This window comes from Pelobates fuscus, chromosome 1 (genome assembly GCF_036172605.1).
Source record: "Pelobates fuscus isolate aPelFus1 chromosome 1, aPelFus1.pri, whole genome shotgun sequence".
Classification (NCBI taxonomy): domain Eukaryota; kingdom Metazoa; phylum Chordata; class Amphibia; order Anura; family Pelobatidae; genus Pelobates; species Pelobates fuscus.
Genome location: NC_086317.1, coordinates 302051516 through 302339873, shown reverse-complemented (window position 1 = coordinate 302339873; position 288358 = coordinate 302051516). Strand labels below are relative to the sequence as shown.

Genomic DNA, 288358 nt, shown 5'->3' with positions numbered 1-288358 from the left:
GTTCACTTTCAGGTAAGTATATAGATTGACTCTGTATATTTTACTAGTGAAATGCCAGCAATATGAATACATTAAAATTATACTTCATCTTCTTCAAGATGTCCAAGGTGCTAACAGATGTCCAATATACACAGATGAGTTATGGGCTGGTTAATGATACCAATGGCGCTACTGGAGGTGGAGTTACAAAGGGGTTAAACTCTACATGTGCAGCATTTTCATAGTCTATTGCTGCATTTAGATTTCAAACACCATGACCACTTCAAATCACCAAAGTGGTCATATTGCTTAAAGTAACCCTTTCAGGTCATGTTTTCATCCGCAATGAATGTATTGCCACAAGCATTTAAGGAAGCAAATTTCCAAACAAGCTAAAGTCCATCATTCTACAGTGAGTGAGTTTATTCAAAAGTGGAAAATATTCAAGAAAGTTGGCAATGTTCCCAGGATTGGACATCCCAGCAAATTCCCCCCAAGGTCAGTCTATGCAATGCTCAGAGAAATTGCAAAAAACACAAGTTACAGCTCAGACTCTATTGGCCTCAGTTTGTTAAATGTTAAAGTTCATGACCGTAAAATAAAAGACTGAACAAGTATGGTTTGTTTGGAAGGGTTCCTGGGAGAGAGCCCCTTCTCTCTAAATAAACATGGCAGCACAGCTTAGGTTAGCAAAGCTGCATCTGGACAAGCCACAACACTTCTGGAACGATGTCCTTTGGCCAGACTAGACCAAAGTGGAAATGTTGGCCATAATGTGCCACGTTTGGAGGAAACCAAACACAGCATATCTGCATAAACACCGCATACCAACAATGCTTGATAGCATTGTGGTGGAGGGGTAATGGTTTGGGCTTGTTTTGCAGTCACACAACATGGTAACCTTGCAGTCATTAAGTCGACCATGAACTCCTCTGTCAACCAAAGTATTCTAGAGTCAAATGTGAGGCCAAGTATCCCAACAGCTAAAGCTTGGTTGAAATTTGGTCATGCAACAGGACAATGATCCCAGCAAATTTACAACAGAATGGCGGAAAAATAATTGAGGTGTTGCAATGGCCCAGTCAAAGTCCAGACCTCAACCAGATTGAAATGCTGTGGCAGGACCTTAAGAGCGCTGTGCATAAACAAATGCCAGCAAACCTCAATGAATTGAAGCAATGTTGTAAAGAAGAGTGGGCCAAAATTCCTCCACAATAATGTGAGAGATTGATCGTCATACAGAAAACTATTACTTCATGTTATTTCTGGTTATGTTAGTTCTACAAGCTATTGAATCATAAGGTGTACATTTTTTTCACACATGACTTTTCTCTATTTTGGCTTTATTTTTGTTAATTCATGATTGTTATTATGTCCTGATATGTAAAACCATAGAAATCAAAGAGCGTGTACTCTTATTCCCATGACTGTATGTGAAAGTGTCATAGACTTGCAAAGTCATTTCACTCTAAAAAACATAAACAAAGCTATTCTTGTAAAATAACAGATCTGTAACTTATTATCATGGTCTAATTGTCCCTGTATTTAACAAATATGTGTTAATTGTAAAAAATAAAATTTAAATGTAGATACCTGCACCCCTCTACCCCACCTGGGTCCCTCAAGCGTAGCTCTGTTAGCAACTATTATAAACTCTGACCTTTGCAGTTGTCAGTCAGCATTGAGAGACCATACAGAGAATTGGAGGAAATAAACAATGCAGGAGAGGTATCAAAATAGTTGTTACTTAAAAAAAAAAAAAAAGTGGTGCAGAAAGGTAATACTGCTCCACTTTTAGGCCACTATTTAGAACATAACTTTGCCCATTGTTTCTATTTCTCCTCTCCATTTGTAATGTTTCCCTGGCTTTGTCATGTGATGATGATGTTATCATGGCAAAATGCATCACTACGCACATTGTCCATAAACCCTGCCTTCCAGAAGACTGAAGTGACATTGGATCCAGAGGTTCTCTTCAGTCAGCCATCAATCAAAGGACCCAAAGGGTAGCTTCACCGGAGAGGTAAAGCTTGTAGAAGGGTTCACAGCTGACAATTTTAATTTGTGGATGTTAAAGGGACACTATATAGTTTTGGAGAAACTCCAATGTTTACATCACAGTACTAAGACAACCTCTACATTGTAAGTGTCTCTTGAAGTGTGATTGGAAGAGGCAGTTGCAAATATTATAACTGCACTATATACCATTTTGCACTATTTTGATACTTTATGTGAAAGTGCACATTGCACTTTGAGAGTGCACGTTACAAGAAGATTGCACTTTTCAAATAATTACTGTGAAAAGCACTTTTTCTGTCTGACACAGCGCAACTTTCTTATTTTGTATTTCTTGGAATTGTTTTTTGGGGGTTTTGGGACTTCCAACGTGCAGCTTTATGGTTAACTAATTTTTTTTAATTGCCTTTTTTCACTTGTTATATTGAAAGCATTTTTTTGGGAAAAGGGTATGTTATAGGTGATTTTCAGTGTTGTAAATTCCATGTAGGTCTCCGTTCCCCTTTTACTTAGATGTACTCATAGAAGAAATAAAAACCAAAATATCACCATCCACCAATGGCTACTTTTCTTATTCCTTTTGATATCCGAGGGATAGATGTTTTCAAAATGTATGCATCATAAAGAAAAATAAAGTCAAAATAGATGAATAAAAGTTCAGAGAAGTATGTGGCCAAAGAAATATCGTTTTTTGCTGTGCTCGGTTATAGCTTCAAATACAAATATCAACTAACTTTCTGTTGTATAGACCACAACAAACCTGATTTTAATTAAGGAAAAATTACAGAATAGTATAAAAACCCATATATGTCCACATTAGAGAAAGAAAATTATTATTCCCTTACAGTGTTTGAGAAGATCCCTCATTCTTATTGAAAGTAATACACTTGGAACAAAATGTCTGTAAAAAAAAAAAAATAATACAAGACTCATCACCATCCTCCATCCTTGGTTATGCCGTACTGCCCCGCTACAGTCTGTAATAAATGCTGCCGCCCGACTGATTTTCCTCTCCTGTTGCTTCTCTCACACCTCACCCCTCTGTCAATGCTTACATTGGCTTCCTGTATCCTATAGGAGTCAATTCAAAGTGCTAACCCATACCTATAAAACATAGACAATTCTAGCTCCTCTTATATCTCTTCACAGATCCATAGGTATGCCCCTTCTCCTATCCGCTGCTCGCACCCGTACGGCCAACTCACAATTGCAGGACTTCTCATGGGTGGCTTCCTTCCTATGGAATAGCCTGCCTACCGCCATCAGACTCTCCCCTAGTCTTCAATCGTTTAAGAAGTGGCTTAAAACCCATCTCTTTAGGAAAGCTTTTGGCCTCCCAGAGTAACCTCTACCTTACACACCTGTCTATTGCTCTCTCCTAAAAGGCAGCACTCTACTCTCTCCTCCAGCTCTGCTTCACTCCCACCTTATTTGATTGCTATTTCCTGTCCTATTGTGTTTTACATCCCACCTCCTATAGTCTGTAAGCTCGTTTGAGCAGGGTCCTCTTCAACCTATTGTTCCTGTAAGTTTTCTTGTAATTATCCTATTCCTACAGAATCTGTTGGCGCTATATAAATGACGCTAATAAAATAATGTTACAAACATCTGTTATGGGTAAATACTCCAGCCCCCTCCACCTTCCTGCCACCTTTCATTGCACCTAGTAGGTTTACATTTGATCTTCTGTGGCGAATGCAAAGCAATGCCTGTTCCTCTACAACACCCATTGGCTCCTTCCTTGTCTCCAATCCTCGCAGTCACTGCATGTCTCAGGCCAGTAAATAACTCCGCACACTCAATGACAATTTTATGGTAGTGCTGTGTACCCCTAAACTCTCTTCTAACATCCTCATTTGTTCTGACAAGCTCCCTATTTATTACTTTAGAGGCAGCAACCAGCTTTATGTTTCCACTTTAAGCTCTATATGGCATCTTTTTTAGCCGTCATTGGGTATAGCAGTCACAAACACAAACTGCAACAATCCTTCACTGAATGCTATCCATTTTAACTTTGTCACAAAAGTTAGCAGGCGGCTTACATGCTCAGTCAATAAATGGTTTTAACATATATATACAGGAAGTGCCTCTAATTGACAGCCAAAAGAGGAAGCCTTAACCATGCAAGGTAACTATTGCAGTTTCTCTGAAACTGTAATAATTACCATTGCATGGTTAAGGAGACAGGGACATTGCACCCAGACCACTTCAATGAGCTGAAGTGGTCTGGATGCCTTTAGTGTCCCTTTAATGCAGAAGTGGAATAGCTGAGCAGGTGACCAGGCAGTGATTGTCACTTGAACACATTTTGACCCATTACTGGGGGAAGGAGCCAGCAGTCTAATGGCACTAAAGTCACTACATTTGCATGTAATGGTTGTGGTGTCGACAATGCTCCTCTAATATATGGTTGATAGCACAAGGGCATATGTGTATAATCGGTTAAGTGGGCACAAGTCAAAAAATATAGTAGGGGCGTGGCCTGGACGAGCATGGTGCAGGACACACATTGAAAGAGCTCCGCACCCCTGGCCGCCTAAACAGCGAAAACTAGCTACGAAAACGGGAGAAAATGGTCCGCAATAAGAAGCAGCAGACAGCTGAGACAGTGGGAACAGACTCACCGAGGAGACACACGGGCCCGATGGATGATTTCATCGCTACACCGGCCGACACGCGGAGACAGCACAGTGAGCACAAAATGGCGCCCGCCTCTCCAAGCAAGGAGGGCGCGGGAGAGCCTCACACAGAAGATGCCCCGGTTAGTGAACTAGCCCAAATCAGAACCGAACTGGCACACATCTCCGCCAGCATGCTTACCAAAGCAGACACTGGCACTCTAGTGCAGGAAATTCGGGCCGCAATGCGTGGTGAGCTCGCTGAAATGCGCTCAGATCTGACTGCGCTCGAACAAAGAGTGGACGAAATGGAGACAGCAGCCCATGGATGCGACGAGCACCACAGAGCTACAGAGGTAGCGGTTACCAGACAAGGTAACATGCTCCTAACGCTGCGCAGACAAGTGGAAGACTTGGAGAATAGGAGTAGGCGCAACAATATCCGGATCAGGGGCCTACCAGAAGCGGACGCAGATCAGCTCCAGACAACGCTGACTGCCCTATTTCACCAACTACTGCGAGACCAGGCCCCGGACACAATCCGCATGGAGAGGGCGCACAGAGCACTAGGCCCTCAGAGACAAGATGGCAGGCCCAGAGATGTGATATGCTGCCTCACCTCTCAGAGCGTGAAAGACCAAATAATGGCCGCAGCAAGGGAACAGACCTCAATCAGATTCCACGAAGCTGACATTTCACTCTTTCAGGACTTGTCCGGCCTCACCCTAGACGCCAGAAGGGCCCTGAGACCGGTGACGAGTACCCTCCGTGACAAACGTATACCATACCGGTGGGGCTTTCCATTCAGCCTCCAAGTGAAACACGGTAACGCTTGGCTCACAGCCCGCTGGCCGGAAGAAATTCCACGCATGCTGCGAACACTGGGCCTGCCGTCTGTTAGAATTAGGAACTGGATCCTGGAGGAAGCTGTCGCAACACGACGAGATCCTCTAGCTCCGCTGCACCCTCCGGCACCTGTACCCGGCAACAACGCCCTACAGCGTCGACGAGGGGGCCCGGAAGGCCCGGAAGAGTAATCTCCAAGGAGCGACCGTTCAGAAGGGGATTTGGTGAGTCCTGAACACACGGGGGGACATACTAATGGGCAAGAGAGACCACAAGGCAACGGGGGGGGTCTGGACACTTGGGGAGGGAGAGGGACTGGGGGACTTAATGCCATCAACTGCTTCCCCATCTCCCTGGGCTTGAAAGGGACACAGGGAACTGTGGGACACAGGGAACTGTGCTATTACCCAGAGCTGCCATCACTGATCGCAGGGGACACAGGCGGGGTGGCCTACACATACAGCCTCCAGTTGGGGGATTTGGGTGGGGGGACGAAGGGATGATGTTGCCTGAGGGATGCATACATGCGGAACCACTACAATTACGGCAGCAATGCAGTAACTCAACACGTTTTTCTTTTTTGTCTTTCTTGGCATAGGCCCGAACTGAGGCCCCCATTTTGACAATGTAATTAAACTGCCGCCAGCCCTCTCCTAAGGTCTAGAGATGGCTCAACCCAGGGAAGGGGGATTACTTCAGTCTAGCTATTGGAAACAGTTGTCCCGCAGGGGCTTAAGCACAAAATATATGCATTGTTGGACATGTTGTATGATATTCTGATGTATCTGAGGGAGAGGGGGAAACGTATCCTGAGCTCAGGAGCTTTAATGCATAATATCTGTTGACATGTTCTGTGGTACTAGACCGAGGGACACCCACAAGAGTTGATTGATTGCTACTTGGGGAGGCGACAAACCAGGATAGGGACCGGAAGGCCCACACTAGACACGCATATATGATTAAGCCCGGGAGACGGAGTAGTGAGAAACAACGACGCATAGACACTAGATGAGCGACAACGCCCCGCTCAGCCAGGCCCCCTAGGACCCCCACAAATACGCAACGTAGAGGATATGAGCCACCCCTCACACCGACGGCTGCGTCCAGAGACCCGATATGCATGTGACTAGAAAGAGACAGAACCCTGACGGACCCGACCCTTCCCGGTGGACATGCCCCCCCCGAGAATGATAGATGCCCCCAGGAGTTTAGGGACCCAACCCTGTGACGACCGCCCACATTCACTCACAACTTACACACAAAACGATGCCCCACTGACCGGAACCATATGCCTCCCGTAAAGTCAAGACCCACTGGCCAGGGGGGTGAGTGATAGTTGGTTTACCTTTCTGATTGTTACTTTTCTAAAGAGAAAAGCACTCGTTTATAGTTTTGATTACGCTCTTTTCATACACTGTCTATTGCCTGCCACTGTGCTCCAAGGGACCAGTACCCCTTGACAGGCACCACTCAAAGGTTGACGGGGGGGGCGTGGGACGCTCTTATCGGGCGTCGCACGCGACATCCCCGCCACAGGTGCCGACTCATACAGGTCTGTATTGGACCTAACAAACCTCCCCCTCCCTACACCCATCCCTAACCCACCCCCCTCCCTTGATAGGCTCGGGGCCATGGGGTCGGGGTTCACGCCCGCCCCTCTGCATGTCTGGACGGGTAACGCCAGGGGTCTGAATGCCCCCGAGCGGAGATCTCACCTGCTGCGAACTCTATGGGCCGAAAAAGTCTCAGTCGCCTTCCTCCAGGAGACCCACTTCAAAGGCACGGAAATCCCTACGCTAAGAGACTCAAGATACCCAGTGGGGTTCTTCGCGAACCACCAGGCAGCCAAGAAGGCAGGAGTAGCAATTTTATTCGCAAGCACGATACCATTTGACTGTACCGACACTCTAGCCGACAACATGGGACGCTATCTGTTCATCAAAGGCACAATAGCTGGTTGCTCGTGCACCTTTGCAAGCATATATGCCCCAAACACCCGCCAAGGCAGGTTTGTCCGACAGACGCTGTCTAAGTTAGAAAGATTCAGAGAGGGATTCCTGGTGGTTGCTGGGGATGTGAATGTGGCCCTGGACCCGAGGAACGACACATCCAGAGGTGCTAGCTCCCTCCCGCGCCAATGCCTACAGACCATCCGAAGAGCCCTCGGGAGCTCCGGACTCGTGGACTGTTGGAGAGTGATGCACCCGACGGACAAGGACTTCACCTACTACTCCACGGTGCACAACTCCTACAGCAGGCTGGACTATATTTTCGTGTCCCAGGAGTTTCTGCCAAAGTTAATATCGGCAGAGATAAGACCAATGACTTGGTCTGACCACTCGCCGGTCTCAGCTACACTCGAGTCCCCACTATTTCGACCACGGGACCGTCAATGGAGGATGAATGAATCGATCCTCAATGACGCACCTGTAATCGCGGAACTCAGGACGATACTAACAACATTCTTTGAAGAAAATGAATCCCCCGAGACTCCGGCGATGGTGGTCTGGGAAACGCACAAATGCGTCATCCGGGGACACCTGATTAAATTATGCACCCACAGACAAAAACAGCAGCGCCAACGCGTGGCCGAGTTAACAGCACAGATAGCGACCCTGGAAGCCACCCATAAGGCCTCCCAGACCGACGAGGACTACAGATCTCTCCTAGACGCGAGACGAGCACTGAGAGACATTCTCCAACGCAAACTCCAGTACACGATCCGCAAATCCCAGCGTTTCTTCTACGAATATTCAAATAAATGTGGCCGATTACTCGCCAGAGCTCTACAGAAGAGGCGAAGGATGTGCCAGATCACAAAAATTAAAAACAGAGACCAGACGACCACCCAAATCCCTGACAATATTCTGAGCGCCTTCCAAGGGTTCTACCACAATCTGTATAACCTACCGGTAGATGACGCCCCCGGTGCCCGACGCCTCCAAGATACCCGCATAATGGAGTACCTACAACAACATGTGGAGAGGACCCTCACACGGGAAGAGGCAGCCGCACTGGAAACCCCCATCACACTAGAGGAACTCCAAGCAGCACTGAAAGGCTCCAAGACGAATAAGGCGCCGGGACCCGATGGCCTACCGGTTCGGTATTTCAAGGAAATAGGAGATATACTCATGCCCAAGCTCCTGACGGGCCTCAACTCACTCTTGGAGGGGGGTACGCTCCCTAGAGATACCCTAACAGCTACGATCACGGTGATCCCGAAGGAGGGCAAGGACCCGACCAACTGCGCCAGCTATCGACCAATATCACTACTGAACACTGACCTGAAGCTCTTCACGAAGGTCATAGCAACGCGCATTGGCTGGGTCCTGCCAGACTTGATACACCCTGATCAGGTCGGGTTTGTCCCGGGTCGAGAGGCCAGGGACAACACCATCCGAGCCCTAAATGTCCTACACGCCTCAAAGCAGTCGCCGCAGAAGATCCTCCTCCTCTCAACCGACGCGGAGAAGGCCTTTGACCGGGTAGATTGGCACTACATGCTCGCGACACTCCAGACAATGGGCTTCGGCCCCCACATCCTTACGTGGGTCTCCTCCGTATACACGATACCATCTGCTAGGATCAGGGTGAATGGCGCGCTGTCGGACCCAGTGCACATACGCAACGGAACAAGACAGGGATGCCCGTTGTCCCCCCTCCTGTTTGCCCTCTCCCTGGAACCCTTCCTGGGGGCGGTCAGACGGGACGGGGGCATACGGGGGTTTGCTATGCACGAGCAAGAACATAAAGTGGCGGCGTATGCCGATGATATGCTATTCTTTATCAGTGAGCCGATGGTTTCCCTACCGAATCTCCTGAGGGCCTTTGAGGAGTACGGACGGATATCGAACCTAAAATTAAACACGGACAAATCGGAGGCGCTCCCCATAACAACAGGGGACGCGATGACTACCCATCTAAAAACACAGTATCCCTTTACGTGGTGCCAGGACAAGCTACTATACCTTGGCATCTGGCTACCTGCCGACCTCTCCCGACTATACACTCACAATTTCGCACCTATACAACAGAAGCTGGGCTCGGACTTAGCCAGGTGGGCTGGACTATGCGTGTCTTGGTTCGGGAGAATGAACGCCATAAAAATGAATCTCTTACCCCGATTGCTGTACTTATTTCAGACCGTACCAATCTCTATACCAGGGACCTTCTTCAGAACCATGGATACGGCCATCACCAAGTTCATCTGGCTCTCCAAGGCTCCCAGACTAAAAAGGTCGCAACTACGACTACCAAAGGCGCAAGGAGGCATGGGTCTCCCTTCTCTCCTGGACTACTATAGAGCCACGCACATCCACAGAATTGTGGACTGGCATGCCACCGGCACACGGAAACAATGGATACATATGGAACGGCTACAGATGGGAGGCTCGCTGCCAGCAGCACTATGGCTAGGAGGCCCGTTAACCTCCATGAGAACCCGCAAGCACCCACTCATCGGTGCAACCTTACGAGTCTGGTACGCGATTAGGACCAAACTGGCGTGGACGACGACCCCGGGGCCGCTGACTCCGATCACACACAACCCAGACCTCGCTGGGGGACTCTCACTACGCGACGTAGAAGCATTTGGAGACACGGACTGGACGTACATGCAACAGTGGTGCGCGAGCGACTCCCTAAAACAGCTCCCAGACCTGATCACCGATAGAGCCCCAACGGGGCTTGAAAGATACAGGTACTTCCAAATCAAGTCATTCTACCAGGCTCTACCGGGGAAACGCCTAATCCATAGACCCCTGACAGAGTTTGAGAGAATATGCACGAAGCGACAACACCTATGCAGAGGAATCTCACACCTCTATGCGATGCTGATATCCTCCACACAGCATGAGCCCCTGAAACACACCATACGCTGGGAGGAAGCCACCGGGGTAACATTGACAGCCCCCCAATGGACGAACATTCACATCTTGACTCACCAAAGCTCCATTAGCTCCAAACTACAGGAACTCAACTATAAAATATTAACCAATTGGTACAGAACCCCAGTGAGAATACACCAGATGGTCCCGGACGCGCCAACGACATGCTGGCGATGTAACAATGACGTAGGCACAGCCCTTCATATCTGGTGGACGTGCCAAAAGATAGCCCCATACTGGCGACAGGTACACGCACAGATCGAACACATCACAGACACTGACATTCCCCTTCAGCCACTACAGATGCTACTTCACCATACACCGCTACCTATCTCAAAATACAAAAAGACACTAACTAAACACCTCCTGAACGCGGCCAAAACGCTAATTCCGATACGATGGCGTTCCACACAGGTACCCACCCTACAACACTGGATGGACAGGGTCGAAGAAATACACGGGATGGAACAGCTAACCGCCGCCCTCAACGGCACCACAGAAAAATACATGCATGTTTGGATGCCTTGGCTCACGTACATCTCAAATAGGCCAAACTAACTCCCAGGACAGTCCCCGGACGCGAGCTCGAACCTGGGAACGCTTCAGAGGATCGAACCTTGGGGGCCCCTCCGGACCCAGGGGATGTGCCCGTCTGGACGGCGGGGGGAGGCGCAGGGGGCTGCGGCCTCGATGGCGAACGAGCCTTCCCCTCCCTCTCCCTCTCCCTCCATGCCTCACCACCACCCACCCACCCTACCTGCACACTCCACCCCCACCCTTCCCTACAATCTCTGAACACACTGCTCCAAGGAGCCACGTATAGGTTAAGACATACGGAGTCGAGGCTCCTGCCTCCCACAGGTCACCACACAAGATTTAGGGAAAGGCCACACCCAGGCTCTGCAGATAAGCCCCGCACAATGGACAAATACCTTGACTAGGGAAGGCCACACGGCAGAGGGCAACAGGGATATGAGGCTAATTGCCAACAGGACGTATGAGCCACTGGCGCTTGCAGAGAGGCATATGGGACCCTAGACCTCCACTTGTGACAGACCGACTACTGACCACCACCAACTACCCAAATTGCCCAACCAGATGCATCCCACAGACAGTTAGCAAGCTTAAACCCCGCAGTCCATCAGCACATAATTTGATAATGACACATCAGCTTTGAACTGGCATCTTCCACTCACTGACACAGGAAATTAACATTGACGGAGGTCCAAAGAGGGAAGAATAGGGATGACTGTTGGGTAACCAAATGATTGGGTAATACATGGAACACCTAATGCTATACTCCACGGTCATAAGTCGATACTAACACTCGACGATGCGGTCTGATCACACAACTATACTGATATGCCCGTGATACATATTTACCCTATGAACTAAGGCCTAACTCCATTAACTGCAAAGACGACTGAGTGGCAAAGGGGGCAACCCCACACAGTTGTACCGTACACTGAAAAAGGACCATATCGTGAGACCAGAGTGTATCCCTGATTATGTTTTCAATGTTTATGTATAACGCACCCCTTGAACCTGTCTTTATGTCTCGTTTGTTTTTGAAAACTTACAATAAAATAAAGATTGACCAAAAAAAAAAAAAAAAAAAAATATAGTAGGGGTTGAGGTTTACCGAGGGTTATGTAATATCCTTATTGTTCATACTGTAAAAACCAAACAAAAAAACTCTCCTTTGCCTTAAACTAAATCTCCTTTTTTCCAGTCTAAACCCGTGAACTCGTGCCCTATGTTTAGTCCTGTTTGTGAATACATTTCTAGACGTGGTTTGTATTGGCCTAGGATGTATTTATATAATGCGAGCATATCCAAGCTGAGGTTCTTTTTTTCTAAACTAAAGAGATTTAAATTTGTTAACCTTTCTTCATAACTAAAAGGTTCCATTCCTTTTGTCAATTTTGTAGCCTGTGTCTGTACTTTTTATAGAACCATAAAATCCTTCTTTAGAACAGGTGCCCAAAATTAAAGATGCGGTCTTACCAGTGGTTTATAAAGAGGCAAAATTATATTTTCCTCCTGATAATTAATGCCCCTTTTTATACATGACAATACCTTATTGGCGTTGGCAACTACTGATTGTTGTTGCCTAGTTTGTTTTCTACAACAATTCCCAAATCCTTCTTGTGTGTTGTTATCCCAAATTCACTACCATTTAGGGTGTAAGTTGCTTGTGCATTCTGTCCCCCGAAGGGTATAATTTTTCCGAAGGGTATAATTTTGCATTTTTCTACATTAAGTTACATTTGCCATTTGAGTGCCCAGTCCCCCAGTTTATCTAAATCCCTCTGCAGCAAAGTAATATCTTGCTCACATTGTTTTACTTTACAGAGTTTTGTGTCATCTGCAAACACTGAAACATGACTTTCAATGCTTTTTTCAAGATCATTTATAAACAGGTTAAATAGAAGGAGTCCCAGAACAGAACCCTGAGGGACACCATAAAAGTTTCCATTAGGGGTATATTTACTAAACAGTGATATATAACAAAAGAAGGGGTGCACTCCAAGGTCTTCAAAAACAAACTGTGTTTTAATCCAGTTTTAAATCAAATCAATTATCTGTGTAACAAAATAAAATTGATGTTTCGACCCAATAGGGTCTTTATCATGATCCACAGTGTAAGTATATATATATTTATATTTTAGTGGAGTGCATCTTTAACCCCTTAAGGACACATGACATGTCTGACACGTCATGATTCCCTTTTATTCCAGAAGTTTGGTCCTTAAGGGGTTAAATTACAGTTCAACTTCCCTTATATCCTGTGGCTACCTTAACCTTTCAGGCCACCTCTGACGGCAGTGCTGGCTCATGTGGCATTAATGTTTCGGGTGTGGGATGCCCAAAGACCCAAATTGAGTAGTAACAACTGAATTTCTCGAGCAACCACTCTAAAGACTCTCACGTACTGTATTCCCACCTTTCACGCAAAGCCATGGCATGAAAATGTCCTCAAACACCTCTTCCATTTCTACACTGGGACACAACTAAAAGACTTTCCCACACTCAGGGCTGAACATAATATTCCCTTGACCTCACAATTTTTATATCATTAATTGCACTCCTTTCTATATGCTAACATAATTCAAACCTCTTTACAACAACCAGATGCATATGTATCAATAGACAATTACCTACATCATATTAGCCAATCTCCAAGTGCTACCGCTTACTCTTCGAATATTTATATTCTCAGAAGCAGTGCCCGCAAAACACTGGGTTAGGGACTTAACGTGCAAAATCACGCAGAGACAATGGAACGTAATATTTGATAACCCTAGAAAATATATATAATCTGCTACATTACTTGCGCAACAGAGGAAAACACTATACAGATGGTATATGGTACCAGAGAGAATCCATTATCTGTTCCCTAATAGTTCCCCAACCTGGAGGTGCAATGCGTCTATAGGATCAGTGCTGCACATATATATGGTGGCAATGCACACAGATTCTGCCTTTTCAGAACTCCGTAGGAGTACTTATACAAGAACTTACGAAACTTAAAGGACCACTATAGGCACCCAGACCACTTCAGCTCAATTAAGTAGTCTGGGTGCCAGGTCCATCTAGGGTTAACCCTGCAGCTGTAAACATAAGAGTTTAAGAGAAACTGCTATGTTTACATTAGGGTTAATCCAGCGTCTAGTGGCTGTCTCATTGACAGCCGCTAGAGGTGATTTTCACAGTGAGAAGACGCTGCCGTCCATAGGAAAGCATTGAGAAATGCTTTCCTATGGACTGATTGAATGTGCATGTGCATTCGGTGGATGACATCGGATGAGGGAGGAGAGTCCCCGGCGCTGGAGAAAGGTAAGAGTTTGCCACCTTCCGCCCGGCAGGAGTGAGACCCTGAGGGTGGGGGGGACCCAAAGACCCTATAGTGCCAGGACAACTAGTTTGTTTTCCTGGCACTATAGTCGTCCTTTAAGCTGCCCCAAAGCTCACTCACGTACCTTTTATTAAATATACCAACTGAGGTGCCATCACAAGCGAACAAAATAATATACCATGTTGCCCTAACAGCCCCAACGCTTAATAGCTCGGGCCTGGAAATCCCTTCTATGTCGGCCTTAACAGCAGAGCTGGACAACCAGAGGATATGTGAACGCTGCTTCAATAGTATCTGCCCCCTCTTGCAGAGTAACGTTTGCAACTTGGGAGTCGTGGGACGCAAGGAGATTGGCGCACCCCAAATTAGAAAATTTTGTAACAGCTAGAGTTAGGTTATGACAGTACAAACCAAACCCACTGCTAAATGCAAAATTGAATGTTGGACAGAAGTGATCACTGATATATTCGTGTTTATCTTACTATTAAATTATTGTCTAGCATTGTCCTTACCCCTTCCCCTTCTGCCCCCCTGTCCCTCCACAGTCTTGTTTTAATGTTGGGGAAAAAATTAAATTACAGTTGAACAAATGCCTGGTTTTATTTTGGTTCGGAACTATGGGTAGGAGGTGATTGCCCATCTTTTGGACTCCAAATGGCCAAGTGCCTATTCTATGATAGTAAACAGCTGCTATGGTAACACTGTCTCCCTAGCCCCGCGGGGTTCCATGTTGGTGGAGCCCATTATCCGTTCCATCGTGCAGCACACACAGAGCGGGTTTAGAACTCTCTCAGAATCTGTCCCTACGCAATCCTGGTGCTGCTGCTGGCGCCTCCCCCCCCTCGCTCGCGGTGAAGGGAGGAAGTCCCAGCATGATGCCGTCACTTCCCGTACGCCGAAAGTCCTGATTGAGCGCGATCCGGGAAGTTTTCGCAGGTCTGTGTGGGAAGCCGGGGCCGCGTGTCCCGCTCTCCGCTCCAACAGCCCCCGTCCAGCCGCCAGCATGAGGAGGACCAAGGCCGAGATACACAAATACATCGAGGCCGCGCAGAGCAGCACGGCTTCCCCCAAAGAGGTAACACAGCGCTGCCCTGAGCGTGGCCGGCACCCACCGCCTGGCTGGCTGGCTGGCTGGGGACACAGGGCTGCGGGCAATCGGCACACACTGTGCTGGGAGCCTTGTGTGTGTGTGTGTGTGTGTGTGTATCCTTATGGTGGTAGAGGAGGAGAGATAAGCAGGTTATTGGTGCCATGTAGCCAGCTGAGCTAGTCCTCCCCTGTGAGACTGTAATAAACCATAATTATACGCTGGCTCACTGTAACCTGCCATTATTACTGAGCAGCTGTGCCCATACTGTCACTTTGTGACTGATACAGATCAATGGTATTTGCATCAGCCAGCCTAGGTTGGGTTATTATTTATAAAATATTTATTTATAATGCCCATTATTTGCATTTATAAAGTGCCAACGTATTCCGCAGCGCTGTGCAATAAGGGTAGGCCATACAGTATACACAGACCAATACAAAAAGAGAGTTAAGAGTTGGCCATTGAAGCTCTTTTATACAAAGTGCTTAGTGAGCCGTGAGCTTACTATCTTACTCGTAGGCCATTCTTTGATTGCTTATATTTGGTGCTTTAGATGATGATGTTGTTGTTGTTGTTTATTATTGTTATTACTTTTCATGTTTGGCTTAATGAATGTCAGTCCAAATGTTTAACCTTTTTTTTTAACCTGGCACTTGTTTGGAGAAAAACAAATAAATCTGCAGCTGTCAGTTATTGTCTTGAGGAGATTAAATCATTCACAAAAATTTACTTCACTGACTACTAGTTCAAATCCAGACTTATCTTACAATTGCCTGAACGTGGCTGATATCTTACAAAGTTTAAATCACGACTCAAATTTGTCAAGCGCTATGACTAAATAAAAGATCAGAAATAGAATCTTAATTAAAAAAGTCATCAAACCTGTCTTTGTCATTACAGTGAGGTCGTTATTTCCTTTAAACCTTCGCGAAAAACAGTGCACCTACAGCCTCTAATTATTTGCTGCAAAAGTTTTATGTATTATTTATAAACGTTGGCAATATTAATTGGGATTTAGATATTGTTATTATTATTATGATATTTATAGAGCTCCGTCAAACTCCGCAGCGCTTTACAATGGGTGGACGAACAGACATGTAGTTGTAACCAGACAAGTTGGACACACAGAAACAGAGGGGTTGAGGGCCCTGCTCAATGAGCTTACATGCTAGAAGGAGTGGGGTAAAATGACACAAAAAGGTAAGGATAGTATTAGACTAGTGACAGTTGCAGAAGAGGAATCAGAGGTGGGAGTACGGACAGAAGATAGACGTATGTCTTCAGCAGAGCGTAAGGGCCTAGACGGGACATACTTGTGTATAAGGTAGGATAGATAGGAGGGAGCAGCATTATGTAGAGATTTGAAAGCAAGAACCAGAATTTTTAAATTGAGCTCTATATTTTATAGGAAGCCAATGTAGGGACTGACAGAAGGGTGAGGCATTGGCAGTGAGGGCGGACAGGAAGATGAGCCTCGCCGCCGCATTTATTATGGACTGTAATGGCGCAAGTTGGGATATACTGAATACTTGGATTAGATCTTAAACTGTTGCTCCATTGCCATTGATAGGAATGATTCATAAATATAGTGGTTTTATAATTTAGCAGAAAATCATTTACAGTGTATTTTTTTTCTCTCTCAGAAATCATTGAAAGGATTCCTTTTTGCAAAGCTTTACTATGAAGCTAAAGAATATGACCAAGCTAAAAGGTAAGCTTTTTTTAATACATTTTGTTCAGCCACTGTTGCAGCTTTTTTGGGCCTTGCTGGAGGCAAAATAGTACAAAAAAGAAGAAAACGGATGTTTGTTGATGATAGTTGCCTGTGAATTGTGCCACTGAGCTTTTTGTCATGGAGGCTGCATTCCTTTCACATGTCATTTTAATTGTTGGACAACTGCTAGTAATTTATAGAATATGAAGCAAAAAGTGTTCAGACTAAAAGGGGGAAAGTCACTTTTCATGTCTTTTAGTGTAAATATACTTATCCCTTATATTTAACAAATATGCGCTTGCTAGCTCTGAAAAGAAGTACAATGAAATGTAGAATTTACATCATTGTAGTTTTATCCGGAAACCGCGTGAAGTCTAATCAAAGAGAGACTTCCTCACTTAGCAGTGGTTTGGACAGCGATATATTACCAGGTTAGCCTGGCTTGACACAGGGAAAATAGAAACCTGCGCAACAGGTTAGAGTGGTCAAAATCTAGCCAGTGTCAACGATTACAGAATGGAGAATGGTCAAGGACAGTCTGTGAGAATAGTCAATGTACAATGTAAACATGCTGTTGTATCACCATAAGGGAACCCACATAAGGTTATAGCATAACAATGCAGGGAGGGAATCTGACTGGTCTGTGTCATTCCTTCCAAATGGTGCAAAAAGATGATGCAGCTAGGTGGGCGCCTGAAATGATGCAAGGCATCTTAGTTAGTTTGGAGCATCCAGAATGATGCCAGAATGATATGGGTAAGGAGAAAAGTGTCTGTTTGCATTAAAATTGCTGTTGGAATGACGCTGGCATAAAGACTGGTTGTGATCTGCATCAAAATTGACACCAATGTGCTGTACTGACCTAATGGGTACCATGACTCTTTATGAGATCATTTAGAAAAATTCTGCATTAGTTTTTTAAATATCATGTTCTACCCATAAACATACTTGCACATCACACTGTATATTCTGTTCGCTGGTTGTCTTTATTAATAGGCCATGTCTTATAAGTAATGTGCCACCTGCTTGTTTTCCAATTTCAGATGTGTCTCATCTTACATTAATGTCCAGGAAAGGGATCCTAAAGCTCATAGGTTCCTTGGACATCTTTTTGAAATTGATGGAGAAATTGAGAAAGCTATTGGCTGTTACAAGGTATTTCTATGTACTTTAGTGTGCAGCACTACTTGCATGTGAGTAGTAGGTGGTGCTGTGTTTTATATTTGTAGGCATTTTAACTAAAAATAAAAATTTGTTGACGCATAAATAAGTGGTTTTGAATACTATTGTTTTTAATTTAATGCTCTATCAGGAATATGAAATGTTCCATAGCACACAACTATTTGTCTTTATTTGATGTAGCAATGTTAATCCTATATTTAATATTATATCATATGTATATGTATATGTGTGTGTGTGTGCGTGTGTGTGTGTGTGTGTATATATATATATATATATATATATCTATATCTGCCTTTTTCAAAGTTTTAAGTTTCAATAGGTCATGCTTTAATTTGTTTCTACTCTTAACTTAAAGGACCACTCTAGTGCCAGGAAAGCATACTCGTTTTCTCAGGGACCCCCTCCCGCCCGGCTCTGGAAAGGAGAAAAGGGTTAAAACTTACCTTTTTCCAGCGCTGGGCGGAGAGCTCTCCTCCTCCTCTCCGCCTCCGTTCCTCCCCGTTGGCTGAATGCGCACGCGCGGCAAGAGCTGCGCGCGCATTCAGCCGGTCACATAGGAAAGCATTCATAATGCTTTCCTATGGACGCTTGCGTGCTCTCACTGTGATTTTCACAGTGAGAATCACGCAAGCGCCTCTAGCGGCTGTCAGTGAGACAGCCACTAGAGGAAAAAGGGGAAGGCTTAACTAATTGATAAACATAGCAGTTTCTCTGAAACTGCTATGTTTATAAAAAAATTAGTTAACCCTAGCTGGACCTCGCACCCATACCACTTCATTAAGCTGAAGTGGTCTGGGTGCCTAGAGTGGTCCTTTAACATGTTCAGTATCTGGGAAAAGTAATGGTTTTGTTTCTTGTATGATAGCGTTCCGTGGAGTTAAACCCCACCCAGAAAGATCTGGTCCTAAAAATTGCAGAGATGATGTGCTCAATCAGCCTCACCAATGGCCGGGCAGAATACTGGGTGGAAAGAGCATCCAAGCTGTTTCCTGGAAGTCCTGATATTTTTAGACTCAAAGTAAGTTGTACATAATTTTCTTGCACAATACTTTGATAATGTGCCATAAATGGCATTATTTTGTACATAATCTGTCTGATCACATATATGGCTATTTCATTTGTGCCGACCTATAAACGAGTTCTTATGTGTTCTTCTTTTTTTTTTTTCTTTTTTTTTTTTTCCCTATTAATTTTGCTGTTGCTTTTCTTGCAGGAGCAACTGCTTAACTCCCAAGGGGAAGTTGGCTGGAATCAGTTGTTTGATTTGATACAGTCAGAACTGTATACTCGACCTGATGATGTCTATGTAAACATCAGGCTTGTTGAACTATTTACATCAAACAATAGATTTGAAGAAGCCGTCTCCCACTGTCTTAAACCAGAAAGGAGAATGTTGCGCACTAATTTGGAATGGTGCTCCTGTGTCCTGACCTTACTAAAGGTAATAAAAAAGCAAGCTCCATTGTCTTCTCTTACTTCGTTTTTTATTTCTTGTTGTGAAATAGGCTTCCTGGATGAGGTCCTGTAAAATCTGCAAGGTGGACACTCAGCAACTCCACACTTAGCATGGATATGCTGAGGGCTCCTTAATAGATATGCATTGATTCAACAGTTCTCTGAGGAGATCCTGATTGTCGCATAGTGACAATTGCCATGCATGCTCACCAGCCTCCCAAAGCATCCATTATTGGTATTAAAGGGACACTCCAGGCACCCAGACCACTTCTGCCCATTGGAGTGGTCTGGGTGCCAACTCCCACTACTCTTAACCCTGCAAGTGTAATTGTTGCAGTCTTTTTATAAACTGCAATAATTACCTTGCAGGGTTAACTCCACCTCTAGTAGCTGTCTACTAGACAGCCACTAGAGGGAACTTCCTGACTCATAGCACAGATTATCTGTGCTAGAGCGTCGCTGGTCGTCCTCACGCGGTGTGAGGACCTCCAGCGTCGCTCGATTCCCCATAGGAAAGCATTGAAAATCTTTTTCAATGCTTTCCTATAGGGAGACCTAATGCGCATGCGTGGCATTGCCGCGTATGCGCATTAGGTCTCCTCGGCTGGTGGGCGGGATCAGTCTCGCCCACCGGCTGACAGTCAGTAGGAGGAGCGGCGCGGAGGAGGAGGCAGCGACGAGGGACATCGTCGCTGCCTCAGGTAAGTGACTGAAGGGATTTTCACCCCTTCAGCAACTGGGGGGTGGGAGGGAGAGGGAACCTGCAGTGCCAGGAAACGGTTTGTTTTCCTGGCACTGGAGTTTTCCTTTAAGGATCTCAGCCAGCAGTGGCAGGACGACTGCAGCGAGACCATAAAACACTTTACATTAAATTGTACTTAATTAGTAAAATGGTTTCATTTGGTTAATTAAGGGGGAGGCGGTGGATATAATCTAACTAGTTCAAATAACACTATCGTTAGGAGTAAGTTTGTTTCTTAACGCTAGATTGTTTCTCTAAATCCGTAATGTTTAATTTCAGACAGTTGTCCCATTTTGTCGATGCAGATCTTTTGAGAGGGGGGATCAGTCATGTTATACTATCTCAAACCATCTGTGTTTTTTGTTTTGTTTTGTTTTTTAATTACATTAAACCATTCATTACGTTTCTTTTTAAGAAATAGCATAACACTCATTTGAAAAATTGGATGCATAGCTTTATTTATGTAGACAATTATAATTTAGTTTAGTTGTCTGAGGATACTAACAAATACTGTAATTTCTATAATTACAAATAATCCATTCATTTTTTACAGAAATAATAAAACTACAATTTATATGGTATTTAATGTTGGTCTGAAATATTTACATACAAACAAGTAGTTTTATCATTGTAGATATGACAAAAAAATATCTGTTTGTGTGCGCTGCGCATGGGTATTCCTGTGAAACTTGAATGCTTTTCAAGGATTGTAGTGTCTCAACATCTCTGACATAATGCCCTCTTTCTGCAAGTACAGCTACACAATCTAATTTTTGAAGCTTCGCCAGTTACTATAGCATGCATAAAATCCCTTAATTCTATACAGTGTGCTTGGGGTCCTTCCCTAGTTTGCAAGAATGCAGCCATGAAGTTTAATCCGGAAAAGTTGCTGTTAAAAGGGCTGGTATTTAAGTTTCCTGTGAGTTTGAGGGACAGAATAAATCCTGTTGTGAAATTAATTTTGCTGCAATTTGATACTTGAAATTGAAAGGAAGTGAACTTTTATTGTAGAATGAAAGTTTTCCTATACACACAAACGTTTTCAAGTGAAGAAATTCATAACCTAACCAAATACTTGCTAAATATTTTATATTTTCATGTATGTTAAATCAATATCTGCAACTTTTTTTTTTTAATTATGTTTAGCATTGCCCTTCCTTGTAGATTACTGAAAGTAGAACTTTTTTATGGTAACTTTTTTATAATTGTCACTTTGCTTTAGGAGTATCTAGCATCTCGCCAAGAGTCTGATAAGAGCAGGACAAGAACAATCAACAAAGAGTTGCTGCTTGTACATGCAGACATAGTTGTGCTAACACTTTCCACCAAAGATGTTCAGGAAAGCAAAGCTGCACTTGAGAGGTATGTGTCCTGAAAACTGTTAAGCATTGTTTTGAACTGGTAGGGACATCTTAAAATCTCCCTTAGAATGTTTTGTCTGTTGTAGTTCACGAAACTGTTAATTGTAATGATTTTGCATACCGGACAGCAGCATGTTGAACCAAATAGCAGGCTTAGATATACTTTACATCTCTGCTATGCTCACAACTAGTATGTTCAGTTCAGAGGTTTTGCTAGGATGTGTTTTCAACTAGGGGGGGTGGGGAGGGAGGGGGCAAAAGGGTGGTAAAACATCAATCCAATTGCCCAACAAAACAAGGACAGAAGGTGCCTGTAGCAAGTTTCTTAAAAATGATAAGCTTAGAGTCATGTCTACAAATGCTTGCAGTTTAGGGAATAAGATCCATGAACTTGTGGCAATAATGGCAACTGATAATGTAGATTTAGTCGCTGTTATTGAGACATGGTATAATGAGAAAAATGACTGGGACATAGCAATACCAGGGTACTCTTTATATAGAAAAGACAGGGAAGTCAAGAATGGGGGAGTGGTGGCCCTGTATGTGAAGAAAAGCATTAAATCTAGCCTAATAAAAGTTAGTGAGGCGAACATTGAGTCCGTTTGGGTTACCATAGAATTTAGTAATCACACAGTAACTCGTGGAGGTGTGGCCCCCAGGACAAATACAGTTAGATAATCTAATAGTTGAGGAAATGGCTACAATGATAATGAAGGGGGAAGTTATTATCATGGGTGACTTTAATCTTCCTGATGTGAATTGGAAAACCAAAAAGGCTGCTTGTGCCAGGAGCACACATTCTAAACTCCCTACTGGGATTGTCTCTAAAACAAGTCTTTGAGGAGCCAACTCGTAAGGAGGCCATGCTAGATTTAGTGTTAACAAATGGAGATTTGGTATCAGATATTACTGTCGGGGAAAGTTTAGGATCCAGTGATCATTAGTCAGTGTGGTTTAATATAAGAACCACAAAAAAAAAAACTAAAGTTTTAGACTTTAGAAGAACAGACTTTTCTAAAATTAGAGTAAAAAAAAGGGGGGGCAAAACTTTTTTTAGATAAATGAGAAAAGAAAAGTAAAACTAGGATTAGTTAGATTTAAAAAAAAAAAAAACTGAAGGTATGTAGAAGAGGATAAAGGTCCAGCTGACTGCCTTACAGTGAGAAGATGCCAGCGTCCATAGGAAAGCATTGAGAAAGCTTTCCTGTGGCCTGAATGACTGCGTGCACGGCTCTTGCCGCGCATGCGCATTCAGCCGATGACTTCCAAAGGAGGAGGAGAGTCCCCAGCGCCGAGGGAGCCCGGCGCTGGAGAAAGGTAAATGTTTTACCACTTCCTCCAACTTCAACCCCTTCCTTCTTTTAATGTGGATAAGTGCAAGATAATGCATTTTGGACGTAAAAACCCAAGGGCAGGTACATAATATATGATAGAGTCCTAACCTCAACATCTGAGGAAAGGGATTTAGGGGTAATTATTTCTGATGACTTAAGGGTAGGCAGACTATGTAATAGAGTAGCAGGAAATGCTAGCAGAATGCTTGGTTGTATAGGGAGAGGTATTGGCAGTAGAAAGAGGGAAGTGTACCATTGTACAGAGCACTGGTAAGACCTCACTTGGAGTATTGTGCGCAGTTCTAGAGACCGTATCTATGTATATTGATAATTTACAGAGCCTTCAGAGGAGGGCTACTAAAATGGTTAATGGATTGCAGGATAAAACTTACAAGGAAATGTTAAAGGATCTTAACATGTATAGCTTGGAGGAAAGACGAGACAGAGGGGATATGATGGAAACGTTTAAATACATAAAGGGAATCAACACAGTAAAGGAGACTATATTTAAAAGAAGAAAAACTACCACAACAAGAGGACATAGTCTTAAAATAGAGGGGCAAAGGTTTAAAAACAATATCCGGAGGTACTCCCTTACTGAGAGGGTAGTGGATGTATGGAATAGCCTTCCAGTTGAAGTGGTAGAGGTTAACACAGTAAAGGAGTTTAAGCATGCGTGGGATAGGCATAAGGCTATCCTAACTATAAGATAAGGCCAGGGGCTAATGAAAGTATTTAATAAATTGGGCAGACTAGATGGGCCAAATGGTTCATATCTGCTGTCACATTCTGTTTTAGTTATTTCTTTATTAAATATATATTTTTTAATTATTATACTACATTAAATTATACCTTGGCACCAATATGTGACTTTCTTTGTGTTACACATCTGATTTGGTATGTATACAAAGTTACATCTCAAAGCTATACATCTTAGATGCCATAAAATTTAGTGTATCAGTCTAGAACAGTGCTTCCCAACCAGGTTCTTAAGACAACCCAAGTCCAGGATTTGGGTATTTTCCATTTCTATGCCATTGGGACAATGTTTTTTTTTTTTTTGTTTCAAAGAGATGTCTATTTTTCTGGTACACAGAGAGCATCAAATAACAGCAGTTTGAGATTAACGCTATAACTTTGAGAAGTGGCAGTCTAGAACAGTAAACATCTAAAAGTTTAGACACTTTTTATCCTTATAAAATAATCAAACTTAATGTGAAATTACTTATCCTAAAATGTGGTGTTTCCACAGTTTTGATCAGGCTTTGCTGGCAGTAAAACCAACTGTGAATGGAACAGATGATTTGTCTTTTACATTTAATGAAATGAGAGGACACTACTACATGTATGCAGGAACCCAGCTTCTGAAGATGGCACAACATGGAGAAATTCATTGGAAGGCTTTGTTAGAACCTGCCATTTTCTGTTACCTCATGGCCTTCCAGGTATGTGAATAATTTTTTTATTAGTTAAATTCCCCCCCCCCCCCCCCTTAAATTAAGATGCTATTAATTCCCATCTATAACCCCTTAAGGACACATGACATGTCATGATTCCCTTTATTTCCAGAGGGGTTAAAACCAATTGTTTTATTGCCTATATAGTTGAAACTGCCTTCCTTGAGACAGTCTTCTTCTTCTATTTTTTTTTTTTTTGCTTCTCTCCAGAGTGCATACTATTTCATTTGCCGGTATTCTTAATCAGGGTTTCCTTCTTACTTATTCAATTTGTCCAACTCGCCTACAAAGGACTTCCCCATCCTTAGATAATATTATGCTATGTGCAAATACTGAGGCATGGCTTTCATTATCCCCATGATATAATTGCACAAATGATTTAAAGATTGTGGCACCAACATGGTCCCCACTTCTTGCTTCTTGAACATTTTCTGTTTTGAAATACAGGCACCTAATTTGCTCTATGCTTTCCTCTTGCCACAATTCTATAAAGTTTTCATAAAAATTAAGGGTTGACATGCACAGTAAAAACGTCAAAGTAATCTTGTTGGAGAGCCAGAAAGTCCCTACCACCAGCTTAAATTTAGGGTTTTAGTTGTGCCCCTGTTCATCCACTTTTCTCTGATTCTTAAAACGAAAAAGCCTTTGACAGTTGCGCTGCTGATTCGCTGAGAGTGTCAACTACTGCTCTCAGCCAATCTTTAGTTCACCATTCACAAAACTACTTCAGACGTGTATTTTTTATTTTTATTCTTTTCTCACAGTTTTTATAAATAGGGAGCTACTGATTGGCTTAAAGCGCCAGTTGACACCCAGTGTTCCTGTCCGAGGCTTACCATTTCAAGCATAGGAGCAGAACAAAACTGTGCTGGATTTGAGTCTTTTGGGTCCAGGTGTTACGACCTATAGTTATGGTGCCAAGAGGGTTCCTTTCACCCCTTAAGAACGGAGGCAATTGTCCTAAATTCTGAACTGTTCATAAATAGAAGGGTTTATCATATATTGTTTTTAAATGTCTTTCATTTAATATTCTACATGTATAGTGAATACATTATGTGTAAATGAAATGAAAAACCATTAGGGGAGAACAATTTTTTCTTTTCACTATTTTACTTATAATTTTTACACATCCAGAGCACCTAAATAAAAAAATGAATTCTATATCAGCCCTGATTGTTAAATGCCTAATATGTCTAGGATGTAAATTTTTGTTGTTTAACTTTCCTTATCCCTAAAACAGCATTAACCCGTACCTTACTCTAACTCTACACCTAACATAACACTACTTTAACACCAGCCTTAAGTCTACTCTACTCTTACCCCTAAACCGAACACTAACACAGCAGTAACACTAACCTGATTCCCTGACACTGAGAAAACCTTCTGCTAGTCTCAAATGTTATTAGAAAATGTGATTACTAGTTAAAGGGATTCTATAGTGCCAGGAAAACCAAAGCAGTTTTCCTGGCACTATCGAATCCTACAGTGCCCCTGTCCCCCCCTCCCTCGGCGCTGGGTTAGGCTCTGCGGCCACGCTCGCATTAGGATTTCCCATAGGAAAGCATTATTTAATGCTTTCCTATGGGGAAACATCTGACGCTGGAGGTACTCGTGCAGACCGTGAGGACGTCCAGCGTCAGATAACAGACCGTCCGTTTCAATTCAGGAAGTCCCTCTAGTGGCTGTCTGATGGACAGCTACTAAAGGTGGAGTTAATTCTGGGTAGTAATTATTGCAGTTTCTCAATAACTGCAATAATTACTATTGCAGGATTAAGGGACACAGGATATTGCACCCAGATCATTTCAATGAGCTGAAGTGGTCTGTGTGCCTACAATGTCCCTTTAAAACAGTGGATAATGGTCTGTGACTGCCATGTACTGGATGTGTTTATAATTGTAATTCTTAATAGAGGCAGATTATACTGTGATTGGTGCTGGGCAGGTGGCAAATCCCAGCATTGGTCTCTATTGACCCTATTCAGACTCACTGGTCTTGTTTAAGTAGCCTGCAGAGCAGAAAAAAACTATTTTATAAATTAATTTAAAGGATTGTTTATAGCTCATTAATCAGTATGGGGTCTCTAAATTAGTCTGGTGACTGAGAGGAGCCCCAGGTATTCATTGGTACATGGGACTACTGGTGTGAGTAGGGATTTAACCCTGCTCACATCACTTTCTTTTCATAGGGATTTAAATACCTATTTAAATATCTTCTTGCAGCGCTGGCTTTAAGCACTACAAGCACCTCATCAAAAAGTCTAGAGCCACTAAATATAGCCCCAACAGACAGCTCTTTGATTCTTTTCTTTTTCAGCCATTCTGTTGTAGATTTGCTGTTGTGCTTGGGATCATTGTCCTATTGCATGACCCAATTAGAATACTTTGGTATACAGAGGAGTTTATGGTCGACTTAATGACTACAAGGTTCCCAGGTCCCGTGGTTGCAAAACAAGCCCAATTCATCACCCTCCCACCACTTTGCTTGACAGCTGGTATGAGGTGTTTGCGCTGATATGCTGTTTGGTTTTCACCAAACATGGCACTATGCATTAGTTAATGCATTCTTTTTAGAGAGGAGAGGCTTTATCTTGGCAACCCTTCCAAACAAACTATACTTGTTCAGTCTTTTTCTTATTGTATTGTTAACATGCTAATGGTCTGTAGAGTCTGAGATGTAACTCTTGTTTTTTTTTTTGTTTTTTTTGCAATTTCTCTGAGCATTGCATAGACTGACCTTGGGGTGAATTTGCAGGGATGTCCACTCCTGGGAAGATTGGCAACTTTCTTGAATGTTTTCCACTTTTGAATAATCTTTCTCACTATAGAATTATAAACTTCAGGTTGCTTGGAAATTACCTTATAGCCCTTCCCAGTTTCATGGGCAGCAACAAATGTTTATTAATTTGAGGTTGTATTTACCCAGTGTTAAGACCTACTAAGGAATAAATGACTGTTTTGATATGTAAAACTATAGAATTCAAAGAGGATGTACTTATTTTTTTTTTATTTTTTTTTTTATCTAAATACCATGTCATCTTATTTTGTCCCAGGTGCCAAGACCAAAAATCAAACCAATTAAAGGCGAGGAGAATGCACAAAGTATTTTGGAAGGCTTGGCGTGTGATCGCCTCAGTCAGTCTGGTAATTATTTGCTATTGTTGCTCTTTAATAACAATTGCCAGTGTCCGTGTTTTAGATTCATTTGACCACATAGATTTCTTCAGTATACTGTTGAGAACTAATTTGCTTCTCAATCTCGCTAGTGTAGTATAGCTTAAAAATGAAGATTTACCACGTTATAACCATGGAAAGTGATAATGGGCAATCGCAAGAGTACAGAAGTATACATGGGGGAAATCCTCTATATCCATATAAATGGGAAGGGATATATTTTATATTGTTGATCTAAATGTAGAAAGGTGGACATGGAGGTTATGCAATGAAAACAGGCACTAACAGAGATCTGCCCTTTGAAGTCAACGTTTGCTTGCAAGTCAGAGACTCTTAAAATAGTGCAACCAGCCTCAACCACATATAGCATAATGAATATCATTCCCCCTCTTTAGCAAGGCCTTCATTGCTTGAGTGATTAATGGGGAGCTTTATGACTTTATGAATGTGCATGATAACTAGTGACAAGGGTGATTGGGACAGGACCACCACAAATTAAGTATTTTATTGTTTTAATAATGTTAATTTGGCTGTACCATGAAATATTGAGGATGTTCCAATTATGAAGGTCTTTTACCAAAGTGTTAAAGGGACACTTGAAGCACCAATGCAATTTTAATGCATTTGATTTTGGCCTCCTTAAAGGAGAACTAAATGGTCAGGAACACAAACATGTGTTTCTGACCCTATCTTATTAAAACCACCATCTAGCCCCCTTGCCTCCCTAAATATAGTATAATCTTACTTGTATTCAAGTCTGAAGATGCTGGCTCTGCCCCTGTCTGCCTCAGACCTGCCCCTGTCTGCTGACATCAGAAGTGGTGATCTGAACCAATCACAATGCTTCCCCATAGGATTGGCTGAGACTGTCTAGGAGGCAAATCAGGGGCAGAGCCAGCACAATTCAAACACAGCCCTGGCCAATAAGCATCTCCTCATAGAGATTAATTGAATCAACTTACTCTGCAGCACTGCCCAAGGAAGCAGCTTCAGCAGCCATCTAAGGAGTGGCCAGTGAAGTTATCACTAGGCTGTAATGTAAACACTTATTTTTTTTCTGAAAAGACAGTGTTTACAGCAAAAAGCCTGAAGGGAATGATTCTACTCACCAGAACAAATTCAATAAGCTGTAGTTGTTCTGGTGTCTATAGTGTCCCTTTAATAATATGAAGCACCATAAACATGCCCCCTTAGCCACACTCCTCACTTCTCAAAGACTTCCATTTATAAGATGTATGCACACAGCTCAGCCACTGACCGTACTAAATGATTTTAACTGCAATGCAACCTGCATCAGAAGGAAATGGACAGCCAGGGAGACATATAGTAAGTATACCACTAATTATTTATTGTTTCTCTGACCGTCTTCAGTGGGGTTGTAAATTAAAAGCAGCTCACACAGAGCTGTGAATGACTGAGCTGTTTATGCACATTTTAATACGGAAGTCTATCTGGCATGAGGGGTGTGGCTAAGTAGGCAGTATTATGCATAACATGTATTTGTTCTGTGTGAAAAAACTGAAGATTTAAGCATGCAAAAAAATGCAGAATATTAATGAGGCCAAGACTGATCAAATATATTGGTCGTATTGGTGCCTAGAGTGTCCCTTTTGTGTTTAAGGATGACATTAAGTTATTGTGGAACAAACCGGAGAGGAATGGAGATTTGGGGACTTTTAAATATTTAAAACATGCACTATCAAATCTAAATCCAAGTGGAGAGAATGCAGACCAAGAAGAAAGAAATCCCAATAATTTGTTTTGTGATTACTAAATAGTTTAAGAAAGGGCCATTGTGGTTGGTTTCATACAAGAGAGTGGAAAGAAAGTTGAGCAAACCTGTTAAAATAGCAATTGTTGTTGAAAGGCAAAACTTAATCCCTTAATGCTCTTGTTGGATCTAATGGATGAGGGCAGAGGCTCCAGGGTAATTTGGGTCCACAGCCAAATGCCTGAAGAACAGCATGCAGATAGGATCAGTCCACCCCATCAGACTCTTCCAGCATCTGATTGAAAAATGGAAAGTGTGTTTGTTATGGATAAGGTTGATCACTTTGATGTTATAGCTCTCTTTCTGATGAGGGACAAACTTTACATAAGGTGGCAAAAACTGTATTATAAAAATAAAATATTATGTCTCTTATGTTCATCTTACTTCACATTGTCCTCTTCTCTCCATCTACAGGACACTTGCTCTTATCGTTGTGCAGTGGTAAAGAAGAATTCATGAAAGACGTTATAGAAACATTTGCCAACCGAAGTGGCCAGTCTATTTTGCTCAAGTTTTTGTATGGGGAAAATCTGACAATGGAGAATTCTTTCATGGGCACCGATGAAATCTCAAGTATCTGCAACCAACCGCCTGACGTAAATGACCTCTCTCGCTATGATCAAGGTAAGATTATTGTGATTTTGTTCATGTTGTCTAGATCAGATAAAGAGAAAGGTAGATTTCTCCCAAGTAGTGTTGTAGGACATCCACAAGATATCATAGGTGGTATCCTTTAGTTAACGCAGTCTCGATGTTCAGCTTTGTAGAGTAATTTTAATCTCCTTTCTTATGATTATTGCTTCCTTAAATTCTGCATTTGTACTTTGCGTTACAGCCCTGAGTAGTAAAACATTTAAATTAAAAAAAAAATGTATTTGTCTTTTTCTAACTAGGTGCTGTTCGAATGCATGGTGGAAGTCTTCAGCATTTGGCATGGCTTGGTTTACAGTGTCATTACATGTCTTCTTTACCAACTTTTCGTAAATGGCTAAAGCATCTTTTCCCTAGACTGCCTCAGGAATCCTCAAGGATTGATTCTAATAATCCCGAATCTATTTGCATTCTTGATCTTGAGGTAACCATTAAACTCAGTTGTTTGACTAAGGTTTTAGTTTTTTTTATAGATTGCACATATTCTAACTTATGGTTTTATAATTTTTTTTCCAATTTAATTGGTAATTACTCGCAGACTACTTTGAAAATATTTGCAGTTTTATTCACTAATTTGAAAATTTGCAAGGTTTTAAAATGAAATTCAAATTTAAGGCGAAATAGCTGAACTTGAAATTTATTTATTTTTTTTAAAATCCCCTATACTTAATCTTATGCTACTGTGGCTTTAAATTTGATACTCACGTTGAATTTCTGACAATTCACACTGTAGTAAATAACTATTTTTTTGGTTTCTGTAAAGACTTAAACTTTTTTGTTTTTGATTTGTCACGCAAAAGGTATTTTTATTGGGAGTGGTCTATACAAGTCATCTTCAGTTGCAAGATAATTTTAATACATCAAATGACCAGCACCAGCCTCGCTGTCTTCCTCTGCCTATTTGCAAACAGCTGTTCTCAGACAGACAACGGCTTTGGTGGGATGCAGTTTACAGTCTTATTCATAAGAAAGCTTTGTAAGTATCTATATCTAGGCCTAATCATCTTGTTTTCTCTCTAGAAACATTTTCTATTAAAAAAAAAAAAAATAATAATAATCACGTCCTTTTTATCTAGACCTGGTACTTCGGCAAAACACCGGCTAGTGATACAACAGGATCTTATTACTCTTAGGGCGATAGAAAAGCATGGCCTGCAACCTGCAACTATTGTACACTGGGCAAGAAGTCTTCTTACAACCGTAAGTGTTGCTCCGGTACTATATGGAACTGGACATTTTTAATTTTGTTTTGCAGGGCATTAATTTGAGGAGAGGCAATATGAGTTCTGTTCACTGTACCTGGTGTTAATGGGAACTCTGCATTTTCCTGTGAAAATACCTTTTTAGCACACAGGAACATGTGCTCAGGGATATACTTCTTTCCAGCATGCATTTTTAGTATATCTCTGCAGAAACAGATTGCATTTGAGATCCCAGTAAAAACGTTTCAGGTTTAGTCTATATTTAGTATTTCTTCCTTGTGTTCCCGACCCCATAAGTCATTTAATATTAAACAAAATCCTAATGAGGACATTACAAATCACAACAGAACCTTTTATCTGAGTGTTAGGTGATGAATCTCTATCTAATCTGTGTCATAAACAGAGAATTGAAAGCACAAAATGTTTTCTCACTTCTAAGCTATGAGCACAATTCACATATTGGTACATAGTTGTTTTATTTATTTTTTATTTTGTATCACTGGACATATCAAGTTGGCATATTATAGGGCAAGAGATTTTATTGAATGGGAACAAATTGAACCATTCGACGCCCTAGTAATACCTTTTGCTTGCATCTCTCTCATTGACCCAACTTTACCTGTCTCTGCAGGGCAATGGTCTGAATTCCTTCTATGACCAAAGGGAGTACATGGGACGTAGTGTACACTACTGGAAGAAGGTGTTGCCACTCTTAAACCTGGTTAAGCAAAAAAAAGGTATTCCTGAACCAGTTGACCCTTTGTTCAAACACTTTCATAGGAGAGATATTAAGGTAAGAGAAACAGCTGTTTAGTAAACTATTGTTTAGTAAAATGGTATCTAAAGGATTGCTTTTTTTGTTGTTGTTGTCTAATTATAAATGTTTGAAACACAAGCCCCCCTCCCCACGAAGGTTAAAAGTTAACTACGAGATTTATCTTATCTAGTTTCCCACTCTGCATTTCTCTGTCCAGAGTTGGTCCTTCCTCCTTGGCTTGACTGATGATGTCAATCAATCCAGTGCTTTCCCATAAATGCCACCCTGAACCAGTCAGTCTTTAAGACCATCTCACATAGTGAAATTTTACTTCACTATTTTGCGTAAGTGCCTCTAGTGCCTGTCTGAATGACAGCCACTAGAGGCAGCCAAAAGTGAGGCGTCCCAGGCTCCACCGTGTAGGGTGAGCAATCAGATTGGTTTATTGTGGAATCAAGTACAAAATAGAGAAACATGTCAGCCATTAGGCCTTAATTGTGAACCACATATAGTGGAACCTATAAATGAGTAAGATTAGACTATTGAACCGTTGAATGTGGTGTACATGAAAAGAGAGCACCGTCTTTCCGAGCAACCCAATACCTAACGGGAAAAAAAATTCACTTATATGCTTTGCCAGGTAACCTATGCTGCATGAATATGTATGGCACTGCTGGAAAAATACTAAGTGCTCGGCATTACTTTTAGATGCCAGCTCAACGCATCATTGGCCATTTTTCTTTATATAAACTTGCTATCACTACATTACTCACCCCAGTAAACACTGCAATAATGTGTAAAGGGATGAAGTTTGCAGACGAGTCAGTGTTCAGTGCCACTAAAACTTTTTTTTTAAATCTTGCTGTTGTTTTCTTCTTATTTTGTTAACTGTAATTTTTCCGACTTGATAACGTTTCTCTGGGTCATCATTCTTTTATACTTCCAAGTGAAATTTTCTATTGTAAATTATATTTCATTTGGTGTTCCTAATGGTTCTGGTGTTAAAGGGACATGCATCACTTGTTGTGTTTTTTTTTTTTTTTCTTTGTTTGTTTTTTTTTTTTTTTTAAACCAGCAAGCAAACACTTTTTAAACAAATATACAAACCAAAAATAAAGCAAGTTAAACTTTTGAAAGGTATGTAATTAATGTTCCTAAACTTACTATGAACTTGGCCAGATTGTGTTATTGGGCATGCCTCTCAGCTAGGGGAGTTTCTCATTGTCATACTAATCCACTAATGACAGAAATAGGGGCAACATTGTTTTGCAGCAGGGGAGAGAAAACGGACACCAGAATCTGTTCTGCGTAATTCACACTGATCAGACTCTGTCTCTTATCCTCCTGTCAAGATGTTACAAGGTGAAGAGATCCTCCAATGCACACATGTAAATCTGCCAGACATGCTCAATGCAGAATTCATAGGCATAAGACACTGGTTTGATCAGTTTCCACTTTAAAGTGGTTATGGAAAGCATAAGAAGAAAAAAAAAAAAGCAGGTAAACATTGTTTTTTTTTGTTTTTTTTTTTTAATGCAGTGTGAGGCAGTTGTCATTCAAAGCTAAAACTTTTAAATGACATTTTGTCTCAGTGATGCATATCCCTTTAAACTAATTGGGAATATTAAGGCTAAATGAGGACTGGGCTGTGAAGTGTGATGTTCTAACTTATTTCTTTATTCCTCAGATTTCAGAAGTGGCTGACTTGGAAAATGAAGCTAATATTGCATTTGCAAAACTGGATTATGTAAATGGAAAGACAGATGATGCCATCCTTGCTTTCGAAGCTATTAAGAGTGTTGCTTCATATTGGAACCTTGCTTTGGTATGTCCCATATCAATGTATGGTACCACTTACTGTTCATGAAATATCTTAACAGAGTTTACATTGTCTTGCAAGAATTATCCAGTCCATATTGCATAGTTTTTATATAAAAATGTTACTTTTAAATTTTATGGCAACACATTAAACACAGAACAATAGGGGTTGGTGGCTCTTTCCCCCTCCCCCCCCTGCTGTTTTCCACTTTGCTTTCTATAAATTCTATAAATACTTTAGTGTGAGAAAGTAAGATATAACACTTAAATAACTCCCGCCCCCCCTTCCCTCCCCCCATCATAACTACTTTATCATAACTGCAATATTCATTCAAAGACTCTAAATCTTAGAGCTGTTTTAAGCATTTGGTGCCTATGTTTTCACTTGCACAGGTATACCAACGGAAAGCAGAAGAGCTAGAGGATGATGCATTGTCTTCTGAAGATCAGGAGGAATATCAAAACTGCATGAAGAAATGCAAGTTCTATTTAATAAAGATCATTGATGAATGCTCAGCAGAACCTTCGGTAGAAGAAAAGGTATTGGAATAATGTCAAATTTGGGTATTTCTTTTATTTATTTATATAATCAACTTGACTATTGTAGCTAGAGTTTCACAATGAGGTTGCAGAGCATTATTATTACCTTGCTTTTCTAAGACCACTCTGGATTTTGCAGATCTAATCTTTTTAAGAACTATAAGAACAGTTTGTCTCCCCTTTGAAATACAAACGGCCCACAAATTGCTTGACTCACATTTTTCTTTTTTTTCTTTTTAACTTTCTATTTTTTGTTTTAGCTCCCCGAACCTTTAGAGGCTGTCAATAAAATGCTTGAGTCAGTAATGCAAAGTCTTCGTGAAGAGAATGAAGAACACAGCCCTGGCTACAAACACGATTCCTTTATCACTGCTTCTGCCATAAAGCATTCTACACCATCGCCATCAAAATTCTCTACGTCCCCTATGAAAACGGTATGTTTGTGAACTAGACTGCATCCCTAAATATATTTGATATGGAGTACACGACATAATGTCTGACCGATTGGGCAGTGCAAGGTTGGAGACTTTTGCATAAACAACCTTTCTGACTGCCTTAGAAGAACAGAGCTTTGCCATATTGTAAAGTGGGAAACGTCCTTTTACTTCTTGTAGAACTGAGAATTGTACTAAGCTTCCACCTGCTGTGGACGTGTGAACATTCCAGATCCTTTCTAAAGTCTTGTGTGCCAGCTCTTACTGTAGTTTAGAAAATCATCCATCCACAAATCTACCTTTTTTTTCCCCCCTTCAGATGCTAGAGGCCAATCCCCGGCTAGAACATACTCTAACCTTAGACTGAGTATATGTGTGTTTGTTTTTATGGTGTATTATTTCCAGTCTGGAACAAGGCGTTCTCAGATCTCCTCAGTCTTTCTTACGTTCAAAGTCTTATTGGGGGAAAAAAGTATGAATTGTCTTGAAATGTTTAAAGTCAAAGTGAATTTCCTTGTTTAAGCCAAACTCATGAAATTGGAGAATATTTATTTCCAGCTTGATTATTCAAGTCTACACTTTAAATTACACGTTGAATTCCTATTTTAATGATTAACCCTGTATCCAAATAATGCATTTTTGTTGGCTTAGACATTTTTTTACTGTAGTCATTCTTAAAATGGAAAGGCAGAAAAACACTTTTTCACAGTTCTAGGGACACACAAGATATTGGTGTTTTTATTATCTATTTTGAGATTGCCCATATGACTGCAGTCAGGTACCTATAGCGTACACTTTTTTTTTTTTCATAGCATTTTATCTATAAATTTTGATTGATTTGTTAACAAATGTATAGATTGGAGGGTACTATGGTAAATCCTTAGCCAGTGCTGCTAGGGTTGGCTAGGGAGTGAATGGCGTTACTCTGTTCAGACGATGGCATGCTGGCAATGAAACCAGAGTGTCAGCATCACAGGTTTAAGACTGCATGACAGTGTCCACAAGCAGCGCATATCAAAAGCTCTAGACTGGAAGTACTGTGAGTGAGCATTTAAAAAAATAATCCTGTATCTCTGATATACATGAGGGATTCAATGCATTTTAGGGAGATTTTATGTTAAAGTGAACAAGTCACGAAAAGTTCCCTTTAGCTGTTATGGCTTAGGTAATTTATGGCTTAGGCAATTGTCAAACCATGACAGCCTTGGCATGCCATCTCTTGTGATTGGGTTAAAGCAGGGGTTCTCAACCTTGTCCTCAGGACCCCCTACCAGTCCAGGATTTGGGGATTACCTGGGTGTGTCTAAGGTGTTTAGAAAAAGGGGAAAAAAAACAGCTTAGACTCTAAGGTGTTTATTTTTCTTTTTCTAAACACCTTAGACACACCCAGGTAATCCCTAAACCCTGGACTGGTAGGGGGTCCTTGAGGACAAGGTTGAGAACCCCTTGGTTAAAGGAACACTCCCAAAAAAATGTTTACTTCCTGATACTTTAACTCAGTGGAGCATAACTTAATAGATGGCCAATAGCCAAGAGCCGCATTGGCAAGTTTGTGGTTGGACAGCCACAGACAGTCCGTACTGGGGAAGACCAGAGGGCTTGGAAAGGCCGCAGATTTTAGATTTACCCACAGTGGGGAAAAAAATGCAATAAATGCATGTTTTCATTGGAGGTATATCTACTAAATTGTCAAAAGAAATATTCATTGGAGTGTTCGTTAAAATGTAAACAAGTAACAGAATTGCTTGTTTAATTATGGAGTAATGTACTAAACCACATAGGGCTGCAATGTTATTACTTTTAACTTTTTTTTTTTTTTTAGTTTTCTTCAAAAACACCACCACGTTGGGCTGAAGATCAAAAATCCTTGCTTGAGGATCTCTGTCATCAAGTTGAGGCATTGAAAGTAGGTGGCTGCAATTTACATTTTGTTTTGTGATCGTTTCTGTGTACTAGAAGATTGTTGAGCAATACATCGTAGAACAGGAGCATTTAAAAAAAAATAAAGTTCTCCTCGCCCTTTGTCTGTCTGGATCTCGAGATGCGGTTATTGATGCAGACCTGTCACCTGAAAGTTACTTTAATCAGGAGAACAGAGCATTTTTTTAAATCTGTTTACTATTGGATCATAGCATGGGAAATATAGATTTCTATAAATGTTATTTTGATATCTAGTCGGGATTTTCATTGCTCCATGGCACTTCTGAGAATAACTTTGTATAGTTACCAGCTATGCACCTTTTTATGATTTGGCCTCCCTAATTAGACTAGCAGGTATGTACTTTATGCTGCATTCTTTGGAAATGTTCCTTAAATGTTTGCTTTTTGCATGTGTGTGTGTATATATAATTAATTTTGAAAAATGTGTAAATTTTGCAGAAAGAAGTCCAGGAACTGAGAATCAATAGTTCCACTATAAATGCAACTCACCGTTGGCCGGCTGATGGCTTTAATTCTGAGACTGTTCCTGATGGATATGCTGGACCCCAGAGTTTTTATACGGTCCCACTAACAGGTATTTGTATGTTTTTTTTGTTTTTTTTTTTAGTAATGAAAAATATGGAATGTATTCTTCCTATTTGCCACTTGAAAAACCTCATTAAATAAATAAAAAAAGTAATTAATTATTTGACTTAATTTGAGACTGAAAGAATATTTTTTTTTTCATGGACTTTCCTTACCGTTCTGCCTTTCAATGCAGTGCTTCCCGGCCAAATATTTGGGATTATCACTATTGTCTGTATGCCCACTTCACCACAACTGGACAATTTGTAAATTCCCTTTGGAGCAAAGGATGTCTTAATTGTGGAACATTTTGGCTTACAAATGTTTACTTTGTAAAAGCCAAAAGAAATGTTCCTGCTCATCTTGCATAGCTATGTAAAGCACAAAAAAAAAAGTTTCACAGCAATTGTAGCATTTACATGTATATATTTATAGAGTAGTAATATTGCTTCTAGGCCTTTTGGCTAGTGTCACATGTAGGGTAAAGCTTGCTCATGCTCGTTTAGTAATTTTTGCTAATGTTAATTTGTATAATATACTAAATCATATGAATTTAACGTTCCTCTGTTTTCTGTTCAGTTTCCACAACAGGACCCACTGCCTATTATGGGCAGTCCCCTGCGTACAATTCTCAACAACATCTCTTAAGACCAGCTTCCAGTGTTACTCCCACCAAGGTAATTAGACACTTGTCATCTTTTAATAAAAATAAGGAGAAATTCACTCTTATAGAAGGGTAAGGCACCACTAATTTAGAAACCTGTACCCCAGTGCCAATTCAGTCCCTTTTTAAATCTGGCTAAAATTTAATTTCCACTGAATAAATGTTGCTCCACTGAGTTAAAGTACCAGGAAGTAAACATTTATAAAGTGTGCATTTTAAAGTGCAAAGTTTCATATTCCAAATCGAGTCATCTTCCTGTATACAGTTGTCTTTATCCGATCCCACATTCTGTAAATCACTGTGCATCACTATAAGGAAATCGCAGAACAAAAGGAGCACCCAATCTCATATGATTCAAATAGCTGCTTGTCCCCAGCCTCCTGTGATTACTTGCATATAAAGTATTGATTGATTCAATATTTTACCTTCAGCTGATCGCAGAACTCTGTGGGCAAGCCTTTTCTTGATTTAAGAAAATTATCAGGATAACCTCTAGTAAGTAAAAAGTTAAGCTGCTTTATATTTATTTTAATAGATTAAATAAGACTTGTGATTGGGGGCTCCTGTAGCAGTGCACCAGGAAGCTCCTCTAGTAGCCATCTAGTATCCCTAGGCTGTAATGTAAACACTGCATTTTCTCTGAAAAAAGTGTTTACGGCAAAATGCCTGAAGGGAATGATTCTACTCACCAGAACAAAGACATTAAGCTGTAGTTATTCTGGTGACTAGTGTCCCTTTCAGCTGCTAGTCAGGATTAAAATTCTGCTGCTGCCAGAAAATATGTACATCATATTGTATTTTATTTATAGCATGTCTGCTTTTAGCAGATGAATTTCCCCAGATGAATTGTAAGGATTAATAACTGCCTAATTAACAAAACTACTTACAAAAAAGGGACACTTGAAGCTCTTGACTTTTTTTAGTTTTAACATCTTGTTTGGTGTACAGGCATTAATGTATTCAGAAATGCATTCAAAGCATTTGAAATTTAATGTTGCACTAGGACTTTTTTTTTTCCTTTGTTTTAATTGTCTGATTCACAAAGTTTCTGTTTTTTTTCACTAGGCTCCTGTGTATGCAATGAATAGACTTACTCCTCAACAGCACATGTATGCATACCCACAACAGATGCATACTCCTCCCACTCAGAATTCTGCACCGTGTGTATTTCCTCAAGAAATGTACGGGCCACCCTTACGTTTTGAACCTACGGCAACTGGTATTTTATCACCACACAGTGAAGAGTATTATAACTACCCAATTCCCCAAACCAATACTAATCCTCCACTGCCTGAGCCAGGTTATTTCACAAAGCCTTCTGTTGGTCCTCAACCATCCAAGTCAGAAGGTCCAAAAGTCGTGGAGTTTGGGAAAACATGCTATGGTCCAGTGCCAAATGAAGGGCCTAAACCACCTAATTTTAGTGGACCACTGCAGTCGACCCCAGCATCATCTACCTTCAAGTTTAACTCCAACTTTAAATCAAATGATGGAGATTTTACATTTTCATCATCTGATAACGCTTGTCTAATAAAGTTATTGACATCTGACAAACCAATGCAGGATCAAGGGAAAAAATCTTCCAGCTTTGAGAACACTAGTGATGTGAAAAACCTATTCCAATTTTATGACAAAGGTTTTTCAAGCAATACTGCTCAGATTTCAAATCAGGATAAAAGTTCTGCCACCTTGGGTCAAGGTGACAACCCATTTAGTTTCCAGACATCTGGAAAATCAACATTTGTACCTCCTACTTTTGGCACCCAAAGTAAAGATGCCCACAATCAAAGTGTAGAGTCTGATGCTGGAAGCGAACTGGTACCGGAAGACGATGGCCCACACTTTGAGCCTGTTGTACCATTACCAGAAAAGATTGAAGTAAAAACTGGTGAAGAGGATGAAGAGGAAATGTTTTGTAACAGAGCAAAACTTTTCCGGTTTGATGCTGACACTAAAGAGTGGAAAGAGAGGGGTGTAGGAAATGTCAAGATTTTAAGACACAGAGTCTCTGGCAAAATACGTCTTCTGATGAGGCGTGAGCAGGTATTAAAGATTTGTGCAAACCACTACATAAATGCAGATATGAAGTTGAAGCCAAATGCTACATCTGATAAGTCATATGTGTGGCATGCTTATGACTATGCTGATGAAATGCCCAAGTCAGAACAGCTTGCTATCCGCTTTAAAACAGTTGACGAAGCAGCACACTTTAAAAACAAATTTGAAGAGGCACAAAAACGTCTGGCAGAGGCAGAAGCAAGTAGCCCTCCAAAGATGGCCCCTAGTGATGCCTCTAAGCCGACCGCAGCCATTCCTTTTGGATCACAATTTATCATCAAAGAAGGAGAATGGCAGTGCAATGTTTGCCTCGCAAAGAATACCAAAATCACTGCAGCATGTGTGTGCTGCCAAACTCCAAATAGCTCAGGAAAACCAATTTCTGCTCAAGACACTAAATCAAAACCTGTAAAAAACCAATCAAGCATACCTACATTGGCTTTCACTTTCAGTAAAGACACGGTAACCAACAAGATTTCATTTGGTGATCCTCCTAAAGACAAGGAGCATTGGCAATGTTCTTTATGTTCAAAGAAGTATGATGCATCTACCAAACAGTGCACTGTTTGTCAAAATCCAGGCCAGAGCTCATCCAAAAAAATGGATGGTTTTGGATCAGCCTTTGCTAAGAAAACTGGTCAGTGGGATTGTTCTGTGTGCTTGGTAAGAAATGAGCCAACTGCAAACAACTGTGTTTCATGCATGAATCCAAACCAGGCTAGTAATGCACAATCTACAATACCATCGCCAGCTACTTTTAAGTTTGCTTTATCTGAAAATAATCAACAAAAAGAATTTGGAATTATCCTTGGAAAGAAGGAAGATAATTCAGAATGCAAGGACATCGCAACCAAAATGCAGTTTGGGGAACCGTTTATTAAGAAGAATGAGCCCTGGCAATGTACTTCATGTTCACAGAAGAATGATTCAACTGCCAAACAATGCAGTTTTTGTCAAAATCTAGATCAATGTTCTTCCAAAAAAGCTGATGGCTTTGGAGCAGCCTTCATTAAGAAAGAAGGTCAGTGGGATTGTTCTGTGTGCTTGGTAAGGAATGAACCATCTGATGCAAATTGTGTTTCATGCCAGAACCCAAATCAGGCTAGTAATGTGCAGCCTACTGTGCCATCAGCCCCTTTCAAGATTAATGCTTCACAAAAAGACTTGGGCACCCTCTTTGCAAAGAAGGAAGGACAGTGGGATTGCAATACATGCTCTGTGAGAAATGAAGCCACAGCTTTTAAGTGTGTGTCATGTTCCAGTCCTAAAACGGCTCCAATTAATGTAACAGTACCTTCTGTTATAGCGTCATCAGGTTTCAAGTTTGGTACAACTGCTGTTGTGAGCAAACCTCCCAGCAGTAATACTTTGGAAGCCATGTTTGCTCGAAAAAATGACCAATGGGATTGTAACATATGCCTTGTTAGAAATGAGGATTCAGCAGCTACTTGTGTTGCTTGCCAGTCTCCAAATCCAAATGTTAAAACTGGCACAACATCTAGTTCGACAAAAACAGACTTTACGTTTGGCATTACAAATAATATGTCTGAGCCCTCTGGACAAACTGCTGCAGATTTCAAATGTAACTTTGCTGGAAAAGATTTTAAGTTTGGCATTACTGAAACAAAAGCTTCATCTTTTTCTTTCAAAGCACCTGTTGAAGAAACAAAGCCTGCAAAAGGTTTTAGCTTTGTAATGCCAGCAAATTCTGCTTCATTTAAGTTTGGCATTACAGAACCAAACAAGAGCGACCAAAAAGCAAAAGAAACTTCCAATGGATTAACAAGTACAGTTATTGGAGAAGTAAAGCTGTCTGTTGCCCCAGCTGAAAGTGGTACAAAATGTGAGGAAAGCAAGCAAGAGCAAACTGATGTAATAATTGGACAGAGTGTGGTTAGCTCTACCTTTTCAGACCTTGCCCAAGTTTCAACTGCCGAAGGTTTTGCATTTAACACTGATCCACGTTTTAAAGGTTTCTCTCGGGCAGGAGAAAAGTTATTTGTCACAAACGATAAAAGTGATCAAGGTAATACATCTGTTGAGCAGGAGACTCCAGAGGAACTTTATAAAACAGATGACCGTGATGACATCCATTTTGAACCTATTGTGCAGCTTCCTGACAAAGTAGATCTTGTCACTGGTGAAGAAGACGAGAAGGTACTCTATTCACAGAGAGTTAAATTATTCAGGTTTGATGCCGAGATAAGCCAGTGGAAAGAACGAGGAGTGGGTTTATTAAAAATTCTTAAAAATGAAGTAAATGGAAAACTAAGAATGCTTATGCGTCGAGAACAGGTGTTGAAAGTTTGTGCAAATCACTGGATAACTACAACTATGAATCTGAAACCTCTATCTGGCTCTGATCGAGCCTGGATGTGGATGGCCAGCGACTTTTCTGATGGAGATGCCAGATTAGAACAGTTGGCAGTAAAATTTAAAAATCCTGAGCAGGCCGAAGAGTTCAAGAACAAGTTTGAAGAATGTCAGCGTTTACTTTTAGATATACCACTGCAGACGCCCCATAAGCTTGTAGACACTGGAAGAACTGCCCACTTGATACAGAAAGCTGAAGAAATGAAAAGTGGCTTGAAAGATCTCAAAACATTTCTAACAGATAAAGTCAAACCTCAGGATGAAGGGGATGCATGTGTGAGCAGCTCTACTGGTCTACTGAAAAACAAACCTGTTGAAGGCTCAGAGGCAACATATGAGTGGGATACATATGACATGAGAGGACACTCACTAGAAGGAAACTTGGATGACTCTGTGTATGCTTCTCCATTGGCAGAGAGCCCAGAGAAGGAAAATCTCTTTCGCTTTGGAGAATCCACAGCTGGTTTCAGCTTCAGTTTCCAACCATCTCCAAGTCCGTCCAAGTCTCCAACTAAGCTTAATCACAGCAGGGTTTCTGTGGGAACCGATGAAGAATCTGATGTAACTCAAGAAGAAGAAAGAGATGGACAATACTTTGAACCTGTTGTGCCGTTGCCTGATTTAATTGAAGTCACTAGTGGTGAAGAAAATGAACAGACACTTTTCTGCAATAGAGCCAAGTTGTACAGATTTGAGAAAGATGCTAATCAGTGGAAAGAAAGAGGAATTGGAGACTTAAAGATATTACAAAACTTTGAGAATAAAGCTGTCAGAGTGGTAATGAGAAGAGATCAAGTACTGAAACTTTGTGCTAATCATCGCATTACTCCAGAAATAAGCTTACAGCCTATGAAAGGGGCTGAAAGAGCATGGGTATGGACTGCATTTGACTTTACAGAAGGAGAGGGGAGAATGGAACTTTTTGCTGTACGTTTTAAACTTCAGGATGTTGCTGATCTCTTCAAAGAAGTCTTTGAAGAAGCAAAAGGAGCACAGGCTAATGACTCTTTACTAATACCATCTTCCTCTCGTGTGACAACACCAAAAGCATTGCCATGTGGAAAAGCTGCAGTGGCCATTTTGGAAGAAACTACAAGAGAGAGAACTGATCAACAGAAGACTGAAAGTGATCAGAATTCTGAAACTGAGCCTGAGCCTGTATTAAGTCCATCAGAGAAGTCCTCAAAAGCTGTAGTTTCTCCTCCAAAGTTTGTATTTGGGTCTGACGTTGTGAAGAATATATTTGGTACAGAGAAGCCAAAGCATTTCACATTTGGCAATACAGCAACAGCAGGGACATTGTTTGGATTCAGTTTTAATGCTTCAAAGACTGAAACTAGTGAAGAGCAAGAACAAGATGCAGAACCTGCACCAAGTAATCTAGAGTTGACACCAACAGTTGCCAGTCAGAAAACACAGATTGGTGCTCGAACGCCATCCCAAAGCAATGTGCAAAATTCTACAGTTTCCTCATCCGGATCATCTGCTTTGAAACAGCCCATGCCAGCAAGAGGTGAGATCTCTGAGCAAAATTGTATTCATGGGGAAATTAACATTTATTTGTCTTATCAATCCTTTAACCATAGGTGTTTGGCATTTACACTGTGACAATGGTACCTTTGGCTCATAAAGCTTCTTTGCAGTTTTTGGGTTTTTTTCTGTGGTGCTTCCAAGGTGATCGTAATAATGTGCACAGTCTACTGGCAAGTGTAAAGCTTGTTTGACACCAAGCTTACAACTTGTTCAACCATGAGTTTTATTCCTTGAAAGACTTTCATCCTTCGTGGTGGATAAAACATGAACGCAAAGGGATACTCTAGTGTTATGAATACAAACCTGTATTCCTAACGCTATAGCTCCCTCTGCCTCCCACAAACAGCCACCTCCCCAGCCAGTAAAATGTTAAAAATACATTTATTTACTTACCCAATCCCAGTGCCGATGTCCCTAGGCACTCAGTGTTTCGCCTCCTCCAACGTCATCAGACGCGGGGACTTAATGCTTTACTATGGGGATTTCTCTGGCACTGAATGTCCTCATGCAGAGCATGAGGACATCCTGTGTCCGTTAAGGGAACTAAAGTCCGGTAAGATTCTGGAAGCTCATCTAATGGCTGTCTGGTACGCAGCCACTAGAGGCTGTCTTAATGCTGCAATGTAAGTATAGCAGTTTCTCTAATACTGCAGTGTTTTACATTACAGCACTAAGGGCAATTGGGACACTGCACCCAGACAACTTCAATGAGCTGAAGTGGTCTGGGTGCCTAAAGTTTCCCTTTAATTATTTAAAGGAACACTACAAGAATCATACAGCTATAGTAATTATGATGTCAGGAGTGCCATTGCATCCTCCCAGGGCAAGTAGTCAAACTGTGTGAATATAGCCAGACAACTTAGTTGGGGTCTGCACCATGTAAGCTCCTACACTGAGCTAATCTGGAAACACTCGGCTGAAGCTGGAGCTAATGGAAGCTTCCTTGCAAGATCTTACACTTTTAGAGGCAGTGGCTGAGATCCAGCAGTCCCTAGGTAAGTTACCTCATGTCTTTAAATGGTTTGACTACTTGCCCTTGGAGGGTGCCGAGGTATTCCTGGCACCATATTTGCCAGGGTGTTGATTTAAATCCAATCTTTTTAGATCCCTAGTCAGTAAGACTCTATTTTAAATTGTGATTTTCTTCGTAAAAACTATCTCTTTACGAACCATTTGAGGGTTTCATTTTTAGAAAAATGTTTCAGATTCGTTTTCAATATTCAGAAAATTACTATCTGTTATATTCCATTAGAAACACATGCTTAGCTAATGAAGTGATTCCAAGTTGAACTACAGTTTAATAATCATTCATATTTGGAAAAATTTTCTTTATAGGAAATGGAATGCATGCCTTTCTTACCTGTGGAAAAATAATCTTCATAAAATGACACAAACTGGGTCCCATTTATGGCCTTCTGCCATTAGCGTGTTTCTCCTCAAAGGAACAAATAATAAATCTCAAGCTATATACACCAAATATCCCAAGATTTGTATTCTGCTCAGAAGGTGTACTTTCATTTTTTTTAACGCGATGTGCTTCCTTCTCACACTTAGTTCCTTGGCAGAGTTATTCCTCTTCCAACATTCAATGAACTTCTTTAATCTTAGCACTGAAGGGGTACTATTTTGATTCTGTGTACATGAATTGTAGAATAACCATTCAATTAAGGTATTGTTCTAAACAGTTTATAACATTTTCTGCACAGAAGGGGCATGCTATATCTCCAGGTAGAGCATCAGTTTTTTGAGAACTGCAAATCCAAGCCTCTGTAATAATATATTCTCGATAGAAAAGTGGGCAAAATAATATTACAGAAAACTCTGGGAGTGCAATTTTTTATTTATTTATTATTTTTTGGTTACTCAAAAGCATTTTATAAAAAACAAAAATCGGATTTAGAAAAAAATCATAGATCTAGAGATGGACACCTCTATCAACCCTGATAACCACGACAGCAGGCTTTGGTAGTTATGGCCCTTGGACTGTTCCTTTTAAATACATGGTCAGTGGACATTATGGGACCTTTGGCACTGAAGCTTTGTCCATATAAACACAAAGATCAATTAGTGTGACAACCAAACCCCAATTTGCAGAGGGTGTAACCATTTCCTACAACTCCTGTAATAGTTGTTGATTTAATACAGAATATGCAATAGATCTGGTAATATTTAATATGGGGTGTCCTCAGTGTGCCCTTATCTAGGCAGAGATATCTCTGGATGCTTATGATCGATAATCTGGAACTATAGCAGAAATATGTGTGCATTGGAGAATGATCAAAGGATCATCATTTGAAAGATTTCTTTGAACTAGTACTTTTTATCTTACAAATAAACATTAATTTTGAACGACGGGTGGCTTTGAGTTACACTGCTGTTTTCTGTTGAGTAAGAGTTCTCTATGATGTTCGCTCTTATTTTACTGTATTGTTTGATGTATATTTTTTACCCAGTGCAAAGCAGTAGCCTTTACTTGTGAGTGTGTGTAAAATGTACTATGCCGTTTTATACATTGTGATTATCGGATTAATTTAAATTACTCTGCCATCATAACTGGCATCTCAAAAGAAAAGTATTTCCTTTTTATTTATTTTTGTGAACTTTTCAGTAGAGTATATGTGGAAAAGATTTAGCTACGCAGCAGCTGGTATCATCCTTTTTTCCCATTCTGGTTTTTTTTTTTTTTAGTGTACATTTGCTCCACTTTTCAGCAAGTTGGGATCACAAGTAACTTTTTCATTGATATTTTATCAATAAAGCAGAATTTGATACCAAAAAAAGAGCACACCGACGCTAGTTCTGGTGTCAGAATTTAGTTGTATTAATTTAAATGTATATATGAGAAATAGGTTCACACATTCTATTGCCAAACCTTCCTTAGACACATCTTGATTAGCAGTGCAGCTACAATCCATTAGACTATTTGTAAATGAACAGTTGTCTGTGTTTGATTTTCTTTTTATAGGGTTTAATTTTAATCTTTTTAAATCTAATCCTGGTGCCTTTTGGACGTGTGCATCTCCTGCTCTGGAAGGTATTTAGATGCTATGTGTTGTGCTAGAACTTGGCTGGACAAATACTGACTATCAGCGTAGCGTGTTCTAGCTGTTTTGGAAAAAATGTTGGAAAACATTTAACACGCATGCACCGCACTGTGAATACTGCATTTTGTAGATCAACATAGTACACAACTTTCAAAGAGGGAGGGGAGGTTGGGATTATAAGTTGCTTGCCATCATAGTGACATCTGCCCCATACACTTTTCCTTGTATATGTGTGTGTGTGTATGTATATATATATATATATGTATATGTGTGTATATATATATATATATGTGTATATATATATATATATATATAGGAAAAAAAAGTAACGCCGATATTATTTACTTACCTTGTTTGCAGCACTGAGACCCCATTTGTGCTGCATTTTTCTTAATAACCTCAACATTGCATAGAGCGTATTTGTCGTTTACCGTTTATCTAGTTTGGTGTGCATCCTTTTTCCTTTAAGTGCAGATCTTTCCTTGATGATTTCTTGGTATCTTTTTGTCCAATAAAAAAGGAAGCATCAGAGGATGTTCGACATCCTAAAGCAGTGCGTGAGGATGCCAAAACCACCGTCTTGATTCTGTTTGTGTGGAAGCACCATCTAGCGACTGTCTGTGTGACAGCCACTAGAGGTATGTTTTAAACCTGAAATATAAAGATTGTCGTATCCCCAAAACTGCATAATTTTACATTGTAGGAGGGAAAACGACAGCGGGGGGGCAAGAAGATATTTGTCTCCTTGAACCTGTCTCCCAGATATCATCTTCCTGGTGGATGAGGCTATTTTAGTTACCATAATCTGGCTAACACTAGACAGTTTTCTTGTATGCATTGCATTGGTATTTCAATTTTTTTTTTTTTTTTTTTTTTAGAAGGATACTTCAAACTGATCATTTCTGTTTTTTTCATAAATTTGTTTTTATTTTAGCTTGATACTATGCTGTCCCATCCAAACTGATAATACTATTAGTCATTGTTGATTTTGGATATATAGATAGATATAGATATAAACTTTGCATCAAATTTAATGCAGTTTAATGCAGTTTTGATGACCATTTTAGTTACCAAAAGTTCCATTGCAGGAGTTTATTCCTACACCCACACAATGCCACTCTTGTGGTGTTTTTTTTTTTTTTTTTTTCTTTTAAAGATTTCTTACTTGTGTAAAATGGTGGCACCCGACCAGAGTTTATAAGGTGTTTTTTTCTGTAAGGGAATAGTGGCAAATCTATCAGCTGTTTGCAAGATTTAGGAAGATGATTTAATGCCTGGCAATGAATGTTTGTGGATGTAACTCCTTAGCTTTCTCTTGTGATGCATTTCCGTAAAGGGTGTGCTCAGTCGGCAAGGTTATTGAAAATTGTTGCAGTTTTAAATGGGGGGTGGATTTGGTTTAAAGGACCACTATAGGCACCCAGACCACTTCAGCTTAATGAAGTGGTCTGGGTGCCAGGTCCCTCTAGGATTAACCCTTTCTGCTGTAAACATAGCAGTTTTAGAGAAACTTCTATGTTTACAAATGGGTTAATCCAGCCTCTAGTGGCTGTCTCATTGACAGCCGCTAGAGGCGCTTCCGCTCTTCTCACTGATTTTTATAGTGAGAAGACGCCAGCGTCCATAGGAAAGCATTGAGAATGTTTGTTTTCCTATGAGACTGGCTGAATGTGCGCGGCTCATGCCGCGCATGCGCATTCAGCCAATGACGGGAAAGGAGGAGGAAAGTGCCCGGTGCTAGAAAAAGGTAAGGGATTAACCCCTTCCTCACCCTAGAGCCCAGCAGGAGGGGGGGCCCTAAGGGTGAGGGGGACCCAAGGACCCTATAGAGCCTGGAAAATGTGTTTTCCTGGCACTATAGTGGTCCTTTAAGTCCGACCTATTTAAATCCGTCAGACTCAATTGTAAAGGCACACACTGTAGGCATTATAACTATTTCATCTCATTAAATTGGTTTTAGTGCCTGAAGTTCTGTTACTGACCCTCCATTCAGTGTTAAACCATTTTCAAAGCAGTTTAACACTAAAGGTGTCTGGCCACCTACAGCCAGACGCCTACTGGAGATATGGCTAAGGCAGCGATTACACATTTACTTCTACTCATTCCATTTCATACCTATAATGGCTGTGATTGGCTGAACGCTGTCAACTGGCAAACCTGACAAATAACAGCCACCAATACTTTATTAGCCCAAGCAGCACAGAGGCAAAGGGCTGTGGGGACTTCCGTTTAGCTTTAGAACGTTTAATAATGTTTTTTTTTTTTTAATGGAAGGATGGTGGAACTCCAGATACTATAACTACTTCAATGAGATGAAGCTGTTAGTTTCTTTTTAAGTCATGGTCCAAGACAACATTCTTTCTGTTTGTAATCTAAATGTTTACACTTCGATGGTTTACATTTTTGGAGTAATAGCTTTTCACCAGGCCTTGCATTTCTTTGTTGCCATGCTTGCATTTTGCACGCATACCTGCTGTACCCATAGGTAGAGTAGATGCATTAAAATTTTCCCAAATTTGGTCTCTTATAGCCTGCTGTCATAGGTTTTCTTCTCTAGAGAGGGCACCAAAAACTGACATATAGAGCACATTACAAAGTACAGGTAGAAATTTTACACTATCCTGTTTTTTTTTTTTTTTTGTTTTTTTTTTTAAACTCTGGCATTTTGACCATTAGAATCAAAGTTCTAATTAATGCCCAAGATTGCTAAAAGTTCCACTTTGGGGTAAATTTACAATGAGAAGGGTTTGAGACTCCATTCTAAATTATTTTTGTTTATTTTAGGTGATATATTTAGTAAGTATTGTGTGCATGCAGAACATCTGTTTTGGGATTTTTGCATTTTGAGAAATAAACAGATGTAATATAAGGGTAAACAGTATTTTATAGTAATTATGTTTATGATCGATATACAATTGCTTATCAGTGAGGTCTAAAATGTTACATTTGATACTGGCAACGGTGAAGCATGATTTTGATTGATACAGGCACAAAAATGACATTAGGGCAAGAAGACTGCAACTGATACATAAATAGATTGTATTAAAATATGGCAAACCAGTATTAAAGGACCACTCTAGGCACCCAGACCACTTCAGCTTAATGAAGTGGTATGGGTGCCAGGTCCAGCTAGGGTTAACCCTGCAGCTGTAAACACAAGAGTTTAAGAGAAACTGCTATGTTTATCAATTAGTTAAGCCTTCCCCTTTTTCCTCTAGTGGCTGTCTCACTGACAGCCGCTAGAGGCGCTTGCGTGATTCTCACTGTGAAAATCACAGTGAGAGCACGCAAGCGTCCATAGGAAAGCATTATGAATGCTTTCCTATGCGACCGGCTGAATGCGCGCAGCTCTTGCCGCGCGTGCGCATTCAGCCGACGGGGAGGAACGGAGGCGGAGAGGAGGAGGAGAGGAGGAGGAGAGCTCCCCGCCCTGCGCTGGAAAAAGGTAAGCTTTAACCCTTTCCCCTTTCCAGAGCCGGGCGGGAGGGGGTCCCTGAGGGTGGGGGCACCCTCAGGGCACTCTAGTGCCAGGAAAACGAGTATGCTTTCCTGGCACTAGAGTGGTCCTTTAAGGTTGGTGTTTTACAATGAGCAGTGTCATATCCTGAGCCATGGACGTGTTTCACTTATGATTAAAAACTATAAGTGACTACAGCTGAGAAAAGAAGTGACCAGGTAGGATGTGATGATACATTATTTTTTAAGAACTGTGAACACATGTATTGAAATATCGTCTGTTTGGTAACTGTTGTAATCCATTATGAAAAGGAATACGAGAAATTTTATTAGAGTACATATTGAAAGAAGGTAACTTTTCTTTAAAACCGTGCTCTACCTGCTACAAAAAAAAGTGATTGCAAAAGAAACAGACTATCAGTTCTGCCGATTTATTTGAGTTGATATTCGGCATTTCTGATAAACTTTATTGGTCTTGTAACAAAAAGAGTACCAATAATGTACTTAACTCTCATAGTCACTACACTCCAGCTGCCACTCTGTAACCTAATTTCTCCCCTCCCTGTGAGTACCCACACGCAGAGCGCAGGTAAAAGAGACAGTGAATAATATACTGTACTGTGTTGTCTGCCTAAGAGTGATAGCAGTGTGATTGCTGTCACTATGTTCAGTTAATGACAGATTTGTGTAGAAATTGTTGCTTTTTGAAAACTTTAAATATACAGATTTTCTACACCTGTAATTGGAATCTACCTGAAAGGCAATTGATAATCCGTATCGACATACGCTCTGAAAAAAATATTGCTCGATCCCTAGAATGGAGTAAAGTAGTACAGGTCCTATGGATTTCCCAAAGATCATCTTCAGAAGTTTGATTGATTTTAAGTTTGTGCTGTATCCCCTGCATCCAAGATTAGGAAGGCAAGTGCAGATAAAAGACATTGCTTTGAGATTAAAGTAGGAATGATTTCTGAAATTAAAGCATCACTATAGGGTCTGGAACACAAACCTGTTTCCCTGATCCTGTAGTGTTAAAAACAGTATCTAGCCTCCCATAGGAAAGTTTTGGATCGGCTAAGCGTGTCAAGGAGGCAGATCAGAGCCAGCACAAGCCAAACACAGCCCTGGTCAATCAGCATCCCCTCGTAGAGATGCATTAAATCAATGCATCTCTATGAGGAAAGTTCAGTGTTTCTATACAGTGGAGACACTGTATGTCCGTGCAACATAGTGTGCAGTACTGCTCCGGGAAGCACCTCTAGTAGCCATATGAGGAGTGGCCACTAGAGGTGACCCTATACTGTAATGTAAACACTGCATTTTCTCTGAGTGCTGGAGTTATTTGCAAAGTACTCACTCTTGCATATCTTCTGTAAACCAGTCCGATAGATATTAGAGCTGCAGGAGTAATTATACAGTATGCATTCGTGCATAAGCAGTTGTTCCGGTGACTATACTGTCCCTTTAAATCTGGAAAAATAGTTAGTTTTGGCATAGTTATTCTCTGCTGGCATCTTAATCACCAGAAGAATGACATATCAATAATGGTTTCTCAGGTTAAGAAACGCAATGTTACACACCATATCATTTCTAAGGCTCAGTCTCCATTCCTTAACGACAGTAAGGCAAACCTTAGTCTGAATATTTTTTTCAAAATGTCACCAAGTTCAATACACTCAGTCATCATTCCAGAGTCATCACTGGGTGAACAAACAGGCCACACTTCAACCCTTAGTTTATTTCAACAAAGTAAATGGAATTAAGAGAGCTAGTGTTTTCATCATAGTCACCTAGAACACAAAACAGCTGGTGTGGTGTGTCAATCATAAACATAATTGCTGTAAAATACTGTCCATTTAAAAAATGTCTTATGCATCAGCTGTTAATTTCTCAAAACACATTAATAAAGTCTATACGAGCCCTATGTCTGTAACCAGTGGAATGTTAAAGGCAACTTTTTTACAGGAAAAGAGGACTTGTCTGAGAAAAATTCAGGTTCCCCACCTGAGAGATTGAACCAGAAAGTGAAGGGAAATGTTAATATATTGCACTTTCTAATCCCTCTCCCCCTTCTCCCTTTTCCACTCAAAAAAGGCTCATGCTACATAATTAAAATATAATCCCTATTACGTGATGAATAGCATTTGGACTAGACTGTATTTTAATTTTATTTATTTTTTCTCAAAGAATTTTAGAAAACAAAAAAAAAACTGACATAAGTCATTGATTTTTTTTTTTTTATCCATTTTTGAAATAAGCAATTGTGTCCCGAGACTTGCACCATCTATGATTCAGACTCATGGTGTGTGCTATTAACCTTACTGTAGTAATTTTCCTGGAATTTTAAAATTATACAAAGCCAAACGGATCCTCAAATGCAAACTCTTAGCCATATTTATCAAATTGGGGAAAAAACTGCAGCTGAATGTTTAGTTATCCAGATTTGGATGTTTTGACTGGCTATTCACGAAAAGCAAACCATTATTTTAGCCGTATTAGCCTTTTCCCTTTAGCTGTCATTCAGTTAGGTGTTCAAATCAATAATTTCTCTATACATGTGATTTGTATATTTGTATTAAGCTATTCAGAAAGAGCCAATTGGCAAATTAATTCCCTTCACAAACCAGTTGAATTGCACCTGTAAGCTCGAAGTACTTTTTAAGGTTTACTCCAAGCATCAAAACCACTCCAGCTTATGATGCCAGAAGAACCCTGGCTCCAACCGTTTCGTTTCACGGTGTTCCCTGCTGGATACTGAGGGTTTTTCCAGCTATGGTGACACACATCTGGCTGCTGCAGAAGCCGTATGCAGATTCCTTCACCATTCGTTCTGCCAGGGAACTCGGTTCTGTGCATAGAAATATGCACAGAATTAACAGCAGCCTGGAACTGTAGTTCAACGCTTGTTAATAACGCCCCAATGAGCCTGCCGGAGATGGCTTCACACCTCTGGCAGCAAAAGTGGTTAACTATTACTTAGAAATTCAGCTGGAACTTGGCTGAGCTATTTCTGAATCAATCTTTTTTTTTTTTTTTATATGTTTTTATTTACTAAAGTGAGCCTCCTTCATGGAATAAAATGCAGTTATGTGAAAGTGCCAGAATTGCCGTTGCAGAATTATCTTTCACCAAATATAACTCTGTTTTGAATAAAAGATGGCTGCTCCAAGCATGTAATGTCAGCTGCCAATCAGAGCCTGGGATTCGAACATGTGAGCTGTTAGACTCCCAGGATTCCTCTGTCCAAGGAGATATTGTTATGGCTGATGAATTTTAATTAAAAAAATAAATAAATTGTGCCATAAATTTTAATATAATTAGATGTTTTGTTGTTTTTCTAATACTATTCATCTAATGATTACATAAACCGTTTTTCGCCAGTTTGATTTCTGCCTCCCAATAAGTATGGAGAGATCTTCTGCACCCTTATCCTCTTCATCACCAGGATCTTTACCTTTATCAGTCTGTACTAGTAACACATGCAAGATGGGTAAATGTATAAGACCAGAAAACAAATTTTTATTAATTTCTTATACAAAGAAGCTTTTCTATGAACCATTTTAAAATGGGATAAACACAGGTTGTGCGATTATTAATAGTATTTAAGCTATGCCCTAAACTACTATAATGTCAGCGAGTGCAGGAATGATCTGTTATTTAAACTAATCTTTTGTTTTATTGCCTTAAGTAGTCATTTTCTTTAACCAATTTTACTGCTTAGTGTTAACTTAGTGTTAACTAACTTCTGCTGCTGTAGGTGGTTTTTGCTAAATGTTGAAAGCATTGTTATTGTGTGTGATGAATTTTTTTTTTTTTTCCCTCTTCTGAACATTGTTTGTGTACCTTCAGATAAGAATGACAGTACTTCGACAGCAGAAAGTACTTCTGATGTGGAAATAGTCTATGAACTGACTCCAACCCCAGAGCAGCGAGAATTGGCAGAAAAACTGCAGCTCCCTCCTACCTTCTTCTGCTACAAAAACAAGCCAGGCTATTCCAGCGATGAAAGTGAAGTTGATGGTGAAGTTGCTTCTCTTTAAAGTCAAACATCTCATTCTTGTGTTTGTGGATTATGGATTTGCATAAACTGTGTCATGGTATATAGTTTTCCCCAAGAATGCAGTGGAACATAAAGATCTATCTAGGGGATATTCACTAAAAATTTAATCTGAATGGAAAATCAAAAGCAAAAATAGCCAGTTGTGCAGGAAAATTATTCCAGATCAGCTACTTTTGCCTCCGTTTTTCTATTTGGATTTATTTTGCAATAATTTGGAGTTTATTGAATAACTATGTAAGTTGGTATCCATTTTGTTGTGGGCAAATAATGCTGCAATGGAAGTGAATGTGTGGCTTACATTATAAAAATGTTTAACGGTTTTAAACCAGCAGATTATACATACAGAAAATGCTTAGTTTTGATGCAGATACTGGGGGCATAGATGCTCTTCGTTAAATAGTATTGACTTTCTAACTTTTAATGCTTATATTGCTTATTGTGTTCTTTATAGATGAAGACTTTGATACTGCTGTGAAGAAATTAAATGGACAACTTTATCCAAAAAGTTTAAAAGAAAAGGCATCCCCAATATCAGGTAAAAATAATATTTAATATACATTGGAATTTTGAGAATGGTGCCCATTTAGTTTTAGAAATAATCATTCAACTGAGGTTAGTGCTTTACTTTGTACACTCTGAAATATCACCAGCCCTGAATGGCATGTCTACTAAACTGGGTATTAGCAGATGAGAATTACTGCAACAGAATATAATCCCAACTTCTCCAGGGATTAAGAAACGGTACAATTTTTTATTTTTAAATTCTTTATTGATGCATCGCAGTGGTAAACATACAGGCTTGAGGGCCACATCAGCAAGATGCAAGAAAACATGAAAAAAATTGACAGATGTATATTATGACACAGAGAATTCTGCATTTTTTTTTTCTTTGTCAAATATGAGTTAAACAGAAGCTTGATATCTAATACTGAATGCTTGTCTAATAAGAATAAAGTAGTTTTGATCATGCTGAGTAAAGTAAACTTATAAGATGAACGAGCTAATCTAACATGTTAGGGAACCACTGAGACTGCGTTCACTATCAGATCTCTGCACCTCCAAAATTATAATTACAGTATCTCACAAAAGTGAGTACACCACTCACATTTTTGTAAATATTTTATTATATCTTTTCACGTGACAACACTGAAGAAATTACACTTTGCTACAATGTAAAGTAGTAAATGTACAGCCTGTATAACAGTGTAAATTTGCTGTCCCCTCAAAATAACTCAACACACATCCATTAATGTCTAAACCGTTGGCAACATAAGTGAGTACACCCCTGAGTGGAAATGTCCAAAAAAAACAAACACAGCATATCGGCACAAACTCCTCATACAAGCTGTCAAGCGCATTGGTGCAAGGGTGATTATTTGGGCTTGTTTTGCAGCCACAGTACCTGGGAACCTTGCAGTCATTGAGTCTACCATGAACTCCTTTGTATACCAAAGTATTATTGAATCAAATGTAAGGCTCTGTCCGACCGCTTAAGGACAATGACTCCCAAACACACAAGCAAATCTACAACAAAAGGGCTGAAAAAGAAAAGAATCAAGGTGTTTTAATGGCCCCACTCAAAGCCCTGATCTCAACCCAATTGAAATGCTGTTGTGGGACCGTAAAGGACCACTCCACACCTCAAAAGCACTTCAGCTTACTGAAGTGCTTTATGGGTGAGGAGTGCCCTCATTTAACCCCAGTTTATAAATGTGCTGATTTGTCATAGAAATCCGCACTTTTCTAAATTAACTTGGGAACGCCCCCCCTGGCTGTCAATCAAACAACCATGGAGGATTCCTTGCTACTTCCGTTAGCTTCCCATGAGCTAACGGAAGTGGCAGGCACGCTCTACTTGTGTGCCTGCCTTTCCCTTACAGACCTTTAGATCAGTTCCTCCGACTCAAATGCCAACGCGGTGGGGTGCACGTGGCGTTGTGTGCATGAGTCAGCACCTGTGTAAGTGTGCGTGCCGATCCGTTGCGCGTGTGCACGGGAAGACTATTTCAGAGACTTCTCAGTGTGAAGCCTCTGGTTATTTTCCGATGAGACTGAAAATCTCTTTCAGGAAAAAAGGGGAGGGGCTTACAAAGACTGCAGTCATAAGAACTGCAGCTTTTGTAGTCTCTTTTAGACTTTACTCTCCATGAATAAATACATGAACTGATAAATTGCTTCTAGTTATTGCTGGTAAAGGTGTAATGCTTTCCTATGGGCTGTTTGAATACGCTTGCGGCTCTTGCCTCGCATGCACATTCGGATCTGACATCGGAAGGGGGAGGAGAGTTTCCCAGTACAGAGGGAGCCTGGCACTGGAGAAAGGTAAGTGGCTGAAGGGGTCTTAACCCCTTCAGCCCAGTGGGGAGGTGGGGGGACCTAATGCCCCTATAGTGCCAGGAAAACAAGTTTGTTATCCTGGCACTATAGTGGTCGTTTAAATAAATCAAGACACTGTGTAATATGTCATGTGTTGTTCATCTGATGTTGTATTTACCTGTATATTATCCTTTTGGGTGTGCATTTAAATGTTCAGAAGTAAACTACATTTTTTTTGTCTTTTTTTCTGTTTTAAGGTTCCTGCCAAACATCCTCTACTGAGTCCTGGAAAGACGATGCGAAAATTGGGAAGTCAGAAGCAGATAACAGAATACCACCTTCAGCATTGTTCTCTGACATGAGCAGTATTACAGACAAGAAAAAAGAGCACTCTGAAGACATTCAATCAGCCGTTAGAAAAGTTGAGGAGGCTGAAGTAAGCACTAACCTTCTTAGCACCTCTCCCATTCCCTTGACTAGGGAGCCTTTCAGCTCGTATACAAGGAGATTGTGTGTGCTGGCTCTGTGCAGTATGCTGAAAGAATTCTCAGGGGACATACTGTACTTGATTATATATCCTATAGATGTAGCCTTCAGTTCACTTTTAAACTCATAATGTTTTGGAAGAGGTCGGAAAATAAGAAAGTATGTAAGTAATTGTAAAGATGGTAAGATGTTAGTTTTAAGGTAGGATTGCACCTCTTTTTAAAGCTTTAATAGAGGGACAGCCCCAAAAATAGTGGTAATTCTGCCTTATAATAGGAATATTTAAAACAAGTTGAAGTGTTTTTTTTTCTTAAGAAAATATTTGTAGGTTGTAGTATACATAATAGCAGTAGTCTTATTTTACAGTTTTTGCGTAGAGGTGACTTTGTTTTAATCGTGTATTTATTTATTTTTTAAAAGTCGCAATGAATAACTGTACATATTTTTAAAACTTAAGTTTGTAGGTTGAATTATTATGGAAAAGGCTTATCTTTAAATACATGCCACCAATGCTTTACGGAAAATGCCACAGGGCTGTCTGAGTGCCAGAGAGAGCCTGGGACCAAATGTGGTCTGTTCTAGGACAAAAAGCCTTTGACAGTTTGCTGGTTCCTATCTTTTATCATCTTTCCTGTTGTGGATACTGCCCATAGTACCCTGGATCATTTTGTCTGCTCTTAGCAGTGGAATTGGAGATCATCCTCTTCTTAAGCAGTACAAGTTTTTCACACTTTTTTTTTTTTTCCCCCGTTTACATATAGTTTACATATGTTCATTTACATATAGTTTTAAAACAAATTGTAAATCATATGAGGTCAAGTTTGTCATAGAATGCACAATTTATATTCTAGGTTGGAAGATTATGTGACAAACAGTTAAAATCATTTCACTTTATCTAATATATATCTGTATATCCACCATCCTCCCTACCCTTCTTTTTTTGTTTGTTTCGTGTAGTTAATTGTTTCTTATACTGCTGGAGTCTTGGTGTTTTTTTCCAAGTTTTAAGTGTTGTGCAAGTGATGTGCCAATGTAAGAGTGAGTGTACATACTTCATTTTTATAACTTGACCTGTTAAATTATTTAAGGAAGCAATTTATATGGATGGCTGTCTTATTTGTGATAAATAAGTGTAGATGTATAGTGTAAAGGTTTGCCAAACAGAATATATTTTCTTGGCCACGCATCACTTACAGGTCAGATATTGATGGGCGACTCAAAAAAAATGCATGTAGAATTCAAACAATGTAGGTTGGAAATACGTATATGGTTTTTGAGGAACCCTGTGGCATATGAATTCTACATACTGCAGGGCAGCCCTTGTAATGTGCTGCTGGTCAACATGAAGTGTAATGTGGATGAATTTTTGAATATGCTGCTAAACTTGAATGTTTTTATTTTCACTGTGAAAGTTCTTGTAAAGAATTATTTAAAAAAAAAAAAAAAATTCTATAGCTTATCTGCAAAGCGGTGTAACTATATGTAGTTATCTTTACACAACAAATGTTTTACTAATAGTGACTATACAGTTATTCAGATGTACACTCTATTCCAGTGAATGCTGTATAGACAATGTATTGTATTTTTACTTTGAGAGTAATCAAGAATGTCTAATTTGTTTAAAAAAACAAAACATTTTGCTAGTTAGAGGAACACTATAGGGTCAGTAACACAAACCTGTATTCCTGACCCTATCTTGTTAAAATAACCATTTAGGTGGCTTGACTTTAAAAGGTAATAAAACTTGCCTTATTTTCAGCACCGTGCAGGTCTGCTGGTGCTGGCCTCGTCCCAAATCCACCTTCTTGCTGACATCAGAATTTATGATTTCAACAAATCCTTGTATGTGAGCTAGGTTTTCAGCTTGGCTGTTTTGGCCTAACGTTTAAAATGAATTTATTTAGTCCTTGTAATTATTACATTATTTAATAGCCCTGCATTATGCACCATAACAATTTTAAATAATTGAAGTTATGGTACCTAGAATCCATCTAGCACTGTCCCTTTGTTATATTTTTTTCCATATATTAGGAACTTTCCGAATAGTAAGGTTCTTACAGAAAAAGTAATCTTTAATGATCAGTTGGTCCAATCCAATTTATGTGGTAAGCATTCATAACTTGAGCGCTAGAAACTTGAACTACGGTCCAGTGTTTTCAGCAGTAGTAAGAAAAGCTGCTGCACTTCTTTCACATTTAAGGCCAGAGTAGCCGAGCTGAAAGCATAACGGACTGAGACAATGTTTCTAGTTTGGCTGTTCTTGATATCAAGTTTGTATTAATTTGGAGTTTTCACCTTATATTTAAAAGTGTCACCAGCACTAATTTTCAGTGAATTTGTTGCCACAACTTATGAAATCTGTCAGATTTTCTTTTTTTCCCTCGTCTTCTACTTTTTTTTTAAATTTATTTATTTATTTTACACCCTGTCATTTTTGGATTTGGGTTGTTGTGTAATTTTTGTTGACGGAGTTATGAGTATTTCCGACAATGTCAGGTAGAAAAAGGGGCAGACTTTCTCCAGCCTTTTAAATCTGGTGTATTTGTGGAATGGAAACACACACTCTCAATTTATTTTTATTGCAAGCCAGGTTTTTATAACAGTAGAATTTTTATGGAACATTTCAATGAAATTCCAACACAATGAAAGGTAGGACACTACCGTTTTTATGTATGTCTCAGAGTATAGCAAAAAGGAGTTTCTGCTTGTCATCCGTTTCCCATCAAGCATTACTTGCAGTGGCTAATTTGAAAAGGGTTTCTTTCCTGTGGCATCTCATCTGTACAGTGTCTTGTGGGATCATCTTCTGACCCCTTATTTGTACTTTTGCACATGATTTGAGAATACAAAGACGGGACTTCTGGTAGCGTCATCTGCCAGAAACTGAAGAGAGGAAAATGGAAGCAGAGAGGAAGGAGAGCTTCAAGTAGCTTTGTAATTAATGCAGAGGCTCCAGATGTGACAGTGCAGCATTGACAGGAAACATTGACGAAAATAAAACCTATTTTTTTTTTCCGAGCTTTTTTTATTTATACAAGAATGTATTTATCTCTGCGGCAACATCAGGCAGACCCCTTTCTCACCAGGAAGAGCCTGTGGTCTGATCCTATGCCGTTATCTCCTTTCCAGCTATTGTTACTTTAAGCATATATTTTTTTTCTTGAATTTGCATGATACACTGTCCATGGAACTCAATAAACTTAGAACAGAATTCTAACCTTGTCTGTACTCCTCTGTCCTTTCTATTTAATCTGTCTGTGTTTTCAATTTTTTTTTCTTTTTTTTCAAGAGATGTTTAAAATGTTGTGTAAATAAAATAAACTTTAAAAACTGTTCTGTCATTCTGGGACCTTGGGTTTTCTTTATCTTGTTTCTAACATTAACAGTGGCAAATTCTATAGGCTTTTTGAAATACATTAAGGTACCAATCTAATTTATCTTTAGGCTTAGGTGCCTGAATAAAAGATATCCAAAATGTTCTTTGTAAAACATTTTACAAAAGTTATCAGGAGTAATATTAAAATGCCTTGATCTGAGTCTATATCTTTGCAAGAAAATTTGAGATATAAAGTAAAACATATTTTTATTTTACTTGCTTCTGCATCCTCAATGATGGCTTGATGGAAAGCGGATGAGCACACAGTCGTACCATTATTACTTTCCCATCTGAATATAGAACTATAGAAGGTTGTGTTTAAATAAATCATCTTAAAAAGTTCACACTGCTACAAAATCGCACCTATTTTATATAGAAAACTACACTAATGCCGATATTTCCTGACGGAGGATTATATATGTGTTGGCTGCCCAGTTCTAAATCCTTTTTATAACTATTTCACTGCTAGCAACATATGTTAATGATTGGCATACAAATGCCAAATATATTTTGTATTACTTTGCGGTGGCAAATTAAATTTCACCAGTACATTCTCATTTATTCACACTTTGTCTAGTGTTAGTCAATACCCTACAAAGAAACTATTTTATCTGCTCTATTCGGTCGTTTATCTTGTGGGTACTGTAAATGGCTCCCTCCCTCATACACTAAATCATATATAGATCATGCTGTATGGCTGCATAATAGGGGATTTTAACATTTTCTGAAATATAAATATAAAGTAAAATTATGTCATGTCGTAGTTAATTTCTAAAAAAAAAAAATTAGACCAATTCTGTAATATTACAATATACTGTACAAGGATGAAATGCATTAACATTTTGGCAATATCCACAGTACCTAATCGATGCATGACATGGCTACTTTGTCCAATGTGTTGGCTATGAAGTTCACACTTCAAATACATTTTATACAATTCGGTAATGGAGTTAACTTGCCTTCCACGTCTAGCGCTATTAAATGTTGGAGACATTCAGCAGACTTGAACATGGGACGATATTGCACTAGAAAACTGGCTGCAGAAGTGATTACCAGTACATTTACTGAGCTAAGCATATTAATAAATAGCATTTGGCTACATTGCCACTGATGAATGAATTCATCCTGGTATGTATCTGCTTGGGTTAAAAGACCCAGATGGGTCTGCTGGGTAATTTAAATTTAAAACCATAAAAATAAAACAGCAGTAGTTTAGGCAGTACCTGATTAAGTCTTTACTATGTATTTTTCATTGTCGGTGGTTTTGCTGTTGATGGAGTAAGCTTATATTTTGTTAAGGGTTTTGCTTTACTATCGCTTAGTAGTTTCATTGTTGGTACTATAGACTGTTTGCATATCTATGGCCAAATACCATTCATGTTTTTAGAAAAGTGTCTTAAAGCTGATTAGGATACTAAATTGAAGTATCTCTACACTTCAATTTATATAGAAGTTGTTTTGGTACAATCCCTAAAATGGAACGGAGACTTCATCTAATGGTGCCAGGAACATTGTGCTAAATAAAGATTGTGTGCATGGTATGTAAACGCCAGATCATTTGGTTGAAATATATGCAAAGCTAATATTAGAAAAGCAGTGTTTCAATACAAATGTCGCTGTGGTGAGGACAATAAGAATCTCATACAAAAGAATAAATAGACCTCCCATCCTCCATTCTTTTGAGAGCACCGGGAAGATCTTAAGAGCTTCTGGGTTGGCTGATCTGAATGCATTCCATATTTAAGTGCTAAGTCACTCCTGCAAAACGGAAGTGGCAGGGGACGAAGCAAAATCCCACATCAATCGTGACTCTACTTTGCATACTATGTTAGTTTTCTTTGTTTTATTACTTTTCCCTTGACTGGGTTGTGATATAACATTTGTTTTCATAGCAGGACTAGTGGAGGAGTTCTCAAAATAAATCTTAATAGAATATTGCTTTTACACACTTCACTTCTGAGTAATTAGTACAGATTAATAATATAAATGCATTCTATGCAAAACATCCTCTACTACTTAAAGGAAAAGAATACAAAGCTGTTTTTTTAAAAATGTGTTTTTTTCTTTTTTCTTTTCTTTCCAGAAACCAAAAGAAGATGAAGTGAGTAGTACATCTGATGTAATTGATGCACCTGAAGTCGCCACTTTACATCAATTAAAACAAGAGGTGGATTCTACTACAGAACCTGTAGATCTTTCATCCAAGTATGAAAATGAAAAGACAGAGTCTAGCAGCAAAGGTAACATCTTTTACTAGTTGTTTTATGGTAATCTATGATTTTGTGTGCTTTGCTGTGTAGGTTGGAGCATGTTTGTCTTCACAAAGCACCAATGCACATCAAATTTACACTTTAGTATTGTAGTTGTTTAGGAAATGGACTTGTTTTCTTGTGGGGTTAGGTCTATACCATTGGCTTACACCTGTATGCAGGGAATTGATCAAATTGTAGGTGTGCATTGACCTATAAATCATATTCATGAAGTCTCTAGAATGCCATTTTATTTATTTAAAGGCATAAAAAATAGTTTGCACTGCAATTTAATGTTTCTTGCTTCGGCACGTATCCTGTCTCCGGAATTATCAAACTGAAATTCCCAAGACTACCCTAGATTTATTTGGAGAAAAATGCTTAATGTCTTCAGATTTGCATTCAGTTAGCAGCAGAATTATCTAATTAATGTGTTGTAATGGAATTGAGGCAATTCATACTGCATGAACACCTATCTACCATACACAGAAAATAAGAATGGCCTGTCTGATTTTATCTGACTTTAAGAGAATATCTGTTTATTTTTTATTCTCCTTTTCTAAAGCTTTTCTTCATTTTTAGGTGTGTCAAACATCAGTTTTTCCTTTGGGTTAAATTCTGGTCCAGGGTTATCGTTTGCCGAATTAGCATCTAATAATTCAGAAGAGTTTGCATTTGGTTCTAAAGGTAAGACTTTACAGATGGTTTACCCTCCACATTTAAACTGGAAATTAAGCGTTTACTCATTGTTGATGGTTGTTTGCTCCATAACGTGTCAATGATTTTGTTATTCTACAATGGTTTCATAGGTCTTCAGTTACTTTTATCGTATATGTTTGCACTATGATGCTAAATTGTGTAACATCTCTGTTAAAATTTTAGTTTTCGACTGACTGTCTCTTTTGGTATTATTTGCATGATCAGATACAGGGTTTCAGTGGGCAAACACTGGTGCTGCCGTTTTCAGCTCTTCAGCAGTGACTCGAACAGCCGAAGATGGAGAAGACTGTAACGAAGAAGTTGTTCACAGTGACGATGTTTACTTTGAGCCCATTGTATCTTTGCCAGAGGTAATTTTTTGTATATACTTAAAGTAGAGACAATTTTTTTTAATGGTTTTTAGACCTAAGTAGGTGTAAACCCTTCTTTAAGGCCAGGGGTAGGCAACCTTTGGTACTAAAGATGCTGTGGACTATAACGCCTATTATGCTCTCATGGCCATAATACTGGCAAAGCATCATGGGAGATGTAGTCCACAACATCTGGAGTTATGAATGCTGCCTACCTCTGTTCTAGGCCTTTGTAGCCTGTAAAAAACAATGGTAGAGCGCCACTGCTATTTTCATTTGTCTCATTCCTGATGATTAGTGTGACCCTTAGCCACCTGAGCGGTGTTTCTTCTGTTAACTGTCATTGCACAGTTCATGGAAGCTATACTGTAGTAAAGCATGATTTCACATTTGACTCCTGCTTCACTACATTGTGAGCTGTGGGGAGCTTGTAGTGATTGTTAAAGGGGTACTCTGGGCACCATTACAACTTTAATGCATTTGATAGGGTTTGACCTTGTTAATATTTTTGCATGTTCAAATAGTTATAGTCTTTGCACACACACAAAATGTATTTTCACAATGTGCAGCACTGACATTCAGTGTCTCCACCCTCTTCATGGAAACACTGAACTTTCCTCATAGAGATCCATTGGTTCAATGCATTTCTATGAGGAGATGCTGATTGGCCAGGTCTGTGTTTGGCTTGTTCTGCCTCTTCCCCTGATCTGCCTCCTTGACCAGCTTGGCCAATTCAATGCTTTCCTACGCGAAAACTGTCATTGGCTTTGAACACTTCTGATGATGTCAGCCAAGCAGGCAGATTAGGGGCAGGACCAGCAGCAGACTGGAATAAAAGTAAGATTTTACTATATTTAGGGTAGAAAAGTATGTAACACTCCCACAAAAGGTTTATTGTAATGGCTGAAACAGAGGGAATTTGTAAATTATTATTTCACATGCAGAAACTGCTTGTTTCTGCTCACCTGTTTAATTAGTAAAGAGGATTTTTTTTTTCTCTCAAAGGTTGAAGTAAAGTCTGGAGAAGAGGATGAGGAGATTCTTTTCAAAGAAAGAGCAAAGCTGTACCGTTGGGACAGGGATATCAATCAGTGGAAAGAAAGAGGAGTAGGGGAGATAAAAATTCTGTTTCACCATGAAAAGAAATATTACCGTGTTCTAATGAGGCGGGAACAAGTCCTGAAAGTGTGCGCCAACCATGTGATTTCAAAAGCCATAAAGCTTAGTCCTCTAAATACATCAAACAATGCTTTAGTCTGGACAGCAACAGACTATTCTGGTACGTTGTGTATCTCTTCTCTGTACCTAGAAGTAGGGTGTACAGTTGGGTTTACTAAATGTAATATTAATCATGTTATACCAGAATATATCCTGTACTTGAAGACAGCAACTCAAGCACTGCAAACCTCACTATTAAAGCAACACTTAGGACCCTTTTGAATGTTCCAGATTAGAGGTTTGCACTACTTGAGGATAAACATTAAATCTTTTTTTTTTTTTTTTTTAGATGGTGAAGGTAGAATTGAACAGTTTGCTGCCAGATTCAAAAACCAAGAGTTGGCCGATTCTTTCCAGAGAAAGTTTGAGGAATGCCAGCAGATTTTGCCAGATCAGCCGGATGATTCTTCATGAAGACAACCGATCTACAATTCCACACACAGACTATTCTTATTAAACACATTGCAAACTGAACAAAAACACTTTTCTGTCCACGTATGTTGATTATATCTTATCCTGGCTGAATTTGCAGTGGTCTATAAATCTTTGCTAGGTTTATATTCTGTTCATGGTAATTGCTCTATTCTGATATCAATATATTGTTCTGAATAACCAGTTGTGGTATAGTCTTTTTCCTGATATAATGGGCAATTGTGGTGTAGGCTCTTAGTAGCTTCTCAGATTGTGTTTATCAACTAGGTGCTACTCCTGAATTATGTCCCATCTACGTTCATTTCCTGCATATCTCAATTGCACATAGTTCAACTGTAGAGCCTAATCTTTGCTCATTTCTAAAGAGTAAGCCTCAAGTGGATGGGTTATTCTCTTGTGATGTGTATTAAAGAATAAGTAAAACTTTGCTCCTTGGTTGAGCATCTTCTAAAATATGATCAAACTTTTCTTAATTAACCTAATGAAAATAATTAAATGGGTTTAAATTTGTGTGCTTTTTCATATGCAAGCAAATATTTTTTAAATGTTAGTGTTGTAAATAAAGTTTGACCTCTGTGACAAACTGTTACATTTCCTTTTGACAAATCCATTCAAATGAGTCTTACAAGGTTCTAAATACATTTAGATGCAAAGTGTTGTAACATTACTACAGAGTGTTAGTGTCTCTAACCTGTGTTAACTGGGAATCCTATGGGGATTTCGGCTATACTGGAGGTTCTCACATAGCGTGAGGATGTCCAGCGTCGTTATAACACACTTTTCGTGTTCTATGAACACGGAAGTGTCCTCTAGTGGCTGTCTAGTGGCTGCCACTAGAGGAGGACTTAACCCTGCAAGGTAAATATTGCAGTTTATGAAAACTGCAATAATTACACTTGCAGGGTTAAGGGTAGTGGGAGTTGGCACCCAGACCACTCCAATGGGCAGAAGTGGTCTGGGTGCCTGGAGTGTCCCTTTAAGGAGGATTGTGCAGGTTCTGATCAAAACAAACCCTAGAATTTGATCTAATTATGTATGTTCAACCATAATTTACCTCTCATATATTGGGTGCACCCAGACTTATTATATAATATTTTGTTCAGAAGAAACAGAATTTTCATTTCACATCAAATATTTATTTATGAAACATAATTTTATATGAAAAAAAACTAGTGTAAGCAAATTAAGAAACTTATTTTCTTAGTACTGTAGGGCATTTTTAACTGAATGTCATAATGTTAGCTTTTACTGCAATAATATACACATTTATGTTCAGAGATGTCTCACAAGTACAACAGTACCCCGCATGTACAGGTTTCATGGGGTTTTGGAAATTTACAGGGTCAAATATAGGATATTCCCCATCCCAGTTTTTACACATTGAATTGTGTTTTCATTGGTTATGTTGACTTTGAGACAATGCGGCAGGCCAGGACTGAGAATTACTCCCATCATTGCATGCAAGTTATAAACATTGACAACCCAAGGTATTAAAAATCCGGTATGTCCAGTCTTTTCTAGTAGCTACTTAGTCACAAACTCTAGCCAAAGCTAGCGTTCATATTAGTTTTTTTTTGCCTTTTTTTTTTTTTTTTACACAAAAACTGAACTTTCCATGATATCGTAATGATATGTTTTACGGTTTTAAAACACTCATACTCACAAGGTCTCCCAATTAAAACATGTACAGGTTTTATGGTGTTTTGGGGAGGAGGTGGCATGGATTTTCTGGAGCGGGACTGCCCGGGCTGTAAGGCAGTGCCCCTAGATGATTATACCGCAGCTCCTGGGCCTGAAAGCCATCACTGTTCTGCCTCAATGTTCTGCCTGACCGCAACGGCTTTAACCCCTTAAGGACACATGACATGTGACATGTCATGATTCCCTTTTATTCCAGAAGTTTGGTCCTTAAGGGGTTAAAGACCATTAAAATGCAGACCGCATAGAACTGCATCAAGGAGTTAAAGGTTAGCATTTATGTCAAGTAATAGCAAAATGTTTGTTTTGGGTTTTTCTTCAAGACCCCAATCTGCCCTAGCTAGGTTTTTATGGATATCTCTCCATTCTTTATGGGACGGAAGAGGGACATTTTTCAGTACTTGGAATGCAAGTATCAATGCAGCATACCTCCCAACATTTCAAATGGACATAGAAGGGGCACTTTAATTTAGGGGTTTGGCCAGGTGCAGGGCTGTTCTGAGAAACTTAAGATGTCTAACTAATAATTTATGCAACTAAAATGTAAATTAGAACAAGAACAATGCATTTTATTTACAGACTGAATTCTAAACACATTTCTTGCAGTTTGGACGTATTACTGTTGTGCAGCTCTGTTATATACTCACACACCTATAAAAGAGGGACAGATTAATTTGTGCCCAAAGTAGGTCCTGTCTCACTTGGGAGCAAGGAAAGCACTACTGCTAGGCAAATAAGGCTGCCTGCTAGGGAGCACAGGCCTGGGAGCGTGCAATCCATGAATAACCGGCAGGAAGGAGAACACTGCACACCTACCGGTCACTTCATGAAGTGTGGCTGTCTGGCCGAGCAAACCGTAGTAGAGGAACTTCTTATCCTCTACCAAATCTGACAGGAAGCATCTCAATGAGAGCACTGAACAGCTTCCTTTATGGAGATCAGAGAGGCACACAGAAGGGCTGGGGAAGGGGACAAGAACACACAGGGGGCCGAGGAAAGGAGCACAGAGACACTCAGAGTGGATGGGGATAGTGACACGCACTCAAAATTGTCTGGGGAAAGGGACAGAGAAACACTCGGAGCGGAGCGGCTGGAGAAAAGAGACACAAAGAGGCTGGGAAAAAGAGACACACAGAGGGGCTGAGGGACAAAGACACACAAAGGGGCTGGGGGACAAAGACACACAGATGTGCTGGGGACACAGAGAGGATTGGGACGGGCCATGAAACACACACAGAGCTACTCCTGAAGTGGAAAAAGATTCACAAATGGGCTTGGGGGAAGAAAGGGACACAGAGTTGTATATTATTTTTATTTTTTAGAGGGGGGTGTAAGCTGGTCTTGCTTTTGGTGCAAACTAGCCTTGCCTCCGCGCTGCTTGGGAGGTGTGAGCAGGCCTGACATTCTAGCAGGAGCCCAGCACTACCCCTCCCAGCATGCACCGCGGCTGTCATTGCATGTCCTCCCCCAGTAACCGGGCCGACACGTCATCAGACACTGGCGGTAATGCTCTGAGCGCTAGGTGTGACAGGGCCACGCGAGCAGCCTCGTTTGCTGGTTTCTATTCTATCATTATTATGGCTGGGTCTCTCTCTCTCTCTCACGGGGGCGGGGCTATGTATCCCGTGGCGGCAGGTTATTCTAACGGGTGAGAAGCAGTTCGCAGTCTGTGCGTCATATCCCTGCTCTCCAGCCAATCGCACACGCTGCCGCCTCGTTCTGGTTGCCAGGGAGATCTTGGCGTCCGCTTAGAGTGTCAGTTAGGGGCTGGTGACGTCACTGGTGCGCGCCGTGCTGCTGTGGCTGCTGGTCAGAGGCACGGTCAGTCTGTGGGTCAGTATGGGATGGGATGGGGCGGGAGGCTGGCACGGCCAGCGCTGTCTGTCTGCCATTCTAATGGTGACCCTGCAAGCCAGGAGCCCAGGGTGTGATTGAATGAGTGTCATTATTCATGCAGTGTGCTCAGCACGGGGACAGGAGACAGAGTGGGGATGCTATCAATATGAAAGCTTAAAGGGACACTCCAGGCACCCAGACCACTTCAGCTCATTGGAGTGGTCTGGGTGCCAACTCCCACTACCCTTAACCCTGCAAGTGTAATTATTGCAGTTTTTTTAAAACTGCAATATTTACCTTGCAGGGTTAAGTCCTCCCCTAGTGGCTGTCTATTAGACAGCCACTAGAGGACACTTCCTGCTTCATAGCACAGGTTTTCTGTGCTAGAGCGTCGCTGGACGTCCTCACGCTGTGTGAGGACCTCCAGCGTCGCTCTATTCCCCATAGGGAAGCATTGAAATTCATTTTCAATGCTTTCCTATGGGGTGCGCTAATGCGCATGCGCGGCATTGCCGCGCATGCGCATTAGGTCTCCTCGGCCGGCGGGCGAGATCAGTCTCGCCCACCGGCCGACGTAACCAGAAGGAGGAGCGGCGGGGGAGGAGGAAGCAGCGACGTGGGACCTGTCGCTGCCCCTGGTAAGTGACTGAAGGGGTTTTCACCCCTTCAGTAACCGGGGATTGGTGGGTGGGAGGGAGAGGGACCCTCCAGTGCCAGAAAAACGGATCGTTTTTCTGGCACTGGAGTTTCCCTTTAAACAAAAACTATTCATATTTGTATATTAGCTGCTCACTATCTCCCCTTAGCTACAGCCCTAGTGCCCATATTTAGGATTCAGATCCTTCTGTCCCTGTTTGCTCCCATAATCTCCCTCTTTTCTAGGAGCTCCATATTGTTGGTGTCTGAGTGTATAACAGAGCTCCACAGAAATAACACTCACAGTAATGTGTCTTTAAACTACAATAAATTAGAAATCAGTCTGCGTGTTTAAAAGCGGTTATTAGCTGCTTTCATGTAAGCGATTCTCAGCTAATATTGCAGTTCACTTCTATAATGACTGACTCACGGTAGAGGGGTTGGAGACCAAATACCCGGACAGCCATGATTTGTTTTGTGTCCTAGAATTCATTACATCATACTCACTATAACTATATGTAATGGTTATGGTGCTTGGTGTCCTTTCTAAATACGTTTTGGTTTGGGAGATATAGAGTTGGGGGATTTAGGAGAATTTAAAGGATAAATTTCAAAGTTAGGAACTCCTTAACCCCTTAAGGACCAAACTTCTGGAATAAAAGGGAATCATGACATGTCACACGTCGTGTCCTTAAGGGGTTAAAGCGGCACTGTCATGCTGAACTTACCTTTCTTTAACCCCTTCAGGACCGGCCTGTTTTTGCGATGTTTGTACGTTAAGGACCAGAGCAGTTTTAACACTTTTGTGGTGTTTGTGTTTAGCTGTAATTTTCCGCTCTCTCATTTACGGTTCCCATACAAGTTATATATTGTTTTTTTCAAGACAAGAAGGGCTTTCTTTACATACCAGTATTTATATTATGTCATATATTGTATTTAAAAAAAATAATGAAATATGGTGAAAAATAAAAAAAAAAAACATGTTTTTGGACTTTTACTTGAAAAATCTTTTACTTATCTACAAAAGCTAATGAAAAAAACTGCTAAATAGATTCAAAATTTTGTCCCGAGTTTAAAAACACCCAGTGTTTACATGCTTTATTGCTTTTTTTTGCAAGTTATAGGCCTATAAATACAAGTAGGAAATTGCTGTTTCAATATATATATATTTTAAATGTATCAATAGTGACATTGTTACACCGTTATCTGTCATAAATCCCCGAAACACACCTAACATGTACATATTTTTTAAAGTAGACAACCCAGGGTATTCAAAATGGGGTATGTCCAGTCTTTTTTAGTAGCCACCTAGTCACAAACACTGGCCAAAGTTAGCATTTATATTTGTTTGTGTGTTAAAAATGCAAAAACCGCTAACTTTGGCCGGTGTTTGTGACTAAGTGGCTACTAAAAAAGGCTGAACATACCCCATTTGCAATACCTTGGGTTGTCTTCTTTTGTAAATGGTATGCCATCATGGGGCTAATTCTCATTCCTTGGCTACCATACGCTGTCAAAGGCAACCTAACCAATCTGACAAATTTCAATAAAAAAAATCAAGCCTTATATTTGACCCTGTAACTTTCACAAACACTATAAAACCTCTACATGTGGGGTACTGTTATACTCAGGAGACTTCGCTGAACACAAATATTAGTGTATCAGAACAGTAAAATATATCACAGCAATAATATCCTCAGTGAAAGAGCTGTTTGTGTGTGAAAAATGCAAAAAACTTCACTTTCACTGACAATATCATCGCTGTGATATGTTTTACTGTTTTGAAACACTAATATTTGTGTTCAGCGAAGTCTCCCGAGTAAAACAGTACCCCCATGTACAGGATTTAGGGTGTCATAGAAAGTTACAGGGTTAAGCACAGTGCTAGCAAATTAAATTATCTGGACTTTTGGCCTGGGTTGGCAGGCAGGTCCCTCAAATTGCAATCATTAAAATTACTTAATTAGGTAAAAATATTACATAAATATGCACGTAGAATTTTAATATATATACATATTTATATATTTGACGTCTACGTGTATATTTATGAAATTATTAATGTAATTTTGTATGTGGACATATGTATATTTCGTATTATTTTTATTTATTTATTTATACATAGATATATATATCATTACATTCTAAGTGTATTTTGATATAAATATATATATATCAATATCAAAATACTGTTAGAATAAAATTGAATATATATATATAATTTTTTTTTAATTATTAAAAATTATTTTTATTTTTTGTTATTTATTTTTATTAACATATTATTTGTATTTTATAATAATATATATATACCATATATATAGTTATTATATATATTGTATATATTCGTGTGTAATTTAAATATAAGTGTATTTTTATATTAATATACGTATATATAAATATAAAAATACACTTAGTGTGACATTATATATATGATACATATACATATATTATATATATATAGATATAATACATGTATATATATCATATATATATACACATATTATAATTTTTTTTACACTGATTGTTTTTTTTTACACTTTATTTTGGATTTTACACTTGCAGGGAGACTGCCTGTCAGCACAGACAGTCCCCCTGCAGGCAGATACAAAGACCCCTATTGCGGTCATGTGATCGAGTGATCACATGGCCGTGGGGTCCTGATCTGCCGAGGGGGGACTGCCCGGGCAGACAGGCAGTCCCCCTGGACCGGGAGGAGAGCTGATCGCCGCCGTGGGACCGACGGCGATCAGGTAAGTAGCCCAAAACCGTTATGACGGTTCAGGACCGTCAGCGGTCCAAACGCACGTTTTACCGCTGACGGTCCTGAACCGTCAGCGGTCCTGAAGGGGTTAATCGATTCCTCTTCTCTCCCTCTGTCAGGGTCTGTTCTTCATTTCTTCCTGTCTGCTCTAGTTTTCTTTAAAACATAAGACAAAGTAGGGACTACTTTGTCTTATGGAGGATTCCTACGCCTGACCATCTCTGACCAGCGGAGGAGCAAAGTGTGCTTCATTTGCAGTGCTCAGAGCAATTTTCCCACAATTCTCACCTTTCCTCCGTGTTCCCACGAAGCCTCCTTTCACTTTTCCCGAACGTCCTTTCATTTAGACAGCATTCCAGAAAAACAACAGAATTGCGTCCTAACAGAATAAGAACAGTTTCTCCATTCATATTAGGGCACAATTCGGGATCGGAATTTCATTCGATCTTGCATCTTGCAGCTATTTAGTAGATAACTCTCTAATTCCCACGGTATTAGGGAGCTATCTACGCACGGCATGGGTGGGGGCTATTAAACTGAAGGGGGGACCGAGCGCTTGGGTGGGGGGGGGCCTAAATAACATTGAGGAGGGACGGACCTAGGCTTATAAAGCCTTCCCACGCCCTGCAATTAGGCTCAGAGCACTATGAGCCAACTAATCAGAGAGCTCTGACAGGTAAGTTTCTACATTTACCTATCACAGCACTCTGATTGGTTTGCTTGAAATCCAACCAATCAGATGCTCTGTGTCATTTTACACATCGTGGGACTTACCTGTCAGTCTCTTCATTTACCTGTCAGAGCTCTCTGATTGGTTGGCTTAAACTAACCAGTCAGAGCACTGTAGGCCTAATTGCAGCGCGTGGGAAGTCTTTCCCCGCCCTGCGGAGCTCAGTCTTCGCTGTGCCCTCCATTGGTGAAGATGGATTATTTTTTAGCGTCGAGTTTTTTTCTTTTTCATCTGTTTTTTTTTTTTTTGCGCTCAGGTTTTTTATTTTATTTTTTACAAGTTTGATGGGTATTACGGATTTTAATTTGGCCTTTTTTTGGGCTAAAAAATGAATATTTTTTAGAAAAAATAAGACCTCAAATGGTAAGTGTTTTTTTGTTGTTTTTTTTACAGGTACTTAGTTCTTTTATTCCCTCCTCACTATTTTTAGGTGGAGGGGGGTCGGTAGGGTTTTATTAATTACGTTTTTTAAATTCATTTTTGTTTTGGGGGGGGGGGGGAACACGCTAGGTCCCCCCTTCAGTTTAATAGCCCCTACTTGCACGGCTCGGGAGGGGGATACTGTTTTTTTTTTTTTTTTTTTACAGTAAACATGCGATATAGTGAGTAGGGACAGAAATTACTAATACTAAGTAATCTTTACTTAGTATTAGTAAATTTGGCTGTAAGACCAGTTTAGGTCTTTCAGCTTTTTGGTAGATAGCTCCCTAATACCGTGGGAATTAGGGAGTTATCTACTAAGCGGCTGCAAGATGCAGCCGCGGCACGAATAGGATCGGAGTTTAATTCATTTGAATGAAATTCCGATCCGAACAAAGTCCCGAATTACGTCCTAACACGAATGGAGAAACTGTTCTCATTCTGTTAGGACGCAATTCGGTATTTTTGCTGGCGTTCTGTCTAAATGACAGAATGTTCAGGAAAAATTAAAGGATGCTTCGTGGGAACACAGTGGAAAGGTGAGAATTGTGGGAAAACTGCTCTGACCACCAGAAATGAAGCACACTTTGCTCCTCCGCTGGTCACAGATAGTCAGGCGTAGGAAACCTCCAGAAGACCAATAGTCCCTACTTTGTCTTATGTTTTAAAGAAAACTAGAGCAAATAGGAAGAAGTGAAGAACAGACCCTGACAGAGGGAGAGAAGAGGAATCGATTAAAGAAAGGTAAGTTCGGCATGACAGTGCCGCTTTAACTAGAGTAGTCGCCCTCCACCAGTTCCGTGGGAATGTATGCTACCTGGCTACTGTACATATAAAACAGTGGGTTTTATACACTAACGTTTGCAAAAAATAATCCATCCAGGATCATTCAGACTGAAAAATCTGGATTTTGAAACCCAGGTTGAACTTAAATGGAGGAAAGTTCCTCCTAAGTCTTATTCAGAGGCTAATATCTAATGAAAAGTTAAATGTAGGTTGGGCTAAAATTATTTTAAAATTTTGTTATAGTTTTATTCTTTAAGAATTTGTAGAGAATATTCTTGACTTTATTCAGCTTTGATCAGAATTCTGATTAGTAGAGATCTCTGGGAAGCTGGTTAATACAGCTGTCAGTTCATTGGAAATAAGACTAGGACAATCTATTGTTAAAAGAACATCCATAGCCCTATTTCTTTAAGGGAATTTGACATAATACCATTTCCATAATTTTATTTTTTTTATGTTCTTGTATAACATTCACACAAGATTAATTTGTTTGGAACTGTTATCATTTCTCACATACAGTATAGAATACTACAATGTGGACATACGTAATTGGGATGGGTGAAAAGAGGCAACGCTGTTCTAAACACTTTTTTTAAGGCACTAAGCACTGGTCTCTTATAACTCATCCTTTTGTCAAAACATGGTACCGTAGACATGTGATGTAATCAGAATGCTTTGTTCCTTTGGTAGCAAGTTGTGTCTGACATTCGGTGAGTGGTGCCAGTGATTTTGTTGGAATTAATTTTGAATATTATAGCCATGTGTGAAAAGTAAAAAGGGTGTAAACAATCTGCCAAAACCTGTTAAAAAAGTTTGCTTTGCAGTAATTATATATTGCTGGATGATATAAAAGAACAAATTCCTTCTAGCAAATTACTTTTTACTTCACTGGGTTGAGCACATTCATAATTAAAAAGAAGATGGAAAGGTTGACTCATGCCATTATAAGGATGTTATATATCCTGAATAACATGTGGTTAACAAAGTTAAAACTGTATATTTCTACTTTTCTATGCATTAGTGACAATAACAAGATTGAGGCATACACATACTTGTTTTATAGTGTTGAAAGAAAAAAATGCACACTGTTGGTAAGCACCCAGTAGTAAAAATATGCACGCACGGCACAGGTCATCAATGCACCCCTATGACAGAGCTTGACAAATTTAGAATCTAGAAGCCAGCTAAAAAAGTAAGGCGCCAGTATTTTTTTTCTTTCTTTTTTACTAACATTTTCAGCAAGAAAAATGCAATTCTTGAAGGGACACAATAGTCACCAGAATCACTACAATTTAATGTAGTTGTTCTGGTGTCTATACCCTGTCCCTGCAGGATTTTCAATGTTAACATTGAAGCCTAGTAACATCTAATGACAGTCGCTCAGACTGCCACTAGAGGTGATTCCTAGTCCAGTGCTGCACGCTCTGGGGAATGTTTCCAATAGAGATGTATTGATTCAATGTTTTTCTATGAGGAGATGCTGATTGGCGCAGCATTTTGCTGCGCATGCACAATATCCTCCCAATGCTTTCCTCAGCTTAGCTGAGGTCATAAAGATTGATGATCTCAGCCACGGAGGCGGGACCAGCTGTGGCAAAACCTTCACAGCATGGGGATAAAGATGAGTAAAAACACCTTTCCCATACGATCAGAGGAGGACAGGTACCTAAACAGACCCACTCTCTAACTGAGACACACACACACACATTTTCTCACACACTCACAATTTAACTTTTTTATTTTAATTTAAATCCATCCAGTCTCCATACCTTTCGGAGAGCTGAGTGGATCTTTCCCTGGGATTAAGTGTGGCTTTACTCTATTCTTCCTGCAGTTCCTCTCTGATCCCCTGTGCACCATGTCGACCTGGCGCCTGGAATTTGTCGAGCCCTGCCCTATGAGGGGCATTGGATTGGACCAGCTATGGAGGAAGTGACACCTGTTTAATAGGAGACGAAGCTACCTATTGTGGATGTCCCTTTAACATCCACTAGAGGGACTTCCTGGGTTTGTTCCTACAAAGAATGCAGTATTGACGTTCAGCGTCTCCACATTCTGCATGGAGATGCTGAGCACTTCCCTGAGTTGCATTGACTCAGTGCATTTCTATGACGAGATCTTGATTGGCGCACCGCACAAATTTGTCACGCATGCACACTAGCCTCCCAATTCTTACCTATGGGAAATTATTGAATTGGCTGAGATCAGGGAGGCACATATAGCACATTGACTGGCATGATGGGAACAACAAGATAAGATAATTATTTTTATTTTGCTTTATAGTACACATGGGGGGAATAATTTTAACTTGTTACTAGGACAAAAAAAAAGTTTGTATTCCTAACACCATAAACAGTTATAAAAAAAAAAAATTAAAATGAGTGAGTATAGTCAGTCCCTGCAGGCTTTTTAATGTAAACACTGTCTTTTCATTTTTTTTCATACATTGCAGCCTAGGAACACCTCTAGTGGCCACTGCTCAGATGGCCACTAGAGGTGCTTCCTGGGTCAGTGCTGCACACTGTGCAGCATTGATGTTCAGCGTGGAGACGCCAAACTTTCCCATAGCAATGCATTGATTCAATGCATCTGTCTCAGTAAATGCTGATTGGCCAGAATGGTGTTTGGCTCCGCCCCCACCTCCTTGGTTGAGATAATCAGAATTGACAATCTCAGCCAATCCAATGCTTTCCTATGTGGAAGCATTGTGATTGGCTGAGATCATCACTTCTGATGAGGTCAGCCAAGGAGACGGATCTGGGACAGGGCCCTTTGGACCTTTCAGCGGCGCTGAAAACAAGGGAAGATTTTACTATATTTAGAGTGGTAAGGGGAGACCAGTGGGCTAACTAAAGATTTTAACACTATAGGGTTAAGGATACACGTTTCTGTTCCTGACTCTATAGTGTTCCTTTAAATTTAAAATTCACTTTGAATTCTCACTTTTGTGAGTAATCCTGTTAGTGTTCCTTTAAACACAATGCCAACCATATAGCTGTTATAATACAAAATAATTGGTATCCTTGGGACAAAATATAACCGCTTGTATATATTTTAGGATAGTTAAAAGAAAAGTCAGTTCTCATTCAGGTCACATACCGTTTTAAAGGAACACTCCAAGTGTCATAACAAATATAGTGCATCTCTTGGTAATTAATTTTTTGAGCAGGTGCAGATACCTTCACTGTTGCGTGAATTTTGTTCATGGTATGAATGATCCATAACTATATGTACTTTGTATCATACCACTTTTACCAAGCTGTGATGGAGCAGGAGGATATATATAATACTAGACAAGCACATACCAGTCCTGCTTCTTTGGCTACAATACTAAGGGAGAAGGGGGGATTTGCTTGTGCTGGCCAGTGGAAATGGCAAGGCTTTAGGGGATCGTACTACAAATAAATGTACAAAAACTTATTGTGGCAATGATGTACTATTGGCACAACTAATTAAGGATGGTTAGCAGCTGTTTGAAGTACGTCTCATAGAACCTAACTCTAGCATTGTTTAAAAATGTATATTTGCTAGTCAATATACCCATAACTACAAATTGGTATACATCATGAGAGTGTTTTTTTTTTTTTTTTTTTTTTTTATATATATATATATTTATTTGTTAGAGTGCGTTCTTAATTAGGGTATGTGTGCATGAGTGGCTGGTTATGTAGTTGAGAGAGTACCCATATGCTTTGAGTTGGATAACTTGTTCAATGCAGACAAGCCCTCAGTTAGGGGAAAAAAAAGTCTGTTTGTGTTTTTGGTGGCAACTTTTATTATTCGCTACTAACTTATGGTTTGACATTGTGAGCCTCCAATTACTAGACTCTGACTAGATAGTGTGTGTTTGCACATGGGTAACTACTCAGTGACTTGTGCACACTCCTTTTAGAATGTCTTATGATAGAAACAAAGATCCATGATATGCAAAAATGGGCAACTTGCTCTCATAGCTCACAGTATAATGAAACAATCTTGTCTCTATATTTAATACACTTTTACAGGTTCTCGGAATACATATAAGGCTAATTTCAGAATGCCGTTTCCTCCAACTTCTGCAGAGATTCCTTCAAATGAGAAGCAATTCTACAATAAGGCCCTTCACGATTTATTGAGGATGATACAACATAGCAGTTGGTAAGCAGGCAGTGCTAATTGTGACCAGTTTTGGTATTCCTCTAATGCAAGTATGTCAAACTCAAAGGCTGAGATGGGCCAAATGGACAAGGTTTACGTTTATGTGGGCCACAAAACAAGGCTAAGGAATTTATGTATATAGCCATTTTGCTTATAAGTTAAGTTTTTGTTACATTTGTCTCCACCACAGAGATCACACCATTACTTAAGATACTTCATACTTCTTATGTGAGAAGATTTTGGCTTATTCTTTTTTTCCTTTTTTCTTTTTCATACATTGGGTTAAGCCCTGAGACACCCCTGGAGTGTCTCACTGGTGTATCACCTCTGTGACTGTGTTAACACTTAAGACACACGTTGCTGTTACGCTGTTGTATGGGTGTAACACAGTCATAGAACCCTTTTCTATTATTTAGAAAAGTACAGTATACAAAAAGTTGCCTAACTGACACTGGACGTCCTCATGCTCGTAGGGTTTCAAAATAAACAAAAGAGCAAATTTATTTTGAGAAATGCATTTGCATATAAACAACGTTTCAGTCCAATTACCTTGACATATTAAGAAATGTTTGGTAATGGGACTGAAATGGTGGATGAATGCTGTTGCACAGCTGTAAAAAACAAATTACGTTCTCTTGTTTGTTTTGAAGTTCTATGAGTGTGTTCTTCACTTTGACTTGATGATCTCAGCCAAACTTGATGATCTCAGCCAATCCAATGCTTTCCTATAGGAAAACATTGGGAGGCTATTGTATGTGTGTGGCAAAAAGCTGCGCGGACAAACAACATCTCCATGGGGAGCATTCAGCGCCTCCATGCAGATCCAATCTAACATACTGCCCCTCCTCCCACTCTAATACATTGCCCCTTAATCTAATACACTGTCCCTCCTCCCTCAACTCTAATTGAATAGACTGCCCCCACTCCCACCACTCTACTTTAACACACTGCCCCCCACCACTCTAATACACTGGCCCCCTCCCTCCCTCAAATAAATACACTACCCCCCTTCCCCAATTTAATACAATGGCCCCCTGACCTCCCCAAATTAATACACTGCACCCTCCCTCCCATTAATACACTGCCACCACTCCCCAATTTAATACACTGGCCCCCTCCCTCCCCCAGGTTAATACACTGCCCCTTCCCTCTCTTAAATGACTACACTACCACCACCACCACTCTGCACTGCCCTCCCTCCAATTTAACACACTGGCCCTCTCATCCCTCAAATTAATACACTGCCCTTCCCTCTCTTAAATGACTACACTACCACCACCACCACTCTGCACTGCCCTCCCTCCAATTTAACACACTGGCCCTCTCATCCCTCAAATTAATACACTGGCCCCCTCCCGCCCCCAAATTAATAGTGCCCCTCCCATCCTCAAATTAATACAGTGCCCCCTCCTTCAAATTTATACACTGCCCTCCCTCCTTCAAATTAATACACTGGCCCTCTCCCTCCCTCAAATGAACTCAGTGGCCAAACTGCCCTCTTGTGGCAGGAAGAGTAAGAAAATATTTCAGTTAGTTCTTCTCTGCCATTCTAATGCATGTATGTAGTTATTTGAACAGTTTCTAAACTAGGATTTCAACACTTCGTCTTTCAGCTCACACAGAAATGACCTTTCTTATGATTCAAGCCAATTTGAAATATCAGCTGAACATATTGATGAACAAGCTGTAAACCCAGTCCAGGATGTGAGCTCCCATATGTATACAGAAACAGGTATGGTTTTATTGGATATAACAAGGAACACTTTCAATGTGCAATGTGCAGTTTTAGGGTTGCCACCATCTAAAGGCCCTAGGAGGTGTGTTAATGTTATTCATAAATCAAAGATAGACCTTTATTAGCTCCAATGGGTGTAAAGAATTCAGATTTGTAACCTTTTCCGATTTAGGGATTTTAAATCCTCACCAGTGACTGCCACAATAAAGAAGAAACCACAGAAGGTCAAACAAAGCAAATCACTTTTCTAGCAGTCTTGATGCTTTTTCGCGTGTGTATTAAAAGTATAGCAACACCTACCTCTGCATGGAATTCAACATCTTTGAATAGAAATAAAAAAAAAATATAACAAATTAAATCATATACCAAATTAAAGGAAATTGAATGTAGATTTCAAATCTAAAAACAGATCAGTATTATTATGTTTACTTTTTATTCTCCAAAGTTTATGGTACAAAGCGCACCGTACGTTTTGAAAAAGGAAGACCACATTGAGCATTTAGTTATATCAAACAATCAGAGTGTCAGGGTACCTGTGGTCTCTACCTCCGAAAGAGGTAGAGACTTAGCTGTTCCTCCATCCAGACGGCCTGATGGCTCCCTTCCCCACGGTCTATCCGGTCATGCAAGGCCGGCCGCGAGGGAGTGACTGCCTTTTACAGCATCAAGGCAGGAAGTTGTCATCAGGACACTCCTCCGGAACGACCTGTCACTCAATTGCTGCAGGACCAATCAGGACGCCTTGGAGGCGTGGTTACTGCTCTGAACAGGGTATTTAACAGAGCTTCTTTCATTAGCTCATTGCCCTGTCGTGGTTCTAGCTTGTTCTAGTCACTCAGTGCTTGTGTATTCTATTATCCCTTTTGGTTTTGACCCGGCTTGTTTACCTTACTCTGCTTATCTCTGTTACCCTTGATTCGGCTTGTCTCTCGCTTACCTGTCTTCTGTTACCCTCGACCTCGGCTTATCTTTGACCATTCTATACTGTACTACTTACGTTAGTCTGGCCATTCTAAGGTCCGGTATACGTATCTGGCTACTGTTTGTACTCTGCGTGTTGGATCCCTGTCCCGATCCTGACATTACGACAGGGCCAATGGATCCTGCAAGTACAAACAGTCAGCTGGCTTCTCCTGACCCTAGGTTTGAAGCCATGGATCACAGAATGGATCAGATGGCGCTTGCGCTACAGGCTCTATTATCTCGTGCCAATAACCCACCAGAGGAGATACGTAATACCCCTGTTTCTCCTGTCGGTTCAGGTCTAGAGGTAGCCACAGTGGGTGCTTCTTCTCGCATTACCCCCCCAGTACGCTATGGTGGGTCTCCTGAGAATTGTCGTGGTTTCTTAAACCAAATTAGTATCCACTTTGAATTGCAACCTCGCTCTTATCCTACAGATAGGGCAAAGGTAGGATTTATTATCACCCTACTTATTGAGAAAGCTCTGAGATGGGCCAACCCATTATGGGAGAACGATAACCCAACTATAACGCCTTTGTAGCTGCTTTTAGAAGAACATTTGACCCTCCAGGTAGAAAGGTTAATGCAGCCAGATTACTGTTGCGTCTGAGACAGGAGAACCAAACACTGGTGGATTATGCACTAGAGTTCAGGTCTCTGGCGTCAGAGGTCAAGTGGAATGAGCAGGCGTATATGGATGTATTTTTGAATGGCTTATCTGAAGTAATCCTTGATGAGGTTGCTACCAGAGAACTCCCTGAGAATTTAGAGGATTTAATTTCGTTCATCTCTTGTATAGATGAACGTTTAAGAGAGAGACAGAACACTCGAGAGAGGAACCGGAGACCTTCTTTTAGGTTAGCTCCCGCTTTTCCAAGTCCTGACTCCACGGTATCTTTGCTTCCTGAACCTATGCAGATAGGGTATACCCGCCTCTCTGAGGAGAAAAAACAGTACAGGAGAAGAGAGGGTTTGTGTATGTATTGTGGAGCTAAGGGTCATTTACTCTCGAACTGTTCTAACCGCCCGGGAAACGCTCGCACCTAAGTCTCTCTAGAGGACAGGCCTTGGGTGTTTCTATTTTGTCCTCTACTCCTAATTATAAAGATCACAGGCTTCTACTACCAGTTTCCTTAACTTGCGGGGGGAAGTAGTAAGGGCTATGGCTTTGATAGATTCTGGTGCTGCTGAGAATTTTATCGACCAAGCCTTTGCTAGTAAAAACAATTTCCCATCCCAGCTAAGGGAGACACCCTTGGCCGTTGAGGCCATAGATGGTAGACCACTACTAGACCCTGTTATCTTTCGTGAGACCATACCCATTGAGTTAAATGTTGGTATCCTACACGTGGAGAATTTATCTCTTCTGCTCATTTCGTCTCCTTCCGTTCCCATAGTTCTGGGGTACCCATGGTTGAAAGAACATAACCCTATTATCGATTGGGAATTAGGGGAGATACTCTCGTGGGGCCAGGGCTGCCAGGATCGGTGTTTGTGCAAGGTTTCTCCATTAGCTAATATTAACATACAGGAGAACCCTACTCAGGCCACAGAAAGACAAATACCAGACCTTTACCTAGACTTAAGGGCAGTGTTTGACAAGAAGAATGCCGATTCTTTGCCGCCACACAGGTCATTTGACTGTAAAATTAAGCTTCTACCCGGGACTATGCCTCCGAGGGGCCATGTATATCCTTTGTCTGTTCAGGAAAACTCGGTTCTAGAGGAGTATATTCAGGAGAATTTAGAAAAGGGATTCATCAGGAGGTCTTCTTCTCCGGCCGGGGCGGGGTTCTTTTTCATTAAGAAGAAGGATGGTACGCTGAGACCGTGTATCGATTACCGAGGCTTGAATAAAATAACTGTCAGAAATGCCTATCCTATCCCACTGATTACCGAGTTATTTGATCGTCTTAAGGGCTCCAAAATCTTCACCAAGTTAGATCTCAGAGGGGCTTACAATTTGGTGAGAATCCAGCAAGGTCACGAGTGGATGACGGCATTCAATACCCGGTATGGCCATTACGAATACACTGTTATGCCATTTGGACTATGCAATGCTCCTGCAGTATTTCAAGAGTTGATTAATGAGGTACTTAGGGAGTTTCAGCATGATTGTGTTATTGTTTACCTGGACGACATACTAATACACTCTAAGGAGATTGAGACTCACCATAGATAGGTCAGAAAGGTGTTACACAAACTTCTGCAACATGGTCTATACTTCATTCCCTTACCTAAACTCCCATCTTCGCCCGAATTAGCGGAGATATTCGCCAGGGAGATTTTCCGTTTGCATGGGATACCTTCCCAAATTGTCTCTGACAGAGGCTCCCAATTTGTTTCCCGTTTTTGGAGATCATTCTGCTCCCAACTAGGCATCAAATTGAATTTCTCCTCTGCCTATCATCCTCAGTCCAATGGAGCTGCTGAACGCACTAACCAAAAAGTTGAACAATATTTACGTTGTTTCGTTTCAGAACACCAGGACGATTGGGTCGGTTTGATTCCTTGGGCGGAGTTTGCACATAACAATCTCATTTGTGATTCTACGCATTCTAGACCTTTTTTCTTGAATTATGGCTTTCATCCTTCCATCCTTCCTTCGGAGTCTTCTTCTCAAGGGATACCGTCGGTGGATGCTCATGTTGCCAATTTAAGAAAGTTGTGGGATCAAACTCGACAAATCCTTCTGCACAATTCTACGCTGGTTAAAAGACACGCTGACAAACGTAGAAGGGCAGCACCGGTGTTTGTTCCAGGCGATAGAGTATGGTTAAGTACTAGAAACATTCGGTTAAAAGTGCCGTCTATGAAGTTTGCTCCTCGATATATTGGACCTTACAGGGTACTGTCTCAAATTAACCCAGTTGCGTATCGTTTAGCGTTGCCTAATGCCTTACGCATTCCTAATTCATTTCATGTTTCCTTGCTAAAACCATTAATATGTAACAGGTTCTCCTCCACGATCGCCCCTCCCCGCTCAGTTCAGGTGGAGGGTCAGGAGGAGTATGAGGTCAATTCCATCGTTGATTCTCGAATCTCCCGGGGGAGACTGCAATATCTGGTCGATTGGAAGGGTTATGGTCCTGAGGAGAGAAGTTGGGTACCTCAGGAGGAGGTGCATGCTCCCCGTCTCCGCAGGGCGTTTCACTCTAGATTCCCTTCTCGCCCTGGTGTATTCCGCCCGGTGGGCGTATCTGAGAGGGGGGGTACTGTCAGGGTACCTGTGGTCTCTACCTCCGAAAGAGGTAGAGACTTAGCTGTTCCTCCATCCAGACGGCCTGATGGCTCCCTTCCCCACGGTCTATCCGGTCATGCAAGGCCGGCCGCGAGGGAGTGACTGCCTTTTACAGCATCAAGGCAGGAAGATGTCATCAGGACACTCCTCCGGAACGACCTGTCACTCAATTGCTGCAGGACCAATCAGGACGCCTTGGAGGCGTGGTTACTGCTCTGAACAGGGTATTTAACAGAGCTTCTTTCATTAGCTCATTGCCCTGTCGTGGTTCTAGCTTGTTCTAGTCACTCAGTGCTTGTGTATTCTATTATCCCTTTTGGTTTTGACCCGGCTTGTTTACCTTACTCTGCTTATCTCTGTTACCCTTGATTCGGCTTGTCTCTCGCTTACCTGTCTTCTGTTACCCTCGACCTCGGCTTATCTTTGACCATTCTATACTGTACTACTTACGTTAGTCCGGCCATTCTAAGGTCCGGTATACGTATCTGGCTACTGTTTGTACTCTGCGTGTTGGATCCCTGTCCCGATCCTGACACAGAGGCTGTTACTTTACAGCCAATCGCAGCTTAGGTTCCTGAGCTCTCAGCTGAAATATAAAAATGGCAAGAGAACAAGGGTGCTTAAAAATTAAAATTAGTGCAATAATTTAAGCAGCACCTTTAAAGTGCCGTAGCCCATAAAACAAACACTCTAACACAACCCACTTTAAAAAAATCTTTTATTGTTAAAGTCCAAAACTCACTGTGAAAAATATTATGGTCTTAAATACACTGTGTATTTGTTATTATTATAATCCTCTCTAAACCTGTATAAAGTACACGTTAACTTTGTACATAACTTATTAACTTGGCAGTTAAGATGTTGAGAGAACATGTGTCTGTTGCTGATCATTACACTATCATAAAGCTGCATATGGAGAGATTTTCACTCCACCAAATTGCTTTAAAAGTGAATTGTCTGCATTCAGCTCTGTCTGGGATAATTAGGCACTCAGCACCAGATCAATAGAGGCTGAGGTCTACCACACCAGGCAAGACCCAAGGTGCAGATTGTGTAAAGAGGCCTCCAGCACATAGTAGCCAGGTGCAAGATGTTGGCAGGAACAGCATACGATAAGAGGCCCAACCAATTTACTGGGAATGTGTACTGAAATATCTGCATAGAGTATGGGATGGACCTGCCTAAGTCCAGATGGGAGCTACCACAAAGAGTAGTTGAAAATGGCAGGGCTAAGATCCTGTGGGACTTTCAGATCCAGACAGACAAGCAAGTGCTGGCCAACTAACCTGGCATTGTGTTGGTAGACAAGGAACAGAAGACTGCAGTGGTGGTGGATGTGGAAATATCCAATGACCATAACAGTAGGAAGAAGGAACATGAGATGGTGGACAAATACCAAGGACTCAAAGAGGAGCTATGAAGAATGTGGAAAGTAAAAGCAGTAATAGGCCAAGTTATGATGGGAGAAATTGGTCTGTGGGGATGGGGGCAGTGGATTTAGCAGGTTCCAGATTGACCACTGCACAGAACCCTCAGACTCCAAGACCTCTGGTAGAGGACCCCAGAATGAGTAATACTCAAAAACATACCACGCAGAGGGTGATCATTTCTTTTTTTTTTTTTCTTGCTTGCCTTGGCAAAAATCTTTAGTGTGATTTCAGTTAATTGCTTGGGTGATCTTCTTTTCAAAAATATTTACTTTTTCTTTCTCTATTTTGTTTGATGCAAAAAAAAAAAGAAAACAAAAACTACAATGCAAGGTTCATGCAAAACTACTAGTTTGCTCACAGCAAATAACTACTGTACAAAGTTGGAGGGTTTTACACAAATAATGTGATATTATATTATCATCTGCAGAGAGGGCCAGGGTTTGAGTTCTTGAGGGAGCCCTGTTTTTCTTCAAACCACTCAAATGTGATTTAACAGAAAACTGGGGATGGCGCCATAAGAATCATTGCATCAAAACCGGTACAATGGACTGTTTTTATTGTACTTAGAGTGCTCCTTTACTGTTATTATTCATGGATTAATACTTCTCCCAAGCATTCAGAATTAGGCCTTGGAGAGAAAGCTGTGAATATAAATAACTGCATCAGTTTCTTTTTTTATTACCAGATGTTACATTGCCATCTCATTTAGTTGCAAACACTTGCACGGAGCCATCTCTGGAATCCAGTGCTGCCATGAAGCAAAATTCAAAGAAAACACGGAGCAATGTGCTGAAAGGCCCAGCACTTCTGCCTTCTGAAATTCATGACATTTATGATGAATTATTGGGAATATACCAAAAACTTCAGGTACAGAGCCTTTGAATACAGTTGTAAAATTATATTCAAGGAGACACAGTATTATTTGTTTCTTTGGCGGGTTTATTAAGGACATTTTAACATCATTTATTTTGGGGGGAGGAGGGAGGAATGGGGGTCTGCCTATGGGCAAAAGTCACTTTTTATGATCTAAATAATAAGCTGATGTCATATGTCTCTAGAGTTTGTATATATTGCCTTACACTTTTCCAGTTAATTAGAGAAACTTTCCTGTAGTAATCAATCTATAATTGAAATTGGATTTACATTTATCTAATAGGAAGAAAGGGTGTCCCAGGAAGAATATTCACAGCAACTGAAAAAGCAAGAAAAGTGTTTGCGGGAAAAACAAGAAATGCTTTTTAAACATCAAGTTACTCTAAGCAAAATTAAAGATGTTGAAGAGATTGTTCATGCTAAGTTTCGATTTATGAAAGAGGTAAGGTCATTAATTCAGTCTGAGTTGAATCAGTAGTTTTTCCATTGAAATCCAGAGTTCGGAATTTAAAAAAATCACTGTAAAATTATAAGCAATCCTTTTTTTTTTTCTTCTAAATGTTCCTTCCATACTCTACGTCAGAAGCTGTTGCCAAAGTGACGCTTGTTGGTAATAGGACACAACAACTTTAGTCTTGTTCCATTTCTCACTCATATTGCATACAATTCATAACAAATGTCATCCATTTGACACAAAGCAGACAGTAATGCACCTACATCCCACGCATCACTATTTTCAGTGATATTTTATGACACTGTGAACCTTTAATTGCCATCAGTTACCAGTTAAAGGGACACTGTAAGCACCATAAGCACTGCAGTTTAAAGCTGAACCTACGCTGTGAAAATAAAATAGTTAGACAGAATATGTTCGTTTTATAAACCAGATATCAATGAGAAAACTGTGTTGCAGACAATGTGCTATCTTGAACATATAAACCATTCCTCTCTGCTGCTTGCTCATCTAGTACCTATTAAAGCTTGCCTCACCTTGCTCTTCCATTTTTTTTTTGCTCTTATACTAAAACACACAACAAAATAACAATTGTACAGGAAGGAAAAATAGTGGTTAATGTATATTGAATCATAAATGATGATAATGTAATACAGGTGAACTATGTGAGTGAGTCATTTGGGCTGAATAGCCATTGACCTACTTTGTTATAATTTAATTTGGAGACTTAATTGGTCTTGGTTTTAGAGCCTCCCTCCTTGCTGTCCCATCTTTACTCTGCAAACCAAAGACTTGCTGAGAAGCTGCCCCTAAATAACATGCATGACTTCACACCGTTCCTAGTGTGTGGGTGCAGCATGGCACCATTGGATGCCATATTTGTTGTCTTTTTTTACTACAATATATTTGGTTCTGGCAGATACATGTGCAGCGGCATCCCACTAAGATGATGGAGGACAAAAGATTTCCTAGCTGTTTGATTATTACAATGTATAGATGACATTTTATTGCTTGAATAGTTAAACTAAGTCATGGTTGACATGTGGTACACTTTTTGCCTTTACAATTTGGAATACATTTGCACTAATTTACAAAGTAACCTAATTACCTTGTCATGTGGGCCACTGATACTTGATTTATTTTTCTTTTCTTTCTCTGTTTATGTAATTAAATCTTCTCCCCTTTTTACCTTTTATTATTATTTTTCCCTGTGGTTTGGGAATTGGTTTGTTGGTTCTACCACCATTTGTCGGCGTTAAATATTTAGCTCCATGTAATTGAACTCCAGTCTAAAGGAAATATGTGATATTGGTAGATTTTTGTCTATTCTGACTAATCTGCTAGTTCAACATTTCTATATGGAAGACGTTTCTACCAGTAAATGCATTCTGTCATAAGCTCTACATATTTCTTTTCAGCAACATGATGCAGAAGTTAAACAGCTGTCAGATGCCCTAAAAGAGAAGATTAAGGAAAACAAAAGGCTGAAGTCTTCTTTTGACACTTTAAAAGAAATGAACGACAACTTGAAAAAACAGGTAAGATAATTACCTCTTTATTCCTTTCCAAACAGTGGACCAATTTCAGTCCTAGTATAATTCAAATCACACACCATCTTATTGGTTCAAGTTCTCTCCTTCTCTACACACTCCCCATGCCAAATATTTTGGAACTTTAGAGGGATTTCAGAATTGTCTTTGGTACTTTATCGACCATGTAATAAAAAAAGCTTGAAAAAGTTTTCGTCTAAGTAAGATCAAGAAAAACATACTATTTTCACCAGAGTGAACGATTTCATAGTCCGTGAATAACATACTGACCTTTCTGTCCACAATTAAAGGAACTTTCAAAGCATCATAAATATTACTTCCCATTTTGGAATGGTTTGACAACTTACTTGGACACCTGCAGATTGTCCTGCAGGGAGAAGCCATTTAACTTCACTTGGCTAATCTTGGCTGTGCAGGTAATCTCTCATGGACTGAGTGTCAGCCGAGCATACTCAGCCAATGAGTGTCGTACTGTATTGGACAGTGCTTAGCTCAAGGAGACATTTGGACAATTGTTTACTATCGACACTAGATTTGAACTAGTGTCGATAGTATGATATTATAAGAGGAGAACTACCTGGCTACGATTTATGTAATAATAATAATAATCCTGGGTCTAGTTGAGCTTGTAAAATGAGGTTACTCAATGAGGATAACTGAAATGTCTCTTCCCTATATTGCTTTAAATGATCCTATAATAGGTAGGTTAAGGCAGGAACTTTTTATAAATACTTGGATCCAATAAGTGGCCATTTGGAGAAGCCAGATGGGTTGTGGGTACTCGTGAGGCCATGGTAAATTGTTTAAATGGTTAAACTGCTAACTGACAGGGCTCCATGGCCAGGATGCTTGGAATGTTCATTTAAACACAAAACCTCTATGGTTTAGTGACTCCTGTGTGTGTCTAAGCAAGATTCAGGTCTTCTACTTTTCATGTGTCACTTTTTAGTCACTATAGGCTGGCTGACTGGTTTTGGGGCACCCCACACGGTCAACAAAGTACTGAGGTATTCCAGTAATAAGCATAGTAGGATGTGTATAATACAGTTCTAGAAAGTACCAAGCTGTTTCCTCTGCATACGTTTTACCCTTGTCTCCTTTCAACTGCAGCTAAATGAAGTCAGTGAGCAGAATAAGAAACTGGAAACTCAAGCTAAGAAAGTTCAGGCTCGTCTGGAAAATCTACAAGTGAGTTTCATGTTTTCTGTATTAATATCTTCTGTTACCATTTGGAAGTAATATGTTTGCAAACCACTGACAGATTTCTTGTGTTTTCAGAAAAAGCATGCGTATCTTACTGTGCAGAAATGCAAGCCTATGGCACATGTACCACTCGCTCAAAAACTTCCAAAGCTTGAGAAAACTTGTTCCAGTAAATCGAAGGTAAGGTGGACGTAAGTCACAAGAAATGAACACTTGTATGTTAGATCTAAAGAGTATATTAAAGGGGCAATAAAGTATTGGTGTCAGTGGCCTCACTGTGCTTGAAGAACGTACACAGGTCTAAAACTTATTACTTGTGAAGTGTCCTCTGTCCTTGCACTTTCATAGGATTAGGGTTTCTCATGGTTAGAGGAAATGCCTTGATACTCCCCTGAGGGGACATAATCTCACAGGGCAAACCAAAAACCTCTTAATGAACCAGGTGTGCATGGCTTTTACTTATGTTCTCCTTAATATTGAAGACCATGTCCATGCATACCCTGCTTGCTCACTTTACCTAGAGCACTGATAGCTCATTCTGCATCACGTGTTTCTGAACTACATTTCTTATACTACACAGCTAGCCTTAATGATGTCTAGCTTAGAGGAATGTAACATTGATGCAATTGAGCATGCAGGTTGTTTTCTATCTTAACTAGCTGTAAACATTTTTGAAAAAGTCATTGCTTTAGCTTCTAAAGCATTTATTGTCGCTTTTTTGATTACGTTCATTCTACTCTGACAATAAGTAAGCAGATCATTTGGCAATCATACTCCTAACTAGTAGCTACATATTAGCAACCGTTTGTGTCTATTACTTTTACCAGCTCTGCCTGTGAGGAAATGATTTGCATCTGGGTGTTGTAAATAGAACATAGGGGGTATTTTCTCAGACATTATTGGATCAGGTCTTTATGGACTGAATCATGTTAATCCATTCACTATCTCTCCAAATTATAAAAGCCTGCTTATGTTACACAGTCCATGCAATCTAGTTGCTAGCCTTAAGTAACTTTTTTAAAAAAATGTATTTAATGTATCGCTATTGAAATAGTAGACTGTATTCTTTCCTTATGCAGGGTTCACAACTTGAGGGCAACCTTATTGATATTTCTGATGTATATTATATTGATATTGAGCAATATCCGTGCCAGTTATTATCATAGCACAAGAAAATGCTGGCAACATTTCTATTTTCATTAATGAGTGTGCCTAAACAGGTTTCACATTTTCTTATCCATGTGTTCAAAGGCTATACATCATCTGTTTGATTTGCCTAATTTACTCTTTTGATGTGCAGAGCGCACAGCTGGAAACAATAATGTTTTGGCTTTGTCACAGGTTCCTAATAATGTTCAAGTGTATGAGCTCTTAGCTGTTCTTATGGACTGGATCTCTGAAATGCAGGTTAAGAAGTCAAAATCAGAGGAACATGGAAGCCAAGACAAGTCATTGTGTTTAAGTAAATTGCCTCCCAACTACGCTCAGGAAAAGTCTGTTAAGGTATTCTTCTTATTTTAATTCCTAAATAAAAATGAGTTATAGTACAGACACAAAGTAGTTGCGTGCTTAATTTTTAATTAGACACTGGTTGGAAATGTTTCCCTTTCAGACAGGAATTACATTTTGCTTCCTATTTTCTTTTTCCTCGGTTCCTCTCTCTCCCTTCCTTTTCCCCTTTTTCCTTTCTTTTGTTAAAAAATTACTTCCAAAAACTGTTGACAATTTTATTTTCCTAGCAAATATGTGATGCCGACCGCACTGCAAGGTTTCCAAAATATTTTGGCTACTGTTCGACTAGGTGTGTGCTTCAGCTTTCTTACAGGGACACTATATGCACCTGGACCACTTCATCTCTTTGAAGTGGTCTGTGTGCACTGTTCCTGTCCCCCTTAGTCCTGCAATGTAAAACATTGCAATTTCATAGAAACTGCACTATTTACTTTGCAGGGTTAAGACTGCTCTAGTGGCTGCCTACTAGACAGCCACCAAAAAGCGCTTACAGCAGTTTCACAAAGTTTAACTCGTGAAAATTTTTTTTGGAAATCCTCACTCTTTGCATGAGGACATCCAGCGTATTGAAAAAACAAACCAAAAAAAAACCTGATGGGAAAGCATTGATTAATGCTTTCCTGTGGGGAAGGCCTAATGTGCACGCGGCCTTAACAAGGAACACGTGGTTAAGATAATTCATATTTTATTATTAACAATAACAACAAATGCAAACCGGTTATATGTATTTTGAAGTATAATCAGTTTAAAGACTGTGAGTATGCCAAATGAGCCCTAGTGGTTTGTCAATTTTTTTTGTGTGTATGTGTTCTATTTTTTTTTTGTAAATCTTTCTTTTATTATGGCATATGCGTTATGGGGTACAAAAGAGAAAGAGGAGGCATTGTGGGGTAACATGAGACAATAATAGCAAGATTTTGTGCAATGCACCTCAAAGAAAGATAGCCATGGTTTTTTTTTTTTTTTTTGAGTATACGGTACATGAAAACAGGCTTTGCTAAACGTCAAAACAGGTTAGTAACACATGAATAACAAGATATGATCTCGATAACAAATTTAAATCTGTAGCCCTACAGTGTACAGTGTGGTTTCGCTTGTCCGGTGTGTGGGTCGTAGTAGGGGTAACGGAGCTTATCGCGCTGAACACAGCAGGGGTCCACTATGTGTATCGGCCATCAAACTGCTGGGACTAGGCCTATGAATAAATTGGGAGTCTACAAATATAGACTCGCGTGGGCATTGGACAGGTTAATAAGTACATTTTTAAACATGCTTAGTGTTTACGTAGCCTGGTATGTGCGGTTAGTGGGCAGTGGGGAACATGTCATAGCAATCGACTGGCCTACCACGCTTAAGGATAGAGCTGGTGATGCAGCAACAGGCTGATCTACGGGTAGGTTAATTATTAGGGAGCACTAGTACCTCTGGGTATGAGACAATCAAAAATGACAATATAAACACTTAAGTCCCGTTCTGTTATCTAATACGTCACTGGCAGTAGAGGAGCTGCAGCCCCCACCTTATACCATTAATACGCTTGTACAGGCTGTCCAAACCTTCGCCCGGCACGGTGGGGGTTGCGCACTGGAGCCCAGGGCCCGGTTCGGCATATCTGTGATTGTAAAGTCCCTGGAAGTGATAGAGTTCCGCATTTGTGCCAGGATTGATGGCTTCTCCGGAAAAACGTAATAGGTAAAAGTGTCAGTCGTTGTGGTGAAGTTAATGTCTCGCCTGCGGTCTGGTCTGCATAATGGCGGTCAGTTCCTAGGTGAGGTTGATCTTTTCAGCCAATGCCGGTCCTGGGTGATGGGTTGGAGGGCTGTGTTGTTGAGCAGGTCGAACGCCCTGACTTGGCTGTGCTGGCTAGATGGGGTATATGTCCCGACAGCAGAGTGGCTGAGGGATCTGTCCGGCCCCAAGGGGCTATAGTGCGCTGCTCCCATGTCGGAGCCTTCTTCCGGCCCCAGGCCTTTGTGGAGGGCTGCATCTGTGTACCACAGGCTCGGTGGCTTCGTGAGTCCGAGGCTTTCCCGTATCGGGAGCAGTGAGAGACCCGGGTGGACATCCGCCGCCAGCGGCGGGCGGTCTTCCTGCGAGGTGGGCGATGCTGTGGAGGTTTCCTCCTTTGGGCCCTCAGCCTGGGAAGGTAAGTAGGAGCGGTATGAGTAGCAGTTGTGCCCAAGAGCAGTCGCTCCGTCTCCGGCCCAGCGCTTGAAGTGGGGGCGCTGCGTTGTGCTACCGGAGGCCTCGTTGATTTGGGCCTATTCAAGTGTGCCGGTTGTCGCTGTGGGTCGGGCGGTAGGTGGCATGAAGGATGGTTAGAGGTTAGTGGTAGCGGTGTCCTCTGTCTCATTCTGTGCTCAAGCTTGAGCCAGAAGTTTGCGAATATGAGTTCCAGGCTTGACAGGGGGGCTTGTTGTACCTCGTGTCCGCTCGCTGGTCGTGCGTTCTCCGCCATCTTGGATGGACCCTGCGGCCCTCTGCTATGTTCCTCGCTTGTCAGATCGTTTTTCCTGTCGCTTAGGTGGACCGGGATTACCCCCGCCGGTCCGGGGGGGGGGGGTTACAGGGCTGCTGTGTGCTGCGGGTATCCTCCATGCGCCTCCAGGCTGAGGGAGCGGCCGCCTCCCCCGCCCGTCGCGCACCAGGCCGCAGTGCCTGTCTCGGTTCCGGCAGATCCCCATCGGGTTTCCGGGTGGCCCATCTCGTGCCCCCCGGTGTGGGTGGCAGGAGGGTGTCTAGGGATGCCGCTTGATTTGCCTGTGGGGGCCCGATTTTCGCCTTTTCGCCGAGTGTGTGCGGGAGCTCGAGGAAAACACGTCTCGCCGCCATGCTTGTCAGGCCCCGCCCCCGTATGTGTTCTATTTAATATAAAAAGTTTGTCTTCTTTTTCAGATCCTACCTGTTGTTGTAGAGCAGTTTCAATGGATGCCTTTGGTCAGTCCTAAACTTCATTTGCCTTTTATGAAGTTTATATATTGGACCTTAATGCAAATGGAAAATAAAACACAGGTAAGTACACAGGTTTAACTTCAACTGTGCGGTGTGTACACCCACCCCAGTAATGGTGGAACGCTTTAGGCTAAAAACACTTATACAAAATATTAAAAGGTAGTACAGCCTACAAAATACAAACATATATAGTGCCATATTGCCAATATGGAAGTGATATTAGGTGCTTTATTATGGACAAACTCACATTTGATAGAGCCAAATCAGGACAGGCTCTAATCACATGGGCTGATGTGTACTCTGGTGACACTGCCCCTCTTCCTCTGTATATTATTGTGTGAAAGTGAGAGCTATTCACACATAGGTGGTAGCAGCTGGTTTGAATCCATTTTCTGCACTTTTTAAGTTCCTGTTGCACAAATACGCACTTGTAAGTACACAGGTATGTTTCGCATTGTAATACTAATCTTTCAAAGTGTTTATTCAAAAAGATTTTTAAACGGTTGACACCGGTGAATAATATTTAACTGATGCTTTTTTTTATTTTCATAAGTCTACAATGACTTCAACTTTGAGGAGACTGGGGGAGGAGACCTTTAAAGGAGTAACTTTTCAGCCCACTCAGAATTCTTCTTTGGAGAACATGATAGAAAACAAACCGAAGTCTTTACCCTTCTTCAAAAGTAACAACTTACCATTGAGATTTGTGTCAACTTTGGTTATATTAAAAACCGTTACACAAGGTAAGCTTCATCTGTTACACTAATTAAAATAGACCTCTCGCCATAGCAGGCATAAAGTGACTACTAGCCAGGGCTACATTTTCACTCACCAAAGGCTAGTGAAAAGTGGAAATTTTGAGCCTTGATATATGATATGTGTGTGTTTAATCTTTTTTTTGTTTTTAGTGGATTACCTTGCTCAAGCATTGGATTCACTTTGTATGGATTTGAAGAGTGATGAGGGAAGATCTCTTTTCCTGGAATACCAAGCTGCAACAGTTGTCCTGAACCTTTTAAGTTTTTCAGGCAGAGGCCTGGCTTCATATGTCCTAGATATCTTACTTCAATTGTCCATGGAGACCAGTAAGTGCGATTTCAAATCTTTATCCACATAGTATTGTGAAATGTCTATGCATTGTTCTTGATAAAAGTCAAAAGTCGGAATGAAATCTCTGAGTAATGGAATAATGAACTAAGAAAATGGAGGTTATAGTGTTGGGTGTGTGTTCATTTTTCATGAGTAAAGGTTGAAATTGGAAGGCTGCATGCTTGAAGGACCTTGTAATATACCATGAGGGTTTCCAGATGGCAGAGAATGTGTTTGTATTTTTGTTTTGCGGTTACATTTTTGTTTTCTTTTAACCTTATCCAACGTATATTTGGCATTTAAATTCCTTTTTGGTCCTTTATGGCCAGTCAGATCTGTGAAATTAATAGAGTTGCGGATTCATAATTGCCTAGAGGGCAATGAAGGTTCATGGTAAAGCAACATCACAAGTATAACTCCTCACTAATAAAGGCAATTCTGATGCCTACAGATGTGTGTTAACTTGCTTTTTAAATATGGAAGCTAAAAATGAAATATCTAAACTTTCAACATACTGGCCCAGCTCCATCTCCAAATCTACACAAGGAAAAATGAATCCGATTTACATTTCTACAAGATATCGTATAGAGGCAGAAAACTTAATGATCTTTGGTGATTTTTTTTTTCTTTTTATACACACACACGAACAGTCAAATGGGTTTGCTCAACAAGAGAATGCAAAGATTCTATGAAACAAAGTGACAGCAGTAAGGCCTTTAATACTAATAAATATGAAGGACACTAGGATATGTTCCCTTCTTGTTTCCATGTTGGTGTATAAACAGCTCAAGTGTAATAATCGATTAGTTAATAAAATGTAGCTCCTAATTTTTCTAACAAGTTCCATTTGTTTAGATAAGACTACATTATGAATCCTACCTGGTGTGCACTACTCTTTTCCTTTAAAATGTTTTAATAGTGATTTTTACTGTGTATAAAGGCTTCTTCCATTTAAGGGAAGTGGAGATCAGCCTGACCCTCTTATGATTACAAATTGTTTTTGGTTCAATGCTTCTTCTCGTTTTCTGTGATCTACAGCCAGTGAAATCCAAACACAATTTCCTATATAGAAAAGATATGTCGCCTTATAAAATATGCTTCATAAAAGGTTTTATTTACGGTGACCGCCATTATGGGCAGTAAAATTATACCTGGATTGTTGAATAGATGTGCAAGACCCTTATGTATGCTCTTATTCCCTGCTACTCATCAACTCCTTAGTAATATGTAATGTATTAGCGCAAGTGCCATTGTGACGTACCAAAAGCATGAATGTTTGTCATTGTAATGGTTACCAATCACTGTCTCACCAAGTAACCCCAACTGGTCTAAAGATTCAGGTCATGAAAAACTGCTAACCTCAACAAATGCAGAGCATTTTGTTTGTCCTTCTTTGTCACTATTATCTCTCTTTAACCCCTTAAGGGCACATGACGGAAATATTCCCTTTTATTTCAGAAGTTGTGTCCTTAAGGGGTTAAATGTCACTAGCCTTTTCCTTTATATGGCAAGTGACATAGGGAGAACTAGCAACATGTGAATAAGAGAGCCAGTGAACATTCCTCCCCTCCTCACATTTCCCTTCCCTGTTTTATTTAGTCATTGAATTCCACAGGTAAGGCCAACACATTGATCCTCTGCCAGTTCCTTTCCCTCAAGGCAAGCCGCAGTTTGCATAAAACCACTGGTACAGTAAAGCAAAACCCACTTAGACCTGTCTCCATAGTGAAACAGTTCAAGCTCGGCACTCTTCCTTAACATGATAAATGCTGAGTAAGATAATGCCTGGGCGAATATATAAAAAATTTAAACAAACAAGTAGCAGTCACAGTTTTTTTTGTTTTTTTTCTTGTATTTATTTGGTGATTTACATCATACAATGGTCAACGTTTTGGCCATTTAAGGCCTTTATCAAACCTTTTGCATTAATCTGGGCTGCAATGATTGACTGTTAACCATGAGTGCTGGTGGCTAACCATCCCTGCAGGTGCTCTTTCAGTTTTCTGTTTAGGCATTTCATGCCATCCCTGGGTTTCACTTCCCACGAGTCCTAGCAGCCAAGATTTTATTAAATGTTGTGCACCCAAACACCGACTGTTTACACATTCAGAATTTGTGTTTTCCTGGGATCTCCACCAGTCCAAGGGGGAGTCCCAGCTGCTGGAACATGTCTTTAAACTTGTGGGACAATCCAAGGTGTTTGGCACCCCAATATATTCATCATCGCCACATTTGTGCTTTACGTATATGATCTTCTATCACAATATACATTTTCCCTTACGTTTCCAAGCAGAAACAGAGACCGGATTTGATCAAATTTAAAAAATAGCTTAGGAGGCCAATGTCAGAATGTGATCAAAGTATTTTTATTTTATTTTTTTAATGCTAGAAGCCAATTCCTAGGTTTTTGAGTTTTGATTTTAATGTAATTGTTTGCAGATATTTTATTTTTATTTTTTTTAAACCATATATTATTGAATTTTCTGTTTTTTCTAAGAGGTAATAGAGAATGAAGAAGAGAGGCACACAGGGCTCTAAATATACATTGATAAGCCACACGGTAGTTAAAACAAATTAGCAAACAATATGTATAAGTAATACAATGTGCAGACAAATGAGAAGAAACATCTCGCATAAATGAAATGTATGGTGCCCTGGTGTGCCACACAGCTCTCAGAGGCCGAGCTTTCGAGTTGTGGCAAGAGCATTCCAGCGTGTTATAGGAGAAGTATTACTGGCGATACTCTGTTTCAACACTTTGATATTACAAGTTGTGATCTCCCCTCATCATAGCAAGGGTGTTACAACAGCTTTGTTACAGCTCCTCACATACATTCAAATGCATTCCGTAGTAGCCACCATGTGGTACATTCTCGGGCATAAGGGTTATAAACTCTGAGAATAAAAGATGATCCTTGCTGTGTGTAAATGCCTCCAGAAAAAAGGAAAGAAAAAATAACGATGGGGAGGCTGAAGTAGAGTGAAAGAGAGAAGAAAAAAAAAGGGGGAGGGGGGGAGGAGGGACTTTTATGCATGTGGAGTTCAAATGGGGTAGGGAGAGTTATGGAAATGAGAGTAAATCGGACGGTGAAGGATGGGTATGAGTATCTCCCCCCATGGACATTGTCCCCTACTCTCTGGTTGGCGCGTGCCACGTTTGCGGTAGTCGCAGCGTCGGTCCTCATCCTATCAGCCATGTACATAAATCAGGGTCGCCAGCGGGCTGTGTGTTTGTCACCTTTGCCTAGCAATGCCGCCTGTGCTGCTTCTGCTTCCTGTATATCCTCCACTCGCCCAAGCCATTGCTCCCTAGTTGGGGTCTCTACTTGTTAATTGTTTGCAGATTAATACATGCAGCATATGTTAGTGGACATGGTGCTAAGCAGCTAATTAAAATTATATCTGAATATAAGTTACAAAAAATTGGTAATTTCCCCAACACTCCACTTTTCCTTATCTGTTCAAATTTTGGCACAGCATTAGTAAGCATTCAGCGACTGACTAAAAGCAATGGGTATAGACTTAATTGTCTGTGCCTACACAGCACAACTCTTTTGGCAAGGCCACTCTGTAATTTAGTCCTCTATTTAATATGGTTGGATACGATTTCCAAATAATCTCCCCAAAATTTATCAATAAAATTATAGTATTTTTCAAAATATGAAATTTATTTTAAAAATGTATCCCAAAATACTCATTGATTTGGAACGCTTATCCAATCTATACTAAATTAAGGTCTCACATGGATGGGGAAGCAAACTTCCTTGTAACTTTGCAAGCTGCGTGGTATGGGCTTATGTGTTGGGGAATCCTCAAGATAGTTTGAAAAGTCTTTGTCAAACACCAGATGGAATGCAACGATAGGTTACTATCACTAACACAAGCTTCATTAGTTATGGAGTTTGTAGTGTCTCTTTAAAAAGCAACAATTGCATAAAGGCACACTAAATAGCAAACAAAGAAAAATTATCAAATCCTACAGAGCATGCCCAAAAGTTCTATTATTCCAATAACTTTAATACTATAGGGATGTACCCCAATATACAAAAGTTAAATCACTTTTATTTTAAATTTTAATAAAGAAAAACAATCCAAATGGTAACAACCAAAAAAGTGAAAAAGATGTGCACAAACTAATATTATAAATGATACCATTGAACTCAAACCTACAAGAGAGCAAAGAACAGTGGCAGCAATCCTACCCCCAACGTTTAGACATTGAGCAATCAATTGTAGTGTCCCTTTAAACGTCTGTATGGTATATCGCAGGACACCCATTAATGCTTTCCAGTAAAGTAAAAACTATTAAGAATACATGTCCATGTGGTATCTTTTGAAATTTGAATGATATCATTATCTGCTTTATATTAACAAGATTGAAAAGTATTTTTTTTTCCACAGCTGCACATGTCGATACCCATCCACTTTGACCTTCTGGAATTAATAATGATGCTAATAGTTATTCCTTGATATATTGCAGGATTTGTGCGGCCCTTTTTGGAATCTTGTAGCAGTGAGTCGTTTTTCAAGACCTCTGCTATATTGCTAAAAGACCCTAAAGTTGATATTCAGACATTAGAAAAGCTCAGTATTGTCCTCCAAAAGCTGTCCAAAGTCAGGTAAATATCTTTACACTTTCTGCTTTTTTACCTGATATGAGTGTCTTAATGGTTCTCTACTTATCTTTAGATTACTGTGCATCCCTTCCTCCCGATAGATTAAAAGGGGGGAGAGGGGCTATTAAAGCCACAGATCTTCTGACTGCAGGCTTTGCAAGATGTCCCCTTTTTTCCCTTTTTTTTGTGTGTAAAAGCGGTGGGGTTGCATGGAGCATGCCCTAGCTGGACTGCAGACAGGAGAGCAGGGAAGACCAGGTACAATGGAGGCCTATGAACATGCATTCACTCACAGGCTCATTTACCCTCTAGCAGAGAACGCCTGACACTTCTGTTAGCTCAGTGGAGCCGACGGTAGGAGGAAGAAAACTTCCCTGGCTGCCTTATGGACAGATGTATCTCAATTGATTTTCTATGCTTTTATAAACTGGCTTTATAATTTGATACTCCGTAGACATGAAGCATTTCAGCAAGTTGATGTGCTTTGTTTGTGGAGTGGTCATTTAACCACTTAAGTACCAAGGCTTTTTTGAAATGCAACACGTTCATAGCCTTTTTGGAGGTTCTGCCATGTATTCATTCTACCACAATTTCCCCCTTCCTGTTTACATATTTTATCTTTTATATATGTGTGTGTGTATATATATATATATATATATATATATATTTTTTTTTTTTTTTTAAGAGAAATAGGGCTTTAGATTCATACCCTGATGTCCGTACTGTGAGCTGTACCACACAGAGATTGTTGCTGGGCCGCTGGCAGAGCCCAGCACGGATCCTGAAGCTGGGGGCAGGTAGGGTGACCTCCCCAGGGTCCTTGTGGCATTTATAGACCTATGAGTCGGAGACCACTAACTGTGGCTCCTTTTTTATCATTGAAGGCTGGGGAAGTAAAAAACAGCTGCGGTATTTAAAGAGTTATGAGCGGCACTCATTGTTAGTGCTGCTCATAGTTCATCTGTCAGTCTGGGGCCACTAACTGTGACCCCAGCTGACAGAAGGGACCCCTCGGTCCTGCATGACGGTCTATGCCAGGGATAGGCAACCTTCGGCACTCCAGATGTTGTGGACTACATCCCCCATAATGCTCTTACACCCATAATGCTGGCAAAGGGAGGTGTAGTCCAAAACATCTGGCGTGCCGAAGGTTGCCTATGCCTGGTCTATGCCATCATTGAGCATTAAAGCCCTGCACTGCATATACCTTCAGCTGCATCGAATTTTAGCTTGCACACAGCTCACTGAATACTTTGTAGTAATTCCCATTAGCAGGCAGCCAATTGCACATATGAGATTGGCAAATTGCACTTAAAGCAAATTATATATATATATATATATATATATATATATATATATATATTTGTGTTTTAAAAGGCAAGGGACTGGTGGGGAAATGTATTTACTGCAAAAAACAAGCATATACATTACCTTTTATTATCATGTATGGAAGGAAGCTCCACTGATGAGCAGGCACACTTAAGGAAATGAGATATCTCTGCTTAAATACACCATAATAATAGGGTAGTCATGGAACAATATAATATATATGTCTTATAATTAGGGATAATATAAGCAGGGGCCCTAATAATAAAAAAATGGGTAATAATTAAAAGGCCTGCATATAAATTGACTTCCATCATTTGGTTGCTAAAAGCAGATTTGCAAAATACAGAGTTAATGTTATTCCAACACAAGATTGTCACCAATAGTGGGCGCTAAACATAAATATTCTTTCAGTCCAGATTTATACGTTCTTCTGTTTTCTTTGTTATACCTAAATTGATTAGTGTTACTTTTCATTGTGCAGCAAATGACATGCAGTGTATTAATTAAAATGTGCTAATCTATAAAATGTAACATGTTGTGCCTTTCCACTTATTGACATTGTTTTTGTTTTCCTTTTTGTTTTTTTATGAATTTCAGGAGCAATAAGAAATTCTTTGAGATGTTTAATATTCCTCCAGTGATTCAAGAAATGCAAAGATCCGCCAACCCAGACCGGGCCTTTCTTATTATTAATTTGAATTCTATTCTATTTCACTTGGGCTTCACCAAAGCCAACTCACCCAGTAGGAGCCCAAATCATTGAAATATGTTATGATGCTATTGACTTTTTTCCAGCGTGGAAGGGATGATGAAAGATTTTAAGTGCGGAAGTGACAAGCTAAGGGATAAAAACAACCCCCCCCCCCCCAAAAAAAAACCAGTGATCCATGACACACATGGCAAAATGCACACAGAACATGTGAAGGGTCCTGCTAAACACACCCACTCCTGCTTCTTCCTCATAATACCTCCCGCCCTGCTGTTAGATCAGTTATGTATCGTAAGTGTTTTGTAAATGCTTCTTGCAGAATGTAATGTGAGTGTGTCTGTAATCATGTCATGTGGGTGCTGGATGTCCATTCGATGTCCTGGATAATGGATGGCTTCTGTGTGTGTCAAGTGGGTTTAGTACAGTAATCGTGGAACATATATTTAACTTTTCAATACCTGATTTTGCTTCTAGAACCAGCTTGGGTTTGGTAAGCACTGGATAAGCAACATATTACACTCCTTTGTGTCCTTGCTTAATGTGTACACCTTATACCATGTCATTTGTACAAAATTGTAAAATGTTTTTTTTGTTTGTAGCCCTTGATATTGAAAATGCTAATTCAGATTGATCAATGAGTAAACTTATTCAAGAACTGTGTATTAATTACAGTGTACACGTATTTTGTGTTGTATTTTTTTTAATATATATTATTTATGTTAATAGTGAGTTGTTTCATTTTCAGTCCATATCATTTGATCAAATGTATGGTTTTTATACACATGCTGTATTTTGTTATTTATTAGACTTATGTTTACTATGATATTCTACATGTATAACATTACATAGGTTTTCAGAACTATTCTCACTTATTTGCTTATAATGCCACCAAATGTTTTCCAGAAATATATTTAAAAGGGATGGCATACTCATAATTTACTTTAATGTAACCTATTGAGTGGTAGGCTTTATTTCCTTTTTTTCATTAAGCCATCAAGCACTTACAGTGTTATTTATTAAAATGTTGCTTATCTGGATTTCACATTTTAAGTCGAAACAACCAAATTGAAACTATAGCCGTCTTGAAGATTTCATTTCCAGTTTGGCTATTTAGCTTTGAAATTCATTCTCAATTCTCTGCAATTTATATTTTAGTGACTAACCCTGCTAGTAGCTATGTTGAGATGATGTTGGTGTATGGTACTATTTCATGCCTCACATGATCAGACATGCATTTCACAATGTTAAGCTACCTCATTAGGAGATCTACAACAAAAGCAAGCTGTGGGACATATCAAAATAGTGATTGCAGAAAATACAGCACTCTGTACCAGGCTTGTAAAGTCCATTTTATTTTGTGTAGAATCTTGTGATATTGTTCTAATTGAAATTTGTGAAATCCATAAAGTTTTTTTTTGTTTTAGATTTTTCTGCAGTTCTGTGTTTTGTTTTTGTTTGTTTTTTTACCTTTTGTCCCTTTCAGTATGCCTTGTTCTCAATTTTACGTATCATGTTACATTGCAAAAATAAATTATTTATTGTTTATCAACATAAATGTTGTGTATGAGTCACTCTATTTTGTGTTATAGTTTGCCTCTCACTAATGTAAAATACTCTTTAAATACACTAATCAGTTACAGCATTAAAACCACTTTAATAATATCATGCATCAAGGTGTGGACTCCACAAGACCTCTGCAAGTTGCGAGGTGGGGCCTCCATGGATCAGATTTGTTGTTCCAGCAAATCTGTTAGATGCTCAATTGGACTGAGACGTGGGGAATTTGGAGGCCAAGGCAACACCTTGAACTCTTTGAACAAACTATTCCTGAACAATATTTGCAGTGTGGCAGGGTGCATTATCCTGCTGAAAGAGGCCGCTGCCATCAGCAAACACCATTGTCTGGAAGAGGTGTATGTGGTCTGCAACAATCTCTATGCAGGTAGTACATATCAAAGTAACATCCACATGAATGTCAGGTGTCCCAGCAGAACATTGCCCAGAGCATGCTTCTGCCGCCCTGCCTTCTAATCATAGTGCATCTATTGCCATCTATTGCCATCTCTTCCTTAAGTAAACAACACACGTGCCACGATTTCCAAGTGACTGCCCATCTAGTCTGCCCAGTTTTATTAACAAGCAGAGTGTAAATGATAACAGACGTAACAAAACGTATACTGGTTCTTAAAGTGGCCGTGCTTTACATTTGTTGGATAGAGAATGGTCATGGACAAGCTGAGTCAGGGAAACCAGAAATTAGTAAAGCGTGGAATAGCAGAGTCACAGTATTACAGAATGAAGAATAGCCAAGATCAATATATCAGAAATACACAGAAAATACAAGCTCTATTGGGAACCAAAATTAGACCCACAACAGGGCAATGATCCATGCCCTGTGAAGTTTTTTTATAGTCTGTATCTCTAATCACAGCCATGCCCCCAAAACATTTGAATTCTGACATTTTGGCTGGCCATGACATGATTAGCATCCTGAAGACAGTGTGCACGTGCTGCATCATAAAAGGGGGGCAGAGCTACAATGGCCGGAAGAGAGGGGCTGTGGGAAGGGTCCCTCTCCACCTGTTGAACGTCCAGCCTTGGCAACAAAAGGTGACATGACAATGTGTATTCTGACACTTAATCATGGCCAGCATTACATTTTTCAGCAATCTGAGCTACTGTAGCAGTTCAATGGTTGTCCTACCTTGCACAACTTATGGTTGGTACTAACCACTGCATACTGAGAACACTTCAAAATACTTGCAGTTTTGGAGATGTTCTGATCAATCGTCGAGCCATCACTATTTGGCCCCTCTCAGAGTCTCTTCGATATTTTCACTTTCCCATTTTTTCCTGCTTCCAACACATAAAATTCGAGAACTGACTGTTCACTTGCTGCCTAATATATCTCACCCCTTGACAGGTGCCATTGTAACGATATAATCAAGGGTATTTACTCCACCTATTAGTGGTTTCAATGCTGTGACGTATCAGTGTACTTGTACTGTGTATTGCTTGCCTAGTCTTCCAATGCCAATGTATTTTATCTAATTATTGGAAAATACTAGATTAGATGTCAGATGTAACAAAAATCTTGTAACTGCATACAGAAGCACCGAGTTGTTTTTAAAAAAAAATTTCAATTAATTATTAACTATCCTTTTATAATGTAAGTGGGGCAATGTAAACCTAATAAACATGCACAGTCTAAATTGGTGTATAAATATATCCATGCTTTGAACACCTGTGTGGCATCACCTTATCCCACACCACAAAAATCCTCAAAGAAACACAAATAGGATGAGCTAAATACTGAGATACTTCTCTATGATGAATATGTTGGTAATCTATAGGAAACAAAAAAAGAAAACACAAAATAGTGCAATAATGTCTTACTCCAAGGGTAATGAATAAAATATAGGTCAAACTCACAAGTAGAGAGCCAATCAAATAATTTGGCTTGAGTGAGATTCGTGGTGGAATTGTAAAGGGATATTCAATCCTTTCTTCTCAATAGAGATACACAGTTGCATGGACAGGAAAAGTAACATAGAATAGTACTGTAAGAAATAAAATAAATGTACACATATGCACTCCCATGTTCCAGATAGATATAGTGCCCATCTGAAATGGAATTGGCAAATCCAAGATTCTTCTCACAGGAAGTAGATGAAAGATCCCTGTTATTGGTACAATAAAATACATTGTGCAAACATAAAATAACAGCAAATAAATAACTCAAAGTTGGGGAAAAAGAAAAGAGCAATCCAAAGTCTATGGCCCAGTCCAAAATGCATCTCACCTCCTATAGAGGCTTCTTCAGTTGGTATAATGGGGTTTAGTTTGTGCAGTCCTTTTAAACCCTTAATCTGTAACGCCTAAACCTATTTCATGTACCCAAAGAACCAATCAAATTAATAAAAGGGCACAGTGTCACACAGAATGTTAGACAAGCTTTCACATTCTACATGACACATAAAGACTATATGTCCTTACCATTAATAGCGAACACAAGAAGAAAAGAGATATGGTATCCTCTGTCTTTATGATCGCTAGTAAGAGCCTTTTTGTTTAATCACTTCATGGTATATAGTAATGGTGATAAGACTCCCCTTGTAGGTTACATTGTGTGTCTCAAATGGAGTAGCTGCTGATCCTTGTGTTACAATCTGGACATTTAGTTTTGAAAACAGTGCCTTTATAGCATTAATAGAAATGTTTGGGAACCCCAGACGGTCCAGGATTTTAAACTAGAAGGGCAATTCTATTGAAAAGTAACAGAGAAATCATATTTTTTTTTTTTTGTCAGACAGCAGCAGTACCATAAGGGTTTTCTCCTATGTAGGACAGGGGGCCAGGTCTCTTTAAAATAAAATGAAAATATTGGCATATAATTTCACTCCCAAATTTACCTTAATTATAAGTACGTACTCACATTTTCCTTTCAGTTTGTGTCTGTCTTGCTTATTGGATGGGCACAGTAGCTGGTGAACTAAAATTTTATTTTTTTTAGGTTATGTAAACACTGCAGAACCTGTCTGACTAAAAGGTTTTTGTCAGTACAAAATATCTGGGTGCCACCATTACCTTGGGGAACAACTTGGTATAGAGGTATTTTAAGGTAAAGAAAAACATATTTAAGCTTAAAAACCTCTAATCTTTTATCCGTTGACCTAAATGGACTTTTTGATTAATATTTATATTATTGTTGTTTGCTGTCTAACCGCTCTGCCCCTGAAAGGTAACTGAAATGTCTAAAAAAAATAAAAATAACTACAGGTTTTTGCAGAGGTTAAATCATCTGCTCTGCATTCACCAACACAGACGGCTTATGTTAAGAAAACCTAGACATAGATCACTGCCAGAATCGAAGTGGTCCTCAGGAGTGTGCTCTTCTTCTTCAGCAAATACTTCAAGTGTTTTATATGGTAGACATTTTTTTTCCAGAAGAAGAAATCCACAAATTTGCCCACAGGGTGGTAAGATTCATGTAAGAAGAAAGTCATAAAACCAAGAATTTTAGGTTTCCTCTACAACTTAGAGCTGGGGTAGGCAACCGTCGGCACTCCAGTTGTTGTGGACTTCATTTCCCACAATGCTCCTACAGCCATAATGCTGGCAAAGCATCATGGGAGGTGTAGTCCAAAACATCTGCAGTGCTGAAGGTTGCCTACCCCTGACCCAGGGTAATGAATCTAATAAAGAATGGATAACCCGTAAAAGAGTTTGTCTAAGATGTCAAGATTTTGTTTAATATACAAGAAGAAGAAGACAAGGAATTGGATACATTAACCAAAGTAGATGTTCCTTATGCTCCACTGGTCAAAAATAAATACACTGGTCAAAAAAACTGCACTTTCAGTTGCGAGATCCAATGGGCAAGAAAGCAGAAACCGCTTGCAGGCAGACCTTCCAAGCAGTAGCACAGAACAAAGGACTAATTTTAGGACCATTGATATTACCTTTCTGGGGAATCAGCAGACGATCCTTTCTACCTGCTTAGAGAAATATGTTTTTCTAATGTATTTCTTTCTTACATGGTAAATGAGACTAAAGCTAGCTGCAAGAAGCATGCGCCTGTTTTCTGTAGAAAGATGAACTATCTGGATAAAAAGATGGTCAGCAGATACAGTATCAAAATACATTGTGGGGGGCAAGTGTTGATCCTTGACAAGAATGGCTGTGTAAACTCTGAGGAAAATCATACTGTCGGGTGCATAAAAGTTCTTTCAAATAGCCCAAAAACTTACCCTGAGGTCTGGAAAGGTCTAGAGCATGATGAAGTCTTCCAAGAAGAACGCTTTGATGAGAGAAGCTATAGTGACAATACTCTTTAAACAATCGGGTATATGCCCAAAACATAGATACATAGAATGTGAGGGCAGATAAGAACCATTCGGCCCATGTAGTCTGCCCAATTTTCTAAATACTTTCATTAGTCCCTGGCCTTATCTTATAGCTATGCCTATCCCACGCATGCTTAAACTCCTTTACTGTGTCAACCTCTACTACTACAGCTGGAAGGCTATTCCATGCATCCACTACCCTCTCAGAAAAGTAATATTCCTGATATATCAACACAAAATGGCAGACACAGGAGCCAGCGAAGCGGGATAGATAAGCAGAAAAACACAGCCTCCGATTCCTCCATGCAGTGGTTTGAAGATATCACGCACATACTAGAACAGCACCAAGATTCTGACATTCAATCTATAGGCCAGAGCACAGCAGTGTTGTAGGCCCACAACTACATGACCGATGTCTCCCACACCTTACAAGGTCGGCTGACCATGGTTGAGATCCTGCTGGAGGATTTAGTTAATAGATTAAGGAGGAACAAGGTGAGGATACAGGGCTCCCGTAGGCAATGTTCCCTGCGACTTGATTGGCAGATTCCGCCACAGCGACACTGCAGAGCTGATAATTTGCTGATGCAGGAGAACGGACGCCTCTTACAAAGGGGTTGCCATACAGATCTAGCAAGATTTTGCCCCTTTCACACTATAGAAGTGGAAGGCTTGGAAGCCGATTGTTGGTACTCTGCGCTCCATTGAGATTCCTGTGGGCCACCCTTTGGTGGCTGACCCGGGACCATTACTGGGCCCAGCAGCTGATGTGCACCAGCTGCCTGGGGAGTGGAGCAAGAAAAGAGGACCGGGACCATGAACAGTGGTGACTTGAGGACCCACTGCTTTACAAAGAAACTACAAAAAAGGGACTAGTAAACTACAGGGGCCAGTGTGTTTACTTGCAAGGGCATGGTATATTTGAGTCGGGTTACTGACAAGGGAAAACATTGAGTGTTCAAGAGGGTTAGCAGTATAGAAATGGAGATAAACTTTATCTTAAATCTTCTCTGCCAACAACTAAAAAACAAAACAAAAAATAAAAATTGAAAAACACCAAAAAAGACAAAAAAAACATAGCAGAGGCTACCGAGAGAAGCTTTGAAATTGGCATAATGTATTTTATTTATTATGTTGAGTTTCTGGGGCTTGCAAAGTGGTCGTGCAAAATGTTCATTGTTTTTTTAAGTACAGAAATTCATGGAATCTAATGGGATCACAGACATTTGGAGGGCAACCACCCAGATGCAACTGACTATACTTTCTATTCACAAAACCTCCACACCAGATATATCGTGGTCAGATCGTGCTGACATCACACTAACTCTTCTTGGTGGTTGGCATGGACTCATTGGTCCTGGAGGTTATACTCCTCTTTACTAAAGGGCAAATAGGCAATAGAGGAGGTCACAAAAATACTCCAAAACTATTTCAACATAAACACCACTTCTGAGGTTACCCCCGACACAATGTGGGCCACGGACAAATGGTAATCCGCTGGCATTTAATTCAGATAACACAGGAAAAAAGGGAGCAGGTTTAGAGCTAATTAATCAAAATGAAGGCAGCAAACCAAAATAAGGGGGGATCCCTCTAAACCCTTCAGAAGATCAACAAGACAGTGCTCATGACATTCACATGACACTCTGGCTGTCACTGTTTCTAGGAAACAGAGTCTCTGTGTCTTGAACTTACAGAGACTTCTGTAAATGCTCATGCATGTTACACAGGTCATACCTATGAGGTTGCAGTGACATTTGTTGTCATGTCACATGTCACATAGAAGGCTTATCAATAAACTGCAATCTTTAAGTTTGGATTCCAATATTGTTGAATGGGTAAGGCAGTGGCCGAGTGACAGGAAACAGAGGGTTGTAGTCAATGGAGTATATTCGAAGCTTGGGCTTGTCACCAGTGGGATACCTCAGGGATCTGTACTTGGACCCATTCTCTTTAATATTTTTAGTAGTGATATTGCAGAAGGTCTTGAAGGTAAGGTATGTCTTCTTGCTGATGATACAAAAAATTGCATCAGGGTTGATGTTCCAGGAGAGATAAGCCAAATGGCAAATGATTTAGGTAAACTAGAAAAATGGTCAGAGCTGTGACAACTGACATTTAATGTGGATAAGTGCAAGATAATGCATACTGGACGTAAAAACACAAGGGCAGAGCATAGAATATTTGATACAGTCCTAACCGCAACATCTGAGGAAAGGAATTTAGGGGTAATTATTTCTGATGACGTAAAGGTAGGCAAATAATCTAATAGATCATCAGATGGGCAGGGAAGGGATAAAGAGGCACACAGAAGGGCTGGGGAAGGGGAAAAAGAGACACACAAAGGGGCTGATGGGGTCAAAGAAACACTCAGAGACAAACTGGGGAGACAAACAGACATGCATAAGGGCTCTGGGGAGAGACACATAGAAAAGAAGGGGAGAAAGAGACACACAAAGGGGTTGGGATAGAAACAGATGTAAAAAGGGGACTGGGGAAGTAAGAGGCCTGCCAACCAGCCACCACAGCCAGCCTGCCTGCCAGCCAGAGCAGTAATTAAAGTGAGCCAACTTGGGCTGAGTATCAGAGAGGTAGGTTATATTACTGTATTGTGAAGGGGGGTGGGGGCAGAGTGTTAGAGAGAACGCTCCCCAGGGCCCATTAGACTCCATAGTCTCTAATAAAGCCTCGCGGAGGCTCTAACATACATTTTACATAACTCAGCTACATGTTACTCCCTACAATTATTAATTGTCCAATCCATAGAGCTATCAATGGTGCTTAATTCATGCCTATGTCATATTCCGATGTATAACCTATCTTTCACTGTGGTACTCTAGTGTTTACATTTTATTTCATCTCATATTTTCTTTCCTCTACAAAAAAAAGTGTGTGCTGATCTCAATGTTACCATCTTATTTGATACGACATGTCAATTCATTGTTAACTTTTCAAAGTAGTATGTTGTCCTTGATATTAACATGCACAACAAAAATAAAGAATTCAAAAAAAAAAAAAACTTGGTAACTACTCATTATGAATGCAGGATTCCACCCAAAATACAACCCTCAGAGACTGTACACCAGCTGGAAGGCAGGGGATGACACCTGATGAGTGTCAAGGCCACAGTCCTGGATGAAACACAGAGCATCCACACGTACATCATGAAGATGGCTCCCAAAGATGAACTACTAAGGAAATGTCTGAGACAGCAACAGATAGAGGATGCAGAAATGGAGGCAGTTCCATGGAAAGACAAACCTCTCTATGGAGTGTACCACTGTCAAACTCTCTTGGGGCCGTTAGACAAAACTGAATCTATCCCAGGCAACCATAAACTGCTCCCCCTCCTTGGTCATTTCAATAATGCATTATTTAAATAACCTCATTATCAAAAGCTTGGATAATCCACCCATAACACTCTCAGCCTATCACTGCATTCCATTTTGGACAAAATTGACACTGCAAAAGCATATGCATTGAGAATGAGAGGGCAAAAGTCACTGATTATTGCTAATCTAGTCATTACACAGAGATAAGTGGTCAGACAAATAACAATAGGACATCATGTACCAAAACATATTTATGTGTTATTAAAGCTCCCTTAATGTTCTCTTGTGGTATTTCTTGTGGTATTTAACTACTTTAGCACTGCAAGGATTTAATCAGCTAAAAGTACATTTTGGTAAATGACAAACCACATTCGCACATCTTATGCAAAGATTGTTGGGGATATAAGTGAAATAAGTGAAATTTTAAATATGTGTTTCCCTCATCTTCAATTTGGTTATCACTTTACCAGAGTACACTGCTTAGTGAATAAACATCTACATCTTTTAATGTACTCAATCCAGGGTCACTGTAAAATGAATTCCAAAAATAATCCATGCATAAAGATCAAAGCAAACCACACTAAAGAATCACAAAAAAATGCATTCCAAGAGAACATTGTGACTGAGAACATTACTTAATATTACCTTAGATACTGCAGATGCATGCATATCCTACGTTGATGATCCCTTTTTTGTTCAATTTGCTGAAATATACAACCTTGGCTTATTTAGAAAATACGGAAATTGCCATTTTTATTGAGATTGTGAAGAGCACATCTGGTATAATTCAAAAACAGTCTTCAAATAGAACTTTTTTTAAACATCTATTGGCCTTGAAAAATGAAACAGCTTTGCGATTATTAAATGTATTGGTACAAAATACACATTAAGGAAACAGCACGCACACACAAAAAAACAAGGCTACTTAAAGGATCACTATAGGGTCAGGAACACAAACATGTATTCCTGACCCTATAGTGAAAACCCACCATTTAGGTGGCTTGCCCTCCCTTAATCCCCCCTATAAAAGTTTAAAACTCACCTTATTTCCAGCGCCACGCAGTCCCCCTATGGGAAAAACATTGGATTGGCTAAAATTTTGGCCAATCAGGACCTCCTCATAGAGATGCATTGAATCAATGCATCTCTATGAGGAAAATTCAGTGTCTGCATCAAGAGCGTGGGGACGCTAAATGGCAGTGCCACTTACTGTGCAGCACTGAGCCAGGAAGCACCTCCAGTGGCCACTTGGAGGTGTCCCTAGAGGCAATGTAAACACTGCCCTTTCTCTGAAAAGACAGTGTTTGCATGAAAATGCCTGAAGGGAGCTATTATACTAACCATAATAACTACATTAAGCTGTAGTTGTTCTGGTAACTATAGTGTCCCTTTAAAATCACCTATCTCATTGTAATAAGCATGGCGATTTAATCCCACCATATTGCTATACTGTGGTCAAGCAAACCAAGCTGTAGTGGTTATGGTGCCGGGAGTGCCTTGGCACACCCATTTTAAGTAGTAAAATCATTTTAGAACAGTTTATATTCTTTCTTGGTGTCTGCAGGGTTTCCACTCTGTAAAGTAAGCTCAAACTATTTTAATGCTGCTAATTCGCCAAAAGCCTGGGGAAATGGACGAGTGAGAAAACACAAAAACTCTTTTTATTATTTAAAATTTGGGGAGATAGGTATACATATTTTCTAAACAGCAAGCAATAGATATTCATTTCAGTTGTTGGAAAACGATTATGACCATGCTTATTTAGAATTCTCAACAATAGCAAAAACTTGTGAAATTATATTTCCTTTAAAGGTTTAAAAGATTGAAAAGGGCTGTAATGGACTGGTGGTGTAACCGAGTAAACTTACAGAAGCCAAACACAGAGAGATGGATGCAGGTCTTCAGGAAGTAAGAAGTCTTTATTAACATACCGGGCCTCAGATGAACTATCGTTCCAAAATAGATCTGAGAGACAAATACATGGAGTACATTCCTTTTATAATACTATAACTCCTCCCATTAATAGCTACGCCCACATATACCTTTAACCAATCAATGAGCAGAGTATAGACTTGTTCATCTGGTCAGACCACATGGCTCATCCAAGACAAAGGAGAGAGAAGTGTAATTTCAGTTCCTGCATTCCTGCACATGCTCAGTACATTGATGACAGTATCCTAGCTACGTGTAGCTAACTAACTGACACAACATACACATATGCCACGTGGAAATCTCAGCTTACTAAATTTACATTTCACTGAAATTCCACCCCCCCCCCCTTTGATGCCTCTGATACAAAATTATTCCAGATGCATCACCAATCATAGTTTACCAACACCTCTCAATTAGCCATTGAACCAGAGCAGACCCTGTAAGCATCTTAGCATCAAAACTCCTTCAGCATTCCTCATCCTGAATATATTCTCTTTGGGCTAGGGAATCATATCTATAGACAGCCATTACATGAGCAGCTGTCTTTCTTTCTATTGTACTCTCTATAATACTACGTAAAGATCTAACCACTAATGGAATTAGGCAGGGCAGAAAGAGACATAAGAATATGATAAACACTACTCCTCCTACTAACACCTTAATCCCTCCAAGCTGCTCATACCAACTTCCAAACCAACTACTAGGATTATACCCATTCCAGACCTGAGTCGGTACATGCGTCAGTTTAACCATGTGGCTGGTAAGTTCAGCCACTGCCCGCCCTTCATCATCTATGTGCAAACAACAGTTGCTAAGATTAAACTTTCCGCATACACCTCCTTCCACTGCTAATAGGTAATCCAAAGCTAATTTATTTTGATAGATGGCTGATCTCATCCGAGTATTTTGCTTAGCTAGAAGATTAAGTGCTTGAGCTGTCTCATTAGTAATAATCTCAACCACCGCCTGTAGTCTTATAATACGGTTGAGCATATATATTGGGGTTCTATATCCATAGGTGTCATCTTCTGCCCAAGTAGCAGGTCCATAATAATTAATAATGCGTTGGGGAGGCCACTGATCATCTTCCCAACTACCTATATTCAAGGATGCTCGCTTCTTTTTATGATTTACATCGTAAACCTTAACTCCCAAGATCTCTCCTGTCTCAATTGAAACAAGAAGAAGGATGGTTTGAGCATACCTAATACGCATGCACCTTCCCAATCTTGTGGTAACTCTGAATATGCTTTCTTACCACAGATCCAGTATAGATTTGCTGGGGCTTTCCAATTGGATGTAGCAGATAAGTCAAACCATACCTACTTTAAATGAGTGTAATTGGCAAACGGATTAGTAGGCTCTGAGACATTTGAAGCGGACCACCAAGTAGTATCTTTAGTATCGGCATTATAGGCTTTTTGTCCCAAACAAGTTAACTCACCTACAGACGTGTTATACATTATCCCTTTCCTGGCTACACAAACATGACCTATAATGGAGGTTTTTAACCGCCATTCCGATTTACTTCTAGTACTTACTTGATGATCAAACTGAGAAGGTATTTGTTGTTCATATGTCTCAGAGCCAGGGTACCATACTTCCTTTGCCTCCCATGGCAACTGGTCTCCCATATTAGTACCTCCACATACAAAGCAATTACTTACATTAAGACTACCCACAATACTCTCAGACAAATCAATAAATAGGTTCTTAACATTATGGGGAATTTTATCCTCAACACTCATCTCATAGAAGGAATTAAAAACCTGATGAGTTTGAGTTGCTACTGTCTCAGTTTCAAGTCCTACATATAATATCGTTCCTGGATCTACTCCTGTGCCATATATTTGGAACCCAAATAGATTTCCAAATTTATCAATAAAGTGTTGGGGATTAGAGATGGTCATATGGACCGGATTACATTCCATAGATTTACAATATGGTGTGGTGGGCAACATTTGGATAATCATATCTTGATCCACTGTTTTTCCCCAGCTTGCCCACAAGACCAATAGGGACAAAAATTAAAATCTCTATTCGGGCAATCAGGATCAGTAGATCTTTTACTGGGACATAAGTATTTATCATTAAACCCATAAATTCATTCCCATTTAAGATTACCACATACATTCCATGGCTTTCTACTACCAGAAATCGCCTTACATGCATCAAATAGCAGAATGCCCGTAGAATGTATGGTATTTTTCACAGTCCAATTTATCAAGGTTCCCTGGGAATTACTGTTCCGAATTACCAACCAAATTGTACAGGGTTGGAATTGGGCATCGAAACATTTAGACTCTCCTGATATTGGCTTGCACACACTGTAATCAATATCCAACTATCTACATTTAGATGCAGATCCCTTACATTCATACTGTGAGTGCCAAATAAGAGTTTGGGATATTTGATTACCTGTTTTCGTAGTCTTAATGCAACTATCGCAATTCGGTATGTCTGTACTCTTACCTTCCCGAAAAATCACAAAAATACCTAAACACATAATATAACACATCATTTCAAAATTCCAAATTTTACTCTTCGACCAGGGCCGGACTGGGACAAAAATTCAGCCCGGGCAATTAAAGGCAGAGCAGCCCACTATTAGGGGCGGGGCCAGAAAGGGGGCATGTCATGTCACCACCATTGACACGCACACCCCCTTGCCCCCCACCAAATGAGTATGTTAATGTGACGCTCCTCCAGAGCTAAAATAAATGCCATGAGTTTTCTTGGGGGGGGGGGGGGGGGTTGAGGGTGGTTTGAGTTTGTGCTGCGTTTGCTGGCGATTCGTCTCTGGTGTCCTCAATAGTGGGATACCAGAGATCAAAACAGGAACCGGACTGTTAAAGAGTGTTGTGCATGTGTGGGGATGTTCCTTGTGTTGCTGTATATGTTTGGACGTTGCATGTGTGTAGAGCAATTGTGTATGTGAAGGGGTCTGTTTGTGGCGTACTGCATGTGGCTAGGGGCTGTAGTGTCTGTGTCTCTGGGTTGTAAAGTATGTGTGTTTGTGTGTGTGTATTTATATAGGGCCTGTGGAGTGTGTGTTGTACTGTGTGTTTGTGAGTGTATCTAGGGGCTCTAGTGTGTGTATGCATATAGGAACTGTAGAGCACATGTGTATAGGGGGGATAATGTATGCATAGGTGGTGTAGTGTGTGTCCAGGGGGTGCAGAATATGTATTTATAGGGGATATAAATTAGTGTGGGTGCATGCAGGGGGTGTAATGTGTGTGTTTATAGGGGTATAACGTATGAGAGTGCAGGGAGTGTAGTGTAGGTTTATGGGGTATAGAGTGTGTTTAGTGTGTGTATGTGAGTGCCAGGGGAATAGTGTGTATATAAGGGGTATAGAGTGTGTGTAGTGTGTTTGTGTGTAAGTGCAGGAGGTGCAGTGTGGATATAGGGATATAGAGTGTGTATTGTGTGTTAATGCAGGGGCTGTAGTGTGTATGTAGGGGTATAGAGTGTATGCAGTGTGTTTGTGTGTTAGTGCAGGGGGTGTAGTGTGTTTGTGTGTTAGTGCAGGGGGTGCTGTGTGTGTAGTGTGTTAGTGCAATGTTTGTTAGTGCAGGGGAGCAGTATGTTTGTGTGTTAGTGCGGTGTGTGTTAGTGCAGTGTGTGTTTGTGTGTTAGTGCAGTGTGTGTTTGTTTGTTACTGCAGTGTGTGTTAGTGCAGTGTGTGTTTGTGGGTTACTGCAGTGTGTGTTTGTGTGTCACTGCAGTGTGTGTTAGTGCAGTGTGTTAGTGTTAGTGCGTGTTAGTGTTACTGCAGTGAGTGTTAGTGCAGTGTGTGTTTGTGTTACTGCAGTGTGTGTTTGTGTTACTGCAGTGTGTGTTAGTGCAGGGGAGCAGAATGTGTGTGTGTTAGTGGTGCAGTGAGTGTTAGTGCAGTGTGTGTTTGTGTTACTGCAGTGTGTGTTAGTGCAGTGTGTGTTAGTGCAGGGGAGCAGAATGTTTGTGTGTTAGTGGTGCAGTGAGTGTTAGTGCAGTGTGTGTTTGTGTTACTGCAGTGTGTGTTAGTGCAGTGTGTGTTAGTGCAGGGGAGCAGAATGTTTGTGTGTTAGTGGTGCAGTGAGTGTTAGTGCAGTGTGTGTTTGTTACTGCAGTGTGTGTTAGTGCAGTGTGTGTTAGTGCAGGGGAGCAGAATGTTTGTGTGTTAGTGGTGCAGTGAGTGTTAGTGCAGTGTGTGTTTGTGTTACTGCAGTGTGTGTTAGTGCAGTGTGTGTTAGTGCAGGGGAGCAGAATGTGTGTGTGTTAGTGGTGCAGTGAGTGTTAGTGCAGTGTGTGTTTGTGTTACTGCAGTGTGTGTTACTGCAGTGTGTGTTCGTGCAGTGTGTGTTAGTGCAGGGGAGCAGAATGTTTGTGTATTAGTGGTGCAGTGAGTGTTAGTGCAGTGTGTGTTTGTGTTACTGTAGTGTGTGTTAGTGCAGTGTGTGTTAGTGCAGGGGAGCAGAATGTTTGTGTGTTAGTGGTGCAGTGAGTGTTAGTGCAGTGTGTGTTTGTTACTGCAGTGTGTGTTAGTGCAGTGTGTGTTAGTGCAGGGGAGCAGAATGTTTGTGTGTTAGTGGTGCAGTGAGTGTTAGTGCAGTGTGTGTTTGTGTTACTGCAGTGTGTGTTAGTGCAGTGTGTGTTAGTGCAGGGGAGCAGAATGTTTGTGTGTTAGTGGTGCAGTGAGTGTTAGTGCAGTGTGTGTTTGTTACTGCAGTGTGTGTTAGTGCAGTGTGTGTTAGTGCAGGGGAGCAGAATGTTTGTGTGTTAGTGGTGCAGTGAGTGTTAGTGCAGTGTGTGTTTGTGTTACTGCAGTGTGTGTTAGTGCAGTGTGTGTTAGTGCAGGGGAGCAGAATGTGTGTGTGTTAGTGGTGCAGTGAGTGTTAGTGCAGTGTGTGTTTGTGTTACTGCAGTGTGTGTTACTGCAGTGTGTGTTCGTGCAGTGTGTGTTAGTGCAGGGGAGCAGAATGTTTGTGTATTAGTGGTGCAGTGAGTGTTAGTGCAGTGTGTGTTTGTGTTACTGTAGTGTGTGTTAGTGCAGTGTGTGTTAGTGCAGTGTGTGTGTTAGTGCAGGGGAGCAGAATGTTTGTGTGTTAGTGGTGCAGTGAGTGTTAGTGCAGGGGTGCAGTGTGTGTAGTGTGTTTGTATGTGTGTAATGTGTTTGTGTGTTTATGGCCTTAAAGTATTATTATTAAAAAGTAAAAAAAAAATAATCCATTTATTCCCCCTTTTAACTTTGCAGGGGGGGGAGGGAGCATTCACATACCTGGTGGTCCAGTGAGGGGGCTACGCCACACACACACATCCCTGGCGGTCCAGCGGCAGGTAATTCAGTCTGTACCCCGCAGGGTACAGACCATCTCTCTCTCTCCCTCTCGCAAGCGCCGTTTTTTTCAGAGCGTTGCCGCCGGTTACCATGGCAACGCTCTGATAATCTCGGAGCTCGCGAGAAGAAGATAACGGAAGCTGCTCGCCGTGCGCGGAGGGAGACCGGCTCACTGCCCGATCTCCCCTCCGGCCCGTGATGGGTTAGACCTCCATCTTGGGACCGGTGCTCCTGCGCATGGGCCGGCAGGGGAGATCTCTTGATCTTTCCTGCCGGCCTCGGCCCATGGCCATCGCGGCCCACCGGGCATTTGCCCGGTTTGCCCGATGGCCAGTCCGGGCCTGTCTTCGACCGTGCGACGGCACCTCAGCTTCCTGATTGTGAGGGCTGCAAGGATTGTCGTTCTTCTGATCCTCACTTTTCTTCACAGAGTTCCTTTCGAGACACTCTGGCTATGACACGTAGGTAGGTGGTCAGGCTTTATTATGGCCGTCAAAACACCTACTTGCTGATATCTGTGGTTACTTTCACTAAGATGTCCCAATATCTCCTTGTAATATTTCTCACTCCGACTGAGTTGCCCGCTTTAACCGGATCTTACAAGGATATTCAGGATCTGGGATAGCTTGCCAAGAATCTGACGCTGGTTTAACCCTAGAATGATGAATCCACGGAGTCACTTCTGCCACCTTTACAGCTGTTGGAGTAGATAAAAGAACAACATAAGGACCCCTCCACTTTGGACCTAATGGAACAATATTCCATTCTTGATAGGAATGAACAGGTGGATATATGTTCACAGGTAACCTATCTTGCATCCATTTCTGCACTTCCTCCATAGTTTTACCCAACTCTACAACCTGCTGCCGAGTAATTCCTTCACCCAACTGTCCCCCCTTAGATTACTGAGTATGGGAGGTGGACGCCCATACATAATTTCAAAGGGAGACAGACCCATTCTTCTGGTAGGCGTACTACGTATCCACAACAGAGCTATTGGCAAAAGGACATTCCACTTGAGCTGAGTTTCCTGACGCATTTTAGCCAACTGGGTTTTTATTGTTCTGTTCATCCTTTCCACCTTTCCAGAACTCTGAGGTCTATATGCTATATGAAGTTTCCACTTGATACCAAGCACATGAGTTAATTGTTGTAAACACTGATGGATAAAAGCTGGACCATTGTCTGATCCGATAGAACACGGAAGTCCATATCTGGGTATAACTTCTCGCAACAGAAATCGTACAACTTCTCCTGCCTTTTCTGTACGAGTTGGGCAAGCTTCTACCCAGCCTGAGTAGGTACACACAGCTACCAAAAAATAACAATATCCCCCAGATTTAGGCATTACAGTGTAATCTATTTGCAAATCTGACATTGGGAGTCCTCCCATATATTGAACTCCAGGGGGTTTGACAGGGCCTTGTCTTGCATTATTTTGTGCACACAAAACACATCTTCGAACAATAGCTTGAGTAAGATTAGATAATCTTGGTATGTAGAAATGTTTCCTAAGAGATTCTTCCATACTATCTCTTCCTGTATGTGTACCATTATGGAAGTTCTGAACAATCTCTATAGCCAGAGATGTCGGAATAACTATTCTTCCATCTTCTAACTGATACCAGTTATTCTCCAAGTATTTCCCAGCTTCAGTCTTCAACCACTCCATCTCTTGGGTTGTATATATTGGAGTCCATTGAGACAGAGGTGCCGGTACAAGGGCAGCAACTTATCCCACATATTCCTCTTGCCCAGATTCAGCAACATGTTTTGCTGCATTATTGGCCATGCGATTTCCTTTTATGACATCACTATCACCTCTCAAATGTGCCCTACAGTGTATAATACCGACTTCCTTCGGTTCCCATACCGCCTCTAATAGTTGGAGTATTTCTGCTGCATACTTGATTTCTTTCCCTTCTGAATTCAACAATCCTCTTTCTTTATACAATGCTCCATGTGCATGGGTGGTTAGAAAAGCGTATTTTGAATCGGTGTAAATATTCACTCTCAACCCTTCAGCTAATTGCAAAGCCCTGGTTAATGCAATCAGTTCCGCCTTCTGTGCTGATGTCCCTTTCGACAGTGGTCGTGCTTCTATCACCTTATCTATAGTTGTTACCGCATATCCTGCATAACGTACACCTTCTTTCACATAACTACTACCATCCGTATAATACTGTATGTCCGGATTCTGGATGGGAAAATCATGAAGATCAGGCCTGCTTGAAAACACTTCATCCATTATCTCCAAACAATCATGTTGACTTTCAGTAGTCTGGGGCAAAAGGGTAGCTGGATTCAAATTATTGACAGTTTCGAGGTGTACTCTTGGATTTTCACATAACATAGCCTGATATTTGGTCATTCGACTGTTGCTAAACCAATGATTTCCTTTTTAATCCAATAGGGTCTGTACTGCATGGGGTACTCGCACATAGAGTCCCTGACCCAAGGTGAACTTGTCAGCCTCTGCTACCAGCAGGGCAGCAGCAGTCACTGCTCGCAGACAAGGTGGAAGACCACTGGCCACTGCATCCAACTGTTTGGACATATAAGCTACAGGTCTTTGCCATTATCCCAAATATTGAGTTAATACTCCCACAGCCATTCTTCTTTGCTCATGTACGTACAGATAGAAAGGACGTGTGTGATCTGGTAGACCTAAGGCTGGAGCACTCATAAGTGCTTTCTTAACATCTTCAAATGCCTTCTGTTGTTCAGAGGTCCACAAAAAGGGGTCATATTCTGTACCTTTCACAGCTTTATATAGAGGTTTCGCCAATATTGCAAAATTAGGAATCCATATCCTACAGAATCCTGCTGCTCCTAAGATTCTCGCACTTGTCTTCTAGATATCCGACACACTGCTTCTTTTCTTTCAGGTCCCATCATTCTTTGACCTTCATAAATATGGAATCCTAAATATTTAACAGTTGACTGGCACAATTGCGCTTTCTTCCTCGATACCTTGTATCCTGCTCTCCATAGAATGTGAAGCAAATCATAAGTTGCTTGTTGGCATATCTCTTTAGTAACAGCCGCTATCAAAAGATCATCCACATATTGAAGTAATACACATTCTCCTGGGATGGACTTGAAATCTTGCAAATCCTGGCTCAATGCAGATCCAAATAGTGTAGGTAAATTCTTGAACCCTTGAGGTAGTCTGGTCCAGGTCATCTGATGCTTTGAACCTGTAACAGCATGTTCCCATTGGAAAGCAAAGATATGCTGACTCTCAGCAGCAATTCAAAGGCAAAAGAAAGCATCCTTAAGGTCTAAAACTGTAAAGTAGGTTGCTCCACCTGGTATCAAAGCAAGCAGATTGTAAGGGTTGGGTACAACTGGGTGTATATTAACTACTGCATCATTAACTGCTCTCAAATCTTGTACAGGACGATATTCATCCGATCCTGGTTTTTGAACGGGTAATAATGGAGTGTTCCAGGGGGAAGTACAAAATTTTAGGATGCCATACCTTACGGACTTATCCAAGTAAGTTTGTATGTTTTCCTTAGCCTTTTGGGGTATATGATACTGGCGTAGACTCACAGGATAGGCCCCAAGCTTTAGTTCAATATGTATAGGTGGAATATGATGAGCAAGCCCAGGTGGATTATTCTCTGCCCATACTCCTGGGATGTCAAATAAAGATTCATCACTCTTAGGGTTAACACTTGTCACTATGGAGTAGAAGCGCCATTCTTCTTCCCTTGGCACCGATACCGCCATTATGCCTGGTAATCCATTAAACTTCAGAGACGTTGATCCATTAGGTAGAAAGGTTATCTGGGCTTGAAGCTTCGATAATAGATCTCGTCCTAGAAGTTGAATCGGACACTCTGGCATATATAGGAACTGGTGCTTCACCAAATGGCCTCCCAGAATACAAGTGCGACTCTTAAGAACCGGTCTAGCTGCGCTTCTCCCAGTAGCTCCTATCACAGTTATAGTTTTCCCCGAAGGCAGAGCCACCAGCTTAGTCACCATGGAATGTTCAGCACCTGTGTCAATCATGAAAGAACTTCTCTTTCCCCCTATTGCTACATCGACCATAGGCTCCGCTCGGCCAAGGGGGATGGAGCCCGGTCGGTTTCAATAGTCTTCCATGAAAGTGTCAGCCAGACCCACAAAATCTCTATCCTCTCTTTCTCTAGGTCTCTGCGTGGGTGGATAATATCTGTCTCCTTGAACACTCCGTCTACTATTCCCACCGTTCCCTCCATAACTTCCTCTTCCTCTATAACTACCACTATAACCTCCCCGTACTCTTCTCTCTCCTTGTCTATTACTTTCATAATGCTCTCTCTGTGGACACTCATTCTTCCAATGTCCCTCCTTTTTACAAAACGCACATTGATTCCTACTTAAAGGTCCCTGACTCAGCCTATTCTCGTCTCCTCTATTCACTTCCCTTCCCTGTCTTTCTACACTTGTGATAGCTACTGCTAGCATATCTGCCTTTTTCCTCATTTTACGTTCTTCCTCCCGCTTTACCTCAGTCTCCCTATTCATGTATACTTTATTTGCAATCTCCATTAGCTGTGATATGGACATCCCTACAAATCCCTCTAACTTTTGCAATTTTCTTTTAATATCACCTTGGGCCTGGCTGACAAATACTGAGTTAATCATCCTAGAATTCTCAGGGGCCTCTGGATTAAGAGGAGTATACAATCTATATGACTCTAATAATCTCTCATAAAAGGTACTAGGTGACTCATCAACCTTTTGCAGCACCTCAGCCGTCTTTGACATATTGATTGCCTTCCTCCCTCCTGCCTTCATGCCAGCATTTATGGCTTCCCGATAAGCCCTTAATTGGGGCATGTCAGCACCATACACATTCCAATTTGGATAATGGGCTGCAGCCCATGCAACTGGATTGGCCTGATTTTTAGTATGGGCCGTTTCCTCAAGCGCTTTAATAGCCGCTTGATTAATCCGGGTCCTTTCCTCACAATTAAATAAAGTTAATAATAATTGCTGGCAATCGGCCCAGGTGGGATTATGTGTATGGATAATAGAAGTAACCAAATCTGTCATGACTTGAGGTTTGTCAGTATATGAAGAGTTATGAGTCTTCCAGTTAAATAAATCAGTCGCAGTGAAGGGGACATATACAAACACTGGATCTGCCTGTTGTATTTGGCCATTTTCATCCACGTGTGTTGGGCCCGGTGTAAGTCAGAGGGGCATTTGATAATGTCGGGGTTGAAGGGAACCAGTCATCTGTCGGGTTAATATGGGACTTCAGCAAGACTGTTTTATAATAAGTTCCTGTCTAGGGGTAGTAAGGTAAGGGGAGTGAGGCGGATAAATTTTACCGGACGGAAGTTCAGTCAACAGGATATTGTGGGCCGGGCTGGGAGGAGCCTGACCAGGGACCAGAAGTGACGTTAGTTCCGTATATATAGAACTAGTGGAAGTAGGTACCGGAAGGGGAGGACTCAGAGCGAGTGGGCTGGGCTCTGAACTAGATGCATGAGTGGGCAGGGACAATGGGAAAGGGGGAGTGGCAACACCAGTAGCACCTCCTCTAACCTTAGAGGAAGTGTAAGGGGGTGGGGAGGGAAGTTCAGTCTCAGAGGGAGAGTCTAAAATGGGCGGGGTTGCGGCCCTGATGGAGAGACGAGTCCTAGCCACCATGAGGCGACATTGCTCCTCGTGGCATACCTTAATCCATTTAGGCAATCCTGGCATACCTTAATCCATTTAGGCAACAGTTCTTGTTTCCAACAATCAATATACGGAAACTGATCATAAAATTAAGGCCTACTAGATACAGCCGCGTGCACTCGTTGTACCAAAATTAGATCAAGGCTACCACGTGGTGGCCATGCGGTCACCAAGATAGGCCACTCTCTACTACATAATGTAGTCAAACGGTTTGGGGACAATTTTACCCCAAAATCACAAGCTTTATATCCCTTTGTAAAGTTTTTCATCATACACGATAAAGGATCAACAATCTTTGAGTCAGACACACCCATACTGGCAACGGAGCATCTAATACGAAGAAACACAATACTCTAAACACACTTCCAATAGTCACACTCGTTTCCCTGGCAACATCACCACGTGGCACAGTTGCTAGGCCAAACACACAAACGATAACACGCAGAGAATTCTCGTACATACAGTGATATCACGGCGTCTCACTCACAAAGATTTACCAAACACTAGATACTTACCTCTATAACTATAAATCAAACCCTACAATTATCCATACTATTAATCAACTTTTAACTAACCGACTATATCACATCCTAGTAATCTCATCTTTACAGTCAGTGGTTATGGTACAGTTAGTAAGTGGTTATAATACAGTTTTAAAGTCACAGATCAGTTAGTAACAGTTATGGTATTATACATATAACATAAGACAACAGTTTTTAGTAATTTTTACACAACGTCAGTGGTTATAGTACATGTCAGTGGTTATGGTACCGTGCGCTGTTTTACAGTTATACACACAATTTACACTCCCACTAGACGGCAGAGCTCAAGCTTTCTAGCAGGACATACAATTTAACCAATTCACCAACTACAGTATATTTAACAACATTTACAATAATCCCAACTATTCTAACTGGCCAGCACCTCGAGAACTATCGATTTATTTACACCAAAAATCGGTTAGTCTTCGCTGCCCAGACACCACATATAGCGAACTAGTGGGCGGAATTTACACCAATACCCATTTAGTCTATCTACTCTATCAATAGTCTAGTGCAGGGGTAGGCAACCTACGGCACTAGTGCCATGCACGGCACTCGAGGTGTCTTTGCACGGCACTCAAGGCTGCTAAAGCCAAACAGGCTCTGGCCTATCAGGAGTCCCAGTAAAACGTCAGATATCTGCTAATACGAAAAGGTGGTGAAGGACAATCCTCAATTTATGCATTGCAGCACATAGAGTAAGTGATCTCAGATTACTTCATCCCAGGACTTGTGAATGGGAATCCACACTGTATTAGAGCAGCTCGCAGTTGCTGTTGCAGCTCCTGTCCTTAACGTGTACCTTGCTGGCCTGGTCAACACTGGAACCCAGGGAAGCCACCCACACTGCTAGATATACACAGAAATGCAGAATAACCCTCCCCTCATACAAATAATACGAACAGCCCACGAGCAAACATACACACAATCTGCACAAACGCAACACCACTAACAATCCACATACATGCACACAACCCCACATGCAGCCTCTCCCATGCGAAACCCCAAACAGCCCCACACACTACCAAACACGCAATGTGACATATCCATCCACACACACAATTCCACAAGCAGCTCCCATACACAGCCCACATTCATATGTATCATACTTGATACCACAAACTACTCCTGAACATATACAATATAATGGCTCATATACGCACAAATACAACAATACAAAGCAATTACAGTATAAATAACACAAGCAGAATACGGCTACATACACACCTCAATTTAAAAAATTTGGGACCAGCACGCTACTGGACATCACAATCCTATATCGGCACAGTTCTGCTATAAGGTTGCCTACCCCTGGTCTAGTGGCTGGATTTACAAAAGAGCACACTTAGCCAAGATAGGGTGAGATCTAGCAGACGCAATATACACCAATATCCGCTAGTCTCGCCGGCCTCCCCGACCTAGCAACCAAAATTTACACCTAGCATGCTAGTCAAGACAGGACACCGGTGTCCGACATGAAGTATGTACACCAAGTTTCAGTCTGACCCAATACCACCTATATTAGACGGGCTGACTACAGAGCGTCTAATGTCCAATAAGCGTTGTGACTTCGCTTCTTCCTTCCAGAGGGAAGGGGCCAATTCCAATAACCGGTTCCAAATATAAAACCCCTTGTGGGTCTACCGCTCTAACGGTATCAGTCTTACCTGTTAGTTCCTGGCCCTGGGCTCACATTCATCGACGGGGTACCCCGGTACTTACTACGTAAAGGCCGATGATCTCCTGGGCGAAGCAGCCCAGTGGCGCCGAGATGAAGGGATGTTCACGCAGAAGTCCAGAGTGCTGCCGTGGAGAACGTTGGTAAAAAGTTTTACCGTCTCAAATCTCTGCGCCAGCTTCCGTGCGATGAGAAGTTCCCGGCCAATGCACCAATTATGTAACCGAGTAAACTTACAGAAGCCAAACACAGAGAGATGGGTGCAGGTCTTCAGGAAGTAAGAAGTCTTTATTAACATACCGATCGGGCCTCAGATGAACTATCGTTCCAAAACAGATCTGAGAGACAAATACATGGAGCACATTCCTTTTATAATACTATAACTCCTCCCATTAATAGCTACGCCCACATATACCTTTAACCAATCAATGAGCAGAGTATAGACTTGTTCATCTGGTCAGACCACATGGCTCATCCAAGACAAAGGAGAGAGAAGTGTAATTTCAGTTCCTGCATTCCTGCACATGCTCAGTACATTGATGACAGTATCCTAGCTACGTGTAGCTAACTAACTGACACAACATACACATATGCCACGTGGAAATCTCAGCCTACTAAATTTACATTTTACTGAAATTCCACCACAGTGGAAGTCTTGGGATGTGTTATACATTGTCAGGATACAGCTATTGACTAGGTGAATCATTTGGAATAGTATATTTAGATCTCTTGCATACAGTTATATTAACACTATTCTGTTTGGTTGGCATGGTTATTCTATAGTCATGTGATTTCCCATGTTTGCTTTGTTTTAATGTGGTTGGTCATGTGATTAGTCACATGATGTGGGGTAAATTATGTGAGCCTCTTTTCAATTTCCTGTGCATGGGTATGTATTGAGATCACTGCATGTTTTGCATTAGCTTGATAAAGCCTGTTGCCGCAGTTGAAACTTTGCTTTTGAACACTTTGGGAACCTTAATAAAGGGGCAATGCTTCATAAGGACCTTCTGGCAATTTATTGCTTTATTTTTGAATGGGTGCTAGTTTCGACAGAACCGGACTCGTTGCAGCCTTACAAAAGTAATAGGTGCTGTTGCAATTTTTATATTTTTTTGTAAGACCGAGTAGGATAAAGAAGATCATCTACCATAGTCTGTGAGGCCACACCACAGAGTATGATAAGTGGGAGCTCTGTGCAACCCTTTCCTCACCAAGATGCTGTATCATGTATATATTAATGGAACACTCTAAACACATAGAGCACTGCAGCTTGTGTGTGAAGAGTGTGTTCTCTTTTTTAATTTAAACATTGTTGAGTGAATTTTCTTACACCTCCCAGGGCTGCCAGATAGCCGGTCCTGTTACTTCCTGGTTTGTTTAGCTCAACAGAGCTAAACACAAAAGACAGTCAACTGCCCAGAGCACCTACCTTTGCAAAGGCTTCTGTAATAAAGCCCATTGAGAATTCTGTGGTTGGGCAGCTACCAAAGTTTGTGCTGAAGGGGTGGGGCCTGACAACCAAGATAAATTGATGCACCTTGCTGTATCTCCTCCATCTGTATGCTATTTTGACACTTTCTCTAAATATTTACCTGAATATAAGGCTATGGCTGCAGTTGTCTTGTATTGAAGTGACTTGCTATATTGGGCAAATTTTACAACCCAGCATTGTGACATTTTGGACAATAATTGCCAAGAGCAGTGTTAAGACATAGTTCGGCTTGCTCTGTGGATAGGAGACGTCAGTGGCTGATTTCCTAGCTTGGTGTAGGCTGGGTGCTGAGGAATTACACTGCGGCATTACTCCCCTGGATCAGCGGGGTTTATCTTTGTCCCCACTAGGGAGGCTTCATCTGCCTATTGTATCCAAATCAACCTCATTCTTGCTCTAGCACCCTGATGCCACGTGGCTGTTCTACAAGTTATGAGAGGTTGGACCAAAACCACGGGTCTTTGAAACCTCTGGACCCATACTCACCTATTACTAATGCAGATTTTCCTTTAATAGTTATAAAAGGTTGTGTGTGTATATGGACATTGATGATAGGCTGAATCTATCATTTGAGAGCTTCACAGAGTCTTAAAGCAGAAAACTTAGAGTGGAGCTGGGAAACGAGATTCAGTGAGGCAATTGAAGCCCTTTGCAACAAGTTCTGGCAAAGCATCTCACGGTGTAACCAACTACTTACCCAAATTGCGAGTGGAGCTTCAGATGGCAGTTCTCCCTCTGGGCCAGGAGCCGAAAAGAGTATTATCCATGTCCGCTGCCCACAAACATTGGTTTCCGTGAACAGCCTGTAGTGTGGCGGTCTTGTGGCACTGCTATGCTGATCTACATTGACTATTTACAATGATAAGGAGAGGATGTGGTGATTTCCATGATCTCCTCTCTGTACAACCCAGAGCCCTTCGTTTCCCAAATTGTGGCATTGGCTGATAGAGTCTCGGACCGGGGATGATTGTTTCTCATCATCTACAATACTGTAACATAAAATAATCTAATTGGCAGAGCATACTCTGCATGTTATCTGCTTACCTCAAAAACAATAAATCTGTGTTATTAATAGTATTGCCATTTGTTGGGGAAGAAGGGGAGGGCCTGCAGTAGCTGCAGATAAAGTATACCTCCAAGGAAATCATTCAAAACAAATTACATGAATATTTTCTATCCATATCTACAATTTCTATCTTTGAATGGAATGTTGATTTAATGTTTATTAGCCCATCAATTACATAGTCGTTGAGCGCCAATGAACGAAATGTAAAATAGACTGTGACACATTTTTATTACAATTTAACAAATTATACAACGTAATAATTTATATATACATACTTAAACAGGTGGTACATTTAATACTCAAGAGAAACGTGTTGTTTTGTTTTTAACTTAGAGCAAATGCATGCTCTGCTTTTGTTCTGTTATTTCACACATATTGTTGAAAACTGATGATCAATGTTTCATTTGTGCCCACGTTGAGGAAATAGCTTGATCATGAAATAGGCTTCCATGAAGTATGATGTTTTAAATATTGTTTTTCAAGTTTGTTTGGTACATCTTTATAAAGGTGTGTCTTTGCTTTAAAGGGACAGTCTGAGCATCTGGACCACTACATGGTGCTAATGTTTTTAGTACTAGAAGGCTTCAAATGCCACCCCCTATTTCCAGGTGAAAGTATTTTTGAGCGGTTGCCCATAAAGAAAATATGCTGGTCCCCTACACACCTATTGCTAATGCAGATTTTCTGCTTCCTTATTAGTTATAAAATGTTGTCTGTATCATCGGTGATAGGTAAAGAATGTTAGCCAATCACTTCTGTCCAAATATATATGAAAATTGATATTTCTAATGTGGAAATTGACTTCTGTATTAGCAATAGGTAAGCAGGAGGCTGGCCCATTTGTGCATCAGGCCCCTCACTTTTGGTCAAATCCTCACCCAGAATTAGTGGATGGATACCTTCAATTTTGCTTCTTTCTCATCACCAAAAACAAAATGCACTAGAAGATAAGGTAAATTATCCAGGTTAAATACCTGTGGTGCCTCCCAAAACTTTTAAAATACTGGACACTCTTACATATACATGGAATGTTATAGACTTTTTCAATGGACTGAAGATGGACATAAAGATAATACAGGCATACACTGTGTCCTGAAATCACAATAGCTATGAAAAGGTAACATCATCATGGTACAAACAGGATTGCTGTGACCTTATATTAGTGTGAATTAAAGCAGTAATTATTAACCTTGTTTGACGGGGACGCAAATTATGTGTAGGGCAATAGCTTGACAACCCATTCTTCAAGTGTATTATTATCTCAGTGAAACATTCTTCAATTGTAGTATACTATACATCATCAATATAAAATTCAACAAAATAGTATCAGTTAACTCTACCGAGTCTACAACACAAAGTTTATCAGGTGCCACTGCCATGATATGTGGATATGATGTGCCTGACCAAGGTAATAGGAGACACTGGGTTAAAGAGTAGTGAACAAAAAAATGTTACGACATGGCAAGTTTGGTTATGGTGTCATTGTAACGTTTGGGCACAAATAGAACAAAATATTCATTATTTTAAATGCCCATGAGGTATTGTTTACAATAAACCCCTGAAAATATGTGAACTGAAGGCTTGATAAACATTTAATTCTGCCCTGCCTTACGTGAACCAATAGATAATAAAAAAAGTCAATGTTTGGTGTTAAACAATTTTAAAGATTTTCTTAATAATATAGTTTAATCTACATGACTAGACATTCATTATCTATGCTTTTATAGCTGGCACACATCTATTTTACATCCATGTGTATTGGAGATAGCTTTTTGTCTGCCTTTTACATCATTACAAACAAGTTGGAACATTGTTAAAATATATGAAATAAAATAAAAACAATCAATATGACAAGGCCATATACATACTGGAATATTAGTAACAGAAGGCAGAGTTCTAATCACATGAAATTGCAAACTTTCTTCAAAATACCCTAAAAAAACACTCAACCGTTATTTGTTATGCTAACGAAACAGATTTTTCCGGTAAAGTGTTTTTTTTTGCATGCACAAGATTTTAGGCCTTAAAGAAACACTATAGTCACTTAAACAACTTTAGCTTAATGAAGCAGTTTTGGTGTATAGATCATGCTTCTCAGGTTTTACTGCTCAATTCACTGCCATTTAGGAGTTAAATCACTTTGTTTCTGTTTATGCAGCCCTTGCCACACCTCCCCTGGCTATGACTGACACAGCCTGCATGAAAATAAAATTGGTTTCACTTTCTATCAGATGTAATTTACCTTCGATAATTGAATCTCTTTCTCTGTAAATTGAACGTTAATCACATACAGGAGGCTCTTGCAGGGTCTAGCAAGCTATTAACATAGCGGGGGATATGACAATCTAAATTAAACAGAACTTGCAATAAAGGAAGGATAAACTTTAGATGACTCTTTACAGGAAGAGTTTATGGAAGGCTGTGCAAGTCACATGCAGGGAGGTGTGACTAGGGTTCATAAACAAAGCGATTTAACTCCTAAATGGCAGAGGATTAAGCAGTGAGGCTGCAGGGACATGATCTATACACCAAAACTGCTTCATTAAGCTAAAGTTGTTCAGGTGACTATAGGGTCCCTTTAAGTCTGACAAAGCATTATCAAAGCTGGAAATGTGACCTTTGTTGCCCCTGATTTCAAACATCACCTTTTACTGGTTTCAGTAATAACTGCTACCACTGCTTAAAACACTGGAATGTTAGCATAAGCCGCATACATTCCTCATGCCAGTCTAGTTGTGGTGGGTCTTTCTGTACCAGACACGCAGGTCAGGTCACTATTGAAATATTAGCGAATGCTTAAAAGAAGTGACTTCCACAGTGAATAAAATATTCAAGTTTTTGAATCAAATTATCTTTTGGAATTATTTAGCAAAGTGATTAAATCCCTTAATCATTACGTCCGCCAAGGAGAGACATATAATGTTACGTGGACACAGTTTTTGTCTTTTAATTTTCCTCTTGCTGCTGTGCTGTGGTAATTTAATTGATCTTCAGTCCTATACCATCTTCCATTCTTGCTACATTTGCAGGCTTACTTAACGTTCATTGGACTACATCCTTGTGTTCATAGTGGCTCACTAGAGGAAGTGTTGGATGAAGCCAGGCTTGTTGTCCATCATATAGCTTTGTTCACAGGCTTTCACATTTGGGTGTGGATGGTGGAATGGGTGTGGGGGTAGCTTGAGCCCATTCTACAATGTCTGTACACAGAGACTCTACAGCATCCAGTCTCTCAATCTGTACCAACCTGGTGAGCAGGTCTGGGATGCTGTATCCAGCTGTACTGATGCGATCAAAGAGCTGGAGTCCATCTGTCATACCACCAATTTCATCTCTTTTCAACCCAAAACTCTCTGCGAGGTGGCGCCATGTTTTAACAATTGCCTTTTCAGTATTATAGGTAGAACTAAGCATCCTACTGGTCTTTTCTAGACAATCGAATGGCAATTCTGTAGGACTGAGTCCTGTAAGCAAAATAACATCGTTATTTCAAAAACGCAGAACACTGTTTATATGTTGAATGATAACACATAAGTAGTACATAAAGTTAGGGCCATTTTGCATTAGACAAAGTTATTTATGTTAATGTTTAGAATTGCCTTTGGATAATGAACAGTCATAGGGAATTTCATGAAACAGTGACCTAATATAAGTGAACACTGGAACCTTTCATTTTATGGAATTCCAAGAGCTAGGAGGTTCTGCATATATAATCTCAATAAAGCCATAATTGACCCCTTTATTTTTTTATTTCTTCCCTATGACAAACAAGGGAGAGAGGTATTCCTGCACAGCCAGATACTATGACACCTAGCACCAAAAATGCCATGTCTCCTCCTAAATCAGTAATGTTACACCTCTACCTTTGTCTTTTGGCATATTTCTTATAATGTATCAGGGTGCGCGTTTTGTTTTTTTAATGCTCTCATGGCCTCAGTTCACCAGTAAATTCTTTTGGATCAAGCACAAAAAACAAATGTGAGGAATGCTGAACTTGATGGACCCAAGTCTCTTTTCAGCATATGTAACTATGTAACAGAAGGTGTATGATGAGCAACAGTACATTTTTAAAGATACATCTGATATTCCCACATTCATTCCTAGTGACAACAGCTTGCTAAGTCTGTTCCAAGTATAGCAGCTGGTAAAGGTACACCAGATCCAGCACCACATATATTTTATAATCATCACACATAGGCGTGAAACTATAACCCTCTGCAGATTTATTTCTAAATTCTGAACGGTAGTTAAAAAGCAAATAAAAAAGATTAGGCAAGAAGTGCTGTTTTTGTAAAAACATATCCCACTCAGCAATAGTCGCAGTTCGTACTGGGCAATGGCAAACGTTTAAGATTGCTATTACATTGATAAAAAAAAAATATATAGCCATAATCATTTGTTTTGAGTGGGGATGCACATCCTTCTATTTAGACTAAATACGTTTAGTTCAAAAGGCTCCAAAGCTATAATTCAGAATTCTGTATTTTTTTTTTTTAATGCAAAATTAAGTAGAGCAGTAGCACTGAGGTCTACTATGACTTCCCAAAATGTTCCAGGATGAAAAACCAGGTAATTACTAGGTGTTATATCTACAATATACTGTTCATAGTTTGTACATAACCTTTAATAATCAGTTAAATAGTTGCCTTTAGGCTGCACTGTGTTGTACCCTAAAAACCCCACAAACATGTTGTTTGAATATAAAATATATAAAGGTTATTAATCAGTTTATCCAGATGTTGCATACATATAAAATACAGGCAGTGGTAGTAGTTAATTTTCCCATGTCACAGTCAATGCTGTATATTGCTTTTATGACATTTTTGTAGCTATATAACGTATCAGGTCTTCTTTCTCAATATCTACCCTACTGCTTACAATCAATGCTGTGATGCAACATCTGGATAAACTGTGATAACTATTGTTTATATATTTTACTTGAATAAGTATTGATGCTGTTGACTCACCTTCAGCCACGTTGCAAACATTGGCATAGAGATCAAGTATCTTTTTCCTCCGACTGTGAATCTGTAAAAAATATATCTGTAATAAATGTTCTTTATGTCAGTTGTGTCAAGATGATAGATAATTGACAATGGAGCATGTCATACATAAAGCATGGTTTGGGTCACAAAGCATGTAAAGATGGTCTGGTTCCATAGTATATGGATCGTTTTCAGAATGAAAAGACGTATGTAGACCTTAGATCAGGGGTACCCTAAAGGTAGATGCTCAGATATTGTAGAACTACAACTCTCATGATGCTTTGCATGTTTTTAGAATGACAAGACATCATGGAAGTTGTAGTTTTAAAACACCTGTGGACCTACCTTTTGGGCACCCCTGCCTTAGATGTTATGGTGAGGTGCAGGCAACAAGGACACATGTCTGGAACTCTGTTAGTACAACATCCCCCCCCTTTTTTTTTATAGTTCAGAAGACTGGTTTTCCATAGATAAAGTCATGCTCACATCTTTCTCTTTATTAGAACCTGCTCTTATCAAACTCCAGACAGACCCGGACTGGCCATCGGGCACACCGGGTAAATGCCCGGTGGGCCGCGATGGCCGTGGGGCCGAGGCCGGCAGGGGAGATCACAAGATCTACCCGAGCGCCGGCCCTGTGGTGTGCCTCCATGGACGGTGGGGAGATCAAAGATCGCCGGCAGAAGAACGAGGGAGGGAGGCAGGAGAGAGGACCGGCGGAGCTCTACCCAGCAGCTCCGCCAGGTCCTCTCGCGACAACGCTCAGACCTTGCGAGAGTGAACTCTAGCCTGCAGGTTAGAGTTTACTCTCACCACTGGACCACCAGGGAAGGAAGCATGGTGTCCCCCCTCATTGCAGAACAGTTCCCCCCATCCCAGGCTAAAGGTAAGAAGGGAGGGGGGGATATAACTTTTTTTTTTATTATTTATAAAAAAATATATATTTTAATTTAAACACAAAATACATTCACACACACACAGCACCCCCATACACACACAGCACCCCCGCACCCCCAGACACACACAGCACCCCCAGACACACACACAGCACCCAGACGCACACAGCACCCTCAGACACACACAGCACTCCCAGACACACACAGCACCCAAACACACACAGCACACCCAGACACACACACAGCACCCAGACGCACACAGCACCCCCAGACGCACCTAGCACCCCCAGACGCACCCAGCACCCTCAGACGCACCCAGCACCCTCAGACGCACACAGCACCCAGACACACACAGCACCCCCAGACACACACAGCACCCCCAGACACACACAGCACACCCAGACACACACAGCACCCTCAGACACACAAAGTACCCAAACACACACAGCACACCCAGACACACACACACAGCAGCCAGACGCACACAGCACCCCCAGACGCACCCAGCACCCCCAGATGCACCCGGCACCCTCAGACGCACCCAGCACCCTCAGACACACACAGCACACCCAGACACACACAGCACCCCCAGACACACACAGCACACCCAGACACACACACAACCCCCAGACAAACACAGCACCTAGACACTCACAGCACCCAGACACACACACAGCACCCCCAGACGCACACAGCATGCAGACACACACACAGCACCCAGATGCACACACAGCCCCCAGACACACACAGCACCCCCAGACGCACACAGCACCCCCAGACACACACAGCGCACCCAGACACACACAGCACCCTCAGACACACACAGCGCACCCTCAAACACAGCACCCTCGCTCACACACACAGCACACTCCCACACATATACATATATATATATATATATATATATATATATAAATAAAATAATTCTCAGTGAGTTAACAAAGAAAATTAGAAACCTAGAATGTGACGGCAGCAGGGGCGGACTGACAGGTCGGGCAGACTGACCGAGGGCCCGAGTCAGTCAGGGGCCCGGCAGCACAGCCATGCTTCTGCTGTGGAGATCAAAGATCTCCACAGCAGAAGGAAGTTAAAGAAAGTGCTGTAAGAAGGTTGCAGGGGGCCCATAATGAGTCGAAGGGCCCCTGCAACCCATCAATTTGCTAATACCTCCCCCCATCATTCAGTGAGAGACCTGGCAGCATACCTCTCACTGACACTCTGCCAGGTCTCCTCTATCTCTGCCTGCTCAGTGCTCCGTGTGAGGATGGGAGGGGGGCAGGAAGTGACATCACCCGCTGCTTCCCTCTCACACGGAGCACTCACAGCATGGATGGAGGGTGAGAAGAGGAGCCTGGCCTGACAAGTGCTGCTTCAGGAGATGGAGGGAGAAAACATCAGATTTTACAGGTAAGCAGGCCCACACTGCCCCCCCCATACACACACAGCCCCCCCCATGCACACACTGCCCCCCCATGCACACACTGTCCCCCCCCATGCACACACTGCCCCCCCCATGCACACACTGCCCCCCCCATGCACACACTGCCCCCCCCATGCACACACTGCCCCCCCATGCACACACTGCCCCCCCATGCACACACTGCCCCCCCCATGCACACACTGCCCCCCCATGCACACACTGCCCCCCCATGCACACACTGCCCCCCCATGCACACACTGCCCCCCCCATGCACACACTGCCCCCCCATGCACACACTGCCCCCCCATGCACACACTGCCCCCCATACACACACTGCCCCCCCATGCACACACTGCCCCCCATACACACACTGCCCCCCCCCACATGCACACACTGCCCCCCCCACATGCACACACTGCCCCCCCCATACACACACTGCCCCCCCATACACACACTGCCCCCCCCATACACACACTGCCCCCCATACACACACTGCCCCCCCATACACACACTGCCCCCCCATATACACACACTGCCCCCCCATATACACACACTGCCCCCCATACACACACTGCCCCCCCATACACACACTGCCCCCCCATACATATACTGCCCACCCATATACATATACTGCCCACCCATACACATACACTGCCCAACCATACATACACACTGCCCCCACATACACACACTGCCCCCACATACTCACACTGCCCCCACATACACACACTGCCCCCCCATACACACACTGCCCCCCCATACACACACACTGCCCCCCCATACACACACACTGCCCACCCATACACACACACTGCCCACCCATACACACACACTGCCCACCCATACACACACACTGCCCACCCATACACACACACTGCCCACCCATACACACACACTGCCCACCCATATACACACACTGCCCACCCATATACACACACTGCCCATCCATATACACACACTGCCCATCCATATACACACACTGCCCATCCATATACACACACTGCCCACCCATATATACATGTATACTGCCCACCCATGTACATACACTGCCCACCCATATACATATACACTGCCCACCCATATATATATATACACTGCCCACCCATATATATATATATATACACTGCCCACATATATATATACACTGCCCACCTATATATACACTGCCCATCCATATACATACACTGCCCACATACATATATATATATATATATATATATATACATACACACACTGCCCACCCATATATACGCATACACTGCCCACGCATATATACACGCACACACTGCCCACCCATATATATACACACACACACTGCAGACACTGCCCACCCATTGATATACACACACTACATACACTGCCCACCAATATATATACACACACACTACATACACTGCCCACAGTTATATACACACCGACTGCATACGCTGCCCACACATATACACACACTGCATACGCTGCCCACACATATACACACACTGCATACACTACCCACCCATATATGCACATACACTGCCCACCCATATATACACACACATTGCCCACCCATATATACACACACATTGCCCACCCATATATACACATACACTGCCCACCCATATATACACATACACTGCCCACCCATATACACACACACACTGCCCAACCATATACACACACACACACTGCATACACTGCCCACCCATTGATATACACACACTACATACACTGCCCACCAATATATATACACACACACTGCCCACCGTTATATACACACCGACTGCATACGCTGCCCACACATATACACACACTGCATACACTACCCACCCATATATGCACACACACTGCATACACTGCCCACCCATATATACACACACATTGCCCACCCATATATACACACACATTGTCCACCCATATATACACACACATTGTCCACCCATATATACACATACACTGCCCACCCATATATACACATACACTGCCCACCCATATATACACATACACTGCCCACCCATACACACACACACACTGCCCAACCATATACACACACACACACACTGCCCAACCATATACACACACACACACACTGCCCAACCATATACACACACACACACACTGCCCACCTATATATACACCATACACACACACGGCCCGCCCACACATACACTGCCCCTACACACTGCCCTCCCCATACACACACTGCCCCCACACCATACACATTCACACACTGCCCCCCATACACACATACACTGCCAAAACACACACACCCCCTACACATTCACTCACTACACCCCCCCCCACACACACACACTGAACCTTTCACACACACTGCACCACTCACACACACCACTGCTCCTATGCCCTACTACAGCCTCATGTCCCAGCAGACCCCAGGTAAGTTGTCAAACTGTTCTCACACGGTTTGACTACTTACTTTAAAATTCTTTTTAACATTTACTTAGTCCTTAAAGGACCACTATAGGCACCCAGACCACTTCAGCTCAATGAAGTGGTCTGGGTGCCAGGTTCCTCTAGTTTTAACCCTGCAGCTGAAAACATAGCAGTTTCAGTGAAACTGCTATGTTTCACTAAGGGTTAATCCAGCTTCTAGTGGCGGTCTCACTGACAGTTCGTTAGAGGCGCTTCCGCGATTCTCACTGTGAAAATCACAGCGAGAAGACAAGCTGGACGTCCATAGGAAAGCATTTAGTAATGCTTTCCTATGGGCGGTTTGAATGCGTGCGCGGCTCTTGCCGCGAATGCGCATTCGAATCTGACGTCGGCAGAGGAGGGAGAATTCCCCAGAGCCGAGGGAGCCCGGCTCTACTCTAATATTATAGTGCTACTTTAATATTTTGTCTTCGAAGGGCCCTGGACCTAATTTTGTCCGGGGGCCCAGAAGACTGTCAGTCCACCCCTGGACGGCAGATAAAAACACCCTCACACACAGCGCCCCTCACACATACAATACATCCAAATATATATATATATATATATATATATATATATATATATATATATATATATATATATATATATACATACACTACAGCACCCCTCACACTGCACCACTTCACACATTACGCACCAGATACACGCTCGATCCCTTACCCTATATGATATGCACTCTTAATCCTCTAGACACACACACACACAATCTCCTATAACACTCTGGGTCCTTTACACACTAGAACTCCTACACACACACACACTGCATTCCTTGTCAGCAAACACATACAACATTCTCTAAACACACCCTCTCTACAACCCCTAAACACACTATGTCACCTATACACACACACACTACAGCCCGTATACACACACTCGCTACATACCCTATAACACTATGCCCTCTATACACACACTCTCTACAGCCCCTAGCCACACATATTACACTACAAACACAAATTAAATTGACCTATTTACACAATACCACACCACACTGTACACACACGCAATCCCTCAAGCAGGCTCCAAACACATGCACCATACACTTTCCTGGCCCTTTTGCCCTCTGTTATCCCACTTGTGGAGACACCAGAGACAATTTAAAAGCAAACACAGCGCAAGCATGTTATTAAATTTGCTTCCGCTGCGCAGAACAAATTCAGGGCCTTTTTCTAATGCCAGAGCTCTTCAGCGCGGCTCTGCGCATTGAACCAACATGCTCACTTTGAGAGGGGGCGTGCTTGTAATTAGTGATGACAAAACACACCCTCTCTGGCCCCGCCCCCTTAGGGGGCCGCTCTGATTGGAAAATGCCCGGGCCTAATTTTTTTCCCAGTCCGGCCCTGCCTCCAGATGTTGCTAAACTACAACTCCCATGATTCTCAGCCTATCTATTCCATTCATAGCATCATGGGAGTTGTAGTTCAGCAACATCTGGAGGGCCAGAGTTTGGGGAAGCCTGATCTATAGCATAGGAATGTATTAAACACTGACCACCATGCATGTATTCCGATTATACATTCCAGCATGGAGATTACTTTCCCTTTCTCTAAATCAATATGGAGCAAATGAATAAAATTGCTGAATAGAAAATAAACAAAATTCATTTAAAATACCTGGAGCTAAGAAATAATATTTATTTTTGAGGCTTAAATCTTTTGGATCAACAGTAGGCATATGAATACTTGATCGTCATATATTTCATATTTTGTATAACCTTTATTACAAGGGTTTACTTCAAAATGTCTAAATCCAATTTTTGATAACATTTTTGTAATATTAATTTTTCACTAGAGAGTTCCAGGCTATGCTTACACCGTAGTCAGTCCTATAATTTAAAAGGGGATTGTATGAAGGGAATATGAGTAGCCACCAGAGCAGGAGTAGGCAACCTCTGGCATTCCAAATGTTGTGGGCTGCAGGAGCATTATGGGAGAATTATGGGAAAATTAGTCCTTTACATTTCGAGTGCCATTTTCGGCCTACCCATGCACTAGAGAAACATATTGTACCGTTGTGTTGTTGTACTCGGAGAATTTTTTAAAATTTCTGTTTATTAGGGGTTATGCAATGGTGTAGACTTACAAAATACTGTGCAAGCCAGCGACTAACCACTAAACAGTAGCTTTGTTTCCACGCAAGATTAAATAACAATACCATTTCAAAGACCCAAGACAAATAACTAATTGTTACAAGAAGAACTTTGCTTAGGAGAAAAACAAGTACATGTTCATATTTTTCTGTTAGTGTTTGAAATTTGGGTTTGAGCCAGCTTTGGTGTATTAAAAAAGAGAATTGTTCTCTCCTGGAAACTCTATTCAAAATCTCTCCAGTAGTATGGCATTTTACGACTTTGTGGTTGAGATCTTCCTGGCTAAAAAGAGACGGTAGCAGAGCCAACAATGCAATAGCTAAAGGCGTGTGCAGGGCGGTCGGATGTGTCCCCCAAAAAACTATTGTCACTGAAGGATAAAAAATAATGAGGAGCTTTCCGTCTTTTATAATGGGAATTTGTCATTCGTAATCATGATTTACCAGTTGTGCTACGGTTATCAATACTGTGTTGCATTTTTGGCATCCTTCATATTGGTTTTGATAGGTCTCTACATATATTTTTCTGGTGTCTTGGAAGGTTTGTACAAATTACTGGCTAGCTGACTTGGCTAATTACTGGCTAGTGGATCTCTTCTTACACCAGAAAAAACAAGCAAACTTCTCCAGAGGAAACCACATAAACTGCATTGCTATTAGATATTCACTAGAGGGTGTTGTGTTTTTTTTAGGTATAAAAAAAACAAAAATGGTTAGAGGGACAAGGTGTAAAGTCACACTACATGAACAACACAAGTCAGGCTACCTAAATACAATCTGAGGTCTATGAGGCCGTAGCACCTAAATTGAGAACTTTTTAAAAAAATTATTAATTACGGCCCATATATTTTTCTGGCAACCATTAAATTAAAGGTGAATTAGTCAGTGGTAAGTGCATATTTGCTATTTGTCAACTCATGTTAAATAATTCTTATTGACTTACACTGCTAATTTACTTCTTTGGACTCTAATACCAACAGAGATGGTGTATGTTATTTTGTAACAGTTTAAGGGCGCATTAGGATTCCTTTATTTTTCAAGTGTGTAATGGGGTGGAAATGTATTTATGGAGTGGAAAAAATGAGCTGTTATTTTTATTTAAAATCCCTTACCCCTGTTAATTTGCCATTGGTGGTTGACTTGTCCCTTGTCAAATGTACTAACGATAACAGGCAGAGTTCTGCGGAGCCTTGCTTGTCAATAGCTGCTTCTTCATCACTGTCCATGCTACGACTCAGAAGACGTTCATTCTCTGAAGATGCATCATTCTCACTAGTGAGAAAAGCAATGGTACGTATTTTAATGGCCCAAGTATAATTTGTTAGCATTAATGTAATTATTTAAATTCATTTGTAATTACCTGGAAAGCTTAGAGACAGCAACATTCTAACAGGAAACAGATGTCAGCATGCTGACTCTGAAAATCTGGCTCCTCAGTTATGTTGATGCCCCCTAGATCAAGCCTAGATCAAATAATGTTTCTAATTTGCTATGCTCGTATGCCAAGGTTGTGTAACAGAGCTTCTGCTTCAATTAGTTTTTTTTTTTTTTTTTTTTTTATACAGCTTCAGATATGACCACAGAAGGCAGAGGCTACTTTCATGCAGATGCTGAGACATTGTTTATTTGTCTGAATCCTCAAAATACTTCTAATGCAGGCATAACAAGAATCACAGAGTATTTGTATTCGGTAATGTATATCATTTTTTTTACCTTTCCAATAACGTGCATATGTGTTGATGCAAAGCAAGACAACATAGAGTACATAGAGCCCGCTTATCTGACACTTTACTCCAGTGCTGGTCATCCCTGTATCCCCTAGGAGTGTGTAGCTGTGTGTGTGAGTGGTAAAGGAGTGTAGCTATGTGTATCCATACTCACATCAGTGAGTATGCATTTGTGCAGCCCCCATAGAAGAAGATGACTTCACGAGTGGCCCTTAGTTGTGTTGACTTTGAAACCTCTGCTTTAAATATGTTTTCTCCCCAACATTTGCCTAAACGATGGCAAATACCTAAAGAATTACATTTAAAAATTGTGTAATTTTGGTTTCACGTTATCTCTCCTTTTCAAATATTTAATAAACAGAATTTAACAGCCAAAATAGCATAAAAAAACAAACAAACAATAAAACAAATCTATAGTTCATGTAAATGCATGATATTGATTTACAGTACATATTTATAATTATGGATACTTACTTTTTTTCAGTTTTAGTTGGTGTTTCAGACATTTTTTCAAATTCATCCTTTTCAGAAAATATAACAACATTTTCTGCTGTGAAACAGAATATTGATCATCATTATTTTAGGATAAATGTGATTATTCATCAATATCAGGATAAAATATACTGATATTTATATGTATGTTATATAATGTTACTGTTACACTACACATTAAATGTGACAATCAGTACATACAAATATACATAAGAAAAACAAAAAAAATATAATGCCATGAGAGATTTAAAGAAAAATAAATAAATCATTTTTAGGGCACAATTCAAAAGTCAACATGCCCCTTCATTCATTCAACTTGCTTCCATGCCTTGTACTCATGCCTTGAATATGTTAGGGCGATCTGGTTCGAAAGGGGGGCGATTGGATAAATGCACATAAAAAAAGTCACCAGTAAGGGTATGGGGCTTGCAATGATTCTAGATTTAATGCCCAATGACTTATTAAAATAGACAGTGTTGCAATTACAAGTGATTATCAATACTTATTTATAAAGTGTCATCATTTTCCTGAAAAATCTCTCAATCAAACACAATGTAGATGGCCCGCGAGCTTACAATATTAAAAAAGATTATGGGGAATGAGATAAAATGTAGCAATCTACTGCTGATAATGTAAAAGTTTTAAGTTCAAAAATATAAAATATTTTCTTTATATGGATAAAAAGTATTCTGTGCTTAAAGGGGCATTATAGACATCAAAACAACTTTAGCTTTCTAGTGTATAGATCATCAGGGCCGCCACCAGAAATTTTGGGGCCCCTGACAAAGCACAAGGTCTGGGCCTCCACCCAGTGGTGTATCCTGGTTTTGTGCTGCCCTAGGCAGAAAATTCTCTGTGCTTCAAAACACATGTGTACTCTAGCTGTGCCGACTAGCTGTGTCCACTAGGTCCATTAGAAACAGTGCTTTGCCAGATGTGTGAAATTGCTCTATCTGAGCCCCTAGCGATGCCCCTATGCATGTGATTAGTATTAACACTTACCTGGCACTTCCTTTTTCTCCTCCTGTTGACTGACTTGGGCCTCTACGTTTTTGGCATGAATTGTGCAGCATGCTGCAATGCAAAAACAAGAAGCACTATTTATTTAGTGCACTTTCAATACATGCAACATAGTAAATGTGATTATATAACAATAAGATCAAAACATTTAAACAACCTACATATGTATTTTTATGAACAAATAACTCTAAATAGTAATGTGGTGTTTTCACTGTATCCTAAGAAAGGCGTCCTAACAATTATAGGAACACTGTAAGCACCAAAACCACCACATCTTAATGTAGTAGTTTGGGTGCACACACTCTATCTCTGCATTCAGGCAAATGTAAGCATTTGCTTTTCTGAAAAACAGCAATGTTTATTTGACAATCAATGTGACTCTAATGGTTATTAATCAGATGTCAGGAATGTACAGAGTCCTAACATGAAAATCTGTAACGGCAAAGGAAAAAGGCATGTCAGGTGAACTGAATGAGAGGCTATAGGCCCTGAACTGGTACTGACAGAAACTGAGATGTACTAGCAGAACACTGGGCTACAGGCTGCAAACATGCTGTTCTGGTTAGGATTGTTGGCATAGACGAGGCGAATAGTAGGCCCAATCTATGGTCTATCCTGCTAAGACTGTGCTCCATAAATTCTGCATAAGAAAGTATTTTATTTTCTGAAATTAATTACCGGTAATTACATTTTAATGAAAAATGAATAATTATAAATATCTGATCTGACATATTTGACTTAAATTTATACCACTTTTAGGTTTCATCAAACACAAACAAATCTCACTGAATGACAAACACCTTATCAGTTATTACCTTGAGCAGACGAAGGTCTGGTCTTTATGAAATAGAACATGATGATTAATACGATGGCAATAGCCATAATAAATATTGTAGACATTGCAATTATCAGAGCGGTGGCCAAGTGTCCTTGTCCTTGGATATCTACTGAAATGACACAAGACATGTTAGGTAGAACTCCAAATGTCTTACAATATAACACTATTTTTAGTAAAACATTTTTAAGTTTTACATAAATGCACTTTAAATTGTTATATTGAGATAACACTAAAAGAAGGTTTTCAAACAAACAAACTCTGTTTACGGATGTTTTACCCAGATATTGACAATAGTTAATGATCATATGCAGAGTTATATGCTTTAAAATTAAAGGAACACTATAACGTATACAAATGTGTATTCCTGGTTTATGTTGTTTACTCCACCTTCTTGGCTGAAATCCTCGAGATTGATGATCCCAGCCATCCAAAGCTTTTGCATAGGAAAGCATTTGGAGGCTAGTGCGCTTGTCTCTCTGAGACCTTCTGATTGAAATACCAGAGTTCCATTATGCAATTTCATTGGAAGCACCTCTAGTAACAGTCTGAGCAACATTCACTAGAGGCATTTAAACTGTGCCATGAAAACATTGCCGTTCTACAGAACGTCAATGTTGTCAGCTGCAGGGTTAGAATGGTGGGGACATGGTACCCAGACCACTTCATTGAGATGAAGTGATCTGGGTGCCTGTAGTGAACCTTTAATACAATCATTATCAACAAAGAAGTAAAGAAATGTATAAATAAAACAGCTGTGTTTCTAGAGGTTTGATTTAAAATTGGGATTGTATTTTACAGTCATTTATTACAGTTGTATTTATTACAGTTATTTGCCCAGCTTTTACAGCTTATTATTGCCCCCAAGGTTAGTCTGAATTGATATTGATAATAGGGAAGTGTAAATTCAGCATTATCAAGGCAACATTTCCCTACAAGTGCTACACTGAGCTGTAGTTATGGTGCTTGGACTGCTCCTTTATTGAAGCGTAATAATGGGGTAGTGGTGAGATCATCCCCAAGTGACAGCCAGTGATGGGTGCATGCAGCACCCCTTTCCGACTCTGCACTATCTTCAACAGTATTCTTGCTCTGTAGAATCAGGAATTATCGTCATGTCCTGCCCTTTCTCCATTCTCCTTGCAAGCTGCACACTTTCAGTACTGTGGCTTCTAGTTGTGCAGTTTCTATTAAGCAGCAATGTTTTACATTGTAGGGTTTAACCAATAGAGCCTCTGCATGTTGACTACTTCATTGAGATGTGATCTAGTGTGATCCTTTAGAAAGGTTGCAGAGCAAATCTCACATTGTTCCATCTTTTTTCACTTCAATATTTCCAATCATTTTCCTTAAAGGCACACTGGGACACTCTGGACCCCACTCACATTAAATTTGGCACTTTTATAAATGAACCTTGTTACACCCCACCCTCCCTGACTGTCAATCAGACAACCTGTCCTGTTAATTCTTGGTAGTTTAGGTTAGTGGAGCTAAACTTAAGAGGCAGGCAACTGCCTAAAGCACATTGAGCTGCATTGGAAAGTATGTAATTGGACAGCCACAGAAAGTCTTGGCTGGGTTAAAAAGGGAGGGCTTTTAAAAGGTTTTTCAAGCTGTTTGAAGATATACCCCCAATGACATAATGCATTAGTAATATCTAGTAATCCGTATTGCTTATTGTTTTATTTGAGGGGGGGATGGGGGGATGGGGGGATGGGGGGATGGCGGGTGGCTTAAATCCATCTATAGTATCATTCAAATATTATCATATGTACCAGCTTTCCAGTTTGCCATTTGCGATTCATACCATTTTAACCAGTAATTAAAATTTGTAGTTGTTCACTATTAACACGTCACTAAATAGATGTTGAAAAAGCAAAGCAGCATCATTTTTATATGTTCTCCAAACAAAAATCCTTAAGGCAATGAATAGACTACACCCTTTACACAGGTGACATCCTTATCTCACACTGGAAATTCCCTCACCTGGAGTTTTACAGTTTCACTACTTTCTAAAGAAATTCATCCAATTAGCTCTTCGTTTTCTATAGAGCAATGCATGAAAATGTTGCGTGTTATTTGCTCATCAAATAGATCACAACAATTCCATGTTCCCTGCATTGTTCCCCGCATTGTGCCAGTGGAGGTTGTGAGGGGGGGAGGATCCTAAATGCTGTTTTAAACTTCAGATTTTAGTATCCTAATTTTATCCATAGTAATTCTTATCTACTAGTCTCCTTGCAGTTATGGTTTTATGGAGAGAAGGAATATCAGGTGTAGCGCTCTAATAATAGTGGATATGCTGGTATAAAAGAAAAACTTGATATACCTTAAGGGGTCGATATACACTTATATGTAGTCCCAATATTTTCAGATAAACCTTAAATAAGAAACACAAATATACAGAACATAGTTTAACCTGTATATAAATACAGGCCACTATTATTAGAGGGCTACACCTGATATTCTTTCTCTCCACAATTTCTGATAGAAAGATAAGCACGGTGGCATAGCAGCTCACAGAAATTTGGTATAACCTAAGATATAAGATTACGCATATAAGCGATTGTACTCTCCATTTTATTCAGTTATGATTTTACCTGATTTTAATTCAAGGGATGTTTTAGACGTTAGTTTGCACATTCCTGGACACAGTCAAATTTTAGCAGCTCATGTAACCAATAGACATGTGCATTAGTTTTCGTCCGAATATGTATTAGTCAAACTTTTTTGTGTTTTTTCGTATTTGTTTACTAAAATGTAAACGAAAGCCCTACAAATGAAATATAAATTAAACGAAAGAGCAAATGCCGAATGCATTAACTTTTCGTTTTGTTCGTTTGATAGACTCTGTGCTGCAGGAGAATTAACCCCCACAGCACAGAGAAAACAGCACTGTGCATGCGCAAAAAAAAAAAAGGGAGTCGGCAGCGTTACCAGCTCCCTCTGTCATATCCAAACATGCATATTATGGATAAATATTATTAAATGACATATGTTAATACATATCTGACAAAGAAGGAAAATGTCTCCTGTCTACGAGCAACTGTGCAATTCTGACTTGTTGAATTCCCTATTTGTAGTGCACTAACTGCTCGAATCGGGTCACCTTTCGATATAACAAACACTAGCTGGTGTCACTATTAGTTCTATTACCTTTGTGTCCACGCTGGAAAGGTGAGCTGGTACTCAAGCCTTTGGTACTAGATGAACCAGCAGAAAACACGGCCGATGATGCCAAACCTGCCAAAAAATAATGATACATTGTTATAACATTTTTTTTTTTTTTAAATGAACTCCAAGCAAAATAATATATCCATCATCAAGGCAATTATTAAGTGATAAATAAAGGTCTAGCCATAGTATCCAAAGACAATTACAGAGATGGAACATTATAGAAAATTGACATCCATGTGAACTGTAGTCACTACATTGGGTTCCAACACCAACGTATGCAATTTGTGACAATGTCAGGTGGCACACAGCAGTTAAATCTGTCAAAAGTCGCAACATTCTCCACTAAATTCCAGATGTGAGCATGGTAGCCTTCTAGACAGTGGGTTTGTTTACTTAACTAAATCTCAAAACCAAGTGGGCTGGTAAAGGAGACTACGGGTTAGCAATTATTTTTCTCATTTCACTGCCCAAGTTATGAGAAGATAGTGCAAGATGAAATCTAAGAGTTTCTGTACCAGGTTAGGAGTACAAGCAAATGACAGAGAGGAAGGTTTCCAGATTACCATGTTTTTGCAGGAAATTGATTTCTGCATTCTCTTGGGCAGGGCTTGGAATCGCTCCCAACAATATGTGCAATTCATGAGCTATTGATGTGAGCTCAATGAATTAATCCTGGTTGAGATTTCAAAGGACCCACCATGATTTATGAATTGATTTCACACCGATCAAACAAAATCAGGGAGCATCTTCCAACTCTGCTCAATGGAATGCAGACTTCACGCGTATCTTGCAAACACTGATCTAGAGAACTTGCTGGATGAGAACAAAGTTCACTCCATTTAATAAACAAAAATTCCTACTTACTACAAACTTCTCATCAAAAAAGTCCTATATAAAGACTGTTAAATATAAGGGCCTTTTGAAAAGTGAGTGTATTAATGGCATTTAAAACACTGTTACAAATAATACAGTAGTATATAGTTGTAGACTGTTTATTATGGATTCAGCAAACTGTCCTGCCAAACAAGAATATAAGAAATTAATTATTAATAAAACTAGGATGAATCAAAACTTTTCACACGGTTTTAACCTCAGAGTTGTTCTGTAATTCTTTTATTTTACAACAATATTTTTTCCTATTGTAACTGGGTGTTAAGAGTAAATCTTGGCAATCTCCCAAACACAACACAAGCACTGCTATAAGCCTGTACCTCGGTATATAATTAGTATGTGACATCACAAGGGCATCAGTTTTCATCACTGGTTTAGCACAAAGAGATCAAATACTGATACTTATCACAGCAAGGAGTGCAGCTGCACTGTACGCACCCCAATCTGACATGCTCTGACAATGTGTTACAACAGTGACCCTTACAAAGTATTACATCACACTCCAAACATTATTCAAAAGGCTTTGTCCTTGTCTTCACAGCCATTATCAAGTACATTTTAAGTCCTAAATTACAGGGAAAGTATAATTTTTTCCCCTTGTTTCATCCTTAATTGTTTAATCCCAGAGCAACATATTTTATCTGTATCCTAGCAACAAGAACCCCATAACAGTGTGAGATTGTTAAAGCAATTTTCCTTCTATTCTCTGTCTATTGTATCCATGCTTTACCAGAAATACCCTTTACCAGTGTTTCCCAAATCTGTCCTTAAGACCCACTAACAGTCCAGTTTTTGTCAGTATCTCCATTTGAATAAAACCGGGATATATATAAATCCTGGATTGCTAGTGGGCCATTAGGACTGATTTGGGAACCACTGCCCTGTACTATTCTTCAGAAGAATGGCAGAGACTTGTATACTCAGATCTTACCTGATCTTACCTGAACATAATCACAGTTTCGAAATGAAACAAATTATCATTCTTTTGTGTTTTTCAATCACAAACATTCAATTTTATAGATGAGCTTTTCAGATCAACCTTAGGTCAAACACAATCGAATGAGGTGCCAGAAAATAAAGGCAATAATGTCCAAGATAGTAATTTTCTTTTTTTTTGTAGATCCAGCTTTATCTATTTAATAATTGTTATTTTTAAGAAGAGTTATATTGTCCGTAGAACTTACAGAATGTTCAATCCCGGCTATACTTTCCATTTTCACACATTGCTCTCTGGCCTCATCGCTCACTGCTTATTTCATTTAAATGCTGACTAATTGAAAATATTCTCATAAATAAGGCTATTTTGTGAAATGCAGGGTGTTTCATTAGATATATTTGCACAGATGGTCATTTTAGTACCAATGTTTGCCAAGTTTAGCACAATATATTTTTATCCTGCAAATGCTGCTCTGTATCTTCTGTTTTACTGTGCATAGCCATTATAGGTTTATGTTTTTAGGAGCACTTACAGGGTTACATTGAGCACTTTTTGGAAACTTAAAGGGACACTATAGGCACTTCAATTTATTGAAGTGGTCTGGGTGTAGTGTCCCAGTCCCCCTTAGTCTTAAAGAAACTGCAATGTTTACATTTCAGCACGAACACTCTCTGGTGGAGTGTCTACCATACATCGACTAGAGGCGCTTATGGGATTTTACCAGACTGTAGGTCGCCTGACTGATGCTGGATGTCCTCATGGTCTGCATGAGGACATCCAGTGTCAGTAAAATCCCCATAGGAAAGCATTGATTCAATTCCTTCCTATGGGGGCTAATGCGCTATCAGCGAATGCACATTAGCCCCATTGTTGGATGACATCAGAGGAGACGGAGTGCTGACCCAGCACCGAGGGACATCAACACTGGAATCGGGTAAGTGTTAAAAGGGTTTCTAACCCTTTATTGGCAAGGGGTAGGGCGGGGGGTGCTGAGGGCTCTATAGTGTTAGGAATACAGGTTTGTACTTTTAACCCTATAGAATCCCTTTAATCATCTATATATATCTAAATACTAGAGTGCGAACCTCACAAATCACCAAATTAGAAAAGTAAGAACAAAGATAGTTCCTATGAGATACAGGTATCAATTTACCAACATCAACATCTAAGTGTATCCTCGCTCACAAAGTGCTGTCAAACTAAATAATAATAGCAAATATTTTTTATTCATATTATATTCCTACATATTTTTGTTCAGTTAATTACACCAAATTAGCTCTCTATTAGCAGAAGCTATTGCTGGTACATTGTTTTGCAACCCTTTGTTCAAACTGCTGTTGTTGTGGTCCCATTTTTCCTTTGTGAACTTGTTTCTCTTCCCTATATGTGCGTTATGTTAATCCTTTCTTGTTAGAATCCCTGTCTTGGTCAGGCAGACTTTTAGCATGCATAGATTGGCTGTTGCCTATTTCAATGCTTTAATTTTAGGGCACTGTAACACAGTGGCTTATGTTATGTCTAACAGGCCCAGAACGGGTAAGTGTAGAACGTTTGGCAAATACCGTAATAGAACAACATTCTCAATGTGTTTGAACGCCAACCATACAGCCAATAAACTTTTAGCTCCTCTAGGAAATATGCTAATTTAATGAAATGTAAAGTGTGTTTAGACAAAAACCCAGCTGTGCTTTTTCTTAATAAAGACATTTTCCACAAAGTTAAATGCAGTCTCATAAAATTTTGTAATGTTCGTGGAAAACTTGCCTTCCTCCAGGAAAATTCATAATGCATGTTATAAGTAAGCCTATAAAACATTGAGAACGCATGACATATATCCCTGAAAGTGATTATAATATCTAGTGGTTAATGTTCTATGACACAGTCTTGAAAAAATAAAACACTTGTATTATTCTAGTTAAGCCATCAAAAAAAAAACGTGTACTGCAAGGACAGTGTGAATGCCAGGCACACATACACTATTAGAGTTGTAAAAGAACAATAAACATGTATATACTGGCATGTGAATACTACAGAGTATATTAAATGCAGCAAACGTTATTGTTCCCATGTACAAGTGTTAAAAGAAGGTTCAGCTGTCACATGATAAACAGGGGACGCAGACAGAGTACGGATGATATTTGTCAGAGTGCAGACTTAGATTTTATCTGTAGCAAACTTTCTTATAAGTCGTAAAAATACCAAATCCAGCAGGACAATTCCAATATGGGTTTCCTGTCCTACATGCTGTTCTCCCCCTGATTACTAGTTCTTGGAAAAAGTCACAGTGGACATCTTCAAGTGCAGTCGCAGATATGTGAGACCTCTTTCAGTATGAAAGTGGTCCTGCAGTGCTTTGTGTATAGGAACCCACACTATTTCACTATGAGAGCTTCTCCCCAGTCTGGTGGTCATGCATGAGTATTGCAGATTATCTCCAGTGATGCTCGCCAGTCTGGTGGTCATGCATGAGTATTGCAGATTATCTCCAGTGATGCTCACCAGTCTGGTGGTCATGCATGAGTATTGCAGATTATCTCCAGTGATGCTCACCAGTCTGGTGGTCATGCATGAGTATTGCAGATTATCTCCAGTGATGCTCACCAGTCTGGTGGTCATGCATGAGTATTGCAGATTATCTCCAGTGATGCTCACCAGTCTGGTGGTCATGCATGAGTATTGTAGATTATCTCCAGTGATGCTCAGTGCATAACCGGCATGCACCCTTTTTAGGTATGGCACTGCCCACCTTCTTCCTGTCCTGGCATCACACCTACCAATATACCAATATCAGGAGATATGAGATCTGTGTCACTGCAGGCACACTTGAGCTACAACACCAAAATAAATGTCAAAGATATTTATTCCACTTGACAAGGACCCTGGAGTCGGGTCAAAATGTTGCCGGTTCCACACTAGTGGAATAAATGTCTTTGACAGTTATTTTGGCGTTGCAGCTCATTATTATATTTCTATGGCATATGAGGTATTGGAAGGAGACCTTGGAGATTTGCACCCAAATTTCTAGTGGAGTGCTTGTCCTTCCTATTGTTTTGCACTGGCCCACTTGAGTTTGACTGCTATATTAACTAAATACTGTTAAAGGATATCTATAGAAACTCTCTTAACTTCAGAAAATGGTCGTCAATTTTGTATTTTTAAACAATTAAAATAATTGAAATTCTATATTATGTATACATGTCTGTCTTATTATACAGACTAAACCACAAGTTGATGTACTTTAAGTCCTGTGCATTACTCAAGCAGGTACTCTACTGGCTTCAAACCTCTGTACTTTATAAAGGAATGGAATTGAATAAACAATGCCAAGATTGTTTAAAAAAAATCTAAAATTGCAAATTACGTATTTCAGGCTACACCAGGCCATCAGCATCTCCTTACTGAGTTTGGCCTTTAATTATCGGATGCAGATGAAGTGATGTTTTGTCTGTTTCTCATTTTACCAACAAGCTTTGACTCGCAGCCCTCCCTGCACGTTCTGCCAAGCACCCTACTTAATGTGCTATTCATTCTTGCAAATCGCATAAGATTCAAGAATACTATCTGGCTATGTTCTAAGGCTCCAATTAAACTGTCTGTGTGGGTAAAGGTGGGGTGTATATTGAAATGAAATGGGAAAACTGGGGAATAATAGCAGATTTAGCAAACTAATACTTAAAAAAGTATAAAACATTAAACAATTCCTGCTTGCTTAAAATAATTGCATGTGCAATATTTCTATCCTATAATGCTTCCAAAATAGGTCCAGGATTCTATGCACTTGTGTCATTTAGAAGCTTTGCACCTATGAGCACCTACTGCAATCCAACCTCCGTCTTCAGTTTCGGCATCTCTACTGCACCAGTACCCATTCTAGTACACTACAGGCCTTTCCTTGTGAGCTAGAGCAGTTCTAAGTTGAGAGTCATAAGTGTCAAATCAATGGCAAAATCATAACTACATGGCAGAACTTCCTTTGCAAGATGCTTTCTAGTCAATTTGTATGTCTTGTCAAACGTTACTGGTGCTGTTAGTGTTCTATTTTGTCTTTATTCTTTTGTATTCTGACATAACTCTTCTTGTTTGTGACTAAGCCTCTGGTCTCACCCTAGTTTGTCCTTAGTTACTGTACACTGCCTTTGACCAAGGCCATCACCAGACTTTGTTTTCACATTAACCCATTAATCTGAGTACGGGCCAGTTTCTACTTGCTTACCACTGATCCGAGAGTCACGTTTGGTCTTATCATCATTTAATTGCCAGTGGCCATCAAAGATTAAGGTGACAGCCTGTAGAAAATGGTGAATGTTAAGGCAAACATCCTTTTGGCTCACTCAAATGTGTCACACATAGGGACCAGCAATAAGACTGCTTATGTTGATTCAAGGAGACTAAGCTTGACTTACATATCAATGAGGATTAAAAGTATGTGACTTTTGGGTGGCATTTTACAAAATGGAAAAACACTAATTTGAAAATAATATCAAAATTATGGCCTTCAGTAATTGCAGAACTTTTGAGTTTATTAATTGAAATAAATTAAAGTCAGGAAAATGCACCCTCATCTTGCCTAATGCCTGATGGGACTACACATTCACCAGGTTTGTGCAAAGGTGCCTGTAAGATGTGCCTGAATAGCTCACAGTACAGTAGTATGGAAGAACTGAAATTGTTTCAGGTCAAAGAACTGGAAGTACACATCTATAAATATGAAAGTTATGTACGATTTTAGATAAGTGTCCCCTTTTATATTTGCATTACAGAGTCTTTTAACCTATTACACTGTAATTTTTGGCTTTTTTATACAAGGAACATAATTTATCAGAAACTATCTTCTTTACCTATCTTGTTGTAACTATCTTCTCGTTTTTACTAGTAGGAATTTGAAAGTAAGAATGTAACTGCATGTTGATACAGAATGTGTATACTTTTTAAAATGATTTGATTCAAATTACATTGTTATAGTGTCATTGAAATGTTGCTGCACTGTTAGAGGTAGTTTGTGCACAAGTTTGGATGGCATGGGGGGGCGGAGCCTGACAGCCAAACGAAGCAGTCGCACAGCAGTGGAGCTCCTGACCCAAAAACCCGAAATCAACACAAAAACGTTGAAATTACCCACTCACAGCAAGTTTTCCAGCCTCAGAAACGGTGGTAGGCGATGGCAAAACCGCTATCTTGCTCCACTGAGCAGCGACGGCGACTGCGTCCAGAAAACGGACCCGAGGCCTGCATGCGGCCTACGCGAGCGGCATGGGGGAGGCGGCCGATCCCCCAGCCGACTGGTACCCGCTGCGCCGGAGGCTCATTTAAAGCACCTTCTCCCCCCCCCCCTGCCGGTGGGGGTCATCCCGGCAATCGCAACAACAAGCAGCTTACAGCAGAGAAACCAGGGCGCAGAAACCGCCGGGCCATCGACACCCAAAATGGCGGAAGCCACGAGGGCCCTAGCGCCTGAACCCCACCTCTTGCCGTTATCGGAGAGGATAGACCGACTTCTGGCGGACTTCTGGGCCAAATTAGACAGCAGAAGGGGAACCCAGGAGGGGACCCCATCGACACCTATTCCAAGGTACCCCACTCTGAAGCCCACAATACTGACACAGACCCGGAGGGGGACGGAGAAGGCGGGAAGACGGAGGCGGGGAACCCGACGCGAGGCCCGACTCTACAACTCCCGGTCACGGGTGAGTCACCCCAAACCTCAACGAGAGCTGGCCCCGGGGCTACCCCCCCTCCGTATACCCCCTCGGCACAAGCGGCAGCAGGGGACACTGATGACAGCGGGCACTTACTCACCCCGTCTGCCTTTGTGCGCCCCCCAGCAACAGCCTTACATCCCGACGGAGCATACTGATACCGCTACTTGCCCACCCAAGCTGTGGGTCACTAAGGGGCACCCTTTAAAGCTTCTGCCACCTCGCCTGAAGCCCGCCCGCCGCTGGCGGCGGCGAAACACCGGGGCTATCTGCAGCGCCCGTTTAGGGAAAGGCCCGGCCCAATTGCGTTCCCAAGCCTGTAGCACACCGAAGCCAACCCACCAAGAAGCTTGGAGCTGGGGAGAGGTCCCTCCTCCCTCGCGACGACCCTGCTCAATCCAGACCACCCACGCCTCGACCGCCACGCTTCCTACCTCAGGTATTGGATGAAACAGAGACCTGAACACCAGGCCGGCACACGAGACCTCTCACCACCTTACACGATCTGCCGGCGGGAGAGACAAGCTCCACCACAGCTGAGTACTGCCTAACACCCGGGCGGACATAGACTCGGACTTAGTGACCTTGTCACATTACTCCTGGACTCACACAGTACCATATCCACACCTTGGCTTTTCCCCTCTCTTTAGACACGCTATAGCCCGGTATACACTCTGTGCCCTGGGCTGATCTCATAAGGGCAGTTGTCTGGCCTCTGCAGAGTGTCTCTAGCCTGACCCTAGCATTTAAAGGGGGTTATCCCCCATACACTTGGTTTTCTGCTTGTAACGAACCGTAACCTTATATATGTACTGGAAATGTATGTTCAAAGCCTGTAATACCATGCATAGCTTAGGAACACTGTGATGCTGAATAGCTTATAAACCTCTTATACTTAATCGAATGCATCATTGTACGCTGCTAGTTTCCCCGTATTGTCAGTAACGCTATGTCTCTTCATGTTTTAATAAGTAATGATCGCAGTCCTTCCTAAGTGTGAAACACAAACCAGCTTGTTAGCATTAACGTGTGTTATAATGATATCTACTAAACGTCACTCTTTTTCCTTAGTTAATGATGTTTTACTCTGTGACGCTTAACCTAACCTGAAACGCTGTGATTATTCATGTTTAAAAAAAAATAGAAAAATATGGCAGGTTTTCTTGGGAGTGTAATGTGAACCTTCTTGTTAACACTCACATATGTTATCCCTACGTACCTCCCTTCTCTATTTCTGTATCCCATAACGCATATGCCATAATAAAAGAAAGATTGACAAAAAAAAAAAAAAAAAGTTTGGATGGCATAGTTAAATGGACACTATAGTCACCAGAACAACTACAGCTTATTGAATTTGTTCTGGTGAGTAGAATCATTACCTTCAGGCTTTTTGCTGTAAACACTGTCTTTTCAGAGAAAAAGCAGTGTTTACATTACAGCCTAGTGATAACTTCACTGGCCACTCCTCAGATAGCTGTTAGAGATCCTCCCTGGGTCATGGCTGCCTAAAATGCATCCAAACATTCAGTGTCTCCTCCCTCTGCATGCAGACACTGAACTTTCCTCATAGAGATTCACTGATTCAATTCATCTCTATGAGGAGATGGCTGATTGAATCATGCTGGCTCTGCCCCTGATCTGTCTCTTTGTCAGTCTCAGACAATTCTGTGAGGAAGCACTGTGATTGGATCAGGCCTACACTTCTGATGATGTCAGCAGACACCTTGTTTTTCTGAGTCTAACAGCATGCAGATCTACAGCTTCAGGTTTGAATACAGTAAGATTTTGCTATATTTATGGAGGTATGAGTGGCCCAGGGGGGCTAGATGGTGGTTTTAACACTATAGGGTCAGCAATACATGTCTGTGTTCCTGACCCTATAGTGATCCTTTAAGTAGAAACAGACAGTGTCCCCTGGCATGGGGTTCTGCCCACTATCCTGGCTAATAAACATTTTAAAGTTTTGTTCAAAAACTCAATATTTCTTTCCAATTAATCTATTTTGTGTAAATCCCACTTTTTCTTTTTTAGCTCAATGTGAGTTCAATGTTTTGGCAATACCTACAAAAACCAAAGAAAAAAACCCCCACTATTAATTAAAGAAGAAGTGACTGATAAACAGAAAACAAGCCCCTAATATAAAGCCAGTGACAAGATGAGAACAGAGATGGGTAAAGGTGGGAATCTGTCTGTTTAGAAATTAGAAGGAACAGATTGCTTGATGTAGCTGCAAATACTTTTGGCTTAGTCACACTATTCAAATGCCATCACAATATGTTTTGGCAACAACTAGATACTTGGTCAATTACTTGCGTAAATCTTTTTTATTCATTACTTGGCAGCTAGTGATATTAGAAAGCTTCTGCCCAAACCACAATAAATCATTCCTTGGCAACACAGTAGCCACAGTGAAAGGGTAAAAAAATAACAATACATAGGAGCTAGACGGCAATCAATGCATGGAAAGATATACAAATAATGAGTTGAAGAGAAGTACTGAGCAGCTGTTTATTAACAGCTTATCTATTGACAGAAATATTCCTCCAGCTGACGGCATTTAGAACCTCAAATGGGATTAAACAAATCCATTTTATTTTTGTATGCCGAACGGTAAAGACCTACATTATGAATCAGCAGGGAGGTCATTGCTGTGCTACGCTAACATGTTGCCCAGGTGACTGTAAGATGCAGAAGTTCAAAATAGTATATTTACATCATTGCCTTTGAGATGGTGATGTTTTGCTTCAGACCCACGTCATGTCTGCGCTCCACATTTCAGCACCATATATTTGGCTGCTGTAAACATGGTTTAGATGTTAGGATTATAGGCCTAACAGACTGTAATTACAAAAAAACAATGAATACATTCACACAAAAACTATTAATAATGTCTGCCTAATAAACACATACTCAGGTCTCCAGCCAAGATAACAGATTTTGCCAAGGTAACACATGCCACAAAAAATGGTTTTGTCCAACAGCAGATCCTTTGACATCCTTAGATATAGTGATTCTGGCTAATTTTCTTTCTGTTGTCATTATAGTGAATATCTTTGGTTTTGGAAATGATGGGAGTAAGATAGATCTACAGACATTGGCTGAGTAATAATGGGTTTTAAACAACAATAATTGTTCCATGATCAAACTAATTTGCACCCTACAGAAAATGCAGCAACTTAAACGCCACTTAAATATAATTTAACCAGACTGTGATTTCACTGATGTCATCACACCTACTGTTCTTGACCGTTCAATTAAAAATAATAATTTTATCAGCTTGTCAACCACACAGATAAAATGCACTATTCAGCCTCTGTTTTTCAGAATGGATGAAAGGGTGAATATTAATATTACATATTAATTTAACAAACTAAAAATTCCAACACTCTCTTCTCCAGACAAATCATACAACTTAATTGTTCCATCAGCTTTGCTGTACCAAATGTATTAATAAATAAGCATTCTCAACAGCTAACAAAATAACAAAGTAGGTCTACACGTCTCAAGTTTCACCACAAATTAGAAAGACTAACTAGATCACAACATTAGATGTTTGCAGTAAGTCCCACCACACCACAAGTGGAAAATGGGAATGTGATCTTGGACAATTACTAGATCAAGGTAAAATGATAAGAACGTGAATAGAAAATTGACAAAGTACTGTAAATTAGCGCCAACTAATATAGTAAAGGATTTGGTTAGTTAATGGTTTTATTTGGTATTCATCTGAATATAGTAGGACGCAATGAGAAACAATATTTACAGGACAGATTACTAGATATTTGGAAGGAGACATGTCACTGGTAACGCGACCAAAGACTACTTTGAACCAATACTAAGAAACTCTCTAGTTTTAAGGTTTATGGTCAATGTCAAAACTTGAAGTCTTGAGTCCCTATTGATATCGTGTGATATCTTTCCATAAATAGAATACTGAAACTGGGATAATAGAGATTGCACATGGAAGGGGATCCACTGAATATGTTAAATCAAGTTTCGAAACTGAACGTCCATTTTATTCTATCATGTTTCAATAACTGAACATACATAATCTCCGATGGTCTTGGAAACATCTGATTTTCATGATGCTCCTCATAAGGTGTCAACTAAATGGCGTTGTACAACACAACACTCTAATACTAGAAAATAACTCTCTCACTTTTTCTGGTATGCAGGTTACATTTCCCAAGTTTTCATTTATTTGAGAGACATGCAGTTGCATTGTTAGAAATTTCTGTGCAGGTCCTGGCATTAAATGTGGTTTGCAAGAAGTTGCCAAGCAAAGCACCTGCACGAAGAGGTAAACACACAGCTGTGGCATCCCGAAAAAAAGTTTGTCAATGGCCCTGTGTTCTCATATATGAACAAAACAAATTTAAGAGATGCAACAGAACAAATAAGCTAAGATGCGCGACTACATTCTTTCCAGTCAACTAGAACAATGTGTGCCTTGAAATGAGGAGCAGGGGGGCTCTACCTCCATAAATACCACACCATACTGTGTGCTAATTACAGGAATATATTATGTGGGAAGAAAACTTGCTGCGTGTTTGAGAAATTGAGGAGTTAGGCAAATAATTAGCAAATGGTGAGGATATTTTAAGTGTGAAATGTTTATTGCCCACAACCATGGAACAGGTAGTAATTAATGACATATGCCTCCACATGCCCTGATTCATTATCTGCAGCATTTGTTTATCTTGAGCCAATCTTTATGTGAACGAGTTGGTGTAGTTGACTGCCATTAAAAGTAAAGAAGAATTTTAGACTGTATTATTGTATAATATTTTTTGACATAAATGTAAAAGTTTACATTTTTTAATTTTTTCACAGACATGTCAACGTGGGTGAAACTATTTTGTTTTGCTTTCCATCTATCCTTACCTCTAACATCTATCTAATCCTGTCAACAAGTGATTGTTAATTTCCAATTATAAAAAATGTACACTATATCTATAACTAAGTATACTTTCTATATGTTCTTCATCTCTGTCAAAGTGTTTCTTACTCCTGTACTATACCCAATCATTCATATGTCTGTGCTCTATCCATGGGTTCCTATATATGTGTTCTGTTTGGAGATTATTATATCTTATATATTATATATACTTTCTTTCTGGGATTTCTATATCTATACTCTATCCATAGATTACTATGTCCATATTCTATTCAGGGATGTCTATGTATGTACTCTGTCCAAGGATATATAGGTATGTACTCTATTTATGGATCCTCACCAATCTAATATTCCTGTAACATTTTGGAATTCTCTCATATAATGTTAATTACCCATTTCGGAAAGTGCTGCAAATATGTTGGCACTTTATACATTTGCGCTATATGGATGCCAATAATAATCTCCAGGGATTCATATGTCTGTGGGATTTACATGTCTCTCGTCTGGGATTCCAATGGATGAACTGTTTGGTGTATACTGCCTTGATGAAAAATATGTATGTGTAATGCAGCACCCCATAGTGGATGTGTGTTAAAGCAGCATTGGTACCGTCTGGGGATTTTGCCAAACTTTCCCTCTACTTCGTCACTGACGGTCCAGTGGCCTGGGAGTCAGGTTAAGGTGAGATTTACTTACCTAAGCCTGTCCCAAGCGGGCTCTGCCATCTTTTTCTAGTGGGTCCTCTTCAGCTCCAACTTCACTGTTGTATACTTGCTCATGCGCAAGAGTACAGCATTGAGATCTATGGAGGATCTGTGGACAGGTAGAGTCCATAAACAGAGCAAATTTCCTGCAGCTGTCATTGGTGACGGCTGTCGGGATTGACTCTGTAGCTCCGCCCAGAGTCTAAGAAAGCCAGGTGAAGGAAATATACAGAGACAAAGTATTCCCTACGTTGTCTCTGGATATCTCTTGTGTGGGTTGGAATTTCAGTGAAATCCCAATATAGCCATAATGAGTATTTCATAAAGATTCCATCTTTTTGAAATACTAATTTGTTTCAGGTCGGGGAAGGTGATCATGCCATTTTAAGTGCCTGATCCATCTCCCATTGTCAGTGGCACAACATTACCTTTCTAATCAAAATAAATAATGGTTTGACCTTCAAATAAACCAACACTATTAAAGAAGGAGCTAGGGATTCACAGGAGGTAAGAATAAACTGCACATACTTCCTCAGCACTTCTGTGTCCAGGGCCACGTCATTGCTGCATGATGTTTGCGAAGAGTTGTTGCGTGTGTTGGTGGGTTACATCAGTTAGCATGGTATGCTTTAACTGTGCCAGGACAGTAAGCATTCAATGTAAATAAAAAATATGAATGCTTTCAATTAGCTTACCAGTCTCACATGTGACAGTAAACGGCATACAATTGGCATCAATAGAAGTTTTGGAGTTCCCCTTGCATTAAAACAGTATGTTGTAACGTTTATGAATACATATCATGATCTCTCCATCTTAACGGAACATGTAGGGAATTATGCTGCATCTTTTTAATCAATTTCAAGCCACATAGTAAGAAGTGTAATACACAGCGAAGAATGTGCTTTGATAAAAAGTAAATCAAAGACATCTGCTACTATCAACTACTAACAACTACTGTATGTACTATATAGCTTTCATAAGTACTATATGTTTTTATTTATTAATAAATATCCCAGTACCTCTAAAAAGATTGTACTGGTGACAGCCAAACAGATGAAGGCCTGGGTTTCCAGTATTTACTCGGCTGGTTATGTCGTGTTCTTCTGAAGAGGGATACTTTGTTACGACTAGCCATTGTCTTATCTTTTCCTCATTTGACTATTTGAAAGCATTCTAGAGTGAAACCGTCTGTATGCAATTCTGTGTTCTAAGGCCATACAAGCTATTTAACAGCATCAAAAGAAATTGCCCAAAATGTCTTAAAATTAGGAATTACATTTTGTTTTTGTGCAAATATTGTTGATACAATGAACGCTATTAAAATGACTGAACTGAGTAAAATCAGTTATTAACCAATTAAGTATGTCATGCCACACATGTGCACTGTTTAACAAGTATTTTTTTTATTTTTTATTTTTCTTTCTGTTCTTTTTATTAAGTTATATTTTTAGAAAAAATTGTAACATTTAATGAAACTTGCAAAACAATATATTTACGTGTTTTTTTTTTACTATTAAATAAATTTAAGGGTCATTCTTATTCATGTACAGGATGTGGGGTCAATTTAAACCCTAACAAATAAAATTATAATATTTCATATTTCTTCTTTGTGTCATATGAAATCCACTCTATCTATCTATCTATCTATCTATCTATCTATCTATCTATCTATCTATCTATCTATCTATCTATCTATCTATCTGAAAAGAAAAGACAAAAAGCCAGTGGCCTGGGGCAACCAGCCTGTAAGTGTGTCCTGGGAATCCAAAAAGGGGGTAACCGGTTAGAAGGTTTTGTTACAATATTCTTTTTCATAGCGCTACTTGACATTTGTGCAACTTTGTTGCTTGCTAGCACCAGTTATTCTGTATCCTCTCGCCTTCTCGTATAGGAGCATTATAGGCACCTAGAGTATTACTCTTGTTCTCTCCCTTTTCCTTCCCTATCTAGTGACTAGTTTTGACATTAGATCTCGACCTTTAGGTGGTCTTCAAGGACGACAATTTTATTATTCTATTATTGTTATTGGCCACAACCACAGTTATTAGGGTGCCACTCCTTATTTTCATTTATGTTTTCATTATTATTTTTTCTATAGTGTTTACATTGTTTTATTCTATTCCTAATAAAGGTTACGTTTTAGCATTACATCTAGGACGGGGTTTCCTATTTTGGTTGATCTGGGGTAGGGATGAGGAGTTTCCCCATTTCTCTGTAGATCTTCCTTTTTGTTATTTTTTCTATCTATCTACCTATCTGTTATCTTTCTATTTTCTAAACTTTTACAAATACGGTGACATTTCAGATCCATCATTATGGAAATATACATTAGGACAGCCTCTCAGACAAGTACAAATAAAACATGCAGTATATTTATTGTTTACATGGATAAATCAGATAAACATGCTCATGATGGCAATATGGTTATTATTGGTTAGTATTGTTAATGGTTTGTTATAGTACATATTATCCAGAAAGACAAAAACAGTAATGGCTTATGGATCAAACACAGACACGAGAGACAACAAAAAACATGGATGCTTTAGTTCTTAGTCCATATGAGACGAACACATTTGTCTTTTGTGTATTTTCTTTTTCCTCTTGTAATCACCTGAGAAGAGAACACAACATATGCATTGAGGTAGTGTGAGACTTGTTAAACAGACTTGTTATTAGTGAATTGGGGCGATGTTGTGTTTGTGTATTCTTTAGTAGAGTTTTGTGATATATTTATATATTTTGAACTACAAGAATACATTATAAACAAGCAGTCAGGAGTTGGGTATTGCTGTTAAGTTTCCAATTAAAAGTAAAGACTTGATGGAAGAAAATCTCCTAAAATAGTTTTTCTGGTACATCATTGTGGGAGCTGGTGGAAAAGCTACATTATAGAGCCTTGTGCCATAATATAATGATATATTGTCTTCCTGCCTTTAAATTATATGACTAACATACACTGACTTTATGGGACTGTACTAAATCAGTTCAGGTAGTCAGGTTGTTGTTCATATGTTCTGTCTGTAACTCTAGGGTACCTTTCCTGCATGATTACAATTTGTTGTAATACTTTCTCACTGTTTTCTTGAAACTTCTTTTAAAGGTTCCTTGTTTTTCCTGCTTTTTTTGTAAGAGAGATCCATGTCTTCTTCATTGGTCAACTTTGACCAACCAACGTACTGTTTTAACATTCATAACTGCATGCGTTATTCAGAATAAAATATTAAAAACATTTTTTTTTGTATAGAACACGTTTGGTCTACGTTTTTAATACTTACCTGTGTCAGCCTACTGCTACATTGGGCCATATATACAATAGTGGTTCATATTTTCTTCATAAATATGTGAAGTACCTAATTGTGTTTACACTGTGCATTGTCAAACAGCTGGGTTATATTTCTGATTATCACATTGCTTTTGTAGCTTTGCATTTAAAGGGCTGCTAAAGTCACCCAGACCATTTCATCTCAATGGGTTCAGTGGCCTTGTAGCTATGACCCTTGTAAAAACGGCAATGTTTTAATTGTAGGGTTAAACACACCTCTAGAGGTGCTTCCTGAGGAACAACTGAGAAAAATGCAATCACATGGCTATGCAGCTCATAGGAAATAATTTAATTTCTTATGCATTGCAGGAGGTGTAGCAAACGACTGCGGCAAGTGGGTCTCGGCGCTGAAGATAAAGCTTTTTTTAAATTTTTTGGCTTTTTACCGAAAATGGGGAGGGCCTAAAATGAATCCACAAAAACTAGGACACTATAGCGTTAGGAGTACAGGCTTTTACTCCTAATGCTATAGTGTTCGTTTAATTGAAGATCATCAGTGATCAGCCTGGTTTCATTCTGGCAGAATAACTGCCAGGAACCATTTAATTCTCTATTCCATGGAGAAAATACATATTTATGTATATATATATATATATATGTTCAATATTAGACATCAATATGTTCGATTTGAAAAATTATATAATGCCTTATTCCAAATATATAGACATATGCGTAAATATTTGTAAACATAATTATACCTTTCTAAATACTTTATCTGAGTAAACCGCATAGAACACTTAACCCAATTTCACATTTTTATTTTAAGTGTTTTTATCTTGTTATACAGTATCTCAAATTTCATGGTTGTTTGGGTGGGTGTCATTTCTGCTTACACGTATCACTCTGCTCAATGTCAATGTTCAGTTGTAGTTTTCTACTCCGTCCTGAGAGGGAGTGAAATGAACATTTGCTTTATTCAAGTACCTCAAATACAACAACACATTTCCAACAGTGCATGAGGTAAAGCTAATTGGATATATGTTCATATATTTGCACGTCTGCGGACTCTGTGGACCTATCGCAGTGACTTTGGATTTGAAAAAAAGGAAGAAGTATCAGTCCAAAACTAAAACATTAATTCTAAAATAGTAAATGTAGCTATAATACATGTAATTAATAATACATGTAATTTCGCACCACTATCAGACATACTTGGTAATAATGGCCCTATTAAAGAGAAGTGAGAAGTGATATCCAGTCTCTTGGATTCCATTGCAGAAGAACAAACCATGGGATATCAATCTGCTGACTATGTATTTAACAAGGATATAATTTAATATGTAATTAAGGAATAACATTGTGATACATTCTGTCACATGTGAGGTATTTTCCCCCAACACCAATAGATAACTAAATGTTAGTTATGGGTTGTGCTAATTTGTTTAAATTAGTTTCCATTTTCATTGTACATTCTATTACCAGTTGTCCATACAGAGTCAGAGTACCATGTACACTAATTTACCCTGCACCTGCTTAAAGGAACACTATAGTGACCCAAATTACTTTAGCTAAATAAAGCAGTTTTAGTGTATAGATCATTCCCCTGCAATTTCACTGCTCAATTCACTGTCATTTAGGAGTTAAATCACTTTGTTTCTGTTTATGCAGCCCTAGCCACGACTCCGCTGGTTATGATTGACAGAGCCTGCATGAAAAAAAAAAAACTGGTTTCACTTTCAAACAGATGTAATTTACCTTAAATAATTGTATCCCAATCTCTAAATTGAACTTTAATCACATACATTAGGCTCTTGCAGGGTCTAGCAAGCTATTAACATAGCAGGGGATAACAAAATCTTAATTAAACAGAACTTGCAATAAAGAAAGCCTAAATAGGGCTCTCTTTACAGGAAGTGTTTATGGAAGGCTGTGCAAGTCACATGCAGGGAGGTGTGACTAGGGTTCATAAACAAAGGGATTTAACTCCTAAATGGCAGAGGATTGAGCAGTGAGGCTGCAGGGGCATGTTCTATACACCAAAACTGCTTCATTAAGCTAAAGTTGTTCAGGTGACTATAGTGTCCCTTTAACAGCACTATTGAAGGAATGTCCATGCATATGAACACTCCTGCAGCAGTATGGGTCAATGATGTTACCCTGTCAATGGACATGCTGCAGAGGTAAGAGTGTGCATGCCTTTTTATTGGGGTGAGGGAATGAGGAGAGAAGTCACAGTTCAACTTTAGTCAATTACAACTTACATTTTGGATCATAAACATACATAGAACTTGTCTGGATTGCATACATTATTGTTAGAAGACTAATTTTTCTGGGTGTGGCGAAAGGTTGGTACTCTATACTTCTGACTCTGTCCACAGCCCACCCTTGGGGTTTCCTAGGCTGATTTTGCCTCTCCATAGAAGAAAGAGAAAAATGAAAGCAAACTTTTCCAAATGTGGTTACAACTGGGCTAGAATATAATGTTTTCTTTATATCTAATGAAATAATAATTATTTAGTATTAAACATTAATCCAACTAGTATTATCCTGAAACCATCACTACAATAAGCGCTTAACAAACTGTTGATAAATAGGTTTTTCCTGCAGTATCAATCAATTACGACATCACAAATATTCTTCAGCTGAAGTATTTTTGCAAGTTCGTGTGTCAATGACTTATTGACAGGTCAGTGCATGTTTGAAGTAGGAACACCACTGAGAAATGTAGACTGAAGTCCAAGCCCTATTAAATGAGTAACGTAATATAGAAAATTATGTAAGACATTCTGTCAGACAATGAGGAAAAGCTTAACTGTAAATCCTATAGTAAGTAGGTCCCAGACCACTGACATCCAGTTGAGTAATACAGCTCTAAGTATTGCCTGTCTCAGCACCACATGTTATGGTTGAATCTGAGCAAGAATGAGTGCTACGTATGGCAATGATGTGAACAGACATTCTGTGGCCTGAAACTGACATCAGTCACATCGAGTGACTCAGTGCTTTCCATCCAATTCATTGTGGTCATTATTATTGCATTTATCATGAATATGTGGATTCTCAATTTCCAACTTTTAGTATGTGCTAAATATGTAAGCATTTTTTTTATGTGGCATAAAGGCATAAATGGAAGTGTCAGCTGATTGCTCTCAGCCAATGAGTGAAGCCCTGCATTGCCCAGGAAAGATAATGGTAAGTTCCTCCTTCTGGCTCTCTATGGTAATTAGAAATCACAGGGCCCTTGTGCAAGAATCAATGAAATGTCTCCTCTCTGCTTTCCACTACTCCTTAACCCCTCTTCCCCCCTCTACCTACATACGCTACTAATTAACTTGCATAATAATTTATTTATTTAGCCATAGGTAATTTAACCAAGGACACTTGCAAAAATGTATAAGGTCACTTTAAAGTGAGGCCTGTCATGGAGAAAATATTTATTTATTTAGCTTTCATGGCTATGTGAGTCGAAGAATGAATTACCTGCGTATGCGTAGCTCACCTTATCATTTGGAGATAGCACCCCCCTCATGAATTATCATAAAACTTATTACAAGACAAAAGATTTTTAAAATAGATAACCAAGGACATACTTATTTTCTCCGTACTGAGCCCAGGTGCGTAATCATTTGTTTTACTCCCCAATCTCTGGTGGTTCAGTGGGGGTATGATCTATGGTGGTCCCAGACTGCTGTTGACCGCATATCTGGGGAGCTTGTTGTCACATGCTCATCCTATTTCTCATTGATTGAGTATAGTCACAGTAACTTGGTGGCAGTGCTCTGACTCTGAGTGCCCATGGAGCACTTACCAAGGGCTCCATCACAAATTTTAATAGCTATTTTATATTTTGCCAGAATGGTAATGTATTAAATAATGATTTTGCGACTGCTGTGACCCCACTAGTTCTGCCAGTGCTTTAGTAGCAGAGGCAGAAAGTAGTGCCCGGCAGATCCCAGGTAAGATTTCAATCATTCATAAATGTTTGACTTCTTTCATTGGGGTAAGAGGTGCCAGGGCTCTAGTGTTTATGGTGTTTAGAGTGTTCCTTTAAATATTTTGTTACCTGAAAAAGCAACCATGTGTTATTCTTCTTTTTAGCCTTTACAAAGATAAATCTAGACTATTATAAACATTGTATTTATATTTAAAAACGTAATATAGATAACATATAATTCATTCCTTAAATGCAAAAACTCTATACATGATATAAAATACAATAAGCAATGATCCCTCAGTAGTTATGAATTCTAAAATCTCTTTTTTTAGTCTTAGCCACTACAGTACAAACACTAAAAAAAAACAACACGCCAGCATTCATAGTTACATAGCTGAAAAGAGACTTGCGACCATCAAGTTCAGCCTTTCTCACATATGTTTTTGCTGTTGATCCAAACAGACAAACAAATATATATCACAATGAATCTTGTACTTTTCAGCTGCTCAGATCCAGCTCTGTAATGAAGGGGATATTACTTACATTCCTTGACATTTGGTGGAGCTAGTGAGCACGCATGGCAAACCATCCCGTAGATATTTTGTGGGCGGTTTTCCAACATGTAGAACCTGATATCAATGAGACAAAGTGGCACTTTAGAAAGGAACATTTTACACAATATACATTTTAGGAACAAATTATTAAAAATTCTAAAATGTATTGGAACAATTACTTAAAGTGTCACTTAAAAATTGGTTCCCAGAGCATTCAATTGGAAATAAAATGATGAACAAAGAACTAAACACAAATAAAATTGTATCAATACAACTAGTTTTTCATGCAATATCCACAGAATTTGGGACTCCAACCCTTGTGTAAAACCCCCTAAATATTACCATAACTAACAGTACAGAAATAACAAACGTGGTAATATTCCTCTGGAACCTTGTGTCTTTCTTTATAGCTAAAATACATTCATCATTGTCCCGATTGCTCGCAATGTGGGTGTAAATCAGAATATACGATGCATATCTTGTCTTGTGAGTTTGGGAGCTAGACATATTGGCATATTGTAAAGGTTTTATAATGTTAAATATTTATAATCAATCCCATTTAAGAAATCCTTTAACACAATTAAGTCTGTGGTCATTTGCCATGTTTTACTGGGAGTTAAAATAAAAATTTCAAGTAATTGGAGATGCTTACAATTATAGATTTATGGTGTGGTCGAACTAAAATAATGTCTGCAACATTTTGACAGCTATAGCCTGCAAACACATTACACATCTTATCCCACAAATCACAGCTTATCATATTATTAGATATAATATAGATATAATATTAAAGAGCTCAACTTTTGGGGTGCAGACAAAGATTTATCTTGCAAGTAAGAAATCTGTACTTTTGCCTACTGTTAAGATATTTGTCATGGTTGCCAGCTTACTGTCGGCTCAGATTGTTGCTATTTGTTAAATTGCACCTAAACCAATTCATTTGGTTAATTCTAGGAGCTATGCACATTATAAAGAATTATATAGTCTTACCCAGGAAGGCAGGACCCGCACTCTGCATCATTCTTATCGTCCCCAGGAATAAGAACGGTGGCTCGGTAAAATCCTTCACAGTCCTTGTGTCGTCTACATATCTGGTATCCTCCTTTGGAATATTTGCCACGCGGACAAGGAACGCAGCTATAGCCTTCTTCCTTAATGCCATATCCACAGTTCTACAATGGCAAGGATATTTAAACTGATTGATGAAAACTAAACTGTATTAACAACAACTGAATCCATGTTTGGAACTAGAATCCTGAGTGGTTTGCTCAAGAATATAAAGGCAGAGTAAGAGATTGTAATGTGGTGAACACATTCCCCATGAAACATTATGTTATGCTTCTAATTCTTCTGTACATCTAACTTTCAAAACCCTTAGTATGCTAGACATTGCAAACTAATTAAAGAATTACTCCAGGCACCATGACCACTTCAGTGATTTGAAGTGGTCATGGTGCCTGGGGTCTGTATGTGCAGCCTTTCGCTTTGAAATGCCACACATATAGAGTTTAACCCATCACTGGGGGATCCATACCAGGATACTCCACTCCTGGCTTCATAACCATTACAGGTAGCCTTAGTAGTCATGAAAAACTAACACTAACACTGGACTTACCAAACCCTTTGTCTCTGGAGTGAGCCTGATATGAAACATTTTACTGTAGTCTTCCAATTTTAAATATTTGTAAAGAATTTTGCTAGTTTAGTGTGTCCCATTTGCATATGTTTGTAATGAACATGTGATATCGGAGATGATACATTTAATATTTTATATTACAGTATACAACAATGGAGACTAATAATAACCTAATATATAATGTGCCCCCCTCCCACTCCCTTTAAAAGGTATATTTATGACATCTCAGTTGCTGATGACTTTAGTAAAAGTTGGCCTGATTAAGTAGAGATTAGTCTTTAGCTGCAGAATCGGTGCTGCTCCCCAGTTTTTGTTGCAATAAAACACAAAATCAATGACTTGTGATATGTGTGTGTGTGTGTGTGTTGGAAAAACCCATTGTATCTATAATGAATAGTTCTGCAATTTATTGAACCTGGTTAGATGGGGCAGAGTCCATTTCTGGGTCTAGAGTCTAGTGCCTCACCCTCTTTAAACTTAACCAGCCGCCACTGACCTGATTCTATGTTTCACAGTCTGTAAATGCTAAATCCTTGGAATCAGCAGTATAAGGCTCTTTAGCTCCTCTTGGATAATATGAGCCAACTTCTAATAAATAACATATCAGCAGTGGTAAAAGTAACATCAGACAGGAAACTAATTTTACCAACCATAAAACCATAGGCTATAAGAGGCTGTATCTGTACAATACTGATCAATTTATGTATGTATATTAAAAGGAATGCAACCCCTATTGAAACAAGATGCACCACAATTCAAACATGCACATCTGGAATATTAAACATTAAAATATAATAAAGATTTTTTTTGAGATGTAAACATATTGTCTGCTATTGTGCCCTTGTAGCTGAAATGAACAATGTCATATTTAATGGATGAAACTTTAAACAAACAAAAAATGTGCTTCTTTGGTGAACTAGTTCGGGAAGTAGGGAAACAATTTTGTATCAATGATGCTTTTGATAAACATCTTACTCCAAAGTTTAGAACACAATTTGATAGAGAAATAAAAGGGATAAACTCCCAATATTTGGGACAAATTCAGTGTTTAGCGTAACTTGTTTGCAAGAAAATACTATAAGCATTATAAGACATTATTATAAGATAATTATCAATGTGAAACAGTTAGTGGTTGCATGCCACCCCTAGTGGAAGGGTAGGCAACTTAAGCACTCCAGATGTTGTGGACTACATCTCCCATAATGCTCTTGCAGCCATAATGCTGGCAACACATCAAGGGAGATGTAGTCCACAATATCCGGCATGCCAAAGGTTGTCTCCTTCTGCCCTAGGGCATAGTTACTTACCAAGAATGGTTCATGGCCTGGCTCACACTCCTCACAGCTGTGACATTCACCAGTTGTCTGGTTATAATATTCATTTTCACCACAGTTTGCATAATCTGCTTGAGCTGAATATACCAGGGAAACCTAAAGGAAGGGGAGATACATGGAAATGAATGCACTTGGTATCCTGTCACAAGTCAGATGTTTGTGATATATATGGGTTTGTGATGATAGCACCTTCTGTCAGTCATGCTAGCCAACTTTGGTTCAGTACATTATCAGGGTTATTCAATAATGTGAGATCTTAAAGGGAATTTGACATTTAAGGTAAAAGTAGCCAAAATGGAAAATGTCTCTGAGCCAACTATGCTTCCAGTTCATCTTCTTTGGCCTTGAATTTGAAATTCACAATAAAGCACACCTATCACTTGACAGCTACACAAGAGAGTAAAAAGTAGTAAAAGTGTTGTCATAAGTGTACGTTATGAGCAGGGCCTTGTTTACTTCTATTTTTATGTGCACATTAAGTAGTTATCTATTTGCTGTTTAAGGCTGCAGAATAGTTTGGTGCTTATAGCACCAATTATAATGGAATTCAAGTAAGGAACTGCACTCATCCAGCCATACAACCCAAGTGCAACTGAATCTAGGGCCAGCACCAAGACCTACAATATCGTTTGTAGTCAATAGAAGAAAAGATGGTCCAGGCACTACCAAGGTTTTGAAAGGCAAATTTATTGGAACCCACGTGTCCCACAGTAATGTTTCAACCAAACTTTTAATTTAAATATTTGGTTGAAACGTTGCTACTGGACACTTGGGTTCCAATAAATTTACCTTTCTAAGCCTTGGTAGTGCCTGGACCATCTTCTCTTCTATTGGCTATAAAAATTACAATAGGCAGAAAGGTCAATGCCTGCCCACTGAGACCAGCCCAGCTAGAGGAATACAGTCGCTGACTTGACCCTGTTCTGTGCACCAATCCCTAGGGTGGCAAACAAACAATTCTGTGGTACATCTTGTTCCTATGAATAGAATTGTCAAGGTCTCCTTTTACTAAAATAAAGGGGCCTAGACGAAACCATAAAAAATAGCCCACACCATTATTCTTCCTTAGTCAAAATTTGGAATTAGCCATATGTAATCAGGCCAGTTGCATTTGTTTGGGATCTCGCAGACCAGGAGTCATCTATTGGACTGACAGAAAAGCAGTGTTTATCACTCCGTAGAGTACATGTGCATAGTTCACTGGTTTGCCCTTCAGACATTTGGCTTAGTACAGATGATTTAACATGGCAACTGCCTCAGCATTTGACAACCTAGTTCTGAAAGCTGTGTGTTACTCACCACTTACTATTGACTGGGGCAGCTTCAGCAGATATTCCTGTAAATTAGCTGTTTGGTAAAAGGTGCTATCCTATGACAAGGCTGGGTTGAATGTCACAGAATTTGTATGGACCACTCTCCTGCTAAGATTGTTTCCTGAGATTGTGCTTGGTTTTATACACTTGTCTGAAATGGTTGGGGCTTCAATAGCATAATAAAGACTTCAATTTAATATTTTTGTACAAACATTTCTATTATTTTAATACCTTTGAACACACTTTTACACCATGATGTATTATTTTGAAATATTTATTGAATTGTTTTTCTTTATTGTTATATTTCTAGATTTGATATCATTTTTGATATTTTAATATTTTGAAAGAAATATCCAAAAATATGAAACTATTTGAAAAGCTTTTTGACCATGTTGTGTTGGTAGTGTTTAAATTTGTATATTTTCAAATTATATGCGTTTAAATCACACATATTTTTCATAACCAGATTTTCTTTCTGTCAGTGTGAGTATTGTTAGTTTATTAACCTGTAATACATGATTTGTTATTGCTTTACAAATTACCAATAACATTTGTTTGCAAACTGACCATGTATAATATAAAGTAATATAACAGTGTTAGAAAAAGGCATGCCCAATTGGTGTTCCATGTGTGCTCAGGGACATCTTAAAGGGACACTCCACTGCCCAAATACAAACTGAATATAAAATTGCTGTTTAGTAGATGTACCCTAATGGAAACAAGCATGCATCTAATTTATAGTGAAATAATATTTAATTTTACCCAATTCCTTACTTCTCCCAGAGACACATGGGGCAATGTTACAAATTGCAAGGAAGATCTCAAAGAAGCTGATTGTAGAGATCTCATATTTTCGTTGGTTTTAAGAAGTGTCTCTAGATAAAATCCAGAAAAGTGCTAGGACGCTTTAAAATAAATATTCAATTGAAAGTGATATAAGTAAAAGTGCATATGTAATTTTTTGTGCAGCTGCATTTAGTCCGATCACGTGGACTTCTTCTGACAAGCAATCGATCATCAGTGGAAATCCACATGATCGGTCGGATAAAACTCGTCACATGAAGATTTCAGGAGGCAGACACGGATACAGGTAGAGCAAATTGTAATTCGGTTGGGATTCGGCGTTTGTATTGTTTGGAGTTGCCAACTTACAACTTGAATGTAAGGGGTTTTAATGTTTTTGTATAATAAAATCTATGAATGGTATAATGCTATTGGAGTCACTGTGGGTTGTCTCTATTAATTGTTGATACAGGTTAACCTGTGGAATGGAAGGGGAGTGAAACATGCCTCAGTAATTTTAAGTTGATATACCCAGAGCTGGTTTGAAGTAGCTCTGGGATCTGTGAGTGCATTTCCTTTGAGTAGTTTTTTTTTTTTTTTTAAAGGGGAATTGAATTATACAGACAATCTGAACTAAGCGTTATTTGTGATTCACAGATTTTAACTAAACCTATTTTAGAAATGTTATATACAGCATACTGCATTTTATAATTTGCACGTGTATGTATATGAGTTTCAAAAAAGTAGTGATTATTTCTATGCACTTAAATGGAATCTCCAGTGCCAGGAAAACATATTACACCCTCCATTCAATGTTGCTAAAGGGGTTAAAACCCCTTCAGTGACTTACCAGAATCCAGTGCCGATGTCCCTCGGCGCTAGATCAGGCTCCGCCTACTCTCCTCCCCTGACGACGTCAGCCGGCGGGGTAGACCTTATGCGCATGTGCGGCAATGGCCGCGCACATGCATTAGACCTCCCCATAGGAAAGCATTATTTAATGCTTTCCTATGGGGATTTTGGCGATGCTGGAGGTCCTCACATAGCGTGAGGACGTCCAGCGTTGCTTAAAACACTTTTCGTGTTCTAAGAACACGGAAGTCCCTCTAGTGGCTGTCTTAACCCTGCAAGTCCTCATATAAAAACTGCAATAATTACATTTGCAGAGTTAAGGGTAGTGGGAGCTGGCACCCAGACCACTACAACGGGCAGAAGTGGTCTGGGTGCCTGGAGTGTCCCTTTAATTAAGAAGTGTCTCTGGTTTAACTTTGATTTCACACAAATGTAGATACTGTAGCTTCTCAGAAACTGGAATGTTTTTCATTGTCCAAAAGAGGATAGGGCCTGTTTTTAAATGAAGTGTTTTTTGTTCTTAGCCATTGATTGCGAATTATATGTTTTTTAGGATTATTACATTTCACGAAAATGATGCTCATAATGCTTTCTAGTTCCCCCACGTTTACAGCACACAAGTTTACAAGTGCTCAGTGCTGAGACAGCATTAAATATGTCTTACTTTACCTGAGAACTTGATTTCTAGACTATACTTGGTTATATATTGTTTTAATAAAAGTAAAAAAGTACTTACAACGATAAATGGGAATATACGAGTCCATTTTCTGCCACCCTGATGACTCATGCTCCTTTTCTACTTTAAACCTGAGGAAATAAACAATTAAACGGAATTAAAACAAACATGGTGCCCATAGAATACATTCATTTATAGAAACGTTTCCAGTTTAGCAAAATCTACAAAATACATGAACTAAACAACTGAACCTTGAAAGGTTTATTTTAGATGTTTTGCTACAAAGCTTTCTTATAATACAGGTCTAGCTGGCTAACTAAACTATGAACTATCTTGTGAATGTATTTTAAAGGCAATAGCATTCTTGACGAAGACCTATTTGGTTATAAAGGCTTGTGCTCTAAACAATCTTACTTAGCCAACACAGATATCATTTTTATTTAACTTGTTTATCATATAAAATATATGGTCTACCTCTAAGTAAATTTACCCATACACAAAGATGCTCGACATTCATTATCATGTGTCTAACACCAGCTCTTACTATGCCAAATGATTGGGAAATTCAAAATCATTTTCTCCTAAGGAACAGAGCAAACTAAATAATATAATATTTAATTAAGTAGTTTAACATGAGTGCTGGAAATTAAAATGTAACGATAAGTAACATTATGCATCTAATTACATTCTATCAACAACAAAAGACAAGCATTAATCAGATTCTTTAAACTTCAGATTACTTTGTGTTATCATTATTATTGGTATTATTAAAGGAACACTATAGGGTCAGGAACACAAACATGTATTCCTGACCCTATAGTGTTTAACCCACTATTTAGGTGGCTTGACCCCCCCCTCCCCCCCACCCCCCTATAAAAGTTTAAAACTCACCCTATTTCCAGCGCTGCGCAGGTCCGCTGGGGCTGACTCTGCCCCTTTGTGACATCATCAAAATGGCAGATTTTTAGCCAATCCAATGCTTTTCCATAGGGAAAGAATTGGATTGGCTAAAATTGGCACAGGTCGGGGCCAAATGCCGTTTTGGCCAATCAGGACCTCCTCATAGAGATACATTGAATCAATACATCTCTATGAGGAAAATTCAGCGCCTCCTTGCTAGGGTTGCTTTTTCGGGAGCACTGACCCAGGAAGCACCTCCAGTGGCCATCTAAAGAGTGGGCACTTGAAGGTGTCCCTAGAGGCAATGTAAACACTGTCTTTTCAGTAACCAGAGTAAACCTTACTCTGCTAAGACAGTCCAGCCTATGGTTCTCATGCCATCAACTGAGCAGTCCCATGTGTTTAAGAGAAACAAAATAGATCATGCAAACTACTTAGCATATTATGCAAATTAACATTTTAATAAAGCTGAGTGCTTCACATAGGTATTAAAACCTCATGTTACGTTAGTTAGAATGTCACTTTGCATGTTTTTTTTTTTTTAATAATTAACATTTTTATTACTCTATTCCCCTCTTGTTTTTATATTGTTTTTAATATTCAACATAGTTTTTTAGTTATACATAAGGCAGGAACTACTTTTTCTTATGGAGAGCATGATTTTTGGCAATAGGCGAAACTTAACCAAAGTTTAATTTCAGTTAATTTACCCACAGTCCATCAGTCTGTAAGTCACATGCAGGGAGGTGTTCCTAGGGATCCATAAATGGCAGAGGACTAAGCAACGAAACTACAGGTGCATGATCTATACATCAAAACTCCTTCAAAGGGCTAAATTTGTTTTGGTGACTATGTTTTCCATTTAAGGCTAAAGTAGCCATACTAGAAGCATAGCTGACTTTGTGAATTTTACCATTCAGTTTAATACTAAGAGTCCTTGTCTTCCCATAGTCACACCCCCATTTGAGGTGTGGCTAAGGCAGAGATTGCACACATACCTATAGCCATACTGATTTATACTAGCAGTGGGCACCGTGATAGGCTGAATGCAGACAGCTAACACTCTTAGCCAATGACAGCCGCCCATTGCTGTTCAGGCTAAATCTTACTCATTAGCCTCTGTCCATCTCAGCTGAGTCCTCTTGTATTGCTAACTCTGTTCTATGACCACCTGTGACTCTGCCTCTAACTCTAACCAACCTCTAACTTGCGTTTCTCCATCTATTCCACCAGCACCATTCCTGCAGTATGGTCAACTGAGGTGCAGCTGTCTGCCTTTATTCGCTCCTGGCGTGATTCATAAGTTTCCATGCACCTGTGGTTCTGTGAGTGGAGGAGGCACAGATAAGTTGCAATATCTTATTCCAGCCTTGATCAATATAGATAGTGCCTGCATTGGATATTATTCCTGGCAGACTGAATGATCTCTGGCAGCAGCTTCTCCTCTGACTTCTCCACGTGAGACGTCTCAGGAATGGCTGCCTAGCTTCATGCTGACACTAATCTTGCTTTTCACCAACATAATAACCACACAATTATAATCATTGTGCTTTTTACCTGATGAGTCCCTATACACCAAGAGCGCATTGATACACCTGCACCACTGGTAATTCTGCCCCTGGAAATGAGGGATATCTCGGGGGTTTATTCTTTTACAGTCACAGACTTTTATCAACTGCTCATGTAACTTATCAAGCCAGCTAAAACACATACATCGAGTGATCTCTTTTATAAGACAGTGTATTTAGAAAGTCACTCTTAAATTGACCAAAGAAGAAAGAAGCCTAAAAAATGGCCTATTTTATTCTTGGATCCCTTTCATTAGGAGACACACTGTTTTTGAGAGAATGTATAATGTACACTTGTTTGACACTGGAAGTGAAGAATGTTTAATTTGGCTAATGTCTTCACCCATCTAAGGTTGGTTACTTTGGAATGATTCCATTGGTGTGTTATTAGTCAACATTTGTTTAACCCACAACTTTAAAAAAAAAAAAGCCCTGGAAAGCTATCTTGCACAACATGATGATTTGTGTTTATCTTTAAGCAGTACCAACGCAGTATAATTCAATATGGCTTGGTAATACATTCTGACCATCAAGTGGTTTGGGTTCATTCCATATGCCAATTACCATTCTTCAGCAAGTTGTGACTAAAAGAGCACGCAGCTCCAAGAATAAGGCCCATTAAGGAAAATAATAAATACATTGTTAGAAGTATTTGAATAATGCAAGGAGAAACAATTTGGGGCATGTGCACTCCTCTTAAGGAAATCAATGAGTTTCTTATTATTTTTCTGTAATCTTTGAAAGACGGTTGTAAAGTCTATGGGTTTATGTAACAGATTGGAATAAACTATTTTATTCTGTTGTATTGGACATTTGTTTGCAACACAGTTATTTAATTTTATTATTTAACACCATGACATTTAAATATTTTTGTACTCCCTATTCCTGTCTGAAGTGGTAAATTGAATCCAAAACTATGTATGTTATAGCCAAAATCACATTTGTGAACAGTAAAAAGTGGTTTTATGATCTTGTAAACCTATATCTATTTTACATAATAAATGTAAAATCACTACCAAGTGTTGTGACTAATCATTAACTGACCAAAATAAAGCAAAACAATGTTAAAAATGTGTCACTGAATATTTAGACATTGAAGCCATTATAGACTATATATATCCATTATTTGAAGACTTAAAAAAAAAAAATTGGTCTTTAAAAATGGCATTAAATGAAAGATGTTTAAAGGGACACTATAGTCACCAGAATAACAGCTTAATGTAGTTGTTCTGGTGTCTATAGTCAGTCCCATCAGGCCTTTTCCTGTAAACACTGCCTTTCCAAAGAAATGGAGTTGCTGAATGTTCCACATAGAAATTCATTGACTTACAATGTAAAAGCATTGGATTGGCTGCCATCACCAAGTTTGATAATCTCAGCCACAGCAGCGGAGCAAGGCGTGGCCAGCTGCTGCGAGACTGGTGCGGCGTGGGAAAAAAAAGGTGCGTTTAAACACCTTTTCACTGATCTGAGAAGGGGGCTGGAGACCTAAACAGTGGGTTTACGACTATAGTGCCAGGAATACATGTTTGTGCTCCTGACAGTAGTGTCCCTTTAAACATGAAAAGAATGTGACTTTAGATATTTACTGCAAATATTTATTTTGGTTTGTCTATTACCTTTCACCAGATCTGTGAAGAAATCCTTACAATTTCTACTTGACACGGTTCATGTTTGTTAGATGAAAAACAACAAGAGTATTCATTACTTATGTCTTTTATATTTGTGTTAAGAATATAAATATACAAAACAATAGTTATTTATTAATTACTTTAATGGGGTAATGAGTAATTATGATGTATATAGTCAAACTGACGCTCGTAACAATAGTACTCTTTATATTTCTACAAAAGCAGGAAGTTGTGGTCTAACATGGACATCCCGAGGGTTTCAGGTGAATCACAGGTGGGACCTTCAGGGATCTTGCTGCCCACGCGTCTAGCCACAGCAAACTCCTCCCCTTGTGCCTGCAGACATACTGTATCCTGATAAGACTCTCCCAACGTTCTGCACACACCTTACAAATACACATTCTACAGTGCTCCATTAAACACTGACAGGAAGCTTGGCTTGGGTGCATTACACTAACCTGTACCTCCCATGTAATGGTGGAGAGGGAAAAAAGTTTATAAAGTGTTAATAGTAAAAATGTCCTAATATTCTATAAACTCTGCATTTTTAAACAAAAGTAGCCATATGCATACCTAATATCAGTAGATTTTCTGGACTACTGCTTAGAGGTACGAAAAATATATTTAAATATAAAAGAAATATATGCTCCATAGTTCTCTGTGGGTACATGACATATACACAGGCACATTTTAAATCAGCACCAGGGTGTGTGAAATAATGACCTCGATGAACTCAAGTCGTTTCATCCTGAATTACTGTGTTACTCTTTTTTAGTATCCATGGCAAATTGTCAAATGTTCAGCTTCAGTCCTGCTTCTTTAATGTTCTGCTCTAACAAGCAGGTACATGTAGCCTTTGGCGCAGCATTGCGAGTGAATTGTAACTGCCATTATGCTTGGACAAAATAGGCAAAGTGGCATAAAGCAGAGAAAATTAGGGACGGGAAAATGAAATGAGTCAAGGAGGGAGCAGCAATGGTATAGGAAGAGTTCAAAAGATGTGGGGTGGGAGAGCTACAAATGGTATGTGTCATGGTGGAACAGAGAATAAAATGTAATATAGGACACATGGTGGGAAAGGGAAAACTGAACTGGTATAGAGGTATTTAAACTGAAATGTGACAGGACAGATAAGGAGTTAAATTAAATTGGATGCAAGAAGTTTATAGGCTCTAAGATTTAACGTGTCCTGAGGTAAAAGATTTCTGGACTTGCTTCAAATGTCAATCTTCAGAGCCTTACTTTCCATTACAATGAGTGGGATAAAAGGACTTATTAAAGTCTCGACAACTATAGGCTTTTCTGTCAGTTTTAAGAACACATTTTTATATTATACATATTAAACAAATATAACATTAACAATTACAGCCAGGTTGCATGTTTAGAAACAAGTTTTTTGTTCTGGATTCTTGAAACACAGGCCTACAGCTCTAGACACAGCTTTAGCTAACAACTTCTTTGCATTTTAGAAAATGTACACCAAGGCAGTCTGTTCTGAGTTTGTGGACACCAGGAACTGTACCCATAAAAAGTAGCACAAGTGCCTCATTAGACACACTTGTGCAATGCGAACGTTACATATGTTCAGTCCTTTTAATTGGACCAGACAGTTTAAATGGCAGTCAGCTTGGCATGAATTCATGCCTGGCTGGCGTGGCTCTTCTTTAGACAGAGCCACCCATTTTAGAGCCCTTTTGCTCGGTGCCAGTGATTCAGGTTGTGTTGCTGGCTGGCCTTATTTAGGCACACCCATCCCTTTCCTGATATATGTGATTCCATATGTTAGAAGCTATGTGCTGAGGGAAATTATTTATATGGACTACACTCTACAAATAAAAGAAAACAATACATTTACACTTGTAACTTTGAATTTAGTGAAAATACACTCATAAAAAGAAAATGTTGGGAAAATGCACACTTTTGGGAATAATGCCCCCCAAGTTAATGTTTCACCAAGCATCTACTATACAGGAATTTTGAAGCTGGTACTATACCACTTACAGTCCTTCTGCAGAGATGTAGAGTAACATAATGGGAGGGACTGTGGCACAGAAAGTAATTTCTCTCCAGGGTACAAAAAGAGAGGTAGAAGAAAGGTGAAGGAACCTGTGACTAAATTACATTTTTCATTGCTTTGGAGGCTAAAGATTAATACTCACAATAAGGCCACACACCGTTCTGGAAACAAATTAAAGTCTATAGCTTAAAAATCAGTGCTAGAGATTTACTTGTATATTCATACATCCTACAGTATATCATTCTGTACGTCTTGAGACACTGAAATGAGCACATCAACACATGGGGAAAAAAAATTATAGCATTTATTTAAAAAAATATATAATAATACGTATGCTGCAAAGCAGCAAAGTAGTCCGATAAAACATCAAAAAAGCCAGTGAAAATGCACAAGGGAAAAGTTTTTTTCCTAAACAAATTCCGCTATACATTGTTTTCCGCTGTATTTAAAGACAGCTTCTTAGAAACATAGAATGTGACGGCAGAAAAGAACCATTCGGCCCATGTAGTCTGCCCAATTTTCTAAATACTAATAATATTAGTCCCTGGCCTTATCCTATAGCTAGGATAGCCTTATGCCTATCCCACGCATGCTTAAACTCCCTCACTGTGTTAACCTCTACCACTTCAGCTGGAAGGCTATTGCATGCATCCACTACCCTCTCAGTAAAGTAATACTTCCTGATATTATTTGTAAACCTTTGCCCCTCTAATTTAAGACTATGTCTTCTTGTTGTGGTAGTTTTTCTTCTTCACATAATAGAGGGTGTGTGCAATGCAGGATATGGAGAGCACCATACAACTGTGCATCCTCCTTTGTGCCTAAGGTAAAATGTCTTTAAACTAAAGCTCCACACAAAACAAAAGAAAGTTTACATCAGAGAAAAGGCTTTGAGCAGACAGAAGACTGTCATCAAGCCTATCTGAGACTGTCACTGAACAAAAACAAACTGGAATCCATGGAGAAATATGGTGACTTTGGAGGTGAAATGTTATATCAAACTAGCACGGTTCATGTGACATACACATTGGCTTAATTTTGACATTTTATCTAACTTGGAAAGTTTGGCTAAAATTTACAAAGCTGGTTGTCAAGTCACAATAAGTTGATGTTTTATGAACTAAATCAGGAATTATGGAAAATATTAAAACGATTTCCAAATAAGAAAATAGACGAAAATAGCAACGCTTGAAGCATAACTGACCTCACAAATGTCTGATTTTCTCTGTTTTGATATAACATTTGCAGTTTCCTTCTCTTTTAATGGATGCTAGTGCTACGGAGTTTCAGCTCAGCACAATTTAATATTTAACACCGTAAAGACCAATCACATTGCTATCCACTGTGAAAATATGGTGCAGGAAAGCCTATGCAACACAGAATGCCCTAAACTGAATACTGACAGTTCTGTACCCCATGTTGTTGTTTTTTTTAAATAAAACGTTGACTATCATAAATATTAACTGATTTCTAGGTTCAACAAATTCAGATAAATATTAATAAAGAAAGGTTTCCTTATTGTACTACAGAAATATTAATCTACAAATAAACTGATCCTGGTTGCTTAAATATCCCAAAAAAGAAAACCCAAAAAACAGAAATTGTGTTTCATCATCATATTATATAGAAACATGTCCTGCACGCGCAAGCTCCTGATGGACTTAAAGTACATTTATGTAGTGTGTGAGCTGTAAATTGTCATGTGTATCTTATAGATGATCATCAATCATTTCAATGTGTGTGAATGAAAGAGTATCAGGGGTTTTGATCAAGTATGCACAGTAGCTAGAAAGATATAGATCAGTGTAACACTGTGCATCCTCATCAAGTACTCATCACTAATACATTATATTCAGCTATCAAACAATACATCGTTTATGGTGAAACTGTACAGTGCCCTGTAATTTCACAATGTACAGTTATCACATTACTCATTTATTCATGCGTACATAAAAATATATTTTTCTGAGAACTGTTATTATACACATGCATCAGTTAACCTTATGTACTTTACATAATCTTGTGCATCCCCGCTGTATGCATTTTTAACATTTCCATTTTAATATGAAAATAAATATTTTAAAAAATGCATAGCTCAGGGCTGCATGGATATAGCACCCACACTATATATTCTCAATAAGCATGCCCAGTTATAATTTGTGGGGTGTTCTCAAATACCTTTACAAAGAAATACAACACATGCAGCCAACACATTACATCTATTGGTCCTTGTAGCCTTTAGTAATAATTGTGCAAAATCAAAGATCATTCTGCCTGCCTTAAATTTGGAGAATGTCTTCCATAATTCTTGGACATGCAAATTTTCACTATGACGTGTTAACTTAAAAAGAAAGCTGAGTGAAACTACTTATTTAATAGAGCTCACACACATTCAGATGATATAAATACTCACAACAATAATTTAGGGAAAGGATGCAGAAGTCCAGGACAGAGCAGGCTTTTATCCACTCAGTGAAATAGTTATTTTGTGATTTAACATTAACCTTTTTTTTTTTCCCTTTTATCCTGTCTGCTCAGTGGTGAGGTGAGGGCTCTTACAGCCCAGCCTCCATTCCGCCCACATAAAAAAAAAAAAAAAAAAAGATTTTGAAGTTATGAATGAATCACAAACACCAATACTGAGAATTTGTTACTTAACTAATAGAGTCTGTAATTAATCTGGCGTTTGGGAAACCATGTGTGTTTAAAGTGTTGCACTTGGTAACAATTGCCTCAGGACATAAGGCTGGAAGAGTGGCAAAATCATTACAGTTTATGAAGGTTTAGCACAGTATACATTGTTTGCAAATGTATGTAGTTTATAGAATATGACTAGATTGATGCAATATTATTTATTGCTGATTACAGAAATTCTAAGGAAAATATTCTATACAGAGCGAGCAAAGTTTACTTTATCACATTCACTGTTGCAGTACTTTGAGTGAACACAATGTCTTGGTTCGGTCATGTAAGGGTGCAAGTTTATCAAGCAATACATATCAAACCACAATTTAGGATGCTTCATGTATCCATTCTACTGCAGCAAACACAAGGCACAATCTTTAACATTTGTATTCATATTGCGCCCAAATTTTGGAATTTGTATATGTAGAAATTTTTATTTTTTTAATATCATGACTAAAAAGCTGTGAGTATTTAACTTGTTTTTATTGATGCTGTTTTCTCCTTTTCACAAGAAAAAGTCAAGAAAATAAGGACCACTTACATACTTAGATGGTGGGTGCTATAGAACTCTAGTTTCCCCACAGCGGTATTAGAAATGCAATGAAGAAACAGTGGTCCAGCACTCATCCAATATAACAAGTGTCTTTTATTTGCTGTACAGCATTGAGCAGAAGAATAGCAATATTTCAACCAACAATTCTTGAAAGAGACTACTGTGGTAGTTGGAACCTTGCTATTCTTATGCTTGTTATATTGGAGGAGTTCTCGATGACCATTTCTTCACACAATCTCGCACAGACATCTAATCAAAAAATAACCAAATTACGGTTTTGATTTTCAGTTTTATAGGCTTGTAAGTTGTTATTGCAAGTAAGAAATAAACAAATGAGTTTCAATTCTTTGCTACTTGCGGTTAGAACAGAAATCCAAGTGATTAGGAGTGTATATATTTTGTAGTCACTTTTTAAAAGAAAGAGAAGACCTATAGTTAAACATATTTTGATGAATGTCCATAATGCTCATTCTGCTAGGAGAATTACATAAAGTACCATCCCTGGGATTTAGCTTAGAATGCTCTTAAAGGCACACTTTAGGCCAATAGCTACTACAGCCTGATATAGTGGTTATGCTGCTAGGACTATCCTGGTGCCCCTTCCCTGTTTATATAGTTACACTCTTTGAGGAGAGTTTGACAACTTACCTGGGGTCTGCTAGGCACCATTAGCCTCCTCTCATGGAGCTGGAACCTCCTGCAAGATGTTTTCACTAACGAACCTAAGCTAAGCCCTACTTTGCAGGGCCAACTCATTGGCTCTGTGTCAGTGCAGATTGGAGGTAAGTTGTCAAACATTTCTTGAACATTAGTTGTTATGGTACTTGGAGTGCTCCTTTAAGAACATTCTGAATTTAATGGCAGTGTTTCCATGAGTGTTCCTTTGTTTTCACATGATCACTCCAAGTACCATGCTACCTTGATGTGTACATTTACTATTGTCAGTTCATGTAATGAGCTAATTATGTAGGAGGAGTGGTGAGAAAAATATCAGTATTTCAGTATCAGTGCATAATGAAGGACATTAAGAACTGAATAGTTGAAGATTATTGAACCCTATTAGTAAGGACCCGCAGGATAGGATACACATAAGGAGTTTGGTTGATTCCCCCTCCCCTGTGCTGCTGATTGCGGTGCCATCAATAAACCTTTTCCATTTCATATATGGTGAGCGCTTGGTTTGGAGTTTCTTGCACATCCAATGTTTTTCTTCTTTTATTGATTTGTTGAACCCAGGTGTATATTTTGCTACACTGCCACTTTAAGTTAATGGCTGAGCAATATTACTTGTACTAATTGGCTAATAAACCATTATCATCCAAATGATATAAGTTAGTTGTTTACCGAATGATCCCCACAGAAGAGACAGCAGATGACTAGTTCTGCCTTACACTGTTACAATTCTACCTTGCTATCTACGTAACCTTTCAAAACACGGAACAATAAGAGTTTACTAAAAATATGGTATTTATACTCACTGCAGTTACACATGAGCACGACATGCCATTAGATGGGCTGGTTTGAATGGTTTACATAAAACCTCCTTTACTAATGCTGCTCTTGTGCAGATAAATTACAGCAGTGTGCTATATGCTGTTTTATTAAGATTGTGTGTTGTCTTTGTGTGGATGAATGTGCTTTTTTTGGACCATGTTTTTTTTCTCTGATGTTAGCTTGTTTTAAAGGGTTATTCAAATTCAATTGCAAATCTTAGGTCAAAATAGCCAAACCATAAAACATAACTGATATGTTTTCAATTCGGCTTTTGTGGTCTAAAATGAGAAATTCACTTTGAATTCCCAACAATTCACACTTTACAGAGTTATTTACTAAAGTGAGAATTTAAAGTGAATTTCAAAATTAAGCTCAAAATAGCCAAACATTAGGAATTTTTGAAGTCATCTACACTGCCACTTTAAATTAAAGTCTGAGCAAGTTTCAGTTTGGTGACTCTGGATTTGAGTTCGAAAATCACTTTGAATTCCCACTTTAGTGAATAACTCTGACAGTTAGGTCCAGAAATATTTGGACACTGACACAGTTTGCATAATTTTGTCTCTGTACGCCACTACAATGTATTTGAAATGAAACATCCTTTGCAGGTGTGTTCAGTTGTTGTTTGTTTATGGGTCTTTCTGCCTTGACTTTTGTCTTCAGCAAGTGAAATGCATGCTCGATTGGGTTGAGATTGCGTGATTGACTTGACCATTGAAGCATATTCCACTTTTTTGACTTTCGCAGTTTGTTTTTGGTCATTGTCTGTAAAGTGAAGCGCCGTCCAAGCAACTTCCCTGAATTTGACTGAATCTGAGCAGACAATATATCCATATACAACTCAGGATTCATCAGGGCTGCTTCTATCTTCTGTTAAATCATCAACAAACACTAGTTTTTATGAAGCCATGTATGCCCATGCCATCACACTACCTCCACCCTGTTTTATAGATGATGTGGTATGCTTTGGTTTATGAGCCATTTCAAGCCTTCGCCATACTTTTTTCTTCCCATCATTCTAGTACAGGTTGATCTTAATTTAATCTGTCCAAAGAATGTTGTTCCAGAACTGGGCTGGCTTCTTTAGATGTTTTTTTTGTCAAAGCCTAATCTGGCATTTCTATTCTTGAGGCTTATGAATGGTTTGCATCCTGTGGTGAACCCTCTATATTTTCTTTAGTGAAGTCTTCTCTTTATGGTAAACTTGGCTAATGATATGCCTACCTCCTGGAGAGTGCCCTACACTTGGCTGGATGTCCTACAGTGTCCTATGTTCATCCATAACTATGGTTTTCTGTGGACGTCTAAGCCTTTTTTATGTGGCAGAGCATATTGCATGGTGTGGGTTCACAGCAACAGCTTCTAAATGTGAATTTCACACCTGGAATAAACTCTCGATCTTTTACCTGCTTAATTGATGAAGAAATGGAACAAAGGAATAACCCATACCTGTCAACAAAACAGTTTTTGAGTCATTTGTCCAATTATGTTTGGTCCCTTGAAAAAGAGGGGGCTATATCTTAAAGAGCTGTAATTCCTAAACTCTTCCTCTTGTTTTGATGTGCATACCAACAAATAAAAGTTGAGAGAGTGAACTTTACGCCCATAGTTATTATTTAATTGTAACTTGAATTTATTTTGCTCAACAGACAAAATAACAAAACTTGTTTCAGTGTCAAAATATTTCCAGACCTAACTGTATGTTATGTGAGTATGTGTAATGAGTTAAACACGTGTTTAATGAGAAAACATTTAATTTAGCTGAAGAGAGTTAGAAACTATATATAATGGATATCTACATTCATGAATATGTATTCTAACTATGAAGTTGTTTGATAAGTTTTAAGGCCGTAAGGCCTGTATTTGTGGGAGGAGTTAGCGTTCCTATATAAACGCTACTCCCCCCTTCCTACCTTGCCGTACGCACGCTGTTCACCTGACCTGCTCGCCTCCCTTTCGTCAGCACGACTTCCGGGTCCTCAACAGCACTTGCGGTCCTCGCCTCATGACAGCCGAACTTCCGGGTCTCTTCCCTGCTGCTCTTCCGGTCCGCTCATGTCATCCTCGCAGATTTCCCGCCAGTCGGCTCCTTTCGTACGCACAGGATGCAAACTAGCGAACACCAGGTAATCGGTGGGAATAGCCGCGTTCGGGCTATTTCCCGCCGTTCAACACATTTCATTTTCGCATTTTTTCCCGCACATACGTACAGGAGATTCATTAAACTTTGACCGAACGAGGTCTCATGTTTTACTGCTGCCTATTTCCTCTAATTTTATACAGTCATCTACTGTAGCTGGCATAGAGAGATATGCTGCAGGTATAACTGTGTAATGGGTACAAACTACGATATCTTCACCCACAATTCCAGGTGTTTATTTGAACTGCTAAAATGCCTAGCCGGTGTGCTAGGTATTACTGCACAGACCCTTCTCACGTTGTTAGTGAGTGTGGATTTATTGATACGTTTATCACTAACAGATTTGTGGACTGAAACGGCTTCATATGCAACTCCAGTACGGGAGGCAAATACTATTAACCCCCTGCCTGTCAGCACAATACACTCCAGAGATTCCTTTTCTAATGATACCATTTAATGGCTGTAGTAACATGGTGCACACGCAGTGGCAGTATATCAACGTAATAGATGAGCATTTCTCCAGCAATGCATTGCCAGGGGTTCTTTTGTTAGTGTAAATATTAGCAAAAAAAAAAAGGAAGGGGCGGAGCCTGACCGCCAAGCAGTAAAGACGTGGGCAACACGAGCTCTCGCCTGACGGGCTAAATTGAGGATAAAATCAGCGGCTACATAGCCCGAAGACTCACCGGGCTACACTACCCGTGCTGGGAGTGAGCCACGGAACCGAACGATACCCCTTTGAGACCCGTCGGGGCCGGGAGGACGAAACGCCGAGTGCGGCCTACTAAAGTTGGAGCCGGGGAGAGACGGCCGCTCACCCCGACACCAGACGAACCAAGCGACTCCATTGATCTCCTACCCCCCCCCCTTTGGACCGGCGGGGGTTATCCCGGTCCCCACTGGGAGGACGGACGGCGGAAGCAACCGTTACACCCACCGACTGAACGCAGCAGACGCATCAAGGCACTCCAACCTCACGAAATGGCGGAGGCCCAACCACAAGCCCCACAAACTCCCACACAGGCAGGAGGGCCGTTCCAAGACACTATCGAATCCAGACTGGATGCTCTGTTTCAGGCATTTTGGGACAAAATACAGGCCCGAGCCACTGCTGACCAACCCAACCAGGGTACAAACCGGGTGGCGGGAGACACCCCTCCGGGCACAAAACTTACCACAACACCACACAGCTTCAACGGCTGCCCGCCTGGGCTGATAGCCAACAGAGGCATGACCTCGAGACACCGACCACACAGGTGGGGGAACGCACGCCGCAGGCGGCGGATGCCACCGCGCTCCTCCAACTGCCCCTGGGGGGGCCAGGACTGGGCCACACGTAGGAACCGAGTCCGTGGACAGAGGGTGTCGGCTACCACAACGGCCCGGGGTTGGAGGACAAACTCCCGCACCTGCTGCCCCTCGCCTGAACCCGGCAATCACCACAAACAGCCAACCACCCTACTTGCTGCTCACCCTTCCAGGCTGTACACACCTCGATGCACTGCCTCCCTGCAACTGCCATCTATGCGAGAAATCGCCTGCCATGACCGCAGTTGCCTAAGACCCTCCACAAACCTACAGCAGAAGATGGACTTGATCCACAGGACCACTGGGAGCACTGGACTAGCGATTCCTGCCTCACTGCAGACCCTGTGCTGGAAGAGCGCCATGAGGCGACACACTGCGGCAGACAGTCACTGGGACTCCCCCACACTGATATCACCCTTTCCGCTACTAGGGATAGGATGACCGGGCACCTGAAATCACACCCAGAGCTCCTGGTAACTCGCAGAAGACACCGAGTGACGGACCAAGCCTGATAAGAGACTCTCCATTTATTGTGGAGGAAGTACTAACTGCGCTTTATCTAGTTAACTGCTTATAAATATGCTTATAATTTTGATCTAACAGTTTGCATAGTTTGCTGCTCCCAGTCCCAGTACCCAGTGGTATACTGTCCTCAACGAATACATGACTAAATGTTTAACTAGCCTGCCCACTCTCAGACACATCCGCCTAGCATGATCTCAGTCTGAAGTATCTAGCCTGTACAGTCACACGATAAATCATACGACAGTAGTCAGTGGAGCAGACACATGACTATAGCACGTCTTAGACAGCAGTCCAGATACACCTTTTAAATTAAGCCACCACATAATCTAACTACGCTTGCATGTTTGAATGTAGATTCAACCTTTGTCCCTGAGATTGCTGGTGAGGCGACAAATGTTTAGGCGACTAATGTTTAAGCGACAATTATTTCAGTGACAAATGTTTAAGCGACAAATGTTTGAGTGACAAAGGTTTAAGCGACGACTGATTAAGCGACGGCTGTTTTAGCGACAACTGTTTCAGCGACAACTGTTTTAGCGACAAATGTTTAGGCGACAAATGTTTAGGCGACAAATGTTTAGGCGACAAATGTTTAGGCGACAACTGTCTAAGCGACAACTGTCTAAGCGACAACTGTTTAAGCGACAACTGTCTAAGCGACAACTGTCTAAGCGACAACTGTCTAAGCGACAACTGTCTAAGCGACAACTGTCTAAGCGACAACTGTCTAAGCGACAACTGTCTAAGCGACAACTGTCTAAGCGACAACTGTCTAAGCGACAACTGTTTTAGCGACAACTGTTTAAGCGACAATTGTTTCAGCGACAAATGTCTATTATTCTAATTCCTATTTTATTAACCACGCTTGTATAAACCTGTTTATATGACGTTCTAAAAAAACAAAAAATATGGCAGTCTTTATCAGAGGTGTATTGTTACCTTGTTACCACCACCTTGTGTTACCCCACAATACCTCCTCTTTCTCTTCTGTACCCCATAACGTATATGCCATAATAAAAGAAAGATTTACATAAAAAAAAAGGAAAAAAAAAAATGCAACTACACAGTTCCTCCCTTCCACCTACCCGCTCATACGCTAGTTCACTGGTAGGTGGTACTTATCCCTCCACAGCTCCAGAGGGATGCTAAACTTCAATCATTGTGTGCAGGGGTGTATATGGCAAGTCGAATCACCGGGGCTAAGAGTATGCATTGTCATTTATAATATCCTGTACCCCTCAAAGTACTGTAAGTCCTAGTCATTCGGCTGGTATCTCCACCTAGTGGTTTGATGGTATTTGCTGTTTTATTCTGTATAATGTGTAGCTTCTCTGCCGTCCTGTTTTCAGGTTGTTAATGGTGATTCTTCTATTGGTGCATCCCACGTAATAACACTAATGCCTGACGCTATGCATGTACTATTTTATTGGGTCAAGTTAATCTAACTAACTAAACACTGTGTATATGTTGGATTTGTTTTATCTCCCAGATTACGCTTACACTTACGCATCTCCTGTTATACATGCATCGAATTACCTCAGGTTCAGGCGTAACCGCCATTTGACATTCCCCGCTGATTTCTATTAATGTTGCATACTGTCATTTGTTACCATTAGACAGTCACTAGGTCGCTATTATCGCCTATTTCTATCAGGTACAATTTTGTTTCATCCACACTTCAAACAACCGCCTCGACAAGGCCACGTTGTTACACGATGAGGTATCGAACCGACAATCACAGTTACTATTTGTTTCATTTTGTCATCTGCTAGCAGTAGACAATTACTGGTTCACTATTGCCGCCTGTTTCTATCTGGTATAAATGTGTTTTCGTTCACATTTCCTACAATTGTTACACAATTGGCCTTTGTTAAACGATTATCACCTGTTTCTATCAGGTTTAGTTTCATTGTGTTTCCTAACTACTGCCTCTACCAGGCCACGTTGTTACATGTTTGGGGTACGGGGGCTTGATTCCTGCCTTGCCTCGTCAGGCCACGGCTCCACTCCACAACTCTTCATTTCGTACTCACTACCCGTAACAATCGTTTTGTTACTCACTACCTTGCTAATTTCACCCTCCTCTCTCCGTCAGCTGCTACGACGTTTTCTTGGCACAACGCCTTCATTTCATCTCCTTTCAGGTTTATATAGTAACCATCATTAGAATCTTCAGCACCCTCGGGGTCTATCGATACTGCACTATCAGCTATATCTCCATAGTACTTCACTATTCTGCACATTATTTTCCTTCCCTCGACTTCAGTTCCTTCTTCTTTCTTCCTCTTTTTTCTCCCTTCGTTTCCTCTGTCTCTATCTGGGAATATCCGGGTATCTATCATTTACTACAACTTGGGTTTCCAAGCACATTACGTTACCCCCTTATCAAGCCCCCGTCTAGGGTCAGAGAACTGGCTATCTAGGGTTAGGAGCTGGCCTTAGCTGTACACCGTAGCTGGTCCCGCGAGGCCAACTCCCCAATCTCAACACAGAGATTTCGCCCCTCGGCCCAAATCATAGTTAGTGCCTCGCATTCACCCACCTATCGGGTTTATAGTTAGGGCCTCACCTGACACGGCCACACGTTTTGGATCTTTACTGTCACCGAGAGGCCACCACCCCGCCACCACGCTAGTGGCTCGAGCCCCACGCCCAAATCATAGGTAGAGCCTCTCACCAGCCGCTTGGCTACTAGCAGGGCCTCACTTGTCACGGGGTAGTGAGTTTTTCGCTTCGGCACTAGTTAGCCAGCCAGTTCTATTTTACTTAACCATATTGTTGTTGTTTGAGTTCATTGTTGTTGTCATGTTCTTTTTCAGGATGTCCTTCATACGCAACGTCAGACGAGGGATTGCAGCATTTTCGTGTCTATTAGGGCCGACTATCCATGAGTCGCTCAGTCTCGTACCTCACCCAACTCACATCTCTCAGGCATAATCTGCATTTTGGCATCCCCTTCCGGTCACTCGGCTGTTGGGGCTCGACACAAGTTATCATCTAGAACATTATTCGTTTGCTCTGAGATACATATAACAGAATCGTGACATTCTTCCAAGTAGCAGTGGAGCAGGACTTCCACAGGCATACTGATCACCCTGTAGTCTTTTCTACATTTTTGCCACCTTTTATTCAAACCTTCATACGTACATGATCGCACTATTCCGAACTGACATACACGTTTCTGACAAGCCTTTCAAACCATACCCCATTTTTTTTACACAAGATATCAAAGATAATTGGTTATCGATTCACAGTAACGTACGTACACAGATGGGAATACCGGGCAGTATCAGACTCCCTAAACAGCATTCGCGCCACACAACCAGGTCTTAAATCTATGTGCCTGCAACCATACAAGGGTTCGGGAACCCTACAACTCCACGATCACAACTAATCAGACAGGTAAGTCATGTCTCCCCAAGGAAAATTTAAGATGGTACAAACACTACACCGCGTCACGTCAACGTTCGAACCAGACAATCGAGACACTTGACCTACTAATCATTCCCTAACTACTTCTAAATACGATTCTACATTCACACTCCTGTCATTAGAGTAAGTAGGACCACTGGCTTCTATTTTCACATCCATTCTTTAAGAACGACATCCAGTAGCAGTACGCCGGAACAATTAGAGGCACTAGGAATCGGCTATATATTATACAGGAACATTCCCAAACGCAGGAGTAGCAAGACAATGGATTTTATATAGTGCTATAAGTGTGTTTTCTGGCATTTCCTTTTGCCCTCTTTTTCAGGCCTACCCTCTACGTCGGTTCCGGCACACCACACCGACTTAATTCCAATAATAAGGTACTTCACTATACGATATTAACCGACCACAAGTTTTAAGGCCGTAAGGCCTGTATTTGTGGGAGGAGTTAGCGTTCCTATATAAACGCTACTCCCCCCTTCCTACCTTGCCGTACGCACGCTGTTCACCCCACCCACCTCTCCCTCTTATACAATTCATTCAGGGGGGCCCTCTTTTTCAGGCCTACCCTCTACGTCGGTTCCGGCACACCACACCGACTTAATTCCAATAATAAGGTACTTCACTATACGATATTAACCGACCACAAATAACTGTATAATTGTCAGACACAGTAGCAGAAGTCTATTGAAATCCTCCTACTAACGCCCTGGAGAAGTTAGCTTTGGAAGAATTACAACAGTTGTGAACCACAGAAATAAGCTCAACACTTAAGAGTAAATGGAGCATTGTTTAACTGTGTTCACTGCTGCTTACAGAGGCCAATTGGGTTTCTGTGTCGTTATAAACATGTATAAAAAAAGCCAATAATAAGGACACAGATAGACACAATACACTACATATTCAACATGGGAGGCAGCAGTCATGGACACATTGAGAGCACAACTACACAGTTCACCTAAATTGTTTCATAAGGTATGGGATCCTCGGCTGAACAGAACTGTAGGTGGCTTAGGCTGACAGGGGAGATTTTCCTTGGCTGCCACTGCTGGGTCAGCACTGAATAGAAGGATATAGAGGACTTGTATTATATCGGAGAGTTGTCGCGAGTTACCACGGCAATGCTCTGATACATTTCCTGGTGCAGACTAGAAGGAGCTGTCTGCACCCACTGAGTAAATTACAGGGTAAACCTGGCCCTGATAGGCATATTATGTAATATTGAATATGTTAAAGGAGCATTCTAAGCGCCATAACCTGGGCAACCATCCGGCTATCACAGTGAATACCCTAGTATGGAGCCCACTGAGAACTAGTGCCCACATTGATGCTTTGTAATCATGTGAACTATTTTGGGACATATAAATATCTCCCCTAAGGAGATCTCATTGCAGAGCTCCAACAAGTGATCCCTTACCAAGCTGTACTGTAACTCTTGTCCGGCACCAATGGGATGAAATTATGTTAGATCACTTTCTCCCTGTTCTCATAAAGGGGAGACCATTTGGAAGAGACGAATAGAGGCTACAATACTGTACCAGTCTGCTGCTATGTGAAAAGAGAAATAGTGGGCTAAAAACAAACATTTCAATACAGTATTTGTGTGTGTGTGTTTTCCTGCTAGTAGAGTCTGCATGTGTGTGTCTACAACTATGTACGTTTGTCTGTTAGTTTGTGTGTGTCTGTCTTGGACTGTGTGTTAGGAGGGTGGGTTGGTTAGTGGGTTTTTCTGGGTGCCCCAAGAATTCTGATGGTAGCCCTGACCATAACCACTACTGTAATAATTATGGTGGTATTAGGCTGCATTGATGGTGTATGAGTGCTAACTCCATGCTGTTTCCCCCCGAAGTTGCTTATAAGTCCTGAGTTCTAGCTGAATAGTCCAAAGTTATTATTTAATCACTTTGTAACACTACTTTGTGTTGCTGAAGCATTTATTTTTTATTGTGACCTAGTTCTGAGTCAAACCATTGATCAAAACAAGAGATTTCCAAGATACCTACAGCCTGTGTCCTGTTTATTGTATTGCTAACTAGAACGTTTGACATTCACATTAGCAGTATCAATTTCATCAATATTTGGATGGCATAGATTGGCTAAGGATGTCAGCAGTCCTTTTTTTATAATACTTTATTAAAATTTGACAAACAAAATGTTTTACAAATGTTCTGAGCATGAATTACAAGCATGATACAGAAGCACAAATATACAACACTGCTCAAAACAGTGTTGGGGCCATAAAGGTGTACTCCAGAGAATAAAAAATAATAGGAGGGAGAGGAATAATTGGTGAGAGTGCTTGCAGTCCCATTCTTGCTCCATTAAGAAGATTCCCCTATACCCTATACACTGTTATACTGACCCAGCAGGAGAATGGTCTGGGTTTCTTAACCAGATTGACATCCAGTTGGTTATGAACCCACGTTCATATCCTAACAATAGGTCTAAGATAGCGTTTCTGATAAACCACCTGTCGGATAGAGCCTTGGCATGGACCAATCCTATTTGGGAATCTAGTTCCTCTATTTCTTCTCTAGTTCCTTTCCGCTTTTAAGAGGGAATTTGACATGCCGTGTAGAGTCACTTCTGCAGACAAATCTTTGCTGAGGATTAAGCAAGGATCCAGACAGATCTGTAGCAGATTTTGCTATTTAGTTCCATACTTTGGCACCAGAGGTTGTATGGAATAACGACTCTCTAGTTACGCTTTCCAGGAGGGCTTAACTGGATATATCTTGGATGAGATAGCATCTAGAGAAATCTTACTCAAGGATCTTATAGATTTCTGTATTGTCATAGATAATCGTATAAGGGAGAGACGCACACATAGAGACTCAAAGAATGTTATACTCCTATCCAGTACCCAGTTTGCCGTCTACAGCCTTGCTCGCCTTACCACCTCCACCTCCACCACCAAAACCCATGCAATTAGGTGCCAGTAAGTTAACAGAGGCTGAGAAATCACATAGACGAAAGGAGGGCTTATGTCTTTATTACGGTAAAAGGGGGCATTTGAGAAAGGAATGTCCTAGCCGTCTGGAAACTCCATCACCTAAGGACTAGTTAGGGGTCGACCTTGGGTGTTAGGACATTAACCCCTTCTGCTAATTCAACTAGACTAACTATACCAGTCATACTTTATGTAAATGGTAGCACCATCACCACTGATGCCTTGATCGATTCAGGTGCAGCGGACAATTTAATGGACCAGGATTTTGCCAACGCCGCTGCCTTGTCTCTGATCCAAAAGGCTTCACCTTTGGCCGTCGAGGCCATAGATGGTAGACCATTAGACAAACCTCTTGTCACGCATAAAACCCAGGAATTGTATATGTCTGTGGGTATATTGCACAAAGAAAACGTAACATTTCAGATATTGCATTCCCCTTCTTGTCCTATTGTTCTAGGTTTCACCTGGTTGGTAAAACACAACCCTGTTAATGATTGGGTAAAATCAGAAATATAGTCCTGGGGGAAGGAATGTTATTCTAATTGTCTTGAACAGGTACGTCCTATTTACACAATGAACGTACCTACTGCCTCTCCTTTATCTACTTCTATACCTATGCAATATGCTGATCTTGCTAAAGTATTTGAAAAAAGGGAGGCTGAAGCTACCTCCACATCGCACGTATGATGGTGCCATAGACTTGTCTGGTACTATGGCCCCAAATGGTAGGGTCTACCCACTTTTAGAAAAGGAGAATAGAAACATGGAGGAATATATATAGGAATCCTTAAAGAGAGGATTCATTAGGAGATCCTCATCCTCTGCAGGTGCAGGATTCTGTTTCATCTATAAGAAAGAGGGTGATTTGAGACCCTGTATTGATTACAGGGGTCTTAATAAGATCACTGTCCGTAATGCTTTCCCAGGGCCAGCACAACCGTTAGGCGAATGGTTAGGATATTTCCTGGTGGGCTCCCCCTGTCCTGGGCCACAGCGCTGGGGGAGCGGCTCTAGAGCTTGTTGTTTCTTTTCCAAGAAACTGTCTGATTCTGAAAAGAATTATGATATAGGGAACAAAGAACTTCTGGCTATAATTTTAGCATTCAAAGAATGGAGACACTTGTTAGAAGGTTCTAAATACCCTATATTGGTAATTACTGATCACAAAAATCTCTCATATATCGCTGAAGCTAAACGTTTATCCTCTAGACAAGCTAGATGGTCCTTATTCTTATCTCGTTTTCAGTACTCCATTACTTATAGACCTGGTTATTGTAATGTTAAGGCAGACAACATCTCTAGGCAATACGAATCATTAGAGATAACACCCACTAGTCCTGAAACCATTCCTTCTGCTAATATCATTGCTGCTACTCGTCTTACTGTTTATTCTCTGCTACTTGACAAAATTAAGCAACATTAATCAAACTCAGGCACCCCCTGATAAACCAGCTGGTTTATTGTATGTAAAGGACAGTGATAGAAAAGAGGTGTTAACTTTATTTCATGATTCCAAACCTGCAGGTCATAAGAACGACTTAAAAAACATAACAAGACAATTTTGGTGCCCTTATTCTATGAAAGATTTTAAGGACTATGTTCAGGCATGCAAGGTTTGTATTAACTCAAAGTCTCTCTCCCATAAAGCTGCTGGCCTTGTCATGCCCCTTTCCATACCCAAAATGCCTTGGATACATATTTCCATGGATTTTTGTAGTGGATCTTCCTCTCTCTGACGATCTAGTCATTCTTATGGTTACCGACAGGTTTTCCAAGATGGCCCACTTTATTCCCTTGAATAAACTCCCCACTGCTGCTCAACAAGCCAATATCTTTGCCAAGGAAGTATTCAGATTGCATGGCATACCGGGTGATATAGTGTCAGACAGGGGTCCTCAATTCGTCTCCAGGTTCTGGAGGAGTTTCTGTGCAGAGATGGGTGTTACTCTTTCCTTCTCCTCGGCTTATCACTCTCAATCTAAAGGTGCTGCTGAAAGGGCAAATCCGTCCCTGGAACTGTACTTACGCTGCTTTACTAATGAACTCCAAGATAATTAGTCTGGTCTTCTACCTTGGGCTGAATTTGCTAGAAATTCGGGTTTGTCATGTCTCTACTGCCTTAAGTCCTTTTATGGTGGCTTATGGTGTTCAACCAAGCGTCCTTCCTGGTGTATTCTCGGAAAAGGGGATACCTGGTTTGGATGCCCATCTTGCCACCTTGAGGGAGATGTGGGAGCATGTCCAAGCAGCCTTGTCCCATGCAGCTATGTCCCAGAAGAGATTCGCTGATCGCCTTCGGGCTGCGGCACCTAGCTATGTTCCGGGCGATAGGGTTTGGGTTTCTACAAGGATTTACGTCTGCGTGTTCCTTCGATGAAACTGGCACTTAAGTTTATTGGTCCTTATAAGGTTTTGCGCAGGATCAACCCTGTCTATTATTCCTTGGAATTGCCTTCTTCCCTGCATATTCCTAATACATTCCATACATTCCTTCTGAAACCTCTGCTGTGCAATAGGTTCACTAGACCTGTTGTTTGCCTTGGCCCTGTCCATGCTGCCTCCAGTGGGGAATATGAGGTGCACTCTCTTGTTGCATTGCAATATTTGGTCCACTTGAGTTTCTCTCGTGGTGCATTGCAATATTTGGTCCACTAGAAGGGTTATGGTCCAGACGAACGCTCCTGGGTCTCTTCTGATGTGCATACTCCTCGATTGGTCCGAGCTTTTCATGCTTGTTTTCTTCTGAGGCCTTCTGCTTCCCGCCCTCCTGGCATTCCTCGGGGAGAGGGTTATGTCAGGCTTCCTGCTAAACAGCCAAAATAACAAAACTTGTTTCAGTGTCCAAATATTTCCGGACCTAACTGTATGTTATGTGAGTATGTGTTCATGATAATTAGTGAGAGTTAAACACTTGTTTAATTAGAAAACATTCAATTTAGCTGAAGAGAGTTAGAAACTACATATAATGGATATCTAAATCCATGAATATGTATTTTAACTATGAAGTTGTTTGATAAATAACTGTATAATTGTCAGATATAGTAGCAGAAGTCTATTGAAATCCTCCTACTAACGCCCTGGAGAAGTTAGCTTTGGAAGAATTACAACAGTTGTGAACCACAGAAATTAGTTCAACACTTAAGAGTAAATGGAGCATTGTTTAACTGTGTTCACTGCTGCTTACAGAGGCCAATTGGGTTTCTGTGAATTTATAAACATATATAAAAAAAAAAGCCAATAATAGGGACACAGATAGACACAAGACACTACATTTTCAACATGGGAGGCAGCAGTCATGGACACATTGAGAGCACAACTACACAGTTCACCTAAATTGTTTCATAAGGTATGGGATCCTCGGCTGAACAGAACTGTATAACAGTGTATAGGGGAATCTTCTTAATGGAGCAAGAATGGGACTGCAAGCACTCTCACCAATTATTCCTCTCCCTCCTATTATTTTTTATTCTCTGGAGTACATCTTTATGGCACCAACACTGTTTTGATGTAGCAGTACTTACCCTCTCCAGGGGCCGGCCGGGGTCCTCTCTTCTCGCCGCGCGCATTCCTGCTCCTGCACGAGCCGCGCGCGGCTCATCCAACGACGAGATCAGTCAGGCGGGCAGTGACCGCGAGAAGCGGTCACGTGTCCCGCCTGACACTAAGAGCGCGCCGCGAGTCTCGGGCGCGCTCTTAAAGGGACAGTCGGAGACAAAATTAGAATCAGTCTCCCATTGGCCCCTGTCATGCCTCGTTCCCCATACACTAACGTTTTGGGGGCGTGGATATCACAGGGGCCAATCAAAGTGAACATTAGGGTATTTATACTCACCTGTTTCCTTTGCACCTTGCCCTATCGTGGTTTCTGTTCAGTTCCCTTTAGTGCTTGTTGCGTTTAGTTGGTTTTTTGGTGCTTGACCTTGGCTTTGTTCCTGACTCCGCTTTTTCTTTATCCTTGCTTGTATCTCAGCCGGTTTGCTCTTCTGTGTACCAGTCCCCGGCTTGTTCTACTTTACGCTGTCTCTCCGTCCCCTTGACCTCGGCTTGTTTTGGACTCTGTCTTTTCTTGTACTCGTCTAAGTCCGGCCATTCTAAGGTCCGGTAAGACGAATCCTGTTTTCTTGTCTCTTGACTATCTGGACTACTCCTGCGTGTTGGGGTATATTACCGTGACATTACGATAGGGCCATGGACCCAGCAGGTTTAGGACAACAGATGGCCACTCATGAGGCTAGATTCGCAGAACAGGATCACCGTATGGATCAAATGGCTCAAGCCATCCAGACACTGTTATCCAGAACAGCTCCGGTACCTGTACCTGCGCCTCCTGTAAACCCTATACCAGACACAGCTAATATGCCTAATGCTTCAGCACATCTAACCCCGCCACCTAGGTATGGAGGGGACGCTAAGACATGTAGGGGATTCCTTAATCAAGTGGAATTCCACTTTGAAATGTACCCACATTAATTTCCCACTGATAGATCTAAGGTGGGTTTTCTTATGCACCAGCTTACTGATAAGGCACTTGAATGGGCAAATCCTATTTGGGAGGCTAATGGACCTATGGTACACGATTTCAATAGCTTCCTCACAGCGTTTCGTAGAACATTTGACACGAATGCCGCCAGGGCGTTAATGAGAATTAAGCAAGGATCTAAATCTGTAGCCGATTATGCCATTCAGTTCCGTACCCTTGCCTCACAGGTAGATTGTACTAATAATGGGCTTACTACTGCGTTTATGGAAGGCCTGTCTGAAACTATGTTGGATGAGGTAGCAGCTAAGGACCTCCCTGTACCCCTAGAGGACATTATTGACTATCTCATCGATATAGATAACAGGATCCGTGACAGGCTATATACTAAGTCCAGAAATAGACGCTTTGTCCCCGTTAATTCATCTAGAGCTGAGACTCCCGAGGGATCTAAAGGGTCAGAGGAGGAACCTATGCAGTTAGGGGTTGCTAAACTTACTGACGCTGAAAAACTTTATAGGAGAAAGGAGGGACTTTGTCTTTATTGTGGTAGGAGGGGCCATATGAGACAAGAATGTCCCATGTGTCCGGAAAACTATCGCACCTAAGACCGTATAGAGGACAGGCCTTGGGTGTGACATCAGAGTCCTCACATTTGCCTCTTAATAAATTGCTTCTCCCTGTTTCCCTGCACCTTGGTAGTAATTGCATAGTAGGGAATATACTAGCCCTGGTTGATTCCGGAGCGGCCGCAAACTTTATAGATTCCAGTTTTGTTAAGGAGAATAACATACCCACTAGAGAGAAGGAGACACCCTTGGCCGTTGAGGCCATAGATGGTAGACCATTATGCTCTCCAGTTATCACACATGAAACTGTACCACTACATATGTCTACAGGGGTGTTACACTCTGAAACCATTCGGTTTCAGATCATTACTTCTCCTTCCTCTCACCTCGTGTTAGGGTATCCTTGGTTGCGTACTCATAATCCCACTATTGACTGGGAGTCAGGACAAATAGTATCTTGGAGTGATGCTTGCCAAGAGTCTTGTATTGTTAAAATCACCCCTTTGAATTCTACTACTATTCCTCCCGTGTCTACTGTCATACCCCCTCAGTACTTGTCTCGTAAATCTGTTTTTGATAAAAGGGAGGCTGAGAAGTTGCCACCTCACAGGCCTTACGACTGCGCTATTAATTTACTACCTGGTACTATGCCTCCCAAAGGGAGAATATATCCTTTGTCTCCTCAGGAGAATCTTGTTATGGAGGAATATATTAAAGAATCTTTAGAAAAGGGATTTATAAGAAGATCCTCTTCCCCGGCAGGGGCTGGTTTCTTCTTTGTATCCAAGAAAGATGGCGAATTAAGGCCTTGTATTGACTATAGGGGCCTTAATAAAATCACCGTCAAAAATGCGTACCCCATACCTTTGATCACGGAACTATTTGATAGGCTTAAACATGCCACGGTTTTTACTAAATTGGACCTTAGGGGTGCTTACAATCTCATACGTATCAAAAAGGATCACGAATGGAAGACCGCATTCAATACCAGGAGTGCACACTACGAATATACTGTGATGCCCTTTGGCCTTTGTAACGCCCCAGCAGTTTTTCAAGAATTTATTAATGATGTCCTACGTCAGTATATACACACATTCGTAATAGTATACTTGGACGACATATTAATTTATTCTACTGATTTACAGACTCATCACATGCATTTTATATTAGTGTTGAGAACTCTTCTTGTTAACGGTCTCTATTGCAAACTCGAAAAATGTTCATTTGATCAATCAGAAGTCCAATTCTTGGGTTATATAATCTCTGCTAAGGGTTTTCGTATGGATCCCAAGAAACTTTCTGCCATCATGGAATGGCCTCTACCTCAGGGTTTGAAAGCCATTCAGCGTTTTCTGGGTTTCTCAAATTATTATAGGCGTTTTATTAAAGGGTTTTCTGCCATTGTAGCACCTATAACCAGAATGACCAAAAAGGATGGTAATACTCATGTCTGGAAACCAGAAGCACTTGAGGCCTTTGAATTCCTGAAGGCTTCATTTGCCTCTGCCCCTATTTTACAGCATCCTGTCCCTTCACTACCCTTTATTCTTGAAGTTGATGCTTCTGAGATTGGGGTAGGTGCTGTCTTGTCTCAAAGAGATTCACCTGAAAAGCCGTTACACCCTTGTGGCTTATTTTCCAGACAGATGTCCAAAGCAGAAAATAATTATGATGTAGGCAATCGCGAACTCCTTGCTATCATTTTGGCGCTCAAGGAATGGAGACATCTACTAGAAGGTACTAGGGATCCCACCCTCATTTTAACGGATCACAAAAACCTCTCCTACCTTAGTGAAGCAAAAAGATTGTCTTCTAGGCAGGCCAGGTGGTCTCTGTTTTTGTCTCGTTTTAATTACATAATCACATACAGACCAGGTGATCGTAATACTAAAGCTGACGCTCTGTCCAGACAATTCGAGACTACTGACAAACTAGAAATTGATGTTACCCCTGTCATTCCTCCCGACAGAATAATAGCTACTACTGTCCTTTCTATCTCTTCTTCCCTCTTACAAGCTATACAGGCTAAACAAAACATGGCTCCTGGAGAGAGGCCTGCTGATAAACTGTTCGTTGATATCCCCGAGAGACGGGACATTATGTCATTGTATCATGACACAAGAACTGCTAGACACCCTGGTATTTCCAAAACGTTATCAGCAGTTTCTAGATATTTCTGGTGGGCTTCCTTATGCAAGGAAGTCCTCCCACAGAGTTCCTTGTGGGTTGTTGCATCCGTTGCCCATACCCGAGAGGCCTTGGTCCAATCTATCCATGGATTTTATTGTTGAATTACCCCCTTTGAATGGTAAAACTGTCATCCTGATGATAGTGGATCGTTTTTCTAAGATGGCTCATTTTGTGTCTCTTGTCAAATTGCCCTCGTCCAAGGAACTTGCCTCTATCTTTGCCAGGGAGGTGTTTCGGTTGCATGGTATTCCCACTTCGATCGTGTCCGATAGGGGTAGCCAGTTTATCTCCAGATTCTGGAAAGCATTTTGTTCAGAGATGGGTATTTCTCTCTCGTTTTCTTCCGCTTACCACCCCCAGTCTAATGGAGCTGCTGAACGTGCCAACCAATCTCTAGAGCAGTATCTTCATTGTTTCGTGTCCCACCATCAGAACAATTGGACTGACCTTCTTCCTTGGGCTGAGTTTGCTCATAATAATGCTGCTCATGAATCCTCCGGTAACAGCCCTTTTTACGTTGTTTATGGCCGGCATCCCGTGGTTCTTCCAGCTGCATTCTCCTTACAGGGCATGCCAGCTCTGGATTAACATTTGGCTGGTTTACGTAATACTTGGGAGCAGGTTCAGTGTTCTTTGGTGGATTCTGCTGCTCGCCAGAAGGTTCAGGCAGACAAGCATCGCAGGGCGGCTCCATCCTATGCTGTGGGGGACCGGGTTTGGATTTCTACTCGCAATATTCGTCTTCGTGTGCCTTCTATGAAGTTGGCTCCTAGTTTTATTGGTCCTTTTCGTATCTTGCATGTGGTTAATCCTGTTTCGTATGCCTTGGATCTGCCTAGGAATCTACGCATTCCTAACGTGTTTCATACCTCCTTGTTAAAGCCCCTCCTGTGCAACCGTTATACTCGGCGTGTTCCTCCTCCCCCTCCGGTTTCTGTGGAGGGCCATGAGGAATTTGAAGTGGCTGCTATACTCGACTCTCGTTTTCTTCGGGGTCGCCTCCAATATCTGGTACATTGGAAGGGCTATGAGCCTGAGGAACGCAGTTGGATTTCCGCTGGCGCTGTTCACGCTCCTCGCCTTGCGCGTTCTTTCCACGCTCGCTTTCCTGCCAGGCCTGCTCCTCCCCGCCCGGTGGGCATGTCTTCAGGGGGGGTACTGTAGCAGTACTTACCCTCTCCAGGGGCCGGCCGGGGTCCTCTCTTCTCGCCGCGCGCGGCTCATCCAACGACGAGATCAGTCAGGCGGGCAGTGACCGCGAGAAGCGGTAACGTGTCCCGCCTGACACTAAGAGCGCGCCGCGAGTCTCGGGTGCGCTCTTAAAGGGACAGTGGGAGACAAAATTAGAATCAGTCTCCCATTGGCCCCTGTCATGCCTCGTTCCCCATACACTAACGTTTTGGGGGCGTGGATATGACAGGGGCCAATCAAAGTGAACATTAGGGTATTTATACTCACCTGTTTCCTTTGCACCTTGCCCTATCGTGGTTTCTGTTCAGTTCCCTTTAGTGCTTGTTGCGTTTAGTTGGTTTTTTGGTGCTTGACCTTGGCTTTGTTCCTGACTCCGCTTTCTCTTCATCCTTGCTTGTATCTCCGCCGGTTTGCTCTCCTGTGTACCAGTCCCCGGCTTGTTCTATTTTACGCTGTCTCTCCGTCCCCTTGACCTCGGCTTGTTTTGGACTCTGTCTTTTCTTGTACTCGTCTAAGTCCGGCCATTCTAAGGTCCGGTAAGACGAATCCTGTTTTCTTGTCTCTTGACTATCTGGACTACTCCTGCGTGTTGGGGTATATTACCGTGACATTTGAGCAGTGTTGTATATTTGTGCTTCTGTATCATGCTTGTAATCCATGCTCAGAACATTTGTAAAACATTTTGTTTGTCAAATTTGAATAAAGTAGCATGTAGTGGTTATGGTCAGAGCTACCATCAGAATTCTTGGGGCACCTTAGAAAAACCCACTAATCAACCCACCCTCCTAACACACAGTTCAAGACAGAGAAACACACACACTTCCAGACAAACGTACATAGTTGTAGACACACACATACAAACTTTACTAGCAGGCAAACACACACTCACACACACAAATATGAAATGTATGTTTTAGCCCACTATTTATCTTTCCACATAGCAGCAGACTGGTACAGTACTGTAGCCTCTATTAATCTCTTCCAAACGGTCTCCCATTTATGGGAACAGGGAGGAAGTGATCTAACTGAACAGCCTGGTAAGGGCTCACTTGTTGGAGCTCTGCAATGAGATCTCCTATATGTCCCAAAATAGTTCACATGATTACAAAGCATCAATGCGGGCACTAGTTATCAGTGGGCCCCATACTAGGGTATCTCTAATCCTTGACCTTGGCTTGTTTAATCGTTATTCCTTTCCTCTCTAATCCTCTGAACTCAGCTTGTATTATGACTCTGCTTATTTGTATAACTCGGCCATTCTAAGGAACTGTATTATAAATATTCTTGTTTGTGATTCTGTCTGTGTGTTCTGGTTCCTGGATTCCTGACTGATGTAGGTTGTGGAAGCTCCTCCAGCTTTTGTAAATTTTACGCACAAAGTTTACGATTCATGCCTCTAATTGAAGCTTCTTAACCTGAAGTTCCTTGACTGCCTAGATCTATTTTGCAAGTTTATAGTTTGGGGCATGCCAGTCCCTTTTTCTGCAGCACCTATCTAGAGCAATTTTGCATCACTGGTATAGTGTGGGAACCAACTGTGCAGTATTCTTTTTTGCTACATGGAATCTAAATGAAGCTCAGTGGACGATACTCTACCACAGACCCTACCGTGACCATTATACTGGGTGTGTATCTCAATAAATGGACACTTGACCTTGAGCGAGGTGTAGGAAGCCTTAATTGCCCCTTTGTATTTTAGAATATTTCAAGGATAGTTAATGCAATGTTAAACACAAGTACACACACCAGGCAAGCCATAAGACGTATCCCCTCTCCCATGTCGAGTGGGTTATCTTCCGAGGAGTAAGAGGACTCATCCCCTCCCAGCACCATCTTCTCCCATGCGGCTTTTTGGGATCCCCGGAGGAGTTCGCCGATATCTCGGCTTGTTGGGGTCTGATCACCCTTGGGTTTTTTTGTTCTTCCTTCCCTTTACCACGGGTAAAAGGTTGTTGGCTCCAGTAAGTGCACGTTTTCACAGTAAAAAATGTTATTTAAGAGAGCCAGGCTCGGAGCTCGGGGGAAATGTGTCTGCTCTGTTCCACAGTTGGTCCCCCTGCGTGTATTTGTTTTTAACATTGCATTAACTATCCACTTATTTCAGGTGGAAGGGGTTTTCATCCACACTTTTTTTTCCCCACCACAACTTATTTGGTATGTACTTAACAAGTAACACCAAGCCTCCATAGCAAGTCAGTAACCAGCCTCATGCTGATGAGTTGAAATAACAACGAAACAGCTGTCCATAAGTAGTTCACTGGCATTTCAGCTCTTCCTGAGTTGTGTTTCAAAGCTGTTGTATACAGCAGACACATACTCCAAGGAATCCATGCATAAAGTGGAATTATGAGGAAATTTTTTTTTCTTTGTTAAGCTCATTTGCATATGCCTACCCAGAATTCCTTGCAGTAGTGAGAGCACTGTTAAAGTGAGATTTCTGTGGGAAAAGCACGTCTTATGGCTTGACTGGTGTGTATATTTGTCTTTTTTATTTTTTTTTATTCTTTATTTTATTTATGCAAGGTGATAACACATCAGGCTTACAATGCCAGAACAGCTGAAGTAAACAATTATGCAGACATAGTGTTACAGTAGTTAGGCATTAGAAGATACTGCACAGTTTTATATCTATTATTGTCGTTTGTCTGGTGGTTTCACCAGTTCCGCTTATCAGTAAAGGTGTGGTATAAGGTTAAGTCGAACAATACAACATGAAGTTACATATGATTAAGTCTAGGGATTGAGACGTTGCTAATCTGGTTTACAGTGCTAATACAGCCTGGATGAGCATTCATTCTAACATATTATCTAGACATTAAATGCTACTGCAAGTTGTTATTTCTATTGTGCACTTTTTAGATTAAGTAGTTATGTTAAAGCTTATGCGGAACATGCATTATAAAGTATATGTAACATAGCTTAGTCAAATAGCTTTACGTAAGAGTATTAATCATGCTTAAACAGTATACAAACAGGGTTAAATTCCCACTGGAACTGCAATCACAGTCTTTGAGACCTGTATGGCTTGTGACAAGGGGTGTAATAGAAGCAAATTAAAAGGAAAATTAAAAGAGAAATAGACATGGCAGAACTAGTGTACACCCGGATAGCGTAGTCAACACAAGATATCACAAAGCATTATATAAAACAATGGTGTCTTAGGCCTCGTGACTTTCTCGTCATGGACAGCCCGCTCTGTTCTATCATTCCATGTTTCATCCAATTCCCCTCGCTGGGTGACCTACGAGGCAGGCAGAGATTGTACTGGTGGGAGCGCTGGGGCGGCTTTGGGAGAGGGTGTCCATCCAGAGCTGGGCCTGTGTGGAATCCAGTGCCTTCATTTCACGCGCTCGATGGCTCGGAGCACCTAGATCTTTCTCATATGGGTTGCAGCGATGGGTCTCCCTCCGTATAGCAGTGGGCGGGCACTGGTGTGGCGGTGTGGGGCCCTGGTTGTTGTTGGGCTCTGGTGAGTATACGGGTAGAGGAGCAGGTGCTTGCTTACCCTTGGTGTCCGGAGGGGGCCCGCTCACTCCACATGGCTCGGCTTGTTGTTCTGCAGTCTCCTGTTGAGAAACTGAAGCTGCTGCTCGTGCTTCCAATTTAGCCCTGAAGTTGGTGAATATTGCCTCCAATCTTGCCAGGGAGCACTCTACAGAAACACTAAGGCTATTACTGGTCGGTAGTGGAGTTGGCTTTGCTGGAGGATGAGTGTCCGCCATTTTGAGGGTTCCCGTCATGTGCCGGTAAGTGTTCCTTTCTGACCACAGGGTTTGACTGGAGCAGTCTAGTGGGGACCGGGATAACCCCCGCCAGTCCAAGGGGGGGATGGACTGAAGCCGTTCCTTTCAGCAACCAGGAGAGCGGGGAAATCGGCCGCCTTTCCCCCCACCCGGTCCCTTGCAGGCCGCAACTCGTCTCCGCGGGCTCACTGCGTCTCAGAGGCTCGAGAGTGGGGTCAGTGTGATCAGCAACTTGTCCCCAGGTAGGCTTATGGGTATAGGAACCTGGATTCAGGCTGGAAATGGGGGTATTACCCCGAAAATTGTCGTCTTGTGCAGGAGCTCGCTTGGCATGCGGCTGCTCAGCTCCGTGTTCAAGCTCTGCCCCCTGTGTATTTGTCTTTAACATTGCATTAACTATCCACTTATTTCAGGTGGAAGTGGTTTTCATACACACTTATTTTTCCACCACAACTTTTTTGGTATGTATTTAACAGAATATTTCAACAAATATATTCCTCTTTTTCGACAGGGATGCAGTTCTGGCATGGAGCTAACACTCATACAATATCACCACAGCCTCATCCATGGATTTGATCGATATACTGCTTCAGAGATTCAGAGCAAAGCCTGGTCTGGTCCAGATGAGTAGTTCCACTGGGAGCACAGGGGACACTTCCACTACTATTGATGTCCTCCAGGCAGCAAGACATTTTGAGGGTCACGCCACCAGACCTTCACCCTATGATATGCTGTAGACAACAGCATAGAGGGCATCTTTTTATCAACGCTGTAAGGAACAATGGAGACCCAGGCCTTTACGAGTGGCATATCCCATGTGCAATGAGCAATTCTCTATGTGTACATATGATATGCTCATGTATGGATAATGTGTGCAATGCATGTTTTTGTACTTTTTTCATGTCTACATAATATATATATATATATATATATATATATATATATATATATATATATATATACACACACTTGTGCTGTGTGCAGGGATATGTGCACAGCTATGCAGTCATCTTACATACCATACTGCCATCACACATACAAATATACATACACACATACATATAAAACTAGCAACAAGATTATTCATTCATACATCTTCATAGACAACTCTTTAGGATATCCATACTACTTATCTCTGGCAGAAATCCAGATGCTGCCCACTACCATTGTATTGCCAGAGATGTAAAAAGGCTGCAATGAATGCTAATCACCACTTGAGCACAAAGGTCATTCAGTGAACCAAATGAAAAATGATGCACAAATGTATGCTATAAAAGACCGAACAATATAAAAACTCATTCCGACCAATATTGCTCTTTAGCTGTTTCTTAGTGTGACTTTATTTAATGCGTTTGACTCAGGAATTCAACTCATTGACACTGTGTTCTGCTGTGGCAATGCTAGACATTCTTTCATCTAGGGCAAAGACTCAGTTGAGCACCCCCTATTTCTCCTATGAATTGCAGGCAGCTGGTGCTTGTTGGGATAAGTGAGATCCCAGCACATTTCCAAGCTGAACTGTATTGTTGAGGATTTAAATTGCAATTAATATCGCTTACATGATTTCCTTTAAACTGTATATATCTCAAATAATATACCTAAATTTAGTTGCATTAGAAAAATATTTGGTTCCTGAATTTGTGGAGCGTTTGTATGTTCATAGCACTAAGATTGTTATGCAATATATGGAATTGAAGAGCATATTGATAATTTTTCATAGTCAACTGCTACTTGCAATTCTTATGTAATATGCTGAGTTCTAAAAAAAAAAAACTAGCCACATTATTTAGTTATTTCACTATCGTTTTGAAAACAAAATATATCAGTGCTCTCTAGTGGTCAAAGTGGAAACTACACCTAAAACTGTTGCAGCGTTATGTTCAATAATACAAGGCAGATTCCAAAATAAAAAATGCAATTAAAAATCTAAGAAATAAAAGAATTTTCAGAGCAGAAAAAAAAAACAGGCTATGGAAATATTATTATAGGCTTTCAACTAGTATACCTAAAGTAAATTATCTAAAAAAAAATCTGTTTGGCGGTTAGAGGACGAGACATCCGATATCTATACGACCAGGGATGACTTGATATAGAACTTTAAAACAAAACATTTCTGAAATAATCTTAAATATTTTCAGCTCTAAATAGCAAATTATGCAAACAAATATGTAAAACGAATTAATACATTTTAGGTCAAAATTAGCCCAGTGGGACGAACATTCTCAAACTCTGCTATTTTAGGACTTATCTCACGACAATTCTAAGTCACAAGTCACGGTTTGTAAATAAATAGATAATGTGTATGATGTGCATTGTGATATTGAATGGTAGGCGCTGTGTCTGTTTATTTGCTCCCACCACCATAACTGTAGTTTAGATCTCTGTGTCCAAGATAAAAAGACCTAGATGATCTTGAGTTAAACATCCAATCTGATCCAAACATTTGTTAACTACACTTAGCATTTTATTATGCTCAGACAGAGCAAACATCTTTATGTAGTAGCAAGAGGAACCTTAGGACAACACCAAAAATCTCCAAGAAGGTTATGAAATATACCTGCCAAAGGGTAATTTGTAATGTGGACAAACCCGGGTCAAGGATAACAGATATGGCAATAGTCAAATACCAATCCGAATCAGGGAACCTCCAGAACTGAGAATAGTGAAAATAAAAGCAATGTCACATGAAATAATATAAATCATATAAAACTGATCATCGGACACAGAAACATGAAAGTGCAATGTGGAAAGTGAGTGTTGGGTTTAACAAAAAACTACATATTTCTGGTACGAACTGGAACATGGAATTGGCATTAAAATGTAATGTGGCTTAAAAGGGAAACAATCACTTCAGTGGAATTTACACGATTAAAACACAAAAACAACAAAAAACAACAGCATAACAAGTAACTTGTGTTAAAGGGACACTATAGTCACCAGAACAACTACAGCTTATTGATTTTGTTCTGGTGAGTAGAATCATTACCTTCAGGATTTTTGCTGTAAACACTGTATTTTCAGAGAAAAAGCAGTGTCTACATTACAGCCTAGTGATAACTTCACTGGCCACTCCTCTGATGGCTGTTAGAGATCCTTCCTGGGTCATGGCTGCCTAAAATGCATCCAAACATTCAGTGTCTCCTCCCTCTACATGCAGACACTGATCTTTCCTCATAGAGATTCATTGATTCAATGTATCTTTTGAGGAGATGCTGATTGGCCAGGGCTGTGTTTGAATCATGCTGGCTCTGCCCCTGATCTGCCTCTCTGTCAGTCTCAGCCAATCCTATGGGGAAGCATTGTGATTGGATCAGGCTATCACATGTCAGCAGACTGCTTGTTTTTCCTGAGTCTAACAGCATGCAGTAAGATGTTTACTATATTTATGGAGGCATGAGGGGCTCAGGGGGGCTAGATGGTGGTGTTAACACTATAGGGTCAGGAATACATGTTTGTGTTCATAACCCTATAGTGATCCTTTAACCTTTTCTCTTAGGGAGATGCTCTGTTTTTAAATTTATATGAAAAATTTAGCAAGCATCGTAATCCAGTTCAGACAAGGCAAAGCCAGGGAAAACATTACAAAGGAGAATATAATATTTATTTATTTATAAAATATTTTACCAGGTTGGATTTATCTTGTTTTCAAGTATGTATATATATATATATATATATATATATATATATATATATATATATATATATATATATATATATATATGTATATATATATATATATATATATATATGTATATATATGTATATTTCATTTTTCCTCTTCTCTGTATCCTTTCTCTAGGCTGACTGCCAGATGCAAAGTAACACGCTTATAACAATGATTCACATGGAGCTAAGATGAATTCACACAGTTGCAGGATAAAAAGGTGTTGATTTCTACATTAAATTTTTCACACCTCTCAAATATATATTTGTCAAAGCTAAAGATAAGTGGACATAATGGTAATATTACCAGGAAGTGATAGTTCCTGTTTAAAATAAGTAGGAAAGAAGAGTCAAATGGACATGCCTGGTGGGAGCATCTATGAGGATGGTATGACCACATAGATCACCAAAACACTAATAATTTAGTATGGACTAAATTACATTATCTATAGTCAACCCATATCATACTGTATTTGAAAAACAAATAAAATATTGGCCTAATTTAGGACAACCCATATAAATGACGCAGATATAGCGGAGATTAAAATAGTGACCTCGGTGGCCACAGGGGATTATTAAGTAAAAATTTTCACTTTCCTAATGGCCCTAAATAGGACATGTTCTTTAGATAAAGTAAAACATAAAGCAATATTCAAAACATTTTTCTTAATATATAAGTTTCTCCTGCAGGAAGCAAATTATAAAAGTTAGAGACACGTAAGAAACCATTTCAATACATAGGAGAAGGGCGAACATAGGGTCTGGTGCTCGACATTATTTGGTGATCAGTTATTTTTTTTGTCTGCAAGGCAGGACGCAGTCTTTTGTCAGTTCCTAGCATAGAACATAGATCTGCTAGATCACAGAAAATAAATTAAAGACTGGTTTTATTTTCAGTTTCTTGTGAAATTAGTCATATGGGCTTATTAATCTGTTTCATTGGCAGAGAGTCCTCATTGCCTAAAAAGGGCAGCAAAATGTGGAATTTCATGTCAGTAGTATGTAAAGCAAAACTGATCACAGGAACTGCACTCACTCCCAGTGGCCACAGGTGCTCTGGAACAGGACCAGAAATCCCAACACGTTTAGGCAGCAAGAAAGATTCCCAGGCACTCAAAGTGTGAAAGCCGCAGGCAGATTTATTGAGCCAAAACAGACAGCAACGTTTCGACCTACCAAGAGCTCTTTTTCAAGCTTGAAAAATACCTCCTGATGGGTCGAAACATTGCTGTCTGTTTTAGTTCAATAAATCTGCCTGCGGCTTTCACACTTTGAGTGCCTGGGAATCTTTCTTGCTGCAGTAATATGTAAAGCAACAGATTAAATTAGCATCCTATTAAACCTTCTTTATTGGACTAAGAATTTTTGGAGGACAATTTTGTCTGCCCTTAAATATATAGAAAAATAAAATAAATATGTCTGCTGCTAAATGGAATGGCCACTAGATGGCAGTAGTAAAGCAAGAACCATATTCTATATGCAGTGTTCCATACACCCTGTATACAATTTATATGGCAAGTTCTTGCTTTAAAAGACAAAGCCTTTATTGCCTCGAGGAGCTAAACTGAACAACAACAGTTTTGTGATTAATGGAGCATGAAGTGCTTCATTAGCTTCCTCTAATGAAAACAATAGAGGAGTGTGAAGGTCTGGAGTTGAGGGCGTTAAGCCCTTTGAAGTAGTATAGCCATGTTTACAAAGTGCCTCATGGAAAAAAAAAAAAATCAACATTAAATCAGGGGGAAATGTACCTGTATAGATAACATACATAGCTATGGGCCAAATACTGACATTAAAATCTAAAATCTAGGAAAGAGCGGTACTGTATAAAGCTCTTCACAGATGCCTTAACATTGTATTAATGGTTCCCTTTTGTTCTCTCTTTATACTGCCTCTCTTGGCAAACTCATTAATTCATTTGGATTCCACTACCCCCTGTATGCTGATGACACCCAGATATACCTCTCCTCCCTTGACCTCTCCCCTGCTGTCCTACACCGTGTCACCAATTGCCTCTCTTTATCTATGGTTGGATGTCCTCCCGCTTTCTGAAACTCAATCTCTCTAAGACTCTCTAAGAGTTTTTTATTTTTCCTCCTCATAACACCGATCCTCCTCTTTCACTCTCCCTGCAGGTAGACGGTACCTGCCTCACCCATCCTTTCAAGCTCGCTGTCTTGGTGTCATTTTTGATCTTGGCCTCACCTTTGCCTCTCATGTTCAGTTTGTTGCTAAAACTTTTCTATTCCACCTTAAAAACATTGTGCGTGTTCACCTCATTCTTATGCAAGATGCTGCCAAGGAGCTTGTTCATGCTCTAGTAATCTCTTTCATGGACTACTGTAATTCCCTCCTATTTGCCACCCTACAATCTGTGGTGAATGCTGCTGCCAGGCTGATCTTTATCTCCTGTCGCTCCTCTCACACCTCACCCCTCTGTCAATCCTTACACTGGCTTCCTGTACCTTACAGGTGTCAATTTAAAATACTAACGCTTACCTATATAGCTCTAACCAACTCTAGCCCCTCTTATATTTCTTCACCGATTCATAGGTATGCCCCCTCTCTGTCTCTCCACTCTACTGTTGACCTTCTCTGCTGCTCACACTCTTACTGCAAATTCAAGCCTGCAAGACTTCTCACAGGCGGCTCCTTTCCTTTGGAACAGCCTGCATACCCCTGTCAAACTCTCCCCTAGCTTTTAATCCTTTAGGAAGTCCCTCAAAACCCATCTTTTCAGTAATGCTTATGACCTCCAATAGTAACTTCTATCTCTCAAACCTTTCTCTCACTCTCTCCTATTGGCCGACACTCCACTCTCACCTCCAGCTCTGTTACTTTCCCACCATCTCTATTTGCTGACTCTCTCAATACCCTTCCTATTGTGTTTTTATACCCCACCTCCTCTAGACTGTAAGCTTGTTTGAGCAGTGTCCTCAACTACCTATTAGTTACACTTTGTTATTGTCTCATTTGGTAAATTCCCCATTTATTGTAAAGCGCTGCGGAAAAAGCTGGCGCTATATAACTACCAATAATAATAATAATAATAGGCAGAAAAACCAACAATAGCTGGGTAAGCCAAACTTAATATATCTTAAGGTTGAAAGCAAAATACAATAGTATACGATATATACATGAATTTTCTCTCCAGATGAAAATTCATGATCTAGCTTCTCGTAGAATTATTTGCCAAACTTCAAATTGTACAGTGAACTTAAATCCCAAATTCTAAATTAAAGACAAATTGAAAAACCTTTTTATTATGACAGTCACAGGCATCACAGTCACGGAGTGTATGATTTTGTAATGCAGAAGTTAATAACCATTTTCTTTGCATCTCCTAGCACAACCTTGATGCACAGGGACGGCCATCTTTAAGGCTCTTTGATCAGAAGTCAAAGATTATTTTACAAAAAACATGCAAGTAATCAAGACGTGCAAGCACAAGGCATCTTAAATATGGGATGGGATGGTTTCAGACTATCAAATTGTGCATGGTCTCAGCAGATAGGTGTTGCTTCTGACAAAAGAAGTCTAAAGATTGATGCTCCACAGACTCAGATTACCCTGCCCACCTGCCAGGACAGACACAGAAGAGAGTAGGTGTACATGAGGCTGGTCCACCCATCGTAGGGAATGGGTCTGCCCATGGAGAGACTGACAGCCTGCCACGTCAAGCAGACCATGCAACGAGCATGTTCCTAGTGGCCTGTCCTCTCCTGCATTTTGAAAGCTGCAAGCCAATTTGGAAATGCTGGGACAGTACCCCAAAATAGAGGACTGTTCCAGTAAGTTCAGCACCTAGACTAAAAGTAACCAAGAGATGCACTAAAAATAAAATATATAAGTTTTAAAAAATGCACAAAGAGGCTATATTACATGCAATATTTTATTTTCAGTAATAATAAAAAACATGATAACTACATCTGAGTTAGATCATTTTTCCAAATCAGCTATATTTGCCGAGACCTAGCCTTTTGGATTTCAATTCAGTATCATTCAGAAATGAATAAATAACCTTATAAGTAAATAAAAAGAGACCAGATATTTGTGTTGCTGGCTAGGTGCATGTATTTTGTATATATTCTCATACAGTGTGCTAACAGCTTTTCCAATTCTATATCTGAAAATGCATGCACAAAAATACAAAAAAAAAAATTTGGCGGGGGGGGGGGGGGAGGGTGGTTTCCCCAGCTTAGCAGAGAATATACTACAAGGTCAATGAATCAGTCTTTGCGTTTTAGCTTGTCTAAAACTCAAATTAACTTGCAACAACTGCCTACGGGCAAGCAGCTCATTAAATTCTAAATTCTACTTGATTTATTGTAAAGTTAAGCTGAGATATAAAACTCAAGGAAATTGTCAATGTTTACTGACTGTATTTTCTCCCGTTACCTATTGTCTCAGTACATATTATCCCTTTAGATTGCAAGCTCACAGGCTCACTCGCATAGAACTTTGTATAGAACTACTGCAGATGCTATTTATTTATATGCTATAATCTAATATAGGGCCCTTATTGAGGTCATTTACAAAGTTTTCAACAATACAGTAACAATGGGTATGCTATAATATAGGCACAGAGTACATTATCACATTATCTAGCAAAATACAATCAATTGGTAAACGCCTTTGACAAGGGGCAGTTAGTGTGAATTGAAATGATGCACCTATAATGATCAGGGGTACATAAAACAAAAGAATATTATCTAAACATCAAAGGCATATGGAGGGAGGTTTTTCAAAGTCTCTCTAGCACGTTTCTGTCTTATTTGAGAAATGTATTTAAACTAGCAGATTTTTTTAATGTGTTACTTTTTCACTAGCACAACTTATTTATGAATATTTCTAACCCTTTTTTCTAAAACAAAACTAATGGAATTTTTTTCACCACTTTAAATTTGGCAGTCTTCAGAAATGGAAACTTCTGCGAAAACAGGATATATGTACTATGAAGACAACTGCCACTTTTTAGATCACTTTAATAAATACGATCAAAATAACGACATCATTAAAACAAGCCTATATTCCAGCAGTGAGACAGTCTCTCTCCTCGCTGCAGCTCCTCGCTTCCTTCTGCAGAGAGACATTTGGCATCTCTTGCAACAGACAATATGTGGTGTGGGCATGCAGGGAACCCAGGTAAGTTGTCAAAACTAAGACAGTGCCAAAGCATACCTGACACCATAACCACTTTTATAGTTATGGTGCTTGTAGTTTTTTTTTTTTTTTTTTTAATCCATATCAATTTGTGTGAATCAATTTCACACACACCTTAACTGTTTGACAAACACATGACATTAACAGGAAATCTGGCATAAGGTGAGTGTCATGAACCTTAAAATGACAGGTACATCTTCTGCAGGACTGGCCTAAAGGTTGACTGCCAGCAGTAATTGAACTAAAAATTCCATGGAGGTTCGCAATTGCTGGGGATATACCTTTTACCTGTTCTTGATGAGTTATTAATTGGATTAGAACTATCTCTCTATGAAAAATCAAACTACTCACTACGTAATCATTTTAACATTTTTCAAAACACCCTTCAAAGAATTTCAAAATGGGAAGAAATGAGCTAGCTGGACTGGATAATATTTAAAAAAAAAATTTTTTTGCATTAAAAGCAGAAGAAATGAATTGAAAGGAGAAGGAATAGAGGAACAATTAAAACTAAATGCTTTATTGAAAGAATCAATAACAAAATAGTATTAAACGAGCACTGCAGGATTTTGTAGTTAATTGACGTGGGGCCAAATTTAATCCAAACAGACACAGCTGGGGGTTTATTCATTAAGCTGTGAAATGAGGGGAAATGTTAAGGGAATTGCACATTTTAGACAAATGTCGAAATTTTAAATATTGTCCAACTTAACTTATTTTTTCAACTTGACTATTTGGTAGAAAATGTACACTTACAGAAACCTAAAACAAAAAAAATAATAAAACTATCGATTTTCAAGACTGTGATTCAGTGCCGAACAAATAGATGTGTAAAATACTTTGTGCATGTTACATGGTAAAAATATTTTTTCTAAACCTAAACCCTCCCTGAGCATGTGCAGCTTTTCAAGCAACATGGGACAGCTAAAGAATATGAAAGCATACCTCCCAAGTGCCACCATTTTGCAGGAGCTCAGTATTGTTGGCGTGTCTGAATTTATACCAGAGATTCAGAGCAATAATACTCACAGAGCAATAATGTGTCTTTATACTACAATAAATGTGTTTAGAAATCAGTCTGTGAAAATAAGATATATTGTTCACGTTTTAATTACATTTAGTTAAATAAATAGTTTTTATGAAGACATCTAAATTATCTCAGAATAGCCCCACCCCTGGACATATCCCCACCCACACTTCTAGTATTAAAATGTCCCTCTTGTCTGTTTGAAATGTTGAAATGTAAAAGTAAAAGATGGTGGTGGTCCAAAGACATTATAGTAATTGGCTGTACGGTCATTATATATCCTTCCTTCCTTCACATATGCTTTGGAGGATAATGTTTAACAAATGGATGGAAGGTGCACATCTTGTGTCTCATCCTCCTATCCTGCATGTCTTGGAAAAGGATGGTAACTTGAAAAAGGTTGCATGGTATTATGTTCAGGGAACAAGAGCTCTCCCTGCCCTTAGCATGTATACTAATGGGGAAGGCAGAGTACAATACTTAGGTTGAGGGATAAAGCCACGCCTGATTCTTTATTTTAGGGGGCACTAAAGATGACTAAGAAGCTTCAGGATCTTTGACATAACTTTTCACCAACACCATAAATGGTATATGGGACATGGTTTAGAAGAACCGGTGGTAACGTGGTACAACCTCTCAGCCCTCAAATACCAAAATGTCAAGTGATGGGAATATAAAGGTTATACATTTTACCTTCTCTAAGTAGTTGGGTTCATGGGGAACATACAGGTCCAAAATTTATTTTTATTTAGTGATCATTTTGGCCACTCTAATTATTATGATTATTAGTATTTTATGTTGGCCTGCTTTGCACTGTTTACCATGCAGCAGAACATACTTCAAAGGTAAATGCTCAACACCATGCAGCAAATGTTATCAATGATTTATGACCACAGTACTGCTAAAACATAACTGTACAGACTCAGTAAGCTATAAGAAATAAAAAAAATATCCCATCAAATCTACTAGTTCACTACTGCCAGATCATTTGGGACAACAACATTTGACCATCCAAGTACTGAGAAACATGAATATGTCCCAACATCCCTCCCAACTTCTGTCCCAACTTAGGTTATTAGCAGATCTGTGCTAATGGCCTAGGGAACACACCTTTTACACCATCTCATTAGTGTCTCCTACGTCTGCTCTTTCTGTGTGCTCTTTCTAAAACACACAGATGGTTTGCCTCTAGCGTCCCAAATGTCAGACCATTGTTCATTGTATAATCTGCCCTAGATCATTTTCCTATAGATTAATTTAGATGCTTTTAATTTCAGATATAGTTTTTGTCATACCAATAGACCTACATGAAACTCATTTTGCTACTGACTTAGCTGGCAAGAGATAATTAACTATTCTACTTCAGTTATAGGATATGTAAGAAGGATTCAAATGCTGATAAGTGCAGTGGTGTACTAAATATACATTTATTAATACAAAATATTGTGGCCAAGGAGTCCACTGTAGAGGAGCTAAGGCATGCTGGCAACATATATAGGATGCTACAGAATGCAGAGAGTTGGGCACTACATTGGGGGTAAGAGATGTAAGAATAGGGGCTTAGGAAACACTTGGTAAAGTAGATATTATATGAGGGTAAGAGACACAAGAAGTGGGTTAATAGACACATGGAGAGTAGAAGACACTACACTTAGGGGAGTTTGTGACATGGATCACAAAGGAGACACAAGAAAATGTGTAGGAAAAACAACAGGAAAGGTAAGAGACACAAGAGTACATAAGAGACACAGCAGCGGTATAAGAGATGCCGGCTGCATAAGAGGCACAAAGTGGTGGGTGAGAGAGAAAAGGAGGCATAAGAAACAAAAAGGGCAGTAAGTTACAAGGGGACATAAAGAGACACAAGAGAAGGGTAAGATATACAAATGGGAAAGAGACACAAAAGGGGTAAGTGCCACAAGGAGAGAAGGACACACAGTAGAGGTATTTGAAACATGAAAATAAGAAACACAAGAAAGGTGGTAGGAGACACAAGAGGGGAAAAAAAGATGCAAGGAGGAGGCATAAGAGTCACAACGGGGGCAAGGAGGTGGGCCATAAAAGAATGTGTATCGAAGCTGTGGGTGCCAACATAGAGTTTTGCCCCTGGTGCCATGTGACCTAAGTAAACCCTGGATAGTTGTAGAGTGTTAAAAATCACTTTCAGAAAATATTCCATAAAAATAAAAAAACTATTATCTGAAAAATGTAATAAGATGTTGCAGTTATAATCATATAGCCTCCATCTTGATTCCATGTCAGTAATTGTTATAGTCATCTCTCCTCTGCCATTGAACAAAGAATATGGATCATTAAAACAAAATCAAGGAAAAAATAAAAATGAAATCCGAACAACTCTACTAGCTTGCAATATATTTACTTCTACTTGAATTAGATCCAGCTTCAATGGTCACCGAGTAAGATAAACAATCAAAAACTGCACTGGTCATGTTTAGCATTCACTAGTTTAAAGAGAAACTATAGTGCCAGGAAAACAAACTTGTTTTACTGGTACTATAGCTTCCCCCTCTATCAAGGCCCCCTCCCGTATATTTATATTTATATTATATTATATATTGTGGCAAAAAACAGTATAAAAAGCTGGCTGCCCTAAGCAATTTGAAATATCTCCAAAAACAACTGGGGTTATAATATAGCAAAACATATTTATTAAAGATATACTATCATCAATTTTTACCAATAAGATTATTGCATCTTTCATTTAATAAAATCATTTGAAAGTATAACATTTGGTATAAAGATATCCTGACCTTGGGATTTTTTCGTTCCCTAGGTTGATGTTATCCATGCCATACAGATATCTGTACATACCTAGAGGCCTGAGTTTTCCACACCAGTACTGATATTTTATTTTATTTTATATTTTATTTTATTTTATTTTTACAAAATAGTAACAAGTAACAACTTAAAATAGTAACTCAAAATAGTAACAAGCAACAATTTAACATTTTAATAACACTGTATCTAAGAATTGATTCAACATAGCAGTTGCATTATAATACACTTATTTATTTTACTCATTTGATTTATATTGGATTTGCTCCTGGATTCTTTGCTGCTATATTTATAGTATCACTTCCCTCCAGCTAACTATCCTTATAGGTTTGGTGGATCCCTATATTATTCCATTTTCAGAGCTCCAAATTAAGGTCTTTTTCCCTCTTTCATTCCTCTATACTTTCTACGTATAAGGTTTATTTTATATATGTTGCTACTCTGGTGTCTACCACCAGCTCTACCTCGCAGGCTCACTGCCTAGGTGTCCCCTCCTTCATCCTTCATATCCAGTCGATTGCCAAATCCTGCTGCTTCCATCTCAAAAACATAGCTTGTCTATTTAACGCTAGATGCCGCAATCATCTCTCGCCTTGACTTCTCAGTTATCTTACGTGTTCCAAGCTTGCCCTGTTGCAGTCTATAATCAATGCGGTGGTGAGGCTCATCTTCCTGTCCTCCAGCACCTCTCATGACTCCACCCTCTGTCAGTCCCTACAGTGGCTTTCTATAAGATATAGGGAATTTCAAATTCTTGTACTTGCTTACAAAGCTCTACATAATGCTGCTCCTACCTACTTATGCTTCCTAATACACAAGTATGTCCTGTCTAAGCCCCTACGCTCTGCCGAAGACCTACATCTAACCACTGTTCATACTCTCACCTCTGATGCTCGCCTTCAATACATCTCTAGGGAGAAAAACAAATCATTGAAAAATTTCTTCAGGAAAGCATATCAATTAAATTGATAATAGCTTTTCCTCCCCACATCTTGCTTCCTCTCCTGCAACTGTCGTCCACCCCCAAAAAAACACTAAGCCCTCAGTGAAAACTATTATAGCAGCCTACTTTTCTACCCTACCCTTACTTTTTGTGTCACTATACCCCACTCTCCCTACATTGTATTCTTAGTTGTGTAAGGCCCTTAACACCCTGGTTACAAATTCTTGTCTGTTAGTCCACCTATTGTACAGCGCTGCAGAATTTGTTGGTGCTTTATAAAGAATACTATTACAGAGGTAATCTTAACATTTTTTGATGTGAATTTCCAGATGTGCACATGCATGCTCTGAATTGTTCCTAGCAGTGTTGTACGTGCACGTACCAAACATTGCATGCAGCCCAGTATTAATTAAATTATTTGACTGATTACTAATTAAACTTTTAGCACAGTCATATTTGGTTGTGATAAACTTGCAAAGTGGCAATTCCTCTTTAGGAGCTTGGCTTTCAACACAGACACTCGAAAAAGAATGACCAATACTGTATAATGAGTAGGATCAGGGATACAATTATAGTTGTTCATTGTCAGTTAAGATAAAACAGAAAAATTAGATGTTTAGAATACCGTTTTTCAACCACACATAAGAGATTTCCTGGAACTTGTGTTGTAGAAATAAAGCTTATGTTGTGCATTGTGTCTCTAGGTACATTGGTGTGTATCACTTTATAATTAATGTAAAAAGGCTAATTGTCTGCATCTGCTGTCTATCTCATAATAAAGAATAAATCTGTGATATCCTTTGTTTAATCCATATTACTGAAAGCCCTGCTGTTATAAAGCCAGTTCCTGTTCTTTAAGTGACTATTATTAATTTGATGTTATTACACAAATATGTAGCCCATGGCAATACAGCATAGAATGATATATGTTTGTATGTAAGTAGTATTAACCAAGAAATAAAAAAAAAAAAAAAAATAGAAATGGTTAAAGAAAGTGGAGTAGTGAACAGATAAGTTCCCTGGAGTGTTCTCTTTACTTATCACAAACAGGCAATCATACACCTCATACACACTTTTATATCATGCCAGTCCTTCTTAAAAATAATAATAAAGATATATTAGAGAGAGAGAGAAACTGAAGAAGCTTTACACAAAGCAATGTGTCTTCAGTCTGGAATGTACCTTGACTGTTTGAAGATATTACTTAGACCTGACAACTTTCTGTTCACTGTCGAGACTTGTCGGATGTTAAACACAGACTCCCTGCCTTAGGGGACCTTATCATATAACGACCTTTGCTGTTTATATTTTGAGTTGTGACACTGGTCCTAACCTCTCTCAATTGTTTGTTAGCCAACCTTCTAACTTACTGCACGTTATTTATTTTAGATCTTTGGACATTCAAGGTAAATATTATTGACAGGGGGATTTATATTTCCAAATCAGTACATTTGGAAATTTAATTTTCCGTTCAATAAATTTGGTGTTTAATGAATCAATCGTAATGTGCAATGTAATATTGATTAAATAGATAGATAACTAAATGAATACAATCATCTAATAAATTATGACCCCCATGAGTGTTTTCTTTGGATCTGACTTAATTTCAACAAGGAAGCTTCACTTACAACTGTAGCGGAGTAGAGGTATAATCCACGATATCTCCGCTGGTAGTCATAGTCAGCATGCAAAATACAAGTAGCGTGATAAATATAATCCTTTTTTTCCCAAGAACTGGACGACACACAGTTTGGGAGTCAACTGAGCTTTTATTGCACCACAGCCGGATTTATACAAATCCCCATACAAGGGGTTTCCTTAATGACATTCCAGGACTCTGTGGAAAACTTAGTGTACAATAATATCTCCCATCATGCTTTTCAGTACTGGAGAGATAATTGCGTAAGAGTACACTTTTAATTACATTATTTCCCCGTACAGAAAATATCCAATATAACACAAAAATACATAACTTGAGAATTATGCATCTGAAATTCCTGAAAGACCCTTCATTAAATGGCTGGGATCTGAGCGCACAATCTGGCGAAATACAGCTCCCGTTAAATCATTAGCGTTCTGCGGTTTCCCCAATGTTACAGGTTGTTAATTGGAGACACACGACTCCCTTGTGTGGCCTCCCATTCGGCATTTTATTCGGTTCACGAACAATATATCCCAATTCTGTTCGTGAAACCGGCATACGAATGCCCATATTCTTTAATAGGAGAAATAGACGAATGGACCCAATCTTTTGTACAATGAAGTGGCTAGTTTTCCCACAACAACATGGGAGGTATGGGATCGGTATGGGTGCATCAATGGTGATGCCCATCTGGGCGACCTAAGGGTTGTGCGAGCTGTGCAGCCACACAGGGTGCCATAGCAGCAGGGGCACCAGGCAGCAGACACAGTTCACACACATAGGGGCTGGTGGTGAAGAGGCAGAGCCTGAAATAAGGGAGCCGTTTTGGAGCTAAATACGAGGCAGGGGCAGAGCCAATCAGCAGCAATGGCAAAACTAAATGGGCAGTGGGGTGGAGCTAAATGTGGCCTCTACCCGATTCCCGAAAATGCTGCCTAGTGAGAGGTAGGTAGGTAGGAAGGAGCAAGAAAAGAAATGAAATCAAGCCAGTAGTCCAACTGGTACACTAACAACGGGGAGTAATCCCAGGATAGAAACTTGTATAAGTGGAAGGAGTGTAGTGTACCAAAAAGGGAACTGGGGTATAATATAGTCTGAGTAGAGTGCCAGCTGCCTTCCAGACTTGGAACAATCAAATAAAGAAAAAAACATGTTTTTTATTGAAATAGTTAAAATTGAAACAAACTTATATACAGTGGTGCTTGTGTACAAAAGTGTATAAACCAACAGGTATATGATAGGTAAGTAAATAGTCTAGTCAAATAATAACCAGCACCTACCATGGTAACGCAAAGCCCTGCATTTCATATCAGGTAAGTCTCTAAATCCCCAACTGCCTATTCGCAATGGTAAATTCAGAACAGATATAGGATACGTATGTGAATAGCTAGATGCTAATAACCCTTAATGCTGGTAGATGCTAACTTGCTAAATATCATAAAAATATGGTATTCCCTCAACAGGTTATTTTTAATATTACTTATTTTTATTATATTTAGCAAGTTAGCATCTACCAGCATTAAGGGTTATATGTGTATAGTGTATATTAAATAATAAAAAGTGTATTTTTTTAGGGGGGTGGGGGGGGAGTGGGGTGAGTTCCCACACTTGATTCCCCAGGACTTGACCCCTAGTTGTACATGAATTTGTCTGCATGATGCTTGCATGCATGGTACGATGGTGGATACATTCACTTGCACTGTATGATCCGGCTGTGCCTGGATAGCTAGGCATATGAAAAAATACACACCATTCATCATGGATGTTGCTCGCTGGGTGAGGAGCTAGGATTTTTAAAAACTGTTTTTACAACAGGCAAGTGCTTTACAAAACAGTCATAATAAAAAAAAAAAGATCAATAGTAAAGTTCTCCAGCAGGCTACTTAGGGAGAGGGTTGGAGAACAGAACTTCTCACTGCACACCCTTCTGTTAGTTAGATCGTGTGGTGGGTCACATTAAAAACCTGGCTGTGCAGCATGTGCTTGTTTCTGTTTAGTCTTTTATTGAGATTGTGAAGAACATCAGAAGCACACTGTTAGGGGCTAGAGAGGAAGAGATACGTCATGACATAACTCAACCTCTATGTTAGCGTTAGGGTCATCAAATTTTCCATTGAGCTCAAGTCTTGGGTGTTTTGGGAACCTAACAATGCACCTGTCATTTATTATAAAACAAAATAGATTAATCCATAATTAACTTTAAGTTTGGTTATGGATTATGCATACATTTAATGTGTCAGTTCCACTTTAATATGCATATTTTGCAAATGCTAACTCCTATTATACCCCGCAGAGATCTAGAGTCTTTGAAACTAAATCACTCAGCAGGTACAGTAGTATTACAGTCCGTTAGTGTTACAATCATTTTTTTTTTAAAATTAATTCTAACATAAACTGCTGAAGCAATACACAAGCTATAACCAGAAGAATAGAAACATAACTGGCAACGTAAAGCTCATAAAAGTTAATATTGTAGCCCAGCAAATACTTTCATACAAATGAAGTGACCTGATATTATTCTCTAGAATGTAAGCTCATTGAGCAGGGCCCTCCACCTCTCTGTTCCTGTACGTCCAATTGTCTGGTTAAAATTACATGTCTGTTAGTCCACCCATTGTACAGCGCTACAGAATGTGATGGCGCTATATAAATAAAATAATAATAATAATATACGTATATCAATAAGTTGGATATATGTTATGCTATAGGTGTAGTTTTTACTGGTGCACATCTTGCCCCACATACCACGAGGTCTCAATCTCAGACTGAATTGATATAGTTCTACACCTGGCTAATGTGTTTCATAACAAACACGTCAATTCAATCTCTTCCTTTTCCAATCTTCTCAATTCAAACAGATGGATCAGTGATTGCGATGCACCCAGCTGGTAAAACCCAACGTTCCTGCCGAGTGCATAAGAAAACTGCGGTTCCACTCACTTGGTTTATTAAATATATCTTAGATACAAATCTGAAAAGGAAATTGCTTCCCTGAGAAGAACAAAAGGGGCACCGGGCGTTTTTTCGGAACCTTTTGTATTCTTAACATTGAGCTGTGTTTGATTTTACAGATGATGTGCTGTCAATGCATTGATATCACAGAAGTAACAAGGAATGAATTCTTTGCTACAGGTAGATCTGGAATCTATGTTAACCCTTTAATTGTCCAGTAACAGCAGCGTGGGTGCTTTTCAATCAAGTAATGAGCAATAAACTACGAACCCGAATATAACTATACTTAGGGAGGAACACATAAAAAAACTCACATTTTAAGACATGCTACTGAAATGATTCAATTTTCTTATGACTGGAATATCTTTTTAACCCCTTAAGGACACATGACATGTGTGACACGTCATGATTCCCTTTTATTCCAGAAGTTTGGTCCTTAAGGGGTTAAAGTTGTTTGGAGGACTCATAAGAACTTATGGCATATTACATTTATAATAGTATGTTAAAAACCATTTATGAAAATATGCACTAAATTAATCCTTGTCCTTTTGGTTGAATGACCTGTTGGAGTCCTCAGTGATTGCAAGCCATGTCTCCATGCACATAATCCTTAATTTACTTTATATACTTCCCCATGTTTTCATGAAACACCCTCTCAATTCTTATAGCTAGTCCTGTCCCTTATTCTGTAATGTTACTAGTAACAGCCAGACTAGATGGCAAGTGGAGAGGCTGCAGCCCTAGCCTCTTGCCCATAGATGGGCCATGGTTATCTAATCTAATCTGTCTGGATATTAAGTGTCACAATTTAAGGACCTGCTTTATGGCTGCACTGCTCCCTAGCAATGGGCATCTGCTACTGAATCTGAAGAGCCGTTGACAAAGAACTGGGCACAACCAATACATTCATTATATTGATTTCCTGTTTCCTTCAGTATCCAATGCAAATTGCTAACACTAACCTACAAAGCCCTCACTAACTTCACTCCGCACAACATTTCTTCTTTACTCAACAAATACACCCCTTCTCGTTCCCTTTGCTCTGCAAAGACCTTCTCCGGACAGCTGTATGTTCCTCTATTGCCAACTCTCAGCTGCAGGATTTTTCATTTGCAGGCCCGGTCATTTAAATCTGTTACCCCGTGCCATCAGATTCTCCCAAGCCTCTACTCCTTTTAGAAGTAATTGAAAAGACATCTCTTCCCGAGTGACACTTCTCTTATTTCCCTTGCCTCCATACCCCAGCTCATTCTCTCTCCTGCCACTGCTTTGCTTGTTCCACGCACCATTTCTACTAGCTGAGTTTGACTCATGTATCTTATCCAAGAATCCCTACCCCCTCTGACATGCTGTTATTTTTCTAATGTGTCTTTACCCCTTCCCCATAAACTGTAAGCTTGTTTGAACAGGATCTTTTACCTCTTGCCTCTGTTATATTCCGTACTTAACTTTAGCTTACTTGTTGCCAAATGTCCACATTCTACAGTTGTAAAGTACTGCAGAATATGTTGTCGCTATATAAATATATAAATAACAATAATAGCTATAATAATCATATTAATCATAATAATAATGTGGATTTCCCAGATCATAGAACAATCAACAGAGAACTCTTTTGGCAGAGAAGTAGGTTGTCCTAATAATTCTATAACTATTGGCAACTGAGGTGTAAATCCAGCCATGAATATAATACCTGTTTTGGAATGGGTTTGTTTCTAGAGTGGCTAGAAGTGATTGATTACTGTTAGCATGCTGATCTTATAATCTGTGATGAATGGAAGGTGGGATCCCAGTGATTTCGAATTCTAGCACTGCAGAATGCAAGAATTGTGTTATTACAATTGTACGTAGAGAAGTGGACGTTTTGTGGGGTCTCTGTAGATTCAGAGCATCTCTTTTTCCTCTGCTTAATTCATCTTAATCTTTTCTGAAAAGTCAGCTTAGTCTGAACGATAAAAGGTAAGCCCGTTGAACAATTCTCTGTGAGTCTACAAAACTGCAAATCTCACTCACCAAGGTCCTTCGGCAGTGACAGCTAAATGATATGTATTGCGGGGAAGAACAGTACTGTCAGTTTCCTGACAAAACTAATGTGTAAAAAACGACATTCAATACCACACTACAAAAAGAATGTTAAAAATGTCGACAAATGATATGCTTACAGAGCAACAATTAGTTAGAGGTCATAGCCGGAGTTTAAAAGAAAAGTGTCACTTACATTATCCCTTTTCTCAGGTTTTTTTTTCTACTAAGAGATTGAATGTACAGCTAAGGGTAATGCATTAGGTATCCAAGTGGCAGTGTTTCTCACCAAACCTCTTACCCCTTGTGAGTCTCTGCATACCCTCACCACCTTGTTTGGGCCTTATACCTTATACCGTGTACCTCTTAAACCCATTCTAACCCCTTAAATGCCTCTTACTCCCCGTATTCATTGTGTTCCTTTCCCCCTCCTCTTATCTTTTGTGTGACCTTTAGTCCCCTCTTACCCCTCATCCTCTGCTGGTCTGTGGGGTCGTACTGGAACACACAGGGTTTTAGCATATGTGTATATATAGCGGCTGCAGTGCATTTGTAGGTGATGTAGAGTGCATGTGTGTCTTTAGTCTGTTGAGAGTACGTGTGTGTCTGTATAGGAGATGTAGTGAGTGTGCATTTGTAGGGGGGCTGTAGAGAATGTGTGTCTAGGGGATGTAGTATACATATGTATATAGGGGATGTTGTGTCTGTATAGGGACTGTAGTGTATCTGTCTAGGGGATATTGTGTGTGTTTGTGTGTGTGTATGTGTGTGTGTGTGTGTGTGCGTAGGGCCTGTAGTGTGCTTGTGAGGATGCTGTGTGTGTGCATGTATGTGTAGGGGCTGTAGAGAGTGTGTGTGTGTGTGTGTATGTGTGTGTATAGGGCATATAGTGTGTGTTTGTAAAATATGTGTGTCTGAGGACTGTAATGTATGTAAGTATGTGTGTTATATAAGGAATGTAGTGTGTTTATAGTGAATATAATGTGTGTGTGTAAGGGATGTCGTGTGTGTAAGGGATGCAATGTGCATATGGGGTGGGATGAGGGCTGTATTGTGCATGGGGCAACATAGGGGCTTTTGAGGAAGCAATTTAACATTTATTTAAATACATTTTAAATTACATTTATTCTCCTTTACCTGTTGCATACATAGGGCCAGGATCAGGGGTTATCCAGGTGGTCTAATGTTTCAGGTCTGCACCTCAGCCAGATGCAGAATGTATAAAGTGTTTTTTGCATGCATCAGCACACTAAGTGTCAGAGCATTGCTTTTGTAACCCTTGGTCAGGGATCATGAGAGCGATATTCTCAGTCTGCACCCAGGTAAAGGTACAGACAAGAGTCTCCCTGCCTCTCTACCACCTGCATTATTTTGGCTTGGGTTGGTGATGGAGATCTTTGATTATCCTCATGGGCAATGAGGGCATATAGTGGTGCTGCAGGCTGCCCTTGTCTAGTGTCTCTTTGTACTTTGTACCACTTGCACTACAGTTGGTGAACCTCTGAGGCTATGACAGTTTCCCGAGAGGTGTACCTTTATATTTATAGGGAATTGGTGTCACTGAGCCATTATATTTGTAAACTAGTTCACTTTTAGTTTACATTGTAGACTCTCTCTGCATAATGCTATCATGGAGATCTTCAAAAATGACTGCCATGGAGCAAATACCAAGAATCACTACTGTTGTTCATGGGTCATGAGACTCAGTCAGGCAGAAAAAGAGTGCAGTAACTAGGGTCAACCTATTTTAAGAGCAATTATATATTACAGTCTTTAACTTACTGTTGATATCTTTTATAAATATAATTGAGCAGCCATATACCCATATCTCAATATCTACACATAAACTCAATCTAGAAGTAAATATTTAAAGTCTCTCCATGAATTGGAGAATCAAGCAGGCTCATCAGACAATACTTTAAATATACTTTACAGTAGTTTATTCACAAACCAAACAAATAAAGTTTAATCTACCTGGGTTTGAGAAAGGCTAATTTGGAACAGAAACATCCCTATTTGTGAATAAACCTCTTTAAAGCATTATCTAGTATACCCGAAAGATTCTTCAGTCATTTGGAACTTTAGAGTTCGATGCTGTAACGGACCGTTTTGCACACAAGAGGTTGAAAACCGTTTAGGCGATATTCCCCTTTTCAGATGCACAGACAGCTACTGCAATCACCAATCAGCCGAACTGCAAACACATGAATTCACCAATCTCCCAAACTGCAAACACATGAATTCACCAATCTCCCGAACTGGAACCAGGGGAATGCTCCAAACTCCCGAACAGGAAACACACGAATGCTGTAAACAGCCGAACAGGAAAAAACATACGAACAGTTTACACTCCTGGCAGTCGCACTGTAACAGCATACAATCCAATTCCCCTCAAGAACGAGACAACACTTTGTTTGAGGGTCAAGCAGAACTGATTTACTGGGGCTACCTGCCCGGCTTTTATGCAGGTCTCCCACCTGGTGGACACTCCCCTAGGGGACCAGATGGAAGACTGGGAAACATATTGGACATTAACCAATCACAAGCTTACAATCCCACAATGCATCACAATCCCTCCTCTCTGTCCTGGAGATAATTGGGAAGTAATCCAATTATCTCCAAGGACAGAGGCAAAACTCCATTAGCCACATGGTAGACAAAGGACAATAAAAGACATAAAAATACATACGGTTACATTTATCACATAGAACATACACATTCTACCTATCCGAAGATAGCTTAGATCAGAGTGCACATTATTACTGGATGGCGCTCAGATCACATACATACAGTTCAATTGCCATGGAGCCAAAGTCTTTCATACAGTCTTTCAGTATACGGCTGGGCTCCATGGCATAGCTATCTGGGGTAGCATGGTTTAAACAGTAAAGTACCGAATGGACTGGTGTTCGGATAATTGACTGCAGGTAGGAGAAGGGAGGTCGGCGGCTCAGCGGTGTTCTTGACTTTAACAGTCTGCAGAAAGGCACGACCCAGCCTTTCTGCAGGGAAAAAGAACAGTGTTAAACATGGGGCCATAGTCCAGCGGCAGGAGGTGGGCGACCAGGCTCCTCCAGTGGCCAGTTTGGTTCCGCCACAGATGCCTATGGCCAGGGCCGGCCTTAGGCCTTTGGGCGCCCTGTGCAAAAAATCTTCACAGCGCCCCCCTTCCCGCCCCTTCCCACACACACACGCAGACAGCCACATGCACACACAGACATAGAAACATAGAATGTGATGGCAGATAAGAACCATTCGGCTAGTCTGCCCAGACAGTCACACATAGGCAGTCACACACACAGAGGCAGACAGCCACACACACACGCAGAGAGCCACACACAAACACACAGGCAGAGGGCCACACACAAACAACAGGCAGACAGCCGCACACAGACAGCCACACACAAACACACACACAAACACACAGGCAGACAGCCACACACACACACACACACACACACACACAGACAGCCACACACAAACACACACGCAGACAGCCACACAGGCAGACAGCCACACACAAATACGCAGGCAGACAGCCACACACACACACACACACAGGTAGACATAGAAACATAGAATGTGACGGCAGATAAGAACCATTCGGCCCATCTAGTCTGCCCAGACAGGCACACACAAGCAGACATTCACACATATACACACACAGGCAGATAGTCTCACACACAGGCAGACAGTCATACACACAGACACAGTCAGACACACAGACACACAAACAGTCACACACAGGCAGACAATCATACACACAGGCAGACAGTCAAACACAGACAGTCACACACAGGCAGACAGTAACTCACACAGGCAGACAGTCATACACACAGGCAGACAGTCATACACACACAGACAGTCATACACACACAGACAGTCAAACACACAGAAATTCACTCACACAAGCAGACAAATACACACACACAGACAGTCAAACACACAGAAAGTCACACACACAGGCAGACAATCACACACAGACAGTCAAACACAGACAGACAGTCAAACACACAGAAAATCACACACACAGGCAGACAATCACACACACACACAGACCGTCAAACACACAGAAAGTCACACACACAGGCAGACAATCACACACACACAGACAGTCACACAGACAGTCACACACACACACAGACAGTCACACACACAGGCAGTCACACACACAGGCAGTCACACACACAGGCAGTCACACACACAGGCAGACAATCACACATAGTTACCTCTGTTCCTTGTGCAGGCAGACAGGCAGTGCAGCTCCTGGATTCTGGTTGTTGGGGGAAGCAGGGACTCCTTCCTGCTTCCCCTGCACCAGTTACACGGCACTTATAGCTCCGCCCCCGATGGACAGTAAGCCCCGCCCCACGTCACAGTAAGCTCCGCCCCTGCCACACACCCCTAAGGCCGGCCCTGCCTATGGCAGTGTGGTACCTTGCCTCTATGTTACCATGCTCTCTGCCACTCAGACATCCCCGTCCATATATATTTGCTCTCAGTTTCTATATTTGTGTATACTTTACGTCTACATGATCCCTGTCTTCTAGTTACATAGTTACATAGCTGAAAAGATACTTGCGTCCATCAAGTTCAGCCTTCCTCACATATGTTTTTGCTGTTGATCCAAAAGAAGGCAAAAAACCTAGTTTGAAGTGCTTCCAATTTTGCAACAAACTAGGAAAAAAATCCTTCCGGACCCCAAAATAGCAGTCAGATGTCTCCTTGGATCAAGCAGCTATTACCCCACTAATTAGAAATTGTATCCCTGTATGTTATGTTTTTGCAAGTATTTATCCAATTGCAGTTTAAACATCTGTATAGACTCTGACAAAACCACCTCTTCAGGCAGAGAATTCCATATCTTTATTGCTCTTACTGTAAACAAAACTTTTCTTTGCCTTAGATGAAATCTCCTTTCTTCCAGTCTAAATGTGTGACCTCGTGTTCTATGTATAGCCGTGTTTATGAATAGATTTCCAGATAAAGGTTTGTACTGGCCCTGAATATATTTGTATAATGTTATCATATCCCCTCTCAGGCGCCTTTTTTCCAAACTAAACAGATTTAAATTTTTTAACCTTTCTTTGTAACTAAAATGCTCCATTCCTTTTATTAATTTTGTAACTCGTCTCTGCACTTTTTCTAGTTCCATTATATCTTTCTTTAGAACAGGTGCCCAAAATTGCACAACATATTCAAGGTGTGGTCTTACCAGCGATTTATAAAGAGGCAAAATTATATTTTCATCCCGAGAATTTATGCCCCTATTTATACATGATAGTATAAATGCCGCCCAGCCCATAAGTGCTATTTCCACTTAGCCAAGTCTTTCCTTCCTTATAACTTTTTAGCTCTGGTACATGTTCTCTTTTCTCCCCATACACAGTCACTCCATTTCAGACCAATTTACAAACACGGTTTACCAGGATTATATTCCAATAAATTTGAGGGAGATTGTGTTAGAGGATGGAAGCTATACAGCTAGATGTTGATACAACTGAGGACTCAGGTGTGACACATAATAAAAGTAGAGGTCAGCGTACTGCTGAAGAAAAAAAATCAAGTCTCAAGTTGAAAGGAGACTCGAGCAGAAAAGTGAATAACGTGGGTGGGGAATTGCCCAATACAATTCAATGAGTAACTGTTACTAAAAAAAATAAAAAAAAGGAATGTATACAATGACTCTATTAATTGTCTGAAATACCTTTAAAAAACAACAACATAAAAAGCCTCTTAATGCTCCATTAGAATTAAGAACAGGAAAGGAAATGGAAGCAAACATTTTCCTTTCACATCAATTGAATATATATGTTTAATAAATGCATGTAAATGTCATACTTACACTTATACTAACTAACTGAAAGATTTTTCAGATTATTGAATGTATATTATTACAGTATAAACTGATGGCAGCAGAATGATTATGAAGAATGCCCTGTAACTATGAAATAGGAATAAGCAGTTTAATGATTTATTTAAATAGTAATCTAACAAATGAAAAATTAATTGTTAACTAATTAACAATTCCATTTATTCTCTGTACCAGAATTTCATGTGTTAGGTTATCCTATAGGTTTTATCAGACAAGGTAAAGGGCAGGAGAATATGTGACCTGTGCCAAAGGCAACTCTTGCCAGCAAATGGGCCCAGCTCACTTCTTGTAATGCATCTCTCTAGACTTACAAGGGGTGTACCCCAGTAACTGCTAACATACTGCCATATGTGTTGGACATGCCTGGAAATTACAAATATTTTTTTTAAGGTTGCTGTTCTTAAACATTGTATGGTCTCAGATTGTTTTGGATGACTAAATACACTTTGGCTTGTATCATCCTTTTTTCTGACCCTTCAATAAACCTAGCCTGACTTACTGGAAATGGGAATTTTTGGCAGACAGAGGATGAGTTGGTAAAAAAAAAATATTATGTATAACAAACTTGTACTTGTTACCTAGCTACTGCAGTAAGTTGCGCCCAACACATCTGCTAGCTCTATAATCTTTCCAGTGAAATCGGACTCATAAACCATTGTAAAAAAAAAAAAAACCTTCACCACCCAGAGGATACGTAAACTGGAAACTAACGTACTGTAATTATTGGGGGTCAGCACATACCTAAAGTGACACTGTAGCCAAGCATAACCATTACAGCATGGTGCCCAAAGTCCCTGAGTGCTGTTGGCTAATAATCTGTAAAATGTTTATGAATGGTTTGACACGTACCTTGTGTCAGATGCCTGTGATTCTCCTGGCCTGAGCTGCTATGATAAAGAACAAGTTCATACATTGAATTTCCATACCAGCTCGTACAAGCTTTGGGCAGTATTCATTGGCTGAGAGTGTCAGCTGATGGCTCCGAATACTGGCCTATAAATACTGTTTAAACCTACCTAATTAAGAAACATTTTCAACTGATAATTAGTTTGTCCCACGTAATGCATCCTGTTCAACTCTTACATTTATGTTCCCAATATATTACTGTGTAGTAAAGTTCAAGAGAAAGTTGCATCAGAGAACTTCAGAGTAATAATGTTCTCATGTCAATAATAGCTTTGGATTTTGGTTGCACAGCTAATGACACGTCTTCATTGTAGATGTTGGCTTGGGAGGAATTTTAAGTATTCTCTGATTTATAGATATTTAGTTGAGTGCAGACTCAAACATCCGATTTGACATGGGAATATTTGTAGGAGGATGTGTGGAGTCTTTCATTCATTATGAGCTTCTGACTGCTGTGGTAATCATGGAGCCATGGACTTTAATCTTTGGTTTGTTCTAAGTACAATGTCCTCAGTGTCATGTTTAGTCAGTCAGAGCAAAATACTCCCAGAACCGCTAAAATGCTGTGTTTGCATTGATTAGGTTCTGTGTTTACACTGATTACACCTTGCCACAGACGTTTGACAAGAATAATTTGTGCTTGTTTTCATGCTACACATATACACACACACCTTGCATGCTACACACACACACACACACACACACATATATATATATATATATATATCTGCACATACACATATACACTAAATCAATACTTGGCTAGAAGGATAGTACTAAACATTTACTAGTAAATGTTTTTTTTAATGTTTAATTGTTATTGGTTTAAAGAAAAGCATAGTACATCAATAACACACATTAAGGAAAATATGATGTTAAGCCATCTAAAACACAATTTGCTGTGTGCAACACTAGAACATTAAACAGGTTTTACAAGCCCTAAGGGCATAAGTAGTATTGTCATCCTTTGTCCCTCACTTTATTATTACACTGTACTAAATTTAGAGGGTGAAGAGGGAATGGAGGGGGACAGGGGTAGGGATTGGTTGTGGTGGTGACGCTGGTCAGTATGGGCATCTACAGAGAGTGCAGTGTGGTTGATTTCATGCCACAGTGCCCATACTTTGGAATGTGTGCCTCACAGTCTGTGTACTATCTCTTCTAAGTTACGTCTTGTTGACGGTGAGGTGGTCAACATCTGAATAGGCGGTGTGGTGCTTGCTTTCCATTGTCTGGCTATGGTGGTCTCTCCAACTGTGAGAATGTGTGTGATAACAGGTTGTTTAAGCGATTGTAGCAGCATGTCTTGAAGAAAGTATTGTGGAGTGTAGGTGACTATGATTCCGCTAATTTGTTTGACAAGAAATGCAACCACCATCTAAAACAGTTTAAGGATGGACCATTCCCAAAACATTTGTAGAATAGTTTCTTTATGGCACATGTCCGATGTGCCCGGATAAATTCGTGCCAGGCGGGATTGCATCAAGTACCAACAGAATAACACTTTTCTGCATACTATTAGCATATTAATGGCTGCTATTTTCCACTCTTCTTGTTGGAACCTTGTTTGGAAATCTTTTTCCCAACTGGGAGTGTGTGAAACTCATATAGTATTAAGAGGAGGGCACTGATTTTAATAGGGTTAATTCTCCATAACTAAGCGAGCTCTACCTTGCACCATTAACTGTAAAACTAAGCTAATTAATTAAGTTGTTTAAAGAAAGTTTCCCTTATTAGTAAGTCATATGATTTTGAAATTTACCACCACTCAAAGGGTAAGCCACCTGGAGAGAGTTAAGAAAGTTTTGGGGGGGGGCTTATTGGAAATTTTGGAGCTATTATTTTTGTAGCAGAATACTGATAAGATTTTAGAAGGGACAACAGGTCACCTATAGAAGAGGTCAGCTTGGTGAGCGTGAGCAGGATGTCGTCAGCGAATTATAACCATTTTTGTTGTCCAATTAATTAAGGGCTCAAAGGCCAAGATGAAAATGAATGGGCAAAATTGACAACTTTGCTGGGTGCTATTTGTTATGTGGCATGGGTCAGAGAGGAATCCAGGAGTTAAAACTCAGGCTGATGGCATTGTGTAAAGACTAGAAATGGCTGTTGTAAAGAATGTGGGTAATACAAATTTTAATAGCATGCCAGACATTTAATTCCAATTGAGTCTGTGAAATGCCTTCTCGGTATCAAGGGCAATTTGTAGGCTTGGGATGTTTTGGGGTATGGCCACTTCTATTAAATAAAGTACCCGTCTCGTGTTATCAGCTACTTGTCTATGTGGGGCAAGACCCACCTGTTCTGGGAAAGTGAGGAAAAGGAGAAATGTGTTCAACTAATTTGCCAAAATGTTTGCATAAATCTTTAAGTTAGCGTTTAGGAAGGATATGGGGTGGAAGTTTGCAAATGTGGTAGGTGATTACCCTGGTTTTGTTAGAGTGACGATTGTGGCAATAAGCATAAGAATGTTGGAAAATTATTGTATAGATCGGTCATATGAGGGGTTAAGGTATCAGCAAACATGGTTTGCTTTATTGTGAGGTAACAAATGTATGGCTTTTAGGCCTAATGGGTTCATCAAGGATATTGGACGATCAATTAGTGAAGGGTTATATCTCAAAAAATAGTAGACATTCCTTCCTCAGTGGATGTTGTTGTATCTTGAGACAAATTATATAACCCTTGATAGAAGGAGGCAAATTAATTTGCTATTGAAACTGGATTGCTAATTCTAATGCCATCAGCTGTGGTGTGTAAGTGATTTTGGATTATAGTTGTTTGACTTTTGGTTGCAATGCAGGAAGTTTACTGGCTTTATTGTGTTGTGTATAATACATATGTTCTAATTTTCTGATTGCTGAAGTTGTAGTTTTAGTTGCTGTAGCTGGAGATGCACCAGAGAAAGCTCTCTGGGAGTCTGCATGTATGGTTGGGTTTTGTTTATGGTTTCCAGCTCAGAAAGTTGACTGAAGGGCTTCCAATTTTTGTGAAAACTTATTTTTTCAAATGGAGCACTGTTGGATGATAGCTCCAAGGAGCACTGCTTTATGTGCCATGCATGTTATCAGTAGTGGTGTACAAAGCATTGGGCCCCTTAACTTACTTCCCAGTGAGGTAGATCTAGCAGAGGGTTTCATGTGTGCCTTGTTGTGTGTGTGTGGAGTGCAGTTAAAATCTTCAGTGATAAGCAAACCTCCCTTTTTCATTTTGTGAAATACTTGTCGTAGAAAAAGGTATGGGACAGGCTTGAAATTCTATAGGTGAGCACATATGTACTCTCAACCACCAATTCAAAGCAGGTCCCCAATTACCAACCTCTGTTCAACCTGTTCAATTTAAATATCAAGTTAAAATGTCACTGTTAGAAATGCTGTTTTAATAACACTGCATCTATAATAATATAGCATTGTTACAGCACTGTTAAAATGCTGTTGTGGACAATGGTACCTCTTGTTAGGAGAGTTTGGTAAGAAATTCAATCTTAGCCAGCCTGCCTTAACCCAAGCCCTCAAAATCTAAGTACTCCATAACCCGTCCCTAACTATTGTTAAAAAAAAACAACACAAAATTAATAGCATATAGAACATTCCTGTACCTTGCTTCATTACAATATTGGGTGCAGCAAAGTCAGTCAAACTGACACATGTGACAATACAGCTATATATGTGGTTATGTTCAGTTGTTGATAAAACAATTGCCATTGATTATTTAAGCCAACCATCTAATTAACATTATATTTACATAAATATAGAAATGTTCCCTGCAGTTAATAATAATATGGACAATAATGATTGTGAACAACTGCTGTCAGAAAATGGAGAGATATTATTTTGAGCTGTAATAAATGAAGAGATTTTGACAAGCTGTTCTATTCAAAAGGGGCCAAATATAGAGTAAATGAAATAATGAAGAATTATCTCTTTTGTAATGCACACATGTATTTTTGTACTTTTAACTTGATTAAACAAACTCACACAACAATGTTTTTAGCAATAGTTTGAGTTATCTGTTCCTATATAACTAGTTCAGTGCTAAAATTGTCAAAAATGCAAATCTATTTATATTGTTCGATGTGTAACTAAGTTTAGTAAGATCAAAATATGGTATTATCAGTTCCTATGCTGCTTTTTTACTCCTGTTGAACCTGTATTACTGTTGGGTGAAAACATTAATTAAATTTTAATTCAAACATGCACATCAAGTCATCTACAGTGAGATGGACAGACCATTGATATGTTAGTACTAACACTTCTCATCCTCTTGTAAATGTGGTGCTCCTACTCCTATTGACTATTGCACAGGACTGAAATCTTACTTCTAGAACCTGGACTCAGCAAAACTCCGTAAAAAGTAAAAACTTTAATTTTCGCTATGGATTTTCGCTTATTCAACCACCCCCTCCAAAAAACAAACAAACAAACAAACAAACAGACAAACAAAAAACCCTATGCTTAGGACCAAGTATCACATAGTGAATGTGCAACAATTTTTCATCAATCTTTTATCAAGTCATTGTTAATCTTTTTTTTCACTTTTTTTTCCACTAGAGAAAGTGCATCACTGGTCTAAAATTGTCATTATTCTGTGAAAAATTGTGAAATGTAGGCATTGAAAAGATGACACATTTTAGTTAATTTTAAGAAGAACAAAATAAATGTGAACAGCCTAAAGACATTACTCTGAACACTTTTATAAGTCTTCACCATTGTTACATAACAGCACTCATGTTAACACAAAACAGATATCCCAACTCTCTATGAAAAAGAGACTTAAAAACTAAAATACATACTTAGAATATCCAAAATCCCACATGCTAAGTTACTCTTTTGGATTCTATTCTGCATGTCTCCTAATAAAAGTACCAATCTGTAAATGTTAAACTATAAAGTATGGATACTCACCTGTGAATGTCAATCAAAGGCTACTTATGCTATGCTTGACGTTTAAACCAGGAAGCAGACGAGATCTCTTAACCAATCCTAGCTTCCCTGTAGGAGAGCAGTGTGGGATTTCCACTCACTAGTACAAGTGTCGTTGCTTCATTTTTACTCTCTAGCAGCATTTTTAAATTTAACAATCGTCATGAAAACCAATGGTAGCTTCCTACCGATTGCTTCACTTTTAGAACTGGCTTTTTTTTCACACCTCCTTAGTATCCATGAGAAATATTTGACATTCTAAACTTTTTCCTGTGGGGGTCCATGAAAAAGGAAGACAAAAGATCCACATTTTTCAGACTTTCCTGCCTTAGGCTGGTAAAATGAATACAAGTGAAAATGTTACATATAGTAACAATGAATAGCAAGTTTTAGGATGTCTAAACATAATCCCTACCTTTAGGGTTTCACAAATCGGGAGTTACACAAAGAATCAATGGCTTCATTATATGCTGTCAACTGGAGGGGAAATGCTGCTGCTGAATGATATATAATTGTAGCCTTGCACAGAACACCTGCTGAATCTTCACATGAATGAAAACCAGTAAAGAAGGTATGAAAATCCCCCTGGCAAATTTGCTGAACAACTATGGACATGCTTTCCTTGTGCTTACCAAGTCCTCGCAATGGCACATCATCACAATGACAGTAACAAAGATCCCAACCTGCCACGAGGAACTCATGGTGGCCCATTCCGTGGCAATGTTTTTGATGTGCAAACACGGATAAATATGACATTATCTGTGGGGAACACTTATTGGAAAATTTGCCAGAGATAGTCTTAACGTTATATAATAAATGAGCAGTCAACAATTAATGAAGATTGTCCATAAATACACTGGAATGTTTGCTCAGCCAGTTACACCTGTTCATAGATAGCATGTCTGTTAATTAATGAATATTGCATAATGTTATAGTATATATTTTTTCATCTTCCCACTAGTAATTTAAATTTTGGGATTTATTATGACTTATGACTTGGATTAATTATTTAGTCACAGCCATTTTCCTATGTATTGTGGTTTCATATATGTGTCTTGTCTGCTGTATTGTATTTGCTTTCTGTCCTATCCATTAAGTTCTACTGAAATACATATCATTTATAGGATTAGTAGAGTGCAAGCTGTAGACCACTCTTGAGCATAATCAGTTATACTGATGTCCAGGGGCACTGCTGAGTAAAAACAAATACCCAAACCAAACCTGCCCCACTCCTATTTCTCTCCCACTTTTCTTAAATTTTGGTTGCTCTTCTCTCTCCTATGCTCTCTCTCTCTCTACTTGTGTTTATGTATCCTTTCATTCGTTTTCAATGGTTTTTGCTAGTGTCTTTCCTCAATCTACCATTTCTTGTTTATGTTCTCCCCATCTCTCTCATGCTGGTTCCCCTTTCATTTAACTTGTTCTTCACACCTCTCTCTCTCTCCTCCCATCTTTTCCATTTTCTCTTCAACCCCCCTCTCCCTCTTTTCCATAGCCACAGCTTTTCCTTATACTCAAAAGAAATAGTTTACATTGATGTCAGTCTTCATTCTACACTCTCTCCTAGCTCCTAGCTCCTAGCTCCTAGAGTCTTCTTCCATATTCTCCTTTTCATTATCTCCCCTTGTTTTTCTTTATTAAATAATTTTTTTCTCCTTTTTTAATGCTCACAATACTTTAAAATCTCAGTGGCTCAGCACCACTATTTTTCTTCCCTTCTGTCCCATTGCCCACTTATTATTCCCATATACAGAAGCTTTACATGCATAGACACACTATATTTGTGCTTTGAAAACACACACACACACAAAGAAAGAGTGGGATAATGTAGTTAGATTAGTGTTTGGGCAAAATCACAATTCTACTAATATAATCTAAATGTGTCTTAAAGGGGCACTGTAGGCACCATATTAATGGGTTGAAATGGTTATGGCCTAAAGTCATGGGCATCAGGTCCTGCGCCACTACCAAACAACATTTAGTAGAGATTCTTTGTCCCTGGCAGCCTAGATCCCAGCCGCCAATACTAAAATGGCAGAGCTATGCTCTGCTTTACACCATACCAGCAGTCAGTTATTGGCTGAGAGCACCAGCTGAGTTCTCATCTAATCATTGTCCCATGACGTGGTGTGAACTAGTCTTGTGCACGGAAGCAAAATTGGGTTCAGCTAAACCATGTTTTACGAAAATGAACTCAAGTTTTGCAAATCTGACAATTGTTTAGTTGAACGAGGTTCAGCTTGTTCTGCTTCCTGAAAAATATTTAAGAAAATGATTTGGACAGAATAAAAGGGCACAAAAATTAATGGTCTAATCAGTGTACTGCTAAATATATACGTAATATAAATATTAGATATATATTTCGCAATAAACCGATAGGCACATTTTTCTGCCACTTCCTACACAGATAAAATGATAAAAGTAACTAACAGATTAGAAAAGAGAAGGAGCAATAAAATAAACAAGTCTATATTCATATACTTATATTAAAGGGACACTGTAGCAAGTGCAAATCGCTTAATCTAATTGAAGTTGTTCTAGTGCTTGGAGTCTCCTGGAGCCCCCCCACTCCTCTCCTCTATTTAGCATTAAACTGTTTCTGAAGTTTGAATACTAAATGAGAGACACCAGCAGCCCATCCCCTCTGGGATGCATTTGAAAACGAAGAAGCATTACCATGAGCAGCAATAGGTGCTTAGGAGTCCCCAATCCCATAGCACACCCTAAAATTAATTACATACCTACCCTCTTCACCTTAGTAATGGGGGGGGGGGGGGGGGCAATAAATCTAAAACCTTTAAAATACATATATATTTTACCATATTCTTTTATTTTACTTCAGCCTAAAAAAGTCCAAATAAAAAAAAATAATAATTTACAACACCACTAATTAAAATAAAAAAAGTCCTCATCACAAAAGTAAAAACTGCACCGCAACAAAAAAATGATCCATCTTCACACTTGGAGTTAACGGCACAGAATGAGCGCTCCTGCTATGATGGCTATCACAAAGCGTAGGAAAATTTCACAGGCTTTGAAATATGACCAACAGAACTCTGAAAGTGTGGGCTAATAAACCAACCAATCAGAGCTCTCTGATAGCCAAGTCTCATGGGTGGGAGTCTGGGGAGGAGACACTGGGCACTAGGTCAACTAATGGGAGCCAACTTGAGGCGGATCCCTGCTAAGTTGTCAAATAGTTTGTAAACTAGTGACACGAGGAGTGTGCAGACCACTCCTGGCACTTTAACTGTTGTTGGAAAACTGTATGGGGTGACGTGACCACTATCAGAGTGTTGTCCTCTAGACTGTCCTTTGTGCCCCATATTGTCAGAGGTGTAGGGAACTCAGTTTAATGTTGTTTAACAGCATTACCGTAAAAATATATATATATTTTTTACAACTTTAAAAGAGAATCTATATAACTTTTATGGTTAATATTTTGATAGAAGCATGTTTTCATATCCTGCCTGGGTGTATTTAAACAATATAAAGGTCTGGTTTGGAGACCGTCTTTAGCCATCATACACAATACCTATGCTTTGTGCAAAATGTAATTTTCCATCTTTACCTTTTACATGTAAACTCTATAAAAACTAGTGGTGTGACATTATGATATGAATATCTATTACATATGTGTGCCTCGTGTAACAATACGATACTGAATCTTTTTAGATATATTTCTATTCAGTGATTTTACAATAATATGTTGCAGCTCCAACCTGCCATAAAACATATATCTTTTTTTTTTTACTTTTATGAGATATGTGTTGTGTAGTGATGTAATATTTGGCTAATAATAAATGTAAGCTGTTCCAGGGTATGTTTTATATTAAGTTTAGACATTTATTTCTAAATCACATTTGAAAACTTTATAGTTTATATTTTATCCAAGATCAATACAATAGTAACACCTACTCTAATAAAGTAAATAGTCAATGATGTGTGCAGTATATATATTATTAAATTTAATGTTTGGTCAAAATACAAAAGATGACTGAGTAATCACTTGATAAAAATCTTTGCTGTAGCTTTTAATAAAGAAGTTTGGTTTTTAACCCCTTAAGGACCAAACTTCTGGAATAAAAGGGAATCATGACATGTCACACATGTCACGTGTCCTTAAGGGGTTAAGGAAATATTTAAGGATAGCCAGGACGGAATCATTAAAGGATTTCTTTAAAAGTATTTCCAATTAAGCAAAAATATATGATTGTCATTGTATTCCCATGCCATGTAGTCAAAGGACATTAACATTTTAAAATAGCTCTGATAATTAATCAAACTAAAGAGCAATGAGTTCCTGGTTTCATATAAATAAATGAATGTGTCAACGGAACGGGATTCATTAGAAATACAGTTGGTATTGACTGTGCCAAACATAAATCCACTAATCCATCAATGAAATATTCCTGGCATGCGGCAAGAGGTAAAGATATCTGGCACCAATCCACACATTAAAAAATGCATGGTTTACCAAGTCATATGGTTTAGGTCAATGACACAACGTAGGGAGGAGGTTTTGTTACAGAGCAGAAGATGTTATCTTCCCCTTGACTATGTCACGTACACATGACATATACATTCCCTTTTTGCAGTTATCTACAATATATACTGGAGTTTTTTTTTTTAATTAAATAAACATACATATGCATACAGTATATCTATCTATAAAAAGTAGGAAGCACAAAATGTTCACAGCACCAGTGAGTGCCAAGGAACCTGTCATTAAAAGACATACTATAGCATTAGGAATACAAAACTATATTCCTAACGCTATAGTGTCTCTCTACCATAAGGTTATTGTTCGCCCCCAATGTTAAAAGACTAAAAAACATATTTAAACTCTTCTTTCTAGTGCCAAGGTCCCTCTGTGCTGGCTCCAACTCCGTCTCCTCTAACATACTGATGACTAATTTAAATGAGTTATATTCAATTGTAAAAGAGAAGAAACATTGGGTGTGCACCTTATTTCAAATCACATGTAGCTACTAACTCGCCTTTTGTTTTTTTATACAAATCCATTTTTATTTTTATCAAACTATCAGTATTTACCAACATTATAATCTCTAGCAGCTGAAGTATAATCCCCTTCACATAGCATGCCAACTTGGGCCCACGTCCTTAATCTTAATATTGAATGATGAGTTTGGGCAAAATAACTCCAGTTTTATTCATCTCTTGCCATAGCTTTACATGTTTAAGACTCTGCCAATTGCCCTCATTCCCATGAACATCAACTCGTTCACTGGCTTATTTGCTAGGTTAAGAAACCAAGGGTCATAAAGCTGGTCAAAAACACAAAAAATAGTTTATTAATGTAAGACCATCCAAATTGTTTGCATTAGTTTCTTGCTCTGTATCTAGTATAAATATATCAATGGTGAATTGACAATGGCTGTAAAAATTGTGTTGACTTGACTCATAATATTGAATACCTACCTCCTTCCCACATGTAGATTCTCAGTCAAAACAGATCTCTATTCAATTTTACCTGACTGGCCCTTATGTTTTTTTGTAGAACTATCTAATACACACTGTTACAATGTATCCCTTTCCAATAGTTTGACAATTTTCCTGTGGTTTGCCAGTCAACGGTCACCTACTTTTTGAGAGCCAGCTTCTATATTGAGGTAAGCATGGCAGTGCACTGACTGAGAGCACATTGCAGAGGTTTTCATCACTCCACAGAGGAAGTGATTGACATCAGCAGACCCCAGATAAAAAGTCAAACCCTTAGCAAATGACAACTTACATTAGATTGGTTATGGTTCTTGGAGTGTCTCTTTAATTACAGTACCCTGAATTCCTTTAGTAAACACAGATGTATGTACCCAAATCACTCTGTTGGCAAAGCCATTTGTTTTGTCAAACCTAAAGTCATCATTTAGTGAAAGTGATCATGCTTAAAATAGTTTTATGTTTTATAGTTTTTGAGGGTGAGCAGAACAATTGTGACTATTCATTGTCTTGGCAGCAGGTTTATGAAGACAAACCTGATTTACAAAAAGCTACCATATATAGCAAGATCGTAAAATCTGGAAAACTGCCTAACTTAATTGCACATTACAGAAAATAAAACATATACTATAAAAGATATTATACTTACTATATATATATATATATATATATATATAAAAATGGAAAATAATCTTGCACTCCATATAATAGAAATATATATATATATATATATATATATATATATATATATATATATGTGTGTGTGTGTGTGTGTACAAAGATTCCTTATTGACAGGTTTTTGCGTATGTTCATAAGAATATAAAAATAAATGTAGATCAGTAGGGCATGTAAGAATGTTTTAAACATAACAGGATATGTTACAATAGGACGAATGTTCAAATACAGTACCTGTATAAACAGTGAGCACATGGCACACAGTTAGAATAGTATGTATTGTACACTATAAGAATCATTTGCTTTCTTTTACATCAAACACTTGCCTACTGTAAGGTTGTCTGCACATGTGTGTTTTCAGGGTTTTTCAATAAACCATGCATTTTGGGGAATTACCAAGAGAATTTTAAACCAAATTAGCTGCAATGGGAAAACTCTCCAACCCAGTTTTTACATCAGCTTGGGTATTTTGGTTTAAAATCTCTTAAAGGAGCACTATAGTGCCAGGAAAACAAACCCGTTTTCCTGGCACTATAGGGTTTTTAGGTCCCACCCTCTCTCGTGGCTAAAACCCTTTCAGCCACTTACCTTAATCCAGCGCCGGGCTCCCTCAGCACTGTTGATCTCTCCTCCCCTGCTGACGTCAGCTCCCGAGTGGAGCCGAATGCGTGTGCGCTGCCAGGACCGCCACGCGCATTCAATCCGCCCATAGGAAAGCATTAATTAATGCTTTCCTATAGGGATCTGAAGTCACGCTGCGTGAGTTCAATTCAATTTTCCCAGTGAGAATCGCGGAAGCGACCACTAGTGGCTGCCAGGAAGACAGCCACTAGAGGCTGGATTAACCCTGCAGTGTAAACATTGCAGTTTCTCTGAAACTGTTATGTTTTCAGCTGCAGGGTTAAAACTAGGGGGACCTGGCACCCAGACCACTTCATTGAGCTGAAGTGGTCTGGGTGCCTATAGTTGGCCCGTTAAACCTGTTAGTGTTTCAAAAATAGTAAAAATGGTTTGGTGTGTACTTTAGTACTTTATAATAACTAGTCAGCATATCATGTACTTCTTAAGATATATTGAAACTTACTGGCATTGCTAAACGTCAAATGTCATCTCGTTGATATTTCAGTTGAACCCACTTGCACTGATCTTTATTTTGTGATTATATGTCAGTAGGCATGTGCATGGGGAAAATATTCAGCTCGGCATTCCAAAATTCGGGACTTTGTCAATTCGACACTTCGGAACTTCGACACTTCGGAACTTCGACACTTCGGCAACTTCGGTACTTCGGTACTACCATGGGAATTAGGGAGTTATCTACTTATTCATTCCTGTCATTACATTGACTGACCAAGTAACCTACATTTTATATGAATGTGTGTTACTTGATTGTTGTAAGTGTTGCAAACGCTTACAGCTGAATCCTGGCTATGTTTGTATACTTTTTATTTAAAATTGTATATAATGTAACATTCTTCTTCTTTCACTGGGTAAGTATATTAGTATTTAGGCAATACTGTGCTTCGGAACTTCGGAACTTTGGCACTTCGGCAACTTCGGAACTTCGGCACTTCGGCAACTTCGGCAACTTCGGCAACTTCGGCAACTTTGGCAACTTCGGCACTTCGGAACTTCGGCACTTCGGAACTTCGGAACTTCGGAACTTCGGAACTTCGGCACTTCGGCACTTCGGAACTTCGGAACTTCGGAACTTCGGCACTTCGGCACTTCGGAACTTCAGAAATTCGGCACTTCGGCACTACTACATTTCGGAAATTCTGTAATTTCGTCACTTCGGGACTTCGACAATTCGGCTATTTGGACATTCGGAAGCCTGAAATTCGGCCAAATTTTATTGTCAGTCAGAAGTGATAACCTAGTGTTGCTAGTGAGTCTGTATTGTAGTTAATGGTTTTTTGTGGGTGTTTTTTTCCCTATGGATATACTACATACATTATAACAGCTTGCTATGTTCCAAACAATATCAATGGCAATATCAGCCTTCTCACCAATCCATTGTAATCACATCACCAGCAAGCATCATAATCTGAATATTTAGTTCCCCCAATATGGCAGCATTTTATTATTATAGGCCCTGATTTAATATTTTTGGATAAACTTTTTAAATGATTTAATATTTTTGGATAAATGTGTGGGGGGGGGGGGGGGGGGAGAATCCAAATATTAGCACATCATAAAATCTATCATACAAAAAAAAAAATCAATATATTAAAAAAAATTATATATATATATATTAAATATTACATCATTTTAAAAGATGATCCAAAAATATGAAACCATTTAAAAAGCTTATCCAAAAACCTTAAGTCAATTGGTCCAAATAGAAATCTCATACATTACAAATGTTTAAAACAAGTCAATGAACATCTTTTAGATTATGTATCATATTATTATTAATTATTTAACACTATTAAAATATTGTTAATAGTAATTTACCACATTTTGATAGTGAAAAAAGTACCAACTGGGGCACTTACTCCCTTCTCCATACCTTATTCCACATAATCAGAGTCAGAACCAATAAGGTGGGGGCTGGTGCGAGATTGTTTTGGACAGTTGTGGCTAGAAGGTAGATTCTCATTTTTTTGTACAACTCCCATTGTCAGGGCTCCGCGGGCGGCGGTGAGGGGAGGCTGCAATCCTCTCGCAGCACTCACCCTCGGTCCGTCGCCGCCTGCGGTCCCCTCTCCCCTTACCGATAAGCGAGCGGCGTCCTCTCCTCTTGACACGCCGCTCGCGTCCTCCTCTCCTCCTCCCAGCGGCAGCATGTCTAACGCTGCACGCTGGGAGCCGGCACTATTATCTAAGCGCCGGGGTCACTCACGTGACCCGGCGTTAAAGCTACAGTGCAACAAACACAGTGGGGGGTATAGATATCCCCCACGTGTGTTTGTTAATACTGATTGGTGGTTAGCCAATCAGGATTCAGGCTAGGATTTAAATACTTACCTTTCCTGTCTTTCTGTGCCCTGTTGTGGTCTTTGCTTCATAGTATTGATTGTGAACGTGTGCTTTCTGGTTACGTACTCTTTGGCTTGTTATACTGACTTTGTGACTTTCTCCTACCCTTTGACCTCGGCTTGTTTCTCGTTATTCTGTTTTCTGGTTCCCCTTACTCGGCTTGTCTCCTGACTATTCTGTGTGTGCTTAGCCCGGCCACTCTAAGGACCGGTACTGCACACTTTCTGTGTGTGTGTCTGTGTGTGTGTTAGCGTGTTGGGTTCCCCGGAATCGTGACACCCATATAGCTTGAATTGTGCTGGCTCTGCCCCTGATCTACCTCTTTGTCAGCCCCAGCCAATCCTATAAGGGAAGCACTGTGATTGGATCAGGCTACCGCTTCTGCTGATGTCAGCAGGCAGTGGGCAGGTCTAAAGGAAACAGGAACAAAATATGCAGCTGCAGACTTGAATACAAGTAAGTTTTACTATTTTTAGGGAGGTATGAGGGGACTAGATGGTGGTTTTAACCCTATAGGGTCAGGAATACATGTTTGTGTTCCTGCCCCATAGTGCTCCTTTAATATTGGTGTTTGCATGCAGGGATGTATTCACAAATACATCTACCCTGCCATACACAGATTCACAGTGCCATACACACTGCAACACAAACATACAGACAAGCAAACACAAATATTTAAAGAGACATACACACTGATGCACACACTAACACCCACACACACACTGAATCTCAGCCTATTTCTGGACCCCAATCTGGATATCCCTCCTGTGTCCTGTTTCGGAGGCTGTAATGCACACTGCTCATTTATCTACAGTGCTCCCTGTGGTCTTGCCTCCCTCTCTTGGCAGGTGGGTGACTGGCCCCACTCTGGTTACACCGACGGTAGTTCTGCACCCAGTTAGGGGAATGCATGAGTAAGCAGCATCTCTTTGTTGCCTATTGTTTAAGTGTGTTTAGCATTATATTCAACTTCCTTGCAAATTTACTATTTGGTTATATTTTTTGGCACACAGATATATTGGTTTTCAATGTAGATATATTTAAATGTAATACAGGGCAGGTTGTATTCTGTACACTGTTTAATAGTATCTAGGGTGTTTTGCTAACTAATAATAGCACTGATACTACTGTATATGTTAATATAGATGAACAAGTAGGTTTTGTGGGTAATCACAAAAGGCAAAAATAGTTGGTGGTAAGGGCGTAAGGGCGTAAGGCCATTTAGTCAACTTAAGGTTTGTAACGAAGACCAATGGTAAACATGCTGACCCAGCTTTACTGAGCATATCAGTAAGTGCCATCAGTCTGCAACTTCTGATTGGGCGTTGCTGATAAATGTTGTGTGGATGATGTAAACTGCAGTTCATTTACTAAGCTGATAATTCGTACTTTACTATGAAGCTTTATTTACAGTAAATCAATTCTAAAACTACAATGGTGAGATGCATCACATCTCTGTTGCTATATTAGATTCTGCACTCATATGAGCCATTCCAGGAAAACAGACTAAAGAATCCATTTCTAAACAGTTAATTCAAAACCAAATTGAAACATTTAAGCCAAAAGACAGAAGTGGAAAAAAATATCCAATTCTACTTTGTTCACAGATTAGATACACTGCCTAATATTTCAGAATTTTCTTTTGAAATCATCCTAAATCAATGCACCGTTATTGGACTAAAAAATGGTGAAATTGTGAACACGAGATATTTAAAAAAAATAACCACTGTACCTCCCATCAGTCATAGACTAAGTGGTATCCCTTCAGGTTTTGTCTATGATAACTTTATTCTAGAGACACCAATGAAAGGTTTACAGGAAATGTCATGGCAGTTCTTCCTTCAACGCACTGGCAGCAATGCAAACTTTTTGTGGGCATGTCCATCTAAGTGGAAGCACATCTACAACTGGCAAGGCAGAGATATAGCTCAAAATCTAGGAGAGTTGCCCATTCCTATGCTCATTTTAAATCATACCTACCACCACTCTTCATCAATGGAACATGTTGCATCCATGACAACTTCTGTAGTCATGCCTCCCCATATTTTGCTACATGCAGAGCAAAAAAACAGGGCACACGAGTGTACTGAAAATGGGCAGCAGCTGAAATAGCCTGCCCCGCTCAGATCTCAAGCTGGTTTACAGAGCCATTATGCCATTACAGAGAGAACATCTCTGAAACATATCAGACTGGTCCCACCCATACGGGCAGTTCAGATCCAAAAAGCCAGCAAGTTCCCTCTGCACGAGAGACACAGCAACTCCAGACGATCATTTCAGCCTTGTTAGGCATCATCAGTGAGGCATAGCTGATATCTCGGTAGGCACCGTGAGCAAGGGGTCCACGCCTGGATTACCCTTCAAACCTATGGAGAGCAAAAAAAACGGGAGCAAGAATATTCTGAGAACGGGCAGCAGCTGAAATAGCCTGCCCTTCGGTGAGTCCCCGCTCAGATCTCCAGCTGGTTTTAGCTCATCTTGTTCCATTACAGAGAGAACATCTCACCCATACAGGCAGTCCAGATCCGAAATGCCAGTTTTATATGAATACAATTTTCCCAACATATGAGCTATGTTACAGCGCAAAATATATGCCACTAATGTATGGCATTTTCTCTAAACTTAAAGGAACACTAAAGGGTCAGGAACACAAACATGTATTCCTGACCCTAGAGTGTCAAAAATACGGTCTAGTTCCCTCTGGCCCTCCCTTACCCCCTAAATATAGTAAAATCTTAACTTTATTCCAGTCTGGTTGTGCTGGCTTTGCCCCTAAACTGCCTGCTTGGGTGACATTGTGACAGAAGTGGTGATCTCAACCAATCACAATGCCATGGCCAATCAGCATCCCCTAATCGAGATGCATTGAATCAATGCATCTCTATGAGGAAAGATCATTGTCTTCATGCAGAGGGTGGAGATACTGAATGTCAGTGCTGCACGCTCTACAGCGTTTATTACAAAAAGCCTGCAAGGACTGACTATACTCACCAGAGCAACTACATTAAGCTGTAGTGGTTCTGGTGTCTATAGTGTCACTTTAACATAAAAACAATTGCAAAAGAAACAATTAACAAAATGCATTTGTATAAAAAAAAAAAACTACCCCTAAATGACAATATGCAGTATATAACATACATTCTGCTAGTTATTATTTTTAGCTTTTTATATACATGTGTCATGCACTGAATGTTTGATAAGTAAGCTTGTTTGAGTATAAGACAGCAGTTACTACATCATTTTCTCTCAGGCGCTTCATGGTTTTCTGTGTCTGATGTTTCTCTCCTGCTCAATTTAGGATGTTATGACTGGGCGCTGTGTGTAAGCAAAAGGAAGGGACTGCATGTTGTTACACGCAGACTTTCTTAGAGGCAACGCATTCAGGTGTATCATCCCATGAAGAGATTTAGTAAGGAATTTAAAGGGATAATTGTGCTGGAGTCAATAAAGTAAATGGTTAGGCTAAATCAAGGGGATCATTTCTTCTTACAGTGCTGGATAAAATGTAAAATAATGACGGTAAACTTGACAGAGAAGGCCCTTATGGTTTAGTCTGTGGTTTCCTTCAAGAACAAACCTGTCAGAAACTTGAGAGAAAGATAAATATGAGTTGTGAAGATGGGGTATTTATATGTATACAAAGATGTGTACAGGAAAGACTGATCACCTTGAGGACAGCATCCTGGATACTATTTACTTGTGTATTAAAAGCCTATCTACAGTTAATATACCATAGACTGTTAACTACAATTTCTGGATTCACTTTATAAACATTCATTTTAAAAAGCTACACAATGCAATCTTGTAAATTGTGTTTTTTTCCTAAGGGTGCAGCGCTTTTACAGCACCATTTAGAATGCCAGGTACATCATTACTGAGTGGCGTACAGCAACGCAGTCTTTAATATTTTGAGGGCTTAACTTTTATGGAGTCTGGAGAGGCTACGCATGGTGATAAACCTTGTCTGGCTGAGAAACTTTACTAAACACCAGATTTTGCCCAGTTGGACAAGATTCAGTGAAAATGACTTAATAACTACAAGAAAGAAACAGCTAAACAGCTTGATATAGCTAAAATAGCCAATATGATAGCAATGTGACATGTTGAGATGTAGACTTGGCTTTATTGGCCTTCAAGGGATGCTATAGTACTAGGAATACAAAGTTGTATTTCCCTCATTCGTCCTCAACAGTAGACAAAGGGTTAAAAAAAACCTTTGATTACTTACCCAATCCCAGCGCCAATGATCTTCGGCACCTGATCGGCGCTCTGCCTTCTCCGACGTCATCCGGCTAATGCGCATGCTTTGATATGGGGATTTCACTAACACTGGATGTCCTCATGCAGAGAAAAAGGACGGTCAGGGTCAATTAGGCAACCTAAAGTCTAGTAAAATCCCGGAAGCACCTCTAGTGACTGTCTGGGAGACAACCACTAAAGGCTGTTTTAGTGCTGAAGTGTAAACATTGAAGTTTCTCAAAAACTGAAATGTTTTACATGGCAGGACTAAGTATGACAGGGACAGTGCACCCACACCACTTCCAGGACTAAGTATGACAGGGACAGTGCACCCACACTACTTCCAGGACTAAGTATGACAGGGACAGTGCACCCACACCACTTCCAGGACTAAGTGTGACAGGGACAGTGCACCCACACCACTTCCAGGACTAAGTGTGACAGGGACAGCTCATTGAAGTAGTCTGGGCGCTGCCTATAGTGTCCCTTTAATTTTGCATGTCATGCCATAGGAGGACACCGCATGTTAAGAAAAACCCTCAGTGCTGATTATATTCTAATTATAAAGGTTTTCATAAACAGGTCAGACATTTTCCTTCTAAAACAACAAGAACATCCTTGCAGTGTGAATAGTATTGTTCCCTTACACTGTAATTTTACCTTAAGCTAGGACTTTAAATGCTTTTACCTCTCTCACTTGTGACATATTTGAAAAAAAACAGAAGCTATGATTTACGTTCAGTCATTGTGGCCTAAAATTAGAGATTTACTTTCAACTCACTTTGACCTCTAGCTAGTTCATACTGTAGTAAATTATTCTGTAAGTAACATTTCCTTATGGCTTTCTATAACTTTATATCATGAAATTTGTCCCATTTTTATTAACGGTTTCAAAATTAAAAGTAAAATGGAGCATTTCAGCAAACACCTGTTTCTCTTAAAATGATCAGCTGTGCCTTAGTAAAGCCACTCTATGCATGACGTGATTGTCTATAGTAACAAATATTCCTGCAAGATAAACACGGGTCTTGAAGCCATCAACAGCTTGTTGGCGTTTAATATGATGAAATATTGAGAAGCGGCTGTAAGGTTTTGTCGTTGGCAGTCATTATATTTAGATACACTGCATAATAATTACATGATGCACTTGTGGAAATCTAAGCAAGCTGTCTCTGCAAATGTATCACCTCGAATTAGGCATGGTAATTCTTCAAATAACCAAGTAAATGCCAGAGATTCTAATTTGACACATTGCTGGGTATTAGAAAAGTTAGCCTTACAACATGGTCAGGAAGCTTCTTGTCCATCGAACTTTTTAATTTGATCTATTTATGGTTTACTTCCCAGGAAATGGTAGCACAGAGATTCTAGCGTTGTTACATTTCAGTGTAGTTGTGAAGCTTTAAAGTATAATTATTATAACATTCTTACTTAGCCTTGATTGTGGGTTTGCAAGAGCAAGGACACCTTTTATAATGGATTCATGGAGAGAACTCTCCATGATGTAACTGCTCCTGCACTAAATTAAACTTTATTTTTGTTTATTCTGTATGACATCTAGTCACCCAAGTGGAGGACAAAGTTCAGTTGCCCAAACATAAAAGCAAAAACTGTTGAACCATCTTTTACTTCAGTTGTGGGATGGAACAGCTGCTCACAAGCATAGCATTGCTGAGTAGGCTAGAGCTCTGAGTAGGCTAATGTTCTGTAGGTGCCACCTGTTTTCATGTAAAGTGCATTAGTTTAATTCGTCTTTAAACTAATCGATTCATTTGACAACAAATCTATTTCTCCATAATAAAAAATGTTCAATACATTTTTAATGGATGAACCGTTTTTGTTTGTTTCCTGATTAGAGATTAGAAGAATTCTCAGCTATTTTTATGAACATATCATTTAAAAATTATAAAAAAAAGGGCTTTGTTTTGCATGAATTGCTTAGTTTCTAAAAAAAAATTGATTTGTTTAAACATGAATAAAACAATTGTTAGTTTTTAGTTCTTATAAAGTAACTTAAAGCGGCCCATACATTTTTTTCTCTCAGTTTTCCTCTCCTTATGCCTTTGGTACCTTAACAATTACACTCTCCCTGTTGCCACTTGCCATTATTTATATTTATTATTGTATTCTTTCTTGTGCTGGATCTCAATATGCAGCCATTTTGTTCTCCTTTGTCCATGATATTTGCCCTTCTGTAGGATTGATCAAACTGTTGTATTGTGGGGGGCGGGGCCGGGCCGCCAAGCCGAGCGGTCGCAGGGAAGAACAGCTCCTGCACAATAAGCCCCATATACGCTATAATCTGCAATTTATAAAGCACCCAGCGACCAACAACCCTGACCTGCAACGTATGCGGGCTACCGGAGCCGGGGAGAGGCTCGCTCTTGAAGTTCCAGTCCCCCGGAGGTGGGATCCCTGCAGTACCCAGCGGGACCCGACCTGGCGGTGAGCGAGGCGGACGGCCGCCGCTTCACTATCCCGCCCGAAGGAGCCGAACATGCCAGTGGTACATCGGCTGGCCCGGTCCTGTTCCCCCCCCCCCCACCGGACCGGGGGGGTGATCCCGGTTCATGTCCCACGACCACACTCGGGGATATTACTCGACCACCAAGCAGGCCTGAGACCCGCGGTCAAGATGGCGGCGGCCACGTGTGTGGAGACAGAACCGCAGACCCCGGGGCAGACAGCAGACAGGTCCTGGCATGGAGCACAAGGCTGCCGACATATGGTGACCCACAACATACAGCAGCCCCTAAATCCGGTGACATACCGAAACCAAGACCCTGCACATCGCTCTACTCCCGTGGACGGAGCTACCCGTGGGACCGCACGCCCTTCTTCTGAGCTGGGCGCTCACCGAGAGGAACTCCTCTACAGCCTGCCATATTCCCTGGGAAAAGACCGCGATCCGGCGGACCCCGGGGCCCACGATCCTGCTGATGGGATCAATGGCGACAGGGCACGAGCGCCTGCTAAGGCCTCAGGCCGAAGGCTGGTGACCCATGGCAGTGGTACTGCCACAATGCCGGGAAATCTTCAGACCAAGCAACCGAGACACAACAGCATACCCGGGGGGAGCTGCAGAAGAGCACTAAGAGTATCACCGGACACACTGGCCGCCACCAACCGGACTTCCCACTCGATTACCCGTGTCATGGGCCGCAAACCCTGGATACCGCCGACAGGTACATGTCTGTGGACTGCTTCGGACTGCCTTACTGCCTGGCCACACTAAACTCAGGTTTCAGCAGGTGGAACCTGTACACACCAGAGCACGGCAAGCAAACTCCTCTGGGCAACATACAGTAACAGGCGGGACATTTTTCACCTAAGTATTTGACGTGCACACTGTTTACTGCCTAAACTACTTAATATATGTCTCCTCAATGTGTCCAGTCATTCACGAACATCCTTTAGCCAGTACTGAACAGCTGTATTTTCATGTTGTCTATTGTCTATTGTCATTGGTTAGGCCCATAGGCCACATGCATCCCACTGTTAAATATCGTATGTTAACATAACTATAGGCTACTCGAGCTGCCACCTTGAAGGCGAACCAACCTGTTAATCTGCCGCTGATAATTATTTATGCACTCGACCCCAGTCTGGCTGACATAGGCTGCAGTTGAACGACATACCATGACCTAGCTACTCGAGACACTAAATTACAAATTATACTCTGTACACTGTATTGACCAGCCTGACATCTGTTGGCATTACCAAACAGTATAGCTGCCCTAATACCGCTGATATAGTCTGCACCGCTGCTATCTTGGCCTGCATGGTTCAGCCTTAACTTAACTTACTTACCTAAAGATGCCCCACATGATAATCTCTAATGGAAAGCTCTTACTCACGGTATTGCATCCTACCCTAGCTTGCTTAAAACTCGTTTCCACTAAGCGACTCACAAAATATAAAATCAAGGCATTACATTCCTGGAAATGTACCTAACTATGTTTTCAATGTTATATATGTACTACCTATGCATTTCCCTCTCTTTATTTTGTATCCCTCATATATGCCTTAATAAAAGAAAGATTTACAAAAAAAAACTGTTGTATTGTGGGTGAATTTGATTGGTATATGAAACATAACCTTGCGTTAACCTCTGATTATTGTCAAGTTTTTGTCAACCTGTTACACAAGGAAACATAGCCCATACTTTTGTTTATTTTATGAAACTAGAGAGGTCAAAATTAATAAATAAAAAAAAAAAAAAAAATAGAGATTCTGACACAGGGAGTTATATAGAAGCTTATTAGATACATTTTATTTTTGTTGACCGCGCTGCTTTAATTGAGCTAATAAGGAGAGGTAGGTACAAGGTGCCTTCGCTTGTGCCCTCTGTAGTCATTATCAGCCTGACAACCAAAAGCAGTGATGTAATTTTATGATCCAGTCATGAGGTGTCATCAAAAATATATGATGTGGATGGGCGGGATTTGCAGCAGGGAGACTGCCTCAGTTGTCAGGCATTCATTCCCATTCGGGATCACCATGGACGGTAAGTATCTAGGCTGCAGGTAGGGTATGATCATTAGGGCTTGCTATGTCACCTTAATGGTGTTAAAGCCATCTTTTTGCTGGATGTCATAGCATGCCCTAATTACGTTAACGGGTTAAGATTTAACTACTATTTAAAACTAACACCCATGTACCCCAGTACTAAATTTAACCCAACTTTAACCCTAAACTCAATAATCCTAAACACTTCCTGCACCCAAACAATAAATTTAACCCCACTCTAAACCTAAAACTAATTAATCCTAAACATTCCTTATACCACAACTGTAAGCCATCTTAGCTTTTAATCCTTTTAACACTAAACATCCTATTTCATCTAACTCTGATTTTACAGGGACGTGGCAGCACCATTTCATCTCTTTAAATTGGTTATGGTGCCTGAAGAGATGAAGGGCACTCACCCGTCATTCAGTGTTAAACTATTTTGGAGCAGCTAAACACGGAAGAAGGTCACTGGTTTACCATAGCCCTGCCCCTGTGGGAGGTTTGGCTAAGATAGATACAGTGAGAGGAAAAAAGTATTTGATTTCCTGCTGATTTTGAACATTTGCCCACTGACAAAGAAATGACCAGTCTATAATTTTAATGATAGGTGTATTTTAACAGTGAGAGACAGAATAAAAATAAAAATAAAAAAATCCAAAAAAGTGCATGTCAAAAAAGTTAGAAATTGATTTTCATGTCAATGAGTGAAATAAATATTTGACCCCTTCGACTTAGTACATGGTGGCAAAACCCTTGTTGGCAATCACACAGGTCAGACGTTTCTTGAAGTTGGTCACCAGGTTTGCACAAATCTCAGGAGGGCTTTTGTCTCACTCCTCTTACCAGATTCTTTCCAAGTCATTAAGGTTTTGAGGTTGACATTTGGTAACTCGAACCTTCAGCTCCCTCCACAGATTTTCTGTGGGATTAAGATCTGGAGACTGGATAGGCCACTCCAGGACCTCAATGTGCATCTTCTTGAGCCACTCCTTTGTTGCCTTTTGTTTTGGGTTATTTTCATGCTGGAATACCCATCCACAACCCATTTTCAATGTCCTGGCTGAGGGCAGGAGGTTCTCACCCAAGATTTGACGGTACATGGCTCTGTCCGTCGTCCATTTGATGCAATGCGGTTGTCCTGTCCCCTTAGTAGAAAAACACCTCCAAAGCATAATGTTTCCACCTCCATGTTTGACGGGGAGTATGGTGTTCTTGGGGTCATAGGCAGCAATCCTCCTCCAAACATGGCGAGTTGAGTTGATGCCAAAGAGCTCGATTTTGGTCTTATCTGACCACAACACTTTCACCCAGTTCTCCTCTGAATCATTCAGATGTTCATTTGCAAACTTTAGACAGGCCTGTACATGTGCTTTCTTGAGCAGAGGGCGCTGCAGGATTTCAGTCCTTCACGGCATAGTGTGTTACTAATTGTTTTCTTGGTGACTATAGTCCCAGCTGCCTTGAGATCATTAACAAGATCCACCTGTGTAGTTCTTGGCTGATCTTGCATGGAGCACCAGACCGAGGGAGACTAAAAGTTTTTTTGTGTTTCTTCCATCTGCGAATATTTGCACCAACTGTTGTCACCTTTTTACCAAGCTGATTGGCAATGGTCTTGTAGCCCATTCCAGCCTTGTGTAAGGTCTACAATCTTGTCTCTGACATCCTTGGACAGCTCTTTGGTCTCGGCCATGGTGGAGAGTTTGGAATCTGATTGATTGCTTCTGTGGAGAGGTGTCTCTTAAACAGGCAACAAGCTGAGATTAGGATCACTCCCTTTAAAAGACAAATGGGAGCCAGAAATCTTTCTGATTGATAGGGGATCAAATACTTATTTCACTCATTGGCATGCAAATACATTTACAATATTTTGGACATGCGTTTTTCTGGATTTTTTTTATTCCTTCTCTTACTGTTAAAATACACCTACCATTAAAATTATATACTGCTTATTTCTTTGTCAGTGGACAAACATTCAAAATCAGCAGGGGATCAAATACTTTTTTCCCTCACTGTACACGCTCAGCCAAACACAGCTGCCGATTGCAGTTTAGGCTGATGTTTCTTCATTAGCCCAAGCAACACAGAGTATTGAAATATTAAAAATGTTGAATGGACTGAAAGTAAAAGGCTTCTCTAGAAACTATAACTACTTCTATCTTTCTTATCTGTAACCCGGCATGTATTTACACAAAAATACACCAAAGTAGCCAAATGAAAAAAAAAAAAAATCAAAACATGGCCAAGTTAAACATTTTGCCCACTTCAGCTATGTTTGCCTACATTCTGCACATCACATCTCACAGCTTCATTAAGATGTGCTGGCACATACTGTATTTGTTTCAGAGACATCAAACATTATAATCATACATTACTGTTACTAAAATCATCACAGCTCGCAATGTGCATTGCACAAACATATATTGATATGTTTGTGGCAGCTGGATGCATAAAACAGAATTTTACAAAGCCAATTGTGACAATTTTGTACCAAGACTCAACCTAGAGAGGGAAGTAGCAAGAATGTGCCAACCTACACAAGTAGCATATCCTAAATATAGGCTTGAACCTGCCCCATGGATGAGTAACATGATATATTTTACCATAATTGCTTCCAAGTGAAAGCTTTTAATTATTTGATAATCTGTGGCATGATTCCAGTAGAAGGCAGTTTAAGGTTAAGAAAACCTTTCATAGGTTGGTGTGGAATTCTGAACAACCAGGGGCACTCCTGCCTTTTATTCAACTACGATCAAGTAACAGCTGTAGGAAAGTTCATAGTCCAACTCTGTCCCAAGTTCATTCGAGCTACCATGCCAAAATATTCTATTTCTATAGAGCAAACCAAAACAGAGATAAAGTATAATTCAAGCGTTTAAGTTCAATGAGTAACTCAGTTATAAATAGTATTGTCACTTTCTTCATTGGACTTAGAACAATTTAAACGAACACTCTAAACACCATTATCACTACAATGTACTGTAGTGGTTAGGAGTGCCCTGATGCTCTCCCTCAGTTTAAATAGTCCAACCATTTTACAATAAATATATAGACACAGAAGGTAATGAGATTCGGCTGTACATAATTTTACATTACATTTTACAATAAGGCACCTCTCCTGCCTCTCAGAGAGCCAAAAGGTCAATGGAGGCCTTAGCTTACTGGCTGAGAGTGATCACTCAGGAGAGCTAACTGAAAAACCCATTGTCATGAAAGGTTCTTATAGATTCCACAGATATGATGTGCAGTGTAAATAGTAAAAAACCTACTAACAAGTAATGCGGAAACCAGGTAATTAATGAAGCCATTTTGTGGATTAACTGGGAAGGATGGGATCATCATTCTGGACCTTTGCAGAAAGCCAAAGGCACAGACAATCTTTAACATGAACAGATGAAATAAACACACACAATTAATAACTGTTATTTAGTTAACAGTGTAAATGTACACTAACTAGTAGTGACAGTTTCCCTTTAAGAATATGATGTGTGTGCTTATTTCTTATGTTCAGAGAATGTGTTGTTTTTTTTAAACTGTGTTTGCAGCATCTCCCACTCTGTCTGTTAAATAACATGTTTCTTTGCACCAGCTGTCCGTGCTTTATTTACATTACGTTTCCTCCCTTCAAGATCTGCCACAATCATCTGTTGTTTTCCCAATAACTGCAAATTTCGCCGTTACATCTTCACTTTTCTACATTTACTATTCCGATTAAATTGTGATATTCAACTCGCTGTTCTTTTGTTGTTGTTGTTGTTGTGGGGGATAATCTTTACAATTATCTCTCAGTTTCTGCAAGGATAATTTTCCCCAAGAACAGCATTGCTTATTTAACCATTTTAATGCCATATCTATCAGGAATTTGCAAGAAGTTTCACTGTTTTAAACCCAGTTAAAAATGTCAGTGGCTGCTCTATAATTCTCACATTGACACAAACTTGCCAAGGAAATATTGGGATGCTTTTTGTCAGTTGCTCCATATTTAAAATTGCATCACAAAAACAAAATATAATAAAACACTATGACACCATAACATCTTCATCTAATTTTTACCATAAGAGTTTAAACTGTTTACAAATGGTTATGACGGTATGCACCTTTCTTTTACAGATTTCTTAATAGTAAGCTAGGGATAGGCTGAGAGCATCTTCAAATCCCAGTCCAAGGCTTCCAGATTGAAGCCGAGGGCTGGGAAGGATAACGAGTGTTAAACCATTTGTAAACAGTACACAGGACCTTTTGGCACCATAACAACTTAAATATGCATATCAGCATGTATATCTTCTTGTCACTAAAGTCACCAGCTGTTGTTAGTTATTAACTGCTAATGTCCCAAGTGCCTGAATGTTGTTGAGGAGTTAGCATGGTGTTTTGGGAAGGCGCTGTCAGGTCTCACATGCAAGCTTCAACAGAGAAGCATCGTGCAATGCAGTGCATACATATACATACAACGGCAGAAGAGTCACGCTGGAAAGTGAGACATCCTGGAGGCATAAATCTCCAAAGTGTTGTCTTGATAACCACCTTTAAATTTACTATTTGTCACTTAACAACATTTCAGTTTTTACCATCCAGAATCTTAGAGGGCAATTATAGGTAATATGTCTAAGATTACTGAAGTGGTTATGGTGCAGGATACTGTCCCAAAAGCTCTAAGATATAGATATTCACTGTGGCAAAACAAGGCTTTAAAGTGGAGCTTGTATGTTTCCCTAGAAGCCCTGTCAATCAGGCAGCCAGGAATCACATTTTATGGCCTTATGTGAGGGAATGGAAGACTGCAGTGACAATATACTAGCAACGTAACTACTTCAATAAACTGAAGTGGTTATGGTGCCTCGGGTCTCCTTAGTAATGTAAAGTTTTAGTAAGTTTGTAACTGATTCAATATCTGATGAAACTGGGGAAAAAAAATCTGCAGTGTGCTATTGACTTAAATACAAGTTGAGAACTGACTTGTACTGCTCAGCAGGGCCGTAATTGGCCAGGGTTACCAAAAACAGAATTCACTCTAACTGTGCTGTTTGTTAACTTGAGCTCTTGTTGTTGAAAATCCAGAGCCTTTCCCTGAGCAATAAAACTCACAGGATTTCAGGTGTACCTGCCTTAACCAACAACCAGTGTAAATGTAATAGGTTACAACAATGTTGCAACATAAAAATGTTTTAGATACACTGTAGGTTCGTATTTATTATATTTTATTTTTATTTAGCTTCAATTAATATTATCATTTTGAATGGCAGAAAATGTACTATTTTTTGCCCTTAGCATCAAACAATATTTATAACTATGCATATTTAGTTATTTTTTGATATTAAAGAAATGTAAGCACTATATAATGGTCCCAGCATGCCACTGGAGCTGCCCCCAGTAATAATTAAATTGTTTGATTTGATACAAACCAAAATGTCCTTGTGTAAGGGTCTATGTCTTGGACTTTTAGTTGGCATATTGCTATTGTGGAGATTACACCTTTTTTTTTTTTTTTTTTACAGTTTTGGCCAAATTTATACAGCATTCTCTGGTTGAGTGTGTCAAATGAAGATAACATAGTTACACTTTAACTTAAACTGCACCTATTATGCCCCAAACAATTTATGCTCAGTAGATTGAGCATAAGATTTCACCTCAGCATGCCTTGGCATTGACTGGCATGAGAGCAGAAAAGTCCTCCCACAGGATGTCCCTCTACTCTCCACCCATTTCTATCGCCGGCTTGGGAGTATAGGAACGGAGTTGATGATTCCAATGATTCCAGTGTGCCAATATCACTGACAAGATTTGCCCTGCTTGGGGTTGGGTCCTAAGCAGGGCAAAACAAAGAGGACTTTGGGGGGAGCGCAGGTAGGAGTGGAGGACGGCCAGGAAGTGGGTATTACTCAAAGAGCAACAACCGCAAAGTGGTGTTGGAATCTTTATATTTTACATTAAATGCATTGTATTCAATTTATATGGGAGCCATTTCAACTAAATTCGTTTTTCGATAACAGGTTCACTTTAAGTTGTTTTTTTCCTGCAACATTGCTTTTAGCAAATATATTTCTTAAAAAAAAAAAAAGCTTAGTGAATCTCCCATTAATCTACTTCCAGTGATGGATTTTGCTATTTGAACTCTTTTTTTTTTCTTACACGCTTATGTTTAAGATCATATGCATTTCCACCTTTTGAATAGAATAAATATTTCTAATGGATGTGAAATCTCACTTCAATAATGCACTAAATTTAAAGCAAGAACAAGAAAAGAATACGCCTGAAAATATGAAACGATACAGAAAAAAAAAAAAGACAAAATGAATCCTTGTTATAAATTTTTTACTTACTCATTTTGCAGCATTACATTGGGTTCTCATAAACAAAATTATCCTTATCAGACATTATAAATGTAAAATCAGTATATTTATCCACCCTTAAAGCAAGACTTGGCAGAGTGAGAAAGATAAACAAGTAATGGCTGCTATTTGCTGCCTATTTTGCAGTAGTTAGCAAAATTCTCAACAAACTCAGCTAGTCGAAGTCAAGGAGAGATAAAGAGCAATGCTATCCTTTGACTACAACTCCCAGCAGGTTCCGTTAGCACGGAGAAAGCTGTAAATCCAGTGGGAGGCTTTCCTCTAGCCATAAACTAAAGTAAAACTCAGAAGTTTTATTAATGTGCAGCGATCTGAAAAGTAGTTCAAAGTGAGAAATCACTATGGAAACCAACACCGTCAGCAATTATCATCCATAATTCATTTTTCAACATTTAAAAAAAAAAATTGTACCACCATTACGATCAGAATACTTCGATAAATCTCCCAAACAAGTGCGTTAGTAAAGTGAAGAACCCCCCCTCCATCTATGCGTTCATACAAAATACTGTGTTAAAAAGAGCATATGTCCTTTAGAATATCATGGAAACTGAAGAGAGCCATCTAATAGTGAACAATCATCATTTCAGTCTTTACTATAGCCCCAACAAACAAAACCTTAAAAAACTTTAAACTGTTTTCCAAGTAGCAGACATTCCAGTCTGAAATCTACCAAAAACAAACTATGATGTCATTGTGGACTTTTTTCTCTTAACCATATATTCATTTATCTTTCCTCCAGCACTGTGCTCTGCTAGGTTTGATAAGGAATGGTTTTCACAGTGTGTAAGTCATTCACACATAAAGTGTTTTCTAGGCAGAAACAGGACAGACAACAGCATATTGACAGACACGTTCTAGACAGACAACAGCATATTGACAGACACGTTCCTTTATGAAATTATCCGACATTGTATTTCCAAATCAACCATTACTCTAAAGATTAAACATTAATGAGCTATAGGTCAGTAAGAATGGGCTCCTCTGTAGGTGCAGTGTTGTGCAGCCAGCCAGTTCTGCATTCACTCCCAGTAGGCTGTGTCCTTTTACTGCGTTACCAAGTATGTTTATATATAGCTAGCGATAACCATTTATAAAAACACATATATACGCAGAAATAACAGCAGTATTGCGGCAAGCAGTGATTCTTTAACCCCTTAAGGACCAAACTTCTGGAATAAAAGGGAATCATGACATGTCACACATGTCATGTGTCCTTAAGGGGTTAAATGGAATAACAATTCAATTTACACGCTTTTTGGGAGCTCCCTCTTTTCTTCAAGTCACAAGTAAAACCAAATTCAGGGTAATTTACTAAAGGGAGAATTCAAAGTGAATTTAAAATTTAAGGCCAGAGTTGGTGAATGAAAAGCATATCTATCTTAGCGAATGTTTCTAGTTTGGCTATTCTGATTTTTAGGCCAATAAAAAAAGTACTATGACATAATTCAATACTGCATACTGTAATTATGTTGGCAACTGAATTGCAGGCCTAACACCGCTATATATATATACATACACACACACAAACACACACACACATTTTACCAGGTGGAAAAATTCTGACGTTATTAAAAAGCTATAATAATTTGAAGTGGAGTGCGCTGAATTTTGAATGCTGTATTTATTGGCTCCCAACATCACCCTGCTAAACTATGTATGATTAGGCGAGTGTAGCCTTTCTGTTCTGTGTAGGTTTATATATATATTTATGTATACATGTATCATTAAAATAATATTCCATACAGATTTTCACACTCTAGAAAATGCATACTTTATAATACCATTCAATTAGCATCAAAACTATAAATATATTTCACAGCTTAAAAATACCGATATACAAAAAGACGTGTGTTATCTATTTACTTAAGATATATTTGTATATAAAGGAGGATTAAACAAGGATTTTATCTCTATGTGTAGAATATACATTTACTGTCTCTGTACACAGAAGCTCATGAGATTCAACAGCTTAAGGGCTTGTATTTGCAGGTCTTAATTCCTTGATTTCATTCAACCTCAGCCAAACTATTGCTGAAAGCCCCCTTGCCCGGATAGGGTAGTTTATTAAAGAGATGTGCTTCATATTAGGAATGCAGGGAAAAAACACATTTAACCATAACTGATGTTTTTTTTTTCTCTAACTATTTAAGGGTTACAAAAAAATGATCAAAATTAATCTTAAACATGCTTTGGTCCTTGATTATATCATACATATAACATGCATACAATATGTAGGAGGCTACGTACAATGAGCAAATCTAGACACAAGTCTAAAAGTTGAGCAGTCGCCATGGAAACCAATGCAATGTTTCCCCTGTCTGCTCCACTTTTACAACTTTGCCCAGAATTGTTCCCAATTAAACTTAACTTTTGTTCAACACATCTAGATTGAGTAGATATATCCTTGCATATATTTAAAAAAATGGTATACAAACAAATATTTAGTTTACCAACATGCTTAAGAGGAGAAAAATTGCCCAGACGTACCTGGTCTAGACTAAAGTGTTCCGTACTTCAACGGGTAGAAAGGAAGTTAATCCAGATGTAACCCACTCCAAATAGCAGGAAAGGAAATCATAAGTGATGCATTTAGCCAGCAAGCTGGCTCTCCTCAACTCTGTGAGTGACCCTAACCATCTGTGAGGCTATAAACGGAAGCCCTTGTAGGTTCCCTGTCTTTCCTTGTAGTTTGTCAGGAACGTCTGTACTGATCTTTCTCTGCAGTGAACATGTGTTTGAAAAAGTTTTGAAAGAGGTTTTTTTTTTTTTTTTTTTTTGTATTGGATATGTATATGTATATTAACTCTCTGACACCACCTAGAGGTTTACCTGATATGAGTTATTCCTCCAAGATCCCATAAAAAAAAAAAAAAAAAGAAATACTGGTTTGCTTCAAGGGATATACTTTATCATAAATTTATCTGTCTAATTCTAGCCTAGAGAACTAGGAAGCTTGGCATAGTAAAAAGGGGTTTTCCATTAAGTTCTGAACCTGACGTGAAGGCGGCTTTGCTTTCAAGTGTACCCACTCTTCAAAGTCATTAGCATATGGCACTCACTAGTGAAAGATTACCTTAAGGGCTTGCAAATCTAGTCTCTGAACACAACGAGAGTAGTTTGTTTAATCATGACAGAAAGCTCTGCAGGTGGATCGCTAGGCCTCAACAGTCTCTCAGGCCTAGAGGCCAGGACAGCCTGCCTTAAGTGAGAACATTTTATTGTTCTAAGTGACTTCAATGAAATTGAGTAATGGGAGTTTGAGCTCAAGGCTTATTTCCATGTGTTTTTTTTTATCAGTATAGAATAAAGTAATAAACTGATCAGATTTTTTTTAGAGTGAAAACAGGGCTAATTGCTATTCTAGAAATCAAATATGAAGATTGCATTTATATTTTACACATATTATTCAACATAACATAAAGTTGCATGATTCAGGTTACTGTTACATTTTTCAAATAAGAATACTATTTAATTTAAACACACACACTACACAACACTATAATAAAGGTACAATGCACTTTCAGCTACCTATACAATAATAAATATGGTTTAATATAGTTAGATACGCTTTCTAAATGATTTAAAGGACCACTATAGTGACAGGAATACACACATATCACTATAGCCGTAATATCATTATTAAGCCTGTGGCTGCTCACTGTTAAAAAAAAAAACAAACAAAAAAAAACCTCCCAAGCCCCCATCTGTGCCGTGCGAGTGGGGGCTTTTAAACTGAAGGGGGGACCTATTGCCCCCCCCCAGCCCCACCCCTGAGCGGCAGGTGGGGGCCCTGGATGACAATGGGGAGCACCTATCGTGTCCCCCCGGTCCCCACCCCTGAGCGGCGGGTGGGGGCCCTAAATGAGAATAATGGGGGGTACTATTGTCCTCCCCCCAGCCCCCACGCCTGAGCGGCGGGTGGGTGCTCTAAATCAGAAAAACTTTTGTACTTTTGTACTCCCTCCTGGCCCCCACCCTTGAGCGGCGGGTGGGGGCCCTAATGAAGAATAAGGGGGGAACCTATTGCCCTCCCCCCAGCCCCCACCCCTGAGTGATGGGTGGGGGCTTTAAAGTAAAATAAGGGGGGAGACCTATTGTCCTGCCCCCACACCCCTGAGCAGTGGGTGGAGGCCCTAAAGTAAAATAAGGGGGGAGACCTATTGTCCTGTCCCCCGGCCCTCACCCCTGAGCGGCGGGTGGGGGCCCTAAAGTAGAATAAGGGGGAGACCTATTGTAACTGTAAACCCCCCCGGTGACTTGTGGCCCCCAAACCCCTAGTCACCCCCCTCCCCAAAAAAATTAATAAACCCCGACCTACCCCACTCACCCAAAAAATTGTGAGGGGGGGGGAACAATAACTAAGTACCTGTAAAAAAAAAGAAATAAAACTTACCATTTGATGTCTTCTTTTTTCTAAAATCTTATTTTTGCAGCCCCAAAAAGGCAAAATAAACAACCATAATACCCGTCGCACTTTGAAAAAACAAAACAAAAACACGAGCGCAAAAAAATAAATCAAACAAAAAAAGCCTGATGCTGAAAAAGTAATCCATCTTCACCCATGGAGGGCAACGCGCAGACTGAGCTCCGCAGGGCGGTGGAAGGCTTATAAAGCCTTACCCCGCCCTGCAATTAGGCTCAAAGCACTCTGATTGGTTGGTTTAATCCATCCAATCAGAGTGCTCTGACAGGTAAATGAAGAGACTGACAGGTAAGTCACTACATTTACCTATGACAGCACTCTGGATAGCTTGAAATCCAACCAATCAGAGTGCTCTGTGTCATTTTATACAACGTGGGAAAGTTATTTTGAATTTTTCCACGCTATGTAATTTGACTCATAACAACACTCTGATTGGTTGATTGAAAGCAACCAATCAGAGAGTTATGAGTCAAATTACACAGCATGGGAAAATTCTAATTGGTTGGATTTCAAGCTAACCAATCAGAGTGCTGTGACAGGTAAATGTAGAGACTTACCTGTCAGTTTCTTCCTTTACCTGTCAGATCACTCTGGTTGGATGGCTTAAACCAACCAATCAGAGTGCTCCGAACCTAATTGCAGGGCGGGGCAAGGCTTTATAAGTCTTTCCCCACCCTGCGGAGCTCAGTCTGCGCGGTGCCCTTCATGGGTTTTTATTTGGCCTTTTTTGGGGGTTGAAAAAAAAAGAGTTTAGAAAAAAGAAGACATCAAATGGTAAGTTTTATTTCTTTTATTACAGGTACTTTTATTTCTTTTATTACAGGTTATTGTTCCCCCCTTACTATTTTTCGGGTGAGGGGGGTAGGTAGGGATTTATTCATTTTTTTTTGGGGGGGGGGGTGACTTGGGGTTTGGGGACCCTTAGTCACCTGGGGGGTTAACATTTTTATTTAGGGCCCCCACCCACTGCTCAGGGGTGGGTGCCGGGGGGAGGGCAATAGGTCCCCCCATTCTTATTTAGGACCCCCACCCGACCGCTCAGGGGTGGGGTCTGGGGGGGAGGAGAATAGGGCCCCCCATTCTGATTTAGGGCCCCCACACACCTCTTGGGGTGGGGGCTGGGGAGGAGGACAATAGTTCTCCCCATATTGGTATTTAGGGCCTGTGACGGACCACCTGCCACCCCGACTCGGTGCTCACTGTTTACTAGACATGCCCCTGCTCACAGTATAGCAAGTAGGGGCAGAATTTACTAATACTAAGTAATTTTTACTTAGTATTAGTAAATTTGACTGAAAGACCAATTTAGGTCTTTCAGCCTTTTGGTAAATAGCTCCCTAATACCATGGGAATCATCCGAAGTTGCCGAAGTTCTAAAGTGCCGAGGTTCCAAAGTGCTGAACCGAACTTCTGAAATTCCGAAGTCCCGAATTTCGGAATGCCGAACCGAATATTTTCCCCATACACATCACTACCGTATGTACCTTTGGCAGGTATATGTGAATGTTGAAGGGGCACATTTGAGACACAGCCATTTCATTTTTTTCTAACTTTTACATTTTACGCTGTGTCCATGTTTCGTTTCAGAGTAGTTTAGCGGGTTGATTATTTAAACTTCACCACAAACACATACTATTTATTAAAGAATACACCCTGGGGTAATTCAAAAAGCATATTTTGAACCTTGGCGTGGGATAATTTTTTTGCTAGTTTGTTCCAGGTGTAGTGGTAATGAGCATTTTTTTTAATGTATTTTTTTTTTACTTTTTAAAACCTTTTTTATTTTTTAAAACTTGCTTTTAAACTTTTTAGTTTACTTATTCATTTTTTCTTACTTTCTTGAAACTTTTTTTACACTTTAAAAAATTTGATAAACTTTTTTTTTTAACCGTTAACCCCTAACTAGCAGTAAGCAGCACTAACAGTAAATCCCCCAATTTCCCATAACTCCCACCCACCCCAGCTAGCAAAATATATAATTTTAAAACATTTAAATTAATTAATTAATTAAATAAATTGAACCCCTGAGGGTTAAAAAAAATCAGATCACAGTAAAATGTTGTCCCTGCCAATTGATCACTGTAGCGTTTTTACCACTATGGTGTCAGGAATACATGTATGTATTCCTGACAATATAGTGTTCCTTTAATCAGATTAAAGCAACATTCTGGTCATCATAACAACTTCATCTAAATGAAAATGCTATGGTGCCAGGAAGCCCCTGAGTGCTCTCTTTCCTTTAAGGGGTTAAACCTCTCTAAAATGGTTTAACACCAAAGGCTTCCTCCAGCTCCAGATCTCCAGGTCGCTCAGTGGTATTCGGCTTCTGAAACGGAGTGTTAGAAAGTGCAGATTGACGTCAGGCATGGGTGCCACTGATTGGCTAGAGTCAGCTGACCCTCTAAGCTAATCGCTTCCCGGTTCATAAAAACGTTTTACTTTTTTATGAATGGGCAGCTACTGATTGGCTTAGAGTGCCAGCTGACTGATCTAGCCAATCAGCGACACCCCTACACAGTGGCACTCTGTGCTTCCTGACACTCAGGAAAAAAAAAGACATATTAACACTGAGATTTTTTGTACCTGGGGAGATGAGAAGGTCCAAAGTTTCCCTGCCAGGCCCAGGTTCCAAAGCTTTATGATGGGGTGTCCAGAATAAAGTGGAGGGATCACTTCACTTGTCCTTCCTGCTCCAATCTCCTTTTCTTCTTCATTTGAAACAGTCTTCTTATTCTTATGACACTGTCTTCTCTCCTACTTGGCTTCTTCTGCTCCTTTACCATTCTGCTACATTCTGCTTCTTTTGCATCGTTCTGCTCCTTTCTCTTTCAGATCAATTTTTGCTCCTTGCAGATCCTTTCTGCTCTTTCTCCTACTTTACCTTTGTGCTCTTTCTGCCCATTCCAGCTCCTTGCTGCCCCTTTCTACTCCTTGCTTTCCCTTCCTGCTCATTTCTGGTCCTTCTCCTTCCTACTGCTTCTCCTACTTTACCTTCATGCTCAGTGCTGCCCTTTCTGCTCCTTCTCCTACTTTACCTTTGTGCTTCCTCTGATTCTTTCTGCTCCTTTACCTTCCTGCTCCTTCTGTCCCTTTCTGCTCCTTGCAGACGCTTCCTGCTCCTTGCTTACCCTTCCTGCTCATTTCTATTCCTTTCTGTTCCTTTTCCTACTTTACCTTTGTGCTCCTTCTGCCCCTTCCAGCTCCTTGCTGCTCCTTTCTACTCCTTGCTGCCCTTTCCAGCTCCTTGCTGGCCCTTTCTGCTACTTCTTCTACTTTAACTTTGTGCTCCTTCTGTCCCTTCCTGTCCCTTTCTGCTCCTTGCAAACCCTTCATGCTCCTTGCAGACCCTTTCTGCTTCTTGCCACCCCTTCCTGCTTCTTGCTGTCCCTTCCTGTTCCTTGCAGACCCTCCTGGCTCCTTGCTGCCCCTTCCTGCTAATTTGTATTCCTTTCCGCTCCTTCTCCTTCTTTACCTTTGCACTCCTTCTGCCCCTTCCAGCTCATTCCTTCCCCTTTCTACTCCATAATGCCCTTTCCAGCTCATTGCTGGCCCTTTCTGCTTCTTCTTCTACTTTACCTTACTGCTCCTTCTGATTATTTCTGCTCCTTTACCTTTGTGCTCTTTTTATCCCTTCCTGCCACTTTCTGCTCCTTGCAGACCCTTCCTTCTCCTTGCAGACCTTTCCTGCTCATTGCTGACCCTTCATGCTCCTTGCAGACCCTTCCTGCTTCTTGCTGCCCCTTCCTGCTCATTTCTATTCCCTTCTGTTCCTTCTCCCACTTTAACTTTGTGCTCCTTCTGCCCCTTCTAGGTCCTTGCTTCCTCTTTCTGCTCCTTCTCCTACCTTACCTTTACCTGTGCTCCTTCTGATTCATTCTACTCCTTTACCTTTGTGCTCCTTCTGCCCCTTTCTGCTCCTTCCTGACTCTTTCTGCTCCTTGCCGACTCGTTATGCTCCTTGCAGGCCCTTCCTTATCCTTGCTGCCCCTGCCTGCTCCTTGCTGACTCTTTCTGCTCCTTGCAGACCCTTCCTACTCCTTGCAGACCATTCCTGCTCTTTCCTGCCCCTTCCTGCTAATTTCTGTTCCTTTCTGCTCCTTCTCCTACTTTACCTTTGTGCTCCTTCTGCCCCCTCCAGTTCCTTGCTGCCCCTTTCTGCTCCTTGCTGGCACTTTCTGCTCCTTCTCATACTTTACCTTTTTGCTCCTTCATATTTTTTTCTGCTCCTTTACCTTTGTGCTCCTTCTGTCCCTTCCTGCCCCTTGCTTACCCTTTCTGCTCCTTGCAGACCCTTCCTTCACCTTGCAGACCCTTCCTGCTCATTGCAGACCCTTCCTGCTGCTTGTTGACTCTTCCTGCTCCTTGTAGACCCTTGCCTCACTTACCTGATCTGTAGGCTGCCCCCCATGCCTCACTTACCTGATCTGTAGGCTGCCCCCCCTGCCTCACTTACCTGATCTGTATGCTGCCCCCATCCAACACTTATCTGATCTGTAGGCTGTCTCCCCATCTCTCACTTTCCTGATCTGTAGGCTGCCTCCTCACTTACCTGATCTGTAGTCTGTGCCCCCCCCCAATGCATCACATACCTGATCTGTGGGCTGCCTCCTCACTTACCTGATCTGTAGGCTGCCCCCCCCCCCCATCACTCACCTACATGATCTGTAGGCTGTCCCCCCCACCCCCATGCCTTACTTACCTGCATTGTAGGCTGCCCCCCAGGCCTAATCTGTAATATTAACTCCAAGCACAATGACTACTACAGCTCACTAATGCTGAGGGTTTCAGCTGATCACTGCAGGGTGTAACACAGTAGAGCTTAGTTCTCTGGCATTAGTAATGGAGGTGGAGAATAGAACCCGGCAGACTTCAAGTAAGATGTCAAACTGCTAATAAAACTTTTTTACTACTTACAATGGGGCTAGTGCCAAGGCACTCCTATGACCATAACAACTATTGCAAGTTATAGTGGTTATGGTGCTTGGAGTATTCCTTTAAGGCTGAAAAAATATTCCTTTTAGCTGGTTAGTCTTTCTTTATTTTTGATGTGCATTGTTATACCATGGATAATATACATATTCAAGAAAGTAAATAATGCATACAATTATCCTCCAAACAGTAGAAACAAAATGCACATTTTTAAAGCAGGGATGTAGACAAGATTAACACAGTGCATAGAGATTGTCAGAATGCAAGCAGATAGATCAGAACATTTGCACTGGATGCTTAGACAGGTAATATTAATTCTGGGCATGAAATAAAAGCATATCTAAAGAGTGATAATACACCCACAAGGGCCTCGCCACAGGCAGCTGGGAAGTAAGTCAATGCAGCAGAGTGAGGCAAGTAGATCAACAGAAAAAAAAAAACAGAAGCAAATAGCTTAAAACATAGAGAACATTGTGTGGTATGAAAGCATCAGGATTGAGGTGAGTCTGCCTTCAGGAGTCTCCCTCGCTCATCAACCTATGCCGCTCTGGGGTAGGCCGCAGACACAATATGGTGGGGTGAGCACCAGGTGAAATGTCCCATCCAGAGGCCAGTGTAGCAGATGACAGTATGGGAGTGGATTGCCTGGTTGCCTCATGCACCACTCCAGTACAGCAGAGTATGGCCTTCTTGAGTGGAAGCATGAGGAATGGTGGCATCCCAGAAGGCCTCAAAGATCAGGGTTAGCCTCACCAGCACATCTCTTTTCCCACAGCCGCCATATTACTTGTCAGTTGTTTGCCGCGAGTCCTCAGCTTACTAAGGGTGTGGATCGGGATCACCCCTGCTGGTCCAAAGGGGGGGGGGGGGGGGGGGAAAGGTCACCAATCTGCAATAGTTTGGCCCAAGCTGCTCCAGGTGGGAGATTGGCCGCTTTTCCCTTGCCTGTTACGCACCAGGCTGCAAGACGTTCAGAGCCTCCTCCAAGAATGTGGTAGGTCAGGTAGGTCAGACCCAGGCTAGGATTGCTTCAGAGTCGATGTAGGGTGTCTTAGGGTCTAATAGTGACGATGAAATCTGCTATTTAGCCGGCACGTAGCTCTCAGAGAACATGTCGTAAGCATGACGGTCAAGCCCCTTCTCCCTCCCCCCCCCCCCATTAGTTTTTTTTACATAGAATAAGCAATGCTTTATGTAAGTAATAAAGTTTACGTGATATTTTATTATATAAGTTTTAACATTTTGTAATTTTGTATTGGGTTGGGTATATTTCTTGTGTAGCGAATACTTGCAGTAGCATATCTTTTCTATTATTGTGCTGGTTATGAGATAGTTCTGTGATCCTGTTACATACATAAAAGTATTGTTTTTTATTGTCATTAAAAGATTAATATATTTGCGTTACATTTTATAGCAATGCATAGTCTTTAATTGGCAATGAGTAGAGTTTAAAAAGACTTATTCCCCATTGAGTCATATAAGCTGGGATCTAGGTTGACAGGTTAATAGGGCTGAGGTAATTTCCAAAACAATATTTTCTTTTAAGAAAAAAAAGAGAATTAAAGGGACACTGTAGGCACCCAGACCACTTCTGCCCATTGGAGTGGTCTGGGTGCCAACTCCCACTACTCCTAACCCTGTAAGTGTAATCATTGCAGTTTTTTATAAACTGCAATAATTACCTTGCAGGGTTAACTCCACCTCTAGTGGCTGTCTACTAGAAAACTAGGAAACCTGTGCTAGAGCGTTGCTGGACGTCCTCACGCTGTGTGAGGACCTCCAGCGTCGCTCAAATCCCCATAGGAAAGCATTGAAATTCGTTTTCAATACTTTCCTATGGGGAGACCTAATGCGCATGCGCGGAATTGCCGCGAATGCGCATTAGGTCTCCTCGGCCGGTGGGCGGGATCAGTCTCGCCCGCCGGCCGACAGAGCCAGTAGGAGGAGCGGCGCGGAGGAGGAGACAGCAGCGAGGGACATCGCCGCTGCCTCAGGTAAGTGACTGAAGGGGTTTTCACCCCTTCGGTAACTGGGTATTGGTGGGTGGGAGAGAGACGGACCCTCCAGTGCCAGGAAAACAGATTGTTTTCCTGGCACTGGAGTTTCCCTTTAAAAATAACTTATAGACTATATAACTTTGAATCTATATGGCATAGTTCTATTTGACAGGCACTGTTTTCAAATATTTACCATCACATATATCATTTAAAAAACTGCCTATACATTGTGTGAATCATTTCTAAATCCAGCAGTCTTGTATTTATACTGAATAAGTTAATTTACCTATTTACAGGATAAAGGCATTCCCCTGGTCATATTAGGAAGGGGGAACATGACTGATGCACACATCTTTAGGGGTTGATTGGATAAGTAAGGAAAAGAGATACAATGTTGCACAAATTGTTGCATGAATAATTGTTGAATGATTTAAGGGACGCTACACTGCCCAAATACCACTAAACAAAATTAAACGTAAAAATCACTATTTATAAAATATAATTTAAATTAAAACATGCATGCATTTAATTATGCATTTTTTTCATTGGAGTATATAAAAAAAACTGCTTGCAAAAGCTGCAGTTCTCTTGTTTGCTGCCTTTGCAAGCCCTCCTTCTCCTTCCCTGCAGAGACTGACAAAGCAATTGCTGCCTCTTGAGTTTAGCTCCACTGAGCTAAACAACCAGGAAGTAAAAAGACCCGTTGCCTGATTGACAGCCAGGGTGTGCAACACGGTTATTTCTAAAAGTGTCAATTTCTATTGGATTCTGCACTATTTTGTAAAATGAAAAAAAAGAGGACACCCTCTTTACACATAAAGCATTTCAGCATTTTTTTAAGTAAAGTAGCAAATAATAATAATTAAAAAAAACATATAGCAAAGCATAGTAAAGTCTTGAAAAGCAACAAACAAAGAAAAACATCCCCTTAATGTGGTGTTCTAATAGATCAAATGTGAATGCATGTTGTTTTTTTAATCTGCATTAATTATTCTTGTGTGTTCAGAAGAGGGACTCTTAACAAAACAAATAGGGCTGTCCTGCTGGATCTGAGACAGTTAGGAAGTGTGTTACATTAATCTAATATCTGGCGACAGTTGTGGATTAGGTGGGACAGTCTTAATGTAGGACTCCTATACTGTTATTCAGTATTTTTCTCACTTCTGGTGACACCAGGCAAATGTTCCATGAAGAACAACAAGAGGAGATCCTTAGTAGTTACAGTAAATGAGGTATGTTCTAGGTACATAGTTTTAATCAAAATTCAGAGCAGCTTTCTGCCCTACACTAATAAATATTTCTGGAACGGCTAAAACAATGTCTGTAAATCAAAGGAAAACTGGCGAAAGACCTATTATACATTGCAATCAAATGTAGCTAAGTCTGCTTTATAGCTATTTCTCACATTTTTTACTAAACTTTATTACTGATTATTACCTTTAGAGTAATATTGAAGGGAAGAATTTATAACTTAATTAAGGAACTGTCATGAATCCAATGATATGTGGTCCATGAAGTTATATGCTGTAGTGAAAATTTTACTTAATGTGACATTTTTGTGAGGAATAAATACGAACAATCTCTGTCACCAAGTTCAAATTTATGATATGCAATATTCTAAATTACATTTGCAGCATTCTGGATGATGACTTTCTGCTGACAAGATTAAAGGCGGCACAACAGGACGTATTCAGTCTGGAAACTGGAGATCAGTGAAATGTTCATCTAGTAAAGAGTAGCCTTAAGCCAAAACTTCAGGTCAGTTTACGTATCACAGCTAGTTCCAAAGCCCCCACAGTGTTTACAACTGTAAATGGATAGTTTAGACTCAGCAGCAGAGTTCTGCAACCCTCTGGCTTCAGTAGACTACAATTCCCATCATTCATGCTCAGGAATAGGAATTCAGAGGGAGTCAAATTGTTTTGTCTATAAATCATGTAACACCATAGCAACTGGATCCTGTGTACCTTCTAAACAATATCATGTGAAAAGCACACACACATTAAAACGAGAAACTTATTTTAGAATATATTCAAATATAGTGACAACTTTCCTTTGACCCTGCTCTACAGTCATAAATTCTTATTAAAAATTATACACATGAATTGCTTTCTTTAAAATAAATTGTTATGTGCAAATTTTGTGATGACGAAGTATACATTCAGGTATTTATAACCTATACCAAGGGTAGGCAACCTTTGTCATCTCCTGTGATCTGTGTACTGTATACTCCCTCACTAAAGGAATACTATGGTGTCAGGAATACGGACATGTATTCCTGACAATATCGTTCTGATGTGGTATTTCAGGTGAGCGGCCCCCTGTGATCTCAGTAAAAAGATGATTTAACTCACTTTTTCTCCCATGCCACACTGGTTGGCCTCTCCTGGTTTATCCCCCAGGGCCGCACTGGGAGAATATTAAATTCTATTTAATTAAATATTAAATCAATGCATCTCTATGGGGAATGTTCAGTGCCTCATTGCAGAGTGCATAGATGCCATATGCAGGTTCTGCACACAGTGCAGCACTGAAATAGGAAGCACGTCTAGAGACCATCTGAGTGGCTACCTGACAACATTGTAAACACTGCCTTTTCTCTGGAAAGGGGACAGGCAGGGACAGGCTATAGATATCACAACCACTATATTAAACTGTAGTGATTCTGGTGACTATAGTGTCCCTTTAAGGATTTTTTCTTCTTCTTCCATCCCATCCCTGTAAGATGCCACCCCCAACCTACCACAATGCTTAGAGTACCAGTGTATCATTAAGGTAGGGTGGTTGTTCATGCAATCACTAAAAGCACCTTTACAACCAGACTTTACATTTTTTGCTATGCTGATAACATGTAGATGGCATAGCAATAATTCCCTGTGAGGTCAAATTAACAAAATGAAAAAATAATTATTCAGCTAAACATTTCATATCAATTTAGCTCATATCCTGTGTAGTTGAAGGTGTAGATGCAATGTTTTGCCACTCTTTAAATTTACATGGAGTCATGTTAGGTATGTCTTGGCACTCACTATGTATGTGGGTAGCTAAGTACAAATCCAGCAGGCATAAATAACTTCCCTTATCCCACTGATAAATGATAATACAACTTTTCTTATATTTAGGTAAACGTATCAGCACTGTCATCTCAGATTTCACACATCTACTGTACATGTATGAACAAATCTGAAATGAAGCAGGCATATAAACATTTCTTTGACTTCACAGGAAAACTCATGTGTAGAAATGTAGACTGTATAAAACACACACTTGCTTTTACCTTGAAGCAAAGCGGAGGTCAGGTAGGTCACTATTGATGAGGTCTTCTAGTAGAGGTCACACACCACACACACACTAAAAAAAGTTTAATCGTAAAACTTTCACTATACATATGGTGAAAGTACAAAAAGAGGGAGGGAGGTAGGTGACAGAAGAAAAGCCACTACAAATGTAGAGAAAGAGAAACGGGGCAAAAAAAAACATAAAAAAGCATACTGGCAGAGAATGCCAATGTGGATTGATTGTTTCATCAAAATGTGTGTGCACATAGTGTTGTGTATGGTAGGGAAAACAATATGCAAAACAGAGTTTGTAAAGGGGCAAAAGGCATTTGAAAAAAAAAAAAATCTTACTCCAAAACAAAGGTTTTGATAATTGTTATAATGTTACACTATCTTTGCAGACTAGCCTCATCCATGACATTTTAGACAAAAAATCCTAGGACAGACAAGGACATAAGCTAGCAGGGGTCCTTCTTCATAGATTCTAATTGTTATTTGGGGTGGGGGGGGGGGGGGGGTAGATCTGTACCTCCGATGTAGGGAGAAGGAAAGCGTCCATCTCTCCGACTCCGTCACCCATAGTCCGTGTCGAGCCACCTTGGGCTCCCTATCTCCAAAACGCTCGGGTAAAGTATCACGCTTTTCACCACGTCACCCCTGACTTAGGTAGTGCACCCTGTTTTGTTTTTTGTCTCAAGTATGGCGAGTATCTGTAGGTAATCGGCAAGTAAAGCGGGAGCCCAGCTTTCATGCGACTGCTCAGCTTGCTGGGTAGGCCCCGCCCCCATTGGTCACTTTCGTCTTGTTTTATTATGTGCTGGTAACCTGTCTTATTCCCAAAGAAGCAATATCACCTGGCCAAAGGAGAAAATTTGGGACTGTATCCTCTGGACTTTTTCAAAAAATTTCGCGGCCCATCCTGAAACTTTTTGTTTTGTGTCTAATGCAGAAATTACACTTCTATGTCATCTAAGAAACAGATATGGGAATAGAAATTGGATTCTGATAAACTCTGTTTATTGTTGTACTGCTTTAAAACTATCTGTGAGAAAATCAAGGACAGCATATGGGGAACATCTCACAAAACTTTCCATTTTGCGAAAGCTTTGACCCAGTCATCTAGCCATCACTATTTGACCCTTGTCAAAGTCACTCAGATCATTTTACTTGCTCATGTTTTCTGCTTTCAACACCTGAAATTTAAGAACTAACTGTTCATTTGATGTCTGATATATCCCAGCCCTTGACAGGTGCCATTGTAATAATATAATCAATATGATATATATAATCAATGATGGCATGATCTCTCAAGTGATCTACAGTTTGATCTATAGTTTGATCTACAGTTTGGGTGTATAAGGGCATTTAAAGGAGATGGAGGGCTGGCCTCCAGTTCTCTGGCTGATATATACCTCCCAAGCTCTACGCTTTTCTGGATATCATGGCTTTAAAAATAACCTGCCTGAACACCAATGGGCTGCATGTGCCTCCCGAGTCTTTCAATGGAGTCTTTACAGACTACTATTCTGTGCTGTATAACCACTCAGCACTCTTGACGCAAACTAATGACCAATATATGAGGCATATCTGGACTTTCTTATCTAGCACCTCCCTAAACTTAAAGGGTCTACAGTGGAGGCCTTGAGTTTGCCGATAACAGGGAAGAGATTAATGTTGCTCTATCATCTCAGAAAGATATTAAGGTGCCGAGGCCCAATTGCTATGATGGGACATATTACAAGGAATTCAGAGAGGAGCTTGTCCCGCACTTAGGCACAGTTTACGATGATCTGATGCAGGGGTAACTCTTCCGGAGGATATGCTTCTTGCCAATGTAATGCATCTTCCTAAACCCGGTAGAGATGCAAGGCTGGAAGTGAACTATAGACTGATATCCCTCATAAATATCAACATTAAATTGTTTAAAAAACTACTGGCGGGCAAAATGGGACCAATTTTAGCAAATATCATTCATCCAGACCAGGTGTGGTTTATCCAGGATTGGCACTTGTTCGAAAAAAGGAGTGGACTTGATATCGTGGGCAGTAAACAAATCAATGCCCTTACTGGTCCTCTTGTTGGATGCAGAGAAAGCGTTCAAAGGAGTCCAATGGCCATGCTTGTTTCAGGTTTTTGAAGACCTGGGATTCCCAGAGTATTCTGTAACGGCAATTAAGGTATTATATGCTGCACCAAGAGTGCATACGATAGTACCTAGAGCCAAACAAGTTCCCTTTCGGCTAGGTAATGGGGTACACAAGGGATAGAATCTAACCTCCCTTCTTTATTGCTGGCCTTGGAGCCACTTGTGCCTAGCTTTTGATCCGATCCTGATACACGTGGGATCAGGATTGCCAACTCTGAATTTAATGTATCGGCATATGCTGATGATGTATTACTCACTCTCACTGAGCTGACAGATTTCATAGCCTACTAATATGAACGTCTAACCTCTCACTAACCTCTAACTAACTTCTAACTAATATTTTAGGTATTTATCAGGCTATAAAGTCAATATGGAAAAGAATATAGCTATGCCTCTCAATATGTCGACTGCTGGTGCGGCGAACCTTAAAATCACTCAGAGTTCCATCTAGTATCTTGCTATAACCGTTACGGCTGACCCATTCAAACTATTTGCAGAAAGCTACACACAATTTATGAAAATACTGATTGGGAATCTTGACATATGGATTTATAAAACAATCTCTTGGATCATGAGAATTCACTCTGTCAAGATAAATGTCCTGCATAGAATTTTGTTCCTCTTTCAGGCACTCTTTGTGGCCAGGGAGAACCAAGTAAGCTTACAAAGGGAAATCGATGATTTTATTTGGCAACGGTAGCTAGGACATTATCCAAAGGGAGAGGAGAGCTGGATCTTTAAAATTTGTATTTTTTTATTATGTAGCTGCCAAACTAGTGGAAATAGCAACCTGGAATTTCCCCCAGATACACGTCACTAGCGTCACGTATTCATCCGCACATAAAAATGTGGTTAATGGCATTTACTGTCCTGACAGGAAAAGTTGTGCCGAGCAGCAATCAAATCCACAGGAGGGTTTGTGCTGAGCAGCAATTATGCAAATGGGAACCTGGTAATTGCCTTTGGGGTCAAAGGTCGGTTACAGCCAATCAGATCCACAGGCGGGGTATTTAGGCCCAGTTCTCCTCTTGCCCCCTGTGATCGGTCTGGGTTTCCCTGTCGTGGGTTCATGCCTATGGTTATCCGAGAGTGCGTTCCTGATCTTGATTTTCTGGTATTTGACTTTGGCTTTGTTTTGACTTCCCTGATATCTGGTATCCTCGACTTTTGGCTTTTCCTCATCTTTGTGTTTGATTCTGTGTCCCTGACCTCGGCTAGTATTTTCACTATTCTTGGAGACGGCCATTCTAAGGTCCGGTTATACTTTGGCCTTAGTCCTAGGTGTGACACAGTACTACGTGCTGGATAAACTTGGAATCCTGACAACTAGGTCGAAATAAAATCCTTAATTATAGGGATGGATTTGCCTCAATTCTGGATATGGGTTCTCAGAGCTGAAAGATCCCCCATGCATTCCACTTGTCAGGCAATCTAAATTAAGGGTGTGTATGGAGTAAATGTTCCTTGATCAATGCCCTGTCACCTCTTACCTCTTTTTAAAGAAATAGTGCCTGTGTGCCCAGTTTGAGGGCTAACGACATGCAAGGATTAGAAAAAATGGGGATACAACGGTATGGGCCCCTTTTTCAAAATAATAAGTTGATTATGTTTGACAAATTTAAACAAGCTGCTCCATTAACAACAGGAGACTTCTTTAGATACCTACAGCTGAGAGATTTTGTCCAAGTTGAGCTGGTTAAAGCAGTGGCAAGCACTCCCTTCACCTTTTTTTTTTTAATGATTGTGCACTTCAGACAAAATACAGTAGGGTCTCAATATTATTTTATATGCACATATTTGCGACACCTCATGGGAATGGGGAAGTTTAAAGTATGTAGATAAAAGGGAGGCTTGCTAGACAGGGGTAGGCAACCTTCGGCACTACAGATGTTATGGACTTCATCACCCATAATTTTCTTACAGCTATAGTGCTGGCAAAGCATCATGGGAGGTGTAGTCCAAAACATCTGGAGTGCTGAAGGTTGCCTATGCCTATGCTAGAGGGTGTTGACTAGGAGGACATATGTGAAACAGCCTAAAAGTCCTACGTATGTGTTACCGAACAAGAGCAAACATGTAAGATACTATTTCAATAGTACCTTACTCCAGTGCAGCAATTCAAAATGGGGATAAGCACTTTGGATGTATGCTGGAATGGATATGGGAATCCAGAGGAATATATTTATATGTAGTGGCAGTGCTCTAGTATTAGACAATATTGGGAGAGGGTCAAGTTTTTGCTGAGCTCAATTATTCACTGATCCATTCACTTGGACCCGTGGTCCTTTATAATTGCTAAACTCATGGAGGGCCAGGTGCCCAGTTAAATACTGTTGTTTAATCAAATTCATTTGACAGCTAGAAGGGCATTGGCATAAGTCTGAATGAGTGATGATTATAAGAGGGTAATTTTTTGATGGACAAGTTCACAGTGCAGGTTCGCAATGCTTGCAGCTTTTGAAAGGGAGTGTCAGCCTTGGCAACTTTATTGTGATACTGTATAGAATAACTCAGCTTAGCGCAATGAGACACAATTTGTCTGAGACACTGATGCCCATCGTAGGGCTGGGTTTTTCGCCCACTTTTTCTTTTCTTTCCCTATCCTCACTTTCTTCTTTATGTCTTCTGGACTCCTATTCTTATCTTTCTCTTACTTTACTTCTCATTTCTTGTCCTTTCTTCTCGTACAGGGTTTCTTTTTACTGTGCCCCTAGATGAGAGTTTCCTAGTTCTTAAAAACTCAAAAATTGAGAGAGTAGTGGATGGATACTATCTGACTTGTGTATAATTAAATATTGTGATGCTGCAGTACTACCGATGTTTAATTTCTGACTGTAAGGCTAATATATATTTTGTACTTTCTGTATCGAAATCTGTCTATACCCTCTCCAATAATTTGAATTTTTTTTTTTAATTAAAAATCATAAATATACAGCAGTAGCCAGCAGTAATATTCGTAGGAATGATGGTTCTTCATCAAGCACTGTTATATTTCACAGTATATAAATGCCACCCATATATTGTTATATTTTTTAAAATATTTTTTTCTGCATTATTTAAAATAACCCAATTTATAGAAATCATGAATCAACCCGTATTTTGATGCTATTATTTTTTTATTTACACCCATTATAGAATAAATGCTGATGTTCCGGATTATACAATTTAAATACATGGAATAATTTATGTAGGTACTTCTGTTATAACTAGGGACAAATATATTCAGTATGCAGTCTGTTGGTATAGATTGGGTGAGAGTAATTGTTACAAATTTCTTTTTATGTGCATATTATTATTATTATTTTATTATTTATATAGCGCCGACAAATTCCGTAGCGCTGTACAATGGGATATTAAAATCTATTAACGATTTTAGGATGTGACACACCTTTCGTAAATTTAATGAGGTAATGCTCAGTAACTATGATAAGTTGGCTTCAAATTTACAGTTCTGCCCTCGAGATCAATCACTGCACAGGCAGCTGCTATGCACATTTCCTCTTATGAGCATTACACATATCCTAGAGTGCCACCTGGAGGTTAACCTGAGAATTATACTGATTACACCTGGTGAAATATTTATCAATAAACAGTTGTTTTATTTTAAAAATGCAAACACATATGTAACATATGCACATATAACAACACAAAAAAATTCAAATAGCCCAATTTAGAGTATGTCGCACAAAGTACCGATTGCAAAAAACACTCAAAGTTTTGTCAGTTGTTTTTGGCATGGAATATCTGTTAAATGTGCAACCACCAGTTTCTTCTGTGCACTTTTTATGTACTTTTCATGTAAACGATGTGGCTTGCTTAGAAAAAGCACGGATGCCCCCATGGAATTTTCAGAGGTGCAAAAAGCAGGCAAATGTTGAGTAAAGTCTAATAAAGCATTGGAGCCTTAAGTAAATCTGTAGAAATATGAGAATTGTCCCTTCTTAGGAATTTTTAATATTATGTTTAATTATCCCTATCTTTAATAGATATGTATACATATGGTGCGAAAAGTATTATGAAATGTAGAGATCCACACATCTTTGAGGATCGTTTGCCAGAGTATCCATTTATTATCTCATTATGCCCAGCGAGTATGTCATGACTAACAGATCATAACTACATGTAAATTCCCACAACAACCATAAATATACCGCCTTGAACTTGACTGGTTTGTTTGCCAGCAGGCTCACTGGAACCCAGTAAGTACTGTGCATAGATTCTAGCGCAATTATTATTGTCACACACATAACAGAGAGTGCTAACGGTCCACATGTTAGGGAACGCAATACTTGCCTTGTCCTGGGTGATGGCAACCAATGCTGGGTGGTATTTTTGCACATATACTAAGCCTAATCTGTGCCATTTGATAGGAGAAATGACCACATGCCTATCATACTTTACAGTAGAGTTGGTCCAGTAAACACAATGATACACATTCTGAACAATCAATATATGCACAATAATGTGATTTTGTACATAGAGTATCTCATAATCTGCAGCAATTTTTGGGGGGACTTTTTGTCTAATTTGGAAAAAAACACATTTTCACTATATTGTCATTAGCATTATTATAAGATACATGCAATACAAAATGCTAAATTCTCCCATTTCGATCACTCTCTCCAATTTTTCGCAGTCAGTGAGTTTTATTTCTCTGATTGTATCATTAGCAGGCATGGAGTCTTACTGGGTTATTAACTGAAGTGAGAATTCAAAGTGAGATAAAAGAGAATTTCACAACTAAGGCCAGACTAGCAAATCTGAATCATTACCTTTGAATTCTCACATTAGTAAATAACCCTGTTGTTGATTTGTCATTAGATCTCACAATGGAGTATTTCATATTTGTATTTCTTCAGCAGAAGTAGGAGCATAGTATTGTTGACATAAAGCAATAAACAGAACATTGTAGTATGATGTCATACCTGGCGTCCTTTATGATTACCGCCCAATGAGTTCTAACGAAGCAACTGTAATAATAACAATATACTTCTTGTGATGGAGTTTTCAAGGCAGGATTTTCTCTAAACCAGGACTTCTGGTACGTCCAATGTTGTGGACTATATCTCCCCTGATACTTTGCCAGGCATTATGGCAGTAGGAGCGCTATGGGTGATATAGTACACAACATCAGGAGTGACAAATTTACTAACTGCATTATTTAATTCTTCATCTACACCCCCTGGAAAAGAACACAGGAGATCCTATAAATCAGTAATGGACCTAATGTAGTGAGGGCCCTGGTGCAAGAAATATATTTGGTCATCCCACTCCAGTGCAAGGGTGGCCAAAAGCTAGATTCCAATCTGTTGTACTACTCCCACAATGCTATGCCAGCTCGGCATCTACAATTTGCCCATCCTTGCAGGGTTATATGTATGTGCAGTGTTTGTGCATTTGAATGTAATCATGTTTTTGTATGGAGTATGTGGGTGCATGTAGAGGTGTATTTGCAAGCACTGCTGCCACTGGAATGCAGTGTTCTACTTCTATGTAATGTTTGTATTTGAATGCAGGGGTTTGCTTGTATGTAGTTTTAGCTTTTAAATGCAGGTGTACTTTGTGTTTATTGTTCGTGTTTGAATGAAGGATACAAACATATACACATACAGATGCACGCGCTGACACATACACTCATACATACACACACAGATACATACTCACACACAGACACATACACACACAGATGCACACGCTTACACAAATGCACACACATGTAATAATCTTTACATTTTAGCCACCCACCTGTTAACATTCCTTTTATGTGAGGAGGGGTCCCGGAGCTGGCTGAATCTGATAAGATTGTGGGTCTGGAGCTGGCACTGTCCTTGCTTCTCCCAATTCCTGCCTGCTTTCTCGCTCCCACGCGTCCCTCTCCCTAAATCTGGAAGGAAGTGACAAGCACTAAATTCCTCCTAATATCAGCAATATTACAGTGGCCTAGTTGCACTGTTAAAGGGCCACTGTGCTTGACCGGGCCCCTGTTCCGAAATACCATCGGGTGGCCCATGCACTTGGGTGTAGTTTCACCGCTGATATGTTTGAAATAGTTCTGGCCTTGTCTTGTCTCATTGTAAAACATATAACTATATAGAACATGTCTTGCTTGCCATTTGCAGGCAAATCAGAGTTCTCTGTTTCAAATTAATTGACTATTTATGCATTTCCATTGTTTTTCTCTTTTAATTAATACAAGGCTTCCCCATAGATACAGAAGAGATCTGTAGACTTGAAATTCAATAAACGGGTATAATACTGT

The 288358-nt window shown here is 40.1% G+C and overlaps 3 protein-coding genes across 6 annotated transcripts; 2 read left to right on the top strand and 1 right to left on the bottom strand.

Moving 5' to 3' along the window:
• Positions 1 to 15073: 15073 nt before the first annotated feature.
• On the top strand, positions 15074 to 66427 carry RGPD4 (RANBP2 like and GRIP domain containing 4). Its single transcript, XM_063458063.1, has 28 exons — positions 15074 to 15282; positions 16941 to 17008; positions 18055 to 18166; positions 19059 to 19211; positions 19407 to 19634; positions 21613 to 21752; positions 24338 to 24530; positions 27595 to 27685; positions 29901 to 30110; positions 30380 to 30561; positions 30938 to 31113; positions 31214 to 31337; positions 31971 to 32132; positions 33784 to 33921; positions 34308 to 34454; positions 34715 to 34888; positions 36711 to 36794; positions 37268 to 37403; positions 37973 to 38070; positions 39123 to 44001; positions 54371 to 54541; positions 55033 to 55116; positions 57155 to 57333; positions 62843 to 62999; positions 63591 to 63695; positions 63933 to 64078; positions 65084 to 65357; positions 65586 to 66427. The coding sequence occupies exons 1-28, from the start codon at positions 15211 to 15213 to the stop codon at positions 65708 to 65710; spliced, it is 8808 nt and encodes a 2935-aa protein (XP_063314133.1). The 5' UTR covers positions 15074 to 15210; the 3' UTR covers positions 65711 to 66427.
• Positions 66428 to 69081: 2654 nt separating this feature from the next.
• On the top strand, positions 69082 to 102531 carry CCDC138 (coiled-coil domain containing 138). 3 transcript variants are annotated; one of them, XM_063458031.1, is made up of 14 exons: positions 69082 to 69247; positions 78597 to 78729; positions 80343 to 80461; positions 86784 to 86965; positions 87255 to 87413; positions 88844 to 88963; positions 90086 to 90163; positions 90254 to 90358; positions 91520 to 91681; positions 94586 to 94702; positions 95196 to 95385; positions 95551 to 95727; positions 100212 to 100350; positions 102274 to 102531. In XM_063458031.1, exons 2-14 carry the CDS (start codon positions 78629 to 78631, stop codon positions 102437 to 102439), a joined length of 1815 nt encoding a protein of 604 aa, XP_063314101.1. In that variant the 5' UTR covers positions 69082 to 69247; positions 78597 to 78628; the 3' UTR covers positions 102440 to 102531. The 3 variants fall into 3 exon arrangements, with proteins under 3 accessions (XP_063314101.1, XP_063314110.1, XP_063314119.1); XM_063458040.1 differs by having other exon boundaries at positions 69082 to 69259; XM_063458049.1 differs by lacking the exon at positions 69082 to 69247 and adding an exon at positions 78017 to 78070.
• Positions 102532 to 132102: 29571 nt separating this feature from the next.
• EDAR (ectodysplasin A receptor) lies at positions 132103 to 268036 on the bottom strand. 2 transcript variants are annotated; one of them, XM_063444622.1, is made up of 12 exons: positions 267814 to 268036; positions 175884 to 175954; positions 172173 to 172295; positions 170220 to 170401; positions 169219 to 169304; positions 148334 to 148420; positions 145158 to 145289; positions 144325 to 144396; positions 143305 to 143380; positions 142216 to 142375; positions 134252 to 134312; positions 132103 to 132748 (listed from the first exon to the last, which is right to left on the bottom strand). In XM_063444622.1, exons 2-12 carry the CDS (start codon positions 175932 to 175934, stop codon positions 132414 to 132416), a joined length of 1365 nt encoding a protein of 454 aa, XP_063300692.1. In that variant the 5' UTR covers positions 175935 to 175954; positions 267814 to 268036; the 3' UTR covers positions 132103 to 132413. The 2 variants fall into 2 exon arrangements, with proteins under 2 accessions (XP_063300692.1, XP_063300693.1); XM_063444623.1 differs by having other exon boundaries at positions 145158 to 145286.
• Positions 268037 to 288358: the final 20322 nt, after the last annotated feature.

Coding starts and splice junctions, on each gene's coding strand:
- EDAR (XM_063444622.1), bottom strand. CDS start 175,934: ATGAGTCATCAGGGTGGCAGAAAATGGACTCGTATATTCCCATTTATC. Junction 148,421..169,218: donor TCCACCAAATGTCAAGGAAT/GTAAGTAATATC, acceptor ATTTTTTGGCAG/GTTTGGCATCATCGGCCGTG. Junction 145,290..148,333: donor TTTCCAGCGTGGACACAAAG/GTAATAGAACTA, acceptor GTGTCATTTCAG/TAGATATCCAAGGACAAGGA.
- CCDC138 (XM_063458031.1), top strand. CDS start 78,629: ATGCCGTTTCCTCCAACTTCTGCAGAGATTCCTTCAAATGAGAAGCAA. Junction 78,730..80,342: donor ATGATACAACATAGCAGTTG/GTAAGCAGGCAG, acceptor TTCGTCTTTCAG/CTCACACAGAAATGACCTTT. Junction 90,164..90,253: donor CTCGTCTGGAAAATCTACAA/GTGAGTTTCATG, acceptor TTGTGTTTTCAG/AAAAAGCATGCGTATCTTAC.
- RGPD4 (XM_063458063.1), top strand. CDS start 15,211: ATGAGGAGGACCAAGGCCGAGATACACAAATACATCGAGGCCGCGCAG. Junction 15,283..16,940: donor GCACGGCTTCCCCCAAAGAG/GTAACACAGCGC, acceptor TTTCTCTCTCAG/AAATCATTGAAAGGATTCCT. Junction 17,009..18,054: donor GAATATGACCAAGCTAAAAG/GTAAGCTTTTTT, acceptor TTCCAATTTCAG/ATGTGTCTCATCTTACATTA.